We start from the raw sequence: 264,392 nt of genomic DNA, 5'->3' as shown, positions 1-264,392 counted from the left end.
TTAAGGCAAGAATAGGACAGGCAAGAAATTCTTTCAACAAACTGAAAAAAGTACTCTGCAGCAGGGACATTTCAATTTCTTTAAAGATAAGACTTCTGAGATGCTATGTGTTCTCCGTATTATTTTATGGGTTGGAGGCTTGGACATTAAAGAAAGATGTTTTGGACAGATTAGAAGCCTTCGAGTTATGGGCCTACAGAAGAATATTAAGAATAAGTTGGGTGGATAGAGTCAGGAACGTCGAGGTGTTGAGAAGAATGGGAAAAGATAAAGAGGTTTTAAATACAATTAAAGTCAGAAAACTGCAATGTCTGGGACATGCCATGAGGTGCGAGCGTTATAACTTGTTGCAATTAATAATTCAAGGAAGAATACAGGGTAGAAGGAGTCGTGGAAGAAGACGCATCTCCTGGTTAAACAATTTGAGAGCTTGGTTTAACTGTACTCCTGCTGACCTCTTTAGAGCAGCGATATCGAAAGTACGAATTGCCATGATGGTTGCCAACCTTCTTAGAAGAGATGGCACATCAAGAAGAAGACACATTTTAACTGAGATAACGTTACTACAGTTTTTTTAATTTTTATTATAATTATTTAAAACATTTATTTGGTATTCATTGCATTTTCATTAATTTTCTCATTTCTTTTTTCATAATGGCGAACAAAAGATTTAAGTACCTACAAATTATTAATTATATAACATGGTACATTTTTATTATCAGAACAACTACCTGAGGACTGGCTTACTTTGATATTTATACACGTATAAAAGATATTTCTGTATATAATCCACGAAAGAATTTACCCTATTTTAGAACGACATCTTGACGAATTTCAGTTTGGCTTTAGAAACGGCCTTGTTACGATATTGTCATCGAATGCCATAGTCTGTGGACTAGTACGCATTTCGATGCGCATCGCCCCGCCTCGAATTTTCCCATTGGCTCTTGACCTGGAAATCCCTATTTATCGCTCGAACAGCGCATATAAATATTATCGATTTTCAGGTCAGCAAGTCAGTCCCTCACGGGCTCTCCGAGAGCTTAGTGCTCTCGGGGCTCTGCTTCCTGCATTTATTTACCATACTCTGTGGCTGAGAATTGTTTCAACTTAACTTGGTGTTTTTATTTCGACGAAGAAATTGTCATGTAAGAAATATCTTGCCTTTTTCAAGGCAAGACACCGAAGATAAATATTTTCCAAGTCCATAACCTGAAAATGGACTTAAGTAGAGAAGCTCTCGACAGTATATTCAAAGCCCTCTACAGAGCACCCGGGGATATCAGAAGGTGGTTAGACCCTTATTTGTTTCCCCGAGGTGACAATATAGGCACTTTTTAGCATAAAGGATCTGATTCAAATCGCTAGGAATGTAAACAGTAACGTTTTTTCTTGCTTCTTGTACTTTAAAAATGCGTTTGGTTAAACAAAAGCAACGAGAATACAAAAGCATGATTTTAGAATCATAGCCAACTTATATGAACAACAAACAGATACCGTCAAAGTGAAAAACAAGTACTCTCATCAATTTAGCCATATTACGAGGAGTTAAACAGTTAATTTGTCGCCGATAATATTTAACATTTACTGAGCATATCTTTAGAAAAGCTAATGATAACGTTTTACTTACCTATAGTATCAGACGGTATGGTTAGGTAACACTCGACCTAAGAAGTCTATTGTGGCTCATCCCTAGACTAAAGTTGTCCCTTCAGCCCAGACTTTCAAAGTTGTTTGAGTTGACATAATCAATCAACACCCTGTATTTTAGGACATTTTTAGATCGATAAAAATGAGCTGATTTCAAAAAAGTATAATACTCGGGTCTAATGGATATAATTTGAAAGATATGCGCTTAGAAAATAAATTATTTATTATCAATTGCAATTGCTACTTCTAGTTTTTGGTAAACTGTAATTATTTTTAGTAACGTTCAATAACAATTAAGTAGTACAATACTTGTATTAATTCGTGAATGTTCTGTATAGAGTAAACGTATGGGCTAGCATTGTAAGAAATAAAATCCAGCATACCTTCAGTTTTTAAGTGGGTTAACTACTTTAGTTAATTTATTCCCCAGTACAATTAATCTAGGAGGTTTTGATAAAAGTTTATGGTTTTAACAGGATGGTGCGGTTTTCACATTATGCTTTAGATGTTCGAAGGTACCTAAACGAATTTTTTCCGAACAGGTGGATTGGAAGACGTGGACATATTGAATGGCCAGCGAGGTCGCCAGACCTCAATCCTTTGGATTATTTTATGTGGGATCATTTAAAGAATGTTGTTTATAAAACGAAACCTGCAAATATTGGAGACTTAAAAACAAGAATTCGTAAAAAAATAAACAATATTTCTCAAGAAAGCATAAACAAAGTTCTACAAGAATTTGTACAACGTTTGGGTTACTGTCAAATACAACAAGGGCTACAATTCGAACATTTAAGATTAAGTCATGTATTAATTACTGGATTACTTTCAAGTTATTTATTATAATTTATTTATAATTTATTAATATTACAAATCAATAAAAATTAATCTTTTTTCAAATTATATCCATTGGACCCCCAGTATTATACTTTTTTGGAATCAGCTCATTTTTATCGATCTAAATATCCTAAAATACAGGGTGTTACATTTAAAAAAAAGCGGATGACGTCATCACTGCAATGTGTATCACCTTGTATAATGAAATTTTATTGTAAAATGTAGAACATTAAATTTAAAAATCGACGTGTTTCAGAATTTTTTAAAAAGGCTTTTAATTTAGGAAATATCGAATTTATTCCATACTTAACGGACACACTGTATATTTGAATATTATACAAAATGTTAGTACATAAGTGCGACAAACTTTAGGTGGTCATTCTGCATTTAAACTGACGAATTATTTATTGCTCTAAAACTGGTTAAAATATGCAAATGAAATTTGGTGTGTTTTAAGAGGTTATTATTGCACATTGTTTGACATACAATTAAGAATTTTATATTCATTATAGGCGCGCATACGGGTAATGGTCTTAATTTTTTTTAAAAGAAAAAATTGGTAAGTCAATGAGATACTTCAAATTAAAAATAATTTTTGAATTCCTCGTTTAATTCGTGACAAAAAATCTCTTCCTATTTTTTAGATAAGGCGGCCAACGTTTTTATTAAAAAAATAAAACGTGTTAACGCATATTTTTAATTTCTTTAATACACTAGCTAGTAGGCTTGAGTCAACATTTAAAAGATATTTTATTAAGCTACTCTCAACATTTATCTAATGTTAAATACGAAATGTCAAATTAGCGCTTTTTATAATCAAGCTTTTCATTAGTTAGTGTTAGTAATTAATTAATTTTTTCTTTAATAAAAAGAATGGAAAATTTTACAAATCTAAAATTTTGTTACAAATTCCTTTTGTTTATGGTCGATGTGGATTGTGATAATGGAAATGATCGACAAGCTCTCCGATTATACGTTCAGTTGTATACAGAACGAAGAGTACTCCATCACACAATATTGCTCGTCTTCATTAAAGTTTGCGCCAAAATTGACACATTTTAGAAACAAGCAGCTGACTAAACAACTGAGCAACTAAAAGAGGCAGTTCTCAATTTAATTGCGGAGTCACATGAAGTAAGAACTCGAAAAATTTTCAACATATTATATGTAAGCAACTTCACTGTATTTACAATTCTTAAAGAACATCAACTGTATCCGTTTCAATGGATCCTTCGTCAAATCGCTTAAATTTCAATTTTCTACCTAGCGTTTTGTATACTGACGAGGTTACTTTAAGAGACATTGTATACGAAATTGACATAATAATCATTTATGGGCTAAGGAAAATCTACATGAAATCTTTAAAGCTCATTCAGCATCAGTTTTCAGTAAATGTATCATGATCACTTATGTGATGTACAATGTATGTATGATCACTTAATTAGTCCATATTTCTTCCCACGACTACCAGGCAAATCTTACCTTCGATTGCTAGAGGAAAAGTTGCTTATTTTTTTTTAAGAAATTTTAGCGTTAACGTACTTAATCACTAAGATACAATATATCTAACTCATTGGATATGTACGGAACATTGGCCTACTCACCGGATTTAATTCCTCTAGATTTCTGCATTTGAGGTTTTAATAAGTCCTTAGTTTATTCCACTCCTATTGGAAAATGTTGATGATCCAAATCTAAATAATCGAATTATAAACGGGTGTGAAACAATAAGAAATACACCAGGAATGTTTACGCAAATACGACAACTAATGAGGTTAAGAGCTGAATCTTGAATCACGTTTCAGAGAGCTCATTTTGAACATTTTTTGTAGCTTTGAGTCTATTTAAAAATTTATTAGTGATACTTTCGGTTATTGTTTTGGTTTAATGTTATTGTATTAGGTAGTTCTTGATAATGTATTAAAAATATGACAAATATCCGTTAAGACAAATTGAGATCATTACCCGTATGGTAGAAAATGATGGATATAAATTCTTATTTGAAAATCCACCAAATTTTATTAGCATATATTGTCCCAAGCGGTTTAGAGCAATAAATAAATCATCAATGTGTAAAATAAATTTCTGCATCCGTATGTCGGAAAACGATGCACATACATTTATATAGCAGATTATCATTATGTCTTCATGTAGAATCATCCCCTAAGTTTGTCCTACTTTGTTAGTAACACCTTGTATATTATTCGAATAAATATTCTTTAAATGGCCTAAAAACTCCTAATGGCCTAAAAAAAATTTGTCTTTGGACAAAAAACCTTTCGATTACCATGACCAAAGTTATCTCTCTGCAATCAACTTAACTGCGACCACTTTTACATAAGAAAAGTACCAGGGTCCTTTCAATGAAAGAAAATCTATATTAAAATTAATAAAATAATACTCAGATATTTTTTATGGATATAAGTTAACCAGCTTTTTCCAATAAAATTAAATATAATGATAAAACAACCAACGATAGAGCAATATATTCGAAATTATATAGATTAAGAGCAATTTTTAGAACAGTATTTCAAAACAGATCCAGAGCATGTTGAATCCAAAACAATTAGTCCTTCAAATTCCCTGAAGATTCAGATTTCTTCAAATTCATAATAGTTTAATTGGCTAAGGTGTGGGTCTGATGGGTCCATTTAACTTTTGTTTCTAAACTCCTGGACAAAATTAACGCACCACTTTAATTAATATAAATATATACAATATGAACCCAAAATAAAACCAAGTTACATTGAAATAGTAATAAACACCTACATAAGTCCAACATGACTTTATCATGACCTTAATTTGCCTTATTGTTTCTTTAAAAATTTGTTTTTGCCGGAAATGCGTAAATAAGCTAACATAACTCCAAATTGCAAAAAGAAAAAAGTCAGTAAAGTAATACAATAAAATGCATCTGGGTCAACACTAATACCGTGTAGGCCCTCCTCTACTTCTTATGACTGCATTTATGCGTCGAGGCATGCTTGATATCAAATGTTCAACAAAAGCTTGCGGAATATTCTCCCATTCTTCAATGACTTCGAATCTTTTTTTTTGAGATAGTCCCATAGATGCTCTATAGGATTCATGTCTGGACTGCTAGGTAACCACTCTAATAATGGAATATCAACATCATTTATTTAGCCAATAACCTGTCGAGACCACATGAGGACGAGCGTTGTCTTGCATGAATAAAAAATTAGGGCCAAGAAACGGAGCAAAAGGCATTACATGTTCGCCAATAATGTTGTCTAAGTAATAATGGGCATACGGTCATAGACCTCGTACGTATGGGGTCCAACTCCGTACGAGCTTCAAAACAAATTCCCCCTAAACATTTTAGAGCCACCACCAAAAGGTACCTTTTCCTCTTCTTCGCCAGACACGCTCACGACCATCTGGTGCTTTTAGACTTACTCTAGTCTCATCGGAGAAAAGAACTTTCTTTCCAATCATAGATGGTCCAATTTTGATGCAATCTTGCAAAATTAAATCTCTGAACCCTGTGTTCTCTGGTAAGCAAGGGTTTTTTGACCGTTTTCCTGTTGCTCAATTCTGCTTCATGTAAACGTCTTCAAACTGTTCGAGATGATATCACGACATTTCGAACATCTGCTAGTTCATTTTTTAGCAAATTGCTGGTAACTCTCATATCTCTGAGAGCACGTTGTCTTAAAAAACGATCACCAATTTGATTAGTGCAACGTTTTCGCCCTTGCCCTGATGCTGGTCTTTCTAACAAACCTGTAACGTATCGCATTGAATATCCTTCATCTAGGAGAGTCATTTTTTTATTTGATTTTTATGCAAATGAACTTCCAAACATGCATGGATGAAAAATATCACAATAAAAAGCTTGTTTCTCATAAGCACTTTGCTTTAATCGGCACTTTTTATGAAAAGTTTAATTCACTTTTAGTCTAAAACAAAGTTTAATACAAATTATTGTTAAAACAAGACTATTATTAGCTTACGTAACAAGTGTCACTGTCAAACAAGGTCCATAGGCAACTTGTCGTACAGTAAATTATCAATAAATAAAGATTATTGAGAAAAATATGAGTGATGCGTTAATTTTGTCCAGGAGTTTATATTTTTAAACGGTATTTAATACATCATTAATTCTCGTCCAGTTTTCCTCAGAACTACCTATCATCGTTGCTTGATGTCAACTTTATTTTTTGTTCTAATACACTGGTTATTTCTTGTTTTATGGTATTACTGGACATGTTTTCTCTTTTAACAGTAACTGTTTGCCTATTAGTCCTTGTAACTTTTTGCACTTGGATATGTTTTGACTGCTAATACTGAATTTGTCTATCTTTTATTTATACATATGAAGTCTATTTTATTACGAACCACACATTTAGGTATATCTGCTAGTGATCTCCAGGTGTAAAAACGACGCTTTGGAAGTTTGAAAAGTTGTGTTTGATATTACTAGTTGCTTCTCTATGTTATTATGTATTATTATTATGTATTATAATATTTCTTATTTTTTCTACATTTTTACTATTGAAGTATGCTCTACTATATTTTTAGTTGTTCTTGTATTTTTTTCATTTAATATACTCTGTTCTGATTTCATTTATATCTAGTTGGCCTTTATAGCCAATTTTTATTATTACTAATCGAAGGAAAAAGATTGTTTCAGTCATATTGAAAGAAAAATTGAAAACAAGCATTTTACAACTATTTTAATTTACAATTAATATACAACGGGCAAGCCATGGGCCTACTAGGCCTCTAGCGCTGTTATATATACATCGAGAAATGATAATAGCTATATAATATGGATTTTATTATTACATATGAATTTTAATTTTTGTAGTTAACATATTTATTAGTTCATTCAAATATAAAACAGTTATTACAGTCAATATTAGCACGATAATGACGTAGCAGCAAATGGCAGGTAGTAATTTGGCATTAATTTCTAATACAGATTCGAGTAGTTTATGATAGCTATATAAATATATTTCTTGTTATCTCTCTGATTTAATTTTTAAAGAGATCAAAATATCAAGGTACTTTAAATGGCATAGGTAACTCATAGATATATTTATAGATTTTATAATAGAGATAAAAGATAAGTTTATAATATGATACATACATTTAAAATCTACAAAAGACTGAATGATATCGGTATTCCACTTAATTAAAACTACTAACCTATACTAACTATACTAAAACTATTAAAAAAATGATTAGGGACTGAATAATCTCGGTATATCACTTATCCTTAATTGGTCCGGCGTTGCCTCACGTTTCATACATAAATTATTGTTTTCGGTGTTTTCGGTCAACAAAATTTTCCTCCGATTTCTACCTATTCCTTCTTCTAGTGAATCAAGACTTGATTGACAAAAAAATTATGATTGGCAACTATATAGTTTAAGACATCTGCTGAATATTATTTTGAAAGTAGGCTCTCAGTCCACGCTGAACTCCTCCCTGGAACTATTTAGGGTGAAGCAGATTTTAGATATGTTGCTGGTCCATCGAAAAAGTTCATTTAGTAATTTTGTTACTCGACAGTAATTTTGAAAACACATAATATCACCGGTAATGGCAACAGGTTAAACCACCTCAGATTAGGTGACGACACCGTGATTATAGCGAGCACATTCGAGTAATTACAGACTGTAGTAGAACAACTTGAAGACAACTCCCAATAAGACAGCCTGCAAAATGTATATGACAAAAAACAAAAAAAAAATGACAATCAGTGACGACCTCAGATATAACTATGAATAGCAATGAGATAGAACAAGTCCAAGTATATATCTACCTAGGCCAAATTCTAAAACTTTGGAAACTTTATCTTCCTTATAAAGAAAGTGCGGAAATGGCTGGAAGAACAAGACCAACATGAGTAGGATTTGGTAAACTCAGGATACTTCTTCTTCTTCTTAACATGCCATACACCAAAGTGCGTAGGCGACTATCTCATTACTAGAATTCTGTTCTTGGCGGCGTGACACAGCTCGCCTGTATTGTGTATTCCTGTCCATTCTTTAATATTCCTTAACCAGGATAATTGTTTGCGGCCGGCTCCTCTCCTACCTTCGATCTTCCCTTGTAGGATTAACTGTGGTATTTCATATTTTGCTCTTCTCAATATGTGCCCAAGGTAACCAATCTTGCGTTTTTTAATTAATTCAAAGAGTTCTCTTTCCACGCCGGCTCTCTTAAGGACGTCATCGTTTCGAACTCTATCCACCCAAGGTATGCGCATCATTCTTCTCAATGACCACATTTCAAATGCTTCAAGTTTGTTGATAGATGTTTTTTTCAAAGTCCACGTTTCCATGCCATAAAGCAAGATGGACCATATGTAGCACTTGACCATTCTGTAGCGTATTTCGAAATTTAGGTTTTGATTACATAGGAGCGGTCTGAATTTCACAAAAGCTTGTCTTGCGATTTGTATTCGGGTTTTTATCTCTTGTTGTGGATCCGATTGGTCATTGATTGTGGTGCCAAGGTATTTAAAAGTTTTCACGCGTTTTATGCGATCGTCACCTATGCATATTATCGGTTTTTCTGGAGGGTTTCTGCTAATGACCATATATTTCGTTTTCAAAATGTTGATTTTGAGGCCATATTTTTTACCTATGCTATTCACCCTATCAAGTAATAACTGCTGATCTTCCAAATTATCAGTTATAATCACTGTGTCGTCCGCATAGCGTAGGTTGCTAATTGGTATGCCGTTCACCTTAATGCCTAATTCCGTGTCTTCTAATGCTTCCGCAAATATATTTTCAACATATAAATTAAAAAGCATCGGAGAGAGTATGCAGCCTTGGCAGACACCTTTCCGGATTTCAAATTCATCCGTATATTGGTCTTGATCAATCCTCACCTTTGCCATTTGGTTCCAGTATAGATTCTGAATAATTCTGATCTCCTTCTGGTCCATGTTGGCCCTATGTAGTAGTTCCATCATGATATCATGTTTAACATTGTCAAATGCCTTCTCGTAGTCGATGAAGGTGAGGTAGACATCTTTTCGTTGATCTAAACAGTTTTGTATTAAGGTGTTCAAACATAAAATTGCCTTTCTTGTTCCTAGTCCTCCCTTAAAACCGAATTGTGTTGACCCGCCAAGTTCTTCTAGTATCTTGTACATTCTTGAGTGTAATATCCTAAGGAAGAGTTTCAGCAAGTGACTCATTAAACTGATTAAGCGGTGTTCATTGCATTTTGTGGCATTAGCTGTTTTTGGGATCATCACAAAGGATGACTGCAGCCATTCTCGCGGAATGTAACCAGTATCATAAATTCTATTGAACAGCTTTACCAAGATTTCGATATTCTCCTCGTCTAGTAGTTTTATTGCTTCTATATTAATTTCATCTGGACCTGTTGCTTTATGCATCTTTGTGGTTCTAACTGCATATTCTATTTCACTTCGCATTATTGATGGCCCTGATAAGTTTTCGGAAGGAAGTTTGCGCGTTGGTTGTGTTGGTCTTTCCTCATTAAAAAGTCTTTCTGCGTATGCTTTCCACGCCATTGCTATCTCCTCTTCTGACTCTATGTATTCGTTTCTGTCGTTGCGTATTCTTGTTCTGTGGTGGCTTTTGTGTATATTCGATATTTCTTTGATCTTCTTATGTAGTCCAAAACTATCTCCTTTTTCCTGCAATTGTTCTATTTCGTTGCACCTTTCCACCATCCAACGTTCTTTTGCTTTCTTAATTTTCTGGCGAATTTCTTTGTGTATCTGTTTGTATATGTCTTGATTACGTTGTTGTTTATGTTGCCTTCGCTTTTCCATTAGATCCATAATTTCGTCCGTCATCCATTCGTTATGCTTTCTCTTTCTGATCTGTGTTTTAACTTCCCTGTTTACTGCCAGAATCGTTCCTTTAATATCATTGACCATCTCTTCGATATCATCATTTTGTTCTATTATTCGCATTTTTTCATTAATTTGATTTGCATAACTCTTCTTCAGATTTTCGTCTCTCATCAGTTCTCTTGTATTTATAGGCGTGCTGGTGTTTGTATTTGTTCTCTTAATTTTTGCTAGTTTTAACCTCACATCTGCTAATAGCGGATTATGATCGGATGCAATATCAGCACCTGGATATGCTGCGATTCTTTTGATAGCGTTACGAAATCTTCTGTTTATTAAAACGTAGTCAATTTGGTTTCTAATTATTCGATTTGGACGGTTTCCTGGTGATTTCCAAGTATATAACTTACGAGGTGGGAGCTGAAACCATGTGTTCATGACGACAAAACCGTTCTCCTGGCAGAATTCACACAGCAGGTCGCCTCTTTTATTTCTAACTCCAAGGCCGTACTCTCCAATTATGTCTTCATATCTTCCTTTACGTTAAAGTCGCCCATTATTATGTTTATGTCCTCTTTCTTTGTTAGTCTTATTGCTTTTTCCAGATCTTTATAGAACTTAGTTATTTCTTCTTCTGACTTATCTGCTGTTGGTGCATATGCTTGTGTCACAGAGGGCCTGTCAGGATACTTAAGAGCCTCAAAATAACTCAATATTTGAGAAACAAAGTGTTTAACCAGTGTATCCTTTCTATAATGACATATAGATGTTAAACCTAGACCCAAACTAAGGAAAATATAAGCAAACTAGCCACAACAGAAAGAGCAATAAACAAAACAGAATTCCTCAAGAATGGAGATCAAGCACCCAAGATATATTTGAATATTAGATTGCTATATTTATAATAAGGCAAGTGTAAAAAAATCATTACAATACAACAAACCGGCATATCTGTGTTACGTGAAACTTAAGACGGTATTTGACCTCGTCGAATTACAGGATGTTACACACGTATCGTACGAGAGAGATACCTCTAAGAATAATCAAAACGATCAAAAATATCAACCAAAACAACACAATAAAAGTAAAAGTAGAAGATGAAGATCCGGCAGGACGGGAGATTCAATAAGTTGCAGAGGTCCTCTATAGAGATGTGTAGTTCACCATCGAAATAGTTCAAATGAACGATTCTTTCAACTGAACTAATTGAACTAGTTCATTAATTTTCATAGAACTAGTTCACTGCGAACGATTTGCATTATAAATTGTGTCTCAACTTTTAAAGAAGAAAATAATGAATGAATGAGATCATATATTTATTATTTTGTGAATGGGATGGACTGACTAGTTTAAAAAAAGAAGTGCCGATTAGCCTCAGATAACAGATCATAATTCTTATGAAAGTGACAATAACATAAACAGTCTTATCTTAATATCAAAATGGTTCGGATCTTATGCCCATGCATTGGCTTGAACGTTGACATGCTGTGTTGTTTCTCGTATTGTAATTTTGAAATAACAATTTTAAGTTGTGGTTAAAATGAATAATGCATCTACATAAAATATAATTTTATGTAAAAGTGAGAATGAAAATGTGTTATTTAATGTTCCTAGAAAATTCACTGATTTTTTTTGTAAGGTTCTTTTAGAAATAACCTAATATAGATACCTATGAGTTTAAATATACGTAAATATAAAAATAAATCATACGTGAACCATATTTATATTTAAAACGGTTAATAAAAAACAGATCTTAATAATTTTTTGCAAATAAAAAAAATGTTATTTGCAAAACATCTGAGAAATAAAATAAATAAAATGATCGAAAGAAATGGTTCCGAACCCGAACTACTTGTACGGTAGTGAAAGAGTGAAAGACTGACTGAAAACCGAAGAAAACGCGCGGCCGGCGCCGAACTTGTGTGATGATAAGACGAGACATCTGGCAACCAGTTATGTTAGGGTTGGATTTCGATTTCGGTCCTACAAATAGTTCTTTCGCGAACTAGTTCACTGAACTAGTTCATTTTTGTGAAATAGTTCTCTTGAACTAGTTCGTCTAAAAGAACTAATAAGCACACCTCTAGTCCTCTGGTCGTCAATCTGCAAAACCCCTGCAAAATGCATAATACATCGATCCGTATCACCACATGGAATGTGAAAACGCTATTTGAAGCTGGAAAACTACACAATGCTAATCAAGAGATGTGTCGGTTACAGATTAGTATTTCAGGACTCAGCGAAGTCAGATGGATAAATGCAGGTCAATGCGTCACCCCAAACGATACCATATATTTTTCAGGACGAAATGACAATCATCATATTAATGGAGTGGCAATAATGGTCACCAAGGAAATAAGTAAGTCGATTATAAACTTTGTACCAGTGTCAGATAGAGTTATATTTCTTCAACTATCAACCATTCAGGAAAACTAAATATAGTTCAAATATATGCTCCTACAGCGGAGAGTAGCGAAGAAGAATTTTATAAAACCATTGAACAAACACTGAAAGTTGTTAAGTCTAGAGACATTACAATAATAATGGGAGATTGGAATGCGAAAATTGGGAAAGGAGAATGTGGCAAATGGGTTGGAAAATATGGTCTCGGCCAAAGAAATGAAAGAGGTGATCGGCTGTTGCAATTTTGCCAGGAAAACTTACAAAAGTAGGTTATTTTTGGAGATGTACCACATTAACAAAAATAAACAAACTTTAAATTATAAAACAGACACGGGGCAATTAAGCAACATATATTGCAATATATTAAACAAAATTTAAAACTACACTCACCTTAATGATTAATCATACTAACTAGCTTTAATGATTAATTAAAGAAATAACATTCCTTTAATGTTTTCTTACATTGTTATTTTTTGCATTTTGAAATAACTTTTACTTGTTCCATCTTATTTATTGTTAATGTTATTTTAATATTCAATTTTATTTAGGTGTGTAATCTTTTAATTTCTGTAAGTATTGTAAATCTAAGTGTACGTCAGTTTTTTGAAATGTTTGTTTTTTACAGTTACTCCCGATAAAGCTATTAAATAACAGGGTGTCCAGAAACTCTCCTGATAAATGAAGACCGGAGATTTTAAGTCAATTTAACCCAATTCATCTAGTCCGAAAATGCTTTCTAAGCAGAACCCTTCTAGTTAGGAAAACAAAAACTGGTACGATTATTTATCATGCAGAGTTGAATCGATTCCATCAATTATGAATTTCGAGTACCGTTCATAGACGCCTGTTTTGGATAGGTCAACAGTTATTTTAAAGCATGACTTTTTTGTCTTTAATTTTCAAGCATTTGTTATACTAGATTATTAAAATTTTAGGTATTCTAGTACTAAAAGCTGTATGCCGGAGGTAAAGGGCACTATGTCACAAATTTGTAATTTTACAGGAGAAGCGTTTTAAGTTTATTTTTGTGTTTGTTTATTCACAGGATGTATGTTAATACACATTATGTCACGAACCCTTGTCTAGTTTATTCTTCAGATTATTAACTTTCAAAATTATATTATTTAAAACACATATTGTGATAATAAACTTGGTTTATTTTTAATAAAAGAAATTAAAACACAATGTAGTGGATATAGTGCTGTTGTTTCTCCTTCATGACAAACATTACAGGGTAAAGTATAAAACTTAATATTTGTTTACATTTTATGACCGGAATACTGTTAGAATACTAAGTGAAACATAATGTATATCCCTCATGCATCAAAAACTTCCTCTTCATCATCTTCTCGGTAATCACTAGCGTTGTTAGATGTAGGTAAATTTTTATAAAATTGATGACATACAGATGGTAAATATGGTAGCAGTGACATCAAGTCTTTGAAATTATTATCATCAAAAGAAGTTTTAAAAAATAGCTTTTCTATAGCCTCTCGACGAACTTGAAGATGAACACAGGCAGATTTTAATTTGCCAATCCCAAGGAGTCAGTATTGTCATGTTTGGCACTCTTTTCCTTTTTCTTTCAATGTGACCATGAACAGTGTCTGCTTCCATATGAGTATGGCTTTTTAACAAAAACTCTTGATCTATTTGCTGAATTTGTGGTAAGGTCTTCAAAATCCTGAAATATGGCATTACAATAAACGTATTTTTATTTTGACTATAACAGTTGTCCGTCCATATGGTTATTTGTTGAATAGTAGTGTCAGGTATTACACTATTTGCCCATTTTAATAAACACGAAGTCATTTCTTTTCCGTCACGAGCTGCTTTACTTTCATCCCACATCATTCAGTGTACTGAAGAGTCGAAGGAATCATAAATCGTAAAATTAAATGTCCACAATTTTCTCTTATAAAAACTGATGCTGTTTGTAATCAAAGGTGTAGGTAAGCACTTCTGGAGATCACAAGTCAAAACTTTATATCTCGGATTATCCGTGGAAACTTTAATATCTCGATTTTTTAAATCATATCTCTTCTTTGACTCTGCAAGAATAACTGTTATATTATTTCTTGGCTCTAGATTTAGTTCATTCGTGGGCCTAGCACTAAAAGAATCACAAACGTCACATGTGTTTGTACCAGGTAATTTAAAGGAAATATTAAATTGTTTGTTAAACACATCAGAATACAATCAGTGTTTAGCAACCAATTTTGAATCAACATTATTTTCAGCACAATAGGTTGTATAAAGTCTGTACATATTCTTGATATTTAATTCTGATCCCAAATATTTTTTGCCGGTTTTTTCTCTGGTATAATGGCTCTCATAGTTAGAGAATGATGAAATATGTTTCTTAACATTTTCAATAACGTTTTATTGCTAGGAGGGTGCTTCCCTCTTAGGTCTGGTTGTACCAGACCTCCTTGTTCTGTCTTTCGTAAAACGTTTACAACCACTTTATTTGAAATATCTAAAGTATTCAAAAATATAACTTTGCAAACGCCAACATTCTAATACGCTTTTGTTCTTTTCCGAACATTGAGTTTTGTTTTCCTAGGTTACACAGCCTTGTCCGAATGTCGGATTCGTTTTTTACCGGCTTGTTTAATACTGAATTTATTTTGTAACTTCCTTCTCTTAGTTGGGTTCTCATTTACATTGTCGGTATTTCTACTATCTTCGTCATTGGAATTATTACCAGTACTACATACTTCATCATCGTATAGAGATCTTTTTTTAATTGATCATTTGGTTGTTCTCTTAACTCGTGACCTGTTCTCTTATTACTGATTCCCGCCTTTAGCTCTGGCGAAAAACATCTTAATTTTTCATCAGTATCACTAGATGTATCACTGGGAAAATAGTCCATCATCTGAAAAAAATATATCTTTTCAACAAATCTTTTTCAAATAATGAATAATAGTTTTAAGAACAGGTTATTCCGTAAATGCCTTAAACATGCCAATATAATTTTTCATAATCAACGTTATTCATTCAATGTAATAAATGTGAGAGTTTTAAAACGAGCTATTAAACTAATCAATTTTTTAAACTAAATAGTTTTTGTTAACACATTTTACACTATTTTACATAATCCTTAAATGCATACAATATTTATTAATGAAAACTAAGATTCCACAGGAATTTAAATTTAGTATATTTTTTCTTGAATTTACAAACTTTATCTTAAGTTTACTCAGGCTAATAAATTGTCTCTCTTGTTTAGCTCGAAACATAACCTCTAAAATATAATGATATTATTTTACCTGTATTATTTTCATTTTGTTGTCTTAAACCTAAATTTAATATTTTGGCAACACGTTAATGTTTTTTGCACTCCATAATCAGTTGTATTCACTTATTATAATCACTTATTTACTGCATATAACTAAACAAAATCTGAAATGTAAACAATCAATTCCAAGGCACTATGTCTAGATGATACTGCAATGTTAGCAATGCATACAGAGGTATAGGGTTTCATGTCCACATGGTGCCCTCTGACTCTAAACAAAATGTGACATGATACTTTTTTTAAAGTGCTTATCTTCGTTATTTTATAACGTAGGACATAGTGCTTTATACCTCTGCGTGGAGAATTAAAAGTTTATTATAACTGCAGTATAATCCCAATATTGACAAAAATGGACATAGTGCTCTTTACCTCCGGCATACAGGGTACTCTTAAGTCGGTAGAATACACCATTTTCTAGAAAAATCGATTTGAAAATTTTTCGTTTTTTCGCCATGATAGTTAAATTAATAGGTACCTTAATTAATTTCATAAATTATCTTTTGTTTCAATAGATGCAGCATACAATTCATAAAAAAAGTTTGGAAAAAGAAGCAAAAAATCCAATTGAGACTAAATGTTATTTAAAGGGTTTTAAAAACAAAATATTTATTACGATGGAACGAAACTAATACAAAAATAAAAGTATCAAAAGTAGATAAATCCACAAGATGCTCTATATTAATGACCATTAGTTTCTATGCATAAATTTGCTCTTTTGCTTAGAGAACGACAAATTCTTGCAAAAATATCAGTTATTTCTAAATTCGTTGCAAGCATCTTGTATTCTTAGCCAGAGTTCTTTAGCCAAAATTCTTTTATGTATCCCCAAACACAATGATCCAAGGATTAAAATCCGGCGACCTTGCTGACCAAGCAACTGGACCGCCTCTTCTAATCCAGTGGTCTTCGTAGTTATTATCAAGAAAGTCTCGTACATTTCTGTTACAGTGGGCCGGATAGCCGTCATGTAAAAGCCATAAATTTTGCCGAATATTTAAAGGCACATCATCTAACGAATCAGGTAAAACATTTTGCAGGAAATGTATGTAATCAGCACCATTTAAGGGAAGGGCAATTCCACAGGTCCAAGTAGATAATCGTTAACTACTCCTATAAAGACGTTTAGGCTAAACCTATGCTGATGCTTAAATTCTTGAACAACGAGGAGATTTTTATCAACGTACGAATGATAGTGTGCATTATGCACATTAAAAATTCCATTTTTTATGAATGTAGCTTTGTCTCAAAACAAAATGTATCTAAAAAAATCTTCATTTTGATTTTTCTCTGATTTTGTAACCATGTAGCGAATTCTTCACGAGCATGAAAATTTCCTTGTAGCAGTGCTTGTACCTTTGTAAAATGAAAAGAATCTAAATTTTCGTTGTGTAAGATATTTCCTACAGAAGATTTTAAATGTTGAGTGACTCGGATCACGATAGGGAAATTTTTCAGGGTATCTACGTTGTGCTGCTCGAGCGTTACACCTTATTTCGCCATAAACTAAAGCATATCAGCGCATTCCTCATTAGTGAAAATCATTCTTGTTGAATTAAAATTGTTATATTTGAATGTTTCAGAGTAAGAAACTAAAAGATAAACTTCGGTTTGTGGTCAGTTATAAAAGATACCTGACCACAATTTGACAATGAAAAACGTAGGTTATACTTCTGTTGACAAGTCCACGGCCAACTAGTGCAAAAAATATTTTTAATTTAACTCTCATTACGAAAAAACGAAACATTTTCAAATTCATTCAACTCTGAAGGATAAATAATCGCACCAGTTTTCGTTTTTCTAAATAGTAGCGTTCTGAAGGTATTTAAAAAAAAATCTAATAAGCATTTTCGGTCTAGGTGAATTGGGCTAAATTCTCTTAAAATTATCTGAGGAATCTCTGATCTTCGTTTGTCAGGAGAGTTTCTGAACACCCTGTATATACATATTTATGTATTTATATTGTGTTTATATATAGCTTTAAGATGGTCGTATGCATCAACAAATTAATAAGAAATGTGTATTTTATTTTATAATCCTCAACCAAAACCCTAACATACTTACTTACTTAATCAGTAGACCCATTTGTACCTTTCGGTGTTGGGCCGTTTAAAATACAATTCATTAAATTACAATATTTGACAGTCTTCTGAGGTGTCCTAGCTCTTAACGAACTTTCTCCATTCCTTCCTATTGGATGCCATCTGTGTTGCTTCCTGCCAAGTCTAACCCTTACTCTGCAGTATCTGCGAGATGTCACTGTTCCATTCTTTAATGGGTCTTCCTCTTCTGTTCTTCCCTATTATTTTCACGTCTCACACTCTTTTTACTTGTCTATTATTGTCCATCCGGGTTAGAAGTCCAAACCATGCCAATTTTTTCTCTTTGATTGACTCGAGTATCGGTTTGATTTTGAGTCTTTCTCTTATTTCTTCGTTTCTGATTCTATCAGTTCTTTTTACTCCTATCGTTCTTCTGAGGTATTTCGTCTCTGCTGCCTGAATTCTGCTCTGATGTCTTTTATTTAATATCCAATTTTCTGCTCCATATGTCACTGTAGGTCTATATATTGTCTTGTATATTATCATCATGGTCTTTGTTGATATTTCTTTGTTATTAAGGAATCCTCTATTTAGTGCTTGGAATAGTTTTCCTGTGTTTTCCATTCTATTGTTAAGATCATCCTCGATGTCTCCTTTGTTGTTGATTACTGTTCCTAAGTATTTGTATGAATTTGTCTGTATTATTTTTTGTTGGTCTATCATTACTTCTATTTGATCTTCCGTCCCTTGTTTCCTTGATATTTTCATTATCTGAGTCTTCTCTTTGTTTACGTTTAAGTTGTATTTGCTTGCTTCTAGGTTCCATTTCTCTAAGTTGAATTTCAGTTTTTCTGCAGTTTCCGCAATTAATACTATGTCGTCTGCAAATATACACATCTCAGCATTTATCATTTGCATTCTGTTCCAACCGATGCAGTATTTCTTGAATGTTTTCTTACATTTTTTCACTATCTCATCTATTACATTTATGAATAGTACTGGGCTGAGACTTCCCCCTTGTCTAACTCCTTGGGTTGTTTCAAATGGTTCTGACTGTATATTTAACATTCTTACTGTATTTGTTGTTTTCATGTATATACTCTTTGTTGCTTCTATCAGTTCTTCACTTACTTGTTTCTTCTCTAGGCTTTCCCATATATCTTTTCTTTTGACTGAGTCGAATGCTTTTTCCATATCTATAAATCTCAGATATACTTCTTTGTTTTTCTTTAAGGCTTTTTCTATTACTTGTTGCATGGTGAATATATGGTCTTGTGTGTTGTGTCCTTTCCTGAATCCACTTTGTACATCCTCTAATTTATGTTCTATTTCTTCTCTAATTTTCCTTTCTATTATGGTTTCGTATACTTTTGCTGCTAAACCCCAACATATTGAATAATATATGAAAGAATTGTGAATGTTGCTGAAAGCGTAAAAATTGTCTTAGGTATAAAAAATATAATACGTTGTTTTCCAATGAGCAAAGAACATTCCGGATTTTTTATGTTTAATTTTATAGGTAATCAAAATTCCTAACATTTGTGCAATTAAATAGTTAGACAAATAGGTATACCTTATATAAAGTATAAATAAATTACTTTTTCAGGTAAAAAATTTATACCCGTGACATTTCCGTACCTATATGAGGATATGCGTATGAGGTTGGCGCGACTAATAGCAGGTTAACAAACAGTTGCATAATAATGAAATATTGATTTAACTACTTATCACTTAATCAATTTTGTTTAAAAATTGTATTTAATGGCAATTTTATTATACATACATTAACCTGGAAATATTTGATCATACTTATAAGTAATAATATATAATAATTGATATTTTTTTTTATTGTATAATGGCTTTGGCATAGCCAATTAGCCAGACTATTTGTGGTAATTACAATTTTTGTTTTAATTACCTAAGCCTATTTATAATATAAATTTACAGGAAGTAATATGTTGGTATACACATTCAATTTTTGACATAGTTACAATTTTTGATTTGAATACCCAAAACTACTTATAATTTAAATTTTCAGGATGTTATGTATTCGTAGATACATTTTAATATCTGCTTATTATTTAAAAAAATAATTGTATTTAAATTGACAGGCAATGAACAATTTGGCTCAATTAGTTTTTCATACATCATTTTGATTGTTTGTACTGTCCACACTCCAATATAAAGTGCTGCAGATCTCCCACTTTACCACAGGAGCAATATGGGTTATCAGTAATACATATGCTGTGTTTGTATGCAGGAGTAAGTGCGTGGTTTGATCTTATTCTGTTTATTGTTTTTATAAATAACCTATTTGTCTCATATTTGAACCATCTCTCATTGGGTATTAGTGATTGGCAAGCTCTAAAGTTTATTCTAGTTGTACTTTGGTTGTATAAACGTTGCCATCTTTGTTTGCAGTTGTTTCTACTGATATTATCTATGTCTGCTACAGGAAGAAGTATGTTGTTTATATTATGTTTGGTTAAAGCTGCAGATTTAGCTAATTTGTCGATTTCTTTATTTCCTAATATGTACGCATAATGTAACTTCTTTATTTGTATCTCAATATGGTTTAGGTTTTTTGTGGTTTTGATAGAAGTGAGTTTGTCCATAATGCTTCTACAATCAGTCAGAATGATATAATTATTCATACCAATAGAGGCTATATATTTTAACGCAAGAAATAAAGCTGATAGTTCGGCAGTATATACTAAAGCTTCATTGGGCAATCGACATGATTCTTTGTAATCAGAATTCCAGTGATATATTGCACAACCCGTTTTATTTTGAATTTTAGAGCCGTCTGTAAAAATTTATTGAAATGCAGGCCACTTATCTTTAATTATTTTATTGATCATACTTCCTGGAAGATTTGAATCCATATAATATGTTTCTATTATCTTACAGAAGAGAGTCTTAGGAGGTTGTGTATAAATTGGTGGTATTTTATTTTGATACAATTGTTCTTCAAATATTGTTAGTTTCCTATAACTTTCAACGTATATGGGAGTTTTTTGTTAAGCCAATATTTATGGTTTAAGTCAAATATATTTAAGTTACAAATAGTTTTTAAATAGTTGGAGTTTTTTGATATAGCTCTAGCTACAAACTTCTGTACAAAACTGTCTGCGTAGTGTAAGGGGTGGCTCTTTAGCTTCAATTTCAATAATAATAATAGGAGTAGATTTTAAGTAACCAAGACATAGCCTCAAACATTTATTCTTTTGGGTTTCAATTTTATTAAGATGTTCTGTTGACGCAGACCCATATAAATGACAACTATAATCGAAAATAGGTCGAATCATTGAGCGATAAAATAGCAATGCAATATTCGGGTCAGCTCCCCAATTGGTTTTACAAAATGCTCTAAGGATATTTATGGAGTTTTCCGATTTTTTTATAATAGAATGAATTTGATCCTTCCATTGTCATCGAATGCCATAGTCTGTGGACTAGTGCGCATTTCGATGCGCATCGCCCCGCCTCGAATTTTCCCATTGGCTCTTGACCTGGAAATCCCTATTTATCGCTCGAACGGCACATATAAATATTGGCGATTTTCAGGTCGGCCAAGTCAGTTCCTCACGGGCTCTCCGAGAGCTTAGTGCTCTCGGGGTTCTGTTACCTGCATTTATTTCCCATACTCTGTAGCTGAGAATTATTTCAACTTAACTTGGTGTTTTTATTTCGACGAAGAAATTGTCATGTAAGAAATATCTTGCCTTTTTCAAGGCAAGACACCGACGATAAATATTTTCCAAGTCCATAACCCGAAAATGGACTTAAGTAGAGGAGCTCCCGACAGTATATTCGAAGCCCTCTACAGAGCACCCGGAGACAACAGAAAGTGGATAGATCCGTATTTGTTCCTCCGAGGTGACACCATAATAGTTTACGATCCAAATATGTGCCTAGATATTTTACACAATTTTTGATTGGAAATTCTATTTTTCCTAATTTAAAGTTACCTTGGGGAGTTTGGCGTTTTTTGTAAAAAAAAAACAAATTTCAGTCTTTATAGTTGATATTGATAAGCCTAGAGAATGGTAATATCTTTTTACACAATCTAGTGTAGATTTGAGTTGACGCCTACAAATGTCAAGGGTAGTATGGGAGGTATACACCACAACATCGTCTGCAAACTGCAATATATTAGAATGTGGAGGTAGTATCTGTTCTAAATCTATATTATACAATGAAAAAAGAAGTGGACTTAAAATACTACCCTGTGGTATACCTATATTCGTTAGCCTTGGCGCTAAAAGTGACTCATTTATTTTTAAGTAAGTCCATCTATTCTTGTACAAGGATATAATGAAATCTGAAATTTTAATTGACATTCCAAGATATAACAATTTCTTATGTAGAATATATAAATTTATGTTATCAAATGCAGAGGTTACATCTATAAATGCTGCAGCTGTTGATTCTTAATTTGTGAAATTGATCTGAACAGAGGAAACTAGTGAAGTGAGAGCATCCTGTGTAGACCTGGATTTCCGGAAGCCATATTGAGATTTGGGAAGGATATCTTCGGATTCAAGCCGATTTTTGATTAATCTCTCTAGAGTTTTTAGTATACAAGAACTTAAAGATATAGGTCTGTAAGACTCAACGTTGTTATCTGGCTTTCCTGGCTTCTTTATAGGCAATACAATACAGTCCTTCCATGTTTTGGGAATTAAATTCTCATTTTGCCATATATTGTTAAAAATTTGTAATAATAATGATTTGTATTCTGTGGGTAAAAAATATAACATAGAGTATGATATACAGTCCATCCCTGGAGACGAATTATTATTTTGTTTGAGTCCATAATTTAATTCCCACAATTCAAATGGTTTTTCTAGATTGGAATATTCTCTGGAAACGGTGACTGTAACTTCGTTTATTTGATTTAGTACCCAAGGAGGTGAAATTTTCAAGTGGAAATCTTCTATCCATGCAGCTTCGCAGTTTATCGGGAGTTTATTGGACTGTTTTCGGTTTTTGTAATGATGTACTTTCTTCCAGACGTCGCTGATTGGACTGTGGGAGGCTTTCGCAGTAGTTTATCCAACTTTGTTTTTTTCTATTTTTAAAAATTTTCTTTGCTAATGCATCCAATTTTTTGTATTCAATTAAATTATGAATATTGGGATTTGTTTTATAACGTCTATAGGCTGTTTTACGGTTATTTGCAGCTGTTTGGCAGCTATTATCCCACCATGGTTTTGGAATTTTTTTTGTAGGGTATATTTTATTTTTTAATACTTTTGGAATAGCAATGGATGCGCATCTATTTATTTCATTTACTAATTCTTCATAAGTTTGAGGAAGTATTTCTGAGGAACAGTTGGATGAATACAGATTCCAATTTGCTTTATTTAGATTCCATCTTTTTTGTTTATTGTTACCAGGTGGTGTTGCTTGTTTGGAATTTTCTAAGGAGATGGTCAAGGGTAGATGGTCAAAACCATGTGGATCTTGAATAACAGACCAAGTTAATTTAGATATAATGTCCTGGGTGCAAATTGTTATGTCGATTGCTGATGGACTGGAACTTAGTGCAAGAGTTGGAGAACCATCATTTAAGTATATTAGATTACATTGTTCTATCGCCTCTAATAAAACTTTACCGTGAGTATCATTAGTTTCGCATCCCCATGCCATATTGTGAGCGTTGAAGTCCCCTCCAATGATGAATGGCGGAGGAATGTGTTGAAAAAAATGGATCCATTCTTCAACTGTTACTTTAATACGTGGTTCTTTGTATATGGATATTATATGTATAGGTTTATTGATACAAGAAAGTTTAACAGCCATGCATGTGTAAGTAAAATTATAGTTATCTAATAAATTTATTTCTTCTGCAATTATTTTATCTTTAATTAAAATTGCAATAATTGATATTAAATAATATAATTTTATTTGTACAAAAAATGTCACTATGCAATAACAAATAATGTATATATATATATATATACATATATATATATATATATATATATATATATATATATATATATATATCTATATATATATATATATATATATATATATATATATATATATATATATATATATATATATATATATATATATATATATATGTAGATATATAGCATAAAATGCGCTATTCCAATAAATACGTACCTAAGTGTAGTGTCGTTCAATATGTATATAATAATCCATATATAGCATCATTTTTGAATGGAGTTCCTCTCAAATCGGTACAGGAAGTTAATGAATAGAATAGAATAGAATATTCTTTATTAATCCAATGAGATCACAATGTGATATAGGACAAGTCATATAGTTACATAAAGCATAATCAACAAGTTATATAGGACAATTACATAAAACATAATCAACAAAATATAGATTAATATAAAAAAAAATATATGCAATATAGAGCGTCTCTGAACCCCGTCGGTCTTCATTCCCTGTAGTCTTTTATTAAGTCAAAATAATCATTTAGATTGTAAACGCATAATTGGATCAAGCATGATTTTAATTTATTTTTGAATATTATTTTCATTTTTCAATTTCTCATATTAAGTGGCAAACAATTGTTAAATTTAGATCCTGCAAACTAGTTTCAAAAAGAGTTGTGGAATGTTTACACACGCTTATCAACCTCCCGTGTCTTGTCGGGTAATTATGAAAGTCAGAGTTGAGGGTAAAATTTTGAAATTTAGTTTTGACGTGAATAATACACTTATAAATATATAAAGCATGGAAAGTCAACAGTCTGTGTTCAATACAATATTTACGACATGATTGTCTATCAATATTGAATATCTATCTAAGAATTCTCTTTTGAGTTATAAAAACTCTAGAAGAGTTCCTAGAGTTTCCCCACAACACGACATTATAGGCCATATATGAATAAAACAATGCATAGTACACACTTATCAATTGATTCGTATTAAATAGAGTTTTCAACTGAAGGATCGCATAGTAACCCTTATTCATTGTTTTGCAGACTCTAGTAACATTTTCATCCCATGTCGTATTACTTTCTAGAATGCTACCAAGAAATAATGTTTATCGCTAAAGGGTATTTCCTCAGAACTAACTGTGATCTTATAATCATGGGATGGCTTACAGCGCGAGTAGAACTGCATACAAATAGTTTTCTTTGCATTTACCATTAAAGAGTTCCTTTTACACCAGGTTGTAAATTCCTGTGCTACCAAGTTCATTTTTAATATGAGTTCAACTTCAGTTGACTCGTCAACTACAATGTTGAATCATCTTCATAGAGAACTTTATGATCTGCAGTTAAAAAATTTATCAAATCATTGACATATAAAAGAAATATTAAGGGTCCCAGTACGGAGCCTTGTGGTACACCTTGATCAAGATTAAAAACATATGACTTCTTATTATCGACATTTACCAGGAATTTACGATGTTGTAAGTATAACCTTAACCAGTTCAAGAAGTGACCCCGAAAACCAAGGGCTTCTAATTTATGTAGTATAATTTCAATGTCAATAGAGTCCAAAGCCTTAGTTAAGTCAAAAAAGAGTGCACCCACATACAGCGTGAATATAATTAAATAATGAAATAGAGGCACTCTCTGTAGATTTATTAGGAAGAAACCCATGCTGGCATTTATTTAAGATATCATATTTATTCAGAAAATTTAACATTTTATTGTAAATACACTTTTTGATAATCTCCTTAATTTGATGGATCTCCCTTTTTGAAAATTGGACTAACTACTCCCGTTTTAAGGTCACTTGGAAACTTGCCATCTTTGACAGATAGGTTGATGATATGAGACAGAACAGAAGATATATATGAAGAAATGTATTTAATTATTTAATTATTTTATAATGATCTTAGTGTTACAGTCAACCAATCATTAAGTTCGTCTACCTAAACAGCAAAAGAAGTTAGTAAAGCGAACTGCTTTCTACTTAATATCAAAAGCTTTTTATAGAATGTCTCCACACTTGTTTTTAAAACTCTACAAATGTTATGTCAGAATATAGCTAGAATATGGTTCTATGTTACCTAGAATTTGCAGTATCAGTTTGGTCACCGCATTTGGAAAGGGAGAAAAATTTATTAGGAGCACAACGAAGAGCTATTAAGCTACTTTTAATTATGAAAGATTTAACTATGAAACCCGACTAAGAAAGCTCAAGTTGTCTCTATTACCGCATAGACGAGAAAGAGGTGATGCCATATCTACTTATAGAATTCTTAGAGGGGATTTTTGGGGGAACATCAAACTTTTTAATATTAACGAAGATGCTAGATTAAGAGGTCATAACTATAATTTAAAAAAGGACTCTTTTAAAACCATTGTATGGCAAAACTTTTTAGTTAACTGAGTTTTTGATAAATAAAACAGTTCACAAGTAATGACATAATAGAAGCTACTAGTTTAAATAGTTTTAAAAACAAGTTTGATGAAAACTTAACAGAATATTGAACCTAAACTTACGTTAACTACAAAGTTTGTATTTTTTTCTTCTAAAAACTGTTAAAATGGTATTGATATAATATTTGATATGATTTCTCTTTATTAGAATAAATTTTGTAATATTATGTATACTTTGTAATATTTGTTTTTTTAAAATTCACCAGAAAAATGAAATTCCTGTGGTTGGCTGTATACCATAAATCACAAAGGTTTGTTTAAAATCTTTTATAAAAGATATATAATTTAAAAAAATTTTCAGGCTACATTACAGATTGTTTTCTAGCTAAAAGCCCATCATCAGTGTTTTGTGCTAGGTGACTATGTGCAAATGAGTCAAGCCACTAAATACCTGGGTAAATACCCTTTAGATGGTACAAATTTAATATGCCTTATATTTCTCAAATAACCTGCATGGCAACGTAAGGCACCCACAAGGGGTTGCTGCTGACTCTCAGACGATGTCTGAATGGGTTATAGGTGGCAACTAATGAAAATGACAGTTTTGATAAAAAAAAAGCCGAGAAAGACCTCCAACACGATGGGCCGACGATCTTCCTCACAATTTAACTACTTAGTTATTTTAATATCTCATCCGAGATTGAGAAATTAAGATCAATCTAGATTAGTATGTATTTCCTTTCCCTTTATTATTTATTTACTTTAATGAATAGTTTCACGGCCAACATAATAAGATTTCACCTAACTCTTGTTGAAATTTAATCGGCCATTTTAAAAATCACATATATACACATTTTGCCAAAAATAGTTATCAAGTAGTTTCCTACATTATCATTCCTAAAATAGTCGGTTCATTTGAAAATCACATATATCCGGGATATATGCTGTTTTGTAAATGTCCCATTAGAAATCCCGTTCATTATAATGTTGACGGTACTATTTAAAATCAAAGATAATTCTATGAAAATGGATACCGACGTACGTAAATCAAAGGAAATGCGTAAAAAAGGTGTAAAAGATATTACGTTGAAATGTCAAATGCACGGATGCAGGATATAGAGTGTAAAGTTATACAGAAAACAGGGTTCCCGAAATTGAACAAGGCAAAAGTTGCAAGTGTTTGTTTCTAGAAGAAAATATGTGTGTAAAGAAGATTATATGAAAGAGTACGTCACATTTGTAACTTACTAACTAGTTATAGGTAAATCGCAAAAAGACTTACGTGGCAAAAGTACATAATTTATTGCCAAGTCTGTATCCAGTATCATAAAAATTCGTGAACTCATTCAGTGCTTTGCCAAAAATAGGACACTATACCAGTGGAGAATATGAATATTTAAATCAAATACTTAATGTGAAAATCATGCATGCAATGTTTGTGGCGCTACATCCAGGCTTGACAGATGAATATAAATTTTGCTTAGTGTTCAAGCAGAATTATATTTTTTTTATTTGGGAGGCCACAAGTGGACACATGCTATAAGTGTAAAGAGTTAGAGTTAAAAATCAATTATTAAACCCTATAGATTTGAAAATATTTTAATATATATATATATATATATATATATATATATATATATATATATATATATATATTTATATATATATATATATATGTATATACATATATATATATATATATATATATATATAAATATATATATATATATATATATATATATATATATATATATATATATATATATATATATATTGTTGTGTTTCATTTTATCAATCAAAGATAGAATAAAAATTTTATTTTGTTATAGAACGCGGGCACATAAATTTGCAGCGCCCTGTACATCGATTTGTAAATATTTGTTATAAGTTAGTTTTATGCAGTGGGTTTATCCATAATGACTTTTACCCTGAACGACTGAAAAACATTAGTAAATACTTAAATGTGAATAGACAATTGTTTCCCGGTATTTGTAGATGTTATATTTTAAAAGCCTTTGGTTTTGTTTCACTGGAAAGGCCAAAGCCACCAGGTAATTATTGTATTCAGAAAGTATAAGTATAAGTTAAAACCGTTATCATTTTCAAAGAAAGTTGTTTTGAAGCGATGCTTGGGTTTTTCTAATGTTAAATAACAGGAGGGATATAGGAATTTTCTGATTGGTTAGCAAGTTTGGAATGGGGATGAAAGAGGGTGAATGTTTTGAAAGTTTGGAGTAGAAAAGATTATTATGTGATGGTCATCCGAAAGAAGCAGTTGAAGTTTGGGGTAGTCAGTTAAGAAACAAGTGTCAGTGGTGTTAATAGTTAGAAGTGGGTGGCTGAAAGGTGGAATGAGAGATAGGTCAAAGTTAAGAAGTCGAATACCTCCTTAATTCTATAAAGTCCAAGTGAGTAAGTCACAAGAACTATAACTATTAAAAATATTTGCGACACCAAGTAAAAAAAATACTTGGGTCTCAGAAGATTGTTAGTATATGAAAGAGAGGAGAGAATTTTGGAGTTTGTTGAACGAGTACTGGTAAAAGAGCCGTGTTTTGGAGAAAGAGTTGCTGGTATGCTGATAGTTTGACACTTAGAACGGAGAAGGCTTTGATTCTAACATAATCAACAAGGGGGAGCTGTTTTGGTCGAAAGGAGACATCGTCGTGAGTGAATTAAAAGGTCGGTCAATAATTTTTTGTGACTGGAATTTTTTGTGTGTTTCAAATAAAAGACTCTATACCATCAGAAGATCAAAAATTATCACTATTTTAAAATACCATAAATTTTATAAAAGTTTAAAAAAAAATAATTTAAGTTTCCTGATTCACATTGCAAATATCATAAAGTTTTTTTTTTTAACGTCAAAGGATAATAATTAATATTGCTTAATAAATTTAAAAAGTTTCTTTTTATAATATTCAGATTTTTTTTTGAGTACAAAAACATATGAACAAAGATTCCAATATTTCAAAATTTTCATATTATTCATACTTTCAACTAAGAGATACTGGAAGCCACGAGAAAAGATAAGTATAACCTAAGCTGATTTATTTTTTTTTGTATAAAAAAATGGCACCCTGAGATTGTTTTTTTTTTATGTATGATTTGCGACACTTAGATAATTAATTAAATAATTAATTAAAGTAATTAAATAAATAGAAAGTTAATATAAAAGTAAGAAAAAGCAGATCATAATAAAATGGCGAACCATCGTGTGGCATGAAAGTATCTCTAGTTGTGAATTTGAAAGGATAGGAAACGGAAAAACAGGTGATTGAAAATTTATTTGCCCGTCGGAAAAAGTTGATATATTTGAAAGTTTATAAAATATTTTTTTTTATGAATTTTGATAATTAAAAAAAAATGTGTGATAAATTTATTGTATTGGGGGAGAGAAAAATTTTCGTCTCTTTAGCATTTAAGGTATTTTCGAATTTTTTATTAGGCGGGGATAAAATTTAACTACATGTCGATCACCAGAAGCAAAAGCAAAGAAAAAAAGAAATAACAACAAAAATCATGGAAACGGACCTATCAGGTATGGAAAAATTGTTACAAATGATGATGCAGAAAATGGATGAAAATCAGCAAGAAAATAACAGAAAAATGGATGAAAATCAGCAAGACACGAAACAGACAATATAAGAAAATATCAGAAAAATAGAAAAGCGTCAGGACAAATATGAAAAGGAAGTAAAATGTTGTTTAGAAAATGTTAGGAAAGAAATGACAGAGCAAGATAAGAAATTAATGAAGAAATTGGAAAATTTATAAAAATAAATTAGAAACAAAAGTTGAAAATGCTCTTCAATAAGACAAGAAAGAGATAGAAGAAAGATGCCGAAATAATGAAAATCTAACTGATGATATCAGAAAACAACCAGAGACGGGAGACAGGAGAGAAATACTCATCCAAAGTTCCGGTGATATAAAAATACAGTTTGGCGGAGACGTAAAAAAGTTACACCCAGTAATATTCATAAATAATTTAAAAAAGAAAATACAATACATCGGTAACTTCGAAACAGCAAAAGAAACGATAAAGAATCATCTTAAAAATGAGACGAGTTTATGGTTTGACAGCAAAGAAGAAGAATTTGACATTTGGCATTAATTCGAACAAAAGTTTTTGAGTTATTTCTGACGGAAAATACAACAGCTAGAAATAAACAAAGAGTTGCAAAATGAGTTGCAAAACCATGATAGAATGGTTATTTCAGAAAAAACATACGCACTACAATTATACAACAATGCAAAACACCTGCAATACAATTATTCTTCCGAACAGCTAGTAGAACTAATAGCCAGACATTTTGAAGATACCCTAGGAGATCACATAACTTAACAAAACTACAAAGATATCGACAGTTTATGCCAATTCCTACAAATACGAGAAGCAAAAATAAGAGAAAGAAAAATAAAAAGATCGCAAGAAAATTATAGACAACGCGAAAATCAAGACTATCGAGATAGGGGACAAAACTTTAGGAGAGATTACACAAAAAGAAAATTTATTCCCAGAAGGGAAAACGAAAATAGAGACAACGGAAGAGAAAATTATAAACAAAGAAATCGGCAATGGAACGAGGACAGATATCGAGAAAACCAGAATAGAAATAACACTCGCACATATTATCAAAAAAACAGAAATAATAGTAGACGAAATGAACAGGAAAATCGTAGAAACCGATACGGGTCCGACAGACCAAGAGAAAATAGAAGAGAGATACACAACACGCAAATAGAAGAATATGAGGATGAAAGACAGATCGACGGAAGAAGGAGCACAGAAGAACAGCAAGCTTCTTTTCACGAAGGCGCGCACTAGATACAAAAAAAAACAAAGAAGAATTTTTTGTCACCCGAAAGAATTTATTAAATTGGCAGGAAATAATGATAAAAGAATTAGGTTAGAATAAAATGATAACAAGAGAAAAATTTTTGTTGTCGAGAGAAAATATTTTTTTTTACTTATAAAAAAAATTTGTATTTCAAAATAATTATATTGTTTTACTATTATATTTGTTATAAGTTAGTTTTAAGCAGTGGGTTTATCCATAATGAGTTTAACCTGAACGACTGAAAAACATTAGTAAATACTTAAATGTGAATAGACAATTGTTTCCCGGTATTTGTAGATGTTATATTTTAAAAGCCTTTGGTTTTGTTTCACTGGAAAGGCCAAAGCCACCAGGTAATTATTGTATTCAGAAAGTATAAGTATAAGTTAAAACCGTTATCATTTTCAAAGAAAGTTGTTTTGAAGCGATGCTTGGGTTTTTCTAATGTAAAATAAAAGGAGGGATATAGGAAGTTTCTGATTGGTTAGCAAGTTTGGAATGGGGATGAAAGAGGGTGAATTTTTGAAAGTTTGGAGTGGAAAAGATTATTATGTGATGGTCATCCGAAAGAAGCAGTTGAAGTTTGGGGTAGTCAGTTAAGAAACAAGTGTCAGTGGTTTTAATAGTTAGAAGTGTGTGGCTGAAAGGTGGAATGAGAGATAGGTCAAAGTTGAGAAGTCGAATACCTCCTTAATTCTATAAAGTCCAAGTGAGTAAGTCACAAGAACTATAACTATTAAAAATATTTGCGACACCAAGTAAAAAAAATACTTGGGTCTCTTTCCATCTGTCCTAGACTAATGATTATATAATTACTATTTTTAAGTCCTTTTTTGCTTGTATTAATGTGGATCAAGACGTTTCAGCTAAAGTTTCTGTTAAGTGTGGTGTCAGACAGGGATGTGTTATATCCTCGATGTTATTTAATGCCTACACTGAACCAGTTTTTGAGATAGCGTTAAGTACCCGTCGCGAAGGTGTTAAAATAGGTGGTGAAATTATCAATAACATCAGATACGCAGATGAAACCGCCATAATGGCAGAGAGTGTGGAAGACCTTCAAACCAAGTTGAACGCTGTTCACAATCAACAATCAATAAAGAAAAATTAATATCGAAGACTGAGTTCTAAAATTAGATAACACAATCAAATGGAAAGGGTGGAACATTTTAGATATCTGGGTAGCTGAATTGACTGCAGGGTTAAAAGTGACGAGAAAATTTATGTAGAATAGAACTTGCACAAAAAAGGTTTATAAACTGGCGTTCTGTATTGTGCAGTAGAAGTCTGTCATTGACCACGCGTTTTTAAGAGTATTGAAGTACTACATCTCTTCCGCTTTGTTCTAAGGATGTGAAACCTGAATAACAAAAATAAAAAATCTTAACAACTCAGAAGCTTTCGAGTTTTTGTGTTACATGGCATGCTCAAATCAACATCATCAAAATGAGAAAGGTCTAATATTTCGGTCATATTATGAGAAGACCTAAATATCGCTTACTATGGTTGATCATTCAGGGCAAAATCAAAGGAAAACGTTGGGTTGGAAGAAACAGCTGTTCTGGCTGCGTAAGATCTACGACCTGTCCATTAGACTATGGACATGTCAAACTATCGAGGAATTGTTTCATCTAGCTGCACACCGAGAGAATATCATCAGCTTCTTAATATACCAATAGCCAACACTTCAAAACAAGCATGGCACACAAAGAAGAAAAAGAAGTCCTTTTTTATGTATTGCTAAGAGATATTTTCAATTTTTTCGGACTTTATTCCAGTTTATTTACTAAAAATATCCGCAATTTTCTTGATCATAACATCCAAGCTTTTATTTTTAGGATCATATAGGTATTTCTCTAAGTTTCACTTTTCCATTTATTATACATTTCAGACCTTAACTTCTTTCTTAGTAACCATTTACATATTTTCAATTTTTTCTTGGTATACTATTTTGATATTTATCATAAGTTATTTTGTTGAGCTTGTGAAATATTGATTCTTCGACTTGTTATATAATGTTTTTTATTCGAGTTTAGAAAATGGTCCTCATATTTACGAATCCCCGAGTGTGCACCACTGTTCTCTCTCTCTTGAGAGTTCTTTGAAAACAAACTTCTAGTTTATGCAAAGTTGTTTCCGAACAAAGGAGGATTAGGAGCTCACTGACGTTAAAAGAATCATATTTAAGTTTTAATGAAAGAGTTTCTAAATTGGCTCAAAATGACAAAATAAAATTTATAACAAAAATGAAAAAAAAAAAAAGAATCAAGGAAAATTAGTGATAATATATTGTTATTTAAAATGGCAAAACTGAGAATATAAAGTTAAGATTAACATACCTTTTTTTAATTTAAATATATTTTTTTCCATCTATCATACTTCTTAGGAAAATGCGTGCAAAATTTGTTCTTTAAACGAAATTAATTCAGCGCGTTCGTGGTCTCTATTACAATAGCTTGAGCTCCAAACCCCGATATAAATATGTCCTGTCAAATTATATTTTAAAACACTCATCAAATATCTTTCCATTTTTGTCCTTTTAATTTTTGAAAATATGTTAATTTAAGTTTAAGCACGCACTAACTAAACAAACAAAATAACACTTTTTGCAACGTCTTTCCAAATACAAAATTCTATAAAGAGCCGCACAAAAACCTTGCACAATATGTTTAAATCTTAATTAAATGTTGGAGAGTGTTCCTGCCTATTATTGCAAAAGAAATTAGGTGTGTTAGGGGCAGGGGGGATATCATGGCATCAGACAAAATCTATTTGCCACAAAACATGAAAATTTTTAATTATTTGAAATGTTTCATGTTTATATGTTTATGTGTCTATTTATTTAACATATTTCACTATTTTTTGCATTTCTGATAAAATGGAAACTCATAGTGAATTAGTTCTTGATACAGAAATGTAGAGAGCCGAGAGTTCAATGAACATTTGAGAAATCTATGATTTAGATCACCAATAGATACGTTGTCACAAATACAGACAGGAGAGTTTAGTATTTGAATGTTATTAAGTTAAACAATATTGGTTTGAAATAAGTTCGTATCAATAAAAGGATCTGCCAAATCAAAATCAAATTACTGTTATACATAGACTTTTATTAGCTAAACACTATTTTCGAAAACTAAGAGAAAGTTCTTGAGACTCTGCCACAATGGTATGATTTGGTAAAGATACGATGGCTCCCAAACATTTTAAGAGCTTTATACTGTATTCGATCGAGAGTAAGTTGGTTGGTGTTAGAGGTAGAACTAAGAGAGTACACCCATAATCCAAAAGAAATTATCTCAAGCCGGCTTGTTATTGTATTGGTACATGAAGTAAATAAATCAAGAAAAACTTTAGGAGAATTTCATCACCTTTACGAAAAATTTGGAAAGTATCCGATTATTGGCGAGGGTGTTTCTGGTCTTAACGAGTCTTATTGTGACATGGTGGAAGAAGTACATTGTCCTATTATCAGCCACCTCTTGTTCTTCTGTCTTCCCATAGTGATCCATCGATGATCCTGTAGCATTACGTCTCTGTTCTTTCCAGTTGTTCTATGACGTGGAACTTCATACTGGGACAGCGTAAATTATAACCGATCTTTTGGTATTATTAGCTTTTACCTTGATTTGTTGTGCATTCCTCGTGAAGGTGAGTTTCTTGTGGAGGTGGACTCCTAGGTATTTGACTAAGTCTTCTGATTGGATCCTGTTTTCTCCCATTGTGAATTCGATTACTGGTGGATTTTTCTCCTTTGTAAATGTGTCTTTTAGGTGTTGATCTTGATTTTACATTTTTCCGTGAATTCTGTTATTCTTTCTAAATGATTTTCTATGTTTTGGACTATACTTATGTCGTCTTTTCCTATTGCGTAAATTGCCGTATCATTTGCGTAGAGTGCTGTACTTGTTCTTGCATCTGTTGGTAACAATCTAATACCATTAATTTATACGCTCTGCTGTGCACTCGCCTCTCCTAAAGCAAAGTAAAACTACCGCACTATCTGTTTTCTGAAGACAATCAAATGCATATCGCATAAAGGAATTCAAGGAATTGCTTCTTAAAGCTTTTGGAAGATGCATCTCCAATAACAACTATGAGGTAAACCAAGCCATAAAATAGCAAAAAGTGGCAAAGCAGTAGGGTCAGATAGGATTTATTGTAAACTCTTAATAACACTGGACAACAAATTATATCTGTTTTGGTGGACCTGTTAAATTGTATGATATATAGAACTGGAATAATTCCAACAGAATGGCTCATCTCTACCTTTGTCACTATCCCAAAGAAGTCCCGTTCCACCAACAGTGATGATTACCGGCTTATAAGCATAACGAGTCTTGATAGATTAAAGGTTTCCTTAAAAATTATATACACTAGAATTTTTAAGTCGAAATTGTTTTGGATTTTAGGCGACACGTAACAATTCATCTGCTGATAAGCTAGTCCATTTACAAAGGTTTCGGAACTATGAATATTTCTTCTTACCAATTACTCTTTTTCCCTTGATCTTTCCGTTATTTAATAACTACAGTTTTCAGTATCTGTTATCTCTCATTTTATGTCCCAAATATTAAAATTTTCTCTTTTTTATCATTTTCCGCAAGTCACCTTCACCATGACCTATTCTGTTTAGGACTTGACTATGTTTGAGATGCGTTGAACTTATGATATGTTGGGCTTTCTGCAATGTGAGCTCATCATCGTCGCTTCTTCCTCAAAAAAAAAACTAAGCCATTTTCTGCCTCCCCGTCCGTTAGCAGCATACTGCTTCTCTTTCCATTTCTACTGACGTTTACTACCACAAAAAATTCGCCCCAAAAAAAGGGAGAACCCTCCTTGAAGAGACATACCGCCTAAACAAGGTTAAAATGATACAGATTACAAGACTGGGACATGTCCAGAGACAAGAAGATTCAAAACCAACAAAGAAAACATTACAATGCAAGCCGATAGAAAGACAAGAAGACCCAGAACGAGATGGTTGAATGACGCGGAAGACGATCTAGGACAATGAGGAGAAAGGCACAAGACAGGTCTAAATGAAAGGACATAGCCAGATAGACAAAGATTTATCCAGGGTTATAATGCCAAAAGAAAAAGAAGAAGAACCTGTTGCTAAAAATCTTAATTTCACCAGAACCGTTTCCCTAGATGTAAGTGCCTCATTTCTAAAAACAATAATATCTTATAACTTTTTCTATACTAATTTGGATTTCCTAACTAAAATAATAATTATATATTCCAAAATTTACCTATTTTAATTCAAACAAATATCTTCTGAGATCATATTGTCAATTAATTCATAATTGTAACGTTTGTTTCGTTTGTAACGATTCTTAAATTCGTTGTCATTGCATTTTTAAAATGGGAATTTTAAAAATGCAATGACAACGAATCACAATTCTATACATATGCTGTTGATGTGCTTCTAATAAATTTTCAAATACTTCGAAAAATTCTTCGTCGCGTTGTAATCCATGTCATCATCATCATCACTGGCTCGACAACCCTTTTTGGGTCTTGGCCTGTTCTAGGATTCTTCTCCATTCCGATCTGTTTCGTGCTTTTTTTCTCCAGTTTTTTATTTTTAAGGTTGTTATATCATTTTCTATTTGTTCTAAGTATCTCAGTTTCGGTTTTCCTCTTGTTCTTTTTCCTACTGGCATCTGTTTGAAAAACTCTAAACTACAAACAAAAGATTTTAGTTCGCTAATTAATTTGATTAAATAATTTTGCTTCAGATTGCTATCTTAACATATCTAATTTTAGTACAAAAGTCCCTTTATCCTCTCTGCTACCAAAACTCCCCATATCGCACTGCTCAAAAAATTCGACCAAAGTAGTTATTAAATGAGTAGACACGTAGATGTAAGGAATAGTTATGCGTTAAGCGTTAAACGAGGATCTGACGTCCGAGTTATGGTCGGTATAAGCAATCCCCCACTTACTAAGCAACGGCTTTGGGCGGATGAGTGCGTAAGTGGCAGGGCACTCTTTTGTTCTGGGGTTAAGAAATCGGCCCCGAAGGCGGATGAATCAACAAATGGTCAACGACATGAGAATAAAGAAGGCAAAACGGAACCACCACATTAAAGAGTCATAGAGTACCATCGGCAAAATCACCATAGAATTGACAAACCAAGTACAAACCGTGACTAATCATAGAGAGCAATGGCCAAGATTCGGCAGGAGAGGGGAAATATATTTATACTACAAGGCCTTTCAGGTCGTAAACATACGAAAACCTCGTAAAAAAATCCTAGACAGAAAGAAATCTAATTTAAGAATATTAATATGGAATAGTTATCGATGTTGTCGATGTAAAGCTTGACAATGCAATTTAAGAAATAAAAAGAATGAAAATAGATCACAGTAGATCAGTAGGTCAATTGAGATGGCCAGAGTCTGGACCATCGTACCAGTCTAGGATAGAACAATATAACTCCAAATAAATACTTAACCGTTCAAAACCAATATACTTTAAATATATGCTTCGACTGCAAATAGGAAATATGACTATGAAATCGAAAAGCTCTATGAACAAATCTTAGAAATCTTACAGAGCTTAATAAACATGAAATGTTATATATTACTGGCGACTTCAATGAAAAAATTGGGGAACGTCGATAAGATCAAACTGTAGGTCCTTATGATCTTGGATATTATAACGATCAAGGACAAAGATTGTTTGTATGTTGTAAATATAGCAACATTTTCATTGCAAACACCTGGCATAAACTATCGACCATATACTTGGAAATACCCATTTTATGATGGCAGTAACCCTGGGTCTTTAAGATAGCAAATAGATTATATACTTGTAAGTGCTTTTAAAATCCCGTCAAAGAAGTCACTACATTCCCAGGAGCAGTTATTGGATAGAATCACCAACCACTTGTGATAAATATTCACAACTAAGTTCAAAACGAATATAAGCATAAAAAATCTCATTAAAAAAGAATTTAACAATAAAATAAAGATCATCAGAAAACAACTAGAAGATCCAAAAGAACTATGGAATGAATTTAAAAACCAAGTTAACAAAATCTTCAGAAATAATGATTACAGAAGCAAGTTTATCAAGAAACATCAATGGATATCAGAAGACATAATAAAATTGATAGAACAACGTATAGTTGATGAAACAAAATATAGACATCTTTAGAGAAGAATTAAAAGGGAGATAAAATTAGCCAAAGAAAAATGAATGAGAGAAAGCTGCGAGGAAATTGAGAATGTGATATCTAGGCACGACTTTTTTAATGTGCATAAAAAAGTAAAAGAAATCAGCAACATATTTAAAAAACGAGTTACCTCTATACTAGTTGACAATAACAACAAAATTATTGTAAATGAAAACGAAATAAGAAGAGCATGGCAACTGTATATGGCGGGGTATGGGATAAGGGATTATGTCAAAAAAGTATAATTATAAGAAAGTACCATTTTATGTAAAAATATGGTGTGTAACAAATATTTTTTGAAAAAAATGCAAGATATTCCTCTTTTCAGATACAATTTTTATTAAAGTCTGGGTACAAACAAAACATTATTATTAGTAACTAATTATTGTTTTCCTCTTGATCAGATGCATCTGGCAAAATATTTCGTACACCATCTGTAGTAGGCAAATTTTTATAGAGTCGTGAAACGTTTGGTTTATATATGTCAACCACTCCATAAAGTTTTTTTCTTTACTTTTCGGATTGGCATTTTTATAAGACATCGGTATGTTAACATGCCACTTTTTTCCTTTTCTCAAATAGTTTAAGCATTGAAATGACTCTTCTTCGCTTAGGGATGTTTTATACAAAATTTGGTCAAGAACATTGGTGCACCGTAGCCATTTAATATCCTTTCAGATAACTTTCTGCCCATCTTCGTTTAGTTTTCTTTGCTGATTTGAGCAGAGCAGAGCATTCGAAAAAATCGGAAATGTCCATTTAAATAACGGGTTGTTTTAAAACCACAAAGCCTTACTAGATTCATCCAATCTAGATGTTCAATGGGACAAAGACATCATTTTTTTCCTTTATTCAGTATTCAGAGTGGTCACTGTCACACTCCATATGAGTGTGACCGGGAGTTAAAAATGTGTGATCAATGTGTTCAAGACTTGAATGTTCTTTTAACGCAAGCATAAACTTGATGGGTACATAACACTTCTTGTTTTGTCCAACACATGTATCGAAATAAAATGTAATAATTGTTTTTGTCGTAGATAAAAGCTGTTTATGTGTTTGCTTAAACCCCGTGGTATTTGATTTCCGCCTCTTGCTTCAACGGCTTCGTGAAACATATAACAGAAACTTGTTGATCTTTGCATCTGTGGAGGATAAGGTTATATATCCGCAATTGTCTTTTTTAAAAAGCAACCGATGTCTGTAGATTCGAAGTTGGAAGGCACTGCTGAAGGTCAAAGCTATTGATGTGAGCTTTCTTTGTCTGCTTTTTTTGCATTATAAGCCATTTCAGCTTGTTGCTTGTGTTCAGCTTAATCTTTTTTAGGTTTTCTAAATTTTCGTCTGCCTCAGCAGGTCTAATTTACATATAATAAAGATCACATGTGGCGCATGTGTGTTTTTTGGGCATTCTAATTTTTAAGTTTAACGAATGAAAAACGAGTTCGTAAATAAATTGTCAAACAGATCGTTTATGAATAGAATTTCATTTTTTATATTCCTGATAAAGTTCAGAAAGCGTATAAGTTGAAGGAAGATATTCCATATCTATATATTTTCTATCAAACATGACAAACTCATAGAACTATTACATCTTACAGGACTTGACACTAATGACATCCAGATTATAAAAAAATGTATATTGGAATCAAACAGCCCACATGAAGAATGGACATATGGTGAGTGAAAACGTAACCATTTCGAGAGGGGTTTGACAGGGCTGTATTCTTTCGCCACTGCTTTTCAACCTGTACACGGAACAAATATTTCTAGAGGCACTGGAAGAGTACAACGAGGGCATCAAGATTAATGGCGTACCAATAAGTTTTCGATATGCAGATGATACTGCTATACTGGCCGATAACAGTCGGCGTACGAACGTATTGAAAAAGTACACCGATTTAAATATCTGGGATATATAGTAAATGATAAGTGGGACCCAGTCGTAGAGATTAAGATCAGATTTGAAATAGCAAGGTCCAAATTTATCTAAATGAGAAAGCTCTTAAGCTACCGCCACCTAAGCGTTAACCTCCGATGGCGCGCCACGAAATGCTACATACTCTCTACGCTACTTTACGGAGTTGAAGGGTGGACGTTAACAGCAGCAACTATAAGAAGTTAGCGGCTCTAGAAATGTGGCTGTATCGACGCATACTGAAAATACCTTGGACAGACAGAGAGACCAACACAGAGGTATTAAGACAAATGGGTAAAGAGGTGGAATTGTTAACAACTGTTAAAAGGAGGAAAGCGTCATACCTGGGCCATGTGTTCCGTAATGATAAGTACAGTCTGCTTCAGCTTATCGTGGAAGGCAAGATTGAAGGTAGAAGATTTGGGCAGAAAGAAGAAATCCTGGCTGAAAAACTTGAGAGAATTGTTTTAAATACCAGAAGCTGCGAACATAATACATGCGGCACAAAACAGAAAAACCTATCGTTTGATGGTCACCAACCTTCGGTAGAAGACGGCACATAAAGAAGATATCTTTTCTACAATAGCGATTTTCATAACAAGGTATTAACTTAATATGTTGCTATTATCCGAATTTGAAATTTTGTTTGATGTTGCCAAGCCTCTTCTATCGTCATGACAAATTCCAGAACGTGAGGATACTTTGAGGAAATGAGGTTTAAAAAACATCTCATTTTTAGTCAGTTATTTCATTTTAGACAAGAATGACTCATATATCTTTTCCTCGAAGTGTAATATCCATTTTTAAAAGGTGTGGTGTACTTTTGGTGCTCTTTTTGCGCATTTTTTACATATAGCCCTTCCCCTATACACCCGCCACATATCAGAGTTGTTTAAAGATGACAGAAATAATATTATCAAAAATTTTAACGAATGTATTTCGAAAAATGATAAAGTTAGAAAGTTAAAAAAGTTTGTGGTTCAGATAATTAAACTTTTCTAAAAATGCACAACAAAATTTAATTTTGCGTGATAATAGGCACATATATTCAGTTATTAAAATTTCTAGAAATTTCACTTGACAGTTATTGCAAAATTAAAAATGTTGATTCTAGAAAGCTTTTATTGTAGATCGTACATCACATGGGCTAAAATTGAACTATTTTTAATCCGAAGCTTAACGACCTTGCCTTATTGAGGTCTGGTTTAAATTCATTTTTAAAAGAAATTGTAAAGAGTGCTAGCAGCCGTGCTCTAAAACCCCTGTATTAAAAACAGGTTCATATGTTAAATCTGCGTGTTAAAATTTTTCAAAAATATATCTATTAGTCTTGGTAGACAAGAATAATTCTGTCATCTAATTAAATTACACGTTATTAGAAAAAAAAGAGCAGGCGATGTATTTATAATTCATTGCGTCATGTTTGTATGCGATATGAAGTTTATACGTAGGAGTTGTGGCTAATTTGTGCTGGTGGAAAAAAAGTTCCCTGCACCAGGTGGCCCTACCACTACTTAAGGTAGGGCCGCTACAAAATTTAAATATTGTTCTGAAGCTATTTTCTTGTGGCATTTTAAAATAATTACTATTTAAATGGGAATAAGGCACAATTAAAAGTTAAAGTAAGTTTATTGACGTTTTAATTTCCACTTCGGAAATCGTTCTCAAAATACATACATTAATGATGTTTGATTCTCAAAATACAAACTAATGTTTGTATTTTGAGAACGATTTCCGAAGTGGAAATTGAAACGTCAATACACTTACTTTAACCTTTAATTGTGGCTTATACCCATTTAAATAGTAATTAATTTAAATATTGGTTAAAGTTTCTGTATTTTTTTATTTTTATGTTAAATTTTCTTAAAAATTCTTTCCGTAAGAACCTTCTATAAGGTAGGGGAGAGGCGGGCAAAACGAAATTGCTGCCTAAAACGAGGTACCCCTTTTTTTTTAATACCATTTGTTCCATCTATACGACGTTCATGAAATTATATTATGGACGGCTGGTTACAGCTTTTGTCATAAAGCAAATATCATTAGTTGTTAGTCGATTTTTATAAACAGTACATGTGCGTTTTTAGTTAACTAAGTTATAATATCGGCCGAAAAATAATCCATCGTAAGTATTAGGTACTAAACCAATTTATTATGTGAAGGGATGGGAATACCAATCCAGGACAACTTCTTGTACACATTAAGCTTTGCAGATGACCAAGTGGTAACGGCTCAAGATGAAGAAGATCTGTGCTATATGCTCCGAAAATTAGAAAAGGAATACACAAAAAATGGACTGGAAATAAATCTAGAAAAGACCGAATATTTAAAAACAGAGCAAGAACGAGTGAGAAACTTGGAAATGGACGATAATAGGGAAATTAGCGGCACTGACAAATTCAAATGTTTAGGATTCATATTTTCAAAAAATGGAACCACCGAGCAAGAGATAACCAGCAGATTAGCACAGACAAGAACATGTATTAAACAAATGTACGGGGTACTGTGGGAAAGACAGATTACCAGAAATTCAAAGAAGAGAATTTGTAACACCTTGGTACGCAGTATAATGACCTATGGAGCAGAGAATTGGGTAATAAATAAACGAAACAGGTCCAAAATCACAGCAACTGAAATGGAATTCATGAGAAGAAGCTGCAGAGTGACAAAAATGGATCGCATCAGAAATGAGGAGATAAAACGAAGAATGGTAGTAGAACAAGACATACTCAGCTACATCGAAAAAAAAAAAACGTTTAATTTGGTATGGACATGTGAGAAGAACAGATCATTCAAAGTGGATAGCAAAGATTTCGGATTGGAGCCCAATAGGAAGAAGGAAAAGAGGTAGACCCCGAAGATCATGGAGGGATGAAGTGAACGAAGCCATGGAAAGACGAGACCTTAGAGATGGAGAATGGCAGAACAGAAAGGACTGGAGACGTTGGCTGAAAGAAGGAAGGCAACGACAGCTGTAAAAATTCTTATATAGATAGATAGACCAATTTATTATTAAATAACATTATTTCCAACTAACAGTGAATCTGTTTTAGAGAATATCTTTGTCATTATGTTAAGAAATAAATACTTGCAATAATTTAAACAGGTCATAATCTCAAAATCTGCTCTTTGGACAAAATGGGATACCAATAGGTAGGAAAAAGGGTACCCCGTTTTACCCAATCTATTGGTACCCCGTTTTACTCAATAAGTATATATGTTAAAATTGTGACCTATTTATTTTATTATAAACCTAATATCTTATTTTGTGTAAGTTTCCAAAAAAATGTTATGTTTTGTTCCAAATGGAGTTTACCTAAAAAAGGAAATCTGATGTCAAAAGTGGTCAACAGAGAGCGTGAACCAGTTGCCAGCTGAAGTCCGTTTGAAGAGGTTTACTCTCCGGACACTGGAACTCACTTAAGCATGGGTGTATGTTACCTGAAGTAAAATCTAATTAAAATATTAAACATCATATAATATTATCAACATCATGTACAATCTTTGGTAACACATTTCATTTTAAAGGGTTTTTACCCAAATATTTTGGTGGCTCAGGCATGGTAACCTGTATTTTAACCTGATGATGGAACAGTTGTTCCGAAAACGTTCGTGCTTTTAATGTTGCCCTTTTAAGGGTTTTTATAAAATAAAATATACCCACATACAAAGACTAACCTCTTTTGTTATACGTGGTATACAGCCAGCTACAGGAATTATTTTCCTTGTGGATTTTTTTTTTAGATAAGATATGGTTTTTTCACGGTTTAAGAAATTTATTGAGTATTATAGAGCTTCAAAGGATTCACTGGTTCTGCTTCTGCTAGATGGTCATTTAATATATACAATGAGGTGGAAATTCTGTTTTTTACCTCATTGTACGCACCGTCTTCCACCTCATTGTACGAAGTAAAGAAATGGCTTAGAACACATCCTGGAAGAGTAGTAACATTTTAGCAAATTTCTTTCTTATTCAGTGCCGCATATTTAATAGCAGCTACAATGGCTACTGCGATAAATGGTTTTAAAGCAACCGGCGTATGGCCTGTGAATATGGCCGATTTTTCTAAAGCTTATTTTTTACCATCAGCTACAATTGGTATAGAAATTAACCCCAGTAGACCTAAAAATCAAATAGATCCTATTGTACAGTCCACTAGAGGGAAAACTACCGAGCCTCAACTAGAGTCGTACATTAGAGAAAGAAAGTACCTCTAGTTTTAAGTTCGTAAGTCCCAAAGCTATCGTAGCAGTGCCCAAAGTAAATCAATCCCAGAAACGCGTATGAAAAAAAGAGGCAAAACCGCCATTGTAACGTTTTTGCCTCACAAAACGGAGCTAGAATTACCACAGAAAAAAAAAACGCAGGCTATGGAGGCGAAATCAACAAGAAGAAAGATAGTAGATCATCAAACCAAATCACATAAAAATTATGATTAAAAAATCAAAATTGAAAAAAAAGGTCAGATTCAGAAGGCGAAGATAGTGACACTGAGTGCTTGTACTATGGAGACTTTTATTCAAGTTTTACAGAGGGATGGATAAACTGTTCCAGTTGCCATAAATGGGCTCACAATTCATATGCAATTATAGAAGATGAGAATGATGAAGCAGTACTTATATGCGAATTTTGTCAATAGGCTTTTCTTGGTTTCAATTTCGTACCCCATTTTACCCTATACGACGGGTATAATGGGGTAACTTACAGTATTTTCTGTTTTTTAGTATAATAAGAAAAACTTTTACTTTTTCTAACTTTAAGTTATATTAATAAATAGTTACTATTATAATAATATTTGACTTATTTCTAGACCTTGAAAATTACAGATTTGTTTTAAATCCCAATTTAAACCTTTTGTTTTTGCCCGCCTTTTCCCTATTAGAAAATAAAAAAAAAGATGAATAAATTCGGTAAGTCGTTCTCATGTTATGGGTGACCAAGTGAAATGGGGATTTATTTTTATAATATTAGATATAAGATTATTATGTGACACTTATTTGACAGTTATTACAAAAAAATTTCAATTAGATTCTAAATTGACTTGATACTGATACCAAACTTTAAGAAAATAGAAAACCCCCCGCAATGAAACATTTAATATTCAACATGTAAGGTTATGTATCCAACCAATACATACATAATATAGTTGCAGTTAACATAAATCCTTTTTTACCTTGAGAGGTGACATTCTCTATAGAAAGAGGTATAAACTAATATTTCAGGAAGACAAGCAATATATTACAAAAACTGGTTAGTGAACATGTAAAAAAAAGAGATTTCATTAGATAGCTATTTATTTATCTAGATCTTGAATTCGTTTATTTTATTAAATAATTACTACAATTTATTTATGCAAGGTGACGCTTTATATGGAGGGCAAATATGTTTTTTGTTGATCCAAACACTTTTAAACAATTTAATTTGTCTGGTTATCGTATTTATCCTTGAATATCATAATAATTATGACTATAAATATTGCATTAAATAAAAAGATGTATTAAATATACTTAATACACTTACAAAGTTACTAAAACTTTGGTCTATTTCCTAACTATAGTGGCAAGTAGCAGCTGTTAGAGCTAATATGTATTTTTTAATAAAATTCTATATTGTTTATGTGCTATATGCCATCTTATTCTTGCCTGTCTTTCTCCTGTCATTGTCTTGTTGATTCCTTTTGTTTGTTTGTGGAGAAAAAATTATGAACGAAATAGTGAAGTGTACAAATAAAAAAGCCGAAAATATCCTGGGGATAGAGAACTGGAAATATTGCGGCTCTACAGAGCTATATTCGTTTATTAGACTTCTACTAACTGCAGGGCACCTGAGTGCCAACATCCATAATGTAGATATACTTTGGAGTAAGTTTTATGGCCCTACTATATTTAAAGCTTAATAGAGTTAAAACGATTCAAAAATTTGCAAAGAATTGTTTGATTTGACGATAAGGACACGAGGTCTGAACGAAGAAGAAACGGCAAATTAGCAGCAATACGCGATGTGTGGAATAAAGTCAACCAAAACTTTCAGAAATATTATTTACCAGAAAAAAACATAACGGTAGATGAGCTAACTCGTTCCGTATCGAGGTAGGTGTCCTTTCAAGCAGTATATGCCTTCAGAACCAGATAAGTATGGCATGAAAATAAGGTGGGTCTGTGACTCGGAAATATATTACCCTTTAGGTGGAATACCATATACAGGAAAAAACGGAAATACGGTATGCTTTTCGTCTCCTTGCTAAGATACTTGTAAGTGTTTTTTCTTAGGTTTGTCGTGTTTTTTCTCTTTCTGTTTCCTTTTTTTTTCGCTCAGAAAAAGCCCCAATAAATACTAGACCACCTATTACGAAAACACTTAATAATTCTCATTGGACTTATCAATTTTTATAAAACTACAAACGTAAACACGCCCACAGAAAACGTTGCAACATTATTCCACATAAAGATACTATAAATCAGTAATTTTTACATGAAAGAGATTCAAACAAGCAGTATAAATCACGCCTCAAGTCGTGCACTATAATCATGAATGTAGTAGAGTGAATTTTTAAGCCTTACTGAGCCTTACCATGCATTTAACAGTTTAAAAACTTTACGGATGGATGAATAATGATTTAACTAACTGTCCACGCGCGAACTCTGCAATTGTGGTCACTATTAAGGAAACAATTACATTAGTTTGTGTATAAATATAATTTTCGCTTTTAAGCTGTTAATGTGAAGTAGCACCCATACTTTAGTAATAAAAGATAGTTTGACCAAAATTATTTATTTAAATAATAGGAATAATGTTATAATACATATTAAATGTAAAATAATTAAAAACAAGTACCGCGACAGTTTTCTTGTGTAAAAGTGGTTTTAGTTAAATTATGCATAAAAAATAATCACAGTTTGCTATACAACGTATGCCCGAAAATGTACAATTTTTCGATATACGGGGTGTTAAAATTTTTCTCACAAACTAAAGATTAATTTTTTGCCCTGAGATATTTTAAATTAAAAATCGTTTTGGAATTCTTCGTTAATTCGCGACAAAAAATCTTGTTTTTTTCATATGAGGCAGGCTTTGTTTTTATGCAAAAAAATAAAGCATCTTCACACATATTTTTCATGGCTTTAATATCACTAGACTTTAGTATCACTAATATAATTTTAAATAGGCACACAGCTACAAAAAATGTTCAAAATGACCCTCTTAAAACTTGACATAAGATGCAACTTTTAGCCTCATTGAATGTCGTATTCGTGCAAATTGGTATATTTTGTATTTACTTATGTAAAAGTGGTTTCAGTTAAATTTGCTGAAACTTTGTAGAAAGGTAGCTTCGATCATACTGATTAAAAGTTATTTCCAGAAGACTCAGAAATTAATTGTTTAGTACTAGAGCTTCGATATGTTGGTTTTTAGTCCATTTTTCAAAATAATGAATTTGAAAACGTAAGTACCAAGATATTCCACCGAGATGTCCAAGTGAATATATGGTATATTTAACAGGTTGACTGCCCGTCGTATACGACCGATCGTGCCACAGCGATGGTATACTGCCAATTTGATATGGTCTGGGGTATAGTTCCTGTTTTGCCAGAGGTCGGTAGAGAAGTGGAGTTATTGCAGTATTCGACCGCTGTGGCATACAGTCGTCGCATATACATTGTTGGTGTAAATCGCTTGTTTAGATAACTCGCTTGCGTAAAACTGATACACTAGTAGACTTTATTTTTATTAAAAGAAACTTACAAAAATCTCATTACACACATTATTTTTACGTTCAAAATTAAATCTGTTTCTAACTTCATTGTCTTCTTCTTTTTTCATCTGCTGTCACTTCTCAACTAAAGGTGTGGACAACTGCACCCACTCTCACCGCAACTGCACTTATGTTTTCATTCTCCGTAACATACATATCAGTTTTCATTTTGGCAAAATAAGGGAGGATGAAAGGATATCGAAACTTTGACTTGTTTTTATTTTAAGTAAAAAATATAAAAATGTAAAAACTATTCATTACAAACTAAGACATACAAAAGTTAAATAAGAACATGAAAGAAATTAAAAATTATCGGTTGTTTGGAATGTTTGTTAAAACAATCTAAACAAAGATGTGGTTGACATTGACAAGTGTCACAGTAAGTTACTACTTTTTTGGGCCGATTTTTTGTTATGTTCCCCGAATCTTCTATGTATAACAACATTTTCAGTATTTTTTCATTTTATCATATGAACCTTCTTTTTTCACGAAAGTATGAGTTCGCATCGATCTTCTTGTAGTTCGTATTTGTTGTTGTTCCGTTTTGGAACCATTCTGTAGCTCAATGTTGTCTTCATAATTTAGGAGCGACTATATTTAATGCTCTCTAAATTCAGTTGTTTTTATCTTTTTATAGGCTAGTTGGTTGAAAATAATGTGAGAATTAACGAATGATGTACCAAAAAAAAATTCCACAGCAATCTTTATGTACCATTTCAGTGATGTTCGTAGAGGCGAATTATAACTTGCCATCTAGTCTGATTGGTCAATTCAGGACTTTGCCTTATTGTATTCCATTACAGCCTGTAATAGAAACAAGATATATCTTTTATTTTTTCATTTTAAAACGTAAGTGCCTCTCTCGTTTTCTAGCCCAAATTTTTTTCCTTTTTAAATTTTTTATTTATTACTTTTTTTGGGTTTCCACGACGATTTGCTTTTAGCGTCTCAATATAGTATGTTTCGTTTTCAAGTACAATGTTAGCTAATTCGAGGCTTGTATAGCAGTTATAGCTACTATTGTACGTCCTGAATTTAAAAGGCGTTCTGATAGGTTAATCACTACATTTGTTGGCACAGAAGAGTTACCTTTATTTTTTTTTTCTTACCTGTATAAATCTTCATATTCCATGTGTGGAAATTATTACTACAAAGCTTAAAAAGCTTAATCCCATACTTATGCGTTTTTTGCGGTATGTACAGCTTCATTATTAACCGATCTTGGAAAGAAATAACAGACTTATCAATACAGAATAACCTCCCTGGTTTATAAACTGCTTGAAAGTTTATAACAAGTTTATCTAGCAATGGTTTTACTTCCTGTAAGCGGTCACCATCTGAACACGTGGTATTATCAGATAAATACCACGTGGTTCAGTATTTGTCTACAGAAGGTAGCTTTACAAGCCCCATATAACCCACAAGGCCTACAAACTATATCAATTCTTTTTTGTTGGTTGGAACCCCTCGATGTAGAGTAGATTCGTTACTAATATCATCAATATCGCACAAAATCTGGGTGGCATACAAGTTAGTTTGATTACCCATTTCATCTATAACTTCATCGTCCACGAAAATTTGAAAACAATTTAATAGGAGGACAAATTTTTTGAGAAGCTGCAGAGTAATGTGCCTGTAATCCAGTTTCCGCAGAATAGTTGAAAATCTTGTGATTGCTAATAGGTTTTACCATGGGAGTTTTTCGTATCCATCAGCAGAATTTTCCTGGCTTTGATGATCTTCATTTCGCCCAGATGAAAATATGTTTTGTTGCCTTTGTTGATCGATTGTAGTTTGAAAAAAGTAATCCAATTCTTTCGAGGAAATAGCACTGTTCGATTCCAAAGGCTGTAGTTGGACAATATTTTTTGAATTTTCGCCCGAAGAGTGTTATTCTGTGAGAATGTTATCCCGGCTGGAAAGTGACTTAAACAGCATAGCTCACTACCAATTTCTCTTTTTGCAACAAGAGTATTTAGCTTTCTACGTTTATTTTCCAAATTCTTTTTTGCTTACACTTTTGATCCATCGGAAATAAATGCAATTTCTTCATCGATGGATATTAAGAATAGAGGGTCTAGGTTAGAATCAAAGGAACTGAAATCATTAGGTTCGTCATCTGAAAAAAAAACAATAAAACTTTTTGTAACTGTGAAACTCTCAAAAATATTCATGGGTACTAACCTAAGGTAAATTATACAATTTGCAATTTATTTAAATTTTGCAATAGATTATTTTTGTTCTACTTCATTATTTTTTATTTATATGGACGATTTATATAATTTTAGTAAATTGTATTTTTTTTTTTTTTTGCTTTCTGACGCTTTGTAAGCTTTGCCTATAAATATTTCTATATATCTATATTTTCTGTATATCTTTCAATGAGAGTAAAGCATATTTCTATTCTATTTTACTTATTAATAAAAGCGTATTTTTCGGAACATTATCTTGCTTATTGTGTAGTACTTTAAACAGTAATCCTACGCCAGTAATTACATATGAAAATATCAAAAATATATCTTACCCGAACGTTCATTGCTTTTTAAAAGCATACCAACCATCACTTTACCGCGACTTCCCATTTTATTTTAAGAAATATTAATTGTTTTTTCTATTATCTAACTCTACAAATAACACGAGCTTGTTGTCTTACTAAAGCGGCCACTATACTACTCGCAAAATTGATCGAAGTTCAGCGAGTACGAGAGTGTAGACAGGTACTTCATGCGACTTCGCTTCGCCTTGTTCCCCTTCCGTTCGGTGCCGGTTTTTCGCGTCCGAATCAAAGGGCTAGAAGTTCGAATACGAAGTGTCACACTACATTACTCGACTTCACGAGTATGTAGAGAGTCACCTCGCCTCGATTAACTTCACTTCGACACTTCGTCCGAAGAACTTCGATCGAGAGTGTAGACGGCGTTTAACAATCAAATAATTGTCACTGACAAAATATTAGTCAATTAGACAAGACTAATCATGAACAGGACGACCGCCCGAACGACCGCTTGGAACCACGGGAATAAGTATGTCGCCTACGCCCCGGCGGTTGTATTCGACCGCTGACATATTTTTTCAACAATCGGGACTAATAAATAAAATTGGTGAAATATTAGTAATGGAAGTATTTCAGTTGGTTGCCAGATGCACTTTTTTCAACTTGGCACCGTGAAATTTTTTCAAACATTTTTTTGTGGCAGTCAACCTGTTACAGGAAAACATTTTAGATCTGTCACAACACTTATGGCCGATACTAGAAGACGTAGGCGTATCACAGCACTTAATTTCGCTTATAACTAAACTATATGAACACTCTACTGGAACAATTGAAGTGCTTGGCACACTCTCGACCGAATTCCATCCAGAACAACGTGTCAGACAAGGATATATACTGTCTCAACAATGTGTCTAACAGAAAAACAACAAAATATCTAAAACTCCGTAAACCTTATGTGAAATTGTACTTATTAATTAATTATATTTATTATTATGCACATATTTAATAGCTCCTGATTATTGTGACATTTGGTTTAAACAAAAAACAACTCGAAGAGAATAACCCGATATAACTCCGACTGATTTTATATTCTTTTTACATTGTTAGGATCTTTTTTCCTTTTTAAATCGCCTTAAATCCGTAATTAACTAATTCATAAACTAAATACGAGTTAATTGAATGCCGACTTTGAGTTTCGGATCTCATCTTCTAATCCCGTAATAAAATTTAAATTGCCAGATATTCACCTGGAGCATATCGAATACTGGTTTCGGTTAATTCCCTCTTTGTTTTGTGAACATAGTTTTGTGGGAAATCTTCATAATCAATACTTCATTTAAAAGCAGTGGCGTATATATATATATATATATATATATATATATATATATATATATATATATATATATATATATATATATGTAGAACAAGCAGTTTATGGTAGTTTTTTGTTTACATATTACTTTCTATGTATCTCTTTATACCCTGTATAATAGTTTTATATGTTTATAATATTTATTATATTTCTTATTATTTTATTAATAAAACCTTATTTTTTTATTTTTTTTGCTTCAGAGTCTAATGTATTTCCAGATATGGGATTAAGAACTAGTATTTACTGGAAATAAATATTTAAAAGATTTCCTGTTTATTTTAAAATTTTCGATTTGGTTTATTATTTTATTTTTTTTACACATTTCTGATATGGTTGTGTTCGAGTTCAGGGTCTCAATCTACCTAATCCCCTCACTTGCGGTCAGCGGTCTCATTTCTGGTCTCAATCTCCCTTCTTCTCAGCGTTGACCGGTCTTACACTTTGTAGCTGCTTTTATAATCTCATTATGCGCGGAAACAGTATGCGCAAAAACAGTCTATTAGGGGGTCGCTGAAACTGAAACAGTGGTCGCCACGTTACCAGCAGTCTTTTCGCGCGTGTTTAAGCTGTTAGGGCGTTTTTCAATGTCGATAGCTTTACGGATAATTCTCGATTTTAAGAAGCGCTGCCTGATCAAGACGAAGAACTCCATGGTTTTGTACAGAAGTGAAGAAAAAGTGTAGAAAAAGAAAAAAACTTACCTGAAATACATGTCAACCAAAACACAAGAGGCATACCAGAATTACAAGACAATTAGAAACAAAACACATGCACTTGTAAGAAAAATAAAAAAGATAATCACTGGGAACGTTTTTCGAAAGAAATGGAACATGATTTTTACGGCCTGCAAAAGGAAATATGGCGCTTCATAAGAGGTTAAAGAACGGAGGTAAATGAACTAATAGAACCAAAACACATAGAAAAGGATGGACTACCTAAAAAAGCTGTATGCAGAGGAAGAACAAATGACGCTAGAACCAGAAACACCAGAAATTACCACAATTGAAGAACTTAACCTAAATGTACAGGAAGATCGGAAGATACTTGAAAGCCTGAAGAACAAAAAACCAGCAGGTAAAGACGGGATACCATATTTCTCTGTCCGATTGGTCTAAAGAAAGCGCTTGACAGAGTAAGACTTAAAGATGTAATCCATCTTCTGTATAACAGAGAAGCTCTCCTAAATATTATAAAAGCTATCGAAAACATCCACCAAAACAACAAAATGGTCAGAATAGATGGACAATTTACAGAACCTATAGAAATAGGTAGCGTAATAAGACAAGGGGATTCATTGAGCCCCATGCGTTAACAAAGGAAGAGGATACAGAATGGGAAACAAAGAAATCAAAATACTCTTACGCAGACGACGCAATATTGATGCCCAAGATGAAGATAGTTTGCAAAGACTAACATAAGACTAACATAAGAGCAAAAGAATTTAATATGACAATCTCATCTCAGAAAACTAAAAAAATAGTTATAATAATAAATAATAATAACATAATCCGAGTTGTTGGTTTTTTATTTTTATCTTCCACAAACATTTTTTGAAGTTATACTTCTATAAGCGCGTTCAACGTTGGAAATTTGTGTGTATTCGTATATATTGAGTGAATCGGCAAAATCATTACATATGTAAGGTATAGGTAAGAGAGAGACAGAAGATATATAAAGATATATTTTCTCTTTCGAGAATAAAAATGTTCCTTTTGTAAACATATTTAATATTTATTAATATTATTATTTTTTTTATTAATATTATTATCATAGTAAATTAAACATATGCGTAAGTTATGTTTATTGTCATTTTTAAATACTTATGAATATTGCATTTTAATTTGTATTGTATTATAATGTTGAATTATGTGGCAGTGTATTGTATTGTATTTTTATATTAATAACAAAATTAACAATGAATTTTATTGCAGAGCATGTGTTAAAAAATGTTTTTGCATTCAACTCCTTTTATACATATATGAAAATAAAAATATATATTTTTATTAAAATATTGATTCAATCTTTCATTTACTTACTATAATCCTATTACAGGTTGAATGTTTATATACAGCAAACGATGCACCATATACCTGTATACCTAATTCTTTTTTTCGTTCTGCTCTCTCTTACCTATAGCATTACATATGTGATGATTGTGCAGATTGACTCCCATATAAATTTGTAACGACGAACGCGTGTATAGAAGTATACCTTCTACCGGCAGTTCCACTGGACTGCCACACCCTTTTTTTTTTTATTTCTGACTAGTTACTATTTCTATATAGCAATAGGTTTAAATATTCCTTATCAGTGGTCTTTAGGAGAACCAGAGTATATTGCTATTAGACTAAATTTGATTTATCCTAGATCTGCCGCGTGTTTTTCGCCAACTATGTAGCAAATGAGAAAAAAATTAAAAATTATTTTAATTCACTAGAAAAAATATATATCGTTGAATTGTATTACTGATTCTGATAATTATAATGCGGCCCATATAGGTTTAAATTCTCATTTCTCACCAGAATGAAGAGGTTGTACTTTCTTCCAAGTGATCTAGGAACTGGGTTTCACGATTTCATATTGCTTAAATCTCATCTGTATCTTACTTTATATAATTATTATTTCCTCGAATCTTTATCGAAGAACTTAATGATTTCTAATAATGACTAAATTTGATTTGGACCAAACACTTTTCTAACTTTATTCAATAATATATAGTTATATATAAGATATTATGAGAGATTATATATAAGATAGTTTTATCAACTGTTTCCAAAAAAATTTCTTGGTTTTTTATCGTGTTAGCTCCTCCTACTCTTTTTACTGAGAAAACATCTTCTACTTAATACATCCATCTTAATTTCATCTATGTCGTTTCACATTTATTATTTATTATCGCAATAATCTTTTTGAATATCCTTTTTTCCTACCACCTTCTTATATAATGTACCGGTGTATTTTTGCCTATCATAAACAACCTCTATTGTACTTGGTTTGCTTACCTGATATTCTTCTTTATGAGATGCTGAAAAATCTTAATTAAAGAGAGCAATGTGGGATGGATACTAGTGTATTGAAAATAAGAACAACCCGCAATAAATTTTACTAGATGTCACTGCGGGACTTAAAGATATGTAATGTATTAGTCTATCGGTATGTGATTTCGAAATATTGGCGTTTCAAGCTTTAGACACGCCTTGTACCGAACCGATGAAGCAAACACCTTCCGCGAAAGTGACGTCACAATGCGGCAAGAGCCCGCTTGGATTCTTAGCAAAGCACTAGTAAAATTACCCAATTTTAGATTAATTTTAATATAACTTCAATATTTTGTAAAAAATATGAAAGATAAATTATTTAGTAACGTAATTAATAAATATTTTTGCCTTAAATTGTAAAAATAAATGTTTTATTTGAAAGTACATACCTACATATATTATGTATTATATTATTATATATATCGTTGGTATATCTCTTCTTGTTTGATATTCAAAAATAAATTTAAAGGAGAGTAATTTCCTTTTGGGTAGAAGTTTCAGGTTAGGTAAAAAAAATATGTAGGAAATCTATAAATTTATTAACCACAAAACAAAATAGCTTTTGTTAACTTACTTCTAACTCGTATTACATTATTTAGTTTTTCACCTTCGTGGTACAATCTAATGTTGCAATAATGGAAACAAATTATCTTTATTAGATTAAACAAATGGTTTGTTTCAAAATCATGGTCAAACATATGTTCTTTGTATGCGTTAAACACAGCCATGCACGTTACTCATGACATTTAAGATCAATTTTGTCATTATTTTGGAATCGTTTAATTTTTTTGAATTGTACATAAATTTAATTTCACTTTCAGCAATTTTGCAAATATGAATGACGTCTTTAGAAGGTTGAATTAAAAAATTTTTTGATATGCTATAATTTTTGTCTTTTATGAATGGAGATTGTTCATTCAATTGCACACAAACATATGTCACAATCTAATGTTTTCTTAAGTTTCTTAACGACAAACCCAGCGATATAGTCAACAACATCACAAACATAAGATGACAATGTTCTTGAAAAACTTAAATTATTTACAGTGTAATCCTGATCCTGGTTACTAGTTATTGTTTCCTTATTATTTTCATCAGTTATAAAGTTGTCAATGAGTTGATGATCAACAGTTTTCATTTTCACCGTATTTGTTGTACTCATTGCTAATATTATGGAAGGTGCCTGTTCTATATAATTAGCCTGGGTAGATCCTGTAACACTGGTGTGCATTAAGAGTCTTTTATATGCAGCTTTAAATTGTTTTGCCGTTGGGTTATTGTTGTAACCTCCATGACTCCTAATAGAACTAAAGAAAACTTCTAAGTGATCTTGAGAAAGTTTATAGGCCGAAAGATACTTCAGACCTCCATCCATATCCTCCACGTAATTTTTCCAAATTCCCATTATTGACTTTAAACTAATGATCATACCAATAAAACCCGTCTTTCTTTGGCTTAGATATAGGGGTTCACCATTTTTGGAGTCCTTAAGTTAACTAAGATACTTTATAGATTCTTCAGTTTTTTGAAAAATCGCTTGTTTATTATGTTGCTGTAAACTAGATTTTAGGTGTTTTGCCAATAAATTTCGGCTATTTAAAATATCAAAAATATCATTGATATGTTCAATAAAATTTTGAGTAGCTTCGCTATGTACAAATTCTTTTGAGCTTTTATTTCTCAAATAATGTATTGCCTTAGCAACTTTTTGGCTGAACGTTTGGGCAGCTAATTTCACTTTCATTTTTTCCTTATACCAATTTAAATGCCTTCGCGTTATCCTAGTTGCAAGATGAAGGCCTTCCTTTTCTTGAATGTCTACTAATTTTTGCAAATATTCCCATTTAATCGCTTTATTATTCCCGTCAAAAAAATTTTTGTAATAACCTAAAGTATTGCGAATAAGTTTCAACATATGTGGTGGGTCAAATATTACATATATATTGGTTGATTTGTTGCTGGATGTAGAAAATATACTTTATTGGAATTAATCGATAAATCAACTCCAAGTTGTTTAACCATGCTAATATTTGATGGTGCACCATCAAACGTTAAACTGGTAATTGTGACATCAGCTTCGTGCATTATTTTTAAGCACATTTTTATTAGATTACTTTTTTGAACACCTGATAACCCAGCGATTAAAAAGTAGCCTATCGGCAGCTTCCATGATTCATTTAAACTATTAATTAAGAATACAATTGCTTCTTTTGCTTTAATATCGGAAGAATCGCTTTGAGGTTTACTTCCTATATCAATATATCTAAAATTAATGTTTTCAATTATTTAAATAGAAAATATAATGTTGATACTTTTTATAATTGCTAATAAATATTAAGATACACTTACCCTAAAAACTTTTCACCATCCTATTCTATTTTCTGGTGTATAGACATTTCATCGACCATCAAAGCACAGATACATGATTTTCCTTTATTTCTAAGTTTAACTACTTTTTGTTTTAATACATTCACTGCTTCTTTTTGAAATCCAGGCTCACAAGCTACTACTTGATACCACTTTTGAAGAGTTCGAGGATGAGGCAACATGTTAGGAAAAGTTTTTCTGACATACAAGTAAGCTTTTGGTGAATAGAAATTAAGAGTGAGAGCAAAGCTTTTTAACTCCGGTGGATATGTTTTAGTGCTTTTAGATTTAAGTAGCTGCTTAAAGATAGTTTTTGCAGAAGCATGCATCGTATCCTAATAAAATAAAAAGCAATAGTCAAAACTTGATCGACTAACTACAAACAATATAAAATAATAAACTGTTATACATGCCAAAGCTAAATAGATCACTAATAAGAAGTATTAATAATTTTCCTTGCCGAAAGTTTCAGAGAGGAATCTTCATCGATCATCTGTTTTTCTTTAAGATGTTCTAATAAAGATTTTAAGGTATTTACTTTTTTAATAAGCCTTCTATTTCGTTGTTGCAACATTTTGATTTGTTTGTTTTTCTTTTGAATTAATTTGTTTACTACTACTTTATATCCCTGGTCTCTGTTAGATGATTCTTGTTCAAAGTCACCAAGGTAATGTCTTCGCTTTTTCAAGGGAGGTTCTAAGGTAGTTTCGTCTGAAATTTCTACTGGAGTCTTTATGGTGGTAGATTCACTCGTTACATTTATATTTTCCCTTTTAGATCCTGTTGGTTTGACTGAGACAGTTTCTCTTTTTTTTGGAAATTTTCTAGTTGTAACTTGCTTAATTAAATGGTTTGGAAAATCGAAAATGCTGGGTACAGCATCTTTTTTTAGTTGTTTTTTTGAACTCCAACCGCTAGTAATATACGAATCCGCTGTGAAATGTTTGGAGCAAATTTTAGAACTCTTTGTTGGTTTAAAATTTTTACGGCGCATCGCTATAATCCATTTTTTTGCAATGATGAATCTTTAGGAAATCTAAAACAATTTATTTACTTAATCCTTTAGTTTTCAATCTAATTATAAAATAAAAATTATATATAAGACTCTCTCTCTCATATGTATCTATTTTAAACACTTTGGGGGGAAAAAGTAAAATAATAGGTGCTAAATTTCTGGTATGTTTTTCAAGTTTAATTTGTGAATTTACTTACCCATGAAATGATATATCTGTCCCTTTTTTTGTCGCTGCGTACAATTAAATGCACTGCAAAACCCCACCATAATTAAAATATTAATGTATTGGACAATTTTTAAATTGGAACACTTTAAAAAGTTTACAACGCGTATAAACACTTCTAATCTCTACCGTTTCTGCCGCACACTGACGTCACCCACAGCTGTGTGAATCGTTTTATGTTGGCTTCACTCTTCGAGACGAGAGAATAGCATTACGGCGTGTCTATCAGTTTTTATGGTCTAAGGTTTCAAGCATAGTTCTCAAAATAAAAATACTTGTACTAACTGCATGTAAATGCATGTGATCGCCAAATTTTATTTCATGCGTAGAATCCGTTGTAAAATAGACTGTTGATTAATAGAATTTGCAGGTTCGCTGCCTCTCACATAAATCTATTCAATCTATTACCTATTGAAATAGTATAAATACAGCAAAAAGATTGATTTTGAGATCAAAAGTTTGATACGAGAGTTTTCTGGAAAATGATGACAGATGACAGTGAAGGCCAATCTTTTTACTCCGAGCGAGGATCACAGTGAAAAAAATCCTTATATGTAAAACTTAAAATACATAGTTTCCACAAAAGTTTAATATAATTATTGAAGATTGGGAACACAAAGATAGCCAAGTTTGTTAAACCGTAACAAAACACGACATTTTGGAAAAAAAATAAAATGAAAAAAATATCCAACAGAGCATCATCTAATGAAAATTTAACTTACGCTTGAATCTATGTACAATAACATATCTTCAATTAGTATGGCGTTCTAAACGACTGCTTAGAACTAAAACTCCTTCACCATAATCAGTCTTTGTCGCTCTAAGTCATAAATTCGATAGGATTTTGGTAAACAGCACAATTTTCCAGAAGTAGATCAGTCCTCCAAATCACGTTTACGAGTGCCACATAAGACAATCTGGAATATTCAAGGGAAGTGAAGATATATTACTAGTGTTCAATCTTATAAGTCACGCGAAGTTGCATTTTATTTATTAAAGAGATCCGGATTAACCTTCAATTCTAACTTTATGTATATATGACTTTAAAAGGAGAAAATGTAATGTATTCCCAACTGCCTTACTAATATTGGTATTTCCTAATGACTTTAATATTGGTAATCAAATTTGAGATTGCAAGGTAACCAACAAGCAAATTAAAGCAAGTGAGAAAAGAGATTGATAAGTATAAGTTAGACATTATTGAACTAAGCGAAATGTGATGGAATGGTAGTGGATCAACCCGAGTAAAAGATCAACAACTAATGATATATTCTGGGAACACAAACATCATTGAACGAAAAGTGAGTAGCAATACTAGTCGAATTAATATTAAATATAGAAGAGGTACGAAAATAATAATCGGATACGTGAATGCTAAGATAGACAATGGTAATACAAGATATGAATAAGCGATGGGAAAGGAGGGAATAGGGGGGAATAAAAACAATGGAAATCGATTAATATAATTCTGCGAACAAAAAGAACTTGCAATGTGCTGTTCTTGCAATGTATTGCAATGTATCTGGAGCTGTTCTTTATATATATATATATATATATATATATATATATATATATATATATATATATATATATATATATATATATATATATATATGTAGAACAAGCAGTTTATGGTAGTTTTTTGTTTACATATTACTTTCTATGTATCTCTTTATACCCTGTATAATAGTTTTATATGTTTATAATATTTATTATATTTCTTATTATTTTATTAATAAAACCTTATTTTTTTATTTTTTTTGCTTCAGAGTCTAATGTATTTCCAGATATGGGATTAAGAACTAGTATTTACTGGAAATAAATATTTAAAAGATTTCCTGTTTATTTTAAAATTTTCGATTTGGTTTATTATTTTATTTTTTTTACACATTTCTGATATGGTTGTGTTCGAGTTCAGGGTCTCAATCTACCTAATCCCCTCACTTGCGGTCAGCGGTCTCATTTCTGGTCTCAATCTCCCTTCTTCTCAGCGTTGACCGGTCTTACACTTTGTAGCTGCTTTTATAATCTCATTATGCGCGGAAACAGTATGCGCAAAAACAGTCTATTAGGGGGTCGCTGAAACTGAAACAGTGGTCGCCACGTTACCAGCAGTCTTTTCGCGCGTGTTTAAGCTGTTAGGGCGTTTTTCAATGTCGATAGCTTTACGGATAATTCTCGATTTTAAGAAGCGCTGCCTGATCAAGACGAAGAACTCCATGGTTTTGTACAGAAGTGAAGAAAAAGTGTAGAAAAAGAAAAAAACTTACCTGAAATACATGTCAACCAAAACACAAGAGGCATACCAGAATTACAAGACAATTAGAAACAAAACACATGCACTTGTAAGAAAAATAAAAAAGATAATCACTGGGAACGTTTTTCGAAAGAAATGGAACATGATTTTTACGGCCTGCAAAAGGAAATATGGCGCTTCATAAGAGGTTAAAGAACGGAGGTAAATGAACTAATAGAACCAAAACACATAGAAAAGGATGGACTACCTAAAAAAGCTGTATGCAGAGGAAGAACAAATGACGCTAGAACCAGAAACACCAGAAATTACCACAATTGAAGAACTTAACCTAAATGTACAGGAAGATCGGAAGATACTTGAAAGCCTGAAGAACAAAAAACCAGCAGGTAAAGACGGGATACCATATTTCTCTGTCCGATTGGTCTAAAGAAAGCGCTTGACAGAGTAAGACTTAAAGATGTAATCCATCTTCTGTATAACAGAGAAGCTCTCCTAAATATTATAAAAGCTATCGAAAACATCCACCAAAACAACAAAATGGTCAGAATAGATGGACAATTTACAGAACCTATAGAAATAGGTAGCGTAATAAGACAAGGGGATTCATTGAGCCCCATGCGTTAACAAAGGAAGAGGATACAGAATGGGAAACAAAGAAATCAAAATACTCTTACGCAGACGACGCAATATTGATGCCCAAGATGAAGATAGTTTGCAAAGACTAACATAAGACTAACATAAGAGCAAAAGAATTTAATATGACAATCTCATCTCAGAAAACTAAAAAAATAGTTATAATAATAAATAATAATAACATAATCCGAGTTGTTGGTTTTTTATTTTTATCTTCCACAAACATTTTTTGAAGTTATACTTCTATAAGCGCGTTCAACGTTGGAAATTTGTGTGTATTCGTATATATTGAGTGAATCGGCAAAATCATTACATATGTAAGGTATAGGTAAGAGAGAGACAGAAGATATATAAAGATATATTTTCTCTTTCGAGAATAAAAATGTTCCTTTTGTAAACATATTTAATATTTATTAATATTATTATTTTTTTTATTAATATTATTATCATAGTAAATTAAACATATGCGTAAGTTATGTTTATTGTCATTTTTAAATACTTATGAATATTGCATTTTAATTTGTATTGTATTATAATGTTGAATTATGTGGCAGTGTATTGTATTGTATTTTTATATTAATAACAAAATTAACAATGAATTTTATTGCAGAGCATGTGTTAAAAAATGTTTTTGCATTCAACTCCTTTTATACATATATGAAAATAAAAATATATATTTTTATTAAAATATTGATTCAATCTTTCATTTACTTACTATAATCCTATTACAGGTTGAATGTTTATATACAGCAAACGATGCACCATATACCTGTATACCTAATTCTTTTTTTCGTTCTGCTCTCTCTTACCTATAGCATTACATATGTGATGATTGTGCAGATTGACTCCCATATAAATTTGTAACGACGAACGCGTGTATAGAAGTATACCTTCTACCGGCAGTTCCACTGGACTGCCACACCCTTTTTTTTTTTTATTTCTGACTAGTTACTATTTCTATATAGCAATAGGTTTAAATATTCCTTATCAGTGGTCTTTAGGAGAACCAGAGTATATTGCTATTAGACTAAATTTGATTTATCCTAGATCTGCCGCGTGTTTTTCGCCAACTATGTAGCAAATGAGAAAAAAATTAAAAATTATTTTAATTCACTAGAAAAAATATATATCGTTGAATTGTATTACTGATTCTGATAATTATAATGCGGCCCATATAGGTTTAAATTCTCATTTCTCACCAGAATGAAGAGGTTGTCCTTTCTTCCAAGTGATCTAGGAACTGGGTTTCACGATTTCATATTGCTTAAATCTCATCTGTATCTTACTTTACTTATTATTTCCTCGAATCTTTATCGAAGAACTTAATGATTTCTAATAATGACTAAATTTGATTTGGACCAAACACTTTTCTAACTTTATTCAATAAGATAGTTTTATCAACTGTTTCCAAAAAAATTTCTTTGTTTTTTATCGTGTTAGCTCCTCCTGCTCTTTTTACTGAGAAAACATCTTCTACTTAATAGATCTATCTTAATTTCATCTATGTCGTTTCACATTTATTGGTATTTATTATTTATTATCACAATAATCTTTTTGAATAACCTTTTTTCCTACAACCTTCTTATATAATGTAACGGTGTATTTTTGCCTATCATAAACAACCTCTATTGTACTTGGTTTGCTTACCTGATATTCTTTTTTATGAGATGCTGAAAAATCTTAATTAAAGAGAGCAATGTGGGATGGATACTAGTGTATTGAAAATAAGAACAACCCGCAATAAATTTTACTAGATGTCACTGCGGGACTTGTAATGTATGTATTAGTCTAGCGGTATGTGATTTCGAAATATTGGCGTTTCAAGCTTAGACTATAAAAACTGATAGACACGCCTTGTACCGAACCGATGAAGCAAACACCTTCCGCAAAAGTGACGTCACAATGCGGCAAGAGCCCGCTTGGATTCTTAGTAAAGCACTAGTAAAATTACCCAATTTTAGATTAATTTTAATATAACTTCAATATTTTGTAAAAAATATGAAAGATAAATTATTTAGTAAAGTAAATAATAAATATTTTTGCCTTAAATTGTAAAAATAAATGTTTTATTTGAAAGTACATACCTACATATATTATGTATTATATTATTATATTATTATATATATCGTTGGTATATCTCTTCTTGTTTGATATTCAAAAATAAATTTAAAGGAGAGTAATTTCCTTTTAGGTGGAAGTTTCAGGTTAGGTAAAAAAATATGTAGGAAATCTATAAATTTATTGACCACAAAACAAAATAGCTTTTGTTAACTTACTTCTAACTCGTATTACATTATTTAGTTTTTCACCTTCGTGGTACAATCTAATGTTGCAACAATGGAAACAAATTATCTTTATTAGATTAAACCAATGGTTTGTTTCAAAATCATGGTCAAACATATGTTCGTTGTATGCGTTAAACACAGCCATGCACGTTACTCATGACATTTAAGATCAATTTTGTCATTATTTTGGAATCGTTTAATTTTTTTGAATTGTACACAAATTTAATTTCCCTTTCAGCAATTTTGCAAATATGAATGACGTCTTTAGAAGGTTTAATTAAAACATTTTTTGATATGCTATAATTTTTGTTTTTTATGAATGGAGATTGTAAATTATCACATTCAATTGCACACAAACATATGTCACAATCTAATATTTTCTTAACTTTCTTAACGACAAACCCAGCGATATAGTCAACAACATCACAAACATAAGATGACAATGTTCTTGAAAAACTTAAATTATTTACAGTGTAATCCTGATCCTGGTTACTAGTTATTGTTTCCCTATCGTTTTCATCGGTTATAAAGTTGTCAATGAGTTGATGATCAACAGTTTTCATTGTCACCGTATTTGTTCTGCTCATTGCTAATATTATGAAAGGTGCCTGTTCTATACAATTAGCCTGGGTAGATCCTGTAACACTGGTGTGCATTAAGAGTCTTTTATATGCAGCTTTAAATTGTTTTGCCGTTGGGTTGTTGTTGTAACCTCCATGACTCCTAATAGAACTAAAGAAAACTTCTAAGTGATCTTGAGAAAGTTTATAGGCCGAAAGATACTTCAGACCTTCATCCATATCCTCCACGTAATTTTTCCAAATTCCCATTAGTGACTTTAAACTAATGATCATACCAATAAAACCCGTCTTTCTTTGGCTGAGATATAGGGGTTCACCATTTTTGGAGTCCTTAAGTTAACTAAGATACTTTATAGATTCTTCAGTTTTTTGAAAAATCGCTTGTTTATTATGTTGCTGTAAACTAGATTTTAGGTGTTTTGCCAATAAATTTCGGCTATTTAAAATATCAAAAATATCATTGATATGTTCAATAAAATTTTGAGTAGCTTCGCTATGTACAAATTCTTTTGAGCTTTTATTTCTCAAATAATGTATTGCCTTAGCAACTTTTTGGCTGAACGTTTGGGCAGCTAATTTCACTTTCATTTTTTCCTTATACCAATTTAAATGCCTTCGCGTTATCCTAGTTGCAAGATGAAGGCCTTCCTTTTCTTGAATGTCTACTAATTTTTGCAAATATTCCCATTTAATTGCTTTATTATTCCCGTCAAAAAAAATTTTGTAATAACCTAAAGGATTGCGAATAAGTTTCAACATATGTGGTGGGTCAAATATTACATATATTGGTTGATTTGTTGCTGGATGTAGAAAATATACTTTATTGGAATTAATCGATAAATCAACTCCAAGTTGTTTAACCATGCTAATATTTGATACTGCATCATCAAACGTTAAACTGGTAATTGTGACATCAGCTTCGTGCATTATTTTTAAGCACATTTTTATTAGATTACTTTTTTGAACACCTGATAACCCAGCGATTAAAAAGTAACCTATTGGCAGCTTCCATGAATCATTTAAAACTATTAATTAAGAATACAATTGCTTCTTTTGCTTTAATGTCGGAAGAATCGCTTTGAGGTTTACTTTCTATATCAACATACCTAAAATTAATGTTTTCAATTATTTAAATAGAAAATATAATGTTGATACTTTTTATAATTGCTAATAAATATTAAGCTACACTTACCCTAAAAACTTTTCACCATCCTATTCTATTTTCTGGTGTGTAGACATTTCATTGACCATCAAAGCACAGATACATGATTTTCCTTTATTTCTAAGTTTAACTACTTTTTGTTTTAATCCATTCACTACTTCTTTTTGAAATCCAGGCTCACAAGCTACTACTTGATACCACTTTTAAAGAGTTCGAGGATGAGGCAACATGTTAGGAAAAGTTTTTCTGGCATACAAGTAAGCTTTTGGTGAATAGAAGTTAAGAGTGAGAGCAAAGCTTTTTAACTCCGGTGGATATGTTTTAGTGCTTTTAGATTTAAGTAGCTGCTTAAAGATAGTTTTTGCAGAAGCATGCATCGTATCCTAATAAAATAAAAAGCAATAATCAAAACTTGATCGACTAACTACAAACAATATAAAATAATAAACTGTTATACATGCCAAAGCTAAATAGATCACTAATAAGAAGTATTAATAATTTTCCTTACCGAAAGTTTCAGAGAGGAAACTTCATCGATCATCTGTTTTTCTTTAAGATGTTCTAATAAAGATTTTAAGGTATTTACTTTTTTAATAAGCCTTCTATTTCGTTGTTTTAACATTTTGATTTGTTTGTTTTTCTTTTGAATTCATTTGTTTACTACTACTTTATATCCCTGGTCTCTGTTAGATGATTCTTGTTAAAAGTCACCAAGGTAATGTCTTCGCTTTTTCAAGGGAGGTTCTAAGGTAGTTTCGTCTGAAATTTCTACTGGAGTCTTTATGGTGGTAGATTCACTCGTTACATTTATATTTTCCCTTTTAGATCCTGTTGGTTTGACTGAGACAGTTTCTCTTTTTTTTTTGGAAATTTTCTAGTTGTAATTTGCTTAATTAAATGGTTTGAAAAATCAGTTTTTATGGTCTAAGGTTTCAAGTATAGTTCTCAAATTAAAAATACTTGTACTAACTGCATGTAAATACACGTGATCGCCAAATTTTTTTTCATGCGCAGAATCCGTTGTAGACTGTTGATTAATAGAATTTGCAGGTTCGCTGCCTCTCACATAAATCTATTCAATCTATTACCTATTGAAATAGTATAACTACAGCAAAAAGATTAAGTTTGATACGAGAGTTTTCTGGAAAATGATGACAGATGACAGAGAAGGCCAATCTTTTTACTCCGAGCGAGGATCACAGTGAAAAAAATTCTTATATATAAAACTTAAAATACATAGTTTCCACTAAAGTTTAATATAATTATTGAAGATTGGGAACACAAAGATAGCCAAGTTTTTTAAACCGTAACGAAACACGACATTTTGGAAAAAAAATAAAATGAAAAAAATATCCAACAGAGCATCATGAGAAAAACCCGAATAAAACTGATAATACTCTAATGAAAATTTAACTTACGCTTGAATCTATGTACAATAACGTATGTTCAATTAGTATGGCGTTCTAAACGACTGCTTAGAACTAAAACTCCTTCACCATAATCAGTCTTTGTCGGTCTAAGTCATAAATTCGATAGGATTTTGGTAAACAGCACAATTTTCCAGAAGTAGATCAGTCCTCCAAATCACGTTTACGAGTGCCACATAAGACAATTTGGAATATTCAAGGGAAGTAAAGATATATTACTAGTGTTCAATCTTATAAGTCACGCGAAGTTGCATTTTATTTATTAAAGAGATCCTGATTAACCTTCAATTCTAACTTTATGTGTATATGACTTTAAAAGGAGAAAATGTAATGTATTCCCAACTGCCTTACTAATATTGGTATTTCCTAATGACTTTAATATTGGTAACCAAATTTGAGATTGCAAGGTAACCAACACACAAATTAAAGCAAGTGAGAAAAGAGATTGATAAGTATGTTAGACATTATTTGAACTAAGCGAAATGTGATGGAATGGTAGTGGATCAACCCGAGTAAAAGATCAACAACTAATGATATATTCTGGGAACACAAACATCATTAAACGAAAAGTGAGTAGCAATACTAGTCGAATTAATATTAAATATAGAAGAGGTACGAAAATAATAATCGGATACGTGAATGCTAAGATAGGCAATGGTAATACAATATATGAATAAGCGATGGGAAAGGAGAGAATAGGGGGGAATAAAAACAATGGAAATCGATTAATATAATTCTGCGAACAAAAAGAACTTGCAATGTGCTGTTCTTGCAATGTATTGCAATGGTGATGGGCTTGTAATTCTCGACTTATATATAACGTTTTTGTTTTCATGGTATTAATTTTCAACTCCTAGTACTTTCTCTTCTGTAAGTTTATTCATTAGTACCTATCTGGAGCTGTTATTAATTTTCTGCTATGATCACCGCTTAATCTGCATATTTTATCTTATGTTGTTTATCACAATTTCAATGATTATTGCTCCCCCAAGACGTTTTTCTAGCGAAGGTAGGATTATATATCCAGCATATACATAAAAAAGAATTGGGAACAGAACATATTCGTGACATACTCCTCGTCCAATGATTATTAATTTAGTGATACCATTGTTAGTACAAATAAAGCTTTTATGATTCTACTACATGTTACAAATAATAATGATATAAGTCCGTTCAACCCCATGTGTTGGAGAATTTCTATTAATTTTTGATGTTTTACCACCATAATATCATTGACCGATTATGACGACCACTTCTGACGAAAATGTAATCCCTTATAATTCCCGAAATACCGAAACTCTGGTACTGTTAGATATTAGATTGAAATTATCTTTAAACCACTATATATACATACCTATATTTATATATATATATATATATATATATATATATATATATAGTAAACTCTTTGAATATATATATATATATATATATATATATATATATATATATATTCAAATCCAAATATGATTTATTTAATAACCCTCAGTTGATCCTGGTATTAGCCATGTTATCTTATGCCCTTTTTTGTGTTTGAAATGTGTGCTTATTATAAATGTGTCCGTTTCCGCGGCTAAGTTACAAAGCATTCTCTCGTTAGTGTTCGTAATTGTTTGGGGAGTTTCCTTTCTAGGTACGTCCTTATTTATGTCTTTTTTTTATCCTTGCATTGAAATCGCCTAATAAAATTAATATATCATTCTTGGGTATATTTTCGTATATCTCTTCGAATTTTTCGTAAAATTCGTTTTTGTGTTCTTTTTTGGCATTCTCAGTCAAAGCATATGCATTAATGAATGTTAAATTAGATTGCTTGTTCTTTATTCTGACATAAGATATTCTTCCACATATAGCTTTAAAATCTATCACATTTTTTTTCGTCTTTATATAGGGGGGGCTGGAATCTTCAAAAAACATCTCAGTCCAGGACGCCGCCTGACTGACCTTAGTGCAGGATTCGTTCTTCGTAGTCCCGACGATAGTTCCCGAGGTACTTTAAAATGCCCTCTCGTCTCCGAGTCTACGCCGAACGCCTACCTACTAAACCAGACCCTCCTCGGTCATCCAGCGATCCGGAAACGGAATGACCGCTGTAAGGCCGGCATCACTTTCGAAGCACTACCTTTATTCATTCATTCTCCATTCATACACATCCACACTCCATTGATCAGCAAGGAGGCTCCCTGTCTCGTTCCAGGTAGCGCGTAGAAGACCCTTATCGCTCCTAGGACGGCATCATTCCCAGACGGGCATTTCCTCCTTCCCCACAGTCGCCTATCTAACTCATACAGTGTGACCTACTTCTCTAGCTTCAACTTCCAGCATCTTTTACTCTTACCCTTGCAGTTGGTCCAGCTGTCTTTCTTCCTCTTCCTTTTTCTTGATCACTACAAGGATATAGCTGTGTATGTTAGTCAAATTTGATTTATTTTCAATCTTTCTCTCAATCATTTCTCTCACTGTAACAAACTTTACGCCTGTCTCTCTCTCTCTCCCTCTCCATTCTATTCCTTTCCACTATCCATCTGCTGCAATCTAACATCGTATGTGTCACAGTGTCCGAGTATCCACAGTATAGGCATTTATCTGTGTCCGCCTTTCCGAACCTAGAGAGGTAGGCCCTAAAACATCCGTGTCCTGTGAGCACCTGCGTCAGGAAATAATCCAGTTGCCTGTGGCCACAATCCACCTAATCTCTTATGTTCGGGATCAGCATTTTCGTCCACTGTGCCACATCCTCCGTGGTGTTCCATTCTTCTTGCCATCTTTCAATTGACCTTTCCCTTTTCTGTCTTCTCTAGGCCAAAGTAAGGTTTGGGCCTCTTCTCTCATAGAGCTCTTTTCTTTCCACCGCTAAAACATGTAACGGAACACATCCAGTGATGATCTACAAGGCTGCCACAGACACAGTCCTGTAGGCGCATGCCACTTGCAACATACTTGTTCTGTCCACTTGTGTCATGAGCCTTCTATAGGCCTTTATCTTTACCGCCTCGCTAAAGACTGGTGCCACGTAGAGGAAGATCGACTGTACAACACCGTGTAAGACCCTCCTCCTTTCGGATTTGGGTCCTCAAATGTTGGGCATTACCCTCCCCAACGTAGCGACACTATTCGCAACCTTCCGGACCACCTCCCGCACGTGCTCCCCCCATTTTCCATTCTGGTGCAATATTACTCCTAGGTACTTTACTTGTTTCTTCGGTGTTAGACATGCTCCCGCACATTGCAATTCAACACTTTGCCTGTTCCTTGGCTTCGGAATGATGGCTTCGGTTTTCTATTTTCTAAAATCTATCACCTGTTCCATTAGTTTACTGCTAATTAGCAAAGCTATACCATTATGACCTTGTTTGGTATCTCCTGAGTAAAACATTGTCTTTTTTTTACTATTACCCCTTGATCTTTTCATCGAATTTCCTGAAACGCCAAGATTTCGATCTTGTACTTTTCCATCTCCTTCACCAACTCTTCCATTTTACCGGCTCTTAACAGAGTCTTAATATTCCATGTCCCAATTAGTATCCTGCTTGTTGTTCTTTTATTAAGAGTTTTTTGTTTTTTGTTTTTTCTTACACTCTTTACGACCTTTTCCTTATTTGTCGGTAGTCGGTGTAGTTTGTCTTCTTTACCCGGTTCGTTTATATTATAGCTTTGAAGTTGATCTAGCGAATATCTTTCCCCATTTATCAATAGTGTATTGTACCTTAATTGTTGCTGGTATCCTTCTTGTCTTGCTTTTTCCATATGTTCGACGAGTTGTTTTCTTTCAGCAATTACTTGCTTTGGGAAGTCTTCGTATATATATATATATATATATACATATATATATGTATATATATATATATATATATATATATATATATATATATATATATATATATATTTATATATATATATATATATATATATATATATATATATATATATATATATATATATATATATATATATATTGTTATGTTTCTTCTTTAACAACCAATATAAACAAATTGTATATAGTAATTTAAGATAAGATTTAGTGTAGATAAGAATAGAAATTTGTACCTTTTTTCCGTTTCAAACAAAATTATCAAAAAACCTTGTTTAGAATTAGAAGACATTTTACCTGTAAGTTAATATTTTCATTGTTTGTATAATCGAGTATTAAATGACCCATATTCTAATCTTTTGAAATATGTATAAATTGTGTATTGACAAAACCAATTTTAAAGTAAGCTATTTAGTTTTTCTCTGAAACCGAAATTAGGCTTTTCCAAAATCATGGTAAACACAATTTGAGCTTTTGATTGGACGGTCGTTTTTAAATGGGAATTTGTGAGCCGATCATGAGAACCGGAAAAGTCAGTTATAATTTCGTCATCGAAGGAAACAGTCGTTTGTCTCAAGATAGGGTGTGGTTCGTGAGTTGGATACCGGCATTGTGTAAGAATTGAATAGTTTTGCAGAAGGAGATAGCAAGTAGATTAAAAGAGGTCCTTGTATCTACCGTTGGCATTTTGTGAAGATTTGTGAAAGTAGTTTTACGGCATCAAGTTGACAAAAGGAGGTTCTTGTGTCATTAATAAGTAGTTGAGTTTTTGGAGAAGTGCATCAGGTGTTTTTGGTTAGTGCAGCAGGTTTGCAGAGACGTTAGGAAGGAGCCTAGGTGCCAAAAAGGAGAGATCACATCCTTGAGGAGACTGGATTTTTCTGGGTATGTTCCAACATACAACTCAATAAGAAAATAAGCTGTAAGTGTTTTGTACAATTGAATTTTATATCTGTGAAGGATCGGTTTGACCATGTTCATTAGCATTCAAATTTAAGAACTGAGGTTTTGTTAGGCTAAACAAAAGTTTAAAGTTTTGTTGTTTTCTTGTTTCAAGTAAAGAAAAATTTAAGTAAAATTGGTTTTCACTTAATATAAATGTATGTAGATTTAAAATCTTATTATTATAAAAATTTGATTTATTTTCTTGTATGCTGATTGATAAGACAATGACAGAATTTGATAATAAAATTGTTTTATTCGTTCATATAAAATAAAGAAACGTAAATTTTTGTAATATAATATTTTTTTATTCTTATCCTTCTTCTCTAACCCGATAAAAGACAACTAGAAAATGTTTGAATCCATCGAACACAGGTAATATAAGGAGTTTATTTTACTTTTGATAACAAATAAGTTATATTTTTTTATTGGCTCAATAAACTAAGATTAAAGTTAAAATTAACAATCATAATAATATATATATATATATATATATATATATATATATATATATATATATATATATATATATATATATATATGTTAAACCTAGAGCTAAGATTAATACTATTACAAAAATTAATATTAAACTCACCAGTTTTCCGGGTTGAACCGCGTCGATATCCATTAGGCCGAGCTTTCGACATCCTCTCTGATGTCTTCTTCAAGGCTTCCGAGGTCTAAGTCTTTCGAGTCCCCAGACAGTACTACACTCATTAGTCACTTCACTACTAGTGAAGTGACTACTAGTAGTGAAGTGACTAGTGAGTGTAGTAGTGTCTGGGGGCTCGGGAGACTGAAACCTCGAAAGCCCTGAAGAAGACATCAGAGAGGATGTCGAAAGCTCGGTCCAATGGATATCGACGCGGTTCAACCCGGAAGACTTTTGAGTTTATTAATTTTTTTAAATATCAAGGAACAAATATATATATATATTTGTTCCTTGATATTTGGACTCTTTTAGTATATCTGTTTTCTTATGTTCACTCATCGTCTCCATCAATATAGGTCTGTTTTTCATTCTTTGGCCATATTGCTTTCCTATTCTTTTTATCAGTTATTTCTTGTTCCGGGTCTTTATTCTTAGTTTTTGTATTATTGTTTGGATTTGGCTTTTAAGGTCTCTATAATCTTTACCTTGTTCTTCCTCTATTTCGTGTATTACTAGCTTTTTCTTTCTGACGTTTGTTTTCTAGTATTTCTATTCTTTACATTTGGATTTTCGTAAAATCGTATTCGTCATCTTAGCATTCGGTGACAGCGGAAGAGAGTACACCGTCTTCAACGGATCAAAGTCAAAGACTCCTCTCTATCCGTCCCCAGAAGAGAAAAAATTCGGACGGAAATATTCATAAATACAATAAATATTAATAAAAAATAAAACATATTAGGTTCTATTTAAAGAAACAAAGTTGACGTCTACTTACGGTATAACCGGAAGTTCGACATTCAGGACATTATATTTCAACTCAATCTCATCAAAAACCTACAGTTTCGTAAATTCAGATTTTTAACATAACTGTATCCGCCTTTATATTTAATCAAAATTTTACCCTCCACACCCTGTGTATATACTTTACCCTGTGACATTAGAAGTGTTACACCCAGAAGGAATAATTTCTTGAACCTAATTTTTTAAGCAAAAGAATGACTATATTTAAAACATGCTATGATAACAATACCAATGTTTTATCTTTCCTACTTTTTAAAAAAATTAAGTTTTATCTTTAAATTTTTTTTTGTGAAAAGACTGATTTGTGAAAACTTGTTCGTATAGAAATTTTTAGTTATTTTTCCTCAGTCCAATTGTATTCAGTGTAAGAAAAGTTCGAAGACACCAAAAGTACCACCATGTTAGCAATTTTCACGGGTAGAAATATTGCGTATAGAGACATGGATTTGTCGTAACGCGAAATTGGCCCTCGTGTTAATTGTATGGCAATGACCGCTATGCGTGTCTGTCTTGTGTGGACAAACGAAGGTAGAGGAATACAAAGAAAACCAACTGGCCAATCGAGGCGTCAGAGCGGCAACATAGGCGCTTTAGATTACTGACCTGTTAGTATGCGTACACTATACCGTCGCATTCGAGCCTTTGGACTGGTTTCATTCCGCCTACGACTTGTGCTTCCTTTGACTGCGGACCATTGTCATCAACGTTTGAATTGGTGCAGAGAATGGCAGCATTGGGTGGCAGAATGGCGTAATGTAGCATTGAGCGATGAATTACGATTCTGTTTAGGAATGCATGATGGTCGTACGATGGTATGACGCAGCCGCGGAGTGCGACGAGATATCGGGTTTGCCATTGAGAGGCATGTACACAGAACAGTTGGAGTAATGGGTTATTGCCTATGGTAGCCGATCACCACTTGTGTTTATTCGAGGTAATATGACAGCTGCGCGTTATGTTGATGACATCGTATAAACCACTTTACTGCCTTATCTCGACGGGCGTCGACGGCAGTCAAGACGTCCTTTAACAAGACGACTCTGGCACAGTTAATGCATGAAGTTCAAGTTGCTTGAAACGAGGTGCCATAAGCAGACATCGATAATTTCATTTTGTCAATGCCTAGACGTATACTGCGGGGTCGTATTAATTTTTTTTTTGATTACTTGTTAATAGAAATTCTTTACAACGTTATCGTTTTATTCTTGATGTAAATCTACCATGTTGCCAAAAAATTATTCCTTTTGGGTGTAACACTTCTAATGTCACTGAGTATCTATTTATATATTGAAACTTATACCTAATAATCAGTGGCAAAATTAAATGAAAACTAGTTCTCATTTAATAAGAAAAACATAATGACTAAAAAATTTCATCAATGATATGGAATTAGCGGCACATTATTATTCTAATCAGTAATAGATAAAGAGAGGCGTGTTGAATTAGTTATCGATGATTTAGGAGGTCATAATACTTAAAGGAGAAGAATAATAATTTGGTATTAAGACAAATACATTCAAATTTATTGTGAATATTTGTGCATTTTATGATTAGATCTCCCACGATTATCGCAATATATGCAGTCAAATAATAGATTTCGATATCTAATTACTTAAAATTCATTCCTTTTTTTATTATTTGCTCATGACTAATTAATTTGCAACTAACGGTATTTGTGAGCTGGTCATGCATTTATATTTGCTTGTATGCATTATTCTGATAAATCTTAACTTAATATAGGGGGAACAGGCGTAACAAGATATATTATAATCAAAAATATTATTAATTACACTAATAAAGTCACACATTTACTTTAAGAAAACATAAATAACTTTTTTTATCCTAATGTCTTAATGAATGTACATTCTATATAAGCAACAATACAATAAATGGGAAGCTATCCACCCATATATTTCCTTAGTTTTGAGCATTTTTATGAGCTCAGTGTTAAGTTTAAAATGTTGATTTGATCTTAACTTTACTGTATGTACTTTAAAATTTATTAGGTAGATCGCATGAAGCAAATTACTTACTTCAGTCTGTCTAGTCATTGATGCAATCATTAACTTCACATCTAGGTGGAAACAACATAATCTACACTAGTCCAAGATAGTGAAAACACGCGAGTTGTAGGTCCGCTGTAGCAAAGACAACGTCTTATAACGTGGTGATAAAAATATAGAAAATGTGAAAAAAACGACAAGTTCTAAATCATCAACGCAACAAATAATTTATAATGTTTTAAAATTTACACAAAATGAAGCAGAAAAATAAAAATTGTTAATAGATTTATGGAAAGTAAAGGAACGTGTTGCTGTAATGACAGGTATTTATGTTGGTACTACCAAATAATTATTTTTTTTTTGGTATCTTCAATTACCTGTTTATCAACATAACAAAATAGTAGGGGGTTTCACATCAGTGAAACATTGGTCAGTGGGCATACTCACATGAAGTGTGATACGGATCGTGCTCTTTTAGAGAAAGAAAAGAAGAGAACACATAAGATCAATCATCCTAATGGTATCAGCTGGTAAGATCCTACAAAAGGAAGGAATCATTCAGAGTAGTGGTAATGAAACAAGAAGATTTCTTGGATTTCAGCAGTCTAGGAAAAGGAGCATTAATTGTTAAAAAACTTAACACCGATAGAGAAAAATAAACATAGTTTAGATATCTTCAATCCTTTGAAATCTGTAAATTTCCGAAAAAGAGGAAAACACATTGTACCAAGCACATTGCACCAAATCACAGACAATCTTCTGCCAATTCTTCTTCTTCTTCTTCTTCAGCCTTTATTTATCCATTGTTGGACATAGGCCTCCTCCAATTGTTTCCACGCTTCCCTATTTTTTGCAATTCTCATCCATTGCTTTCCAGCTACAGCTGTTATATCGTCTATCCATCTCTTTTTGGGTCTTCCCACGCTTCTTTTTGTTTCTCGAGGTCTCCAGAATGTCACTTTATGAGACCATCTGTTGGTGTCTTGTCTTGCTACATGTGCTACCCATTGCCATCTCAATGTCGCTATTTTTTCCATGATGTCGGTTACTTTAGTTCTTCGACGTATTTCGGTGTTAGGAATTTTGTCTCTGAGGCTTATATTTAACATGGCCCTCTCCATGGCCCGTTGAGTTACTCTTAATTGTTCTGCCATTTTTCTTGTTATTGCCATAGTTTCCAATCCATAAGTTGCAACTGGTAGTATACAAGTGTCATAGGTTTTTCGTTTTAAGTGTATTGGGATTTTTCTGTCTTTTAAAATGAAGCTCAACTTCCCAAAAGCAGCCCATGATAATTGTGTCCTTCTTTTAATTTCTAGGGTTTGATTTTCCTTTTCGTTTATAATTGCATGTCCTAGATATATATATTGTTCTACCTTTTCTACATTGATGTTATCTATCGTGATGTTTTCTAGGCTGTTGCTTAATATCTTTGTTTTGTCGAGATTCATTTTTAATCCTATTTGATTCGATTTGTGATTTAAATCTTGTAGCATTGATTTTAGTTCATGGATATCTGTGCTTATTAGTACTATGTCGTCTGCGAAACGCAAATGGTTAAGATATACTCCATCTATTTTTAATCCCTTTTCGACCCAATTTAGTTTTCTGAAGACATTTTCTAATGCCAAAGTAAATAACTTGGGTGAGATGGTGTCACCCTGTCTCACGCCTTTGCCAAGGTCTATTTTCATAGTTTCCAGATCATCATCTATTTCTAATCTGCCAATTAGTAAGGAGGAAAAAAAGACCTACTTGATCTTTTGCCGATCATAGATGAAAGTTTTTCATAATTTTTACCAAAATTTGCCCACTACAGATATACAAGACTGGGACCATGATTTGGAAGAGTTTCAGTAGTTTTTTAGTTTCCTTTTCCAATTAAAGTTTATGTTATAAAGAAATAAAGTATAAAAAATGTTTAATTTTTTGTCCTGGAATTTATGTACATAAGTACGATAAGTCGGTAACTCAATAAGAACACAGAAATTTGGCGCAAATAAGTGGGAAGTAAGATTTTTTTAAGCGTAAGTGATATACTCACAGCACATAATTATGTACGTCATTCGTTGCATGATTACCCACCAATTTCTATGAAAACGAAATTAAACTTAAATTTTTTATTCTTCAAAACTATTAAAATGTTTAAAATGTCCATACTGAATACCATATTTTTTTATTTACCGACTTATTCACAGATGGTACAGAATTAAAAGAAACTGAGCCGGTTTTGTGAAATGTTCTACAAATGATTATTTCACTAAGCGTGATTTTGAAAATGTGGGCTTTTTATTAAAGAAAATAGGAAAAAATTCAAAAAGTTTGATATTTTTCCTAGTTTTTTCGCATATAGGATAGGGTTGCCTATATTAGACTGGCTCCGAAATTGAACCTTTGCAGATTTGAGCGAACCTAGAAGTGGTGCTATCTGTTAATACCAACTAGAACTACATCTCAAAACCTGAGTTTCAACATGTGTGCAGCTGTAAACAATGGTTAAGAAAATACAGTAGATTCCCTCTATAACGAGAACTGAAATGGCAGACTAATTATCTCGTTATAAGCCGATCTCGTTATATCAGACAACAATAATACTGTGCATACATATGAATATGTAGTTTTCTAAAACATTAACTTCCTATAGTGAAGCCATTCGGAGCAATATAAGATGCTAATAAATATTGTTTGAATGGCGTTTTTGAAAAAAAAAGAGTTGTTTACTTTTATTGTCAGTGATATACGTTAAAACAAAAAATCTGTTCTTACATTTTTTTCCAACTATATAATGTATAAAGCGTATTTTCAAGGATAACATAAATTATTGCTTCTGCAATTGGAAGAAGTCTGTCATTTTTCACTGCTTTAAATTGTCCAGTATCATTCTATCTATCATATTTTCTAAAGATGTGAAACAGTTGAATTTAATGTAAAGAAGTTTATTGCGGGCAGAAGTTAAGGTTTATTGCGGGGCCGTTTAAAAAGGTATTTATTTAGAGCCACGGCCAGGTCAAAAACGTAAAAAAACACATTTTTCGATCTTATTTTCCCTCGTAATAACCAAATTTGCCTCGCTGTAGAGGGTTATAGTTCAATAGAAATTTCACGGGACATCTAATGTACCTCGTTATAAGCGAAACCTCGTAATAACCATGTTCGTTATAGAGTTAGTATACTGTATTAGTGTCTTCGTGATTATTTAACTTCCGATATAAAGATACTACTAGTTATCGTTCAAGTAGGTCATTTTAATACCTTTAATTCTCTAGATTCATTAAAGAAACTATAGTTTAGGGATTATTTTCGTGACCTAACCTCCAAATTGGTAAAACCCGTTGTGGGTGAAATTTGATATTATTTAGCTTTAGAACAAGGTTTTTTAAATTGGACAAGCAATTGACTTCAACCAATTGGTTCAATTTAGGCAACCGTATTGTAAATTAAACGATTTAGTTCTTGATAGATTTATTTTTTATTTTAGAATGTCATCACTTGGTAAAAACGCCAAGTGGAGCACAGAAGATTTAAGCAGTGCTATTTCCGCTTTTCGTAATGGTTTTTATGTGCTTAATGAATGTGCAAGGTTGTTTAAAATAGCTAAATCTACCTCAAAAAAGACATCTCGGAGAGAAAAACCAACGGGTAAATATTGCAAGGGTAGGTTCACTGTATTTAATGAAGAAGTTGAAGCAGAATTAGGCTGAGCATATTTTGATTTTCGAAGAGCGAATGTTTTGGATGGGCATACGAGACGTCCGCAAATTAGCATTTGAGTTGGCAACAAGAAACAATTTAAAACTCAATTTCAACACAGAAAAACGTATGGCAGTCAAGAAGTGGTATTATGACTTCATGTCAAGACATAAAGAAATATCGTTACTGTAGCCGGATAAAACATCAATGACAAGGGCTGTAGGATTAAGCAAAGCACAAGTCAATAAATTCTATGAACTTTTAGAAAGAATTTGTAAAGGGGAAAAATTGACCAACACACGCATATTCAACGTCGATAAGACAAGCTGCTCAACCGTACAACAGCAATGTCAGACAATATTAACCAAGAAGGGAAAACATCAAATTGGGAACATTTTTAGTGGATAAGAGGGGGGTAAATACTACTGTGGTTTGGTGTGCTAGTGCAGCAGGGCGGTTTTTACCACCCATGATAATTTTTAAGAGGAAACGTTTTTAAGAGAAACTTTCATTAGGTGCTCCTCTTGGCAGCATTGTAACTATTAGAGATACTAGATATATTATATCAGTAGCAATCTTTTTGTGACGTGGCTTAATCATTTCATTAAAACAGTTAAGTTAAGTCCTAATTCCCCTGTTTTATTATTTTTGGAAGACCACAGCACCCACAGTGAAAACCTAAAAGCTCTACAAATTGCCAAAGATAATGGAATTGGGTTATTGTAGTTACCAAGTCACATCACACACAGACTTTAGACGTTGGATGTTGGATTCTTCAGAGCCTTTCAAAATGTTTATGGACAATGCATTCAAAAATGATTGCGGAATAACGTGGGTAGAACCGTATCAGTTTTAGGTTTCCGAGATAATTGAAGAGGCTTATGGGCATTATGTTTATAAACATCATGTTTTTAAATAAAGTGCTTATTGAAAATGGTAAATTGCCGAAACGTTGAAGCAATAATAAGTAGTTTTATTTACAACACACCGACAAACCCAAGGAATATAAAAAAAAGTTTCTATTTAAATATTCACGGTCAGGAAATATAATATATATATATATATATATATATATATATATATATATATATATATATATATATATATGTATATTGTTTATTGTACTCTAATGATTCATCTTGCACTTGCCTCATTATAAATATAGCGTCGGTGCATGATCTTCTCGACCTAAAATGTTATAATTTCATTCAGCTTATTTGTTATCACTACTTTGGTTATTATTTTCACTATTATTTTTTTAATTAGTTTTAGTAGTTGTTTGGTCAGATCTGGTCCTCCGTACTTTAGGAATTCGTTTGGTATCCTGACTTCTCCTGTTGATGTTCTATTTTTTAAATTCCCTTAATGCTTCCTTTACCTCTCTCTGCCTCCTCAATATTTATTTCTTTGTTTGTCGCCACCTCTGGTATTGGAGGTTCATTATCGTCACCTTTAGCAAATAGAGATCAAAAGTAGTCTGTCCATATTTTCTCTTGAATGTGTTTGGTTTTTATTAATTCGTTTATCTCTTTTCTTTGTCCTGTGGTCATTCCCCATATTTTTTTGTGTTCTGTAAAAATCGTAACTTTTATATGTAATGTATTATTTTACAAGAATGTTATTGAAATAGAAAACAAATGAGAAAATCTAATTTTATGACCACACATCTGTAGTTAATAAAACTTAGTTACTTTGTTCATTTCGTCACGATTAAATATATGTTACACCACATTACGACCGTACTCCACTGTTAGTTGTTATAAATAGTTCGTGATTGTTTAACTGTAGGGTAAATGCTGCTGCTCTTGGCAATTATTATAGAGTTCTGAAATTATGTTCTTATTATGCTGTTGTTTAAATTAAATTGCAGCCTGCATGTACGCAATTTTTTTGTATTTTGGTAATTTGTGTAATTCGGTACAAGAAATCATTAGAAAAAAATCACAGCACAGGGTCTCAGAGCCCAGTATTTTCTTACAATATTATAAAAATCTCCCGAAATCCTAAATTGTTTTGGTTTTCTAATTTTTGTATAAAGAATTAATATTCCCATATCTTTGTTGGACATTTTATTCTTCTTATAACCAAACCACAAACTCGTAATGACACAAACTGCACAAAAATTAATTTAAATCTATTACTTTTTTGCCGAGATGGTAGATTTTAACATTTATTAGCTTATCAAACACAAACTGTGCGTACTATAAGTGTTACACACCAAGAATGTACTCACAAAATGTATGTTCATACATGGTGCAGAACATGCAACGATTTGATCTGGTGTGCACGTTATAAATGTGGTCATTAAGAAGAATGATGTGCATACCTTGGGTGGATAGAGTTCGAAACGATAACGTCCTTAAGAGAGCCGGCGTGGAAAGAGAACTCTTTAAATTAATTAAAAAACGCAAGATTGGTTACCTTGGGCACATATTGAGACGAGCAAAATATGAAATACCACAGTTAATCCTACAAGGGAAGATCGAAGGTAGTAGAGGAGCCGGCCGCAAACAACTATCCTGGTTAAGGAATATTAAAGAATGGACAGGAATACACGATACAAGCGAGCTGTGTCACGCCGCCAAGAACAGAATTCTAGTAATGAGATAGTCGCCTACGCACTTTGGTGTATGGCATGTTAAGAAGAAGAAGAAGCACGTTATATTATGAACACAACTTCATGAAGTTTAAATGCTTATGCTTATATCGATCGGTTAAGTTTATGAGTAAATTCTGGTGACACAATATTGGCACTTCGCCAATAGTTGAACACAATTTTCGGTACTTTTATAAGAATTTTCTTCTCGCGGTTTTATCCACTGAAAATCTTTTATCCAATAGCGTGCATTTTTGTTTGATTAGCATACAATAATAACGTGAAATAGCAGAAAAGTGTTAAAAAACGAATAAATTATTGAAAATTTAAGTGATATTGAGTTATATGAGAATTTACTGAAGATGATGATAATTGATATAACACATAATAAAACTTTAAGGTCACAAGATTATAATACACCAGATAAACGGATAATTTTAAATTCATAGAATGAATTTTTGTCTTCACGGGAAAACATTGATTTGAGTAATTGTACAAGTAAAATGATTTTTTCAAGATTTTTATTTTCGTTTTTACTTTCACATGAATCTTTCAAATATTAATATGTTGAATTGTTTTAAAAAGTTATAAAAAAAGTTTTAAAATAAATAGGTAATGAAATTAAACAAATTTTAATTGAATAATTGTACTCCAACAATTTCAGAAAGATAAATTGTTTTGACAATCATGATTAAAGTTATTATTTATGTAACATAAAATGATGTGAAAAAATTACCCATGTTATATTGCTATTGCCCTATTGCTAGTGTATTTTCTTATTAACTACATTTATTTTAGGTAATCTTCTGGTATTTTTTGTTACGAAGGGTCTAGGATTGTGTATGAAGTTGATTCAAAAAAGAACAGGGAACTATCCAATTTCTTTTGCTAACTTTATGGAAAGAAACAGTCCCCCATGAGTCTAACATAGAAACGATTCGATCATAAACCTACATTAAAAGACTACTTTAGTAAACATTTTCTATATACTATCGGCCTTGGATACTACATAGGTATGTCAAGAATTAAAAAAATCTGTTTTATGTGTCACTTCTTGTAAGCCTATAGTTTGGTTTTCTTTATTCTTTGCATTATCTTTCAGTAGGAAAAGTACTTTGGACCCTGCTACGAAATGATGTGAACCACCACGAGAAGCTCCTTTTAGCAGTATGACATCATTTCACGTTGAAGTTTCATTATTGATTTCATATTACTACTTGGTTGTATTGATGTATACTTTTATGACTGAGGAAGCAATTGGAGATTTTTAAGCTGTTGGTTTCACAAAATGCTGTTGCCATTATTACTCCTTTGATTTGCTACAAATGGACCGATTATGTCTCTGTTATATAATTTTCCTGTTCGGCTATTAAAGTCACTGATAAAAGTGACTAATACATTTTTTAATTTATAATTTAACTACGCCACCACCGTTCTTCGGAAGGCTACGTAAGTAGTCGTTAAGTCACTTTACGGGCGCTTGCTTGACTTGACAATCGTAACACTTGACCTTAGCCAGAAGGTTACACGAACTTACTTAGGTTAATAGAACTAATAGAGCAGGTTATGACTAGAAAGGAATTCAGTTCAACCAAAAACCATGATCTCCCTCTTCAGGTGCCATTTCCGCGACGGAGGTTGGCAGTCATCATAGCTATTCCGATCTTAGATGCTGCCGCTCTAAATAGTTTGATTGATGTGCATCCCTACCATTCTCTCAGGTTACGCAACCGTGAGATTCTTCTCCTTCCTACACTTCTATTGCCCTGTATTTTCCTTGTATAATTAATTTAAGTATGTTGTATCTTTCATTACGCATAACATGCCTTACTTATTGCAGCTTTAGTGTCTTGATGGTTTGTAATATCTCCATTAAAAAACCATATTACTCCTTTCCAAATAGTAATAGATACAATCAATGAATATTACCTCCCCCATTACATCTGTAATTCATTAGCTATAAATACGCCTTGATCATCACCATCATCCAGCCTTCTGCATTCAAAATTGAACATAGACCTCTCGTAAGTTCCTCTTATGGACAGACCTCTGCTTTTTCTGTGTGCTCATGATCTCTATACTTCAATTTTTTTAGTTGACTGCCCGACGTTTATTTTGGCTACATTCCTTCATTTCTAAACCTGTCTCCGAGACTCAGTCTAAGTAGCGAGCGTTTCCTTCTTCTTTGGGCTACTCTGAGTTTGGTTGCTGTAGCCTGGGTTAAGGAAAATGATCATTCTAAAGTTCTTTACAATTCAGCAGTTTGTTTGTCTCTGAAAATTTGGATTTCATGACCTAAGTATTTATATTTATGAACTAATCCTATTTCGTGGCTGTTGACTTCTGGGTTTTCGCTTGGTATTAGATTTGTCATGTATTGTGTCTTTTCAAAATTTATGTTCAAACCAACTTCGTTACAGGCGGCATCTAGCTCAGTAAGCATAGTTACAATCTTTTTTTAGTTATCTGTTATCAGACAATGTCGTCCACAAATCGTAGGTGGGAAAGCATTTCGCCATAGACATTGATTCGTTTGGATTTTCACTTCAATTTTTTAAAAGCTTATTTCAGAACTGCCGTAAAGTGTTTGGGAGGTAACGTGTCTGCTTGTATGATTCCTTTGTTGATTTTAATATAGTTTGTATCTTTGTGTAGTCTTATGGTCACGGTTGCATTATTGTATATATTGGTGATCATTTTGGAGTACCGATAGTCTATGCGACTTTTCTCCAATGCTGTTATTACGCTGTTTATTTATATCGTATTAAAGGCAATGTTTGAATGCATTTTAATAAACTTAATAAAGAATAATATTTCTGCAATTTTTGCTCCAAAGTTTAAGAAACATCGGAAAATCCCTCCAATTTGTTTGCCTACTTAAAACAAAAACATAATGTAGTTTGCCTGTAATCAAGCAAGCAAAAGTAAAATAAGCATTTGAGTAAATAACGTTTTTACTTACCTGGATAAATTCTTTTCGAGCATCACAAACTGCATCCAAAATTTTTCCTATAAATTTAGTTATGAATGATTTGGCGACTTTAGATAAATATTGTAAACTTTTAAGAGTCTCCAATAGCTAAATATCTAAGTGTTATTTTTTAATTTCAGTTTGGCCGATAGAGCTTCTCCAATATTAGTATATATTTTTTTTAATATTAGCTAATAACTAACAAGCTCTAATAAATATTAAAAATGGTGATCCGATAGTCTAAGCAAATTTTTAAAATCTTCAGAGTACGACTTCTTTGTTAAATTTATACTTCCATGTAAACCATCATCTTTGCTTCTCTTCTCTTCCCAAACTTAGGTCTGCATATTCGTCACTGAAGCAAATACTGTGGCTATATTATCTTTTTCTTTTATTTAGTTGTTTTATTTTACTAACCAGTTATACTGTAAAAAGTAAAAACCAAAAAATATACACACGGGGTGTGTGATGGATACTTTTCGGAGTGCATACCCCAACCATTGCTACTTTCTTTCTATTATTATTTCATCTTAACCCTTATTAACAACCCTCTGTTATAGCAGCCATTCTAACGACGCAGCCACATCGAATTGTGAGGTACAAAGGACCTACAGTTGCGAAATCTGAGCATCGAGGTCACATGCTTGTCTAGCGTGAGCTAGGTGGCCACACCTTTCGAGCACTCAGACGGCGAGTAGAACAAAATTTATTTTGCGATTCGGCGGCGAGTGAACGAGCACACAAAAATTCGGACATCGGTCCGGACACACACTTTTGGGACATAAGTCCAAAGTCAAGTCAAATAATAAATTCAATCAGTCTTAGGGAGAAAATCTCATCTAGCTACCCCTAAAATTAGGTGGCCTAACCACAAAAAGTACAACAGAGGATGTCCCATTACTCAGGGCATCCAAAGCAATGCTCAGTACAAAAGCCTCCCCATTCGTTATGTCCTGCGATGAGGAGGGGTGGTTGTTTATAGCTTGCGGGTCAGGTAGGTACCGCTCCATTAAGAAGTGTGACTGGTTTGATATTCGGACATCTGAGTCCTACTGATCCATTGGAACATACATGTCACTCGCAGCTGGAGTTTGTACAAATTTGTGTGTGTGTGTGTGTGTGTGTGTGTGTGTGTGTGTGTGTGTGTGTGTGTTTGTGTGTGTGAGTGTGTGTGTGTGTGCTTGTTTGTGTATAGAATTACATCGTCGATCAAAAGACAAAATAAACCTATTTAATAAAACTATGATTTTAAAAAGAATATCTACCTACAAAGATTAAAAAAAGGTAAAACAAAATCCAAGAAAGTATTCAGAGGTGTCGAATTTGATAAGAGTTTTTGATTGTTTTTGTCAATCAAAGCAAACTAGTTAATTCGAAATTTTATAAGTGACATTTAACCCTAGAATGGTATCGATATTTTTTAGGTAATTAATGATACCGTGGTGTCATATACGACACCACAGACATTTTTTTAATGTATACTAAGAAATCAAAAACATACGTATTTTTTACATTTTTTATTGTGCAAGGTTATAAAAAAGACTCTAAAGAAGTAGAAAAGAACATGCTTATAACAAAAAAAATCAAATTTCTTCGGTACAAGTTGGACAGATTGGTCTTCTGTGTTCGGCACACAGGCAAGCTTTACAGCGGATGCACAGGTCTCTACCTTGTCTGTTGGCAGATCGAGGGCAAACTTGACATTTTTTGTGGGTTGGAGGTTAAGTTTCTTGATTTATGAGTACTGGCTGGTCCTCTTGATCAAGAACATCCAAAGTCATGGAGCGCAAAAATATGGACAAAGTTGGTATTTCTAATCTCTTTTTTAGTTGCGGAGTCACCAACTGTAGTGCTAAATGCCTAAGAAAATCTCCAACTTTGCGCTACCAACTCAGAACATATGGAAGATTTAAAAAATCTACTGAACTAAAAATATCAAGAGAAAGAATATAACTGCAGATTTTACTAAGAATATCAATTTCTGATTTTTTTTTCATTGTGTTACCTATAAACCTTGCTAATATGTACTATCTCAAGTAAAGTATGTTTGTGTTTGCTATTATCTGTATTCAATACATATATTGGATCATGAAAATTCATAATGTGGATATTTTAAATAACGTGATCTGTTAGGGCGCATGAAGGTTTAAGAAGTCTACAATCATCTTTGTGAGATATGATGGTGCCAGATAGATTCCTGACTGGTACTGGTAGATAGATAATCCTTTTCATCGGTTAGTACTGTTTGCTTTATAATTGCAGTTTGCTTAATATCACCGCTTCATTCCAATAACAGTCTACCTTTACATATTTTTGCAGTACCTACATAATCTCTGGTATTCTTAGAAGTCATTAAAAACAACAGTGGATATAACTCTATAAGAATCTGTAGTATAACCCTAGAAGGAAGTTGTATAATGCAGGATTTAAAATATTCATATGGCCAAGACAAATAATATGGGAGTTATAAGATATGGAAGAAGTAAAACTCCTACATTTGATAAATTTATATTTAAAAAACGTCAAACAACTGTCAAAGTGTATAGACGCATTTCAAAGTTTCTCCTTAAAATTTAAATATTTAAATGATTATTCTTAAAGTCTGAACGAGTAAATAGTGAATAGTGGTAAAATCAAAATCCTATTCCATTCCAATTTAAGCAGCCGACGAGTAAAGACCGATATGTGACAATTTCACCGAAACATTTTAACTTTAATGGTTCAAAAGTGCATTGGTAAATTTGACTTTCCAGTGGCGTAAAAAAAATTAAGGTAACTGTTGTTTTTAATCCTTTTATCCACAGAGTCCCACTAGGACATCTGTTGCATTGATAATAAAAATTTATGTGTAGTGGTTTTGGTATCCAGAACCGCTCACTAAAATGACCTCAACTACTACTCAAATGACCTCACAAAATAACACGATTAATAATACCAAGTCTTATGTTGCTGTCACTTTATCTAAACCTCCACCTCCTACGTTTCCTCATAAAAATCAAGCCGTTATCTTACATGCCCTTCCTAATGTCGTTCTATTTGAGTACATAAAAGCCATAGGAGACATCGTTACCCCAAAAAATATCATCTTTGCGTCTCGAATCTCAAATAACCGCATTTGTATTTATTTAAACTCTGTTAAACTAATCGACGATCTTCTCAGTGCCCACCAAAGTATCATTATTAACTCAACAGTTGTTCCTATTCGAAGACTTATAACACCTGCTAAGCGTATTCTTATATCAAATGTATCTCCCACGATACCTCACAGCACTATCGAAGAAGCTTTAAAAGATATCGGTTTACAGATAGTCTCTCCTGTATCATTCGTGAAATGTGGCTCGCTAGGTGATGAATATGCACATATAATGAGCTTCCGAAGAGTGGCGTACGTTATTCCGGATAAAGAAAACTTCTCAGTTCTTCTCAGACCTCTCTTTTAATAACTCATGACTACACATCATATCGAATATTTGTGTCTACTGACAAATTACAATGTTTTTTATGTAAACAAGATGGTCATACTGCTGAAACTTGTACCAATGAACCAATTTCTGTAGCCCAATCCGAACTTCCCTCTCCCACTACCTCCATATCCATACCCACAAATACAACGATACCCGAATGCACTCGCAATCAAAACAATGCACCACTCACATCTTACCCCGAAACTACAACTAATGTCGCAAAAAGCATCCCCTTAGTTACACAGTTAGCATCACCTCCTGTACAGAGACAGAAACGGGCTATATCCAGTAACAGTAATGCTGGCACCCCTTCTCAACTTTCTCCAGTTCCTACTCCAGAACCAACTATCAATCAAATGCCTCCCCCCTTATCTGTAAAATCTACCACTAATTCTTTTAGCCAGCCGCAAAAGAAAAAAAGTAAAACAATTGAAACAAAAGAACATAAATTGACACCCATTTCTTATAATGCAGTCCAAGCCATTTATAAAAATAATTTATCCGAACTAACTCTTACTAAAACCCAATTTATAGCTTTCCTAGAAATTACCTACGGCATACCGGACCCACTTAGAGAAGCTCTCAATTTCACTTCCAATATCCAGGGATTGCTTAATGATTTATCTCTTCTTCATTCGCAATCAAAAGAGAGATCCTTTAAAAACCGAATAACAAGATTGCAAAAAAAAATTAAAAGACAGCTTAATCCTGAAGACTCCGACAATTTAAGTGCATCATCCGATTACCTATCTGACGATGAAACTAACGCTCCTATTTCTCAATGCTCTCAACAATCCTTACAGTAGTCCGACACTTATCACATTTAAACATTACATTCAAAATAATTCAATGGAATTGCGATGGTTTCTTTCCTCGCATAGAAAGAATCCAGCAATTAACTACCGAAGAACAACATGAAATCATATGCTTACAAGAAACTAACTCAAAAATTACTAAATTTCCTAAACTAAACAATTTTGAAGGATATCATTATATTCGAGCTGACTGCAACAGAGCCAGTGGTGGAACTTCAATTTTTATTTCCAGTGAACTATTTTCTTCGCACCTTCCTCTCACCACCGAACTTGAGGCTATCGCCATAACCACTTGGTATCCTAATAAGATTACTATTTGTAGCGTATACATTCCACCCAATCACTCTCTAAAGGAAATAGAACTCCTTGCCCTCATTTATCAGCTCCCTTCTCCCTACATTCTTGTAGGCGATTTTAACGCTCACAACCTTATGTGGGGTTCCAATAGCACGTCAAACAAAGGTAAAACTGTTGAAAACGTAATTAATTGTACAGATTCCTGTCTACTAAATACAGGCTCTAGTACACACTTGAATTTCTCATCAGGCACATTTTCTTCTATAGATCTTAGCTTTAGTGATCCAAAATCCGCACCTTTACTAAAATGGAAAGTCGCTGATAATCTTTACGATAGCAATCATTACCCCATATTTATATCTACTGATATCCCCAACTCTAAACAAACTATATCCAGAAGCTACTGGCAACTCAAAAATGCCGACTGGCTAAGCTACACTACCAAAACAGATACCACCTTACCTTTTCTCACACTATCCAACAATATTGACTACAATTTATCATTAGTCACAAACACGATACTCTCAGCTGCCAATTTGCATATTGGCAAAAATTCTGTTTCACACAAACATAAAAGGGTTCCGTGGTGGAATAATTCTTGCAAAATCTCCGTAGAACAACATAAGGAGGCACTTAGAGATTATCGGAAAAATAAAACACCAGAAAATCTCACAGAATTAAAAAAAGCTAGAGCCAGGTCGCGATTTATTATAAAACAAAGTAAAAAATCGTCATGGAGAAACTATGTATCTTCTATCAATGAAAATACCAGTCCTACTATTCTTTGGAAAAAAATACGACAAATTCAAGGAATCAATACAAATACTAAAATATCTAGTCTAATTTTAAATGATAATATAATTAGTGACAATCAAGAAATTGGTGAGACCCTAGCCAGTCACTTCGACAAAAAATTTAAAAGCAAAATAAATTGCTCTCAAATCGAGCCAGTAGTCGATGCTTCCTTTCCAAGGTCTTCAGCAACTGTCAAAGATATCGATTACTTAAATTCCCAATTCTCTTACATAGAACTTACTTCGGTTATTAAAACTCTTAAGAACACTGCTTCCGGTCCCGACGATATTCCTTACATTTTTATAAAAAAACTATCTAGTTTAGGTCATCTTAAACTTCTTGAAATGTTTAACTTAATCTGGTCATCTAACAAGTTTCCTAATCAGTGGCAAACCTCAATTGTAATACCCATTAAAAAGCCTAACATATCACGATCATCACCCAGCGCTTATCGACCAATATCTCTAACATGTACCATCTGCAAAATCTTTGAAAAAATGATCAATAAACGTCGTACGTGGTTTTTTAACAAATATAATATAATTCCAAAACAACAGTCAGGGTTTCGACGTAATCGCTCTACTCAAGACAATCTAATACTTCTCCAAAGTCATATTTCCGATGCCTTCAACAGGAGACAAGAAGTCATTGCAGCAGTGTTTGATATTGAAGGTGCATTTGATACAATTAGCAGGCAATCTATACTGAAGAAACTTTCTCATTATAACATTAAGGGTAACATATTTAATTTTATACAAAATTTCTTAACTTCACGAACATTTAGAGTCTCTGTCAATGGCATTTTTTCAGCACTACACCATCAAACTGACGGCGTACCACAAGGTTCAATATTAAGCCCCACTCTGTTTAACCTAGCAATAAGCGACTTGTGCTCTAATATAATATCCCCTATTAGGCATGTCCTATACGCAGATGACCTGATAATTTAATGCCACGGACGATCTATCTCGACAACTTCCAAGCTTATTCAATCCGCAGTAGATACACTAGTTTAAAAAAACAAGCTCCATAGGCCTGTCTTTATCATATACAAAATCAAAAATAATAAAATTTAGTAGACTATCACCCTTCCAATCCCCTAATATTATGATTGAGAGAGCAAATCTTCCAGTAGTCAAGGAATGCAAAATTCTCGGTGTAACGTTTGATTCACGACTCACCTGGAAACAACATATTCTAGAAATAAAAGGTGAAGCAAACAAGAGGTTTAACATTATCAAAACTCTTTCAAACTATCATTGGGGCGCAGATGAGAACTCCCTGCTTAAGATATATAGGTCTATCATTCGTTCCAAACTGGATTATGGTTGTTACATATATATCTCTGCCTCTAAAACACACCTTAACCTTTTAAATTCGATACATCACATAGCCTTACGAATTTGTTTAGGAGCCTTTCGATCTAGCCCCGTAGAAAGTCTATATTGCGAAGCCAATGAGCCCCCACTTTGGATTAGACGTGAACAATTATTACTTTCCTATGCTGCCTCCGTTTCATCCAATACCTCCAATCCAGTTTATCTTCTTCTTACTTCATCAACTAACAACCAGCATTACTATTTTAAATCACCATCAATAAAACCCATTCCACTAATTTTAACACAATTACTTAATAACATCTCTCTATCACAAACAATCCCACGACCCCTATCTCCATATCCTCCTTGGTCTATAATCACCCCTCAGTTTAACACATCTCTTACAAGATTCGATAAACTTACAACACCCAGGGAACTCATTAAAAAGTCTTTTAAAGAAATTATATTTAGAAATAAATACGACATAGTACTTTACACTGATGCCTCAAAGAATGATACAGGAGTAGGCTGTTCTGTTACCACGTCAGATAACCTTATCACATCATCTTGTATCCCCTCGTTTTGTAGCGTTTTCACTGGCGAACTATTTAGCATATTTCAGGCTTTCAAAGCCATTTCTTCACCTGATAAACAAGTTGCAATATGCACAGACTCACTAGCCTCAATACAATCTATCCAAAATATATTCACTGATCATCCTATTGTCCAAAAGATCCTTGATTGTTACCAACTAATCGCTTCCCAAAAAATAGCAGTTACATTAATCTGGCTACCATCCCATATTGGTATCACAGGCAACGAACTTGCAGACAGCCATGCAAAACTTGCCTCAACATCATCTGATAATAGGGTTAATATACAAATTAGTAAAGATTTAAAATCTCACATTAAGAAACGAGCAAGAAGCCGATGGCAACAACACTGGGACACCAATAACTCAGCATTACATCATATCCAACAGTTAGTCGATAGCCCCCTTGATTTGATCTCTGCCAGTATGTCCAGACGAGATGCTATTGTAATACGAAGACTTCGAATAGGACATACAAGATTAACACACGGATACCTGATGTCATCCAGCAACCGACCCACTTGTGAGACCTGTCAATCACATCTAACAGTTAACCATATTCTCACCGAATGTCATCAATATTCAGCAAAAAGACTATTTTATTGCCTTAAAAGTGATTTAAAAGACATACTCAATAACTTCATCTCAAGTCATCAAATATCAAATAACCTCAAGTCTAAAATTCCTCAGAGACGTTCAGTTATATTATAAAATATAATTTTGATTGTATTCTAACAATATGTACTCTATAACATATTCTTGTAATTTATTGTAACAGTTTTACATTTGTAACCGTTTTCGTGTAAGTGGTCTTTGCTGCCGAGCACGTTAATTTTCAATAAAAAAAAAAAATTTATATTTGTTCAAATATAAAAGATCTGAAAGTTTTCAAAGGGAAAAAGTAATATCACTAATGCTAGCTCATAATAGAGCTTATTTTTAAACAAGAAACTCATGAAATAGAGAAAAAAGTCAAAATACATTTATTTTCTGGACATTTCTGATTATTTAATTTTATCCGTAAATTCCAAAGCCAAAGAAATAAAAATAGAATAGTTCAAACAAAAACTTAAAAAGCAGAATGAAAATAACATAAAAATATTTTAGAAATAAAAGTAATTAATTAGGCTTACTTCTAATGGCAAATAAATTTCTTAAAAGTAAAACATTCTCGTTTTATTATGGTCAACAATGTCAACTACATTCTATTTGTAATTTATTACTGAAAAAATGTAATCATTTTTATCAAAATAAATTTTAATGAAGCTCTTAATTTAGTTTGAAATATTCTTACAGGTTTATCATCTAAAAGTAGAACAATTTATAACCATTTCTGGATATTTTAATCTTCAAGAAATCATTTGATATGAGAAAAAAGTATACGAAACCAACAACACAAGTTTAAGTTCAAATAAAATTTAAACGAGTGGCTTTTGTCGAAAAAGGTGTATTTCATACCCACAAGCTGACATTTGTTATAATAGATAGAGTATAATGCCAATATGCTATGTTTAACAGTTTACCGAAAGTTTTTCACGAAAATATATTAACTTATAACAATTTTAAAACAATTAAAAAAAATTACTATTTTCGTTTTGAAACCACTTTTTGAAGCCAAGCTTTTATAATGGCGTTGCGTTCATTATTTTTCTCTATAGTAAAATGCAAATCGAATCGTCTTGACACGAAATAATTCGTTACGATACGTAATAGTTCGTGTCGTGACGAAAACGTCACTACTATTTATACCGGCGTTATATAAATTTTTTGACGTTAGTTGTTAATTAATTCATTTCAAGCTATACTCAAATTTTATTTTTAAACATCTTGTTTGGTTTATATAATAATTAAATTTACTATAAAATTATATTTACTTACTACTACTACTACTATCGGTTCACAGCGTTCTCCGACGCCTTCCGACTCTTAACCGCTATTCTTTTCTATTTAACCATAGGCCTGGAGGGATTTCTCTTTCCTCTAGTTCTTTTTCAATTCCCTCTCTCCAGCTTCTTCTCCGGCCTTCCTCTTTTTCTTCTTCCTTGTGGTGTCCACGTCAAAATCTGTTTTGGAATCCTGTCATCTGGCATTCTCTGTACATGGCCGTACCATATTAACTCTTTTGTTTTTATGTCATCAACTATTGTATGCTTGACTCCCATCATTTCTCGTATTCTCTCATTTGGTATCCGATATCTTCTTGATTTGCGTGCTGCTCTTCTCCAGAAATCCATTTCTGTTGCTAGTAACAGTTTCTCTGTTCTTTGTTTCATTGGCCAACCTTCACTGCCTTATGTGATTACACTTTTAATTATGGTGTTGTATATGAGTTGTTTGTTCGCTTTAGATATTTTTTGGTCCCACAGAATGCCGTTCATCATGGATGATTTACTTATATAGTATTATTTATACTAAAATCATTTCACGTCACGATTTATACAAACTGACGTCATTTGGGTTTAAAATTTCCATAACATCAACTTTAGAATTGAAATTTCCCCAACACAGCTAAAAATACGACACCCATACGGAGCTGCTCGAACTTTCATAGGCGTCAATACGGTATTATAATAAGAAAAATGTAATCGTGATTACATTGTGAATTTAAAAATTATATTGATTTACTCTACAAAAACATTTTTCATTAATATTAATATAAATTTTATGAAACAGTTGTTTAAGTTTACTACTCCAAAAAATAATAGTTTTAATTAAATAGATTAGAGAATCGTACGCCGCTGATACGAGTATAATTGAAATTTCAATGACATTTTAGCAATTGCCATAACTTCTTACACCGGCTTACAGTGATGTCGATAGTTTTTAATATTAATAGTAAGAAGTTTGTTTGTCGATTATTGTTATGTATTACGTAAAAAAAATTCACCAAGGCTTGGACTTATGGAACTTCGTAATATTGCAGTAAAGAGAACTTTATTTTTATTTTTAGGGAATTATATTGCAGATAAGGAAACAACTTTTTTTTATTTTTTTAGCATTAGGAGTGGATTTATACAGCCAAGAAAACTGTTACTAATATTGATTAGACTGAATAGTACTGCTAGATATTTGTAATGTTTAGTGAGCAAATAAACAATGTTCGACACAATTATCTAAGCAAGATTAATGTTTTCCATACTAATAATTATAATGATCAATTGACAGATTCAGTTAGGGTAGACGGGTAGGGTAGACGGATAGCTGTATAGAAGTCAGTTTAAAAAATATATAAACACATTGATATATTGTTGCCTTTCAGGATATATATAGACTTGACGAACTTCTGAACTTTAACGTTCGTAACACCTTGATTATTTCTTATTCACAAAACACTAATCACAATTACTAATTGACCCAATATTTACCATTAGAATGCTCATACTGTAGATGCCGGTAGAATGTTCACTTTACAAAGTGAACATGAAGTATGAAAGAGGTATCAATAATATTTTAAAGGGCGAAAAAGAACGTCATGGCTGAGAAATCTGAGGAAATGGTTTAACATATCCTCTGCACTAGTTTTCTGAGCTGCCGTCAACAAAATGAGTATAGACAATTTGATAGCCAACGCGTAATAATCAAGCAAGGTACAGGAAGAATAAGAAGTTGATTGTAAAGAAGGTTAAGAGTTTTCCTTTAAGTTTTACTACACTTGTAGATGCCTATACACAAACTTTTGTGAGATTAATTATCTTACAAAATCGGTGTGCTAAATTCTGCCATGGCATTCCACAGCTTTTCTCTTATGATGCTTCACATCATCATAATCATAGTCATTAACATCTTGGCAGATGTCTTGTGGTTCATCATTGAGCTTCAGCAGCTGGGATAGTCTGACTAATGATATTTCTCCACTGGTTGCGGTCATCTGTTACATGTACTGCCTCAGTATACTGCTTGTTAAAGAAGCTTTTTCGGAATGTCTGCCCATCGCTGTGGATATCTGCCGCGATGGCATCTGAGACTTTACTTTAAACACCAACTGCTCTATTTTGTAATAAAGAACTTTAAAATTCTAGAATATACAGTACAAGTGCTTTACATCATATGCTTGCTTAAAATCTATAAATATTTGGTATATTCAAGCAATAAAACACCGAAAACTTTTGTTTTTAACACTTTCACAAATTTTATTAAAATTTATTATCACTACAGCTGTTTCAGCAAAGTACCTTTCTCAAGTGAGCTATTTTTGGTATGCGTCTAACACTTTATGGTCTTTAACACATTCGCTGCCACGTATTTATTAGTTACTCACTATTGGTGCGGTATATATATTCCGTATCATTAGCTGGGAGCCAATACGAAATTTAAAGACTGTATATTACTTTTGTCTCAATTATCTTCAAGGTTAGTTCAAAAATAAAATTTAGGCTTGCGGTAGGAGAAAAAAAATTGAATGGCACCTGACTACTGAGATAATTCCTATATGCCACCTGACGTCGAAAAGAGTTAAATTCTTAGGAAGCTGAACTTACAATGATCTTCACAACAAAACGTAAGAAACTAAAACTAAAAATTAAAAAAAAAATCTTTAAATTTGAACAAAAAACAAGTATTATTACAACATAAATTCAAGTTGGTACTTATGAGCTACTATGGAACGGTCCAAACAAAAGGCGAGAGCATTAGGATAGAGTTTACATTAATACACTGTTTTTACATGTAATCCCTTTTCAGCACATTCCGCACACCACTTTCGCATAACTCTTCATTTTTCACTCTTTTCTTGACCTTTTTGTCACAATATGTTGCTTTACAGTGAACGGCTCTTCAGTTATTTCTGAAGTAAGCGTATCTCTAATGAGTGACATACGAAAGTCATTCAAGCTGATTCGTTTTCCAGAATATTTCTTGTACAATATGTATGCATTTTTCAACGTCATATGAAGAATATGTATATAAATTTTCCTTTTACATGGATAATGAGCAATAAGTTGATCTTGACAATCCACTCCAGGCACATACTGATTATATTTGACTATCGGCTCTGGTTTTATTTTATGGATTCCTTTATTTGAAACAGCCTCTTGCATATTATTTTTAGTTACTGTCGATATGTGAAGAACGTCCCTTCTATCCTTCCACTTTCTAATTAGAACATTATCTCTGTATTTTGCAATAGTTTCGCCTTTGGCTAGTATTTTTTGTGTAACATCTTTTGGATTATTTTTTTCTATTAGGTCTTAGAGTGACAGTACAATGGGTCTTAGCATCCAGAAGATCATTGGCTAATTCAAAATATTTGTAGAACTTGTTAGTGTAGACAGCATGTGCAACATTTAGTTTTTCCTGTAATAAATGTAACACTACTCTTTCAGTGTGTCCTCCAAAATCATTGATCAGTCCAGTGTAAACTAAAATAACTCCGTTTGCTTCTATAAGCATAAGCATATAAGAGCCTAATACCATATTTGTGTTTCTTCTTTTTTATCTACTGCCTAAAATTTAAACGGGCACGGTGTAACACAATTGGATCATCTAGACTCAATTGTCATCTACAAGAGTAAATGTCACATATTTTTTAGTTCAAAAAATTATTTATAGGTCTAACTTTGAAGATTCTATCAGTAGGCGTTGGTTCATTGTCTGCTGGATTTCTGGTAAAATTCAGGCATCAAACAGTCAACAAGAATCTATTTTGACTCATGTGGGTAGAAAAAGCTTTAACCCATGAAGGACTGGAGTTGCCATATGGCAACACTGGTATTGACGTACGAATCTTATTATTTTGAGGTTATGTTAATTTGTTTTGTTGCCAAGAACGTGCCGGTCTGCAGAAAATAAGTGATTTGAATATATACACCTAACAAAAACTTAATTCGTTGGTGTTTGTGAGATTTTATAGTCACCGTTTTTGATAGTTGTAAAAATGGATATAAGATTTGTGTAAGTAGCTCAATTTGTCAATTACTTCTGAATAACTATTACATCTAAGTGGCTAAAGTAACAATTATGCTCTAATAGAAAGGTCATTTTCCCTCTGTGAATATTTGACAACCCTTGAAAAAAAGCGATCTTTTACAATATTTTGTTTTTATTCATCGCGTTGCCATATGGCAACGCTAGTATCTACAGGCATCTTGTTTTTTCAGGCGGGGTTGCTCTCTACAAGAAGCTTTGAACATGGTTTACGAAGATGACGTCAACGTTAGAAATATTTATGTTGAGCCCCCAAATATTGGAGACCTCACTGATGAAGATTCTGGCGAGGAGGATGGGGAAGGATTCATCGACAATCTTTCTAGAAAACAGCTGGAAGCAAATGTTGAGGTGCAAATGTATGGCGAAGAAGCAGACAAGGAGGATGACGACATCGAAGAAGATGCAGTTCAAGCGATGGATAATTCCTAGGAAAGCAGCGGAAGTTTCATCCCACAAACTACCTCTCAAGTGAAGAAAATTGAATACGAGTCCCTAAATTGGATAACGGGTGATTTGGTCGACAATGCTGCTAGTTTCCCAGAATATAGCTACTAACCATTCAATACGTTGACACCTGTCGAGATATTCGAATTATTTTTCGACGAGGATATAATTAGTTACATTCTCAACCAATGCACGAGTTATGCACTACAGAAGAACTTTTCCGACCCCAAAATTTCCGCAGGAGAAATGAGGTGTTTCTTTGCCATTTTGATTCTATCGGGGTATAATTGGCTCCCGGGAAAAAAATTTTATTGGGATACGAAAGGCGATATGTGTAATGCAATGGTCATGAACGCTATGCGAAGAGATCGGTTCCTTACAATTTGGCGTTTTTTCCACCTTGCAAATAACGAAGCCATCAATGAAAGGGACAAATATTACAAGATCAGACCCTTAGCTGACTATTTACAGAAAAAATATAAAGAATATTACGTCCCTGAAGGCGAATTAAATTACGACGAATCTATCGTGAAATACTTTGGACGCCACTCATGTAAACAGTTCATAAAAGGAAAGCCGATTCGTTTCGGATACAAAGTTTGGTGCCTCAACACTAAAAGTGGGTATCTTGTAAGGTTCAACATGTACGAAGGAACCGATCCCAAAGCAAATAATCATTATTATAAAGTTTTTGGAGCATGTGCGGCTCCATTCGTCACAATGCTCGATGAACTGCCCAATGATAAATCAAGATTACCCCACAAATTTTTCTGCGACAATTTATTTACGAGCATCTACCTTTTGAAACATATAAAGGATCGTGGCTATAGCCTTACCGGAACAATACGGGAAAATCGCATTCCCAAAAACTGCCCTATAGAATCGAAAGCTAATATGCAGAAACGCAAAAGGGGTGATGTAGAGTCGATTCTCGAGAGAGAAACTGGTATTATAGTTGTAAGATGGTTGGATAACAGAGTCGTAAGTGTAGCGTCAACATGTTATGGGGTGGAACCACAATCGCTCGTGAAAAGATATTTACAAGCTGAAAAGAAAATCATCCAGGTTCAAAGTCCATGCCTGATTGGTAAATATAATAATGCAATGGGGGGCACCGACCTAATGGACGAAAATATAAACCGCTTTAGAATAGGAATGAGGGCAAAAAAATTGTACTGGAGCTTGATTACCTGGATGCTAGATGCGACTATACAAAATGCGTGGGTGCTACATAAAAAATCCGGCAACAAGTTGACACAGTTAGAGTTTAGCCGTGAAATTTTGCAAGCCTATCTGACCAAATACGGAGTGCTTGCAAAACAAGGTGGCCGACCGTCTAGTTCACTCTCAAGTCGTTCCTTTCATAGAGTATCTGATGATATTAGATACGATGGAGTTGGGCATTTACTGGAACCAGCACCAAATAAAAAGAAAATTAGGTGTGCAGGTGAAGAATGCAGGTCGATCATGAGAACAAGATGCGCCAAATGTGAAGTAGGTTTGTGCACAAAGTGTAATGTTAAATTTCATACACAGCTATAGAAAGTTTTTTGCCGATTATCTCTCAATTTCATAGAATATTTTTTACTTTTATTTCATTCGGTTAATGTAGCCATAGGAACCTAGCGTTGCCATTTGGCAACAGGCAATATTTTTAGGTTTTAATATATTTAATAATTATTTTTGTCTTTTTCTAAGTAAGTTTTGTCCATTCATAAGAGTTATTTGTATTATTTATGTAAAATAAAGATTTTCGAAAACTTCGTCCTTCATGGGTTAAACAGCTGATCTTTCTTTTTCCAATAATCTCGCTAGTTTTGGAATTAAATATAACCCTATGTAACATTAGTGATATAAATGTTTGTAACTCTCTGGGCGTTAAATGTTTCCATTTATTTATTCTAGATTCCTGTTGCCATTCCTTCCGCAAAAAAACGATATTGCATATTCGTTAGATTGGTTACAAACTTGTAAAAATTTATCAGTCAGTAACAGTCTTAAATAGTCTAAGAGTTTATAACCAAGAAAGATACCAGTAACTCTTGATTTTTTATTGTGTTATTAGTTATTGTGTTATCTTCCCATTCAGAATTTGCTATTTTATTTTTACGTGCATCTTAGGCATTTTTACGTGCATTTTACGTTAATTATCATATTTTACTCATTTGTCATAGATTACTTTTCACTCATAATTTTTGCACAGTACTAACATATACTATTACATCTCAATACCAATTGACCATTTACACCCCACGGCCACACCGATGCCTGAACGTAAATCACACAATTAGTAAAGGCCAGGGTATCCCATATTTGTTCGTAGGGGAAATACATATAATACTTAGCAATAAACTTTTACGCCGGTTCCACACATGGGGGCCAACGTTGTCCCCTACAGCGTTCGTCCAGTGTGTGTACCGACAAAACTGTGTTGAAGCCAATGTTGGTGACAACGTTTTTATGACTTACTCCAACGTTGGGAGTTTTCCGTGGACTGTCGGTTTTTGCATACATATCAAAGGAATTAGCGCCAATATTGGTGTTGCCGTTGATGCTGACCACACATTGGCGCTACAGCAGTGTTCCAATCGGCGTATAATTATGCTATTTGCGCATAATTTAGTTGTTGGCGCGTACTTTTCGTATCCTGCATAAAATTCTGTAGCGGTAACTGATTTTACACAATCTAGCAAAGTAAAAGAAAATAAACCAATGACAATCCACAGTTTATAAAAAGAGTCCTCGTCTTCTTTTTTCTTTTAAAACGCTTGTTCTGCCATTTTACACAGCATTCTTTTTAGAAAATTAAAATTACTTTATCGAAGAAAATTTCCATTCCATGACGGCATTAAAAAATAAATTTACAACTTATAAACATCGATCTTCGATCACCTGAGCCAGCTCCGTTGAGTTGTTTAGGATAACACTCCGATACACGTCGGTGGTGTATCAGAACGGGATTTATGCTCAAAAGGCTATTTCTTACATAAATAAATAATATACATATCTGGTTTTTTCAGTACCTTTCAGGCACCCAAAAAAAATGTACGCATCTAAATATTTTACAAAAGTATATGCTTTTAATTTTAAAATATAGATTATTTTGTCCTAATGGACCACTGTCGTGTGGCCATGTAACTTTTAAAATACATACTTCCATATATCGGCTGTGGATTAAAGTCACGTTTAATGTAGAATATAGCCAAAATAGAAGGTTAAGAAATTTGGGAATTGAGCTAATAAAAAAATAAATGGGATTGAGAGCCTCGACGTAAGGTTTACACTCATATATTCAGTCTGCAGTTGCTAAATACGGCATCTCTAAAGATCTAGTAGCTTTAAGTAACGCTGTTGACAAAATGACGTAAAATTCGCCTTTTTTTAGCAAAATATAATCATATGCACTCATTGTCACGACAGTCGCAGCCACTGCAATTTAAATGTTGGACATGTTGACATTGGCTCTACAGGGAACAGACTAATATCGCCCCAATACTCAACCCAATGTGTGTATGCCTTACCGAACGTGGGAACACAGTTGACCCAACGTTGGCGCCAACGTTGGATCCCATGTGTGGAGCCGGCCTTAAACTATGAGTTTGTGATATTTAACATAATGTAGGAATTGAACCTTCACCTAGGTGCCAGCAAAACAAGAAGTAATTATGCGTAGAGCTGACTGGCAAACGAAACTATTTATTTCCACAATTTGTGAACGCCAGAAAGCAACAGTTGGACCTCACTGAAGTAAGGCAAAACGCCTTTTGGCAATAGTGGCACCTGACTTACCCACGCAAAACGCCTTTTGGCGACAGGTGGCAGCGAATGTTTTGACTGAATAAGTTGGAGAGGGAAGAACTGTTTGTCTCAAGTTTGTCATTTAGAATTTTTGTTAATTTCCATAGATACTTTGAGTTTAATAATCAAATATATACAAATAATAGTGCAGGACTTTTCATGGGTATTCCCCTAAGCCCACTACTATCACATGTTTTTATGGATCATGTACGTGGTCGATATACTGGTATGCTTTACAGGAACTAACAGACAACTTGACTAATCCTTATCTTATATTAATTCAATACATAGTCACATTGAATTTACAATAGAAACAAAATAGAATCAATTTATAAATTTTCTGGATTTAAATATTATCAGATTTAAAAACAAACATGAGTTTTCTATATCCCATAATAAACCTACCCATATTGACACGGCTATATACATTATATACAACATAAATTGGCAGCCTATCATAGCATGTTACATAAATATTAATAAGAATTCCTATGTCAAAAAACAACTTTGTGATAGAATTGAATATCACTAGACAAATAGCAGTAAACAATGGCTACAACGAATAGACAATTAACAAAATTTTAAACCAAAAACTGCATAAGAAACTCTTAAATTAGTCTTTCTACCAACAGTGAAAAACCCAGTGCTTTCTGCTGGATTACATGTACAGGCAAGATATCATCAAAAATAGTCAACACACATAAAAAAGAAAGGAATAACGCCAGCTTTAAGAACAAACCACAACTTAAGCAAATATATTAGTTGTTATGTAGTAACAACAACAAGAGCAAAAGAAGCAATTACAATAACAAACTTACAAGTGACGACTGCCTAAAAATTTATATCGACCAAACGGGTAGAACCTTTAACAAACAGATAGCAGAACACAAAAGGACTTTCATTAATAGAAAAACAGATTCTACGTACGCATTTCATCTTCTAGATCATAATCATTCCTTTAATAACCAATTTTAATTTGTTTACATTTAAAATTTACTTTAACTGTATTATTGTGATTAAATATTATGTCTAATATTACTGAACTGGAATAATATCACGTTTTTTGTATTTTTTCTCCTAGATATATGGACGCTTAATTTAAAGTTGATGTTATTTAGATAAGTTATAAAAATTAATCATTATTCTTTATGTGCTTTGACCTACCAAAGATCAGTAATATTTTTGGCACATTCTTCTGGTTTTTTAATCTTCCTCAACAAAGCATTTTAATTTAAATCAGTAGAATTTTTGATATCTTTAGCTAGGAGCACTGTATCTAGGTCCTGGTTCACTTACTTTTCGATCTTACTATCTATTATCTTCTTTTATATCCTTTGATTTGCCAATATCGATTCATCGTTGTAACATTTCTTACTGGAGGTGTACTGCCCACTATCCCTAATTTTTTGAGCAGTCTTCAATGTCTGCACCTCTTCATCTAATTTCACCTTGCATCTACGTCTTGTATCTGTACTTTCAGATCTGTCCCATAGTGGTTTACCATCAATTTTTCTTAGTGTACTCATCTCTACTTTTTCTAGCATACTTTTTTGTCCTCTCTGTGTCAGGTCGTGTTTCTTCCGCGTATGTCATTATTGGTCTGATGACTGTTTTGTTAATTCTGTAAATAGTTCATGCATTTGCTAACCCATAAGTTCCATATCTTAGGAATTCAACCGGTATGTTATCCGTATCAGGAGCCTTTCTGTTTTTTAATTATCTAGTTTTTTTTTTAATTTCTTCTTCTGTTCTCTTTGTCTTTATCATAATCTGTTAAAGTTAGTATATATTATTACTATATAAATAAGATATGTCGTTTTCCGATTTTTAGGATTTAATTGAGTTCATATTCTCTGCTCAGTCGTCGCGGAACGTGAAAGTTAGTGGTATTGGAAATCCAAGTTATTTGTAACATTTATCGATTTATTAACCTTTTAAACGCTTCCAACCTTTCCAGTGTTCCAGTCTATCCATTAGTTTAGAATATAAATATTTAATCCGATCTATTATTTGTAACTCTAAATTCAAATCTTTACGAATCCAACTACTCAAATATGTATTTAGATATAAATACTTTGGTTATTCATACACTTAATCCAATATGTAAGGAATTAGTTTGTTGCTTTTTCTTCTTCTTCTTTTTCTTCTTCTTCTTCCTACTTTATAAATAGGCTTATTGCCTGTTTTACTTAGGTTTTTAGCCTCAATTGACGTTGTCTGGCCATCTTTTCCTTGGTCGTCCCAATGAACTTCTTCCGTTTGGCGATTTGTCTCTTGCTATTCGTACTATTCCATTTTCTGTCATTCTTTCGATGTGTTAAATTCCACATTCCGATGTGTTATTTCCTTTTCATATAATAAATGTATCGCGTCCCAAATTCTCACTCTATCAGACGCTTTCTTCAAATCTATCAGACACATATATGCTGATTTGTTGTATTCCAGCGACTTTTCTTTTATTTGTCTTATTACAAAAACTTCATCCGTGCATGATCTTCCTGTCCGAAATCCTTTCTGTTCCTCTTGCAGAGATATTTGTTCGTTTATTTTTGTCGCTATTATTCTTGTTGTCAATTTGAGTGTTGTATTTAATAGATTTATTGCTCGATAATTATTGGGGTCTTTCTTATCTTCTTTTTTGAAAAACATCACCATGATCGCTCTCCTCTATCCATCTGGTATTCTGTTCGTGGTGATTATTTTATTAATAGGAAGTTGCAGTTGTTGTACAAGATGATCACTTCCATATTTTAAGAGTTCATTTGGTATTTGATCTTCTCCTGGTGACTTTCTGTTTTTTAATTTGTTTATTCCTTCTTTCACATCGTTTTGGGAGATTTCGGTCTTTTCCTCAGTTATTATATTTGGCGTTTCTGATAAAGGTTCTTCGTTTTGTTTTTTAAACATTTCTGTCAGGAAGGCCACCCATGTATTCTCTTGTATGTGTTCTATTTCAACTAGTTCTTTCATTTCGCTTCTTTGTTGTCTTATGAAGCGCCATACTTGTTTCTGTTGTCCATAGAAATCCATCTCTAGTTCTTTTGTGAATCTTTCCCAGTAATCTGTCTTTGTTTTTCTTACCAATTGATGAGTTTCAGTTCTTATTCTTTTATATTCTTCATATGATTTATTCGTTTTTTCTGACATATTTTAGGAAAGCTTTCTTTTTTGGTGACATTTTTGTTTAACCTCTAGTATAAACTATGTTGTTTTCATTGACCACTTTTTGTTTATTATTTTCGTTCCAAGGGCTTCTTGGGTAGTATCCAGAATATTTTCCTTAAGTTTTCTCCAGCTAGTCTCTACATTGCTTTCATTTTCGATATTCTCCATTTGTATTTTCTGTTCTAGCCATTTTTGATATATTGATTTTATGGAGTCATCTCTTAAATTTTCTATTTTTATTATTTCCTCCGCATTGGTTTGTTTAGGCTTTTCTTTCCATCTTTCATTGAATCTAATTTTACCAAATACCAAATAGTGATCGCTTCCCACATTGAGTGACGTCAAACTTCTCACATCCACTATCTGTTTATGGTGAATATTTCTGTTTAGGACCACATAATCTATCATTGATATATGTATGTCCTCTTGTATTTTCAAACGTGTATTTGTGTTGAATTTTATGATCAAAAAATGTGTTGGTTATCCTTAGTTTGTTTGATGTGCAGAATTCCACCATTCTTTTTCCATTTGCATTGATAACTCTTTCATTAAACCTTTGTTTTATTCCTGGTATTACTTCGTCTCCTATTCTGGCATTGAAATCATCTCCTAATAATATAAGTAATTCATTTTGCTTCACTTCTCTTTCCAATGTGTCCATTTCACAATGTTTGTAGCTCATCATAGAATTCTTCTTTATCGCTGTCAGGTTTGCAGTCTTCTGGTCATATATCCCTATTATGTTAATAATTTTGCTGTTCGCCCTAATTTTTACTAAAAGTATTCTCTGAGATATGTACTGGCACTCTTTAATTTGATCTTTATATTTTGTTTTGATCATTATTGCTACACCTTCCTATGCTCTTTCTTGTTTCAGAACCTCACTATATATTAGTAAATATTCTCCAAGCCGCGTCTGTCCTTTGCCTTCCCTCTTTGTTTCCTGTAGGGCGCAGATATCTATTTGATATTCTCTCAACTCTTTTTCTATTTCCTGATCTCGGTTATTTAGGCTTTTTATGTTTCACGTCGCCACTCTCATTATATTTTTCGTTTTCTAGTTCGTCGTCCTTGTTCTCGCCTTTGTCGTTACCATATTTTCTGTCCTAGTCCAAGGCTCGTCACCGGTTCTTTGAGCTTTTTTTTTATTTTTATATATAACAGGCTGCTAACCTAACCCTAAAACCCTCCTCTCCTTTATCCGGGCTTGGTATCGGCAACATCAGCTACCAAGCTACTCGATCTACCTAGTGGGCAACGCAGGCGTAGTTAGAACTCTAAATTTAAATTTTTACGAATCCAACTACTCAAATATGTATTTAGATATAAATACTTTGGTTATTCATACACTTAATCCTTATGTAAGGAATTAGTTTGTTGCTTTTTCTTTACTGGCCTTATTAAGTCCCTTTGACGTTGGCAATTAACATGGCAAGACTCTCTATTTGTTGATCTATTCTAAACAGATATTTTATTCTCCGTATCTCCCAAGAGGCTTGTTTTCTACTAAGTCTCTGGTTTAATTTTCCTGAGGGACATCTTTTCTGTAAACTGAATCATTTTGGTATACAGTAGGTTACTCTACGTGTCAATCTATTTTCAGATTGTCTTGCCACGTACATGGCCTAGCGCTATATCATTTTTGCCACTACTTCAATTAAATCTGTGCTTTGGTTATGGTTATCATCACTTCATTTCTGATTATATTTGTAGTGTAATCTCTATAGATTAAATTATCATTTATTATCATTACCATTATACTGTCTTTGCAAATTAAGTGGGTCCTAGCATCCACAAGAATTTATCTTCAGTCGCCCCTACTCATCGCCTTCCTCCGCCAAGCACGTATTCCCATAGTTTTCATTTCATTATTATTTATTGATTATAAAAATAAAAGAAATTTTATTATTGTAAAGTAATAAAAAATCCTAGAGGCATTCAAAATTTATTGTTGTCGACATATTCTGAAAATATTATGATTGTATCTCAAAACAAACGCACAAATTCTCGAATAACTATGAAAACGATATAAAGTTTCAAATAATAAAAACCAGGAGGATACTTGCGATATATTATGAGAGAAGTAAAATACAAATTCTTAAGAAATATAATACAGTGCAAAATCAAAGGTAGAAGAAGCATAAGAAGACGTAAAATTTCAAGGCTACGTAATGTGAACAATTTGGTTGTAGTTCAACTGAATTATTCAGTCGCACAACAAACAATTATAATTGGCAGAAATATTTTCAATATTCGATAGAAGCGGAACTTGAAGAAAAAGAAAATAATAACATATTAATAATCACTAATACAATAAATTAATTGGCAAAAATAAACCACAATAATTAATATTCTATAAAAAACCACTTTTTAATTTTGTAGAGAATACTTGTAAAAATAATGATTATATTTATTTTCAGTTTAATAGGTATTTACCCTAATCATCAGTTTTCATTCCATTCCTGGATATTATGCTTTCCAATTGTGGCGCATTAAAGTTCTACTTTTTCAATGTTTTTGACCCATGGACGTATAAACACAGATCTATGTTTATACGTCCATGGTTTGACCAGCTTTGGTTGTGTTACCCACATAAATTGCTTGTCTCTTGACTAACTGTCATATGTTTTGGCATAAGCCACAAATAAAGGTTAAAATAAGTTTATTGACGTTTCAATTTCCACTTCGGAAATCGTTCTCAAAATACAAACAATAAAAAATTATACAAATTTTGTTTTTTGTTACTTGTTGAAAAATTCTTCTAACAATTTAATTTATCTGACCCATTTATATTGAAAATTCAGACATTTCTTATGCATTTTAAACTAGACAACTTTAAAATGATATTGCCAATATTGCTGAGTTGCGTTCCTGGGACGACTTTATTGTAAGATTGTTCATTCGATTAGATGAAATCAACTTTAACTTGAGAATATCCGTCAGAAAAAATCATTCGATGTAACTAGTCTTTAAAAAGACAACCTGATGCCATGGTAACAGTAAAATTCTCCTGTTAGTGAAGCCATAGTAAATCATGAGGAAAAAAACATTAGAATGCTAATCCCGACATGGTAAGTATTTGATCCTGCATTCAGTCTACTCTCAATTAACACCAAATTCTGATTTTGTTATTTAAAAAACATAAATGATGTATCCTTGATATGTTACCGACTTACTAATAGTGGTATTTTTATTTTATTAACTTCCTCTTTTAATATGGGTAACCAGATCCTACTGTTTTCTGCCGAGGAATTTGCTGCACAGTTGGTTTCATTTAACATAATTAGAACCGCTTCTTTGATTTTTCTCTTTTTACCATATGTTTCTTTTAGGACTAAGCTTGAATCATTCCATTAAACCCTATGTTCAATTTCCCACGCGTGTTTACATATTTGACATCTATCAAATTTTCTTTTTTTAATGTAAGACTGATGTTCACTTCTAACATTTTATGACCTTGATGTTCCACCCAAATAAAACTGGTCGCATTCACAAGGTGTTTTATAAATACAATATTTGCCCTTTGTTGTACATTGTTAGATTTAGATTTAGATAAAATAGATCTCAATGTGTTTAGTGTTGTGAATGTTGTTAACATGTTGAATTTATTTCCTATCTTTTAAAGTTTTTCCTTCTGTATGCTGTATGCTGTAGGATCTCGTTCTAAGTTGTTCTGTTCTATTTGGTCTCTAATTCCCTTTTTAATATTGATATTGTGAATCGATTTATAATTTTAAATAGCTGTTGATGTATGTTGATTTTCTATAAACCTGAGTCTCGTATCCAGTATCGTTCTTAGAAATTAAAACATCCAGGCAAGGTAGTGTGTTATTATATACCTTTTCTATGGTAAATGTTATTATCTCTTCTTTATGGTTTATATCAGTCAGAAATATGTCCAACAATTCTAATCCATGAGGCCATATTGAGAATACATCATCTACATATCTGCACCGTACTATAGGTTTTAAATTTTGTTAGGAAGTTATATTTGTTTCAAAATCTTCCATAAATATATCGGCTAATAATGGAAATAAACTAGAGATCATTGCTAGACCAAAATTTTGTTTATAGAATTCATTAATAGATTTCACTGGAAATAGATTAACTAGAGAAATTCCTATTAGTAAGGGCCTAAAGCAAGGCTGCTGCATAGCACCTACACTCTTAAAAATATATCTAAATGAGGCACTCTCAGTGTGGAGAAGAAAGTGCTGCAATATGGGCATCCCAATCGGAGATGATAGATTGTACACGATACACTTCGCTGACGACCAAGCCATTCTAGCTAAAGACAAGAGTGATGTAGGCTACATGCTTAGAAAACTGGAAGATGAGTATACCAAATGGGACCTCACAATTAATATACAAAAAACTGAGTACTTAGTTGTAGGAGAAAAACCAGAAAGCCTAAAAATCGAAATGGAAACTATAAAACCAACAGACAATTTTAAATACTTAACATCTTTGGACTTAAATACAAACAATAAACATCATTTTCAACATATTTATTAACGCTTCTCCTCCTTCTTTGATTTGTTCTTTGACTATCCCAACTTCTCCAGGTGATCTATTGTTTTTCATCTCCAAGAGAGATTTTTTTATATCCCCTGTTGTGATATCTGGGATGTCTTCTGAGTCTATATTTTGGTCTTTTGGTATTTGATTTTGATTAGGATCTGGAAGTTCTTCTCGTTTATACAATTCAGAGTAAAACTCTTGAATACTTTTTAAAATATCTTCCTTATTTAATTTAGTTTCTCCCTTTATATTTAGAAGTTTGCAAATATTAATGTCCTTGATGCCTTAATCCTATTGATGTCCTTGTTTAACTCAGTAGCAGCTTGGGTTAGTTTATCCTCCTTGTTCTTTCCTTTTTTTCTTATATTTTGTATAAGCGTTTTTAATCGCAGTATTTATTCGCATGTTTGTCACTAATAAGTCTAATTTATTTTTATTTAAATATTCTACTTCTTTAAGTTCTTAAGTTATGAGATTCTGATAAGCTGATGAGATTATCATTGCTCTCCTCACTCTTCTAATGTTGTTCAATATTTTTGCTTTAACCAACCGATGGTCACCCACAACAGTGATTTTATTAATTACTGTAACGTCTTGGATAATATTTTTTCTGTTTGTGATTCTGAAATTAATTTCGTTTTTTGTTATGCATTCTGGACTAGCCCAAGTCCACTTAAGTTGTTGTTCCCAAATGAGCATGCTGTTGTATCCAAATGAGCCTATAGCCACTTCTGCGTTATCTTCTTTAAATCCAAGTTTAGCGTTAAAAGTTTATATAGCGTATATCTTCATAAAAGTTTTGGATTTCTTCATCGCTATGGCTCGTAGTGGGTGCATCTATACTCCGAATATTCTTAAACAGGCACTTGTCAGGGTGAAGTTCTGCGGAAGAACTGCAGTTATTAAATAACTAGTTCTTTTCATCCTTTTTATCTTTTTGTAGTATTTGGTGTTACTGGACAGTACGAAGAATGTATAGACTTAATACTTTGAAAACTAAATATATGGTTATCAGTAAAACACCGCTGGACGACTTCATAATTACAGAATATAGTATTAAAATTAAAAACAACCGTGAATATCACTTATCTCGGTTCAAATATAAATGACAATTGGGATATTTGAAAATAATATGTATAAATAATATAAATATATAAATCCGCATTTAAAAGGCAAGAGCAGTGTTTTTTAGAATAAAAAAAGTATTTTGTTGACGAGGTATTATTAAAATAATAAGCCGAAAATAAGAATCGTCAAATGTTACATCCTCTCGAGATTTGTATATGCAGTTAGAAGCTGGATGCTCACTTAATCTCTATTAAATAAAATTCAAATTTTTAAAATGTTAGTATATCAGAGATTGCTACAAATTAAGACATATTACAACGTCTAAAGAAGCAACCGGAAGCAGCTAGTGAAAAGCGTGAAAATACGAAAATTTAGTAGATATATAAAGGGATATATATATATATATATATATATATATATATATATATATATATATATATATATATATATATATATATATATATATATCAGCAATCTATACAAAAATAAAGGCGACAGAAAATATTGTAAGAACTACCGAGGGCTTAGTGTAACTAACTCAATCTGTAGAGTCTACTGGAAGATAATTAAAAGCCGAATTGAAGATTGCTGGGAAGACGCTGAAGATCAGAGTGGCTTTCGTACTGGTCGTTCTTGTATAGACAATGTGTTCTGCCTAAAACAAACAATAGAAAAGCGTTTGGAACATAATATGGAGACACACATGGTATTTATTGATCTCCAAAAAGCGTATGACAGTGTCCCATTAGCCAAGCTATGGCAGGTGCTAGAAGACAAGAATATTCCACCGATTTACATTAATGCTGTAAGGGAGTTGTACGATGATATGATGAGTGTAATAAAAATTGGACAAAAAGTGACAAAAAAGATAAAAGTGACCAAAGGACTTCGCCAAGGCTGCTGCATTGCACCTACACTCTTTAAGATTTATTTGGAGGGGTTTTGGATATTTGGAAAAGAAAATGTGAACCTATGGGTGTTAAAATTGGAGACCATACACTGTACAGCTTGCATTTTGCTGATGACCAAGTAATACTTGCAGAAGATCAAGATGATATCCACTACATGTTACGAAAAATAGATGAAGAATATACTAAGTGGGGCTTATCAATTAATCCATCAAAAACAGAGTACGTAGTAGTGGGAGGTCTTAGAACTAGGAAGCAAACAAATTCAAAATACTGATAGCTATAAATATCTCGGTGTAAACATTACAAACAATGGTCGGAATACAAAAGAGATAGCTACTAGAATTGGTCAAGTAAATTTAGCAATACGTCAACTGAATAGTATACTTTGGAATAACCACATCACCCGAAACACAAAAAGTAGGATATACAAAAGTATCATAGAAAGCATTGCTACATATGGTTCAGAGCTTTGGGCAATAAATAAAAATGACGCATCCAAATTAAAGCAATGGAAATGAATTATTGGAGAAGATGTTGCCAACTCACTAGAAGAAATAGAGTTAGGAATACTGAAATCAGAGAGCGTATAAGCATAGACATTGACGTCCTGGAAACTATAGAATGCAAAAGGCTGAAATGGTATGGCCATGTAGAAAGGATGAATGATCAACAATGGCCAAAGAAAATGTTACAGTGGATCCCCACCAACCGCAGGAAAAAGGGAAGACCAAGAAGACCGTGGAGACAAGAAGTAAAAGTTGCAATGAAAAATAGGGGTCTACAAGTAGATGACTGGAACGATCGCAAGCGTTGAAAGCTAGGTTGCGAGAAACGGCGGCAGCTGTAATAAACTCGTTATCAGAGAGATCCCGGACATATCCTTATCGCAGTGTCCTGGAACTGTCAGAGGGTTCTAGGCCAACGTGGTCTGGAATTGTGAGAGGGTTCTATGCCAACGTATCATGACGTACGTATTCGTTGGCCCCATCATAGCCCAGAATCAGCATGCCGATTCCCGCTTAGGTGACGTCAAAACGCTCTTTCATCGATATGTAGTAACGCCCCCCGACCTATACGTACGTCATGATACGTTGGCATAGAACCTTCTGACAATTCCCTATGGAGTCCTCCATTTTATTATTCAGGCTAAAACATGTGCAAATAGGGATACTGGTTGCAAAAGAACATCATGGCTTTGTAACCTACGTAAGTGATTTAATCAGTTTTTTTGTCACACTTTTGAGTTGCGGTAAGTCAAATTTTAATAGTCCACATAATAGCCCATTTTCAGTAACGGATATGGTATGAAGAGAAGGAGAAGAGATGTTATAAAAGGTGATAAATATGAGACATTAAGATTGATTTTAATAGGCAGTATATAATAAAGAATAGGTCTAGGGAAAAAGGAACATTCGTGGCTGCAGCATATAAAGGTTTGGTGATAAATTCCAAGTAAAAGTGATATCTACTTTGAAACTTGTTAATATCAACTGCGAATAAATGACAGATTAACGTCTATAGCTACACACTGGAAGCGTATGGCACATAAAGAAGAAGAATACTTAACAGAAAACTATCATCATCATCATCATCATATAACGGGGGTCCTACGGCGATTGCCGCTTCCCGCATTTCAGCCTCCATCTTTTCCTATCTCTCCAATCTCCCTCTTCTAAGCCTCTAGATTGCATTGTTTTTGTAATTTCTCTTCTCCAGGAATTTGGTGGTCTTCCCCTTTTCCTTCTTTCTGGCGGAACATACATTAAGGCTTTCTTTGGCCACCGCTCCTCCTCCATTCTCATCACGTGACCATACCATTGTAATTGCCTTCCTTGTATTCTATCTGAATGAGTATCTCCAATTCCTGTACGGTTTCGTATTTCCTCATTCCTGATTCTTTCCATTCTCGATACTCGACATGACCTTCTAAGATAATCCATTTTCACAACGTCTACTTTATCTCGTTCATTCTTTGTCATCGTCCAACATTCGGCACCATATGTGGTAATTGGTTCTACAGTTGCTCTGTATACGCGAAGTTTGGTATGCATCTTTATTTTATTAGACCACAGTAATGAATTCAGTATTCGGATGCATTTTTTCCCTTGGGTTATTCGGTTTTGTACATCTATCTTAACTCTGCCATCTGCTGATATGATGCTTCCTAGATATTTATACTGGTTGCAGCCTTTTATGACTGCGTTTTCAAGCCTCAGATCTGTGGTATTTCCTCCAATTTTTAAATATTCTGTTTTGCTTGTGTTTACAGTAAGCCCCCATTTTTCATATTCCTCAAATAATTTTCGATTTATATAATTTATATCTTCCTCATCGGTTGCAACCACCACCTGATCATCTGCAAACAACAATGTATACAGAGTTTCTTGTCCCACTTCGATGCCCATAAATCTACATTTATTTCTCCAGTTCCTCAATGCTTCTTGGACGTATATTTTAAAGAGTGTCGGTGACAAACAGCATCATTGCTTTAGGCCTTTAGTGACTTTAAATTCATTTGAGGTTCTGGTTCCAATTTTTACACAACTAACTGCATTTTCGTACAATTTATATATCGCTCGGATATACGTCGAATCCAATCCGGACTTTTCGAGGACCTCAAACATTTTCTTTAACGGGACACTATCATATGCTTTCTCAAGGTCTATAAATACCAAATGGGTCTCTCTACTTCTTTCGACACGCTTTTCAATTATTTGTCGTAGGATAAATATATTATCAAGGCAGGATCTCCCGGTACGAAAGCTGCTTTGTTCTTCAATATCTTGTATATGTCTTTCAACCCTCTTCTTTAATATTCTGCCGTACAACCGGCCCACAGAGCTCGTCACACTAATACCTCTATAATTGGAACAGTCTCTCTCTTATATATGGAGCTTATATAAGATTTATTCCAATCTTTAGGAATTTCCTAGTCTCCTCACTTACATTTATTGAAAAGGTCTACTATTAATTCTAAAAGTGCAGTAGGCCCATATTTAACCAGCTCTATGGGAATGTCTCCAGGCCCTGCGGCTTTTCCGTTTTTAACCTCTTTTAAGGTTTCCGTCAATTCAGATAATGTTATTAAAGGGATTTCCTGTCTTTCGTCTCTGTTGTCTATTAATTTCCTTATCTTTTCCCATCTGTACTCTACTCTATCCTCTTTCAGCAGTTTCGTATAATATTCTTCCCATTCATTTAACTTTATGAGAGAAATGTTGTCTTCATTTTTCTCATTTTTCCTAAACTGCTTTAATGTTTTCCAAGCTTATGCCACTTTTGTTCCACCCATAAATCTGTCCAGTTCATCACACTTAGCCTCCCAGTTTATATTTTTCGCCTTATCCACGTCTTTTTTAACTTCTCTATTCCATTTAGCGTATATTTCTCTGTCTTGAGGATCTTTGGATTGAAGCCATATGTGATATGCTTGTTTTTTCTTGAGAACTTTCTCTTCTAGTTCCGTTGACAACCATTCAGGTTTTCCTTTTTTCCGATTTTCAACTTTTCCCAGTGCTTCATTTGCCGCTTCATGAATATATTTTTTAATTACCTCATACAGACTTTCAGGGTCTAAGTCTTTTGTTTCTATATTTTTTATTTTCTGAGCTATTCTAATTTTATATAAGAACTTTGTCGAATCTTGTTTAAATCTTTCCAGGTTATATTTTATGTTTTCTATGGTTGTTTCTATGTCTGTTACTTCATCATTTTTGTGACTTGATTGTTCTCTCTTAAATGTCACCATTACTTTTGCAATAATCATATGGTGGTCACTTCCACATTCTGGCCCTCTAAACACCTTCACGTCCTTCGTTTTTAGTTTAGAATCTTTACGCTGAATAAAATAGTCAATTATTGATTTTAAATTCCTGGTAGGCTGCGTCCATGTAAATTTGTGTATATTCTTATGGGGGAAGAAACCATTTAATATTTTCAAAGAATGTGCCTCGCAAAAATCTATTAATCTTTTACCATTGTCGTTCAGAATGTCTTCTCCATATCTCCCTATTATTTCTTCCTCTTTCCAGTTCTTGCATTAAGATCACCTAAGATCCAAATTTTTTTCTTCTTATTAATTGTGGCTAGAACAGTTGTTAACTTGTTAAAGTACTCTTCCTTGCTGTCAACCCTTGAGTCATTCGTCGGTGCATATGTTCCAATTACCACTATTTCATGGCCATTTTTCTTAATTTCCATGAGGATAATTCTTTCATCTATTTCTTGCCATGATTTAATACATTTTTTCAGTTTCTGATGTATTGCTATAGACCTTTTAGCTCGTTCGCTCTTTTCTACGCCACTATCGAAATGCAGGTATTAGTTTATCTTTTCATTTCCTCTTCCTTTTTTCTTTACTTCAATTAATACACAGATGTCTAGTTTCATTTTACTCAGTTCACGGAAGACCTCCTCCTGTTTTGTCCTTATTCCTTGTATGTTCCAAGCACCCAAATTCATAATCCATTTTCTTTGCGAATTTCGTTTATAGTTTAATCCGTCCGAATTCCAAGGCTTTTTGCTGAAATTTTTAACCTTTGATCATTTTTTCCGAGTATCGAGGAGTTGGCCCGATGCCTCAACCCTCAACTTGGAGGACCAAGAGGGTTTTAAATCAGAGTATCCTTCTCTTAGATAAGTTGCCTTCTCTACGGCTTAGGAGTCCTATCTACCCTACCTGTTGGTCCGCGGGTGGTATTTTATTTCCCACCTACCCGCCGGCCTAGCTGCAAACAGGCCGGTGAGGGCATTCCCCTATCCGCCACCTGTGGACGCGGGGTTACAGGTTACCCCGAGAGAACAGAAAACTAAACTTTAACAATATAAAAAGACAAAAAATGAGTAAATTTAACGAAGTATGTGGTATAATACCAGCGAGAATGACATTGATAAATTTTCGGCAGCTGTAAATGTATTAGATTTGACGAAAAAAATAGAGTAAGTAATAGCATTAAAAATTAAAAACAAAATTTAAATATTCAATTGTCATAAAAATAATTAAAAACGAGCATTTAATTTTTTGTTAATAATTACCATTTCTAAATACCCTATCCCCGTATTACATTCGCATCCCGTAAAAACAATAGCCCGACCAAATCTCCACGCCAATTGTTTTTCTAAGTGGCTGTAAAGAGGATTGTCAAACACACAAACGAAACGGGAGAAAAAGCCGGGGAGTGTGCGTACACGGGAGAGTACGGACGGGAGTATAAAGACCAAGAGATGTTTGGGAAATGAAATAATAGACCGACTGCCTCCCGCCAAATCGCGTTGTAGCTCTTCGGGTCAGCGTGCACGAAAATTTCGCGGCGATTTTTGCAAATTCGAAAATTTTCGGTAAAGTGTTGTGGAAAAAGATGACGACTCTTCCATTTTCCTTCCAAATTCAAGAGAAATTCGAGAAATTATCTTTTCGTTACGGGGTAAATACATTTATTAATTTTTTGATTAATATTAAAATTATTAAGATTGAATGTCATTTATATATATACATATATATATATATATATATATATATATATATATACATATATATATATATATACATATACATATACATATATATATATATATATATATATATATATACATATATATATATATATATATATATATATATATATATATATATATATATATATATATATATATATATATATATATATTATTTATATTTGTTCTAGAGGCTCAAAATCTGTCCTATTTTTTTTAATCTACACCATGTTTTTTATTGTAATTATGCGATCTCTCTCATCTTTTACTTTATTTACATCATATACTTTGATCTCATTTATATTTTACTGATATTGTCTATTCTGCTACGGCTCTTCAGTAGATTTTAATCGTATATGCTATATATGTTATTAATAGAGGCTCATACTCTTTATATAAATGCTTTTAATACTTTTGTTACTACAAATTTTTCATCAGATTTTATTCAATCTTGTATTATTTTTTTTGTCTTCTTTTGAATCTGTTAGGAAAGCCTATTGTCTATTATCGTTTTGTTCAATCAGTACTGGTATGCCCTTGTTGTTTTTGTGAGGAATATTAATTTTTATAATGTTTCCATTTTTTTTTCTTTGTCTTTTTAAATTATATGTAGTTTTATAAATCTGTATTTTATTGCCAATCTTTTCTAGTACTGGCTTCTACTGACACTGGTCAGGTCAATAAGTAATCTGTCGTGTCAGTCTATTGATATGATCAGTGCGTTCATGTTTTTGGTTTAGAATATACCTATTTCTATTCTTTTACTTCGATCTTTTTTAAAATTTGCTGCTGTAAAATTCTCTTACCGTTTTTACTTGTTACACATATCGCTACGAATATAAATTTTATTTTTTATTAAATTGCTTCGTTAAATCGTTTGCAATTTTAAAGCATATGGTTTTGTTGTTATATTGCACTTTATATTGTCCTGAAGCTATTTTCTTTTGGCATTTTAAAGTAATTATTATTTAAATGGGAATAAGCCACAATTAAAGGTTAAAGTAAATTTATTGACGTTTCTTCCACTTCGGAAATCGTTCTCAAAATACAAACATTAGTAGTAAAAATTGAAACGTCACTAAATTTACTTTAACCTTTAATTGTGGCTTTCTCCCATTTAAATAAGAATTATTGCACTTTATCTTCTGCAATATATTTATGAAGCTATTTTCTTGTATTGTTTTAATTTTTAATTAATTTAATTTCTTGTTTCGATTTTTTATGTATATTTGAAAATATTTTTTTATCTATGGTAACATGGTAATTATGGTGATTAAGAAAACAATAATCCATGGTATCAGTTTTAAATCCTTTAGTCATAAATAGTCCAAGTTACTAAAAAACTAAGAAATTTTAATTTAAAATCTTGTTTTATACTTCTGTTAAGCGCCATGAAAAAGGAAATAAAATTTATGACTTGGCTTTTTAATATTTTTTGCCCACCAGTATTTCGATAAAGTTTAAAATTAATAAATCTAGTGGAAATAAATTTCAAACCATTTGATTACTTTATTTGATTCTGAAACTATTTTCTTGTAGCTTTTTGTGATTATATATATATATATATATATATATATATATATATATATATATATATATATAAATACGTTCGAATTATCGGGTAAAGTGGTCTGTAATGAAAATCTTTCTTTTTTCTGAGATAATCAATATTTCGCCATTTATTTAATAGCTTCCTCAGGAGTAAACTAAAACAATTTGAACATTACAAAAAATGGCGTACAAATACATTTTAAAACACTCACAGAATTTAAGAGATTTCGTAAATAAAAACTGACATTGAAGTATTTGAAATATTGAATTTCAAGATTAAATTGTCTTAAGCGCGTTCGTTACAGCTATACGATAAAAAATTAAAATTATTTCAAATGTAAAAATAAAAATAACAATAAAAGAAAAGTTAGAAGAATAATATTTCTTTGATGAATTATTAAGGTTAGTTGTTATTAAGATGAATGTTGGCTATTTTGAATATTTATAAATTTTGTTCAATATGTTACAATATATGTTACTTAACTGTCCAGTGTCCGTTTTATAATTTAAAGTGTTTTTATTTTTGTTAATGTAATACATCTCAAAAAAAATTAATTAATCATTAAAAAACATTCTTCTAACGTTTCTTTTATTGTTATTTTTATTTTTACATTTGAAATAATTTTAATTTTTTATCGTATAGCTGTAACGAACGTGCTTAAGATAATTTAATCTTGACATTCAATATTTCAATGTCAGTTTTTATTTGCGAAATCTTTTAAATTCTGTGAGTGTTTTAAAATGTATTTGTACGCCTTTTTTTGTAATGTTCAAGTTGTTTTAGTTTACTCCTGAGGAAGCTATTAAATAAATGGCGAAATATTGAGTATCTCAGAAAAAAGAAAGATTTTCATTACAGATCACTTTACCCGATAATTCGAACGTATTTATAAATTATTTTTTGGTCTAAATAATCACTTCTAATATATATATATATATATATATATATATATATATATATATATATATATATAAATATATATAAATATACATATATATATATATATATATAAATATACATATATATATATATATATATATATATATATATATATATATATATATATATATATATATATATATATATATATATATATATATATATATAGCTTCATCAGAAGTACACTGTAAAATAATTTAAACATTAAAAAATATAAAATAAAATATTTTAAATGTATAAAAATACATTTAAAAAACACTTAAATTTATAAATATTCAACCTAGCTAACATTCACATTATTAGCAACTAACTATAATAATTCATCAAAGAAATATCATTCTTGTAACGTTTCTTTTACTGTTATTTTTACATTTGAAGTAATTTTATTTTTTTTTATCGTATTGCTGTAACGAACGTGCTTAAGACTATTTAATCTTGACATTTAATATTTTACATACTTCAATGTCAGTTTTTATTTGTGAAATCTTTTAATTTCTGTAAGTGTTTTTGAAATGTATTTGTTGCTATCAAATAAATAGCGAAATATTTCGAGTTTCTTAGAAAAAAAAAAAGTTTTTTAGTAGAGACCACTTTACCTGTTAATTCTTACGTATTTATTATATTTTTTGGTTGAAATAATCACTTATAATATATATATATATATATATATATATATATATATATATATATATATATATATATATATATATATATATATATATATATATATTATATATGTATATATATATATATATATATTATATATGTATATATATATATATATATATATATATATATATATATATATATATATATATATATATATATGACGCGTAAGCACTATGGGCAGTATTGTCTTTGCCGAAAGAAAGTTTATTTTTTAGAAATAAACTTTCTATTATTCTGGGAAAATATTTCAACGATGTAATTACAAGATTTAAAAGCAGGTACAATCTTAGATTAAATCAACAATTTTCTTAAACTCAATTCCTAAAAAATAACAATAAATTTTTAACGGCATAAATTAAAATAATTTATTTTAAAAAATAACAATTTTATAATTTTAATTAAAACTGTTTTAAACTGAATTTCGAAAAAGTCCACCACGTTTCGGGTGTTATGCTTTGAAAGGCCTAAACGATTTTTTGACGTAATTGGCAAGTGGCAAGTTTATGCTCATGTCGGTAAATTTGTTGCTTCACATAACCGTGTACGAAAAAATCCAAAGGTACAAGATCAGGAGAGCGAGGTGGCATTTTCTAATAGCTCTATCTGGAAACTTAATGTTTACTGCAACCAAATTTCATCTATATAATAGGTAATGTTATAACTGCTAGAATTATGTGATTTCTCAGAGATCTAGGTATTTATGACGACACAAAGTATACATAATGAAAAAATGGCAAATTACGGTGTAACCTAAAATACCAGCCCATACGTCAACTTTTTGAGGGTACCCTACAGTTGATACTATTGGTTGACCCTATTTTCTGTAGAGTACCCTACGATAACAGATCAATTATGATGACCAGTTAAAGAAAAAGAAGACTCATCTGTAAACAAGATTTTTTTATGAAATCGTCACGATTAGTGCGTTTCATCATGTCCCCACAAAACACCATCCGCCGTTCATAATCAGCAGGGAACCTCAGTTCCCTGAGTTTTTAAAAGTTATAGCAATGGTACTTGTTTTTTTTTAAATATTTCGTACAGTTATAGCACTTATACCAGTTTTTTTTGGACTTAGGGTGCTGTTACATGTAAAATCGTTTTTTTTTATCTGTTAGTATTATATCAGTGTTTTAGTTATTGTATCAAAGAGATATTATAATCACAATTACTTTTGATCATATAATATCTTTATTCCTCGTTCTACAAAATGTATCTCTTCTTGTTTTAATTCTTCCATTAAACTAGTAAATGGCAATGGTCTTAGAAGAGAGCCAACTACGCTTGGTTATCATTAAAATTAATTTGTTGCTTTATACAAATAAAATATTAATTATTAAAACAACACTAAAAATTTTGGAAATAAATTGCAATTGCAATATTTAAAATATTTTATTTTGTATTTTGACTCGTAGACAATTTTCAAAATACAAATTTTGTAAAAACGGTTTTTGCGTTGAATGAAAAAACTAATTATTTCCAATATTACTTGGTCCAGTTATCAAAAATATAAAATCGACTCTACTCTAAAAATCTTATAAACAGATTGAATTTTGCTAATAATGTCAATTTTGTAACTCCAAAAAGATGTAAAAAGTTTGCCCCACCTGCCCCCTAACTTACACCTAAAACCTTCTCGTAAGGATCTGTATACTGTAAAAAAATTGTTTCAAACAAAAAATATAACATAATTTTGAATTGGTATTTTTTGTGTAGAATAAACTATTGTCTCAGAAACAACGCTGGTAGCGACCGGCGATTATTTGTATTAACTCGACGGTAGAAATTCCATATCTTTTTATTAAATTGTCCTATCGACAAACATTAAAATGAATTTTAATGGTTAAGAGTGCAGCTTTTATATGCAAAAAATATTTTTGTATTTTGCCGCAAATGAAGACAGTTTTCATAAAGCTGTTAAAAATAAAATGTATCTTTTTCAACTTCCTTACCTTTATTCTTCGGTCTCAACAAATGTAATTTCACTAACTTTCACTAATCGATTGCTGTGTAATTTCTGTTCTTAAAGCCTAAACTTACAACATAAAATTTTGATTTGGTGTTTTGACAACAAATATGTATATTTAAATATAAAGCTCTAACAATAGACATTACACAACGAATGGTCAATGCAAGTAATAAATTTTATTGATCTTATGAAAATCGTAAAAATTGGTAAAACTCATGCAACATTTGTTTATTTAACAGCTTTATGGAAACTGACTTTATTTGCGACAAAATAGAAAAATTAATTATGAAAGTTGCACTCTCCGCCTTAAAAATGCGTTTTGAGTTTTGTTGATAGAGCATTCTGATCAAAAGATATCGAATTTTTACTGTCTAGTTAATAAATATTTTAAATTGATAAAAAAATGATTTCACGCGCGTCTCTGACATACAAAATTGCCTAATGTTTTAAGCATTGTTTCTGAAATAATGGATTATTATCTAGAAAAAGTGCTAATAAACATTTTTGTTTAAAATTATCTCAGCTATTTTTCTTGTTTGAACTATTTTTTACGGTGTACAGATTCTTAGAAAATTGATGGTTTCTGTTTCCCTCCCCCCAATGGGGAAGGTTTTATGGGAAAGCCTGGGACACAATGGCAAATGTTTGGGAGGTTTCGGTTTCAACTTCAGAAATCTTGGATCTCAAAATTCGACGATATTCAAAATAGAAATCGAACTGTCAAAGTAACCGTATTATAAACTAAAGTTGTAGTTAGTTCTTAATACAAATAGTAAATTATATTAAAATACCACAAGAAGATAGCTTTAGAATAATACTTGGTTTCTTTATAACAAAACTCTTTTAAAAATTGACTTTAGTACTGTAAACACCATCTTAATCCCGCATCCTGTCTTTCAAAAAAAGTCACGTGTATACTTATGGATTTGACTGAACATAACTAGAAACAGATAATGTTTCTTCAATTTTGTCACGCCCAGTTACAGAATTGGCATTCCTATATCAAAAAAAACTTTAATAATAAATCGATTCAATTATTCTTTTATTACTGCCTTAATTTTAATTTTCAATTATGCACGCCCACGTTATCAGTATTAAAAGTATATCCTGTTATAAAGTAAAACAAACATGCTGTACTTGAAAATGTGACATTTTTTATTTGTTTTGTATTTCTTAGATTTATTACTTTTATTATTAACTTTTACTTTTATTATTAACAGGTCAAACTTATAAATAGTTATTACTTTTTCTTCCAGTGTGATGTTTTTCACTTTATTTACTTATGTTTGAAAAGTAATTTCGCGCTAAATCCACACCAACGATATTTCTTTCGATGTTATTTTTTGGTGGAAGGAAGTTGTAATGGGACTCATTTTTTATTTATCATAACATATCGAAAATTATAATGAAAATCTTGTTAATAGCGTACAAGGTGTATAGCATGCTTATTTGTTTTTATCATTTAGCTAGTTCATAGAATTTTTAGTATTCTTCTTAATGGTTGTATTGCTAAAATTAAAGTTTACGTGAAAAAAGCACGTGCGAATAATTCTCGTCTTATTTGTTTAATTCTCAATTTACTTTTGAGCTGTCGAGCAATATACATTTAAATATCATCCAAGGTATTTGTAAGTTGACACACCTTTAATAATCATTTAATTGCAAGTCAGCCATAAGTAAAATCAGGGTTCTTAGTAATTACGCCTTTTTTGTCTTTCTGGCATACAATTTCTGTTCAAATTCGTCACTGCTGACGACACCATATCTAATAATGTTTGTAATTATACAATACTTTCAAGGTGTAAAGACAGTGGTTTATGAACTTCTAAAATAATATGCCATTGTACAATATCGGCTGTAGAAACCTAAATTACTCGTTAATAATATTTGTAGATTTTGTTTATTTATTATATTTTATATGTCCTCCTATGTCTGAGTGTAATTTTCAAATTTAACATCCTGTATTTCGAAAAGAAGCAACATTTATTTCAAGGGGTTTTTGTTGAAATTTATTATTTTGAAGCAGAGAAACTTCTGTTATTATAAACTGTCATTCTATTTGCCATTGTTAATGAAACACCCTGTATACGCAGCATAATCCTGAGTTCGAATCTTTAACAGCAACCTGAAAATAGTTGCAATCATACAAACTATTCATTGCTATTACAATGAAAAATTTTATTGCTGTAACAATGAAATATATTATTTTTAAAATTGTATAAATACTTAGATTTAAACGAGTAATATATACTTGCAAAGGATATAAATTTAAATAGTTTAATTTTTGGCGGATGTTCCAGGATATGACACCTAATATTACGCACCTGATACGCAGATACGTTGACGTCTATATTAAGTTACCATCACTGTATTTTAAATAATTTTATACACATTTTTATCAATGTCATTAATATTTTATTATATGCGGGAAGTGCATTTAATTAACTGAACTTGATATGATTTCTATTTACAAAAAGGTCTCGTTTTATGCGGTGGATACCAGTGGCGGCTTTTGGGGGTAGGCAGGATAGGCCGGACCTACCCAATAATTTTAAAAGCTTTAAAATTGAAAAACATATATTTAAAAATTATGTTAATGCATGTAAATAATTTTTAAATGGACTAAATCACTCAATACATTAGCGTCCGTTAAAACAACTAAGTTATTATATTACCACAGAAAGCATCGAATCGTATTCAGGCATTTTAAATATCATTAATAGGCCCGATCGGAACTGGCCGACCCAGCTCACATAAGATCCCCGTACAAAAAGCGTTTGAAGTTAAGCAGCTTGCCGGACAACGATTTATATTGTCGTGTTTATGCTTGCTGTTTAGGCACCAGACGATCGGGCCTACGATGACCATCGTTGTCACTTGTAACGTAATTATCGAATTGTAATATAAATTTTCTTTTAAATTATGATAAAAGAATATGTAACATAATCTATAATTGTAACATATTTTTAAACAAACAACACAATTGCAAAAAAGTGCACGGTTGTCCAAATTAATTTTAAAAAATTCGTAAAATTCGAAGAAAAAAAATCACATTTGCGTGATTTCTATATCGCCTGATTGTATGCAACTTATATATGTGAGATTGTTTTATAACTGATACATAAAAAAAATGAGTTTTTATGACGCTTTACCAGGTTGCAGTAATAGTAATTTTGATAGTGAGTGTTTGGACATTGTTGTTTCACTATTGGAATCGCCATTATCTAGAAGAACTGAAAGTGATAGAAAAAAAAATTATTATGAATGAAAGGCCTACTCCAACATTGCGAATTGACCAAAAAGATGGGAAAAAGGTGCGTACTTTTAATTGCTCTAGGTATGATATCTACAAATGGTTGTCTGGAAGTATTACGAAAAACAGACTATATTGTTGGCCGTGTTTGTTATTTTCTAATAAGAAATATGTATAGAATTGTGAAGGATACTTTGATTTAAAAAATATGTCTGCCTCCTTAAAAAAACATTCCAGTTGCAAGGAACATTTAAGTAATTTGCTGTCCGTTAAGGATGTACAGAAGAGGGCGTTTTCTGTTCGCGATTTGCTAGATGAAAAATTAAAAATCGCAAAAATTATATACAACGCAGAAGTTAAAATTAACAAAGAAATCATTAAAAAATTAGTTGGGTGGGAGTCATGACCCCGTGGCCATAGATAGCTATGTAATTTGCTGGCTTGGCCTACCCAAAATTTTACCACACCAGCCGCCACTGGTGGATACATTCCACAGAAAAGCGCATATAAAAAAATCGCATAAAAAAAGATATTACTTGCTTTGAAAAGGTGGAAATACGTTTCGTAGTCTTCTAAAATTACATAAAATCAAGACAAAAACAGAAAAACTTGCAGAAATTAAAATATATAAGCTGCATGATAAATTACTTCGAATATCTGAAAGAAATTCATACAAAAGCTTAAAACCATATTTAAGGCTTAATTAATTTTATTTTATGGAAAAGTAATAGGTACATATAGTTTTACATTTACATTTTTAATCATTATCGCCATCTGATGATAGTTTGCACCATTTGCGAAGTGGCTCAAAATCGTCTTCATCGTCAGAAGAAACTGTCCCTGCAATAGATATTTGCGGTAAAGGCGATGAATTTTCACAAAATTCATTCTCGTTCTATGCAGCTCTTCCTTTTTTGACAATGTAATCAGTAATTAAACTTTGTGATGATGATGCTAGTAATTTTTTATGTAGCTCACGATATCCTGACATGCATTCTGCAGCTCACGTTGTAATTTAAAGGCTCGTTCAGAATTGTGATCATTATAAGGAAATGATTTTCTAATTTACTGCAAAGTTGAAGACCTTCTCGAATTAATTTGGCAGTGAGGGGATTGGTTTTTTTTTCCTTATCATTATCATCTTTTACACTCACGACGCCATCTAAAGTTAGATCTAAAATTTGATCAATTATATCATGGTAACTTAATACATCTCCACCAAATTCTTGTGCCAAATTAATTATGATATATAATTGCTTCCACGCGTCTTTTAGTGTTAAAGGCTAAAGGACATTTTCTAGTTTACTCACGATGGATTTGTAAGTTGTCTTTATGTAATATTTTTTTGCAATTATGCCTCGATCGAATGGCTGAATAAGGCTTGTGTTGGGCGGAAGACATACTATTTGGACGTTTGGATGTTCTAAGTGTGGATGACCTGCTGCATTGTCAATAATTAATAAAACTTTAAAATCGATAGAATTTTCCTTCATATAGGCTTCTACTTCTGGCACGAAGCAATTATTGAACCTATTTTGTGTAAAACTAGAGGTCGCTGGTTAAATGAAATTAGAATAACAACGAACAAAAAAAAATGCAATATTTTGACTGTAAATAAATTAGCAACAATAGCAAATATTAATTGTGAATAAATTACGAAAATTAGCTGGCTTTAACTCATTACTGTTATCTATACAAAGAATAGAACTTACCTTTTGAAATATTGGTGTATGAATTATTGTAGCAAGCAGTAGAATATTGCCACGTCACGGCGCTAAGGGACGCCCGGCGTCGAGGCTCAAAAGAGGACTTAACCGATAAACTGGCTGCGTTTCATTCGCTATCTCGGTAGGAAGTGTCTTGAGATGGCCAGAAAAATTTCTGACCCTTCATAGGTGGTCGATGGGACAATAAATCCGGACAAATCACTCCATAAATCAGTGATATTATATGGAGTTTTTCAATGGCGATAATCTTAACTTAATGGTCACTGAAATATGATACTCTACAAAAATAACAAACGAGAAAGTCAAATTCTTTGAACTTAAAAACAGACATGTGTTTAAGCCAGTTTAACAATGAGATTTTACTGAATAACAGAAAACAATATATTTTAAAGCGAATAAGTAGTTAGAATGGACCATTAAATAAGATCACATTATAGTACAGTAAAAGAAAGTAAAAAAGTGTAAAATATGAAAATATATACTAAATACTTTCCCAAACAGAACCATTCGGTAAAAATAGCTGTTTTTACCCAGACTTTTTTGTTACTCTTCCGATGCACTAGCAGTTGTTTCATCCGATCTCCTGATGCACTGCTACAAAGTAATAATGTTCCTCGATCTTTACTTGCTTTATGTCCACTTTTTTTCCAAAACTCCTTCTGATTAACGTTAAATACTTGATCGGCACAATAGTCCCCATCTTCAATAATTTTCGCTAGCTCTTGTGGAAATATTTTTGCTGCTGCTTTATCTGCTGTAGCACTCTCTCCTGTAATCTTGATATTACGAAGTGCATTTCTTTTAATAACCCCAGTCCTTTGATAGCGGAAAATTCTTTACCAGCTTGTTAGTTTTACTAACTTATAAAACTGAAGAACTTTTTCCTGGATTAAATAACCACTTAAAGGAACTCTTTTTTGAATGGGTTCCTCAATCCAAATTGCGATGGCTCTTCCTGTTCTTTCTAGTAATACATCCCTTATGTAAGAGGAAAATTTGGTGCTTAATTTTGTACCAGAAATTATAGATTTTCTTATAGCAATTTTATTCTTCCTTATTGCTCTTAGAGTTGATTCGCCCAAATTAAAATGTTTTCCAATTGCCGTTTTCCCCTTTTCCTAAGCGATTTAATCTTTAACTACCCGCGCTCCAAAATCTCACGCAGCAACCCGCGCGGTGTATTCTATACACCATATTTATTAATATCAGATTCAATACATACGAATTATTTATATTAATTTTTAAGGATAAAAAACATGTTTCCTTAATTTTTATGCATTTTTAATGATATAAATAAAAAATACTTTTTTTTAAAGACAAAATCTTAACTAAGAAATAACTCAAGAAAACAAGTAAATTCTTAAAATGAAAACTTCACATATGTCACTGTTAGTTTGTATTATTCACTGCTTGCTTCTCCATTTTTGCAACAATCGCATGTAACAACTGTTGTCATATGTTGTTTGAAAACTGACTTATTGCAACTTCCGCAGATAATTGTTGTGACTCGATTGTTTTTCCTACCGCAAATGAAACACCGCGCTCTGATCTTTGCAGGTGGTTCCTTATTGTCCCTTGTTGGTTTTTTATATTTCGCCAGAAAACCTTTTATATCACTTGGGAGTGATTGAATACTGGCGCGTTCAGAGAGGTATGGCTTCATCAAACCTAAGGAAAGCACTTTAAAAAATTCCCGTCTATGCTTATAAGCTGCATTGACATGAGTTGCATTATATAGAAGTTGTCCATTGATTCCCGCGATGTTCATGAGTTGGAAAAATATAGACAATGGCCATCGTCTTGTTCTTCTTGATACTGAGTATGTGCTACACATTTTATCAACAGTATCAACTCCACCTTTGGTTGCGTTATATTGTAAGATGATTTCAGGTTTACTCGACACTGGATCTATATATCCATCCTCGTGCATCGTTGAGATCACAACAACCGCTCTATTTGTTTTCGGTACATGGGAAATTAATGTTACATTTTTTTGGAATCCAAATAACGAATATTTAACAGGTCTATTTTTATGAGGTAAAAACTCTTGCGGTATTTCCCGTTTATTTTTTTTTTCATGGTCCCAATCATGGTAGTTTTCTCTTCCAATAATTCCTTCGCTAGCGGATAACTTGAATACCAGTTATCACATGTCAAGTTCCGATTAGTACCTTTTACTTCGTTCAAAAATCGGTGCACAATTGCACTAGGTGTATTTGGCATGCTGTAGGGGCCTTCGGGCTGCTTATCACAATAAACTTCAAAGTTTGACACATAAAATGTTTTTGCATCACACAATATAAAAAGTTTCAGTCCATACTTCGCGGGTTTGTTGGGAAGATATTGAAGAAAACTACAACTCCCTCGGAAAGGTATCAACATTTCATCAATTGTTAAAAATTCACCCAGAGTGTAATTGTCTTTGCAATTCGTTACGAATGTATCTATGACCCATCTTATTGCAGCTAACTTATCTACCTTTTTTCTTTCATTTCTGGTACTTTTATCATCGAATCGAATCACTGCGAGTAAAAATAAGATCCTGTTTTTGCTCATACATGCCCGAAAAATTTCAGAGCCGGTGCCATCTGTTGTCCAGAGTTCCAAAAAGTGGGTATGATTTTGCTTCTTGTATTCAGATAACAAAAGCAAACCTATAAATGCCTGCGTTTCTACTTTTGTTACGTCTTTTGCATCACGTTCTCTCATAAACTGTGGTTTAACATTCGTAATGTGTCGATTCGTGCATTTAGTAATGTACTCTATCACTTCATCTGTGAATATTCTCATGAAAGCATCTACTTCGTTTTGAATATCCCTTGCTTTTTGTTTCACGCCAGGAAAGATTTTTACAAGATTTTTAGCGCTGACTTTACTAAATTTGCTCTTGAGTGGATTTTTATTCCATCTAGTCAGTTTATCTTTGGCAATAAAGTAACTGCTAGATTCAACATGTTCTAAATCGTCATGGGAGTCGTTACTTTCGATTTCTGATTCTGAGTCATGTTCAGTCTTCTCTACGTACTCTTCAGAAGAAGTATCAGCATCGTCGTTTGGTAATTCTTCTTCCGAATCGGAATTGCAAATAACTTGAGCCAGCTCCTCTAATTCCATCTGTGTTAATTTGTTGGGGTTTCTGATTTTTTACTTTGTCTCTAAAAATAAAATATAAATATAATAAAAATAAATAAAATAATGAAAATGTCCAAAAAACAAAAAAAAAACACCAATTTACTAAACAAATAATTATACTTACATTGCTACCCGTGCAGTGTATTTTATTCACCAAACTGTATTGCACCAAGAAAGTGATAAATAAATCATCAAACTCTACAGCTATCGACGTGCAACTGCGTGTGCACGTAAAAAACACATCGTTCCAAGGTTACATAGAGTGTCAAAAAGTGGGGTATACGGAATTTGGATTTTATCGTTGTTTTAGTAGAAATGGTGTATTTTATACACCAGCGCGGGTAGTTAAAGGTTAAAATTGCAATTTGCGTTTCCAACTAAATTGATTGCCTTTGACGTTTTATTTTCCATTGAACAAAAAAAAATAAAAAAAATTAAGCTTACAATATTATGCTGGCAAAACCCTCGTTTAATAAAAAATAAAACTTTATGACACTTGAAACTTTTCAATCCGAAAACCGTGCTGCTTACTATTCTGTAACCTAAAATCGGCAAAATTTTAAACTTATAAAACGAAGCACCGCTAAGAGAAAAATTATTTTAAAATAATAACAGATTATACCTTTTAATGCGAAACTCGCAATAATGTAATAGGGACACTATGTAACATAAAACAAGGGAATCCCCGAATTTAAAATGCTTTCTTTACTGACATCTGGATGTGAATAGTTAATATTTAATTATAATAGTTTTTTTGGATGAAATACAAACTGCACAACTTTAAAATCACATAAAAATAATCCGCATAAAAAAAACCTTACTATATTCGATTTCGACATTAGCTTGGTCAAATTTCCTTTAAATGTTAGCACACAATTATCATGATATTTCATATACACTACCTAGTGGTTCAAAGGACGCCTACAGCGTTTCAGTAGCAGAAAGTATTGATAGCGAGCCTGCTAATGTAGAGACTACCTCTTGAGTCTATCTTTCATAGTATTATTCAAATTCATTTATTGTATACTTTTCTGCAGCATCTTTTGAATTTATCCTAAGATTATGGGATAACACTCAAAATCATTAACTTTATTAGACTCAGGCCAAACTTAAACTAGAATACTCAGGTAAATTAATAGGAGAAATATCCATACAAAGTAAAGTCAAAGAGGATTGTATTCTATCCACTACCCTATTCCTTATTATGATAGATTGGGTAATGGGAAAAGTAACTGACGATCGAACAAGCATCAGAAGGAACCTATTTAAATAGCTAGAAGATCTTGAATTTGCGGATGACATCTCTCTACTAACTGAACACCGAAGTCATAAAGAAACATAAATTGACAAGTTGGCACAGTACTTGGACACGATTAAACTTGGAATAAACACAGAGAAAACTAAACTCTTAAAAAATAATAACCACCCAAATAATAAAATAATGATAAACGGTAAGAAAATAGAAGAGGTAAACAAGTTCACATATTTGGGATCGGTTATGAAAAAGAACGGGAGGTGTAAAAAGAATATACAGACGAGAATAATAAAGGCTCAACATGCATTCAACGCTTTAAATACAATCTGGCAAACAAACGAAATATCAGAAATAAAGATTAAAATCTTTAATAGTTACATCAAAATTATATCGCACCCTCAGTACAAGACTGCAGTAAGTCACAATAAGTAAGTTTCGAGATAAAGACGATTTTGTTTATTTTCGTGCTAATATCGGTGAAATAAGACACAAGTTTTAAGAAAAATTATCATTTAATTATGATTTTGCATGCTTTTCAGCCTATATTACAATAACCAAAAATAGAAATTTAAATAAAATAATATTAATGCTAAAAAAAATAGGAATTTCAAAGTTACACTTTTGCACAGAGAAAATTGTTAATCACTACACATTTAGTATTAGAATTTTAAAGTTACAACACTTTTGCACGGAGAAAATTGTTAATCACTACACATTTAGTATTAGAATTTTAAAGTTACAACACTTTTGCATGGAGAAAATTGTAAAAAGTGTAGACATATTTTCTGTTAGTTGTTGTCCTCTTCTCGTATATCATCTTGGGCCAAAATATTTTTATAAAAACTATGGTGGGCTTCTGGTATCATACCCAAATGGATAAGTATACCAAATCTTTCTTTTTGATCATTTGAATTTTTCAATAATTTTATTTAAATTCAAAACAAAAGGACTATAATAAAAATATGCAAATCAGGCTACCTTGAGTAGAGTGATTAACAAAAGGATTGAAATTCACTACCTTAGTAAAAGTTGGGAATTACGGGGGGACAATATGAAAAGACAATCGCCCCGGAAAATTACATGACGATTTAATACAATTTGGGATTTAGTTTTTATAGAACAAGTTTTCTGAGAATAGATATTTTTAACCTGTCAGTATTTTTAATACACAAGTTTTAAGATAACTGTTTTTCCTTTCATAAGAAAAAATACTTTTTGGCTGTAAATAATTAGTCTTAATTTATGTTTTTTTAATCCAATCTAATAAATAAATGGTCAAACGACATCGCACCCATTTTATGGAAAATATAATGTCACACAAAGGACATAAAACTTACATGAATAGATTGGTCTCGTAAATCTTTCTTTATTGTTTCGGCCGTTAATGGATTACGTAGACACGCTGTATATTAAAATTAAACACCACAGATATAGATATTAAAATATCAAATATATTACTTTTTTCGCGCCTTTCATTGCTTGTTATCGAAACCATTGCAATGTTCCGTGCAAAACTGTTGTAACTCTGTAACATTAGAATTACAACAGTTTTGCACGGAACTTATATACAAAAACGCAAAATAGTTAAACTGTTGTTATAATATTTAGCCGGTTAAACATTTGAAAGTTACTAAAGTTTTACAGGGGATAGATATGCATGTTTACAATCGAATTCCATGATTACTTCATTTTCATAAAATTTTGAGTTACTGCAGTCTTGCACTGAGGGTGCGAATATTACTATACGGAGCAGAACTATGGAAACTAGACGAAACCACAACTAACTTTGAGAAAAGATAAAAGCAACATAACCAGACAAGCACTTGAATACCAACCAGAGTGAAAAAAAAAAGACCAGGCAATAGCTGGAAAAAAACAACAATGAGGAAACACGAAAAAATTGGACTAAGGTGAGGTGAAAAAATTAAAAACAGTAGGAAATAGAAGAGAACGGAAGGAAATCTACTGAAATTCACATTCAGATGGCAGCGTTACGGAGATAAGCTTGTGCAAAGACAACGTCAAAGTTTTTAACCGTACGTTATGGGTCGGCTCCTATAGAAAAATTGTAATTTGGGAAATATTTATAAATGTAAAATGGAAAAATATTGCATTTTTGTGAATTATTTTTATATATAATTTTTTTGTTGGTATTTTAAAAATAGAAACTTATATTTTGGGAATCTGGTCTTTTCGGTTTTATACCTTCTCTTCAAAATTGTTTGCAATTCGTGAAAATAAAATAATTATTTATATAAATCCCTATTTGATGTCAGACGTTTGTGCATGTCAATATCAAAATGGCCTCAAGTGTAATAAAATTCAAAACCAGTAATTTGTTAAATAGAGAATAATATCGAATGCAAAAATAGTGTTAAATATTTTTAACTATTTGTCAAACAGTAACAATAATAAACGTATACCAAATGTAGTCGGGAAGTTTCTGCTATGTCAAAGTAAAAATGGGCGACTGGTAACTCCCATAAAAAACCGGTCATTCGAATAGCCGTGGGAATGAATACAATAAAGTAACTCACTATAGAATAAGACAAGTAGTGCATGGTTTTTTTTATGGACAACATTCCTACAACCGTTGACACTGTACTAGAAAAAAATAACAAACGGAGCAGCTTCTGTTTCTACATTGTTCTGAAGCTATTTTTTTGTTTAATTTTAAAGTAATTACTATTTTATTGGGAATAAGCTATAATTGAAAGTTAAAATAAGTTTATTGACGTTTCAATTTCCACTTCGAAAATCGTTCTCAAAATACAAACATTCAATATTTTGAAGAGGTCCTTCAGGTCCACGAAACATAGATATACCGGTTTGTTGTATTCTAATGATTTTTCTTGCACTTGTCTCATTATAAAAATATAGCGTCGGTGCATGATCTTCCCGACCTAAAACCTTGTTGTTTTTCTGCTAGTGTTTTAATTTCATTCAGTTTATTTGTTATCAATTTGGTTGTTAATTTTAGTGTTGTGTTTATTAAATTAATTCCTTTGTAATTTTCCGGGTCCGATATGTCTCCCTTTTTGAAAAGAGGGATTAGGATGTTATTTTGGTTATAATAACCAAATACTAGACTGCATTTCATTTCTGTTGCAATGAAATGCAATCTTTTACTTTCATTTAAACGTCTTTCTCTACGTAACGAGCGAAAAAGATAGTAATTTTCAAAGGTGAATCGTAGATGCATGTTGAAGTAAAAAGATACTTCTAGCGTCATTAAAAGTCTCTAGTAAGAGACTTTGAATTTGCGGTTCATCTAATTTACTATCAGAGAAGTCTCTGGACTTCTTGTTACTTCATATAGATGTCGCTGCTAGCGTACCTGGCTGTTATTTTGGTTATAATAACCAAATACTAGACTGCATTTCATTTCAGTTGAACTTCCACAAGTGCTCCTGATGATGAGTTGAATAACTCGAAACACGTGTAGAGCAATGGTGGAGTTCCGGTTGAAATGAAATGCAATCTTTTACTTTCATTTAAACGTCTTTCTCTACGTAAAGAGCGAAAAAGATAGTAATTTTCAAAGGTAAATCGTAGATGCATGTTGAAGTAAAAAGATACTTCTAGCGTCGTTAAAAGTCTCTAGTAAGAGACTTTGAATTTGCGGTTCATCTAATTTACTATCAGAGAGGTCTCTGGACTTCTTGTTACTTCGTATAGATGTCGCTGCTAGCGTACCTGGCTGTTATTTTGGTAATAATAACCAAATACTAGACTGCATTTCATTTCAGTTAAACTTCCACAAGTGCTCCTGATGATGATTTGAATAACTCGAAACACGTGTAGAGCAATGGTGGAGTTCCGGTTGAAATGAAATGCAATCTTTTACTTTCGTATATATATACATATATATATATATATATATATATATATATATATATATATTATATATATATATATATATATATACATACATACATATATATATATATATATACATACATATATATATATATATATATATATATATATATATATATATATATATTATTATATATTATATATATATATATATATATATATATAATACATATAATATAATACATATATATATATATATATATACAAAGTGGTCCTTAAGTAATTAATTGTATAAACAGAAACTGTAGAAAGATACAGGGTGTTAAAATGGAAATTTAAAATTTTATTTTTCTCTATAACTTTTACGTTTGTAAATATTTTTGGACAAAAATTTACAGTTGGATGCTTTTGAGTAGGATAAATTATAATTTTATATTTACTTTAATGTAACTAATAGAGGGCACCACATATGCCACATGTGTGACATAAATTTGCGCTTAACTTTGTTTCTCTTTAAGTTAGCTCTATTTGTGTTAAAAAATAAAAAAAATACATTATTTTTACAAAGAAAAAGTATACTTGTTAGTAACCTGAAAATTCAACCGTTTTCGAGATAAATACATTTTATAAGTCAGCTGCACAATAATTCTTAGTTTGATATTTGTGCGGTAAAGCACTGAATACCTGTAGATAAGCATAATTCATAGTTTATTCTTATTAAAACAACTTAAAGATAATAATGTAACATCACAAAATGCTTTGTTATATGTGCTAAATGTTTTATTGGAAAAAAGATATTTCATCTTCTTCTTTAGGTGCCGTGTCCGTATTCAGACGTTGGCCGTCATCATGTTTACAATTTCCCTTTGCTATCGCTTCTTAAGTTTCTATAATGGCGTTGTAATACTTTTTCTCTACGATCTTTTATGGAATATATTGACAAATGAATTAAAGAAAATGGTGGACATATCAAACACTTACTTTGACAAAGAGTTATGTTATTTAGTTTAACTATTTCTTAATTTGGTTTGTAAACAAAATGTTTTGAATATGACTTTTATTTATCATTTATCATTTATTGAATTTATCATAAAACGTAAAATGTTTGATATAAAATTCTATTATTCTGTTGTTTTGTCAAATCCTATTAATTATCCTGCTGATATATTTATTTTATTTAATATTTCGTTAACTATTAACTTTATTTAAAGGTATTTTATACCAAAATTCAGAAGTATTAATGTTTTTGTCTACTTTTTCTTCTTTACCTGGAGTAATTGCCTTAGATCAGAATTATGCAGCTGATTTTTAAAATGCGATTATCTCGAAAACTGTTGAGTTTTGAAGTTATTAATAACTATACCTTTTTTTGTTGAAATAATGTATCTTTAATATTTTTTAACTCAAATATAGGTAACTTAAAGAACAAAAAAGTTAAGTGCAAATTTATACAACATATGTGGCATAAGTGGCGCCCTCTATCAGTTACATCAAAGGGTGCATCAAATTATAGTTTCTCATATTTAAAAGTACCCAGTTGTAAATTTTTATACATAAATGTTTGCAAACATGAAAGTTATACCGAAAAATAAAATTTTAATTTTGCACTTTGTATCTTTCTTAATATCAACATTTTATTAAAGTAATTTGGCTTAAATCGTAATATTTTAAAGTGTAGAATCTACAGTTTCTTTTTGTACAAGTTTATTGATTTTTTAAAATGTATTGAATAGAAATAAATAAATTCGTCCCTAATTTTGTCTACTATTAAAACACTTGAATTAGTTTATAAACATATCTTTAGTACTGCTGTTATTTCTACTATGACTGTTCCAACTCTAGACAGATTTTCATTTTTAATACGGCTTATGAATTCTGTGCTATTGGCTATTGACAATATATTAGGATTCTACCAAATAGGCTTTTTGAAAAACAGATCTAGTCAAAGCAAGAAGAAGGGAGCGACCTAAACTCAGATATCTGGAAGACGTTCAGAAAAATTTCGGGAAGATTAAAGTTAAAAGATCGAGAAAACATACATTCGACAGGAAAGGATGAAAGAATGTTTTGAGGTAGGCCAAGCCTCACTCAACTGATGATGATGTTGATGAAATAAATTAAATATAAGCACAAAAACAGATTAGAACATCTATTCATCAACAATCTATTTATTACAAAAACTATATGTAAATAATACTGCTGTAAAAGTTAATAATGTGGTTTCGAAAAACTTCAAATTAAAATCTGGAGTTCGACAGGGATGCATATTATCCCCTATTCTATTCAATATATATTATGCGTCAAGTTTTTAAGAATGGCAAGGTGGAGCAACGATAGGAGGAAAAAAAATCAAAAACCTACGTTATCTTGATAACTGTTACACTGATGACACTGTTATATTGGCGTCATCACCAGAAGAACTGGAACGAATTATGAATAGACTAGGCAAGGTGAGAACGGAATATGGTTTGAAAATAAATAGCAGAAAACCAAAGTGATAATCATCGATAGAATCAGAAACAACCAAGCAGATATAAGAAACATGGCAGGTTACGAAGTAGTCAGGCAATTTAATTACTTAGGCTCTGTTATTACTAACAGTGGAGGATGCGAAGACGAGATCCGTCGACGCATCACAATGGCCAGATTGGTAACAGCCAAACTCACAAAAATTTGGAAGAACACTAACATCACAAAAAACAAAATTATGCCTTGATCGAGCATTGATATTTTCTATCGCCCCTATGCTTCAGAAACTTGGACAATAAAAAAAGCTGATTTAAAGCGTATAATGGCATTTGAAATGTGGTTCTACCGTAGAATGTTGCGCATACCACGGACCGCCCATCACACAAATAAGTCAATTCTAGCAGAACTTAACATATAAACTAGACTCGTCACAACTATCAACCAAAATATACTGAGATATTTTTGACATATAACTAGAAGAAGATAAGGTATGGAGCGAATGATAACTGAAGGTAACGTAGCGGGTAAAAAATCCAGAGGAAGATCTCCAGTACGATGGTCGGACCAAATAAAGAACATGACTGATTACTCATTCTCCGAAGCAAAACAACACACACAAGAGAGAGATAATTGGACAAAAATAGTCAAACAAATTACATGACGCCACTACATCCTTACGAAGGAGAGAAGATGGAGGAGGAAGGACAAAAAACGTGTATTATCAATAAACACGCGTAGTATTTTATTTATTATGGCATATCCTAAATTCTAATTTTTGTGAAAAGTTCTTTTTCGGAAAAATTCCAATAAACGGCATTTTTTTAACATTAGTAAATATGTTTGTTCCAAATATCCTATTTTTCTATAAATGTGCAGTTGAAAATATTGTTTTTACTAGAATTAGTGAAAGGGTTCGTTTATGTGTATAAATAAATGGACAAGATTTCTAACAAATTCTATAGTTTTATGTAAAATTTGATTATGATTTTGATATTTAATAACGTATTATTTGTTATCTGCTTTGTCAAGGATATAAAATTTGACAACTCATAAATATGATTTTGTAGAAGTGGCTAAAATATCCAGAGAAAAACATTTCAAAGCCTACTTTAATTGTAAATTTTTCGATGGATCGATATTAGAGTTTATATAAGAAACCAATAACATGAGCTTGTTTAGTCGGTTTTAAACTCCATCAACCATTATTTTAGATTTAAACGCATTATTCATTCACTTGCCAAATAAAAATATGTAATTCTTTGTGGACGTACATAGAAACTGGGAGGTAATGGAAATCTTGTTATCTTAAATTGATTTAAGTAACGACGTACAGGTATATTGTTAACAGTTGTATCATAACTGGTGATAATGAAATGATAAATAAAATGAAATAAAAATGCAGGTTTTCCGTAAACTATATTAAAACAATGACATTGGTATGACTTGTATATATATATATATATATATATATATATATATATATATATATATATATATATATATATATATATGTCGTAGGCAAGTATGAAATGCAGGCATTCTCGCAAAAGCCTAGTCATTTTCGTAATGACTTGGCAGTTTGTATAACGTTTTAATTTTTACGAAATGACTTCAACCTTTTAGGCATTTGCGAAACTACCGGAAACGATAATTTCATGATATCATGGGTAATAATTCTATTTTGAAACAGTGTTGCAAGTTAGGCACAGATCATGTAATATAAAAAAGGGAAGAGAAAATGAATTAAATTGCATTTAAAGCATTGTTTCGATGGTTTTTAAAAGGTGCCAAATATTCTCTAGAATCAAGGACATTTGCACTGACTTTAAATTTTTATTCATCAAAAGAATATGATTTTGGAAGAGCTTTTAATAATTCATTTAGGAAAGGAAAATTTTTTTTTATATTATATGATATGTGCCTAAATTGCAACACTGTTTCAAAATAGAATTACCGTTTCCGGTAGTTTCGCAAATGCCTAAAAGGTTGAAGTCATTTCGTAAAAATGAAAACGTTATACAAACTGCCAAGTCATTACGAAAATGACTAGGCTTTTGCGAGAATGCCTGCATTTCATACTTGCCTACGACATATATACAATATGATGCAAACCTATGGAATCAATTCATTATTTCAGAAACAGACGACCTTTAACCCATTAAAGGCCGAGACAATAAACAAAGAGAAATTTGACAATTGATTTATTAGATTGGATTAAAAACACATAAATTAAGACTAATTTACAACCAAAAAGATTTTTTTTTCTCATGAAAGGAAAAACAGGTGGGTGCGTATACGCACCTTTGGCCGAATACGCATACAATTTTTAAAAAAGGAACATATTGTATCTTAACTGTAAATTAAATTTTAAGATGAAAATTTTCGAAACATTCGGGGTGTAGATGCACTGTACACTTTTTACATAAATAAATAGTATTACTTTTGCACATCCGACATTTTCTTCTTGCACTATTATCATCTCTTTTTATAATGTGGAATATTGTCGAATCTAGTTTCATCTGGTAAAGCAAATTTAGATGGACATCCATATACTGAGTTTGACAATGATGTAGCGGATTCTTCACTATTCTCTGCATGTCCACTATATTTTAGTAAGTTAAGAACCAATCTCGAACAAAACTCCAGTTGGGAAATTTTAGAATCATTCGCAATTTTAAAAATTTTCCAACTATTGACCACCATACTGTTAATCATGTTAGTAAACAACGGCACCACCACTTTTTTCCTCTTATTTTAATACGGTAATTCGCAATGCCATTATCATGCAGATCCACTCCACCCATGTATTGGTTATATTGGTGAATTACATTAGGCTGAGGGATAAGAATTTCTTTGTGTTCTTTACGGTTATAACGTTTAGTTTGCATAAGGGGTAAAACGTCACATGTATTTGTCATTACAGTCACTACTGAATTATCGTTCCATCTTGTCATCACAACTTCTAAATTGGAATCGAATGCACATGTATATGAACCTCTTTCCTTTTTTTTCATAATTTTGTTTTCTTCTAGAGGACACTTAGCAGTGCAATTTTCCCTTACTCTTCCTATTGCAAAGAATCCTTTTTCTTTCAATAGTTCAAAAAGAGCATATGACGTAAAGAAGTTGTCGAAAAAAACCTTATGTTGCTGTGGGTTTTTAACTATCGAAAGTAAATTCAAAACAACTGCCGTTCCTAAGCTAAAACTATTATGTTTTCTCAGTTTTTCCGCCATATGGAATAAATTTGAACAAATAACCAGTATCAGAACATAAACACCATAGTTTAAAACCAAATCTAACGCAATGAAGTGTATTGACTATTGACTAAATCGTAATTTTAGATTGTTTAGTCTACAAAAAAAATATAATATGGTTTCGGCCAAAGGTGCGTATACGATTCCATCGTATAAACATGCAATTATAGACCTTATTTTTAAAGATGAATGAATAAGTTTTTAGAATAATAAAAATTTCAACATATTTTTATAATTATAGAATACAAAATATGAATTAAGTTTATAATTAGTATCGGAAAATTTTTTTGTATGAAGATGTGCATAAATCATTAAATTATGCAAAATTATAATAATCTTAAAATATTTAAAAAGTAATATTTTTGTCAAAAGAAAAATGATACTATATACCTTAATCTATTGAGATGTTACTTCAATAAAAAGAAAAAATAAAAAAAATTATTTTCGGGCCAAAAAAAAATTAACAATAAAGGTTGCGTTTACGCACCTTTGGCCGTAAATGGGTTTGGCCATTCAAAAATTAAAATTGACGTGTTCTAAAAATATTACCTAAGTCTGACGTCACAGTGGGCGAGGATTTTAAAAATCTTTCCAAACATTTCTAATTTGTGTTTATTTGTCCCATAAGAAGTTGAAAATATTGATTTTTTTTATTGTTTGAAAAATAAATAAAGCCTTTTGGTTATGAATATTCATTTTGTGCGATTGGTGTTTTTCGTGAATTTGTGAGGTAAAAATATCAAAGTATTAAGATATTTACTCTGAATGTTCATATTTTGAGGTTATGTTATTGTTTGAATAAAACTCTAATTATTTTTTACTGTATTTCAAGGTATTTTGTTGTTGTTTTTATCAAGTGTATTTCAAAATAAAGCACTAAATCATTGAATTTATTTACGAAGTTGAAAAATATTTAAATTAATGTTTTATTCTTTTTTCGTTGCCTATGATTTTATTCTGTATAGGACTAAAAATATTCGTTATCTCGTAGTTTAAGTTGTAATATATCATTATTTAGAAACCTTTCTATCAAATTGCCATAATGGGTATTTAAAAAAATGTGTACACAAATTTATTATTCTATTTTTTAAATATTGTGGTCCAACGATGTAAACATTTAAGTAACCCCGTAGGAAAACATCAAGTGATTTAAGATCTGAAGAACTTGAGTGCCACTATATAAAAAATATCTGTTTAAATAATCACGAACAAGAACTGCAAAGTGCAGAGGTGAATCGTCTCGCTGAAACCATATATTTTGATTTGACAAATTACGATCATTTTTATTTGGAAAAATGTCTGTTAGGGCGAACATAAGTTTATTAAGTAAAAAATAAAGATATCTTTGTCCCGTAAGAGGAAGATCGAAGAAAAAAGTACCTACAATGCTAACCTCGATTAACACTGCCCAACATTTTATTTTTGGGAGTGATGAGTTTGTGCATTAATCACCCAGTGAGAATTCTCTTTACTCCCATATCTGTAGTTTTACCGATTCACTGTTCCTTCTAAACAGAAGCTAGTTTCATTAGTAAAAAAAGATTTGAAGATAAAAGCGTGGATTTAATTACATAAATCTTGCATTACTTCGCAAAACTACATTCGGCAATCTGGATCATCCTCATTGATTTCCTGGACTTTATGAATTTACGGAAGATTTCACTTTTTTTTTTCGTATACAGCTGCAATTTGCCTTGAATTAATTTAGGGATTATTTGCCACACTTAATATTACCTTAAGGTTTACAATATCATTTATTGGTGGACAACCAGCATTTGCATGTTGCACTAAATAGTTGACTAACAGTGGATTGCGTGATAGGCGTATTAGGATATTTTATATTAAATAAACTACATACTTCTTGTTGTGTTCTGGATTTATTTCCATATTCAACTATAATTAATACGTAAATTCTTTTTGTTTCCGTTAATGGGGTCATTATTTTATTGATTTATTTCATGCAATAAACTGGTCCTTATAAGAATATGCAAAGAACTGCTCCTTATTTATGTGCCTAATATGGGAATTTATTTTTATTTTTTATACGACTAAATTGCTTTATTTATTTCTTTTAAAGTTGGTAGCTTAGTTTTCTTTTCCATTAAGTAGCGTAGTAAAGTGTTTCTGTCAGCTTTTCAGTACTTCTTCTCTTTCGTTCTCGTTGTGGTTCTTGACTTGGTTCGCTTTTGACTTTTCTTTTGAATTTTTCTTTTTGTATTAACTTATTTGTAAATGTTTGTGTTACCTATAGTATTCCATTTCTTTAAACACTTTATGATTTGTTGCTATTTTTTCTGTTAGTGCTTCTATTTTTCCTCTCTCCTCTTTATACCATATTCTTCAATATTGCTTAGAGTCCTTTTACAATATTTTCAGATACGCGTCAGATCGGCTTTCCTTACGGGGGTTCTGTTAATTTACGATCTCTAATAATTTAAAAACTCTAAATATAATAAAATAAACAGAAAAAAAGTAAACATTTTTCCTTTTTCAATTTTTTTAGCATAAAATTCCTTTTTAATAATTTTTTTCTAAATAGATGTTTTTTAAAATATTTAAACATCTGGAACGTAGTAAAGTGGCATAAATAAAGTGATTTGTTCACAGGTTGTGATAAGTTTTAGAGAATTAGAAAATTAGAGAATTTAGATTTAGTTTTAAAGAATTCGGAGGTAATATCCCATTTAAGGTTCAGTAACTGGACCAAGAATAAATAAAAATCGAGTAACTAAACACAAAATCGACCAACTAAATTACAAATCGAAAAGAAGAAGCAGTGTAAGTGTAAGTATTGGAATTATGAAATGAAGACAACGACAAAAATGGTTTTCTTAATCAAAACTTAATAAATATTTATACAAACATAAAATTTCAACTCGAGAAAAGGTTTTTCAAAAATAAATCATGTTAGTCGCTAAAATAGTGAGTTTTAAGACAAAAATATTCCTTGGTGTTTTTTCGAAAAGTCATTATTTTTGGAGTTCTTTGTGACTGAAAGTTCACAAACTACATTTCAAAAAAGCATGTTTTAAACAATTTTTCTCGGATAACTTTAAAAATTTAAAATTTATAAACAGATTCGTTTTTTATTATTACGGTAAACTTAATATTAACAATGTTATGGCTGTTCGAAAGTCGACTTTTATTCATCGAATACAAAAATCCAAACATGATGTTGAATGACCGAAAAACGGTAAGTTTTTCATGGAAAACTTCAAGAAACTTTTTTAAAGATTTTTAAAAACCCTTAATATGACCAATGGTAAAAGTAATTTTCATAAATATTGAGGTAATTAGATAATAAGAAATTATTTACTGATCATCCCCTTGCACAAAACATCCATCACTGTTACCACCACCTTTCTACATTAAACAGGAGCTGGGAGGTCAGATAATAGAACAAGTGATGGAGTTTAAATATCTAGGTATCACATTATCTAGTTACGGAAAGCTCGAAACCGAAGTGGAAGATCAAGTGAATAGAGCAAACAGAGACGCAGCCTGCCTAAATGAATCAATATGGAGAAATCAAAATATCGGGAAAGAAACGAAAGACAGAATTTACAAAACAGACCAATAATAACATACGCGGCAGAAACAAGACCTGACACAGAGAGGACAAAAAGGATGTTAGAAACAGAAATGAAAATACTTCGAAAAATTGATGGTAAGATACTATGGGACAGAGCTAGAAGTACAGATATACGACGTAGATGCAAGGTGGAGAACATCAAGAACTGGGTAAGAAATAGAAGAGTATAATGGAACGATCATATAAGCCGAATGACAACAAATAGAGTAGTAAAGACGGCAAGAGACGGTTCCCCAATAGAAAAACGATCAATAGGAAGACCAAGAAAACTATGAAACGACAACTTACTGGAGCCACATTGAAAAACAGACAGAGTCATGTATATAAAAAAAAAGAAGAAGACTTTCACTTCGGAAATCGTGTTTAAATTATTCCGAAGTTGAAGTCGAAACGTTAAATAAATTTAATTTCTAACTAATATTCAGGCTTATTTCCAATTAAAATAGTAAATGTGCATAAGATACCACAAGAAAATAACTTCAAAACAATATAAAGAAACAGTTACTTCTAATTTCAGTATAACTATGAATTAATTTTCGTTTTTTGTTGATAATTCTTCTGTAGCCAATCCAGAGTGTCGAAATTGTACCTGTGTGGGAGTGTCCGAAATAGATCTACAGAAAGGAAAATTATTTGCCCTAACAAAAAGTAGATGATGATGAAGAATCGTGTATTTTAATAGGGGTAATTTTCGTGCAATTGACAGTTTATTTTCTATTAAATATTTGCGAAATAAGGATCTTTGCGTAAAGTAATTAATAGAAATCTCATACGTAACAGGTGCCGAAGGTCAAATGACTGAAGAAATTTTCGATCCAACCTGTGATTCGACTTTCAACTTCACCATTCACACTCCCACTTGGTCGCCAGTCGGAAGTCGAACCTTCAAGTCGTCCCTCAAGATGTTCCGACTCATACCACTAGTTCTCCAACTAATCAAACCAGCCCACACACGGTCCGATTTCAGATCCAACTGCGGAAGTTAGACCACTGGTTGGACTAAAAATCGGAACGTGAATGGCCTGTTTAAGATCACCTTTATACGGAATCCGTCTCATATTGCTATACTGGCATAGAACTCGCAGATTAACAGTTACCACATCAACACATCCAAATTTGCAAAGACTTAAAAACAAAAGAAAAGAATAAATATTCACCAGAAGATTATTGCAAACCTACTGGAGCTCCTTCAGCCCTCATTGTATAAGCCATTGTACATCAACCTCACGGAACTATCTAGATAAGACCTTACAATTATACGAAGAATTCGCATAGGCCACACCAAACTAACACACAGTTTCCTGATCAAAACAAAAAATCTGAATTTTTGGAGTTGTTCGCGAAAAACCGTTTAAAAGCATATTTTTTGACGTATAATTTGTGAACTTTCAGTCACGAATAACTCTAAAAATATTGAGTTTTCGAAAAAACTGTAAAAAACATTTTGGTCTTAAAATTCAATATTCTAGTATAGTTTTTTAATAAACTTTTTCCACCCTTGAGTTGGGGTGGTAACCACCTCCAAAGCACATATTAACATAGAATGGGTTTTGATCTTTAATCTATTTTATAAGTATTCCCAAAATTTTCAAGCAATTCCATGCATATAAAAAAATTCTGAGAAGAGAACCGTCAGATCCTGGACTGAAACTATTTCCAATTAGGATTTTAAGTAGGTAACAGTTTTATAAAAACTTATTGTCTTTGATTTCGTTCCACCATATGTACGTTTTCTCGAATACATAATTTTGTAATTCATTATAGATTTTCCACTACCTTCAAGCGTATTTAACTTTTCTTTGTTTTTGTGCACAATCTTATTATAAATACCATAAGCACCAAGTATTGATTTTGTGCCCTCCAAAAATTTATTGGACTTTCTTCCGGGTGGATGAATATCTCTATAATTTACTGTCTTTTGTGTTTACTTGATATTCGAATTTTAACAAGAGAGTTGAAGCAAAGAATTTTAAATAAGAGAGGTTGCTACCTAAATTTGAGTACAAACAAATAACAAAAACATTTAATTATTGAAATTTTTTTAAACATTGTCCATTATTTACAAAACCTATTATATTGATTATTATGGCATAAAATAAGAATGATATTAGATATATTTATATATTGATTCTTTCAATCGGCGAAAGAATATCAAAACTGATGTTTGAAGATAAATTTTAACAAAAAAAATTAGATAAGTATAAGCCAAAAAAATATATACGGGTATCTTCGTTGTTAAATTATTGTTATTTTAAGATGTATACAAATCTCGATATTTAATGAGGTTTTGAGTGACAAAATCTGTAAAAAATAATTTTTACACAGAGTGCTAAATTTTTCATTCTCGATTTTAGCTTTTAATTCCAAAAAGCTTAAGAATTCGATACACCAAGTTCTTGGTTAAAGAAATTTATTAATTAAGAAACTAAACAAGGGAGCAAATCCACATGCATTGTGGAATGCTTTTGGTATTTCGTTTATAAAAATGCCAGAGCTAGACGAAAGTATTTTTATAAAACTATTTGTTGGTGGATTTTATACAGTACAATCTGTAAAATCAGTCTAATTACTATTTTAAATTAGATTTAATACTTTTTTATTATTTTATGCTAATTCAAATGGCCTGAAATAATTTAGTTTTCTATGAGCTGGATAGCTTCAGGATTCACATGCATATGGAGTCGATCCTCGTTGCTCTTTGTAAACTTATTTGTTTGTTAATATTATTTATTTTGCTACTTCTTGAGAACAATTTTTTAATAAAAACTGGCGCATTTTCGTAATATTTGCAGCGGTACTGATAGGTATATCATTCTATAGTAGTGTGGATGGCTTATTTAGTTAATTTGTTTATTAAATCTCTCCAATTGTTCTGTCTTTTGTCAAACCTTCTTTTTATTTTTATATTTTGTTTTCTATTACTAAACCAGAAGAAACCCAAAGAGCTTTTTTACACATTATTTGTTTCTTTGTGTCCTAATTCTATTTCAGTAATTCTGTTTGAACAAAAAATTATTTTATATAATTCAGAAATTTATTTTAAATATTTAAAATTTTTTAATATGGATTTTGTTTGCCTTTCATATCACCATCTGCGTCAATGGCATTATGGTTCTTCGTGAGTTTTTGCCGTGTTCACTATTGCTCTTACTCTTGTCGTTCTTGGAAAGTATTTCCCACTCTACCGAGCCTATTTTCTACAGGTCATTTCTGACTGCATATTTATACCTTTTTCTTCCTTAGTTGTACACAAAACACATCTTTTAGGAGTCAACTGTCCCCACTTCCTATAAGGAAACAAAAGAGACAGTCGCTCGGATTATTTCACAGACGCTACCTGCAAGAACATTGAAGATTTCGAAATGTGGCTTTATCGTCGAATCCGGAAGATATCCTATACCGACCACGTTACTAAACAGTTTGTTTTATTGAAAATGCAAAAATGAAAAGAGTTGTTAACCACAATAAAAATAGATATAAACGAATACCTCGGCTTTTATCTAAAAATACTCCAAAGGCGGAAGAACCAATAAATTGGTCAACGGCAGAAGAATGCAGAAGGCAACGGGAAACCACTGCATTAAAGGTTCAACAGAACATCCCTAGTCATTCATCATGGCAAATAAGCAAAAAAATCAAACCGTTACTGATCATGGAATCCGGAAACCAAGATCCGGCAGGGAAGGAAAATATTTTTTTTTTTTTTTTTATTAAATTTGTAAATTTACAATCTGCTATTACAAGCTATTAGTAAATGTGAGTATTGCAAATACATGAGAGGAGAAATTATCCACTGATAACACTCCCAATACTAACACTAACAAATAAAATCAGTGTAGGATTATAATTTGAAACTAGAATTGAAATGGAAATTAAAATTAAAGTTAAAATTAGTGAATAAAGTCTGTTGGCCACTGTCTCTTCAATCTTCGTCTGACTTCTGGTTGTAGGTGTAGTTGTCTTGCTTCCTCGTTGGGGTGGGCTGGCAGATGTTCTAAATAATTTCTTGTTAGTCTGCTGATTTCGTCTTCAACGAACGGTATTCCAGAGTCATCATGTAGTGTTTTATTACTAACGTACCACGGCGCATTGAAAATCATTCTGAGTATTTTGGATTGGATCCTCTGAATGATTTTGGTATTAGAAGGCTTTGCACAGCCCCATAGTTGCACCCCATATGTCCATATAGGCTTTATTATGCACTTATACAAGAGAAGTTTATTATCTGTGGATAACTGTGATTTTCGGCCTATTAACCAATTCATTTGACGTATTTTCATGTTGATTTGGATTTTTTTTGCCAAGATGTGTGCTTTCCAAGTGAGCTTTTGATCAAGTGTCATTCCCAGGTATTTGACTTCTGTTTTTACTGGTAGTAATGTGTTGTTCAGTCTAATTCTTGGACATATGATGTTCCTGTTGGTGAATGTAATTTGATTAGACTTAGTATGGTTCACTTTGATTTTCCATCTATTCATCCAGTCTTGTAGTAGGTTCATGTGTATTTGAAGGTTTCCTGATGCTACTTGGGGGTCATCATCGATGGATATTATGGCGGTGTCATCTGCGAACATGGCTACTGTGGTCGTATTTGTTGTTGGAATATCAGCAGTGTATATGAGGTACAGGAGGGGACCCAGGACACTTCCTTGAGGGACACCGGATTTTATGGGATAGTAATGAGAGGTTTCTGTAAGGAATCTGACTTGAAAGTGACGTTCTGTGAGGTATGATTTTAAGAGTAGATAGTGAGGAGTGGGAAAGGATGACTTAAGTTTATACAGGAGACCATCATGCCAAACACGGTTGAAGGCTTGTTCTATATCCAGGAAGGCAGCAGTGCAAATTTTTTTCTCTTCGAGGCATACATTAATGTTTTTAACAATCCTATGACACTGTTGTAGAGTTGAATGGGCTTCGCGGAAACCAAACTGGTGTGTGGGGATCACTGAATTAATTCCGATGTCTTCTGAGAATCTTTGGAGCAAAAGTCTTTCTAAGATTTTTGACATTATTGGAAGTAAGCTGATTGGTCTATATGAAGTAGTAATATTTGGTGGTTTATTTGGTTTACTAATCATAATTATTTGTGCGAACTTCCAATTAATCGGGTAGTAGGCTAATCTTATGATACTATTATATATCATTGTTAGTAGGACAATTGCTTTTCTCGGTAATTTTTTTTAATATTAGCCCAGTGATCATGTCAAAGCCTGGTGCTTTGTAGTTATTGCATCTAGAAATTTGTTCTTTGACATTATTAGGAGTAAAGTATTTGATTGGTAGCATCATTGGGCATGGAGCGTCTAAGAAGTTTTTAACTTGTTCTTCGTTATTATTGTTATTAAGTTCAGGTGCACCAAAAACGTGTGAGAGATGTTCAGCAAATATTGATGCCTTTTCTTGTTCAGTTTTTCCCCAGCTTCCATCGGCTTTCCTTAGAGGTGGTATGTGCTGTATAGGTCTCTTGAATGATTTCGTTGCTTTCCAGATGCTGTGGTCTTCTTTTGACAGGCTGTTGATGAATAGTTCAAATGTATCATTCCTCGCGTCTTGTAGAGCAGTTTTAAGTTGCCGTGTTAATCTATTGTATTCATTTTTATCTATAGGATTGCGACTTCTTTGCCATATGCGCCTGGCTCTTCTTTTTTGTGCAACAAGACGTTTTATATATACGGGTATGTTGGTGTCACTTGGTTCTTTGTCATTCTGAGGGGGTGTAGCTATTTCAGCGGCTGCATGTATAGTTTGGGTGAGAAGAAGCACAGCACTATCGATATCGTCTGGTTGCTTTAATCTTACATTTAAATTTAAATTTTCATTTATGTAAGACTCGAATATATTCCAGTTGGTTTTTGATGTTGTCAACTTAGGGATATTCGGACGTTTTATAATTTGCGTAGATAGTGTCACAATTATGGGAGTATGGACAGATCCCAGGATGCTTGTATGTCAAAATAATTTAAGGCCATGTTATGGAGGATAAAGAAGTCGAGTAGATCTGGGATTTTGTTTGGATCTGATGGCCAGTAGGTGGGTTGCCCTGTAGATAAGTAAGAGCTGTTTGTGTTAGCTATGGCTTGTCTGAGATTTTTTCCCTTTGTCGTACATAGTCTTGATCCCCAGTCTGTATGCTTGGCATTCCAGTCACCTTCAATTACGAATTTGTTTGATAGATGTTTGAAGAAGTCTTCATATTCTGCTGTGGTGATATTATGCCTTGGAGGGCTGTACATTGCCGCAATGTCAAAAGACCATGATTGAGAACTGATACAGATTATTGCAGCTTGTATTTTTTCCGTCTGATACATTATTTCCTCATAGTGTGGTATAGTGTTACGTACAATAATAGCAGCGCCACCGTGTGCTGTTCCATCAGGATGGTTGGTGTTGTAAATAGAATAATGAGGGATCTTGAACATCGTTCTGTCAGTGAAATGGGTTTCCGATATGAGTAGAACATCAATTTTGTTATGTTTAAGAAAGTTAGTAACTTCTGTGTTATGGTTGCCTAGGCCGTTGGCATTCCATTGTGCAATTCGTAGTGACTTAAGTTCCATTACTAATTTTATTTATTACTGTGGAAAGCATGTTTAAGATCACGCTATTTTGATTAATTAGTTGTGAAAACATAGCTTTGAATTCGTTAAGGAAACTCTTCATCATCTCTCCAATGTCACTGTTTGTATTACTTACATGTGTTCCACTTGTTATTTGAGCGTAAGTTGCATGATTCTGGTTGTATGAGTTCGTATTTTTATGGACATTATTTACATTTATTCCACCCGTTGCTTGTGTGTAAGTCGCGTGATTTTGATTGTTTAAGTGCGGATTATTCTGTACTGTATTTCTGTTATATTGTAGTTGATTGTTCGCTGGAGTTTGCGATGATACTCCTCTTGCTCTGTTTCTACTGCTAATTAACTCTTTATATACCATGCATCCTTTGTAATTTGCGGTGTGTGCTCCATTGCAGAGAGCACATATGGCGGGTGTGTCTCTAGGTTTTTTACAATCAGCTGACATATGGTTGCCTCCACATTTGACACAGTGATAAGGTCTATTACAGTATGTCTTAGAGTGTCCATACAATTGGCATCTGGTACACTGGACAATGTTATTCTTTTTATACGGTGGCTCAATAACTATTTTCGCATTGTTTATAAATTGAATTTCATATATTTTTTTATTATTTCGATTAGGTTCTATATCGACGTAGAACATCATTAGAGGGTCCTTACTTACTCTGTGTTTTATATTTACAATATTGCGTACTAAATGCCCATGTTTTTCTATTTCGCTTTTTATTATATTAATGGGCACTGTATGATGTAGATTACGAATTACAACTCTGTATGCTCTATCCTCTTTCATTTGGTACGTATGATGCACAATTTTTTTGCTGTTTAAATGTCTTACCAGTTTTCGGTATGTTTCTGAGTCACGGGAATTTATTTTTATTGTGTTGTTCTTTAATGCTGTACAATAGAATGTCTCTGTTTGTGTTACTTCCGATAGGCTATTAACCATTTTATTGTATTCAGTAACACCATATATAAAAATTGGTGGGGGTTTAGAGGTTGCTGGAGTTTCGTTGGTATTTTCTGTACTGTTATTGTTGTCGTTTTCGTTTTCATTTTGTAGAATCTGAAATTTATTGCTAGTTACTACTGTGTCTTCGTTTTCTGTTGGTGTCGGAGGATTAATTTTGCGTTTTTTGTTACTATGTTGTATAGTTTGCCATTCGTGGATGTCCGATGACTCAATGTCGCTGATTTCCCCTGAAGATTCTTCACTTTGTAATGTACGTGTCATCTCAATCGAATCGTAAGCTCCATTTTGAGGTGAAGATAATGTGGGATTTATTTTAGGATTGTATTGACAGTTTGAGGAAGATTGTGATAGTACTTGGTTAGGAACATAATATATTGTTGTTGGTGGGTTATTTAAAATTTGTGCTGAATTTGGTTGTAAATTTTGTGGAAAAAGGACATTTGGGCATTCTGGTTGAATTTGCTGTTGCTGATATTGAGTATTTATTATTTGACCATTAACAGTAGCAGTATAAAAAGGAACACTCACCGATAAATCTGGTGGAGCACTCATTTTAATTGTTAAAACTGTATATTTTAATTTTTAAATAGTTTATAAATAGTATATCCACTTGAACGATAATGACGGTAAAAACGCGGCCGGAGCCCGTTTTTAATCACCACTATAAACTTTCGCCTAATTCGTATCGATGTTTACAGGTCGAGAGTCAAATGAATACTTGGAAGGAAAATATCATGTAAAAGACGAGGCCTTCCAGGTCGCTATCAAGCAAAATCCTCGTTTAGATAATAAAATTCCACGTCTAAGAATACACAAATATAGACCAATAAAACTTGCAACATGGAATGTAAGAAGCTTGTATCAGCCAGGAAAATTAGACAATTTAATACAAGAAATGACCAGAATGGAAATAAATATACTGGGTATAAGTGACGTACAATGGCCAGACACCGGTAAACTTATAACCAAAAACGGCGTGATGTATTATGCTCATCGCTATGGAGTCGCAATCTTGTTAGACACAGAAACTAATCATCATCATCAGTGGCGTTACAGCTCTTTAAGAGCCAAAGCCTTCTTCAGAACAATCCTCCATTCGCCCCTGTCTCTAGCAACTCTTCTCCATGCTCTAATTCCGATAGACTTCAAATCATTTTCTAGGTTGTCTTGGTACCTAAGTCTCGGTCTTCCTCTTCTTCGTTGTCCGATCGGCCCTCTTCGGTCAAAAACTTTTCTGACTATGGCATCTTCCTCTCGTCTGATTACATGACCTATCCATCTGAGGCGTGCTACCTTAATGAATTTTACAACGTCAGGTTCTCCAAATCTTCTATACAACTCAAAGTTGTAACAACTGCGCCACAAACCTTGTTCTTTTATGCCTCCATATATTCGTCTTAGTATTTTTCGCTCAAAATGTTTGAGCAATTCTTGGTCATTCTGTGTTAGTGTCCAAGTTTCTGAACCATATGTTAGCACTGGTCTTATTAGTGTTTTGTATACAGTCAGTTTAATTTTTCTAGGCATTTTTAAGGCCATCTGTCTTCTTAAGCCATAGTAACACTTATTGGCGAGCACTATTCTTCTTTTGATTTCATCACTGACGTTGTTATCTTTGGTTAGCAGCGACCCTGAGTATATGAAGGTGTCAACACCTTCCAGTTCTAGGTCATCAATTTATTATTCGTGTAGGTGTCGGGTTGCTTGACCTAGTGCAATACATATATTTGGTCTTTTGAACATTTATATTTAGTCCCATTCTGTGTGCAGATGCTCTTAACGACCGAAATGCTTCAGTCAGAGATTCTGTGGACCTACCTATGATGACTATGTCATCTGCGTATCCGACAATTTGTACTGATTTGTTAAAGATAGTACCATTCGTAGTAATCTGCGACTCTCGAATTATTTTTTCTAATGCCAGGTTAAATAAGAGACACGATAGTCCATCACCCTGTCTTAGTCAATTTTTGCAATGGAAGGGTCTTGAGAGATCGTTTTGGATTTTTACCATGCTCTCTGCACCTGTGAGTGTAAGTTCAGTTAACCGGACAAGATCAAACGGAATGCGAAATTCTACCATAGCAAGTAGAAGTTTATTTCTATTAACGGAGTCGTATGTGGCTTTGAAGTCAACAAATATGTGGTGGGTGTCGACGCCGAACTCTGGGGTTTTTTCAAGGATCTGCCTCACTGTAAATATCTGCTCCGTTGTTGATTTATTAGGACGGGAACCGCACTGATATCCTCCCATTATTTGTTCGGCGTAGGGGAGGAGCCTTTTGTACAATACGTTGGACAACACTTTATATGCCATACAGAAACTAATAAATCAGTTATAAGCTTCACTCCTTACTCAGAGAAAGTGATAATGGTTCAGCTGAAGACAAACATACAACAAGTTAACTTAATTCAAGTATACGCACCAATACCGGATAAAGATGAAGATGAGATAGAACATTTTTATATGGAGTTAGACACAATTTTAAGATCTATTAAAAAAGAAGACATTACAATAGTAATGGAAGACTTTAATGCTAAAGTCGGGAGAGGTAAAGTTGACGAATATGTTGGAAAATTTGGACTAGGTGACAGAAACGAAAGAGGGGATAGACTTGTAGATTTTTGTCAAAATGAACATTTTGCAATAATGAACACAATGTTCCAACTACCCGATAGAAGATTGTACACTTGGAGATCTCCTGCAGACAACAAAGACCGCATAGTCAGAAAGCAAATAGACTATGTATTAGTCAAAAATAGATACAAAAACTCAATTAAAGCAGTAAAAGCATACCCCGGAGCAGATGTCAACTCTGACCATAACCCGCTGATAGCTAGAATCCACGTGAAACTCAAAAAGATTGTAATACCTAAAAATTAACCAACGTTTGATTACACAAAATTAAGAAAGAGAGAAATACACCAAAAGTGATCCAACAAGTCAACTCAAATCTAACAGAAGTGGGAGAAGAAATCTTAACAACAGACATCAGAAGATGTCAATGAAAAGTGGAGCAATATTCAGAAGGCATTACTAAAGGCTGCTGAAGAAAATTTAAAGCCTGAAAAGATAAATAAAAAACAGAAGTGGATAACTTCAGAAATTCTAGCTCTAATGGAAGAGAGGAGAAAAGCCAAAGGAAGAAATGAGCCAAAATATCAAGAACTACAAAGTAGAATTAAAATAGAGATAAAAAAGGCAAAGGAAAAGTGGTTAACAGATCAATGCATAGAAATAGAAGAGTATGACAGAAAATACGACAGCTTTAATATGAATAAAAAAATAAAAGAACTAACAAATACCAAAAAACGAGCACACTAGATACTCAAAGATGATAATGGTAAACTCATTGCAGACATCAAAGATAAACTAAGATTTTGGCAAGAATACATAATGAAACTATTCGACGATAATAGAATGATACAAGAAGAACCACAGGAACAAACAGGACCGAAAATAATAATATGCGAATTAGAACAGGCAATTAGTAATGCAAAGACCGCAAAATCAGAAGGCCCAGATCAGATACCCACTGAGCTAATTATATGCATCGACGAAGAAACACTGCATATACTTTTAGATCTGTTCAACAAGGTATATACAAGAGGAGTAATACCCGAAGATTGGTTGCTGTCCACGTTTGTAACACTACCAAAGTCAGTACATGCGACAGAATGCTCCCAGTACAGAACAATTTCCTTAATAAGCCACACACTTAAGATATTTCTCAGAATAATACATGGAAGACTATACAAAAAAAATAGAAGAAGATATAGATGACACCCAGTTTGGATTCAGAGGAGGACTAGGAACAAGAGAGGCTCTGTTCGCTTTTAACGTTCTCGCGCAAAGACGACTAGATATGAACCAGGATGTCTATGTCTGGTTTATAGATTATCAAAAGGCTTTTGATAGAGTACGACATCAGAAAGTCGTAAAACTGTTAAAAGAAAAGAATGTGGATAGTTGATATATACGGGTTATTGTCAATCTGTACTGGAATCAAAAAGCAAAGGTTAGAATCGAAAATGTCGAAACAAAAACAATAGAAATTGTTTGTTAGAAAGGGTTCCGTGCTGTCCCCATTGTTATTCAATATGTACAGCGAAGCTATTTTTAAGGAAGCAATATCAGGGGAACAACAGGGTATATCAATAAACGGAAAAATCTTAAACAACATAAGATTCGCAGACAGAACAACATAAGATTGTATGTTTTTGCAGGCAGTCTAGAAGCATTACAACGCTAAGTAAATAGATTACATCAAGTCAGTATCAAATATGGACTACAAATGAACGTTAAGAAAACCAAGTTCATGATTATTTCTAAGCAACATACAGTAGGAAGGCTAGATATCGAGGGAAAACAAGTAGAAAGAGTGAATAACTACAGTTATCTGGGAACCTGGGAATACACGCATTGAAATTGCAAGACAAGCATTTATAAAAATAAAAACAGTGTTTGTCAATAGAGACCTTCCTCTGGATCTGAGGATAAGATCCTTAAGATGCTACGTGTTCTCGACTTTGTTGTATTGAATAGAAGCTGGACACTAAAAGTTGATAATATAAAGAAGTTGAAATTATTTGAGATGCGGTGCTATAGAAGGATTTTGAAAATACCATGGACCCATTGAGTTACAAAAGCAGAAGTGTTAAGAAGGCTACAAAAGGATTGCGAGGTCATAAAGCACATCGAAACAAGAAAGCTGGAATATTTAGGCCACATTACCATAAGTGCGAAATATGAGATATTAAGGCTCATAATGCAAGGTAAAATCAAAGGTAAAATATCTATAGGAAGACGAAGAATTTCCTGGCTGAGAAACCTAAGAGAATGGTATAGTTGCAGCTCAGTAGATATTTTTAGAGCAGCCGCCAATAAGGTACAAACAGCTGTGATGATAGCCAACCTCCGATAGGAAAAGCAAGTACAAGAAGAAGACGAATACCTCGGTCACACTGGCTGAAAAATCTACGTACGAGGTTTAATACAACAACTACAAATATTTTCAGAACAGCAGTTTGCAAAATACAGATTGCCATGATGGTGGCAAACACCAGAAACGGATAGGCACTACAAGAAGAAGAAGTCCCTACTTCGTATCACATGTCACTATTTTACTTAAAGAACCACAACATGCCTGTGTACGCGTCTACCTTCATTTTAACGTCTTTTCTCTACGTAAAGTGCAACCGCTAGTGTTTTTCAAGGGTAAACTGAAGATAAATTATCCAAATAAAAGGTTATATATAACAGGTCTGATTGCTTTCAGTAAGCTTGGATTTACGGTTCGCCTAATTCGCTATCGAACAGAAGTCTCCTGAAATTAAAACGTGCTAATTTATGTATAAAGCAAAACACACATTTTCTCTCTCTCTCTCTCTCTCTCTCACACACACACACACACACACATACACACATACACACAAACACACACAAACACAGCAGAAACACTAAAAAGTACACTAAAGTCAAATAACTATTGACAATAAACCTCTGAAATTGTGAGTTTACCATCTCCGCGATTCATAAGACCTGCTGTTTAACTAATCTGCATCTGCAAATATTATCTATCTATTTTTTTAAACACTGTTATCCACCCTGTAGCGTATCTGGGATTTGAGGCCAATGTTGCAGCATTCGTCACGCTGAATTGAATTTCCAGCTTATGATACTGATACGGTCCTTCGGCCGTCCAACCTTTCGGCGTATTAGGTTTCTATGCGGACGCTGGCGTCGCTTTATCCCGGCTAGATCCGAAGTGGCACGTTACGTTTCGGCGCCTGCACCATTTAACTTTTACTACGTCGCGACGTACTATCAGGAGCAGAGTTTACTGCTAATGACTATTCGATGTCCGTAGGATCAGATTTATGATAATTGGAAATAGTATTTTATTTCATTGTATAGATGTTATGACTCTACTTAAAAATTAGATGTGAACACAGATACATCAATAAACACTAGGACAATATTAATTTAACATTAGCACTTTTTAAAAACATTAATCGAAACTAGTAACTTTTAATGTATCTACTAAAGGTCTTCCAAGATGGATTTTAAGTATTAAGCTTGTTTATGTGATTGTTATCTGACTCATTTATATTGACAATTCAGACATATGTTATACATTTTAAAGTAGACGACTTTAAAATGATATTGTCAATATAGCTGAGTTGCGTTCCTGGGACGACTTTATTGTAAGATAGTTCATTCGATTACATGAAATCAATTTTAACCTGAACAAACTCTGATTTTATATGTTTGTTATTTAAAAAACATAAATGATGTATCCTCGATATGTTACTGACTTACTAATAGTGGTATTTTCCTTTTATTAACTTCCTCTTTTAATATGTGTAACCGGATCCTACTCCATTCTGCCGAGAAATTTGCTACATACCAGTGAAAACTGTGGAAATCCTTGTATATATATATATATATATATATATATATATATATATATATATATATATATATATATATATTTTTATATATATATATTTATATATATATATATATATATATATATATATATATATATATATGTATATATATAATATATATATATATATATATTCTCCGTTCACAAATTGTTGAGAGCACGAAATGTGCCTCAAAGTCATAAAACGGTCATAAAATTTGTATCATCATAGGCGTTCCTGAGGTGTTTATTCATTAAATAATAATATAATATTTTAATACTGTTATATATAATATTAATAATGTTTTAATACTAATATATTTCGCAAAAAAACAATTAAAACTTTCACGGCTAATGTTGGTTATTATATTATATTAATAAAAATAAGAATTTAACCATTAACAATTTTGTAAATAAGAATACCTTATCTCTTTGGATATTTCAATACTAATCTTCGCGTTTAATCGCTTTACTAGAAAACCTGGAATTCATATCCGAAGGTACTATTAGTTGCAAGATAATTAGGATGGAATTCCCCAGATTTTTAATAATATAATGGGTATAAAGATGCCGGCTTTGGCCACGTGCCTCGTCAGTTCAGTTTATATTCGAAACTTAACTTGAAAGGGTGAAGTTATTACAAACGAAAACAATTTTTTTGTTCAGTACGTTTTTGATCGCATGTAATTTACGGCTCGTCGGTGTTTCCGCGTCTACGGCAGTAATTAGCATCTCGAATATTTCTTTTGCGAATTATATGCAGTGCGTGAGTGATTTTTTATTCCATATACCTACGAACATTTGTTTTGTTGGATTGTTTGTGATGGCTTCATCATCAACATCATCAAGTTTTACACCGGTACTGTTGCGTATAGTCACCAAGAGAGAAGACTATTGTCCTGAATGTTTACGATGCTCTGGTTTCTCAGAATACCACAAACACTGTTCGCAAAATAGTCGAAAGTTGTGCCAACATGACTGGCGTAGGGGAGTCAACTATATATAGGTTCCTATCAGAAAGAAAAAAACACGGTATAGCTAACCCAAACACAAACGAACACTTAAAGAGAGGGAAAAAGCCTATTGAAATTGATGAATTTGTCAAAAATGGTATTCGAAGGAAAATTCATGGATTTTTTTTCAAAAAAGAAATACCAAACCTAAACAAAATTTTACAAGAAGTTAGAGACGACCCGGATTTGTCTCATATTCGAACTAAATTGTGGCAAGTTTTAAAAGAATTAAATTTCCGGTGGGAGAAATCAGACCGAAAATCACTTTTAATTGACCGGGAAGAGATAATATGTTGGAGAAGAAATTATTTAAGATCCATACGAAAATTCCGGGCTGAAGGAAGGCCAATCTTCTACCAGGATAAAACGTGGGTAAAGTCAGGTCATACTCTAAAAAAAATTTGGTCAAATAAAAATATGTTAAGCTCTAGGCAAGCCTTTATGGAAGGTTGGTCTACTGGTATCTCCCCACCTTCTGGTAAAGGCAGTAGATTAATAATTTCTCACATTGGCAGTGAAAAAGGATTTGTTAAGCATGGTTTGTTGGAATTTCAGTCCAAAAACACAAAAGACTATTACGAGGAGATGATAGCTGATGTTTTCGAAGAGTATTTTGAGCAGATGATTGAACATATACCACCAAATTCAATTATAGTATTAGATAATGCACCTTATCATTCAAAACTAGTAGAAAGACTTCCAACGAGAGCGTGGAAGAAACAGGATATTCTTGAGTGGCTGCGGAATAAGTATCTGCCTTACGAAGATGGAATGGTAAAAGCAGAACTTTTAAAAATTGCCCGGCAACACAAATCTAAGTTCAAGAAATACGTAGTTGACAGAATGGCGGAAAGGGGAAACATTACAGTCCTTAGACTTCCACCCTACCACTGCGAAATAAATCCAATTGAATTCATTTGGGCACAAATGAAAATTTATGTGGCTAGAAAAAATACGTCATATAAAATACAAGCTGTACGTGAATTGTTATACGAGTCTTTACAACATATTACAGAACAAAACTGGAAAGATGCAGTAAGACATGTAATAGAAGAAGAACAAAAAATGTGGGATCTTGATAACATAATTGATGCGACCGTAGAGACACAATCGCTAATTATTAACCCTCAAGACGACTCGGATTCCGAAGTTGATCCTATTTATTTTGAATTTGAATAGTTTTCTAATCATAATTATAAAGGTAAGTAATAGTAGTTGTAATGGTAAGGTATTAAAGGGCAGAGACGCAAAATGTCGCCTGTCAAAATGTTCAATGTGTTTTAAATGTATCAATTTTTTTTCAAATCCTGAGAAAACTAAAAAGGGCGCCTTTCCCCTTAATTAAATAAATGTATCTTTTACAAATGGCAAGAGAAACTTTTTATTTTTGAATAAAATAAAGAAGTTTTATTAAAACAACAATACAATTTACATAAGTACAATTTAAAAAATATATTTATTTAGTTCAAATAAATGTTTCAATCATATACTCTACGACACTGGTCGGTCATTTGTAACCATTCAAAATACCTTCGTAATCGGATTATAAGGTATTCTAAGGATTATTGTATTCCTTCAGATACAAGGTGGGTTAGTCGAAAACATCTTAAACCGTCAGTTTCAGGTTGGTTTTTACTATTAAATCGTATTACCTATCCTCTCTGTATCTCAGTTCTCTAATTAGGGTTAAATTTGTAGTGAGCTATCGGCAAATTGTGAACCGATTATATATGAATATAATATATATTAAAATAAATTACTGCTAGTATGTTTCGGTTCTTTAAAAAACGCCCCCATAGTAGAAACCTTCGTGTCATTTTTCATGGGTATTTAGCAAGCAAATCTTAAAAGTGTATACAGTTCTAGATATTTTTTTATTGTATTAAAAATATAAATTCTAAATACTGAATAAAACATGAATGTTAAAAATTAAAACTGTAGGTATATTAAAAAAGGGTAGTAGCAATGTAAAACTTGTTATCCAAGTTTGACCATAGTAGTAATATTGTTTTACAAAACAATGTATCTGAATTATTTTTATACCTTTTAGTAATGTTAAATAAAACTCATTCTTTTTTATTCGCCTGATTTAAATATTTATAAACGGTAACGTTGCCTAATATCTACGATCCTTATGTGAGTCAACCATACTTGCAAAAACTATGCAAAACCCTAAAGATACACGTCACAGATGTGACCTCCATCAATTAAAATTTCATTCATATAGGCTAAGAAAAATCTTTTGTTTGCAGCTTGCCATTGTTACTATATGTATATTAAACGGTAAGATTAGGATCACTTGTATTAAATAAACGGTTAAAGTTGTGATAGGTCAATGTCGTTTTTGTCTTACCGGTGTGTATTGGAAAGTAATAATGAAATATTGCTGAAAGTATAGCACATGGAATTAAAGGTTTGTAAGACCAGTGTAAACAATAAAAAAAATATTTTTTGAAGTAAACTGTAGATATATGGTGGATAAAAAAAGGTACAGCTGCACTATACTACCAAAGAATATATTATTAAAATGAATTTTTTTGTATTTAGTAATTCAACATTGAGTTCTTAATATTTCTCAAGATATTAAAAATAAAGTATCCGCATACGTTTGCAAAATTAACCGGACAATTACTTCTTCAAAAAAAAAGTTAAATCGACAAATATTTTCAAGAAATAAAAAGCGGGATATGGCACTCCGGGAGTGACGGAGGAGGGAGAGCATAGTTTTCTTATCGTGGTCAACGCACGAAGCGTACCAATCTAAACTAAATTTTTATATTTTTACTATATATTTATCTAAATATTTATATTTTTTCCAAACGAGTTAACAAGTACTTCTTTTTTCTTACTTTGTATATATATATATTAATACATATATACGTATGTATATACGTATGTATATTAATATACTCAGTGACAGAAGTGTTACACCCAGAAGGAATAATTTCTTGAACTTAATTTTTTGGCAACAGAATGATTATATTTAAAACATGCTATGATAACAATACCAATGGTTTATCTCTTCTACTTTTTGTAAAAATTAAATTTTATCTTCTAAATTTTTTTATGAAGAGACCGACTTGTGAAAACCGGTTCGTATAGAAATTTTTAGTTATTGTTCCTCAATCTAATTGTATTCAGTGTAAAAAAATGCCTCGAGTTCGAATACACCATAATTACCACCATTTCAACGATTTTGACAGGGGTAGAATTATTGCGTATAAAGATATGGGTTTATCGTATCGCGAAATTGGCCGTCGTGTTAATTGTACGGCAATGACGGTTATGCGTGTCTGTCGTGTGTGGACAAACTAAGGTAGAGGAACACGAAGAAGACCAACTGGTCAACCAAGGCGTACCACAGAGCGTCAAGATAGACGCTTTAGATTACTGGCTCTGCGAGACCGTTTTGCTACTGCGCGTCAAATTGCTGACCAATGGTTTGGAGTAGTAGGTAGACCTGTTAGTATGCGTACACTATACCGTCGCATTCGAGCCTTTGGACTGGTTTCATTCCGCCCATGACTAGTGCTTCCTTAGACTGCGGACCACGATCATCAACGTTTGAATTGGTGCAGAGAACGGCAGCATTGGACGCCGCCGTGGAGAACGACGAGATATCGGGTTTGCTGTTGAGAGGCATGTATACAGGACACTTGTAGTAATAGTTTGAGGGGCTATTGCCTATGGTAACCGATCACCATTAGTGTTTATTTGACGCAATATCACAGCTGCGCGTTATGTTGAAGATATCTTACAAACCAATTTACTGCCTTATCTCGACGGCCATCGAGATGTCCTTTTTCAGCAAGACAACGTGCGTCCCCATATTGCTCATCAAACTATGGACTTTTTTCAAGAAGTTGGCGTTAATGTGTTGCCACGGCCGCCCCGTATTCCGGATTTAAATCCTATCGAACATGTATGGGATATGATGGGAAGGAGACTGTCCACTTTGCACTTTCCTGCATACACTCTGGCACAGTTAATACATGAAGTTTAAGTTGCTTGAAACGAGGTGCCACAAGCAGACATCGAACATTAGACTAGGCGGGATCTGTAGAAATTCAGACCATAATGGACATTTTCCATAGGAAGCTATTTTTTTGCTGGAATCGCTTCAAGATGTGCCCAATATCGATAATCACGATATGCGCCAGGCGCAAACCCTGTGCTAAATTTTTTATTTAACAAAATCTGAAAACAATTGAAAATTTCTTATTTTTTTGCTCCTATTTTCGTTTATAATTCGGAAAATATTGATCCTAGAGAAAAAATTATAAGAAGTTAAAAGTTTCGTTATTCAATTTTACACAATATTTCGTTAGCTAGAAATTGAAAATTTAATGTTTATTGTTGAAAAAATAGCAATAATTCGAAAAAAAGTACAAAAAAATGAAGTTAATCCTTTAAATGTTTTCGACTTTCTAAACTTGACTTACAAGCTCCATATTCCGCCTAGAAAAACTTTTTAATATGTTCGGATAGGTTTTGCATAATAATTTTGCAATCCAGCCTACTGGAAAAAAATCGCAAATTTTCAAATTTATAGTAGGCCCCAAATAAGCCTCTCAGACAGTTGCAAATTTTTTTACATATAAAGGAAGGCTTATTTTCGGATTTTGTTAAATAAAAAATTTAGCACAGGGTTTGCGACTGGTGCATATCGTAATTATCGATATTGGGCACATCCTGAAGGGATTCCAGCAAAAAAATAGCTTCCTATGGAAAATGTCCAATCCAAAACAGATCCCGCCTAGACTACATCTCATTTCGTCAATGCCTAGATATATACAGGAGTGTATTCAGCTACGGGGTCGCCAAACACATTATTAATTTTTTTTTGATTTCTTGTTAATAAAAATTCTTGACAACGTTATCGTTTCATTCTTGATGTAAATCTACCATGTTGCCAAAAAATTAAGTTCAAGAAATTATTCCTTCTGGTTAACATTTCTAATGTCACTGAGTATATTAATGATGACCAGATTTGACATGACATTATCCTCGCATTGTAAGTATATATCATATGAAAAGACTGTGATTTTTCATGTTGTAACTAAATTATAGCATTCCCTGATGATGTTGCTCACCACTAACGAAATATTGGAATTAAAGAACAAAGAGTACACATGGACAAAAAATTGTCCAGCAAGAGTAAATTTTCTGGTTCGCCTTAAAAAATTGATTTATATAGCAATCTGCAGTTTTTCCGTTATATATCTCTTTATGCAATTTATGACACTATGGGATTTACTTTTTTCTGTTATCTTTTTATGATAGGTATAAAAAGGTATATATCAGAAATAAATGTTATAATTATCCGTGCTTTTCAATTACGCTGGCGCCTTTACCGCATACATACGACCTCAAAAATTGATTTTAGCAATAAAATGTAAGAGATAATTGTATAAAATATAATTTTCCACATATTTTTTATGTATATTCATGCCATAAAATTAATAACAAACGAGATATTTCAATAAATATGCTTTCCCCCCTCCTTTCACTATTTACTCCTTTAACTCGGAAAATATCCACCGCACGAAAATATTTGTAAAAAAGAAATTGTAAAAAATAGCATTTGCAAAGTTTTTTATAGTCATGTATTTTTTTGTCGAAAAGTTGAAAATGGTGGAGAATTGTATCACATTTAATTTTCTCCATTTTTGTTTATGTATATTCATCATCATCATCTTTGGCTCGACAATCATCTGTGGATCTTGGCCTGCTCTAAGATTCGCCGCCATTCTGTTCGGTTTCTGGTGCCATCTTCTGATTTTTAATTGGGAAATATCCACCGCACGAAAATATTTGTAAAAAAGAAATTGTAGGAAATCGACTTGCAAAGTTTTTCGTAGTCATATCGTTTTTGTCGAAAAGTTGAAAATGGTGGAGCTATTGAACAAAAACGGTTCTTCTTTAAATTCAAAATGGCAGCTAACGCAACGGAGGGATTCAGTCGATATTTTAACTTGACACTAATATTGACCTCCTTAAAGGTTCTTCTTCTTCTTCTTTTTCTTCTTCCTCATTATAGGCAATTCTGCTTATTCATTAGCGGATTAAGATCTCTATGGAAGGTTGCCACTCCATCTTTTGCGCGTTGGTCCGATACTTCTTTAGCCGATTGGTGACTTATCTTTCGCTATTTTGACAACACGGGTCTCCTCCATTCTGCTTATGTGGTTATTTCATTCTTTTTTTTCTATTTTGTGTCCATTCATTTATGGTCTTATTATTATTGGTCTTACTACCAAGTCATACCATGCCAAACTCATATGTTTGATAAAAGTGACAATGGCGAAGATGCTATCAGCAATAAAAATTCAAAACTACTCGTCAACCCCATTTCAAATACATAGGGGGTTAGAAAAAGTTGTACGAGACGCTAATTTAAATAGCAGGGGAACAATATTTAATAGATCAGTCCAAATTCTAGCATATGCAGACGACGTGGACATTATAACAAGAACTAGGGCGAGAACTGCGGAAATCCTAACCGAGCTAGTAGCAGCAGCAGAACGAATGAGGTTACAGATAAATCAAAATAAAACTAAATTCATGGCGACTAACATAAACACAAGAGCTGGAAATGTTGACACAAATTTAATCATCAATGACCAAAACTTCGAAGCAGTCAAAAAGTTCATATATCTAGGGACATCGGTCAACCCCAATAATAACACATCTAAGGAAATAAAAAGGCGAATAATAATTGCAAACAGGTGTTATCATGGTCTATCAAAGTACTTAGCTAACAAACGTCTATCTCAAAAAACTCGTATAAGGCTGTATAGAACACTGATAGTCCCCGTTCTCACATATGGATCAGAGGCATGGACGCTAACGAAAACAGATGAATCCGCTCTATCCATTTTTGAAAGAAAGGTGCTACGCAAGATATTCGGAGCGGTCTGTGAGAACGGAATAGGGAGGCGTAGATACAACTTTGAACTGCAGAATATCTACAAGCATACGTTTGGTGGTAAAGATATTACCACTACAATTAAGCGAAACCGCCTGCAGTGGGCAGGACATGTAGCCCGGGCCCCTGAGTCAAACATGATAAAAAAGATTCTAACAGCGCAACCCGTGGGAATGAGAAGACGGGGTAGACCAAAGCTGAGGTGGATTGACGGGGTAACATAAGATGCCGAGAAGATCGGAGTCGGCAACTGGAAAATGCAAGTGAGGGATAGAATACAATGGCGTAGAAAGCTTGAGAAGGTCGAGGCCCTCTAAGAGCTGTAGCACCAAGATGATGATGATGATGTCCATTTATTTATACACTGTACGTTACATTTTCTTCTAATGTCTTCACTTCTCTTTCAATCTCTCAGCGTATTTCTTGTATTTCTTCTTAGTACTCTCATCTCTGCTGTTTCCAGTAGCCTTTGCATTGTGGCTGTGTCGGGTCTTGTTTCTGAGGCATATGTAATTATTCTTTAAAGGTTAGAATAATAAAATATAAGATAGATCGTCATGCAAAGTTAGGCTTTTTTCGTCTAATCCGAATGGATTATTTAATTAAAAAAAATATTCTTAAAGCGGATTCTGAGGTGAAAGTGAAACGAAACTTCAAATAAAATGTTTCTAATGGCATTTAGTTGAATAGAAAATATAATAATTAAAAAATAATTTAAGCTTTTTTAAACTCATGACTACATTTTTGACTATAATTTTACCATTTTTGTCAATCAAAATCTTACATTCTCGTTCAGTTATATTTATAGAGCAAGTATCTAAAGAAAAATCATTATTTGTACCATTTTTTATTATTCTTATAATGCGTTAATAATTAGAACATATTATTATTCCATTGACATTGAGTATCTTTCTATACAGATGTTTTCCTTATTTTTTATACGAAGTATTAAACAAATACAATTGTTCCCTTCACCTTTTAAAAATTGCACAATGCTGGGCGCAGCAACACTTGCAATTTTTTATCAACAAAAAAATCGTTTATTATAATTAAACATATACTTTCCACCTTATATCGCAATTTTAAAATTTATTCAATTAATTCTTTTCTATGAGTGAAGTTGACCAACTGCTGGGTGACCCCGAGTATGACATAAGATTTTTTGCGTGGTTCCGTACGATACAAAAAAAGTGACAGTTCCCGAATAAAAAAATTTGCGAGAACTAAAAATATGAAGCGGATAGAGTTAAATATACAGGGTGATTTATAAATAATATTAATTTTACTTGATGAAAAGAAGTACATACATTTGCAAGTCTTTTCGAAATGAGTTTTTCTATTACAAAATGAAAAGTTTTTTAGTAAAAAGAAAATTAGAATGTAATTTAGGAAAAATCTACTGATAAACTGTGCATATATTGCTACTTTTGGTGACGTCAAAATTGTTTAAAAAACTTTTTTGGAAAGAGCTTAAAGCATCAATAGAAAGAAAAAATCTGATATTAAATTATAAACTTGAGTTCAAAAATAAGCATACAGTAGATCATATTCATGTACTTTTTGTCTAAACAGTAGTCATATGTTCTTAAGATATTTCAGAATAAACCAAATGTATACAAATTTAAAGAGTATTAGAACACTTCTGCCTTTTCTTGTTCCATTCCTATCTCTCCTTCAATCTCCTATTGGAGATTGGAAATCATTAAGGCTATTCTGATCTTATTTACAGCTGATTTAAAGAGTTTATTCGTTGTGCAGCCAAACCATTATCTTAAATTTAGTAGCCATGACATTCTTCCACGACCTTTTTTTTTTGACTGAGGTGGAAAGGTTCTAAAGCCGAATAGGGAAGATGTCGCTAATACTGTTGGATTCTATCCTGAAAGTAACACGTGCTAGGACATAGAAATCAGATTATGGATTATATGCCCCGCATGGCTCCTGATCAGTCACTGACTAACTAAAACCACCCCTTCTTCGGACAAGGTACACCCGGACGAGTTCAATCGGTGAACGAAACATTAGGATACCTTGCGCAATCTGAAAATTCGAGAGAACTGTAGAAACTGTAAGAAATAATCTTACCTAAAATAGATAATAACCACTTAAAATAACATGAAGATACAGTATTAAAAACAAACAATAATATGTGATAATAAAAAGCGTAGCTTTATGTGGCCTGACAAGGGGGGAAAGTATAAATAAAAGTAGAGATGGACGAGGTCTTAAAAATATCGTCTTCTTCTTAACGTGCCCCATCCCTAAGGACATTGGCGATCATCATGGCCATTTTACTCTATCTGCAGCCGTTCTGAAAAGTTCTATTGACGTTTTTCCATTCCATTGTCTCAGATTCTTCAGCCAAGACGTGTATCTTCTCCCCGGTCCTCTCTTGCAACATAAATATCGTACGTACTGCAATTAGAGATCTGGCTGTAAAGGTGTCTATTCCGTCGTTAGGATGGGCTGTAAGATAGCTATGACAGCACCATATGTAACTTGTTACCTCATCCACCCTGTTCCTGTCTCACTCTTTCCATAGGCTCGTTTTTCTTTAAAATTTGCCTAATTGGTTCGACAGCAAAATCGTATTCTTCTTTGTTCTGCATCATCGCTTCTTGTGTCAAATTATTGTTATCGGTCCGAGCCTAGATATTAAGTTGTTTCGTTCTTGGAAAATAGTGCAAGCAAAAATGCAGTTTTCTGCGACATCTATTATGACGTTACAATCTATACACAAGTTATTTGTGGTTTTCTTTATTCTATACGTGTATGACCTAAATGAGCCATGGCCAGCATGTAAATGGGAAGCGTAATCATTATGACCTGTACGGTAGCCGTAGAAGTAGTCCAATATCCACTTGCTACCTTTAGGAGAGCCTTTCTTTTCTTTGTTCCTCTGTAAGCAGTTCTTTATATTTAGCCATTCTCAAGGCGTTGTATCATTTGGAGGCGTCGTAAAAGAGGGTATAATATATGTATATATATATATATATATATATATATATATATATATATATATATATATATATATATATATATAACCTAAAGGTACATTCTTCTTTTGAAGGATACCTATGTCAATATTGAAGAAGAATTTTTTGGTCTTAATGAAAGTGGTCCTGGTAATTTCGATAGGTGTTTTTATTTAACTTCTGTGGTCTCCATTTTCATATATTAAAGTTCTCAAGTACTTGTAATTTGCTACTTTCACAATTTGTGTGCATTGATACTAAATTCTTGTTGGTTGTAACATGTTCTGACTAAATACCATTTACTTGGTTTTCTAAACATTGATTTTTATGCCGTAATTATTTTAAGCAGTCCATTCGTTGTAAGTCTTCCGCTGTTTTTGTGACTAGAACAGTAACGTCCGCATATCTAATATTGTTTACAACCTCTCCGTTAATTACAATATGTTCATTTGATTCTAAAAGAGCTTCCTGGCAGAGGCTTACACTATAAACTGTTAGACTTTGTCAAATGCTTCTTTAAATTCTATAAAACAGGGAAAGATATATTAAATAAATGGGTGGAACACTTCAACCAGGCACTTAATATAGAGGAAGAAAAAAAAAGCCTGAAAACGAAAGAGATAAGATAAGCGGATCAGACGAGAGAAAAGAGGAACCACCAACGATCCTTAAAGTTAAAAAACTAGCCAGAAGTAAGTCACCTGAAAAAGATAATCTCCCAGCTTAACTATATAAAGAAGATAACCACGATACTATAATAGCACTGCAGCAGCTCATAAAAGAAATATGAACACAGAAACCCCTTCCCAGTGATTGAAATATTGGAATACTTTGCACGATTCACAAAAAAAGCACTACGCCTCTTAATGCAGCGTATAAAATATTTTCCACAGTAATATGCCACCGTATGGTACCATGTGCAGAACGAATAAAAGAAAAATACCAGACTTAATCTCGTACCTCCACAACTGGCCCAGTAGTCCTAAAAGAAGAAGTGTCAGATTACCTTGACCAGTACTGAACTGAAAACCAATCACAGGTTCGGATCCCTCCGGTTAAAGATATAACAGTACTCTTTATATAAACTCTAGAATATCGATGAAATAATGTTTATGCAAGCTAGCTTCCTCACTAATGGACGTTATAACGAGCCATCTGATGCTAAATACACAGTTGGGCATTTCAAAAAATGACTCTGCACTGAGGTGGAATATAATGCATCTTCTAATTTAAAGAGAAGGGAAAAGAAACAAAATTCCATTGATTCTCTTTCAATGACACAAGTAAGGGACGCAACTTGTCTGTCTCAAGAATAACGTGTTACACAAAATAGAGGCATTCCTGTAGATCTTTTCTGTAGCTTCTAGATTCTGTAGAGGATCACTGTTAGAGTCTAAAAAGAAAAACAAATAGTAGAAGAATGGTGCACTGGAATTATCAAGCCGCTAGATAAAAAAAATCATTTATCGGTGTGTAAAAATCATGTAGAGGTGTAACCCTCTCAAACACAATATAGAAGATATTTATATTATATAGTTGTCTAAGTGAATGCCTGGAAAAACCTCTTGGTGAATGCCAAAGCGGATTTAGATCGGGTAGGTTTACAAGTCAACAAGGATCCAGATAAAAATAAAGATCTTGATCAAGTGGACAAAATAAAGTACTTAGGAGTCTGGATTACTGAAGATTTAAATTCGAAATCAGAAATTTGATCAAGAATAGAGCAATCAAGAGCAGCCTTTTTGAAGAACAAATTTTTCTAAGTATCTAAAGTGTCAATCTGAAAATCCGATATCGTATGGTAAAATGTTAGATCCACTCTATTCTTCTTTATCGTGCCGAAGCTTGGACTGTTAATGTTAACTTAATGAGATAACTCGAAGCTTTTGAGATGCTTTTGCATTTTAGAATAATTTTGTAAATACCATGGACCGATCATATTACCAACGAAATGGTGTTGCACAGAATAGGAAGAGACAGAGAACTTTTGACCACAATTAAAAGAAGAAAGGCAAAATATTTAGGGCACACACTTAGAAGTGAGAAGTACGCATTTGATTATGAGGGGTAAACTCGAAGGTAAAATGAGTTCAGCTGGACGTCAAATATTTTGACTGAAAAACATTCACGACTGGACCGGATTAAACACAGAAGCTTTTAAGAAAAGCAGTAACAAGCAGGGTAACACGCATTATGCTCATAAAAATAATTTTACCTAAAATTAGGATTTTTCATATCATAAATACAGATAGGTTCAGACGGACAGCTCATCTTTTATAAGTGAATAAAAACTATCGTCCAATGTGAACACTATTAATCCTATGAAAGCTCAGCGGAAAATAAAAATGGGAGTAATCCAACACTGAGATAACAAGATTGTGTATAACAGGAGATTGAACCAAGCAATGGACAGAAATGACTGACGACTAACGAAGAATAGATTAGGGTCTAAGTCAACTAAGGCTCTAGTATTCCTGATAATGATGAACCCAGCTGTGTTAAACCACTGTAAACAGAATATTCAGAAGTACAACAGCCTTTGAGTTATTTTAAGTGATTAATATGAAAGCAGAACGTGTAATCTTCGATCACCAGGTCAGATATAATAAAATCAGGTTTGAACCCAACAGGTTATGTTCTGTGCTGCTGGAGCAGACTTAATACTCAACGTAATAATTAGCAAATCATATACACTACTAAAATATTTTAAATTTTATAACATCCTGTATTGCAATAGGTGTCTGTTTATTTTTTTTTAATAAGCTGTTAAGCAAACATTTTCTCCAGGATCTAAAGCTGAAATTATATCATAAATTTATAAATCACTCTATATACGTAACCTAGTGAGTCATTCTTGGTGGTAAATGTAAAGTAAGAGATTAAAAAAATGACACATGGTACTTTCATATAGTGGGTGTGTTCCTAAACATATATATTTTAAAAGTATTTGTATAATTTCTCGCCTTTTTTGAGGATATCGAAATAGGAATATAGGTACATTATTTATCACAGCTTAATTTTTTTTGCTTCCAAAGATCAACATGACATCTTTGACATTATTTTGGTATAATATATATATATATATATATATATATATATATATATATATATATATATATATATATATATATATATATATATATTATATATATATATATATATATCTCCATATATATTTATATGCATATTTATATATTATCTACATATACAGAATATTATTTTATAAACATTTGTCATCTAAGTATCTCTTTTTAGCATTTTTAACCTTAATTTTCAACTGATTTTAGTACCTTAGGGATATAGGTAGGGATAAAAGAGGCCCCTCTTAGGAAGTTTCCACAGCCTGGTTAGTAGCTGTGAAAATACTAGAAAGAAATACGTTAATAGGACCGAAGGGCTGCGAAAAACAAACAGGATTCGTAACAAACTTTTTTACTGGATCTGCGCCAGACATACGAAGAGACTATTTCATGGAGGCGTAAGTTGTAGACTTTGTGGTAGAGAAGTTGAAACAATCAGCTATATTTTATATGACTGCGGGACACTAGATCGCAGGCATCAAACACTTTACGAGAATACCAAGTGAATATCGACTAGACATATTCAAGCTCGTCAATATCCGGTGTAAAATTTTGGAGTGGAGTACATATCAGCGAGAAATTGTCTTTTTTACCCTTTAACACATTGCTTGTCAAAAACGACTAATAGTAACTTTTTTTGGCAGGCCATGTCGATGATTATAACTGACAATGGTTTTTACGGTAACACCACACCATTTTAGCAGGAATAGTATACTGTTATTAGGATAAAATTATTGCTTAAAAAACAGTTTTATAAAATTTAAATTTGTTAGTCAGTTTTGTCTAGGCTAACACAAAGAAAAGTTAGATGTAGAGGAAAAAACAAACCTATAAAAAAGACAGGATATGCATTGTTCAAAGTTAATATAAATAATGGCAAATAGTCTTGTTACAAAAACTTAATAGCTACTATAGGAAGATTGGAAACCACAAAGCCAGACTTATTTTGAACGTATGTTTTTCACCACCGAGAAGGGATGGCTTTCATCCCCCAAGTAAAAGCAACCCTGGACCAAGTCATGTCCAAAGGTGATGCAGAGGGTAAGAGGAACCTAAATCCAAATTTTCAAGTAAATCCGTAGTGACGAGTAAAATTACACTCCAAAACCACATCAACCTCTATTGTTATTGTCTGCTGATTATACTGGTTCTCTATCAATAATTTTTTCCTTTAATAAAAAGCCAAAGTATAATTTCTATTTTAATATACTTCTATTTCTATTATTATCGTCTCATATCCATCTAATCTTATTAAAATCTTGTTTTCTGTGCTCCATGATTGTCTATTTTATATACCTTTCTTTCGCTCTTTTTTTCCTCTTAGAAAAAAAAAGTTATACATCTTATCGTATTTTAAGTCATCAACCACCGTTCAAAATAATCTAAGAAATAATTTCCCGTTTTCTTATAGTATTGTTTATTTTTTTGAAGAGTAATCGTCATCATCGTTAAATAGCCCACTCTATAACAAAGTTTTAAACCAAGGAATATTATCCTGGTTAGCTACAACATGTAGGTACACATTTTCTACATTTAACCTTGAAGGATTTTCAATTGGTAATTATTTTAAAAATACAGTTATAGTCTGATTAATTTGATAGCAGTCGTTCCTAAGTAATCGTATATCCCGAACGCATATGAAAACGGACGTGATTGATTAACTGAAGATTTATTTACCTTAACTCGTTAACTATTGCATTCTTGTCACATAAATTTAATAGATACTTTATAGGGTGATTCATCTATAATGCGTGTTCATTTACTCGCAGTTTGTACAGCAAAGAATATTATATAATTGGTATCGAAGATGTATATGCAACATTTGTCTTTCCATTGACTCTTGCTGACTGATGTTAAGGAGAGATTGTGTCACTGGAGTCACTGGACTAAGTATATGCAATGACTATTTAATGATGAAAGAGAAGAACTGTCATTAGAAACCACAGAGAATACCGATAATACGAGAAAAAGTCATGTATGCCATCAAAAACACAAAAAATGGCAAAGCTACTGAACCAGATGATGTGCCCATCGAACTATCGAAACTCGTTTATGAAGATATTATTGATGTAACGGTTGAACTCTTTACTCTAATATATCAGACTCCCACAATCTCTAGACAATGGTTACAATCGACCTTTGTAGCAGTTCTCAAAAAGTGCACGACTCTCTCAAAATGCTTGGATTATAGAAACATAGATTTAATTAATCACACACTTAAAACATTTTTGAAAATAATATATAAAAGAATTATTGGTACCCTTTAATGAAATTAGTGACACACAATTTGGCTTTAGAAATGATATGGTCACAAGAAATGCTTTGATCGGCTTGAATCTGCTGGCCCAGAGATGCACGGACATGAATCATGACATGCACTTAGGTTTTGTAGATTTTGAAATGACATTTGATAAGGTTTAACATAAAAAGTTGTGTAAGTTAAGTTATATCTAATCTATATTGGAATCAAACTGCCAAGGTAAAAGTTGACAGCCAGATCACCCGAGATATCAAAATACAAAGAGAAGCCCGCCAGGGTTACGTGCTGTCTCCACTACTCTTCAATATCTACACTGAAATGGTATTTGAAGAACCGCTTTCAGATTCAATAGAAGGTATATCTATCAAAGGAGAAATTTTGAATATCTTACCTTTTGCAGACGATGCAGTAATAATGACGAATAACAATAATTTACAGAATGTAACGCAACGCCTTAACTAATGCTGCCATGGAGGCAGGCTGAAGATGAATATTAAGAAAACTAAATGCATGAACATGACCAAATAAGCAGATATAAACATCCAATTGATTATTGAAGATACCGTAATCAAGATTGTGGATACCTACAAACACTTAGGAATATGTATAACATCAAAAGTAAATTAAATCAAAGAAATTAAAACAAGTATTGAAACAGCACGTGCATCATTCATTTACTTAAAAAGTATATTTGCTCATAGGATATAAAATTAGAGCTACACCTAAGGATGCTTCGGTATTACGTGTTTTCTACTCTTCCTTATGGCTTGAAAGCATGCATATAGATCAAATTATTCAAAAACTCAAACAAATGCATATAGATTAGTTGGCCGACTTTGAATTTTGGTATTACAGAAGAATCCTACAAATATTATGGATTCAAAGAATGTCGAATGTGGAAGTAACTGGAAGGATAGGAAATGAAGCGGAAATAATACTAACTATCAAAAGATGAGTACTTAAGTACTTAGAATATATAATTAGAGGGCAAAAATACTCATTATTACAACTTCATATGCAAGGCAAAATTCGAGGAAAGCAAAATGTAGGAAGACGAATAATATCCTGGCTTAAAAACTTGAGGCAATCGTTTAAATGCAGTAGTGCAGAACTATTTGGAGCGGCGGTCAACAGGTTCACATAGCCGTGATGATTTCCAACCTTAGATAGAAGATGTAACTTGAAGAAGAAGAAGTACTTTATATTCTTAATTTTTATATTTTTCTCCAAGCTTTCTTGTCATATAGTCTAAGCCATTAAGCTCTTATGCTGTTGTTACCTGGTCGTCTGCAAAAATAAGTGTTTACACGGTGTAATGTATATCATATCCCATACAGGTTTAACTCATGAAATATTAGGAAATCTCGCTGGCCAAAGAAGAACACTCTCGAAACAACCTGTATCGTTCTGGAAACTATTTTGTTGTTGTTTGTTGGTAGGTTGTTTAAATATTTTATTCAATCTATGCTGTTTTAATAGTTTTATTCGATCTATATCTATGTTGTTTTTTCCATCGCTTCTCCTAGTTTATTTAGGGGACACTATCATAGGTTTTCTTTAGGTTCGCAAATAAAAGATATAGTATATATCTTGATAATAGGTCCATTTCTTTTTTATATCCTGGTTAAGTGGGAAAAGGTGACCTAATGTTGATCTTTCTGCTCTACCTCCTCTTTTTCCTCTTTATAATTGTACTCATTTTATATCTTGGACTTTAAGATTTTTTTTATATATGTTACTTGGTATATTGGTAACTGCGATGATATTCTTATTGGTGACCCTTCTGCATCTATGTTTTATATGCTTTCCTCCCCATACTCTGTCCAATACTCCATTATTAGATTGTTACATAATCTTCCCATCTCTTACGTAAAATTGTGGATAATATATCTTTTGTTGTTATCATACGGATATTTTTTAGAAATTCTCTAGCTCTTAATACTTCTTTCTACTCCTGGATAGTTGTTTATGTCCATGCAGGGTCTTTCCTATGTATTGTTTTTATTTTGGGCTATCTTTCTGCGAACGTTTTACTATTCTTTCTTACACTCTATTTTGTGTCCTACTTTTTTAATCTAGATATTTTTCGTATTTCTTCTGTATACCTTTTATGTATTTTCAATATCTTTGACCCGCTAAGACGGCTTTTCTTTTTTATTATTGTTTTCTTGTAGTCGGTATCTGTGACAGCCTTTACTCCAGAAAAATCAACAATTGACCAGAGTTATTCAATAAGACAGATCCTCGAGAAAACATTAGAATTTAACGTTGAAACCCATTAACTATTCGTCGACTTTAAGGCCGCATACGATAGTGTCAAGAGAACAGTACTATACCAATCAATGCATGAGTTGGTATACCAGAAAACTTATCCGAATAACGAGAATGACAATGTCTAACTTAAAAGCCAGTGTTAGGATACAGGGAGAAAATTCTCGATCCTTTGAGATAAAGGATGGACAGACAAGGGGATGCCCTGGTTTGCCTCCTATTTAACATGCCTTGGTAAAGGCAGTCTGAGACACACGAATTAGAGACGGCGGTACTATTTACAATAGATCGATACAAATCTTAGCATGCGCTGATGACATTGACATAATAGGGCGTAGCAAGCGAGATGTTGAGTAATATTTCCTCGACCTGAAAACGGCGGCGAAACAGATCGGTGTAGTCATCAACAGCAATCCTATAGCAAATGAGGAAGGGGAAACATTCTTTGGAAGTCATATCCTCTAACTCCCTTGAGCTTAATGCGAGTCTTAAGACAATATGGAATAAATTGGACCAACTTCATGTTTAAAATTTAATTATCACAATGCCAAGACGTATGCAGGCTTAAATTTATGCCCAATCTGTAAGTGACGCCTCTAAAAATGTGTTTTCTTCTCTATTAAATAGGCGTGAATCGAATTTTTTGTACCTGAGTGTATTTATGCAATGCAAAAAAAATAAAAATATTGTTTATCAGAAAGCATTAACTTGATTCAATTTTTTTATGCATAATATGTTTTTTGGTTTTTTTTTTTGGTTTTTTTCTGTTAATTTTTTAGACGCATTATTTAAGTCTAAGGCGATACTAAGTTCGCCGGGTCAGCTGGTATTATTATACTAAACTCCTGGTCAAAATTAACGCACCACTCATATTTTGCTCAATATTCTTTATTTATTGATAATTTACTGTGCAAAAAGTTGCCTATGGACCTTGTTTAACAGTGACAGTTGTTACGTAAGCTAATAATAGTCTTGATTTAACAATAATTTGTATTAAACTTCGTTTTAGACAAAAAGTGAGTTAAACTTTTCATTAAAAGTGCCGATTAAAGCAAAGTGCTTGTGAGAAACAAGCTTTTTATTGTGATATTTTTTATCACATGCATGTTTGGAAGTTCATTTGCATAAAAATCAAATAAAAAAATTAACCGACAAAGAAATTAGTCAATGGAGGAGGCAGTGCGAGCATCGACTCTCCTAGATGAAGGATATTCAATGAGATACGTTACAGGTTTGTTAGGAAGACATCATTCCAGCATCAGTCGCAAGGTGAGGTGATATAATGAAACAGGGTCGTACCATCTAAGACCAAGTCAAGTGCAAAAACGTTGCACTAATCAAATTGATGATCGTTTTTTGAGACAACGTGCTCTCAGAGATAGGAGAGTCACCAGCAATTTGCTAAAAAATGAACTAGCAGATGTTCGAAATGTCGCGATATCGTCTCGAACAGTTAGAAGACGTTTACATAAAGCAGAATTGAGCAACAGGAAACCGGCCAAGAGATTGAATTTTGCAAGATTGCATCAAAATTGGACCATCGATGATTGGAAACGAGTTCTTTTCTCCGATGAGACTAAAGTAAACCTAAAAGCTCCAGATGGTCGTGAGCATGTCTGGCGAATGCGAGGAGAAAGGTTTACCAGCTGCAATATCTCTCCTAAAGTACCTTTTGGTGGTCGCTCTAAAATTTTTTGGGGGGAATTTGTTTTGAAGCTCGTACGGAGTTGGTCCCCATACGTACGAGGTCTATGAATGCCCATTATTACTTAGACAACATTATTGTCAAACATGTAATGCCTTTTGCTCCGTTTCTTGGACCTAATTTTTTATTCATGCAAGACAACGATCGTCCTTATGTTTCTCGACAGGTTATTGGCTACCTAAATGATGTTGATATTCCATTATTAAAGTGGCCACCTAACAGTCCGGACACGAATCCTATAGAGCATCTATGGGACTATCTCAAAAATAAACATTCGAAGTCGTAGACCCCCTATTGCCAACCACAACCAACTCATTGAGGCCGTTATTGAAGAATGGGAGAATATTCCGCAAGTTTTTCTTGAACATTTGATATCAAACATGCCTCGACGCATAAATGCAGTCCTAAGAAGTAGAGGAGGGCCCACACGGTATTAGTGTTGACCCAGATGCATTTTATTGTGTTACTTTACTAATTTTTTTCCTTTTTGCAATTTGGAGTTATGCTAGCTTATTTACGCATTTCCGACAAAAACAAATTTTTAAAGAAACAATAAGGCAAATTAAGGTCATGATAAAGTCATGTTGGACTTATTTGTAGGTGTTTATTATTATTTCAATGCAACTTAGTTTTATTTTGTGTTCATATTGTAAATATTTAGATTATTTAAAGTGGTGCGTTAATTTTGTCCAGAAGTTTATTTAAAATATTGTTGCAAAATTACACTCGTAGATTAGTAATAAATAATTAATAATTTATGTTTTATTGTCATGAAAATATTTGGAGCAGGTAGACCTTTTGAGGTGCACTGTAAAAATGTTTCGTTGTTTCCCTTTAGTCCAGTCGAGTAAGACGAAAAAGAGGCCTAACTTTGCATGGCGTGCTTCCTCAAATTTTATTTATTTATTCTAACCTTTGAAGGGGGTCAATAGTAGTATAAATTTAAAATCTCGACAGAATCGAACTGTGGCGTTAGTCACTTTCTTGAAATAAAAGAAGAACCGTTTTGCTCAATATCTCCGCCAATTTCCTACAATTTATTTTTGACAATTTTTTTCGTGTGATCGATATTTTTCAAGTTAAGAGGAAATAGTGGAAAAGGGGGAGCATAATTATTGAATTATCTGAATTATCTCAATATTATTATTAAGCGGTAAAGGCACGAGTGTAAGATGTTGTGGAGATTGCTTATAGAAGAATTATTTTTTTTCAATATCTCGGCCGTTTAAAACTTTTCGACCAAATAGTATGGACTAAAATTGTTTCAATTGCCATTTGCTGACTGGACCACTTCTAGAAAGGAGAATTTTCTTATTTGCTTACTATTAGATATTTACATTTGCATACTTTAAACCGTTAAATTTATGTACTTTCGTTTAATATACTGCATTTTAAGCCCTTCTCTCTATTCAGATTGCCGAATATAGGCCTCTCCTAATTCTCGCCATTCATCTCTGTTGTTTGTAAGAAGTTTCTACATTGGTCCTGCAGTTCTTTGAATATCGTCGTTCCAGCGCATTTGCGGTCTTCCTCGTGGTCTTTTGGCTTCATATGGCCGCCAATTCCCGATTTCTTTATTCCATCGACCATCCTTAAGACGTTCGTTATGTCCAGGTCATTTCCATTTCAGTTTAGCTACCTGTTCGACGGCATCTTTTACTTTTGTTCTATTACGAATGTCTTCATTGGTTTTATGGTCTTTGAGTGAGATACACAGCATCTGTCGTTTCATAGATCTCTGAGCTTTTCTGATCTTCCCCATGTTTATTTTAGTGAATGTCCAGGTTTGAGCTCCATATGTAATTACAGGTAGGATACAGGAATTAAAGACCTTGGTTCGTAGTCTTTGAGGTATATTTTTATTTTTCAGTGCGTATGAGAGTCTTCCGAATGCTGCCCATCCCATTTTTACACGTCTGCTTATTTCGGTAGTCTGATTTTCTTAACTTTTCCATATTACATAATATAGAAATTTAACAACAAAATAGTTTCCAGAACGATACAGGTTGATTCGAGACTGTTTTTCTTTGGCTAGCGAGATTTCCTAACATTTCGTAAATTAAACCTGTATGATATACGTTACAAATTGGGTTAAATTTCTATGTTAATATATTTGCGTCGCCTAAAGAAGTTCAAGTTTTTTGCGACTTAATTCCTCAAGAAGAAGTTGATCACCTTATTCGAATTATAAGTCAAAGAATTGAGGAATGTCTTAATTTGGTTTAAATCTTTGATGATTTAACTGTACTGTAAAGGTCGTTTTATTTACTAAAAATAAGTATATGAAAATATATGTGCATACGATGGTGAAATGTATGATGCATGAAAAGATACCTGATATAAATTTTACTATAGTTATAGATATAACTGTTTTAACTAATCGCGTTGTATATATTGGAATTTATTATTGCCCATATTTATAAAGGGGTGGAGAAAATTGGTAAAAAACTCTTGTAAAAAAATTCTACAAACTCATGAACCGATTACATTCGTTTCACATTAAATATGCGTTTTGCTTTATTAAAACAAATTAATGAATAATATTATTTTCATATTAATAGTAAAAAGTATAAAAGTTCTGTATTTCTAATGTCATATTAATAATATGTCAATTATCATTTCAATAATTAGTTCTAATAGATCTCATTTAATCAGATTTTATTGTAATTTAATTTTTTATGTAATAAAATTTCGACGTGATGCAATAATAAAACTACCTGCCTTAAAGTTACTACTAGCATAACTAGTTCAGTATATTATATGAAGGTTTTCAGCTCAGAATTCTTTTTATATTCAGGGATTTGCTTGAAATTTTGACAGTAAGTAAAAAATAGCTCATAGATCAAAATCTACTCGATTCCAAATGTGCTTTTCTTTTGGGGGTGGTTAACACCCCAACTCACTCGGAGGTGCAAAAAGTTAATATTTTTGGACTTATTCGTGACTGAAAGTTCACACGTTACACGTCAAAAAAGCATGTTTTTGAACGGTTCTTCGCAAATAACTCCAAAAATTTGGATTTAATCGAGAAAACGCTGCATATAGAATGAAGCTTATAAAACAAAGAGATACGTTTTTTATTATTACCGTCAACTGCATGTGAACAAAGTTATACCTGTTCTAAAGTAGATTTTTATTCATCGAATATAAAAATCCAAACATATGATGTTGAATAACCGGAAAACGGTAATATTTTCGTAGAAAGCTTATCAAAATCTTTTAAAAGATCTAAAAAAAACATTTAATATAACCACTAGTAAAAGTAATTAACAACAAGCTCTAGAACGCAACTCGTCATGGCCTTAAGTTGCCACGTCGTTGTCGTTCTCGTTGAGTATTGCAATATCAAATTTTTCGCATTGATTACGCTGGCAACTCTTCTTCTTTTCAGTTGAACGGGTATTTACACTAAGTTTTTGTTGTTCTGATGTACTCTAAACTTCAAAAATTTCTGTGGATAATGGTTCTCTTGGACCTCTCGTCAATTCTAAACTTCTTTGTATCATTGTGGTTAATTTAAAGATAAGTGTGGTTAAGCTAAAGATGATAATGATAGACTTAATAGATTAGACGTCAGTTACACATCTAAATATCTAAAAATGCGATATATTTATTGCTTCCTCTTTCCATGGTGAACCAAATCATGATAGGGTTTAGGTAAAGTATCAAATTGAAGTAATTTGTTCACTTTCTCCATAGCTCTAGATCAAAACACATAACGTAACAGCACAACAGTTTTTTGCCTTTTAATTGTAAGATTTGTTCAAAGCTTTTCATAAAAAAGATTGCAATAACCGGTCGAAATATCTCATTGCCACCATATTCATCTGTTGTCACGAAAACCTCTTAATGTTGTTAAATTTAGGTATATTAGTTACATTATTTTTACAATAACTTGCTAGATAAAATTACATTTTTACATTTGCGATGGAGAAACTATGACGTATTATCCTCTTTTATTGTATTTCCCAAGACGAGATTTTTTAAATTAACCATCTACCAACTATGCACGGTTAAGCAAATTTTAAGCAAAGCCTGGAAACAAGACATAGATGTCTATAACATTCTCGTCGACTTAATATCTATATATAAATATATATATATATATATATATATATATATATATATATATATATATATATATATATATATATATTTATATATATACCATTCTCCATCGCTTAGGCCTCTCTTACTCATGGCGTCGTCTACTTCGTTCCTCCAGGATCTTCGGGGTTGTCTTCTTTTCCTCCTTCCTATGGGGCTCCATTTGGTTATTCTCTTTATCTATCTGCTATCGCTAGTTCTTCTTACGTGTTCATACCACTTTAGCCTTTTTTGTTCTATATATGTTAGTATTTTTGTTTCTATTGATGTTTTTTGTTGTATTTTATCATTACTTCTCCTATCCGTTCTTGTTACTCTGCAGCATCTTCGCAGATATTCTACTATCTTACTGCTGTTTTTCTTGTTTATAATCCAATTTTTTCAGCCCCCCATGTCATAATATTAAGCACTAATATTTTATAAATATGTGTTTTTGTCGAATTGTTGTTCTTGTTGTCCTTATTTTTGCTTAATTTCTTCCTCTGTTGCTGCCTTTTTCGTGATTATAAATCCCAAGTATTTGAATTTTCCTTTTCTTTGATTGTTACGTTGTCGTCAATCTGTATATCTTCTATGTTTTCCTCACTTGTAGATAGGTAATCTGTTTTCGTTAGGTTAATATCTAGTTCAGCCTTAGTATACTCTTCTTATAGTTTCTTCATCATGTAACTGAGGTCTTGTTGGTCTTGTGCAATCACTACTTGATCATCTGCAAAGCTTAACGTATTTAGGTAATCGTTTCGTACCTGTACTCCTATGCCTTCGCATTTTCTTTTCCATGTAGTCAAGGCTTTCTCTAGGCATCTTTATACAAAAGTTAATTTGAAATAAGGCCCAAAGTAGACGAGTACTAGACTAGTAAACAGAGAAAATTAAAGAAAGGGAAATGAATAAATAAAGACGCTTACATTTAATTTCCAATCTTATTGCTTTCTCAGCGATGGATGTTACCTTAAAATTTCAAGAGAAAAAAATCGATCTGTTCAAAGTAACGATACAAGAGATAATATATTACAGCATATTCAAAAACAAAATACATTAAATTGTTCTTCCTCCAGAGTTTTTGATCAAAAAAGAAAGAGGGAATCCAAAGGTATTGATATACCGCCTGATTACCTTTCTCCTTTAAATTATCCCATAACCATGGATGAATTAGAATACTCACTCTTCTTCTTCTTAAGGTGCCATGCATTTCTGCGTAGGCGTCCACCGTACATCGTCTTGTCAGGTGAGATGTTAAATATTCTGGATTAAATAATTCTGTTTTTAGCAGCATTGCGAAGCATTTCATAGCTGTGGATTCCTGTCCATTGTCGTATATTGCGCAGCCATGACATTTTTTTACGTCCGAGACCTCTCCTACCCTCTATTTTCCCTGCGAGTATCAGTTGCTGAAAAGTGTATCGTTCTCCTCGTATAATGTGCCCCAAGTATGCAGTCTTCTTACTTTTTACATAATTAAAAAGTTCCCTATCCTGTAAGCCCGCTCTTCTGAGTACTTCCTCATTTCTGACCCTGTCCGTCCATGATATTCTGAGCATTCGACGCAGGCACCACATTTCGAACACTTCAAGTTTGTTAATGGAACTGGCCTTTAACGTCCATGCTTCCATTCCGTACAGGAGAACAGGCCACACGTAACACTTAAGCATCTTGTATCGGAGGTTGAAGTCCAATTTGCGATCAGTCAGAAACTTACGAAGCCTCAAAAAAGAATTTCTGGCTTGTTCAACTCTGCTCTTTATTTCATTCTCGGGGTCCCAACCCTCATTCAGCAAACATCCCAAGTATTTGAATTGCCTGACTTGTTCGATTTCTTCTCCATAGACATATATCTTTGCGTTGGGGTAATCATTTCTACTTATAATCATTGATTTTGTCTTCTTGATATTTATTTTCAAACCCCGAGCTTCACTTGCAACAGTTAGATCATTCAAAAGGCATTGAAGATCTTCGATGTTATCTGCCACTATGGCTGTATCATCGGCATACCTGATGTTATTAATAAATATGCCGTTAACTTTAATACCCTTATTAGAGTCTTCCACTGCTTCTGCGAAGGCTTTTTCTACGTATAAATTGAACAGCATTGGAGACAGTATACAACCTTGCCTTACTCCTTTTTTAATGGAGAAATCTTGGAGAAATACTCACTCAATCATACGAAAAACTCTTCTCCTGGTCCTGGTAACATCCTTGCAATATTTCTTCAAAAACTTCCTTCATCTGCGAAGAAACACTTGCTGAATATCTATAATAATATATGGAGACATAGCAAGTTTCCAAAAATTTAAAGTTCATCTATCGTCATTCCTATTTATAAACAAAATTAACCAAAATCTCCGTCACATTCATATAGACCTATTTCTCTAACTTGTGTAATGTGTAAAGTTCTCGAGAAAATCATATCCAACAGATTAATGTGGTTTTTAGAAAATAATAAATTATTTGCCCCGGAACAAAGCGGATTCCGGAAAAAGCGTTCAACACTGGATAATCTTATTAGTTTAGAGTCTGAGATTTATGAAGCAATGGCATGTGGACAAACATGGCAGGATTTTTTGACATAACTAGAGCATACGATACAATTTGGCGACATGATATTATTCAAACACTTAGTAGATGGGGAATAAAAGGTAATATAGCACAATTCATAAAAAATTTCCTATCTTATCGAACTTTTAATGTACGAGTTAACCGGACTTTATCTAATATAAAAATTCAAAAAAACGAAATTCCCCAAGGATCTAATTTAAGCGTCTCCCTATTTCTTATTGCAATAAATAATATTATCTCCACTTGTGACTTACCAGTAAAAGCTAGACTCTTTGCAGATGACTTAATCATTTTTGTTGAAAAACTGGGGATAAATGATAAAACCCTTCAGACTCATCTACAGAAAGTGCTACGGAATCTCGAATTATAGACAAATTCCACAGGTCTTCAATTATCAACAACAAAAACAAAGGCTATGTTATTTTCAAAAAAAAAAAGAAGTTATATCACTTCAGAATTAAAACTATTTAATAAAGAAATAAAATATGTTGAGAAAATTAAATGTCTAGGCATGACATTTGACAACAGATTATCCTGGAACCTAACATTCATGATCTAAAAAGTACGTGTCAATCTGCACTTAAAATTATAAAAACTGTTGCATACAACACGTGGGGAGCAGATAGTAAAACACTGACCCTTATGTACAAGTCATTGATCAGGTCCAAACTCGATTACGCTTGTATTATTTATGATTCAGCAAAACCATATATCATAAAACAACTCGATCGAATACAAACTAGTGCTTTGCAAACCATACTAGGTGCCTTTTATACTAGCCCTACTGAAAGTTTACACTGTGAAGCTGGAGAAGTCTCCCTGGAATTCCGAAGAAAACAACTTTCACTAACATATGCGGCATCAATACAGGCAAATTCTATTAATCCTGTTATTCACTATGTAAATTCAGACCGTTTTAGGAATATCTTTAATTTAAAACACATGCTAGGCTTGACCTTCCTTTTTATGAAAGGGTAAATAGATACCTCAATGAACTTGAATTCAAATTTCCAGATACCTATTGTATACCAGATATTAACACTGTTCCCCTTGGACTGTTCCCACCCCATCTATCAATACCAAACTCTCCATATATAAAAAATAAGATAACCATTTCAAAGCATTATATCAATATGTCCTCCAAGAACTCATGACATACAGTAACCATAATCTTATATATACCGATGCCTCTAAAACTATAGATGGAGTGGGAGCAGCATTTATGTCTAATAAAACAAAAATATTAATGAAACTCCCTAAATTAACATCCATTTACTAAGCCGAGTTAACCGCTATTCTCAATTCAATAAATTTTGTGGTAGAAAATAGTATCCAAAAACCTGTCATTATTACGGATTCCCTGAGTTCTGTAATTTCCCTAAAGAACTTATATCTTAGCCATCCAAGTCTACTACTTATTAAATCAGCATTAAGCCAACTGCAAACTATAAACATAAATGTCAACTTTGTATGGATTCCTTCCCATATCGGAGAATTGCTGGTAACGAAGAAGTAGATTCCTTGGCAAAACTAGCAATCTCGAGTCCGCAAGCTGTAGAAATCAGAAGCATTCCACATCTAGATATAAAACCTATAATCAAGAACTTAATAATTAATGATTGGCAGACCAAGTGGAATCAGTCAACATCCAAACTACGAGAAGTAAAACATTCTATTACCTTGGAAATCAACCCCAAATAAGCGTATACATCAAACCATCCTATCTCGTCTTAGAATAGGCCACACCGCCATCACCCATAAACATCTGCTGGAGAGTGAATTAAAACCACAATGCTACGTATGTGATATTGTGCTCAGTGTTCGCCATATTTTACTGGAATGTCCTTTATATTGCATGGAGAGACTTCAATATAAATTACAAAATACCTTACAGGCGATATTAAGTGACGGCATACTTATATTCCATAAATGTACTAAATAAATTGTAAAACTTTAAATTGTACAACGTCAATGACCCTATGAGGTTGAGGCATAAATAAATAAAAAAAATACAATAAATGATTTCGATAAAAACATTTCAGCTCGTTCAAAAAATGTCCGATTTTATTTTACCTAGTAAACGCACACTATCATAATGCTTGTTATGCCTACTTTTTATCAGAAAAGTACTAAACAAAAAGGGATCGCTCAGCATGTAAAAACACTAAGAATTTTATTAATTATGTTCTATGACATAAATGTAATTAGAATTTAATAAATCAACTTTTTTATTAAAAAAAATTGCAGCAGTCACATTTTTTAGATAAATCTTTAATATTTAGGAAAATAACTATTTTGGCATTGTCTTAAATTTTTTTAAACTGTAAAATAGCTTAAAATTTTAAATAATTATTACAAAAATTTCGAATTTGAGTTTTTTCATTTTTTTTGTATTTTCTGAGAAAATTCATTTTTCACAGCACTAGAAAGTAAAGATTTCAGCGGAAAAAAGCACACCAACCTTTTTTTTTAAAAGCAAATATTTTGCCGTGAGAATTTTAGATTGAAAATTAATGTTCTTTTTTATATATAATCAAAATAGGGGAAAAATAAATATATTAAATCAAAAAAATTACAGTGAATTTGGGACAAGCTTTCGCCAAACTTTGTGAAAAAAAATTTTTGTGGAAGATAGAAATAAAACTAGAAATAAAAGATAAAGAAGTTTCGCTAAATGAATATGGAAGTTCTGTAGAACATGGAATTCTAAACTTACCTTAAAATAATAAGGATAAAGTTAAAGAAGGAAGTCCTAAATTTTTGCACAATACAGGCAAACTACTAACTACTTTTAAAGGTTTCTGCCATATCTAAAATAAAATTTACTTATTTCGGTTTAGAATCATAATAACCTCAAAAACATACGTCCTGAAGAAACAGAAAAATCAGATTTAAAACGTAAATTTATTTCATTATGTCAAATAGACAAAATATAAGAATAGTTATAACAATTGGCTAGTGCTGTGGCACTTTTTACACAATTACAAGGTAAAGTACAATAGTAACATTTTGCAATAACCAAGTAATAATATAGTAAAAAAGCAGAAAATATTTGGTAATAATGACATGCAGGCGATTTGATAAAAAGAACATACAGGTTTTATTGCAAATATATTTTTATGATAAACTACTTTAAAAGTGTGCCAACCAGGTAACAACGTATTATCAAGAAACAACAAAATTCGTTTATATATTTACACTTATAGTTGGGGAAAATTAACTTTAATAATATATCATTGGAGAATGCTTTCTAAAGTTGTATAAATTTTATATTTGAAGTGAAAATGTCAAATGAATGTCAAAGTCAGAATACATATTAAGTTAGAACTCTTTCAACAATACTCAATATTAATTAATATTAAAGTATTTTTCACAGTTTCATTTAGTAAAACTGGTTAAAAACTAAGTAGTGTGTGAACTTCGGCAGTAAAAAGGTAGTAAACTTATTGGAGAAAATCTTTATAGTGCTACCTTTAAGTCAACCGAATAAACGTTACGTGAGTACCAAAAATGACTTCATAGTATTTATATTAATATTAATATAACCTATAACGTTCCAAAGAAATAGAAACAAATCCAGTTTTGGGTCAAAATCCACACCGGTTTTCGAACAGGTGATAGGGCGGGACTTATAATTAATCAACCATGACTTCGAATAAAACTATGAATACTACTCACACTTCATCTCACGTCTTATATTCTAGTGTTGTCAACACATTTAAAGATCCAACAAAAGAACAAGCTATAATACTTTCCAGTATTGAAGGAACTAAAGTTCATGACTATATCATCGCCGTTGGTTCACTAGTTGGTCCACGTAACGTATCCTTCGCTTCCAGAATTGCCAACAATAGAATATGTCTATATCTATCATCTAAAAATGCAGTCGATTCACTACTACATTCTCACAAATATGTTAATATAAAACAAACTCAAGTAGAAATAAGAAGACCTATCTGTCCAGCTCAAAGACTAGTCATATCAAATGCTTGTCCTACTGTTCCAAACTCGTTAATTGAACAAGAACTACATCAGATGGGTATAAACTCCGTCTCAAAAATGACTTTTTTAAGAGTAGGTATGCCTGAAAGCGAATACAATCATGTCTTGAGTTTTAGAAGGCAAATATTTATTACACCTTTAGACAATATATCTATTCCTGATTCTTTCATTATCTCTTATGAAAATACCAATTATCGTTTATACCTTTCTATAGAAGGATCTAATTGTACAAAATGCAAGACTATTGGTCATCACTCAGGAAGCTGAATGCTCTAACCAAGCAAACCCCACTACTTCTAATGTATACTCAGAAATTTCTCAAAACATATTACCTACAGTAAATACATCTAATAACCAAACAGAACTACAAAGTTCTGACAAAGCTAATTCATCCACTGCTAGTGCACAACCAGAAACTTTTCAAAACACATTAATTACAATAAAATCCTTTAATAACCAAACAGAACAAATTATGGAAACTGACAATAACCCGACAGAATCCATAAGTAATAGAAGTGAAACATCTTCCTTAAAAACTCCAACATTATCAACCTCAAACAACATCAGAAATCCTACTCCGGTAGAAATAACACCAAATCCAATTAATACAAACGTCCCTAATCAACTAAAAAGGTTCATCTCATCTTCTCCAGACACTAACTAAAATACCCCACAGACCGATTGACAGATATATACTTCTCCTGTAGTAAGCAAACCAAAAAAAAAGTCAAAAAAGTCAACCTGAAATTCACGCGAAGAACTTTTACTTTCACTAGAGTCAATTAAAGACAAAATAGAAAACAGATCATCACCGTTTATCCTAAATTATAATGAAATATGTGACTTTCTAGAAAATACAATATATGCCAAACACCCTGAAATAATTTCAAAAGATTACTCGAATGAAACTACCGAGCTAATTGAGATCCTTAATTTTGTTCACGCTTATACCCACAATTCAAAATTTAAAAATATTATAACTAGATTAAAAAAGAAACTAAAGCCCAATAATATCTCTTCCACAGAAGAAACAGATGAACAATTATCTCAGGCAGAATTCTAACATGTCCAATTCCTTTATTTTACAGTGGAATCTTAATGGGTTTTATACCCATTTGGAACAGTTAAAACTATTAATAAATGAATTATGCCCAAAGATCTTATGTCTTCAAGAAACTCATTTTAAACAAGTTAATATAAATCTTCGAAATTATCAATATTTTCCAAAAAACAGAGTAGCACAACAGGCCAGTGGCGGAGTAGCTATCTTCATGCTCTAACCCACTGACTGTGAAACACATCCTGCTTGATTGTCCTCAATTCAAGGAAAAAAGAAGATCCCACGGATTCACAGATGATGATCTCAAGACAGTTCTCACCAAAAAAATTTCGACAGTGTTAAGGTATTTAAAAGACATCAAGTTATTCAATTTCATTTAATGTAATATTTCATGTATTTGTTATATCCACTAATAACTCTGCGCGGTTGATGTGGTTTTGTGTTTAAATAAAAAAAAAATTATATTTATGTAAATTACTATATTTGATGTGGCCTTGATAGAGAAATTCGAGATTTGTTTAGATAAAAATATACCATGTAATAGAAATTTACAAAAAAATTGCAATTTTTCTACTAGTTTTCTAAAAAATCGTTATTGAAAATGATATTAATGAAACTTGTATCGGCGTTTAAGCTTAAAGACATTTTATTATTTTATGCACAGCCTTTTTATTAATTTAGTTGCTATGCTAAATTTTCTAATTTTAATCACTTTTCACAACGCTTTATTTCTCGTTAACTATATGATTATTTCTATCTGCTTCACAAATAAAAGCTGGTTCGGCAATTGCTAAGGAACAGCTAAATATTTTTGATAAAAAAATTTAAAAAAAAATGGAATAAAAATATCAAGAAAGATATCGGGTAATACCATGCATAAACTGTAAATAGTAAAATTTTATCGTGTAGAATTAACTGTAGAAATCGGTATTTATTAATAAGCATAATGTGGCCGAATTTAAGATTGGTACAAGATTTCGACCACCATGTAAAGATTACGAAAAAGACCGATGATAAGCTGGAGAGAACAGATGGAAATAACAGATAGATTGGAATCTAGAAAAAGTACAAAACACTGATGTTCTACAGGACCTACTAGGTCTGGCTATTAAATAATGAAACTGCGCGCGCAGAAGGCGTCCTAGAGGGGAAGAGTGGAAAATAAATGCAGCATTGGATAGCTGGAAGTGTAAACTCTTTTAATACGAAAACACGTTTTTCTCGGTGTAGTAGTATTTTTTCTGAAGAGGTTAGATGATGAGGTTGGATGATGTTTATATTAATCGGGTTGGCTTCTACTTATAGTAACATCACTCTTTCTGATATTGGTGTAAAGTTAGTAACGCATTTGGCAACCTTGGGTGATACGATTATTCCGACTCCATATTTATGTGATCCATCACTTTTTCCCGAGTAATATATCTTGTGATCTTCTATTTGTATTTCTCCAGAATCTGGCCATCTCATTTCTGCTATTCCCATGATTTCAATATGCATTCTCTTCATCTCCTGTATTAAATTGTGGATTTTTCCTGCTTTGTGTAAAGTTTTGACATTGCATGTACAGATCTTGATATTCTTTCTGCACTTTAATTTATTATCTTTTGGTAAACTCAAAACAGCATTGCCATGATTGATTGACTAGGGCGTATCGCTGTGGATCTTTAATGGAGTGTTTGCCCTACTTGTGCTTCCCCATCCTTATGCGGTTGATCAAATCTTTGGTTCATCCGCCTTTGAGGCCGATTTCACAACCTCAGGACAAAAGAGTGCCCTACCACTTACCAACTCATCCGCCCGAAGCCGTTGGTCAGTAAGTGTGGGATTGCTTATACCGGCAATCGGTCGGTGAATGACTCGTCACACTGAATGACTCGCCACACTAAAGAGTATGAGGTAGAAGGAAATATAGTGACCCGTCTGCCCTCGGAAACCTGGTAGTCATTCGGGGTCGGAAGAAACAAGAGTTAGCAAAGAGAGACTGATAGGAAAGATTAAAGATATATCACTCAAAACAAGTTAAAAAAGAGTAATTTGTGAAGGCCCTTATGATGCGCCAGGTGCGTTTCATAAGCGTATGAGTATTTATGCACCTTATCATACCTCGGAGTGTTGTGCGTAAAACTTTTTTAATAAATATTTTGGGAGATAGCTGCTAAATGTTGTTGATCAAGCTATGTTGTTAAAAAAACAGAAACTATCCATAATAAGATAAATAATTTTGATGAAAATAAAAAATGAAAGCGCTTAAAATGTTTTTCGCCATTACTCGAAAAACACACTATCATTTGGGGATCTAAAAAAAATGTTTTAGTAGATACTATTTTATTGGGAATAACCCACAATTGAAGGTTAAAATAAGTTTATTGGCGTTTCAATTTCCACTTTGAAAATTGTTCTCAAAATTATTGTGGCTTATTCCCAATAAAATAGTATCTACTTTAAAATGCCACAAGAAAATAGCTTCGCCACAAAATATTTTAGGTTATATTGTGTGCCCTCCCCTAGATCAGCATTCACTTGGATTAATACAGATATGACCAATAAAAGTAGCAAAAAAGGATCTAAAAAAGAACAACTATATTTCAACAGAAACAAAGAAGCTTATGGATAAAAAAAGGAAGCTGAACGAAGAAGGCAAAAGAAAATCTATAGAATATGTAGAAATCAATAAAACAATAAGCAGAATGATAAAAGGAAATAAGAGAAAAGAAGAAGAAATAAAAATAGAAGAAGTAATACAGAACAACAAAAATATGAAATGCTTAAGACCGAAATTAGGTAAGTGTGAAATAAACAAAACAAAACAAAAAATAAACAAAATAAAATATGTAAACGGAGTAGAAACAAACATTAAAGATGATATCATAAATTACTACTCAGAATTTCTACCACTATTTCTACTCAGAATTATATAAAACAAAAAAGGAACCACCAGAGGAAATTAAAAACCAACTTAAGGCTAAAATAAAAAATGTAAACTCAGAGCTACAGCCAGAAATAAGCAAATCAGAAATAAAGAAGGCATTGAAAGAAATGAAAAACAACAAATCGCCTGGAAAAGATGGAATACTGCAGAGATGCTGAAATATGGTGGAAAAGTGGTAATTAATACTCTACATTCCCTTTTTAACAAGCTATTAAAAGAAAAAAGAATCCCAAACAACTGGAAGGAATCCGTAACCATTATCCTACACAAGAAAGGGGATAAAGCAGATATAAAAAACTACCGTCCTATAACACTACTCAATGTAATGTATAAACTCCTAACAAAAATTTTAACCAATAGATTGACGACAAAATTCGATGGATACCAGTCGAAAGAACAAGCTGGTTTTAGAAAGGGATTCTCCACAAATGACCATTTATTAAGTATGATAATACTTATAGAACGAGCAAATGAATACCACATTCCTCTATATATAGCGTTCATAGATTTCGAAAAGGCTTTCGACAGTGTCGAACATTGGGCAGTGAAAAGTTCTTTGATTAAAAGCAGAATTGACCACAGATATACGGAACTAATAGCCAATATATATAAGGAAGCCAAAACAACAATTAAAGTATATGAAGGAACAAAATCAATAATATTATAAGTGTAGTTTTAAATATTTTATTTATGATATTTTTTATTACATGGAATTCCTGAGAGCTTCCAGAAACAATTTCAATATGATTGTTCTCTGAAAATCAGTCGTCAGATTTCCCGGAAAATACCCCCTAATATTACTGTACAAACTCATTAATCTTCCAGAAAAATCAATATAAAGCAAAATTTTCCGTAAAGAAATGACTTCAATTTCTCCGGGAAAATCGACGTCCAACTTCGTTACCGAGACAAATAGATTATAACAAGAGCGCCACTGTACTTAAAATAAACTTAGTAATTTGGTAAATAACTCCAGAGAATTTCTAATAAATTTTTAATCAAGAAGGGAGACGTAAGCATGGCAACTACGCATATATACAAACATTAATTCTTAAAGTGTTAGAAAAAGGATAAACGAAAACTTAGTGATAAGTAGGTTTTTCAGTTAACATTATTTTCCTGAGAATAACACATGTAAACTAATAAATTTCATTAAATATAGAATAATTAACAAGAACTAATAAATGAAAAAGATTTTTTTAAATGAATTTTGATAACTTGGACACATCACGACTGCAGTTTTTGCACCGAGGTAGGTTTTCCTAATAAAATGTATATAAAGGTTGGTAAATAAAGGTAATTGTCTAAAGCTGGTCAATAAACATGTCATAAATTTATTTTTTTTTTACCTATTTTTAGCGAAAATTTCTCGCAAAAATTTTTAGACTAAAATTTGTAATTTTTTTTTAGCAGTTTCACATTTCACAACGTTGGGATAACACACAACCTTGTCTGACACCTATTTGAATGAAAATTTTGATTGTTTCTTTGTCGCCTAATAGAATAAAAGCTTCTTGATTCAAATATAGATATTGTAAAAGTCTTAGATCTTTATCATCTATTCCAATAATTTCTAGATACTCAAACAGGCTATCATGATCTTTGAAGTAATGTTTGCATTGAGAACAAAGCTTCCCTTGTTCTCAATCATGCTCTGAAACCAAATTGTTTATTTTGCATTGTTTTTCCACATTTCTACCTAATTATATTAGGAATTATCTTAACAAGCAGTTTGAGAGAGTACCTCTCATATTTAAGGTTTTTTTGAAAGTGGGATAAATGTAGGCTCTAAAAATATTTGCGGTATTATTCCAGTTTCGTATATATAGTTATAAATGTTTGTTAGTTCTAAGAAATTGTCATCATCTACAAGTTTGAGCTAGTCAGATAGTATTTGGTCAGTGCCTGAAGATTTTCCGTTTTTGCTTTATTTGAGGGCTTTTTCTAATTCCGCTTTTAAAACACTAGGAGCAGCATTGGTATGCTTTTCGGTGTTAAGTGGTGGTCTTGTATTCAGGAAGAGTTCTTTTATGCAATTCGTCCATTCTTCATTTTTTTGTTTAAGTGGAGAATTGTTTTTTTTTGGGAGTTTCTCATGAACTAAGGAGTTATTTTTCCTATTACTCAGGATAAATTAGTAATATTATCAGTCAATAGACATCTTCTTAACCGCTTATTCATATGTGACGTCTCGTTAAAAAATATTTTATAATAAAATTATGCAAAGATAAAAACTTCTTTTTATTTATGTTTTTGTATGTGAAAGAAGAAGCATATAATTTTATAAGCAAAAGCGAATTCTAAATTATTTTTTACAATGAAACAATATTTGATAAAGTTATCTCATTTAAGTGATGATTTAAGTAAGCTTAATATTTTCGGGCTCTTTCTATTCGGCATTAATTTGATATCCATACGGACTCTGAAAGAACATGTATTCCTTAACAGTATTCCATATAAATTACGTGAGGACAGTCGTTACAGTAGACATCCTTGCGGGAACAGAAAAATGTAAGCGGGTGTGAGTTAATACTGAGCTTTGTTTGCATTGTTGGTGTGTACATAATAATTAAATAATATGTATAATATAATATACATATATATATATATATATATATATATATATATATATATACATAAGCGAGGTTCCTACAGCCTCTGTCGCTTCTCGCATTTCGACCGCCATCGTTTTCTGTCCATCCATTCGTCTTCTTTGATGGCTTTATCTCTCATTATGTGCCGTACATTTTCTTCCCAGGTAACTGAAGGCCTTCCCCTTCTTCTTCTTTGTTGTGGTATGTAATTTAAAGCTTTCTTTGGCCATCTATCTTCATCCATTCGCTTCACGTGACCATACCACACTAGTTGTCTCGTTTTAATTCTGTCTACACTGGAATATACAGTATTTGTCCTACTTCTAATATCTTCATTCCTGATATGATCTTTTTTGGATACACCACACGCTCTCCTTAGAAAGTCCATTTCTATTACTTCTATTATTTTTCCACTTTTTCGTGATCTGTCAAACTTCTGCCCCATAAGTCATAATAGGCTCTACCAAGGTTCGATAGATTGTCAATTTCGTTTCTTGTCTAATACCTTTAGACCATAGTAGAGAGTTTAGAATGTTTACCGCTTTTTTCCCTGCTGCGTTCTTTTTTCAATATCTCTTTTGGTAGTACCTTCTTTAGATATTATAGATCCGAAATATTTATATTCATTACATGTTTTTGAGTTTCTAATTTATAACTCTGGATCTTCTTCATTATCTCCTATTTTAAGATACTCTGTCTTTGAGATATTCATATTGACGCCTCATTTTTCATATTCTTTCTTTAGTTTTCTAAACATGTAGTCCATATCTTCCTCATCATTCTCTACGACTACCTGATCATCATGCGAAAAATAAAGTTGTTAGACATTTACCATCGCCTATGTCTATTCCCAGTCCGGATACTTGTTTCCTCCACTGCTCTAGCGATTATTGAATATATATTTTAAATAAGGTCGGAGATAGATAACATCCTTGTTTAAGCCCTTTGTTATTGGAAATGATTCAGATATAAAGTTTCCTTCTTTAAGGACACTTTTTGCATTTTTATATATATTTGCGATAGCATCCACTTACTCTTTACTGAGACCTACTTTCGTCAATGTTTGAAACAGTTTTTCAAAGGTACCCTATCGTATGCCTTCTCTAAATCTACAAACAAATCTAATATATAATATTATGTATGATATATACATAATAATAAAAAGACCTTCTCCAATATAACAAAAATTATACTAAAATGATGATTTTATGATGAAATGATATTTCATGAGGAACACTATTATAAGTTAGAAAAGTCATGATATGGTCTTCGAATCTTAAAAGTTTTACAGATAAAAGTACGGTGTTGTAAGACACACAAGGTGTAAAAAAAGAGAAAGTAAAAATTGTTTGGATTCAAGAGACAACGTGGAAAGGAAAGGTCAAAAGAACTAGGTGAACGACACAAATTATGGCATGTAGGAAAAAGTAACACTAAAAATTGAGTTGATTTAATTGCTGTTAGAGAAATGAAAGATAACGTAGATAACATTTTTCGTTAAGAGCGTCAACAGCGAGTGAAAAGCTTTTTATGATCAATTAGAAGACATATTTCGAGATATCCTTTTAGAGAAGAGAGTCATAATTTCAGTCAGAGTCAGATGCTATGCTGGAATCAGTCACAGCATTAGATATGGAGATTAACATTTTTTTTCAAAAGAGAGAAAGTCCACTAAATCGCATAATCAATTGGACAAAATCATTCACAAATAGACTATTTCATGACAAGAAAAAAAGATATACGTGAATATAAAAACTGTTTAAAATGTGCTGGGCACCAAAGTAAAAAAAAAACGAAGTAAAACCAAAATATCGAAGAGGTTTAAAATTGTAGATTTTAAAATATAAGAAAGAAATACATATTGGAGGAATATGCATTAAGAATATGTAAAAGAAGAAGAATTAACGTGATGTTTGATTTATTTTCTTTAAATGTGCATTCATCTTAAGTAAAATTTACTCTAGTAAAACACATAAAATTTGAAATTTAATTTACTGTAATATAGTTCACAAAAATGAATGAATATATTTATAGAATATATTAAATTAGAATTGTCAAGAATTTGTACTTAATTTGTTAGAGGATTTTAACAAAGAACAAGAAATGTCTTTTTCATGTATTTGGAGATGCCTTTAGTAGCAGTTTGACGTATACATAAATAAAAAATACATTTATCAAGTACATATTTTATTCTATAGCATAGTTATTTGGCCTGCTAATGAATATATTTTTCTATAGAAAAACATCATCAGCAGATTTTCAATTTCTGAATAAAATGGTAAGCTTTTGTAATTTATGTTTATTGTAGATTGCATTTACAGTAGATTTCTACACCTAAAGCATGTTTTGGTTTGAATAAAAGTAAACAAAAAACTTAGTGTATACATAAATATAACTAATAGTGTTGCACAAAACAATAAATGTATCGATAGATAACAATTTAATCACTGACACATTATGTATAGTTGATTTGTTATATAACTGTGGAAAATAACTAAGGCAATATCAACTTATTTCACAGCTGCTCTAGAAGAAACACTAAGTCTCCCTCTTTTGCATGAGTGATGAATGTCAGAATGACACAGTAAATAATGCTTTTAAGAAGGCACAAAAAGGAAATCAGGTAACTTGATTAGTGACTGAAGGACTTTAAAGAAAGTTCCAATTTAAACCAATGTAACATTGTCTTATAATGTGACTCAATAGATGCTATTTGAGTTAAATTAGTGTCTATTTGTTACAACCAATAGACATTGTAGCAGTTAAGTTTGATTTTGAAACGTTTTTGAAGTGGATATAGAAAATTTTTCGATGAATTTGGGAGTTGAATCAGAATTTGAAGGTAAATTTTCTTGTAAAGCATATCTTATTTTCAAAACAGATAATGAAGCTGGGATAAAAGTAACCAAATCGATTTTTAGCCTTTTAAAATTGTTTGACAGTCCCCAAACTATATTTGCGGGGATAATCTATACCATGGATATCGGTGTCCAAGAGTGCATTAGTAGAAAGTTCCATAATGCAAATAAAGATTCTTTACTTAATCAAAGGTCCTTTAAAGGTCTTATATTTCACCCATAGATCTAAGCTGAAGCATGACTGCAAACGATCCCGTAATGAATTTACTGCGAACAAAAAATAATCTTGATATTGATATCACGAATAGAACATATAAGCAATGAGATAGTTCTTAGAAGAATAAATAACGACAGAGAACTATAACCATAAAAGTAGCAAAAATGGACTGATTTAAACCTCATGCCTCCAGCCTTATGCGTACAAAGTTGAACATAGGCCTTTCCTAATTTCTTCCAGTTCTGTCGGTCTTAATCTTCCTGCAGCCAATTCTCAGTGATTCTTTTGACGTTATCTGTACATCGTGTAGGTGTCTCTTCTTCTTCTTTGTCAACCATTTTCCATCCACTGCTGAATGTAGGTCTCTCCCAATTGCTTCCATCTTTCTCTATCTTGCGCCAATCTAATCCACTGTTTGCCTGCCACTGTTCTTATGTCATCTACCCATCTTTTTTGAGGTCTTTCCGTGCTTCTTGTTGTCGTCCTTGGTCTCCATTCTAGAATTCTCCGTGTCCACCTGTTGTCATTATATCGGGCTACGTGACCTGCCCAGCGCCATTTCATTTTTGCAATTTCTTCCACAATATCCCTAATCTTCGTTCTACGTCTTATCTCGGTGTTTCTAATCTTGTCTCTTAGTGATATTCCAAGCATGATTCGTTCCATTGCTCTTTGCGTTGTTTCTAATTTTTTAGCAGATTTTTAGGTAAAAAAAAAAACACCAAAACCTACCAAAAAAATCTGTAGGCGTCTACCTTTGCTTTTTCTGTCATCTCGTGGTCTCCACACTGTAATTTTTTGGATCCACTGCAAGTCATTCAGTCTAGCCACATGGACAGCATTGTTCCACTTCAGCCATGCTATGCGCTCTATCACATCTATGATGCCTGTCCTTATTTCTTCGTTTCTAACTCTGTCTCTAAGAGGCAGTCAAGTATCGAGCGTTCCATTCTTCTTTGAGCTACTCTGAGTTTGGTTGTTGTATCCTGGGTTAAGAAAAATGTTTCGGCGCCGTAAGTCATAACTTAAAGCACACATTCGTCAAACATCTTCTTTTTCAAATAATTTGGCATGTTGCTCTTGTAGATGTTTAAAAGATATGTAACCCATGCTAAAGTGATTCTTCTTTGCAATTCAGCAGTTTGGTTGTCCCTAACAATTTGGATTTCATGACCTAGGTATTTATATTTATGAATTAATCGTATTTCGTTGCAGTCCACTTTTCGATTTTCACTTGGTCTCAGATTTGTCATGTGCTGTGTAACCATGGTACAATGAACACCAGGTATGATACATAATATTACAAAATCGGTTCGCTTCGCTCATGACGTAGTCAAGACCGCTTCTTCACGCAACATTTGAATGTAGTTGTATGGAAAAGACTTTTAATTTTAAATGTTTTTATATAATTTGGCTAATTTAATTATAGTAATAATAAAGAGATGATAAAATTATGTTATTATAATATTTAATCATAAATAAAATTTTGAAGTTAATTTAAATTTATTGATTTTTGGTAGTTTTTCTTTAGAAATATATACCTAAGTTTTAATTATCTTTTATTTTAAAAAGATACAAAAAAGTGATTATTAAGATATACAAAATTTGTATGTATATAGTGAACTAAACACAAAATCAAAATAAATAATGATAAAGTCACCTTTATTAAGACCGGATGAGCTAGCTGGCCATCGAATATGAGTGTAGTAGTGAGGTCACACAATATTTTAAATGACATCTTTTGTAATTTTCACACATAAAATTATCTTGGTATTGTTTTAATGATAACATTATATATTTTAATAATGATAACATGATTTAACAAAGAAAAATATGTTATGTTGGAAGATGCTAAATTGATTTCCTCCGAAACAGATCTTGTTGCAAATTGCATAGCAGGCTGAGGCTAGTTTCTTACTTAACAAATCGATATGAAAGAACCATTTAAGGATGCTGTCTAAAAAAATAACAACAATTTTACAGTAACATGTTAAAAAAATTTAAACTGATATATTCATATGAATTCTGGGTCTTCGTTAATCTACAAAATGAAAGATATTATAATGAAGTTTTTTCTAGTTGCATAACTAGCACATCACTCAGTTTATCCAAATGTTTTTAAAAGCACCTATTTTTAACAGCGATGGTTTATGAGGATGTGGGATATTCACTTGCGAAGTGGATATATTTGTATAAAGAGACATTATGTAAGCATATATCCAAATTATTTTTTCGATTGTAAAATAGATGACTAGGTAAGTATTGAGTTACTTTAAAATATATTTATTATATAACTTGCAATTTGCACATAACCGATATTATTGTCGAACTTTTGTTTTTATACAAGACTTCTGTCTTGCCGGTGTAAAGTCGTCTGAAGTTGATATATATTGTGTTTTACGTTTGAACTAATTTGTGCCTTTTTTTTATATTATTGTATTGTGTGGTAAGTAAATTTTGCATATAAGAATCGGGGGTTTATAGTAATATGTATATTTTTTATTTTACTAAATTTAAAAGTAAATAAATCTAAAATACCATATTGAATTATAAATACGATTTTTCTTTATTGTAATCTATTTTGTTTTTATTTTAGTAAAACTGCTTGGAAATGAGTGAAAGTGAATCAAAATACGCAAATCTACTACTATTTATCTATATAAAAAGAGTGCTTATATTATTAGTATATGCATGAAAACAAAAATAAATATTTCTCCTGAACCCCCAGGAAAATTTAAAGGTTTTACGCTACTGAAAATATATTTTTTATTCAATGATAACCAAAACAAAACATTTAAAAAAAAATTCGATCATTTTTGACCATAATTTCAAAATTAATGTCTACGTTAAGCTGTAAGAATGGGTTCGAGCGGTCTTGACTACGTCACACTCCTGGGCCAGCTGTCAAATGTCATGCGCAATATCATACCTTGTATTCGTTGTACCATGCTGTGTAACATGTAACCAAAATTTATGTTCAAACCAACTTCATTACCAGGCGGCATCTAACTAAGTAAGCATAGTTTTTCCGCAAATAGTAGGTGGGAGAGCATTTCGCCGCCGACCTTGATTCCTTTTTTTCCCGCTTTAATTTTTTGAATGCATGTTTCACAACTGTCTTAAAGAGTCTTGTCTCCTTGCCTAATTCCTCTTTTGATTTTTATACATTTTGTGTCTTTGTGTAGTGTTACGGTCATAGTTGCGTTATTGTATATATTTGCGATCAGTTTGGAGTACCAATAATCTATGCTACGTTCCTCCAACGCTCTCATTACGCTATTAATTTATATCGTATCGAATGCTTTGCGAAAGTCTACGAAAACTAGGACCAATGGTCGATTGTATTCACAGTCTTTTTCACAGGTTTAAACTTAGTTTTTAAAATATCGGTTCATAGTAACAAATTTACGAGAATAATCTCCAATCTTCGACACAAACGGAAATATGTGGGTATTAGCTTATTAGAAGTATAAATATAAACAGTTAAACCTTCTCTCATAAAAACTTGTTTGTAAAAGAAAACATATTGTTCTAAAGCTATTTTCGTTTGACATTACTCCATAAAGAACTGGAGTGTAATGAACACATATAACTTAGTTATGATGGCAAAAGACGAAAAAGAATTCATCTAGTCGAATTCGAATAATATTGAATAATCAAGTAATAAATTCTTTATTAACCGTAAATATTTTACATTGCGTAAGGATGCCAGTAACTTTAAGAGTTTGACTATTCGAGACACCTATAGAAGAATACGAAATGAAACAAGGCAGTTGATAAGAAAGGCAAAAACTGAACACTGGGAAGAGTTAACAAAAAGAATGGAAAGCGACTTCTACGGTACACAAAAACAAATATGGAGATTCATAAGAAACCAACGGAAACTAATGGTAGAATTGAAGGAATACAATAACATTCCAGCAAACGAATGAAAAATATACCTGACGGAATTTTTTAAAGGAAAGGAAAATAATAATCAACACAATAACGTAACTGAATTAAGACACGAAATAGAAATCAGTTTTCAGGAAGTAGAGATAGCCATACATTCACTCAAAAATAGAAAGTTACCAGGCCCAAACAGAATAACCAACGAGCTTCTAAAATACGTAGGAGAAAGTGTAACTGTAGAGATGACAAAATTTATACAAAAACTAATATTGCGCTGAAACAGCATAATGATACCAATGTTCGAGAAAGGAGATAAAGAAGACCCCAACAATTATAGAGGTATAAATCTACTGAACACCGCACTTAAGCTTACCACAAAAGTCCTAACCAACAAAATCAATACACTAACAACTTTATCAGACGGATAACAAGAATTCAGATCCGGAAGATCCTGCGTAGATGCCGTATTTGTACTAAAACAGAGAAAAGGCCATCGAGTACAATAAACCAGCATGTCTATGTTTTATATACCTGACAAAGGCTTTCGATCGCATCCAAGTCGAAGATGTCTTACACCTACTGTATAAAAGAAACATACCAATCAATATTATACAAACCATGGAAAACATCTACTTCCATAATCGAATACAGGAAAAGATAAATAAAAAACTAACACAGTGTATACCAATACAAAGCGGGGTCAGACAGGGTATTTCGTTAAGACCACTTCTCTTTATTATAATAATGGACGAAATAATACAAGCAGTACGTAAAGGTCATGGTTACAGAATAGGATTACAAAGAAGATGAACTCCAAAGATTAACACACATTTTCAATACAACAGCCAAGAAATACAATATAATAAAATCGGCAGAAAAAACCAAATGCATGACAACATCTGAATACCCACTACGATGTAAAACGAAGTTGATGGGAAAATAATAAAGCAGGAAGCAAGGTTAAGATATCTGAGAATAGATATAACTAGTTACGGAGATGTTGAAGAAGAAGTACGACAACAAAGCTTAAAAGCAAGTAAAGCAACGGGATCTCTTAATAACACAATCTGGAAGAACAAACACTTAAGACAAGACACAAAAACAAGAATCTATAAAGCAGCAATTAGGTCTATATTAACATATACGGCGGAGACAAGACTTGACACATCAAAAACGGGACGACTACTAGAAACAACAAAGATGAAAATATTTCGACAATTATCAGGGAAAATTCTTTTGGATAGGGAGAGAAGCTAAAACGTAAGAAGAGCATGAAATATAGAAAACATGAATGGATGGCTGAAAAAACGGAAACAGAAATGTAACGAACACATTAGTAGAATAGCAGAGGATAGGATAGTACGAATACCACGAGATAAGTCACCAAATAAACGAAGAAATATTGGCAGACCAAGAAAAGGATGGTGCGATAATTTAAACAATTTAGGAGGCTAATATTAAAGAAGAAATAGGCTTTAAAGCCTACACACAAGAAGAATGAAGAAGAAGAAGGCTATTTGAAAGCTTGTTGAAACAAAGTATATGTTTGTTAATCATAGCATTTTTTACAGAATATCTGAATTATGAAAATAGCCACCCTTATTCATCTAGTACCGCGATATCCAAATGGATCCTTTCCTTTTTAAGGAAATTCATTTCATACACTAAGGGCTATACAAAAATCAAGTTTTACGATGTATTGAATGTAACAAAAACCCCATTGTAATATTCTAATTCATGTCAGTAGTAATTATCTATTCATCAATATCTCGTGATACTTAACAACCATATCAAATTTTTTAATTTCTATAACATCCTGAAAAAATTGTAAATATTTTTTTTAATAACACTTAATTAAACTTTCAATATGAATACATAATAACGATAATATCTTAAAAATTAATCTATACTTTGATTTATGAGTTTATTAGTTCGAATTATCTTAAAATACTAAGAAAACTAGAGAATAATTTTTTGTGCAGTACATTTTAGTTATTGATGATTTAATTTACAAATAAAACCAATATTTCCAATTAATAAAGAATAATTTTGTTTAAATATTACAAATGCAATTTTAATCAACAAAAGGTGATTGTTTGGCGAAGATTATTATCAATACCATTAATTTATACTCTTCTTGGAAAATTATACTATATTAATTATGAAAAATTGGCAAATACGAGTCCTCAATATAATCGCTTTGTTAACCATAGGTTTGATAGACTTTTGTCTTAGTTGCAACTAAGACAAAAGCAATATGATTCTAAGCGGATCAATAATTTTAGGATAATTTTTGAGAAATAAGTTCCGACCTCCTTTACGGATGTTGTTGTATGGCAAAAGCTGTGCAAACGATGAAGTGAGAACAGGTAAATAATAAAATGTCCATAGATTGTTATATGAAAAAAAAGTGGTACAGTGAACGGTACTGTAAACTAGCGCGAAGCTTCATACTGTATTTTTAAATTTGAAATAATATAAAAAAAAGGTAAAAGAAATAATAAATTAGACTTACTCACAATCAATTTAATTTAACTATCCAGACGACCGGTTTCGCTTTCTACAATATGCAAAGCATCTTCAGGTCTCGATACAAAGTTAAATAAATGCTGAAATAATAAACCCATATTAGGGTGTTGTAATAAAGTTCTTTGTTTATCTTTATTAGACAACACCCTAATATGGCTTTATTATTTCAGCATTTATTTAACTTTGTATCGAGACCTGAAGATGCTTTGCATATTGTAGAAAGCGAAACCGGTCGTCTGGATAGTTAAATTAAATTGATTGTGAGTAAGTCTAATTTATTATTTCTTTTACCTTTTGAAATGGACTCACACAAGCAACACATTCATGATTTGAAATAATATTGTTAAAATCGAATAAAGTAATTTAATTATTTATTTATTATTTCCTATTTAACATTTTTTTTACAATCGTAGATTTACAAAGTTTATTTATTTAGTTAATATCCTTGTTACAGATTTTAATAAAATTGAAACAGTTGACATGTTGTAACGGATACTCCTCGTCACGAAAATGAACTCCTTCAACTATTTCGTGTCGCTAGTTTCCTGATAATTACCTCAGCATTTTACTGTAAAGCAAAAGTAATACAATGCCAGTATAGAATCTTCTCTTGAATATTTATCTTTCGTTGTCTGTTATTGATCAGTTTAAAGTTCATATTTACGCCTTCTTCTTGATATGCCTACCCGTGACGAATATTGGAGATCCTCACGGTAATCTTCATGGTTTTTGACGCATCGAATGCACAGATGTTAGGTTGAACCAGACTCTAAGGTTCTTTAACCAAGATGTTTTTCTTTTTTTTGGACCTCGTCTTCCAATATTTTTCCCTGAAGGATATCTTATAGAACGGCATATCTTAATTAATTTCACATATTGTGTATGAAATACTATAGCTTTAGAGATTTTATGGTGTTCAACACCTCTCGGTTCTTCTTCATTGTTCTAAGGACCTCTTTATTTGTAGTTAGGTCAGTCTATGTGATCTTGAGTATCCTCCAATACGGCTACATCTCAAACGCTTTTAATCTCTTGCACATATCTTCTTTCAAGGTCCACGATTAAACACCATAAAATCCATAAAGAGAACAGAAAATAAGTAGCATCGCAGCATTCTTACTTTTATACCAATAGAGAGCTTGTAGCTTTTGAAGAAGGCGCTTATCCGATTGAAGGTGGAATTAGTTTTTCCAATGCGCTCTCCGATCTCCTGGTTGTTGGTCAATTCTTCATTTATTATGGTGCCGAGGTAGTTGTAGTGGTTTACTCTACTGGGGTTAACCTTCTGTTAATTATTTGACGTTTCAATTTTCGAAGTGGAAATTGAAAAGTCAATAAACTTATTTTAGCCTTCAATTGTGGCTTATTCCCATTAAAATAGTATCCAGTTTAAAATTCCACAAAAAATAACTTGAGAACAACCTTCTTTTACCTTTTTCTGCTAATTATCATAAGCTTTGTCGTATTTATGTTTATGTTAAGTCTATATTTTTGACTATGATACATGATTTTGTTCATAAGGACTTGTAGATATTCTACATTGTCCGTACATATAATGATGTCATCTGCATATCTGATGTTGTTCCCGTCTAGTAGAATGCTTTTTTCAATTTCGTGCAAAGCTCTTGTGACATTAATTAACTTGTTCGGTATGCTCAGTTCTGTCATGGCATTCCACAGTTCCACTTTTATGCTTGTTCAAAATTTATAAATACCTCTCTAATCCTGAAGATTTGAACTACAGTATACCGTTTACTTTTAAATCCGCAACGATAATCATCTATTTCTGTTCTGCACATTGAGACAATCGTTCCAATAGTAATAGGGAAAATATTTTACAGTCTGTGCTAAAAACTGATATACCCATATAATTTCCGCAGTATATTTTATCGGCATTTTATGGTATGGCCAAAATAATACTTTCTTTCCACGAGGTCGGCACTTCTTTTTTTTTAAATTTTGCAGATAAGCTAATAGAAATATTGTACCTAAATTTCCTGTCCATTTTTAAACATTCTGCAGAGACAGTGTCGTTTCCTGGAGCTTTGTAGTTTTTTAGTTTACTGATAGATAACCTTGATACTTTTTCCACTGAAGATTCTTTTACAACCTAATTGGCCATAAGATACACAAATTATCTCCCGACTTCATTTGACTGCATGTTTAACAGTGCGACAAAGTATCTTCTCCAACCTCACGCGTAAGTAGATTATCTTCATCATTCTTAATGACACGCTTGGATAAAGCCGTTTTTTATATTATTCACTTTTTGAAAAAAAATGTCTACTTCTGTTGTTTATTTTATTATAATCTAGTTCGTCCAAAATCGTTTCGTCGTGTACCCTTTTTTGAGTTTTTCTAGCCTTTTGTGCTTTTATTCTTCACCCTTTATATTCCTGTTTATCTTGCTCGTTTGAATGCTGCAGTATTCGTTGTCGAGCTTTTAGGCGACGAAATCAAGCACTAAACCTACCAATTTTCTGCAGCAAGATGGATAATATAATTAAAGAATGAAACGTAAAAGTAAAAAAAATACAAGCAAGTAGACATTTTAGAAGAAGCATTCGCTGACGACGTTGTCAAATTGGCCAAAAATGAGAAACAACTAGAAAGAAATTGAAAAATAAGGAATAAAGTACTAAAAAAATATGGAATGACAATTATTAAAAATAAAACAAAAGTTATGGTGATAGGAGAAAATAAAGAAGAGGAAAAGATAAATATAAAAATAGAAGAAGTAAATATAGAACAAGCACGAACCTTTTAATACTTAGGAGAAGAATTGGAAGACAACGGAAGACAGGAAACAGATATTAACAACAGAATTAAAAAACGATGAATATATTCGCGAGGAACCGCAAAGTGGGCGACGCCTAGTGGTAGATTTCAAAAGCATCCACTTCGGGAAAACCTTGAAATTGCCATTAATTTGTATACATATTAGCAACCGATTTATATTGTAATTAACAATGACTTCGACTTCAAAAAACTATAATTCACAAAAAAAAATTCCATACTAAGTTTCCGCTGGACGAGAATATGAGAAAAGTTTGGCAATGCATTTTGCGAATTGTCAATCCTATAACCAAGTACATGACTGTGTGCTGTTTACATTTTACTGAGAACGATTGTTTTCCAAGTAAGTGTTGATTAAAATATTATTTATATCTTAATATATTTATATTTTATTTACTTTATAGTAACACCTGAAACTAAATTGAGAAGACTGAAGAAAAATGCTGTTCCATTTTAAAGCATGAGCCCCAAAGGTCTCATGAAGTTATTAGTAGAAAACGTAAGGCGTAATTACGTAAGCTCCAAAAACTGCCTCACCCTCAACTAAAGATCTCTGCTGACCTTGCAACCACAAAAATAATTGAGATAATGTAAATTTTACTTTCCGTATTTCAGACATACTGTAAAAAAACAAACATTTAATTTGATTTTTATTCAGATTTAGTCAATAATTATCTTATGTATAAACTCGAATTACAAACAAATAAACTTTAAAGAACGTACTCCAACTGTGATCGTCCATCTTTCAAATCTTGAGCGTCCCCTGTCGGAATTGGCTATCGCGAATACTATGCAATGAACAATAAATTCGTAAATAAGACTGAAATTACAAAGGAAAACATCAATTTATGTGTTCAAGTCAATATATAGGCCTGTAATAACCTTTGGTTGCGAGTCGTGGGTTCTAACAGAACGACAAAAGAGTAAAATACAGGCAGTAGAAATGAAATATCTGAGACGAGTTCGAGGAATGAGCAAAAGAGATAGACTAAGGAACACTCAAATAAGAAAAGATCTGTAAATGAAGTCAACATTTGAATACATACAAAGAAAGCAAATCAGTTGGTGGAGTCATCTTTAGAGAATGGAGAATGTAAAACCGGTGAAAAAAATTTGGCAGGCAAAAACGCAAAGAAGAAAGAAGAGTGGGCCACGACAAACTTTGGATAGCACCCCAGTAAACATTATCGAAAAAAGAGAAATAACATATACAAAAACAAGGACGCTGGCCAGAAATAAGAAGAAATGGATCAAAGTCTATAGCGGGATAAGATGGTCAAAATTGCACCATGCTCGATTCAGTTTTAGGTCTGGCCATTCGACAGGAAATAATTAAAAACTCACTCAGTCCCTAGGTGCCTCTGGGGGTTCGCTCTAGGAAAAAAAATATTTTTTAAAAAAAGATTTTTTTTAGACGCTGTATTGCTGCAAAAAATCTGAAAAAATTCATGAAAGCGTATTTTAATAATACAAAACTGCCTGATTTTTTTCAGATTTTTAGCTTGAAAATTGAGCCCAGGAAAAATATTTGAAATTTTCTGTGATATTTTAGGTTATGTCGGAAATTTTTGGCCAACTTTAAAACAATGTTTTTTATGGGTTTTTTTCCCGTTCTTTCGAATGGCATAGGTATTATTATTATTTTTAGCGTGGAAAATGCCTAAAAATCGAAAAAACTGCTTTTTTGGCATTTTTCTGAAGTTTTTGACTCATAACCTCAACAACATACACCTAAATTATAATTCATATTTTTATATGTATTCTTATCTTTACAATTGAAATAAGCTATTAAAACTAATATTTTTTTTCCTACAGCATGCTCCAAAAACCGAAAAACCCCGTTTTTTCGGCGTTGTTTTTAAGCTTTCGCTATGTAACCTCTAAATTCAGTCTCTAAATGAATGGTAATTTACATTTTCACATATATCTTTTCCTCTACAATCAAAATCAGCTATTCAAAGCATTAGTTTTATCTCACAACATTCTCAAAAACAGAAAAATCCTGTTTTCTCCATGTTTTTACTACATAACCTCAAAAGATTCTAAAAAATGAACCATATTTTCGATATCTTTTAATTAATTTTTACAGCTGATCGTACGCAGGAAAACAAAATATTTTTTAGAGGTAAAGAAAATTTATATATTTACTAATTAACAACCTATATTTACAATATTCTATTTAATCTAGTTACATTGAATGACAGAATAATAATATTTTATTAATCTTCCTCACTATCCTCGACGATTACCGGATCAATCTCCGTTTCACCAAATAGTTCTGAAAGGAATTTAGCTGGTCTAAGAATGTCCGATTTGTACCTAGCAATAATATATAATAGCAGCAACATGTGAGCAGGATCCAACAGTTCTCAATCCGTTAGCACAATCACACGAGTGACGTAAAATTGCATTGTAGCCAATAGATTGTGGCTTATACTCAATGTAACATTTATAAATTTGGTAGTTGCACCGCGTAATATCAACTACCGTGCGGCGCAACTATCAACCCCATGTTTTATGTTACAATCAGGCTCCCTGGATATGCGGTATGTAGGGCTGAGACATGAAGGCCAAAACAGTTAAGTAAATATAAAATATAAAATAAAAGAATAATGATATAAGCATGAGTATAACGCTCTTGTATCTAAGCGGAAGAGTAAGGCATGGACGAGCGTGGTACGAGCTTATGAATGTATGTAACAAGGATCTCAAAAGTCATGGAACTATATAGATATGCGTCTGTGTATAAATGCATGTACATTGTGATATAATATCACGTATGGAAATATATTCGCTAGCTTAAAGTTCCACAACTTTTAAGTGTACAAGTGTGTTCTAATTCACGATACATTTTTCAGAGTGTTTTGAGGTTATGTAGTAAAAACATGGAAAAAACGAGGTTTTTCGGTTTTTGAGAATGTTGTGAGATACAACTAATGCTTTGAATAGCTGATTTTAATTGTAGAGGGAAAGATACACGTGAAAATGTAAATTACCATTCAATTAGACACTGAATTTAGAGGTTACATAGCGAAAGCTTAAAAACAACGCCGAAAAACGGGATTTTCGGTTTTTGGAGCATACTGTAGAAAAAAAAATAGTTTTAATAGCTTATTTCGATTGTAAAGGTTAAAGGTAAATATAAAAATATGAATTATCATTAATTTAGGTGTATGTTGTTGAGGTTATGAGTCAAAAACTTCAGAAAAATGCCAAAAAAAGCAGTTTTTTTCGATGTCAGTTTTTTATTACTAAAATACGCTTTCATGAATTTTTTCAGATTTTTTGCAGCAATACAGCGTCTAAAAAAAATTTTTTTTTAATACGTTTTTTCCATAGCGAACCCACAGAGGCACCTAGGGACTTGAAAATTTAACTGAGTGGGTTTTTAATTATGCCCTTTCGAATGGCCAGACCCAAAACTGAATCGAGCATGGTGCAATTTTGACCATCTTATCCCGCTATAGCCTTTGTATATAATGTAAATATACAGTAGAACATTAGTTAAGGCTTTAAGTGGCTGTAGTTAAGTTTACAAAATAGATTAAGTTTAATATTAAAATTGAATTGTATTTGTATTCTAATGTTTTGTCGATCTACACCACTATATGGTTTTTGAATATATATATATATATATATATATATATATATATATATATATATATATATATATATATATATATATATATATATATATATATATATATATATATATATATATATATGACAATCTTGTACTTTAATCTTCTGTAACGACTATTTAAATATAGGAGGTACATTATAAACTAATAATACTTCAAAAGACGTTAGTTAATTAGTAAACAACAATCCACCTCCTTAATATTAATATTCCAACAAATGTTTCTAAAAATAATCTTTAATAATTTTTTTTTCTTATTTTGTATTTTTTGCGTACCACATCCATTAGTATCGGGACAATGGCAATACTTTAACCAGCTAGAGGCTTTCCAAATTGACCTTGACTCCTTCCAGAAAACTCCCATTAATTACATCCAACTGGCCTCGAGCGGCTCTCTCATTCTTATCTGTCAGAAGCAAAAATCTCCAGCAAGGTCGAGATTTACCACTGAAATAAATATACGAGGGTTGCTGAAGAATTATTGTATATACTTTATTGCAGAAAAAATTGTTTGGAGATCAGTGGGATACTGTATTTAATTCAGAAGATTTAATTTTTAACTTTATATATTGGATTTACAGCAATTTGCCACATATTGTAACATAACTTTATCAAAGAAATTTGATAATTACAAGCTGATATAATTGCACACCCACACAATTTGTACATCTATTTTTATTCATTGTCTCACAACTGTCACCTTCCAAAACAAAAATAAAAATCTCAATAAATAACACACATTTCATAAATATATCTCCAGAATAAATATAAATAACTTTAAAGAACTTAATGGTATAGAACATTACTTTCATCAAACAAACAATTACATTTACCTATCTCTACTTCATTGGATAAAATCTGTCTCCTCAAGAACTTCCCCAATAGTTGACTTGAGTTCTCCAATCAACAATACAAGATAGTTTGAACCATGTTCTTTCAACCGTCAATAGAGTACCGGCATCATTTATTTAACTTTGTATCGTGACCTGAAGATGCTTTGCATATTGTAGAAAGCGAAACCGGTCGTCTGATAGTTAAATTAAATTGATTGTAAGTCTAATTTATTATTTCTTTTACCTTTTTTAATTCAGAAGTGTTGATAATAGTCTTATTGTGAGTGCCGATTCGTTACTAGATACTGAAGACAATCATTCATATTCTTACTCTATTGGTAGCGGCACGAAGTCTGTAGTATTTATTTGAAATCATCTCCTCCATGTTCTTTAGCCAAAAGATTATTTTTCTTTCAGAGCTTCGTATTTTTTCTTGGATTGTTTGCTTAAATATTTCACGTTTGTTGTCATTCCGCATATTTTTTTGGGATGGTTTAAAATACTTCCATATTTTATGCAGTCTTTTTATTATTATTATTTTTAATATAATATTATAAATTAATAGAATACATCTAATTTTTGTGTGAATAGATCTGTGAGGATCCATGTTTTGACACCGTCGAGTAATATGTACTGGAAAAACATAGCTTGAAGTAAATGAAATTTTCTTTTTGATACAAGGTAATGGCTGCGTTATAGTTTTGAGATACTCAAAAGAATGATCTTACTTTATTTTTTATCAGATCTCCGAAGAATGGTCCTATTTTGCATTTATCGTTGTAAATATTTATACGAGTATGTCTTTGTTCTTTCAATAATTTCAGTATTAATATACAATCTGTTAAAAGAAACGATTTGTTTACGTTTGGGCATATCTTTTGGCTTTTTTATTATGTAATAATACGTATGTAATACAAATTTTTGTTACTTTTTGCATTAGACTTTGGAGGCTGTCATGACTATTAGATGGTATACCAACAATTTTTTTCTGCTCATAAATACAAAAATACACCTTATTCTACATCCTCTAGAGCTTCATTAAGTTCATAATTAACAACAGTGGCGACAATATGGATCCTTGTCTAACCCCTTTAATTAATTTTATCTTATTTCTTTCTTCTCCTTCTGTTCTTATAATTTCTGGTACCAGTAAAGTTCTAATATAAATTTTAAACATTTATCACCTTCTTCTTCTAGTGCTGACTCCACTAATGAAGTTTGGCTATAACTATTCTGCTGCTTGTCTTAAAAGCGCCTATGTGTTCAACCCGCTAGAGTTGCTAGGATATTTGTCGTCAACCAGGACCCCTTGTACCTTCGATTTTACCCTTCATAATCAGCTGCAAAAAGTATGTGCCCTAAATACGCTGTGTTTTACCTTTTAATGGTGATCAAAAGTTCTCTGTCTCTTCCCATTCTGTGCAAAACCATTTCGTTCGTAATATGATTGATCCATGATATTTTCAAAATTCTTCTAAAAATCCACGTCTCAAAAGCGTCTCATTAAGTCAACATTGACAATCTAAGCTTCGGTAGCATAAAGAAGAATAGAGTGGATATATCATTTTATCATCCGATATCGGATTTCCAGATTGAGTCTTTGGTTACTCAAAAATTTCCTCATCGGCAAAAATGCTGCTCTTGATTATTCTATTCTTGATCAAATTTCTAATTTGCATTAAGATCTTCAGTAATTCAGACTCCTAAATACTTAATTTTGTCCACTTTTCAATATTTTCATTTTTTATCTGGATTTTTGTTATAACTTCACCGCTCTTACTGATAACCATGATTTTGTTTTCTTTACGTTTATTGTGTTTAGTAGCGTCTGCAGGTGTTTCTCACTTTCAGCGATAATCACTGTATGTAAGCATAACAGATGTTATTTATTTTTTCACTAGTTATTTTGATCCCTTCTGTACGATTTTCAAGTGCTTGTGAAAATAACTCTTCGGAGTATATATTAAATAGTAACTGTGAAAGTACACAGCCTTGTCTCACACCTCTACTTATCCGCATCCATGCTATTTCCATTTAATGTTACAAAAGCCTGTTGGTTTCAATAGAGATTTCTCAAATGTTAGTCTCATTTTGTCGAGTCCTTTTCTAAAGGCTAATTTAAAGCTTTAAATTAGGTATGATTTGCAACGGAAAATATTCTACAGAATAGATTTAACATTACTAATCGATTTTTGACGACTAACCGACATTTTTGACGGTCCCACTGATATCGGAGCACTACTACTAATTCGACGTAAAAAACTGTCATTGATAAAATATTTAACCCCTTATGTGAATATGAAATTTAAACAATTTACCAATATAAAAATTGTTAAATAAAATGTATTAAAAAACGGACAACTGTTTTCAAAACTAAAAGACAGGACTCCAACTCTTTATAAAACTAATACTTGTTCAGATTGTCAGATATATATATAAATATATATATATATATATATATATATATATATATATATATATATATATATATATATATATATATATATATATTTATATATTGAAGAAGAATATAAGTGGTATGGTATTTTTGAACTGAAGTTTATATATACAACAATAAAATTAATAGAAAGAAATATATAATTTAGCTCTCCAGGCCTGGAAGGCCCTTGGCTTGGGTTACTATTCTTTTCCATTCTTTTCTTTTTGTTGCTTTATTTTTCCAGTTTGGTATTTTAAGTTTTTCTATGTCTTTTTCAACATCCTTCTTCCACCTGGTTTTCGGTCTGCCTTTCTTCCTTTTCCCTCCTATTCCTCCCATTAGCATTCTTTTTGGCAGTCTCGTGTTTTCCATCCTTTTGGTTGTGTCCCAACCATCTCAGTCTTTGTGATTTTATGATCCCTACGATATTCTATTCTCCATACATCTCCTCTAATTCCATATTTGGTCTTTTTATCCATATACCATTCCATAATTTACCTCCAAATATTTTCCTGAGGACTTTTCTTTCCCAGACTTGCAGCAAGACTTGCTCGGATTTGTTCATTGTCCATATTTCACTGGCATATAATACAATAGGTCTTATTACTGTCTTATATATTCTTATCTTAGCCCTTCTAGATATGTTTTTGCTTCTTAATAAATTGTTTAGTGCAAAAATACAACGGTTACCGGCCATAATTCTCACTTGGATTTCTTCCTTCATATTTGGTCTTCTCGTGAATGTCGCTCCTAAATACTGGAATATTTCTACTTCTTCGAATTTATATGTTTTTTCATCTGTTATTACTGTCAGATATTGTTCTTGCAGGTAATCTCTTTCTGTCCATTCCATATATTTGGTCTTTTCTTCATTTATGTACATCCCTTTCTTTCTCGCTTTCATTTCTAATCTTTTTATTATTTCTTTTAATTCTTGCTTACTTCTGGCTATCAGTACAATGTCGTCGGCGAATGCTAAGCATTGGTGTTTTCTTTGATATATAAGTCCTGACCTGTTAATTCCAGCTTCTCTGATGGTAACTTCGAGGACGATACTGAACAACAGCGATGACAGTGGGTCTCCTTGTCGCACCCCCTCACTGACCTCAAACTTATCTGTTTCTTCGCCATTTATTTTAACCCTATTCTCTGTTTTTCGGAGTGTCACATTTACCATTCTTATCAGTTTTTCACTAATTTGCATTTCACGTAGTGCTTTGTATATTTCTTTGCGTTTTATCCTATCGAACGCTTGTTTAAAGACGATGAATAGGGCCATTGTAGGTTTCCCATATTCGTAGCTTTCTGCTTGTATTTCGCGCAGTAGGAAAATTTGATCCACTGTGCTGCGCCCTCTTCTGAATCCACATTGATATTCGCCTATGTCATTATCTATATTTTGAGATAGCTTACCTTTTATATATACTGCAAGTATTTTATATGCAACATTTAGTAGGGCTATTCCCCTGTAATTGTGGCATAAACTTTTGTCGCCTTTTTTGTGAAAAGGGCACAGTGTCGCTTCGGTCCATTCCTTCGGTAATTTTTCTTGTTCCCATATGTCTTTTAGCAACTTTTCCAAATGCTTAATTAGTACTGGTCCTCCATATTTAAACATTTCAGCTGTTACTTCATCTCTTCCTGGGCTATTATTATTCTTTAGTTTCTCTATTATTTCTTTTATTTCTTTTTCGTTAGGCGGTCTTTCCTCTATTCGTTCTTGATCGACATTTTCCTTTACTTCTTCTTCCTCTTCATATTCTGTTGTGGGAATTTCATTTAAAAGTTCTTCAAAGTATTCTTTCCATCTGCTCAATATTTCTTCGTCACTTACTAAATTTCTTCTACTTTTGTTTTTGTAGTGTACAAGTTTTCCTTGGTACCCCTTTTTCTCATTTTTCACCCCTTGATATAAGTTTCTAATTTCTCTATTTTTATAGCTCTGTTCTATTCATTTTAATTTATCTTCATTGTATTTTCTTTTCTTAGATCTTTTTATTCTTTTGGCTCTTTTCCTTTGTTCATTGTATTTTCTCTCTATCTCTGTTGTTTTTTCTTGCATCATTTTCATTCTTAATTTATTTCGTTCATCTAGTTCCAAAAATAGAAAGAAATACAGTCACGAATTGCCTAAAGCACATAGGAGTATTAAATCCAGTTCGTAAAAATAAAAAAAAATAAAACAAAGCTGCACATTTATGACTCTCTTGTTAAATGCTTACTTAATACAAAACTGAGATTTAGCAATTCAATATATTCAATATAACGTTAAATATTTTAATTTTTGCCTACCAATCTTTTAATTTATTGCTGAACATAAATATGCCACATATGCTACATTTGTATAATACATATATATATATTGTTGTAAATTTATTAATTGTTAAGTCTTTAATTTATAATGTCTTGTTCTTATCTTAATTCATTAAAAAGCACAATGACTGATATTTATTTATTTTCACTAAACATACATAATTTATTAAAAAGCGAACGTAACATTTTATCGCGAGCGCGTCGTCCGAATTAACTGTCCTTCCAAATAAAATGTCCATTATTATATATAAAACCACAACTGGCCTAGAATTCAGGAGAACTCCTCTGATGTATACTAGAAGGTCATCGTCTGACCGGTTTTCTCTCTGCCAGCTGGTAGAATTCTCTCGTATAATCTACAACATATTAGTGAATTAGTCATAATATATTTACGGTTATTTTAGGCCAGGATAATTATCGTAACATTGCCCCCCTCTTAAAAGATGGTTCCTCCTGGAACCTTGTCGGGACTGAAACCGGAACTGTATGCTGGTATCGGCAACTGGACCCTCTTTTACAACTTCCAGTTGTATAAAAATGACAAGGGACGGTTTTCTCTCCGCACCAGTAACTATGCGGATTGCAACAGACTAACACCTGGACTTCGGTGTCTTTAAAGATCTCCTCCACCATATTTCGGATAACCCTCCAATCTAATTGGCGGCACTCCAACTTTGGCATGGCTAACTTTTGCACGTCGGACTCTAGTACGTGCTCTCTCAATTGAAGTAAGGCTTCCCACACATCTCGGTAGGTAGGTTGGTCACGGGCAGTGTCTTTTGTTACCAGGTAGAAAAGGTAACGTGATGCATCTTGGAGTTTCAAGGTTTTACCGGGAGCTGGCACCTGGCATTGAAGTTCTGCAACTCGACCAAACTTCCTTCGAAAGACGGATGCCAACCCTGGTGCGTCTTTGATACTGGCCGGGATGGTAAGGGCCAGCGAGTAGTCATCGGGGAGCGCGAGTAGATCTTGCTTTTCTTCAGTGGTAACACCATGTCTTGCTTTACCGGTACCTCCATAGGCACCCATGAATTCCTCAAACGTAAGGTCAGACACATCTTGGACTTGGTTTACTTCCACTTCTTCATCTACGTCGTGGTCACCTTCGAAAGATGCCAACCGGTTATGGTGTACTATCATCGGCTTTCCCCTCGGAATCTTGCTTATTCGGTAGATGACATCGTTGATCTTCTCCATAATGAGGTATGGACCTTCCCAAAACTGCTGCAATTTGGGAGAACAACCTTTTCGCTTCTTTGGATTATACAGCCATACTTTGTCGTTCTTCTTAAAGCAACCCTTTTCGGCTTGCGTATCGTACCGTTTCTTCATTCTGTCGCTAGCGATCTGAAGGTGGGAACGGACCAACTCATGTACATCGTCCATTCTTCTTCGTAATTCGATCACATAATCTTCACCTGCTACATCTTCTCCAGGTTTACATCCAAACTCGAGATCACAAGGTAGTCGCATTTCGCGTCCGAATAGGACTTTGGCTGGTGTCTGGCCTGTTGATTCGTTAACAGCAGATCTGTAGGCCATTGTGAAGAACGGAAGGTATTGGTCCCAGTCTCGCTGATGATCGGACACCATCTTTGTCAAATACTTGCCAACTGTCCTATTCATTCGTTCTACCATACCATCCGATTGCGGATGATACGCGGTAGTTCTTGTTTTCTTCATGCCTAGTCTATCACATATTCCTTGGAATAGATCACTTTCAAAGTTCCTGCCTTGGTCACTATGGATCTCCAAAGGCACTCTAAATCGGCTGATATATTCTTGGATCAACTTATCTGCAACGGTGGCGGCCTTCTGGTCTGGAAGTGCGTAAATCTCGACCCACTTAGTGAAGTAATCCATTACTACCAACATGTACTTGCCCCCATTTTCACTTTCTGGAAATGGCCCTGCAATGTCCAAAGCTATTCTTTCAAACGGGCTTCCAACATTATATTGTCTCATAGGAGCTCTCCTTTTCCGGTGAGGCCCGTTACTCGTAGCACAAATAGTACATTTCTTACACCAGTCTTTTACGTCGTCGGAACTGTTCATCCAATAAAACCGTTCCCGAATTCGCTGAAGGGTTTTCCTTACACCAAAATGCCCTCCCGATGGACTGTCGTGTAACTGACGAAGTACTTCGGCTATTCTGCTCTTTGGGATCACCAACTGTCTTCTTTTCTCTGAACCGTCATCATTTTCCAGGACTCGTTTGAGCAAGCCATCTTCGATGATAAATGAGTCCCACTGGGCCCAATACGTCTTAACTACTGAGCATAGGTTTGATATTTCCTGCCAAGGTGGTCGACGGTTTTCCTCTTTCCATTTTCGGATTTTCTGTATAACTGGATCTCTCTCTTGTTCTTCCCTTATCTTAGTAGGCGTCCAGTCGTCGTTGACAATCGTCGTTCTTAGCACTGCTGCTTCCTTGGATTCCGTTTTGTTGCAGTGGGAACACTCTGCTGGGCATGGCCTTCTGGAAAGAGAATCAGCGTTTCTGTGGCTAACTCCGGCTCGGTGCTCAATCTTAAAATCGTATTCTTGGAGTCGTTCGATCCACCTGGCTATCTGACCCTCTGGATTCTTAAACTGCATCAACCACTTAAGGGCGGCATGGTCGGTTCGGATTAAAAACTTCCTTCCATAGAGGTATTGATAGAAGTGCTCTACTGATTTCACTACTGCTAGAAGTTCTCTTCTCGTGACGCAATAATTCCGCTCAGGTTTTGAAAGGACTTTACTAAAATATCCGAGGACTCGTTCCTGTCCTCCTTGAATCTGAGACAGCACTCCTCCAATTCTCACATTACTTGCATCTGTATCTAAGATGAACTCTCCTTCTGGCAGTGGATACCCCAAAATTGGTGCTGTTATTAAATGCTTTTTCAACGTTTCAAAGGCATTTTGGCAGTCTATATCCCAGCGGTATTCTCTTGCTTCCTCTGTAAGTCGCGTTAATGGCTTAGCGATATCTGCAAACTTCTTAATAAACCTCCGGTAGTAAGTACATAGTCCAAGAAAACTTCTCACTTGATGTTTGTCAGTTGGTTTTGGCCATTCCTTAATGGAATCGATTTTTCCCTTATCCACGGCCACTCCTTCTTTACTGACTATATGACCCAGATAATTGACTTTACCTTGAAATAGCTGGCACTTCTTGGGGTTTAGCATCAATTGGGCAGCTTTAAGTCGATTAAAGACGTTTTCTAAATTCCTCAAATGATCTTCGAATGTCTCCCCCAAGACGATTATGTCATCTAAATAAACCAGGCATGTTTTCCAAGATAACCCTCTCAACACATTTTCCATAAGCCTCTCAAATGTCGCAGGAGCATTACAAAGTCCAAATGGCATAACGTTGAATTGCCACAATCCAGATCCTGTGGTGAAGGCTGTCTTTTCTTTATCGACTGGGTCCATTTCTACCTGCCAGTATCCAGACTTCAAATCTAAAGTAGAAAACAATTTACTTCCAGCCAATGTGTCCAATGTGTCATCGATCCGAGGCAGAGGATAACTATCTTTCTTGGTAACGTTGTTCAGCAAACGGTAATCCACACAGAACCTCGTCGTTCCGTCTTTCTTCTTAACCAGGACCACCGGAGAGACCCATGGGCTCGTAGAAGGTTCTATCACCCCGTCGTTCTTCATTTCCTGAACAATCGTTTCAGCTTCCTCTCTCTTCGCCTGTGGTAATCGTCGAGCTGTTTGACGAATTGGCTTAGCATTACCAGTATCAATTTTATGCTTAACAACGGTAGTTCTTCCCGTCTTTCCTCCTTTCGGTACGAAAATATCACGATACTGCCGCAGAAATTCCCTTAATTTCCTTTTCTCCATCTGATTTAGAGACTGTCCTGCAACTGCAACCATTTGGTCGAATTTGTCGTTGGAATTATCAGATGTTGTCGCCTGACGGATTATGGATGTCACAGGTACACAAGTTCCTACCTTTGTCTCTTTCTTGATGGTCACTGGGTAGTCGTTGACATTGATAAGTCTCACAGGAATTTCTTTAGCCGAAGTCACCAATTCCTTTCCAATTATGATTCCACGGCCAACCTCATCGTCGTGGTTCCAAGGCTCCATCATAACAGGTCTCCCTTCGTCCACAAATCCCTGTAGCCGCGCTACTATGATCGTTTCACTTCTCGCAGGCACGACTGTATCTTCTTTAATGGCTGCTTGCACAGTGTTGTCATTATGTGGATGGAGAAATACTTCCTCGTTGCCAACTTTGATTACCTTATTCTTAAAATCCAATTGGAATCCATGCATATTCATTACGTCCATTCCTAATATAACATCCTCTTCGATGTCAGCAACTATAACAGTATGGACAAACTTTTCTGCTCCAATTCCCAATTGTACCTGGATTTCTCCATGAATGTTGGCATTTTCACCTGTAGCGGTCCGAAGTCGCAACCTCGTTGGTAACAGTTTCTTTCGGCTGTTTATAACTGTCGGGCGTATAATGGTTCTGGTCGCTCCGGTATCCACCAACAACGTATGCTTTTTACCATTTATGTCTCCATCTACATATACACTATCTTCACGACATTTCAAAGAAGCTATTAGTATGAGAGGGTCTTTGGAAAAGTTCTGGGTCGAAGCTGCCCCCCTAAGGCTGACCCGTTCTAGTTTTCCTGATGGTGAGTTTCTTGATTTGCGTCGTACCTAGGGTGCTTACAGGAGCTTCGTACGTGTCCTATTTCGCCACAATTCCAGCATCTGATGGTCTTCGTTTTCTTGTATGTCATGCTTTTTATCATATTAACGAGCTGGTCAAGTTTATCTTCATCTTCTTCCTCTTTTACAGTCCTAACTTTACTGTAACCGCCAGAGGCCTGCGTAGCTGACTCATATTCGAGGGCGGCGGATAAGACATCAACCAGCGTCTTGTGACGAGCTAATCGTAGTGTTCTCTGCATTTCATGATCACGAAGACCATCAATAAACGTTTGAACGGCCAACTTTTCCATCATGTCTTCGGGAGCTGTTGGATAAGCATATCGTACTAATCTGGCAATATCTACTTCATATTCTTGAAGAGCCTCATCTTTCTTCTGTCTACGATTTTTAAGCTGCGATTGATATACATGCTCCAAATGTTCGTGGCCATATCGCATATTTAACCTCTTCTTCAGTTGTTCGAAATCATCGGTCTCCTCTACGGCTATGGTCTGAAGCACATCTAAGGCATCTCCTCGAAGAGCGATAGTCAGGTTTACCGCCTTTTCTTTTTCAGACCATCCATTTGCTCTTGCGGCTGATTCGAACTGTTTCATGTAGTTGTTCCATGACGATTTTCCATCGAAAGTTGGGACTTTCACATGGACAGAACCTCCACTTCCTTCAAATTTCGGCCGTGTTTCCAACTTACATTTCGTCTCTTCTTCTTTTGTCTCCACTGTAATTGGATTGTTTCCTCTCTCTGCTGTCCCTGTTTCCTCCATCTTCCTTTCCATCTCTTTAATCTTTTCTTCGAAGGCCAACATATCGGCAGCAACTTGGTTTTTTAACGAAGACACTCTATCGTCAAGAGCAGATATCTCTGAAGTGACTTTAGAGATGTTAGCAGAAACTTTGCTTTCCAGAGAAGAAATCTCGTTAGAAACTTTGCTTTCTAAAGAAGCGATGTCGCCGGATACTTTGTTCTCCAATGATGCGATGTCGCCGGAAACTTTGTTCTCTAATGATGCGATATCACCAGAAACTTTCGAAATCGACGAGAGGACAGCATCTTCAAATATATAAGTCTCTGGATCTAGACCTTCTTCTAGCAAAGCGTTCTTTAGTCGTTGGACTAACTCAGCCTTTTTTCCGGTAGAAGCTAATTCTCTGTCTTCGAGATGTCTTCTTAAATTAGTCACTGTCAGCTCATAAATCGTCGTCATTTTCACAATTTATTTTATATTCACTTGTATTATTATTATAAGTCTAATTTATGTTCGATCCCACTTCTGACACCATTTGTTGTAAATTTATTAATTGTTAAGTCTTTAATTTATAATGTCTTGTTCTTATCTTAATTCATTAAAAAGCACAATGACTGATATTTATTTATTTTCACTAAACATACATAATTTATTAAAAAGCGAACGTAACATTTTATCGCGAGCGCGTCGTCCGAATTAACTGTCCTTCCAAATAAAATGTCCATTATTATATATAAAACCACAACTGGCCTAGAATTCAGGAGAACTCCTCTGATGTATACTAGAAGGTCATCGTCTGACCGGTTTTCTCTCTGCCAGCTGGTAGAATTCTCTCGTATAATCTACAACATATTAGTGAATTAGTCATAATATATTTACGGTTATTTTAGGCCAGGATAATTATCGTAACATTATATATATATATATATATATATATATATATATATATATATATATACATATATATATATATATATACATATATATATATATATATATATATATATATATACATATATATATATATATATATATATATATATATATATATATATATATATATATATATATATATATATATATATATTAAATTAAGCCACTGTTATGTGTAATACAGTCGAGTGAATAAGTCGATTCATTTTCACTTCACAATAATTCTCAGCTTCGTACGTGTTATTTACAAAGCAACCCTATTTTAATATCGGAGACTTCTCCAGGTCCTCGTATTTTCGCTTACGTGCACTTTCTCTCGGGTAAGGGATAAACCTCGCAAAGCCCAAAATCTAAAATGGATTATTTGCCCTTGATAGAGATAACACACCTTCCACTCTCCGCACACTTTCTGGATCAGAGCTTTCTTTAACTCGTTTAGTTTATTGACACTTCCAGACCACGAGACTGATTATATTGGTAAAATTAGAAATAATATGAGTAGGAAAAGAATCAGTTGAAATGAAAATGGCATAAAACGTACAAAAGCCTATTAAAATTGTGGGGATTTTTGTATTTTAGTATAATTTTATAATTTTTAATTTAACTTTAATAATTAAATTTACTATCAAATGATATTTATTTATATGTGATTATTAATTTAATATTTCGTCTGAATTTGACTTCTTCTTCTTATGGTTTCCTATCCAATTAGTGGATTTTGGAGACAATTCTGGCATATTCCTCTCGGTCTTGTGTGGCTCTAAAGAGTGCATGGGCATCGAGGTTTGGAGGTTTGTCCATTTGAATTTGACAGGTCTGTCAAAAGTAAACAAGAATACACTTTGTTAATACGTCAGCAGGTGGCGTTAGAACAAATATAATAACTGATTGAATTATTTTAATACAATAAAATTTGTTTTAAAAACATAATAAATAATAAAATTACTTTATTCACTTTTAAAAATATGTAAATTTTAAAAATACAGAAAACATAGTATAAAGCTTCGCGTTAGTCTACTGTACCATCTTTTTTTGCAGATATTTGAGTCGACCTCTACTTGAGGTCAATTTGTGATTAAAAGCTGAATCGTCCCAAAAACAAGTAACTTCAGGCGATCCTTGGAAACTTGATATGACACATGTGTATCTATTTCTCGTTAAAATATTTCAATAGGTACAATAAGTAATCACTCACTTGTATTTGAAAATTGTTGCAATTACGATTTCCTACAATTTCTTCTTTGTAAATTTTTCGGGTGGTCGTTTTATTTTGGAGTTAAGGGGGAAAATAGTGACCAAGTAGAATTATCTCATTTATTGTTAACGTTACGACATAAATGTACATTAACAAAAATAGAAAGAATTATATTTTATACAATTTTTATTTCTTGGATTTTTTTTTGTGCTACAATCAACATTTGAGGTCCTAAGCCTATAGCAACTAAAATTTGACAACTAAAAATATTTTTTAAAATACCAGTTATTTAACAATATTTGTTTTACGTCTTTCACAACTGAAACAGCGCCAGTTTAACCAGGGGTCTTTTCTTTGGGGCTGTAGCACCGGGCGGTTGAAGGTTATATATAAATTATATGGTTATGGTAAAATAAAATTTGCATACAAATCCACATGATATCGAATTTGCAAGATCCAGCACTTTGGCAATATTGCCATAATTAAGTATGCAGAAATGATTCTAGAAAAATGGGTCGAGCAGAATCTTACAGATATGGACTTTTCAATGTCAAAAAGAAATTTCGGCGAACAAAACAGGTATGCCAGAAGTGGTTCGCCGCGACTGGGTAATTTACTCCGAGAGCACTGGCAATATATTTTGTCTTTATTGTGTCTTATTTGAAAAAAAAAGAACCAATTTAAAACAGGATTTTCATCACGGAATAACAATAGGAAAGATTTGACGAACATGAAAGATCCAATGATATAGATAACCTAAAAATTTATACGAATTATTAAGAAACCCATGCTGGCATTTATTTAAAATATCATATTTATTCAGAAAATTTAACATTTTACTGTAAAAACACTTTTCGATAATCTTAGAGAGTATACTTGTTACGGTGATTGGCCTGTAATTATCAACCAAACATGGATCTCCCTTTTTGAAAATTGGAGTAACTACTCCCATTTTAAGGTCACTTGGAAACTTGCCATCCTTGACAGATAGGTTGATGATGTAAGACAGAACAGGAGATATATATGAAGAAATGTATTTAATTATTTTAGTGGGGATTTGATCAATACCTACTGAGCTGGTGTAGTTTAAGGAAGATATAGCATTCTCAATATCAAATGGTGAGACCTCAGAAAAAAAGAATGTGTTGTTAATTGTCATAGTTGTGAAATCGTTAAAGGTATAGTTATTGAAATGTTTTAATAATGTATGTTTGACTGATGTACAAAAATACTCACCAAATTTGTTTGCTATGTGTTCTGGATGTATCAATAATTTATTATTGTCAGTAATGCTCCACTCAAAATTGTTTTTATTTTTACCAGTTTGACGATTCACAGTTTTCCATATCTCCTTCCTTCTTTTATTATCATTTTGATTATGTAGATAACTTTGATATGAGGCTTTCTTTATATCCTTTATATCTTTACCTTACGGATAAAGTTGGCCTTTTGTATTTTATAGTTATACATTAAATCTGGATTACCACTAACATTTGCTAGCCAAAATAAATCCTTCAGCTTTTTACTAAGCTGAAGAATTTCAGTATTGATCCATTTTTTGTTGGTATTAGTAGTTATGCGTTTTGATATTAAAGGACATGTTGTATCAATATGGTAGGAGACAGTGTTCAAAAAAGCTCTATATGCATCATCTACATCATTTGAATATGTATAAACATTTTCGAAATTCTCAGAATCAAGACTCAATAAAAGATTAGACAAACAATTCTTTGATAAGTTCTTATAAGTAGCTATCTGGGATGTAGCAGTATTGTTACTCTCAGATATGTTTAAACTAAAATGAAGTCCTAGATGATCACCTAAATTGTAGTTCACGACAGCCTCATTGTATAATTGAGGAATATTGGTAAGAAAATAATCTAGTTTCGATCGTGAAATTACACCGTTTTTGTTTGTAAATATTCTAGTTGGTTCAGTATTTTTACAGTTAAGTCCGAAACTAATCATGAAATCCATCAATATAGATTTTTCCCTTGACCCTTTAAGATAATCGATGTTAAGATCACCACAAAGAATAACACAATCATATTTAACGTAACAAATATTAAATACATGATATAATTTATGTATAAAAATATCAATATCCCCATTAGGGGAGCGATACACATTGAGTAAACAAAATTTTTTGAGTCACATCTAAAACTAATACAACAACACTCAAAGTTAAAATCTTGACAGATGTTCGTGAGAAAACTTGGAATATTAAATTTAAAATTAACCTTTACAAATACAAGTACACCACCATGTATATGATCACTTCGATTATAGTACGAACCTAAGAGATAATTAGGAAGATAAAGGGAATTTATATTATTGTCACTACACCATGACTCAGATATACACAGCAAATCCGGACTTTCAGTTTTAAGTATTTATTTTATTTAAGTTTATATTAATAAACGAGTAAATTTAGGTAAGGGCAACACGTCATATCTATCAAAAGATATATGTAACGAATAACTGACTATTTTGTCCAATCGAGTCATTGATTAAAATTGTTAGGCAAATTAATGCAAATAAATACTATTTTATAAGTGTAGATTTAATACCTGACATAACACACCATGACCAACTTACAATGATTTTGAGATATTTTAACAATAAAGGGAACGCCGTGGAAAGATTGGTGGGATTTTATTAAAACACTGAGCATAGCTCACAAGAACTTAAGGAAACAGTTATTGGTATGTTAGAGTCTTTGAAATTAGATATTAAGAACTGTAGAGGCCAGTCTTATGACAATGCCAGTAATATAAGTGCCAAGTATTCTGGTTTGCAAGCACGTATTAAAGTTTACAATGATTTAGCTCTTTTTGTACCGTGTGCTGCTCACTCTTTAAATTAGGTTGTCCAAAATGCAGCAAATTGTTGTTTGGAAGCAACATATTTTTTATGTTGGTACAAGCACTCTACAATTTTTTCTCCGTGTCCACAAACAGGTGGAAGTTATTGTCTCGTGCAATAAAGGATTCGCCTGAGTCGGGCAGACCCTTTTACCTAAAAGAGTGAATACAACCCGTTGGTTTTCTCGTTTTGATGCCGTACAAGCGTTACGGTTTGAATAAAACATGTTTGATTGAAACGTCAACGGATGTAAATGAGAACAATGTAGTAAGAGTTGACGCAGCTTTTCTATCGGAAAAACTTGATTTGTTGGAAACCGGAATAATTTTATCATTCTGGCTTGACGTTTTACAAAGGGTTAATGAGGTCAATAAAGCAGTACAAAAGGAAAATATAGAAGCACAACCGCTCATCTGTTATCATCTTTAGCAGATTACTTTGATTTCTTACGTGATCGTTTTGATCACTACGAGGCCTGAGGAATGTTGTTAACAGGGAACGAAAATTATGCTGAGAAGAAGATTATCAGAAAAATTGTAATTAGGAGAAAAGAATTTGGAGGCAAGTTTAAGCCAAAAACAAAAAATGCGAACACAATGTTATGTTTTTATAATAGACAATCTTAAGTCGAAGATTATTCGCCGATCTGATAGTTCTAAATATTGTTTAAGAGCATTTGAATTTTTATTTAACCTAAAAGCTACGGAAGATAAAGATATTTTCAGATCGGCAACCGAATCACAACAAAAATACAAGGAGGATTTGAACGGGTATTTTCCCCAAGAATGTGTTCATTTAAAGCATTTGTTAACTTCCCTTCCCCAAATACAAATAGACACTCCTTTAGAATTGGTACAGGTTTTATACGAAAATAAATTAATATCTTCATTTCCAAACGTTAATATTTGCCTGTGTATTTTTTTCTCCATAATGGTCGCAAATGCAAGTGGCGAACGATCTCTTTCGACACTAAAAGGGTAAAGACCTACTTAAAAAATGCAATTTCCCAAGAAAATTTGAACTCCTTAGCAGTTTTATCCATTAACGAGGACCTGCTAAATGAATTAAATATAAATGATATCATCTAAAACTTCGCTTCAGTAAAAGTAAGATAACAAGCTTTTCTATAGTAAAGGTATTTGATTACCTACCTCATGTTATCTATTTGAATGTTATTAGGTACATTTTTATTTTACTTTTTGAAGTTGGCCCTTAATTTTTTTCTTGTATGTTGTTAGTATTACTTTAAGTTGGAAACCAAAAAAGTTGTAATTGTTTTCCTTATTTTAATAAACTTATATTCAAAATATGTTTTGTTGAATTGAAATAAAGTTAAGAAATATTTTTGAGCCTGGCGGCAACCTATCAGCACCGGGCGCCAGACTGTGTTAAATCGACACTGAACTGAAATTAAACTTTGCTTCAGTAAAAGTAAGATAACAAGCTTTTCTATAGTAAAGGTATTTGATTACCTACCTCATTTTATCTGTTTGAATGTTATTAGGTACATTTTTATTTTACTTTTTGAAGTTTGACCTTAATTTTTTTTCTTGTATGTTGTTAGTATTACTTTAAGTTGGAAACCAAACAAGTTGTAATTGTTTTCCTTATTTTATTAAACTTATATTCAAAATATGTTTTGTTGAATTGAAATAAAGTTAAGAAATATTTTTGAGCCTGGCGGCAACCGTATCAGCATCGGGCGGCAGACTGTGTTAAACCGACACTGAACTGAAAATAAATTTGTTAGGCAATGGAAACAATATGCATTAATACATGATAAGTACAAATCTGTAATCTGAAATTTGATAACTGTTTACCACATCATTTGTGTAAATGATGAAATTTTGAAAGACAAGAAACTTATGAATAAAAATGCCAAATACCCGTCCTAAACGAGCCGCTTATGGTTGTAATTAAAAACACGTATTCACGTCAAATGTTAATTATTTTCCCACTATTAATCAAAGTTTATTTATTTTTTAAAGAAAAAAAGGGTTCAGTAGGTGGTACTGTCGACTAGCGCGAAGCTTTATATTAATCAACAAAACTGCTGTGTTGACTATTCTCTTTACAATTTCATAATATTTTCAATCAAATTTCTATTCAGCAGCAGTTTTTTTAGGTACGTCTTTTTTAACCTTTTTTCATTCTTCATGGCATTCGTTATTAAGATCTTTTCTACGTTTCCTGTACAAAAAAATATGGAATATTTCAAAAATTAAAATAAAAAATTTAATTATGGTCAGTTTTGCATTTTGTATACCTAACAGCCAACCACTCGTTAGGTACACAAATGGACTTTTCCGCTGTGACTGTATAAAATATTAAAATGTTTTACTGATAACCATTTTTATCGCATTTTATTACAATGGCCGAACTGATAATTGACAAAATCCAATATTATATTTATATGAAATTATGAATTATGAAATGATTTGATACTAAATTTAATTATTATATAAACTAAATAAAATGTTTAAAAATTACAAGTTATATTAAAAATATTTTTAGAATTTAAATAATATAATATTTAAAATTAAATAAAATAATTTTATTATTTATTTATTTTTTATATTTTAAACAAATTAGGTATTATAAAAATGTAAACAGATTATTCAATGTTGTTATTCATTGGATGACAATTATGACTTGTAATAAATTTTGACAATCGTTACAAATCGAATCTTTTAGTGAGATATTCTATTAATTTTTTACTTCTCATTTAATGTCTATACTTTTTTCGTTATTTTTCATGCAGTTGTTAATTTAAACCTGCTTGGAGTAAATATTATGATGTAGTAGATGAGTAGTGAATCGATGTCAAGAACCGTTATTCTATGACGCTACTATCACGCTACCCGTGACGACGCCGTTTTGTAGCGCTAGTTGCGTGACAGTCGTCTCAGCATTTTACTGTAGGGAAAAAAAGTAATATAGTCGGTTCGCTATTCCCAGTCCGAACTGTCTAGTGAATTTAGTAATTATTTAGTTATAGTTAATTACTTTTTGACAGACTAGAAGTGGCTGAAAATTACTATACACCCAAGCACACGTGCTCATAACCAATATTATAGTAAACAAACGTAAATAAAATAGAACTTTATTAATTACCGACTAACTGGATAAACTTTAAATTCTGGATTAAACTTGATTAAACTTTATTCGTTTATTGAAACTATTCTTAAGAAACTCAAGCTAAATGTTATCAAAAAATTTAAGTGGTTGCCTAAATATGGCGCAACTCAACGATATAATTATTTATATTAGCCCAACCTTTTTATAAAATATATATTCTATATAAAATAGAAATTCACTTTCTTCATAAATGGGATATATTTCTAAGCGAATTTGATTTTTGACGCTATCATTTGTCAGTCGTTAATTTCCTTTTGCGACTTTTCTTCAATGTGAGGGTTGTATAAGGCCCATCTTTATATTTCCTTACAATTTTTCCTGAAACTTTCAGACAATTGGATGTTAACTGAAATGTTTTTGTTATTAAGAACATTTGTAATGTAACGAAATAGCCCATCTCCGATATGTCATTATTCTTAGAAGGAAAGATCTAGAGAACTCAAGAATAGGCATTTCAATACCGCCAGTCTTCGATGCGCTTTCGATGAGATGAATTAGAGGTGGGACTACTCCAGAATATTCTCGAACATATTACTTTTGGTATATATATGTAACGATGTTAGGAGTAGAGTTTAGTTGATAAGAGAGTACCGAACTGTAAACTATAAATAAATATATTTATATAAATTCGAACCGCTCGTTTTATTTAATCTCGCTACAGTTGGTGTCCGGTGTGAGGATAATTGTGTAAAAAAAAATAAATTCAGCAGTGACTTTTGAAAAAGACTTTTGAACTTTTAAAAAAAGTATTATTCGTCGGGAACATCCGCGTAGTTCGGTAGTGATCTTTGTACGAAAGAACATTTTAAAAGTACGTGTGTGCCTGACCAAAGATGCTGCTAGTAGAACTTTCAGTAAAACAGTTGCGTGAGCAACGAAGAACGCGATGAAGACTGCAGCGGGTCCAAGAAGATACTCCAAGAACGACTGAAGACTGTTCTCAACAAGAATGGAGAAAACCCAGAGACATTCCAGTTTCAATCAGCAGAAGAAGCCGTTTTAACTAAAATAATTGATTGAAAATTCGAGAATGTTTCCAAAAGATTCGATGAAACGTCTCAAATGATAGAAGAATCTTCTAAAAAAAATGATGATAAATTCGAGAACGTATCCAAAAGATTGGATGAAACGTCTCAAATTATTAAAGAAGTAGGTGGACAAAACTACGAGAAACTTGAAAATGTTTCTCGAAGATTCGACGAGAAATTTGAAAATGTTTCTCAAATGATGGAAGAAACTTTTAAAAAGAACAATGAAAAATTTGAAGAAGTTTCTAAAACATTCGATAAAGTAGAAGAGAAGATCAAATAGTTAGAGAGCATGATAACCAATACAAAAGTGCTACCACCAGTTAATACAGTAGCCTTAGATCCGGTAGTGAAAGAAGAATCACCTAGAGACGAAATGACACATAATATGAGATTCAAATTGCCACCATTTGATGGAAAGTCTTCTTGGTCCATATACCTTAGACAATTTGAAGCTATTGCGACAGCCAATCATTGGACAGAACAAGAAAAAGCTGTTTCCTTGACTGCTGCTTTACGAGGTGATGCTGCGGATATCCTAAGATCGATTCATAAGGGTCAAGAAAAATGTTACCAGACCTTGTAAGACCATTGCAAGAAAATAATACAACAGTCAGAAAGCTAGAACAAATCGAACACAGGGCTGGAAAAAGTCATTCAAATGCTGATGTTCAGTCAAGACGGCTATACAGTGCAAATCGTAATCATTGCCTTGAATTAGAAGAACGACTTTACCCCGTGAGACGAACCACCGTCATTAATAATCAATGGCAACCTCAACAGCTACAAGACGCTCAAGCAGATGATCCATGTATAAAAAGAGTATTGGATTGGATGCGTCGAAGTGAAAGACCTTCTTGGCAAGACATTAGTGTATGTAGTCCCGAAGTTAAGTGTTACTGGCGCCAATGGAATTGCCTAGTGCTGAAAGATGATCTTCTGTTTAGAATCTTTGAGAACGATGATGGTACAGAAACTAAGCTTCAGTTGATTGTACCTAAAAGTAAAGTGTCAGAAGTATTGCGTCAGTTACATGACGGTGCATCAGGTGGACACTTTGGTATTACGAAGACTTTGCAAAAGATTCGAGAACGGTTCTATTGGGTGAACTGTAAAGATGATGTAAGAAGATGGTGCCGGAAATGTGAACTGTGTGCAACCAGTAATGGTCCAGTTGGTAAAAAGATGGCACCCATGAAACAGTACAATGTTGGTAGTCCTATGGAAAGAGTAGCAATCGACATTGCAGGTCCACTTCCAGAGACGAATGATAGAAATAAATATACCCTGGTAGCTATGGATTATTTTACGAAATGGACTGATGCCTAAGCGATACAAAATCAAGAAGCTGCTACCGTTGCAGAGGTACTTGTTAAATAATTCTTCAGCCGATTTGGTGTTCCTTTGGAGATCCACTCCGACCAAGGACGAAACTTCGAGTCGACCCTTTTCCAAAACGTTTGTAAATTGATTGGTGTCAATAAGACCAGAACGACACCCCTGCATCCTCAATCAGTTGGAATGGTCGAGAGGATGAACCGAACGATGGGTAAACACCTGTCCAAAGTTGTATCAGAACATCAAAGAGATTGGGACCAGCACATTCATTTATTACTAATGGCCTACCGCTCGGCCGTGAATGAAACTACAGGCCAGACTCCAACCTGCCTGATGTTAGGTCGGGAAGTTCGTTTGCCCTGCGACCTAGAGTTTGGCTGCAGACCTTCCGAAGAACATGTTGCAAGCGAAGATTATGTCGACCGCCTGAAGTTAAGAATGAACAACATTCATGAACTTGCCCAACAATACATCCAGTTAGCCAGTGACAGAATGAAGGATCAATACGATTCTCGATGCAAGAATGAAAGCTATGACGTAGGTGATCTTGTTTGGCTTTATAATCCACAACGTCGTCGAGGCTTGTCTGCCAAACTGCAAAGACAATGGGAAGGGGCGTATGAAATTAAAAAGAGAAAAAATGACGTAATATAGCGGATTAAGAAGTTGCCGGAAGGTAAACCAAAAGTAGTTCACATAAATCGTCTTGCACCATATACTGGCTCAAATGAAACAGAAGAAGCACGAACCCTTCAACATAAGATCAAAGATGACCGGCGACCAAGTTTTAATGAATGTATGTCAAATTACGCTGACAGAAAGATTGCTAGATTCGGCGTGACGACAGAAGTTCAGCAGGATCTTTTTAGGGTTCCGCATAACGTCTCTCTAGCCCACTGTGTTGCTCAAGATCTTGAGATGACTAAAGGAATCTCATCTGTATTTTATAGGAAGTTCGGTCGTTTGGACGAGTTAAAAAACCAGCAGCCTAAAGTTGGACGAGTACTGAGATTAGAAGATGGTCCTCGATCTTTGCTATATATGGTGACCAGGAAGTCGTATACAGACAGGGCAAGCTACGAGGATATATGGATATTTGGCATTTATATACAAATATAATAAAACAAAGCTATAATAAATAAAATAAACAACGAGAATAATACAAATATTTACTACAATATGTTAAATTGGAATACCTCAAATATTATATTTTAAATATATAGGGAAAATTTTGTGGGTTTAGTATACACTTCCACTATTTAGAATAATTCTTCTTTTTTCAAAGGAAGAAGTCTTAGTAGGAAGTTTTGTGTTGTAGGTTTCCGACTATGAATCTGTCAAAATAGCCCGAGATAAGCGAATGGACCTTGCAACGCCTGTATAGCCCTATACAACTTTTTTAGTTTAATTTGTAGCAAAAATAGAAACCATAAAGCAAATAACCAACACGAAAAAACCTCCAATTCACAAACACAATAACCAAAAGCCGTGAGAAATAAACTGACAATACTGCAATATTTTGCCAACTGATAATTCACTAAAAGTCACCAGATTATCAGAATCTATGCATAGGGAGTTTGCTGTATGGGTGGACATTAAAAGTTACTAGAATGACCTTATTTTATTTTTATCGCAAAAGAAATATTCTGCTTAAAAGGAACCATTTTAAAGATATTTGAATTACGCCGATTGCTGAATTATACCGATTTATATAAACTGATAAAATGTCAGAGTGCCATCTTTGAATAACTCTAACTCCCTTAGAGGCATATTGGATAAAGTGATTTACGTCAAATCGACATAAAATTCTGTTCTGCAATTAGTAGTTTTTTTAATGAAGAGCATTTGCGGACACCCTATATATTGGTTGTAAACAAAATATTTTAATTTTATAAAAAAATATTGATTGTGTTCATACTATAATTATGTCGTGTAAATTGCAATTTTTTTGCACTTTTGAAATTCATGTTATAGTCCATTCGCTCAACTCGGGCATATTTTGACAAATTCATAGCTGGAAACCTACACCACAAAAGTTCCTAGATCACAGCATTAACAGCTTAAATAAACTTTTATTTTATACAAACTTCTTTCATTGAAAAAAAGAAGAATTATTATAAATAGTGGAAGTGTATACTAAACCCATAAAATTTTGGGTAGTATATTTAAAAAATATATTTTAGTTGTTACAATTTAACATAACTATTTATTATATGGTGCAAATAAACAAATATTGATTGTCGGTAATTCGTAAAGTTCTATTTTATTTATTATTTAGTTTGTGTTCTAATAATATTGGCTATGAGTTCGTGTGCTTGGTTGTATAGTAATTTCCAGCCACTTCTAGTCTGTCAAAAAGTAACTAACTTCGCAAAAAAATAATTACTAAATTCACTAGACAGTTCGGACTGGGAATAGTGAACCGACTATAAAAATGAATAAGTAAAAGTACTTATTTTCCCAATATTAATCAAAGTTAAGAAAAAAATTATTTTAGTTATTATTAATCTGGATGTATGTGCATTGTATTATTATTCTTAGATGTGCCTGACTCGATTCAATTAAAGAAAAGTAAATGTAAGCTAAAAGGTGTAAGATAAATCATTAAAATAATACACAAACGTATTTAATTATTTGATAATTGCAACATGTGTTTATAATACGATAATAAGCACTTACTTATATCTACATGCATAATACATTAATATTACAATTATATATGATACGAGCTGTCTACAAAATACTATTTAATTAATTAAGCTACTGTAAGGTTTTGAATAATAGGGTTCTGAAGCTATTTTCTAGTGTCATTTTTATGTTATCCCTATCTTGAATCGGAATTAATCACAATTTTAGTTGAAAATACTTTCAGTTTGACGTCGATTTGCACTTCGGAAATCATTTTCAAATACAAATTAAATTATTTTGTTGCCGAGTATTTGCTGCAGCCGCCTATAACATGAGGAACACGGCTGCTCCGCCAGCTGTGGCTACTGCGGTCTTAACCTATATTCCTGGGCGTCGGGTCCGTATTTTATTCACAACTAGATCTCAACACAGACCACTAATAACGATCTCAATCTGAACTCTGAAGTCACTTACTTATTCGGGTCTACTAGAGCAAGACATTCCCATAAGATGACACTTTACTCCACTGAACGAGTTAATAAACACGTAAACCAATGTCCAAAGGGTTGACTATAATATTAAGAAAATAACTAAAATCTGATATTATCAAAGCATGCATGTATATTCCTCCAAATCTTGGAAAAACAACGTCATTTACGTTAATAGTCCAGTCAAAATAGATTTGATCTCTAAAAACAATACGAGCTGAATTTTCCTGAAAATGTCAATTTTGGGATCACAGAAAGATGAAAAAAAGTTTACCACTCCTACGTATCAATCACAAAATTTTAATTTATGAATTAAAAAATATGGGTATTCAAGGACGTGCATTGAATTGATTAACATATTATTTAACTGCACGTCGACAAGACGTCAAATTTACCGAGAAAGGCAGAAAATTAAATGCGAGTCCAATTTTAGGACACATTCTATTTCTTATTTACGTAAACTAGGTCGTCTCGGTTAACTAAGATAGATATTTTACAATATTTGCAGATGATATAATTGAATTGAATACCTAAAAAACTCTTTTGCGGCGAAAAACGAGAATGGAATAACCATTACCAACTGGAGAGACAAAAGTAATATTTATATCCTTTCCACTAAACATGGGATATGCGGTAAGTATTATGTATTCGACAAACTCAACCAAAACTAAAAGTGGTATTAGACTATAATAACGACAAAGCAGCAGTTAATTTATCCAACCAACTAGGGGATACTCTAAAGAAAAGCGTGAAGTGGTTTAGGAAAGTAGCTATCAAACTTTTATTTATTACATATATGATAAATTCTTATATTTTATATAAGCTTGTAGCTGAAGAAAATAAAAATTTTAAATCTGTCAGTGACAGATTTTAAAAAGCAAATAATGACGCATCTGGGGACACACAATGAAGACATAAATTCAGATAAACAAATACCTACATTAACTTTTATCACGTTATTGAAGACAAAACAGATGGAAGTAAAAATCAGCTAAGAAAGATGTGCAAAAACTGATAAGATGATATGAAGAAGAACATTGAAGGGTATGGAATGAACAAAACTAAAAGATAGATATCTTTTGTAGAGATTGTGCGAACGAGTCATTTGTGTGCATACCTTGTTTTATTGAACTTCATAAAAATTAAATAAGAAGAATTTTTATTTTTTGTACAGCTATTAATGTTTATATTATTTTATTCATGCAAACATGTTTATTTGTTAAATAAAGTTTATTTTAAAGCGACTATTACGTATTCATAGTGATCATTTTTCAATTGGGACCACGTTCCTCATTATGAAAAATCTAAGAAATTGTATGTGGGGAATAGGCCTTCTAGCCTTAACCTTAGAACATTATACCTACTTTCTTAGAATATTGGACATTTTTTGTAATTTAATTATAACTTTTAATGTATTTTTTATTTAATAAGTCTTTAACAACGAAAATCATTGTAATTGACGTTGTTTTTACATCTTTAGGTTAGATGACAATCAGCAGAAGTGAAGAAGTGCAGAAATACTGCACAAAACATTTTCTCTCAAAATATTGAAATAGTATTGTCATTTTTTTATTTCTCCTTCAATGATAACCAGAATTGCAGTGAAATTTATATATATATATATATATATATATATATATATATATATATATATATATATATATATATATATATATATATATATATTGGGCATAGGGCATACTGCTAAAATCGGTAACTCGAGATAACACTAAAAATGGATACAAAAAAGAGTAGAGTGGGTAGACCACAGAAAAGGTTAATAGATGATATCAAACATATGGTAGGCAAATAGTGGATAAGAATTTCTAAAAGTATACATGAAAGGAAGCAAATAGAAGAGGCATATATTATAATCTGAAGTAGAAGAAATATCTAATTCGTGATGTAAGATTCCGTTTTATGGTTTTTGATTAAATAATATGTAACAAGATTTTATGCTTTTAATTATTAAATTTAAGATGATATATCAAATAAATATAAATAGAGATAAAAAAACACCAGTTAATTTGTAATTTAATAAAAGTTTTCATCTCTATCGGCATCCTACGCAGTGCAACTTTTTTAAATGTCTATGTATGTATTTACTAATAATGTCAGAGTTCATATATATCAAATCTCTTTATATGAAAAACGTACTTCAAAAAGCTGGAACGTTAACATACATTTATCGCTTTAGCATGCCAACATTTTCCATTAATAAAAATCAACTTGAGCATATACGACTGATGGAAACCCCATGAAAAGCGAAATAAATTTAACGTGAAACATGGGTTAATGTTTTCAGGCTTTTCCATGTTCTCGTTAATTTTCCTGACTCTATGTCACTCGATTCATATCAGCACGAGGATATTACAGTCGTAAGACTTGTGTCTATGACCTCATTTATCACAATCATATAAATTCCAAGAGTGAATTAAACGGAAGAATTTTTAGAATTTATTTAATTTGCATGATTTTTTTTTGTATTTACACTTTTTGAAGCGAAGCTTATATACTGGCGTTGTATTACTTTTTATTTCTCTACTGTAAAATGCTGAGGCAAGCGTCACGGAACTAGTGCCACAAGATGGCGACGTCACGGGTAGCGTGACGGTTCTTGACATCGATGTACTACTCTAGATCAATTCGTTTCTAATCATCATATATTTAGTTTAAGCAGGTTTAAATTAAAAACTGCATAATAAATAACTTACAAAATATTGACATTAAATGAGAAATAATTAATTAATTAAAATTTAAAAAAGTGAAAAATGTCATCCTATTAATAACAACATTAAATCATCTGTTTAAATTTTTATAATAATTCTCGTTTTAAAATAACTTCATATAAATACAATTATTATTTTTAAACATAATATTTAGTTTATATAATAATTATATTTACTAAAATGTCCTCCAAATATTTTTCTTAAAGTCTATTTGTTTGAAATCGGCAGCACTACAAACGCAAATCTTCAAATAGAGGTTAAGGATTACCGTCAAGCCCATAAACCGATACGGATTTAGTTAAAACCAAGGATTTTTTTTGTAAAATTAAGAGTTTGCAATGATTAGTTTAGTTACATATACTTAAAAAACCCCATAAAATTAAAAACTCTTGGCACTAATAATAATAAGAAATTAAAAAGCACGAATTTTGTACGTTGTTGTACCTTAGGCTGATAATTACCTGTATTTTTTTCCCGCTATTTATTTTTTTCACAAACCAATTTCTCTCTTTTAATAGTAGTACTATTTTTGAATTTATAAGGCATATCTAAAGTTCATTCGTTTAACAAGTTCCCATCTGACAACAAACGCACGTGTTGATATTCGCCGTCTCATTCGTCAAGAGGCTATTAAATATAATTTATTGCCTTAAGCCAGACAGATTCTCAAGTTACAGATCCAAACTTGCCAGCATGTTTAAATTCAAATTGTATCGTGTTAATTTTTAAGTTAATATATTGTGTTATATTTATGTTATAGTTATTGTTAAGTTATTTACTGGTCGTGTTATTTTTTAGAGTTTAGTTTAATTGTGATTTAATGATTAAATTTCAAGAAATTCTTACACTAATAGTTTCAAAAGTAAATATTTTTAAAAATCATATGATACACATCAGTACGACCCTGTTTGGCTTTCACGTGCTTCTGTTGGCAATTGGGAATATGTAAAATGAATGTAGTTTATACTACTACATTCATAGAATACTTTGTCTCGTTAGGAAATAATCCTTTATTAATGACATTAAAGAATTTGTCAAATTATCTTTTGGGTAACTGCTTACCTGCCGACCGAGTAAGGGAAAGTTGACGAATATAATACTGCCCGTGTTCTGAGTTGAGCAGTTCAGTCCATGCGTTAAAATAGCAGTTAAACTTCCAAATAGCGCGTATTCTCTGACAGAAAAAACTATTGTGTTAAATGTTCATGACTCCCTTCTTCATCAATAACATTTAATAACGGTTAATAATATAATGACTATGTGCTCTGGTATGACAGGTGTTAGTGAAAGAACCATTTATAGATTTTTAAGTGAAAGAAAACAACCGAAAAGAGGACATTGACGGAGATACCAATCTCGAAGAGACCAGAGTTTCAGAGGATATTGCAGGTTTTGGAAACGAAAAGACAGCTTCTATTATCTAAATCTAGAAACAACAACAGGTACAGTGGACGAAGGAAGCAAGAAAATGAGAGAATATTATATTATCTTACAGGAAAAAAACCACTCAAGTACTCAATTTTACCAAATACGCTCCTGACAATAATCGTCAAGATTTTCAAATTACCAAAGAAGAACTTTTGAACTTTCTTGGAATTATGTAATTTTTCGGGTACGATACGTTATTACAAACACAACTGTACTGAAGTAAACAAGAAGATATGGGTGCAAAAATAGCAAAAAACTGTATGCGTCGGAGTAAGTTTTACAAAAGCAAATAAAATTTAAATCTTTCTGATACCTCAATTCTAAATAAAAATGATAATATGCTAAAATCAGTCCTTTTATAAATATAATCTTCTTCTTCTTTTTCTAATGGCGCTACAACCCTTTGTGAGTCTTGGCCTGCTTAACAATATTCTTCCATTCTGCCCTGTCGGATACTTTCCTTCGCCAGCTCGATTATCTGGCATTCTTTCTAGGTGACCAAGCCAGTTTAGTCTTTGTGACTTTATAAATCTAACAATATCTGCGCTCGGTATTAGTTGATCCAGCTCGTGGTCATTTTAATTCTCCACGAACCATCGCTGCAGTGGGTGGGTCCAAATATCTTCCTTGGTATTTTGCACTCAAATATTCTCAGTTGATTTTCATCAGTGGTTGAGAGGGTCCACGTTTCTTATCCATATGCGACCACTGGTCTAATTACTGTTTTGTAGATTCTAAGCTTAGACTCACGATTCAGTAACTTAATTTTCATTAAGTCTTTGTATACATAAAAGCACTTATAACTGCTAAGAATCCGTGCTTGTATTTCTTGACTGATGTTGTTGTCATTTACTATTAAACCTAGGTAGGGAAAAGTGGAGGCATAGTTGTATGTATGGTTGTCTACCTTCAGATTCTCATGTTGATTCGATTTTGTGCATTCGATATATTTTGTTTTGCTTTCATTTATATATAGACCAAACGTAGCAACTTCTCGTTTCAGTTCTATAACTTTTTCGCTTAATACCCTTTTGTTGCGGCTGATTCTGGCAACATCATTCGCATATGCGCATATTTGCATTGTTCTTGTATTAATACAGCTGTTTATATCCAGTTTTCTAACAACAGCTTCTAAAGTTAGAATAAAAAGTGTGTTGATAAGGCATCAGCTTGTCTAACCCCATTTTCAATATTAAAGGCCTGCGTCATATCTCCATCTATTCTGACCATAGCTTTGGAACCCTCCAGAGTCATTCATATAAGTTTAACCAACTTATTGGGTATCCCTAACATAGATAGTTGCTTTAACATCTTTTGTCGATCTACTTCATCAAACGCCTGTTTGAAATCGATATACAAGTTTTAAATAGGTATGTTATATTCAACACATTTTTCATGTATACCTGTTAACATATGTATTTGGTCTATAGTTGACCTCTTTGGTCTGAAGCCACATTGGTATTCACCAATCATCTCCTTCGAAAACGATTCCAGGCGGCTGTATATAATTCCTGATAATATCTTGTAGACGACATTTATAATATAATAAACGAACAAAAAATGGGGGAAATGTTAACACATAGTTATCAATTAATGAACAGATGGTAGCCTATTCTGGAACACATTCCTGCAAGATGTTCATAAAAGGCAAGCCTGTATGGTTTGACTTCAAACTTTGGTGTCTGTTCTTCAAATGTCTGCTTATGATATAACACCATGCCGAATGGAGGAACATTGAATGGTTAGCAATTTGAATTGGGTCTCGGTGGTGATACAGTAGGTATTAGAGCTGTTATCCAAAATAGAAAAAACCGAACAATTATAATTTTTTTTTTGACAATTTTTTTTCTACTGTAGATTTATTTATACATTTAAAATATAAAGAGTTTTTTGCTACTGGTACAACCCGCGAAAGCAACAAAGCATTGCCCAGTTGAAAATAATAAAAGTATGTTGCCCTATCGATAAAAAAGAAGTGCATACGGAGCAGGTTTTACGGTTTGCTGTAATACTTTCAAAGTCAAGCCTCTAACTTCTGTAAAGCTTTATCATAGAAAGGAAAAGAAAAACATACAAGTTATACAGCCGAATGTTCTCGTACAATATAATCGTAATATGGCTGGTCTTGGTTTATACAATAACGGTATTGCAAATTATAGATCAAGATTTTTGAGAAAAAATGGTGGTAGCCAATATTTGTGAATTCTTTGCTGGTAATGCTGCAAGAAATTCATGCATCAAAAGCAAGAAAAAGTTGCAGAGCTTGTCACCAACATGCAATTAACATGTGCGTTAAATGTAATCTACATACATGTAATTTGCTTCAAACAATTTCATAAACTGTACTTATTTAAAATGATGTATTTTGATAGTGGTGCATGTTCGCACTAGCAGAAAAATCAATAAATTAAATGTTGAAATATTGTTTTAAATTGGATCAACTTTCACAATATTTATGTGATAGTAGTTAACAAAAATAACCCACTTGGGCCTTTATAAAATTAATTAAAGGAAAAATTAAAAAAAAAATTAATGGTATTTATTTGTGGTGCATATACACTCACCAGTCGTTTTTCTATATAAAAAAATTTTAAATTTCCATTTTTTTAAATTTCATTTTATTAATTATAATTTATTATCAAAAACACGTTTTTGTAAATGTTTTTTTGTTACCGGTCAAATATGGGTTAAATATTTATTTAGTCTATGAAATCATAGAAATCCTCTTAGATTCTTTTATCGCTACTTCTTTTGACTGTATCACTATCGGATTCGGCATTTTTAATTACATTCCTCTATAAGTTTTTCTCTTGGATCCCACAAATAAAATTAAATTAATAAAACACTTTTTCTCCAAGTAACAAAAAACAAAATTTGTTTAATTTATTAATGTTTGTATTTTGAGAACGATTTCCGAAGTGGGGATTGAAACGACAATAAACTTATTTTAACCTTCAATTGTGGCTTATTCCCATTAAAATAGTAATTACTTTAAAACTTCACAAGAAAATACCTTCAGAACACCTATACGTAAAATTAAAAGTAAAATATCGTGAACAGAAGTAATTTTTATTCCAAAGACACCAATATTTATAAAGTAAGCAAGTGAAGAAGTAAGTAATGAATATAAAAGCAAATTAACATAAAAAATCAAAATTAATACTGAGTATTTCCTCCTCTGAGTTGTAATATACTTTCTATGCGATACCTTAAGGTCCTTATTAAGTTTTTGACTGATTCCGAGGAATCAAGGAATCGCTTCCCACTCTTCATCTAATGCAGCTTTTAGCTCCACCACTGTCGCTGGTGCTGTTTAAGTGTATGATCCACTTACGTCATGATCAATTTTAACGCATGTATAACATAAGATTTTGCCCTTATCTAATAAATCTTGAAACAGAACGTACTCAAACCTTTGAAAAATTGCGAAAAGCTAAGAAACGAAGACGAAACAAAAGGCTTGATAACGGCTCTGTTTCATTTTTCTTTGATCACGCTGTATATACATATATATATTTTGCTGCTGCTTTAAATGCAATAAAGTGCCAATTTAACAAACTATTTGTATTTAAGAAAATCACACATTAGTAGTCAAAATCAAAGAAAATGATAGGCGGACTTATCTTGTTCACATTAATTTTGAACATCAATTGAACGTCAATATATAACAGTGGCAAATCTAATACGATAATATGTAATCAATCAAGCTTAATCCATGACGCAACCAACTGGATCAACCGCTAATTAAAATGAAATGGGAGTTATAGGGTATCGCGATATCGATATAAATCTGATCTTATTGGAGGTTGGTATTATTTAGTGTTCTTTGTCATAAATGTAAAATATGTCTTTAATTTACATATTAATTATATATAACTGAACAAGTAAAACTATTTTTTTAAACCTTTTTTGTTATACAGAAAGTTCATAAAGTGTGATAATGCTTCATATCGTAAAAGTTGGTTGCTTATAGAGCAAAAACGACTCTGACAACTACTCTCGTACAAGTCGTTGTCTGATTTCTGTTCGATTTTTTTAATAAATTACTTTTCAATTCACTTTCAGGTGTATTTCTCTACTTATTTGTTTTTTTCCAAAATTTAAATTACATACAATATAATAAAGTTTATTACGTTTCTTCACTCTACGCCTGTCTCCATTTTCGCCATTTTCTCATATGGTAAATCTCAAATGTTAAGATATAAATACTAGTTCCAGATTTTTATTTTATCAGGTAAATAGTGAAATACCTCTATATTTCTCTGCGTCCTTGTTCTTGAAAAGGACTGAACAGGCCAAAGTATAAAATTGCAAATGAAATCATTTAATAGGAACCCTTAATGATAAAGGCGATCGCTTAATTTTATTTTGCCAAGAATAAGATGTGATGGAGATGTGAATAGCATGAATTTGAAGTGAACGGAGGTCTTAGATAAGGAGATCCGCTATCCACGGTGCTTTTTAATTTGGTATTGGAAACAATAATCAGAAATAGCTGAGTTAAAACGACCGAAACTATCTTCAACAATAAACATTTATGTCTGGCCTTTGCTGATGATCTTATTATTCTAACTAAAACAAGAAAAGAATTAAGAAATGTCATAAAAAGATTAGAAAATGATGGAAAAAGATTAGAAAATAATATTTTATTGTATTGAGAAAAGAAATATTCTACCAGGTGTCAACTTTATTAGACATAAAACTAGAACCTTGTTTGCAAGGGAACGTAGATATGATTACGAAAATTACGTAAAGTCATAAAACACCACATACCTATATGAAAGAGAAAGGGAAACCAATTTGTATAGTATTACAGTTACACGTCATGAAAGTATGTAGTTGTGTAAAGTCATAATTACACATTAAGAACGCTAAAGGATCCTGTATATTAAATTAGTTCAACCCTGTTGTCTCTGATATATGAAGCACTTTTTTTTAAATAAACGTGTGACAACAACAAAAGACATTTGCCTTGAAAATATGAATAAACAGAATAAATACAAGTCCGGGAAAAAATTCTCAGAGGTATAATTAGCAGAATACAATAGCAATTAATTTATGCAAAATTTTGCAACACCTTCCTATGCAAAAGAAATGCAATTCTGATCTCATTCTTTCTAGGCAATAATTTATAAGTAATAATTAACCATTTCAAAGTTTACAGGTATGCGGAAATAAATTGCTGGTTTATTTCGACTTTAAACAACATTTATTAAAGATGCGATAAAAAGACATAAGTAGTTCCAATACTGCGTACTGAGTACTATACATCAATATTGCGGTATTCTTTTAAATTTTTTCAGCAGCATCATATTAGCAATTTTATCCTATCAAAGTTGTGCATTCCAATATACGAGGGCAATTTGTAAAAAAAAAGTTCGCTATGCCGCTGAAAAGAAATCTGGCAACACTACCTTATGCATCATCTCTCTCACCCCAACACTCTCGCCTAGCTGCATTGTTCAGTGCTGGCCTAGCAGCCTTAGAAGATGGAACTCATGATCGCTGTTACCACCAGATGCAAAATTCGTGTTATGATATGATTTTTAAATGCAACACTGATTTCACCTATTGGCATTCATCGTCAGTTAATCGAAGTTGATAGGGAAAATTAAAATCATATGAATGGCATCACTCAACTTTGAAGAAGTGTCAACAAACGCAGTCCATTGGGAAAGTCATACCAAATGTCTTTTGGGACAGAAAGGGCCCACTTTTAATCGACTTTTTACATCATGGAACAACAGTTAACTTCGACAGGTATTGCGAGAATTTAAAAAGACAGGGTCGTGCGATCCAGAACCGCCGGCGAGGACGAATATCCAGTGGTGATAGGCTTCTCCATGGCAACGCTCGACACCATCTCTCACATCAAACTGAACAAATGCTCAGAGATTTTGCCTGGACTGTTGTGCACCTTCCTCTCTGCAGTACGGACCTAACACCAAGTGACTATCACTTATTCTCAAAATCAAAGGAACACTTGGGTGGTTTACGCTCAGTACCGATGATGAAGTCAAGGAAGATTACTCGATTTCTCAAAGGATTGCCGGTAGAATTCTGTAAAATGCGGATAGAAAAGTTTGAGCATCGTCTGTTAAAGTATTTGGACATAAATGGAGATTATGTAGAAAAAATTATGTAACAATAAAACACTGGTGTGATAGTCTATCAGTCTATCAGATATTTTTATGAATCATCTAGAGACAAATATTTCAAAACATCCCATATTCAAACAGTTTTTATATTGGTGGAGATACGTAAACGACGTACTGGTATGCTTCACAGGAACTAACAGGCAACTCGACCAATTTTTATCGTACTTTAATTCACTTCATAGTCATATTGAATTTACAATAAAAATTATCAGACTTAAAAACAAACCTGATTTCTCCATATTTCATAAACCTACCCATACTGACACGACTACACACAATTCGTCATCCCATCTCATACAACATAAACTGGCAGCCTATCATAGTATATTACATAGATTAACAGAAATTCCGATGTCAAAATACAATTTTGAGACAGAATTAAAAATCATTAAGCAAATAGCAGTAAACAATAGATACAACGAACAAACAGTTATCAAAATGTTAAATCAAAAACTACACAAGAAAGCCCTGAAATTAGTATTTGCACCACCAGAGAAAAAACCCAGTACCTTCTGCTCGATTACCTATACAGGCCAAATATCAACAAAAATCGCCAAACACATAAAAAAGAAAGGAATAACACCATCTTTCAAAACAAATAACAACCTAGGCAAATATATTAAAAACATTAAGAGCCAAAATAAAAAACACTTACACAGTGGTGTGTACAAACTTAAATGTGGCGACTGCCCAAAAACTTACATCGGAAGAAACTAGTAGAATTTTAATAAACGAATAGCAGAACATAAAAGGGCTTTCAATAATAGAAAAACAGATTCTACATACGTACTTCACCTTCTAGACCACAATCATTCTTTTAATGACGAATTTAAAATTCTTCACATTCAAAATGAAGGCCTTAAGCTATCTTTGTTGGAATCTATGGAAATCAACAAATTAAAAAACACAGATATAATTCTGAATGATTAACTTGAGACAAACAGTTCTCCCCTCCTCAACCTATTTCATTAGAGACTATAAAGTGTAAACGAATGCCAAAAATAGATCACTTGAGAAAGGCAATCAGCCGAAACAGCTGTAGTGGTAAGAGTTTAAAATAAATTTTGTGGAAGTTTTGAAAACAAAGTTTTCAGTGTTTTATTGTTACATAAAATGAATTTCCATCAAGTAACGGTCAAATCCATCAATTATTTAAAATTATGTATAACTAAGAAAAAAATCAATTTCTCTCTTTTTAAATTTCAAGGGAACCTTATTTTACGAATGGCCCTCGTACCTAAGATGACATTTGCACTACACTCATTATAACTCTATTAACTCTATTACTAAAAACTAATTATTACTAATTCTCTAACTATATTTTACTCTATTATTAAAAATTCTGGAACATCGTGCTGTCAACTATAAGAGAAGAATATTTTAACAGGATCTAGAGAAGACATTATCTTATCTGGTGGTGTGAAATAATTACTTGGTGTAGTTATTGAGTAAACAAATGGTTCTTCAATACAATTAAATGTTTAGTGTACTACTTTATTATTTGTCTTTTTCCCTTTTTTGCTTTGGTTTTTTGGCGTTTTGGTTAAATTTGTTAATCGATCAACTTGATTTGATTTAACTCCATTATCTTTAACTAAATTTTTATTTGTTTCCCTTAGATCCTGGTAACTTTGTTAATTTTCTGAGCCTCCAGCTTCTTGAACGAGCTATGAAATATTTTCGTTGGCTTTGTGTTCATTTTCAATCTAAGTTATCCACTAGGTTTTCATTTGTACTTTATTTAGTTCCTTCATTGTTCAAAATTGTAAACTTACTAAATTCTAAATTTGGTTTATCCCAAAAATCAGCTGTTATGAGATAGACCTTTGGTGCGGTAGTTAACATTGTTTTATCTTCGGATTTAATGTCAGAGTCGACTATTAGGTTTGGAAGTAAATAATAGCTGTCGTCGACCTTGACACCTTGTGCCACTTTTCGAATTCTTCGAGTTCTATTAGTAGTCATCTTTAATGATGTGTTGAACCAGGTCCTGAGGTTAGTTAATTAGAATGTTCTTGTTTTTCCTGGACCTCGCTTTCCAAACATTTTTCCTTGCAGGATGGTTTGTAGGAGGCATGTCTGGATTCATTTCGCATAACGTCTCCGAAGTATTGTAGCTTTCAATACTTGATGGCGGTCGCTACCTCTTGGTTTTTCTTTATTCTTCTGAGGACGTTCTTATTTGTGACACGGTTAGTCCATGGTATCTTAAGTAGTCTCCGATATAGTCACATCTCAAATGCTTTCAATCTACTGCACATATCTTCGTTCAAGTTCTCTTTGTACCTTTGTAGTAACTCTTTGTACCCATGGAATCCTCAACATTCGTCTGTATATATACATCTTAAAGGCATCTATTCTTTTTTCTATTTCAGAGTCCATTGTCCAACTTTCACAGCCATACAGTAAGACAGAAGAGTGTTCTCAAGACAGCGATCCATAACACCTTGAATTATATTTTTTGTTCCTTTGTTTACAGGAACATTTATTGTCGCCACAAAACCTTTTAAAGTGGCATCTGAGAAAACCTTGACCAGAACCTTTGAATAACATATTTGCAGCAGATCTCAAGGGTATTTTCTTACTACTAATATCATTTAATTCAAACATGAATTGCGAATCGGTTTGAAGGAGTCAATTTTTTGGGAATAACCTATCCAGTGGTATATTCTCAGTACTGAGTTTGTACAAATCATCATTATTAATTTTAGAAACAATGGCTAATACATTCTTGGAGTTAATCGACCTCTATCAACATCCGACGCTCGAATTAAAACATTTCCCTTTTTTAAAAGAGCAAATCTTTTTTTGACTCACATATCATCTTTGATGCCCGAACTCTTATTATTTTAGGTGACACTTCTCTCTCATTCAATATCCTCTTACTTCTTTGGGTTCACTGATCATTTAAATTGCCGTCAACTTTTCATTCTTGTATATTGGGTGCATCTTCATTATTTTCAATCAGATTATTATTGTCCAGGATTTCTGAAGATTGATTCATATATTTGTCTTGATTATCTAAATTCTCTTGGAAGGGTTCTACACTGTTGCTTTCTTCTCCATTTTTTGAATAATTATCATCATGTTCGTTTTCCATGCTATTTATTCTAAGTTGCTTCTAAGTCTTCTTTATTTTGTAGTTTATCAAGAACATCTTTTGGAAGGTCTGTATCTTCTAAACCATTTGTTTGTCTGCTGCCAAACATGGCCTCATAAGGGCTACCAATTCCTCTATGAAAAGATCTGTTTTTCTTGGACTGTATAAATCTCAACCCTTCGGACCATTTTGTATTATTATTATCTGACAGAGCCCTGACTTTGTGAGTGTCTTGGTCGACCATGAACTATTTTCAGACCAGGCCACACAGTAGTTAGTTCTACAATAACCGAGTTGGCAAACTCACGGCCGTTATCACTTTGCAAGATATATGGAGCACCTATTAGCCAAAAAATATCAACCAACTGATCAGCCACTTCAAGTGCTATTTTAGTTTTCAATGGTCTTAAAAACCAAAACAAAACGTAGTAGTAAAATGATCCTGGTAGTGTAAAATAATGTTATATGGATCATCGGGCTCCGTTTGCATATCTATCAGGTCAAGCTACAATATGACTAATATCATTTTTCATATCATAAAATTATTAGCTCTTTATAATTACCTGACATCTACAGTTCATATATTTAGAAATTATAGGCTTGAAAATCAAGCCTGTCTTTGAAATTTTTTTCATCAACTTGCATAACTTGCATTTACTAAGGTAAGTTTATAATTTTTCGGGTTATATTTGCGTATTTTTTCTTTAACTTATGCTCCATTCCATAAACAATAAAAAATGTTTAAAGACTTTTTGATTTGCCAGAGAGAGAGAACCTGCTAGAGAGAGAGAGAGAGAGAGAGAGAGAGAGAGAGAGAGGATACATAAAGACTGTGCCTAATGCATATATTTACCTACCTTTTTCTCCTTTATGTCCCATCTTCATGTGGGCTGTATGCACAATATCAAATAATTGCTCACGATGAACAAAAAATAATTTGATTTCTTCTTCGTTAGTGTGTCTTTTGGCTATCAGATGTTCATTTTCTCCAATGTTTAATAATCCATATTGATTGAGTCTTCGATAATGTTTAGATAATAGTTCTTTGCCGAATCTTCGCAATTCTAATGCTTTTTTAACCTCATAAATTAGTTTTTTATAGTCGCCTTCTAAAAGTAGCGTAGACCTAATACTTGACTTTTACTAAACGTAAAGTTTATTCAAATCATCCTCGAATTTCTTTTTAAGGTTTTCGATTGATTCACCCATTGTATTAGAAATTATCAGAAACTACACTGAATAAAACCCGTGTTACCGGGAAGACTCGATATGCGATTTCTGTATTTCCCTTTGTGGGTATTTATATTGGCCATAAAGCAAAATTCGTCATGTGTTTTTTACGGCCTTCGTAGTTTCACATTGTGGGTCATTGTAATTTATCCACAACGCGTTCTGTGCACGTCAAAAATACCCGAAACGCGATGTGAGAAATAAACGAAATTCACAACGCTCTGTGGGTATAAATTTCGGTCAATGTAAAAATTCGGATATACAACACACACACTTCCATGATTCTAACAACAAATCAATCAAATATAAAAAACTTCCCTTTATTAATGGTCTAACTCATTCTGTCATATCCATATTCAAAAATGTTCCTAATATTATTGTATTATTATTAGTATTGCTAAATATAATACCATGAACAGCAAACAACTATTTTCAAAAATCAAAGACCCAGTACCAACCTTATATAAAAGTAATGTCGTTTATGAAATACCGTGTTTAGGATGTCAAAATAGCTACATTGGTCAAACATCACAATGGCTAAAACAACGCATCACACAACATAAAAGTGATTGCCGCTTGGGAAAAAATACTTGCGCAGTGGTTGAGCACTATGAAAACACTGGTCATATGCTAGATTATAACAAAGCTCACATTTTGGCACAGACTGATAACTACAAAAGTAGATTATTTCTTGAGATGTATTACATTAACAAAAATAAAAACACTTTAAATTATAAAACGGACACTGAACAGTTAAGTAACATATATTGTAACATATTGAACAAAATTTATAAATATTCAAAATAGCCAAAATTCATCTTAATAACAACTAACCTTAATAATTCATCAAAGAAATATCATTCTTCTAACGTTTCTTTTATTGTTATTTTTATTTTTACATTTGAAATGATTTTAATTTTTTATCGTATAGCTGTAACGAACGTGCTTAAGACAATTTAATCTTGACATTCAATATTTCAAATACTTCAATGTCAGTTTTTATTTGCGAAATCTTTTAAATTCTTTGAGTGTTTTAAAATGTATGTGTACGCCATTTTTTGTAATGTTTAAATTGTTTTAGTTTACTCCTGAGGAAGCTATTAAATAAATGGAGAAATATTGAGTATCTCAGAAAAAAGAAAGATTTTCATTACAGACCACTTTACCCGATAATTCGAACGTATTTATATATATATATATATATATATATATATATATATATATATATATACATAATTGATATTTGATACTGAGGTTTCCTTACTATTTAAATGGGAATAAGCCACAATTAAAGGTTAAATTACGTTTATTGACGTTTCAATTTCCACTTAGGAAATCGTTCTCAAAATACAAACATTAGTAAATTAAACAAATTTTTGTTTTTCTGTTATTTAGTGAAAAATTCTTCTAATTATTTAATTTTATCTGACTTATTTATATTGACAATTCAGACATACATTATACATTTTAAAGTAGACGACTTTAAAATGATATTGCCAATATTGTTGAGTTGCGCTCCTGCGACGACTTTACTTATAACATAGTTCATTCGATTACATGAAATCAACTTTAACTTGAGAATATTCATCAGAAAAGATCATAGCATGTATAATTGTGGCTGATTCCCATTTAAATAGTAATTACTTTAAAATGCCACAAGAAAATAGCTTCAGAACAATATGAGGTTTCCTTGTTAACTGTAAAAATTAAAACATCTTAATTTTATTTTTTAGACCCAAATATCAGAGGACAGTGCGATTTCGTCATGTTCAACACCTTCAACTCCAACCAGTCCTATTGACTTCGAAATTAAAATAGCCACTCTTGACGACAAGGAGGCAGTTCTGGCATTTCTGCAGAAGTTCTTCTACAAAGACGAGCCACTGAATTCTTTCATGGAAATCATCACCGACGAACATCCAAGATGCTATGACCTTGAACGATTTACTTTGAAAAATTTGGATAACGGCGTAAATCTGTTGGCAGTGCAGAATAAAAAGATCATAGGAGTTTGCTTAAATGGTAAGCTTATACAAATATTTAAGTTATATTCTGTTTTTTCCCAAAATTATTTATTAAAATAGCTCATTTTTATGTGCTGGATTTAAATCTGGCCTTATTTTTTTTATATCACCCATAGATTTTGTGCAATCTGCTTTTTATTATATAATATAAAATCCATATAAGGTATATGAAACGCCATCATAAGCGTAGTTTGTATTTACAGTAGGCTACTTAAAACAGTATAATATGCTAATACAGGTTTCACAAGTCAGCTGGAATTAGTCTGCACTTTGTTTCCCTTTTTTTAAGCTTCTAGCACAGCTTTTCTACAATGAATCGCTTGCAGAACTTCTCGGTGAAGTGACTAACAGTAGTCCTCTATCATGTTAACGTTTCAGCGGCTGGGTAGCGTTTTTACATCAATTTATATCTTTGTAAAAATGCTTATCTTGCTTCTTACTAACATCTCCGAAATTGTTTGGGAAATAAGCAAGGTAACTGTTGCAAAAAGTCAACTTTCAGGCTAATCAAAAATCCTAATTTTTGAAACTTCTTTAACATGCTACAATTGAATCATATTCTGGGACTTTTTATTTCTCAAGAACTTTTTAACGACTTTCTTCAATGATGTCCATGCGTCCTTCTCATTTAAGGTCATTGTAGATTCAAACATCATTTTTCTAATGTCACGTCCGACAAAGATGCCTTCTTTTAGTTTAGCTTCTGAAAAACATGGAAAATATTAACGGAGATACTTGAACATTGTCCATCTTTAGCAAAGCATTTATAAAATGTTTGATGAGACCTAACTTTATATTGAGTCCTTTCTACACAAAAAACTTGGACCTAAATGGTCCAAGTTTTTTTGTGTAGAAAGTTCTTCTCGCCAGGTTTTAAAGACTCTAAAGACAATGTTAGTTTCTAGCCATCTTCTATTCACACCAGAAATATGTAAATTTGGTAAAATTAGAATAGACTATTTTATTTAACACTGTTTTTAGGTTTTAATAGTTTTATTTCATATGTAATGAATGTCCAACAGGTAATAAACAGCCTCTAGTCTTCCTTTTTGTGTTGAATATAAAACCCATTCATCAGACCGAATCGGTTTGAGCAGTGCACTAAATCACCCTCTTGTTCAAAAACTTATAAAATTTCTGATTTTTCTTTCTATACGCTTAAATACTAGTTCCAACCGACGACAAATTATTTTCTTTTAGACTAGAGCCAACCAATTCAGTTTTTTCTTACGTTAACACAAGATCCTTAAACAAGTCGTTAAGTTTAATCTGAATAAACAATTTCAGCTCTACATTTTTTGTAATATATTGGAATTCTTCATCATTTGTTTCATCTCACTTCGACTGTACATCACAATACAGTTCAGTTTGAATATACAGAGTTCTCTACTGGTCCGATGGCGGACAGAAAGTTAGGGAAGCATATTACCATCGTGTTTTTTGAATTTTGACCAATAACATCAACACTGTAAAAGTAATAATCATCAGAATAGTTTCTTGACTCACTCCATAGCATAATAACAGCAAATTTGGAAGATGTTTTTTGCTTTTTGGCCTTTTTTTATACCTTCCATAGAGGTATTAATCCGCCAATGAACAAGCAGAATTGCTTATAAAGAGAAAGAAGAAGAAGAAGATGAGCCAAAAAAGTGATACTTATTAAATGATGCTTATTGATAAGGGAATTATTAAAAAATTGTAATTTTTAACGTAAAGTACTTGGAGGAGATACGAAAAAAATTATATAAAAGTGGATATTTTAATCGTTACCCAGCCCCAGAATGGTCAGGACCCTTAAGCTAGCGGGGACACATGAGCGGAATCCAATTTAACCTACGTAATATTTTTTCACCCATTTTTCACTAATTTATTACCACCCTAATAATTTTTCACCACCAAACCAACCTTAAGGGGAGCGATTCTGCTGGCTTAAGATTCAAGCTAGCAGAATTCAAAAAAGAAACTTTTTGTTGATGGCATATTTTTTCACCCATTTTTCACTAATTTATTACCACCCTAATAATTTTTCACCACCAAACCACCCTTAATGGGAGCGATTCTGCTGGCTTAAGGTTCAAGCTAGCAGAATAATAAAATAAAAAATCTTTTTGTTAATGGCATATTTTTTCACCAATTTTTCACTAATTTATTACCACCCTAATAATTTTTCACCACCAAACCCCCCTTAATGGGAGCGATTCTGCTGGCTTAAGGTTCAAGCTAGCAGAATTCAAAAAAAAAACTTTTTGTTGATGGCATATTTTTTCACCAATTTTTCACTAATTTATTACCACCCTAATAATTTTTCACCACCAAACCCCCCTTAATGGGAGCGATTCTGCTGGCTTAAGGTTCAAGCTAGCAGAATTCAAAAAAAAAACTTTTTGTTGATGACATATTTTTTCACCCATTTTTCACTAATTTATTACCACCCTAATAATTTTTCACCACCAAACCCCCCTTAATGGGAGCGATTCTGCTGGCTTAAGGTTCAAGCTAGCAGAATTCAAAAAAAAAACTTTTTGTTGATGACATATAGTTTCACCCATTTTTCACTAATTTATTACCACCCTAATAATTTTTCACCACCAAACCACCCTTAATGGGAGCGGTTCTTCTGGCTTAAGGTTCAAGATGGCAGAATTCAAAAAAAAAAAAAAATTTGTTGATGGCATATTTTTCACCCATTTTTCACTAATTTATTACTACCCTAATATTGTTTCACCATTAAACCACCCTTAAGGGGAGCCATTCTGCTGGCTTGCGGTTCAAGCCAGCAGAATTAAAAAACATATTTATAATATACCACAGTGTTTTGCTAGGTTTTTACTAATTTATTACCACCCTAGTAATTTTTCACACCTAAACTACCCCTTGTGATAAGTCAATAATTCTGTTAGGTTAAAATTTAATGTGAAAAAAATCTTTTTTTACAATTTCACTATCCTCTACTTATAACTGACATAAAAAAGTATTTTTACCCTGATAAGTTTCCATCTCTAAACCAATCTTATTTGGAAACATTTCTGCTAGCTTAATATTCGAGCCAGCGTAATTAAAAAAAAATATTTATGATATACCACAGTATTTTGCTGTGGTTTTTACGAATTTATTACCAACTTAGTAATTTTTTATCCCTCGACTAACTCTTAGTAAAAGTCAATAGTTCTGCTATGTTTAAATTAAAGGTGAAAAAGTTTTGTTTTATAATTTTACTAAATACTATTTATAAGTAAAATAAGAAACTCTCTGGTTAGTTTTTACTAAATGTTAACGAACTTCACCAATTCCACCATCTACACATTTACGCTGGTTGAATGCAAAGCAAATCTTTTCGGAAATATGAGATACTACAGTATTATGCTAGATTTGTACTAATACATTACCATCCTAGTAATTTTTCACCCTTCAACTACCCTCTATGAGGAGTCAATAATTCTACTACCTTAAAATTTAAGGTGATAAAAAATCTATTTTTATAATTTTACTGTATTCTACTTGTAACTGAAAATATAAATTGCTTGCCTGGTTTTTACTAAATTTGATCCACCCTTATAATTTTTGACCCCCTAAGCTTCGGATAATGGGAAACATTCAACAAGATACACATTGACGCTAGGTGAATAAAAAATCTTTCTGAAAACACAAGAGTGCTCTGCTAGAATTTTACTATATTTTTACCAGCCTAGTCATGTTTTTCTCAACTACCCTAATTGAAAAACATTTTCAAATGTTATTCTATACTAACTAATATTTATTTTTTCAATGTTTAAATATTAAAAATATGAAAACACTTTATTCCAAAAACTATAAATTTTACCCGTTTTAAAAAATTGACTCTGATTCGAGTCGTATTACATGGCTAAGCGAAATCGAATCGTTAGTCCTTTTTATGAATATAAAATAACTGAAATCAAGTTGAGTTGTAGTAAATACAATGGAATTTTTATATTTCACAGAATAAATTACCAGGTAAGAAATATTCAAATTGAAATAATTTTATTACGTCTATTACATTATTTATCTGATTGTAAAGGAGGGTCATCGGGATCGTGCGCACCTATTGCACCCTATTGTTAAAAGATTTGCATTCATTAGGTAGATGAAAATTTGAAAAATAATTTAGGTATTTAATATTTTAATAATATTTAAATAAGAAGGTTATTACAAAAAAATATTAACTTATTTATTTTGTTTATGAAAATATTTGAAAGAATCGCCCACGGAGAGATCTGGTTTCTTGGCACAATCCACACACTCATAAATTGGGTTTTTTCTTATTTTTAGGATAGGACATACTCTGCATCTTTTCGTTTTCGTTTCGCGTTTGTCCGATTTGTTAGCAATTATTTATAGGTAAATGTTCGCGTGCGATATTCCGTCTTTCTTTGCTTTTTTATAAATTAATTTACGAATTAATTCTAACCTTGATATTATCTTTTATGTCTTTTGTTTAGTATATTGTTTAAAACTAAGTCTAACTTTCCACGGTACCATCGATTCATCTAGCGATAATTATTTTACTGGATAACGCAGAGCAGTCATTTTATTATTAAAAAGTCTATAACTGTTCTTATTCTATAAAACCGATCTTCAGGAATAACATTCGGTCCCATTGGATTATGGATGAAGATTAAGCACCTTAAAATTATAAGAAAAAGATCTCTTCCGATGTTCTGCAAAAAAGATTTTAAGCTGAATAGTGGATCTGTTTTCCAATAACCCTCCAATCTTGAAATCCGTATGTGTCAGTGTGGAAGATAATTCCCATAAATACTAGAAATTCAAATAAGGAAAGTAGTTTACATCTTTAAATGCTAGAATTTACACAAACACCAACTTTTTTATATGCTAAACATTGCAATATTGTTGTTTTGTACACTACCTATTTTTAAATTTTACTAATGTTTGTATTTTGAGAACGATTTCCGAAGTGGAAATTGAAACGTCAATAAACGTATTTTAACCTTTAATTGTGGCTTATTCCCAGTTAAATAGTAATTTACCTATTTTTTAACAAAATTTTACAACTTAAAAAGGGATCATTCCCGTGAGTTGGTTGTATATCATATAGTTAAAAAACTCGAACATTGAAGTAAAACACTGTTGTGATTGGTATATTTAATTAAATTTTAAAAATCCTAAAGGATTAAGTTCAAAACGTTTTCGGACTTATCAGTCCAGTGAAATGTGTAGTACTTACTTTTAGTAAGTAATTAATAAGTAATAGGTAAGTAGTAATTTTTAATTAAATATACCAATTATTACAACAGAAGTGTTTTTCACACACACACACACACACACACTCGCACACACACACCATGTAAATGTATTCAAGTATTTTTGAAAAAACAAATTTATTTAATTTTTGTTAAAGGGGTAGTAAGGGGTGAAAAATTACTAAAGTTGTAATAAATTCGTAAAAACTTAGCAGAACACTGTGGTAGATCATAAATATTTTTTTTAATTCTGCTAGCTTGAACCGTAAGCCAGCAGAATCGCTTCCCTTAAGGGTGGTTTGATGGTGAAAAAATATTAGGGTGGTAATAAATTAGTGAAAAATGGGTGAAAAAATATGCCATCAACAAAAAGTTTTTTTTTTTTTTTTAATTCTGCTAGCTTAAACCTTAAGCCAGCAGAATCGCTCCCATTAAGGGTGGTTTGGTGGTGAAAAATTATTAGGGTGGTAATAAATTAGTGAAAAATTAGTGAAAAAATATGCCACCAACAAAAAGTTTTTTTTCTGAATTCTGCTAGCTTGAACCTTAAGCCAGCAGAATCGTTCCCACTAAGGGTGGTTTGGTGGTGAAAAATATTAGGGTGGTAATAAATTAGTGAAAAATGGGTGAAAAAATATGCCATCAACAAAAAGTTTTTTTTTGAATTCTGCTAGCTTAAACCTTAAGCCAGCAGAATCGCTCCCATTAAGGGTGGTTTGGTGGTGAAAAATTATTAGGGTGGTAATAAATTAGTGAAAAATTGGTGAAAAAATACGCCATCAACAAAAAGTTTTTTTTTTTAATTCTGCTAGCTTGAACCGTAAGCCAGCAGAATCGCTCCCCTTAAGGTTGGTTTGGTGGTGAAAAATTATTAGGGTGGTAATAAATTAGTGAAAAATTGGTGAAAAAATATTACGTAGGTTAAATTGGATTCCGCTCATGTGTCCCCGCTAGCTTAAGGGATCTAGAATGGTCATTTAAATGTGGTCTTTTTCTATAAAATCCTAAATTAAAAATGAAAATTTTGCAAAAATTTCTGGAGCTATCGAGCCCATCTTTTAAAGACACAAAAGATCACAACTTTGGAAAGTTTTGTATGATTTTATTAGTTATTAAAAGAGATATTAAGAATTGTATACAAATCTAATTTTCCGCTTTGCAATAACTTTTTTATGGAGCAATTTTACCTCCCAAAATGTCGTTCTAAAGTTTATAGAAAACTTTATAACTTTCTAAGAGTTTCCGATAAATAAAACAAGCCCAGTAATTTTGCATTAAATATTTTTCTATTTTTTCTTATCGAAATTGTCACGACTGCCTTGCTTCTAATAAACTATTGTTACATTCTCGAAACTATTTCGTTTTATTGATTTTTATTTTTTACAAAATTTGGGTATTTTGATCCTAACCATTGTTCACTTTCAGATGTAATCGAGAGAGGAGTCATGGAAGAAGACTTTATTTGTGACGATGAAAAATTTGGCAAAATTGTCAAATTATTGGAGCACGTAGCGGTAGAATCTGATCCATTCCAGATTTATCCCGGAATCGACAAGGCTATGGTGGTTAAAATATTATCTGTCGACGGTACTTATAGAGGAAAGGGAATAGCTAAAGATCTCATGGCAAAAACCAGGTAACAAGTTTGCTTCTACGATTACTATAAACAATTTCAGACAATTCTTAGTTGGTTTTAACAGGAGTGTAAAGAATAAGATTGTTTAATGTCATAAACAATCTGAAAATGTTTTCGTAATTCCTGTAGGCCTAATCCACGGACAATTTCTGGGTGAGATAATATCGAGCATAATTATATGTTTAAAAAATTATTTTCAACTATTGTTTTTTTTTTTATTTTCTTTGATGGTCCAGTTTGCGGTTCAGGTCTAATTCAGTATAGGAGGTGAATGTTTTCGGAATAACGGGAGACAGAATTGGCATCATTGTTTGTAATTCATCTTCGAATTCATTTTCTTTAACTAATTTTTATATTTCCATCAAGTACTTTAAGTTTTACCAGAAAAGTTGAGGCACACTGCGGAGTATTTGAGGCCTGCTGTTTCAGCAACCACACATGCTTCTACAGTTTCCGTTGAAAATGAATTTCTGAAGTTCCGGGGTGTTGGAGGCCTAAAAGTTTGGATTGGTATCTAAATTTTTCCAACCCCAATCTTTAGGATGACAGTGTTTGCCGAGCCACGACTGAAGCTGATGATAAGCTGGTAGATTGTGGAAATGGGCTGCATCTTGAGTTGGAGTAAGCGGTGATAAGTTAAATATATTTTTGGTCACTATCTTTGGTGAATCGTTTATGTCTCATGCTGTCCAATGAATCATTTTTATTTCCATTATATAAAGAGACGAAAAAACGTTCGCTATAGACAGTGAGCAAAGGTGGCTCCACTTTCTCATCGAGAAATAATGCTGTTTTGCTAGCTAACTCAGAATGTTTCTGTAAAATTCAGGATGAATTCTGAAAAAGCATGGAGAAACAGCCAATTATCTGCAATGACGTTACTATATATAAAACTTAAAGGACAGTATAATGATTGATCTGACTCTGACCCTTTTGAAGGTTTAAAAAAATATATTGAAGTGCTTCCTTCCTAATGCCCTGAGTAAGACAAGAATGCCAATGTCCTCTGGTACGATAGTCACAGAATCATATGACTAAGATGCAGAATAAGCATAGCGGATGATGACTGTACCTGATTCAGCCTGGTCGATACTAAAACCCACCTCTGATAGAGCAGTTTTGAGAAGGTCTATTAAGTATTTTTTTGTTTTTTTTTTTCAATGCTAAGAAATTTATCTTGGAATAATGTTGGTACGGTGTTCTTAACAAACTTTATCTTTGTCGATTTGTGCCTTTTCGTGCAACGCAAGTGCTCCCACGACTTTGGTCCTACGGTATTAGGATTTTCATAGTAGCCATCAAATATTGTACTTGTAGTGAACAACAGTAGTGACGTCAGTAAATGTATGTCTTCAAATGAAAAGTATTGGATCATTTGTAATTCCTTAAATCTAAAGTTTTCGGCTAATTCTATATATCAAAAAAGGCAGTATCTAGGAGAATGCCATCGCCTGTTTAAAGAGCTTAGGAAACACCACTCAGACAGATGATTTTATGCTTTTATGAGAATGAGTATGGATACATTTCAGTATATTTATCATTCCATCCGTATTTCTGGTGAATGTCACGTGGTTTGAAAACCACCAATAAACTTGTAATTTACCACGCGAGCAACATCTCAATCGCGATGTTAAACAAACTATTTTGTTCTGGCATCGACATCGCTGTAATCCGCGATGATAGGTCACGAGGGTGAACGGATGATACATCCTTGGTATGTGCGATCTCATAAGAAAATGAAGGTTTGTTTTGACATCGATGTATCGAACGTCCTCCACCGCACACATCATGTATCTTCGGTAAGCCGTACCCTGAGCCTTTTCCAGAATTAAATTCGTAAGAATGTAGTATAATGGAAATCTCGCAAGAAATTAATAAAAAAAGGTTTTGACTAAATTTATTATTTATTTCTTTTCAGAGAACTGGCAAGACTAAAAGGATGCGGCTTCATAACTGTAGACTGTACCAGCCACTACACTGCGTGTGCTGCAAAAAAGCTGGGATTTGATTTGCATTATACTCTCAACTACGCCGACTACAAAGTGGACGACAAAGTGGTTTTTAAACCAGAACCACCCCACAAAGCCTTGACAGTGTATACCCAGAAGATTTTTTAAATATTCGCTACAAAAAAATTATATTGGCCTACAATATTTAGTTACCAAATTACCAGTGAGATTCTATAATATGTGTAAATTCAACAGATAAATTTAACCCTTGCAGATGATTAAATTTATACATGACAATATATTTATATTAGTTTGACATCTATTAAAGAAAATCAAACTTCAACTTTTTCGTGAGGATGCTTGATTGTATTATAAACTCACAAAAAAGAATATTGCATATTTCATTTTCGGAAATTTACCATCTTTTAATATTTGTGATTTATGTTGCTTAATATTGTTCAGTACTGAAGTGTTTGATTATTTGATTATTTATAATCAACTAATTTAGAGATTTGACATTCACGAATCTATTAAAATTGCTTGTTTTTTTTTGCTAAGACAGTTAATTATTGTCGTAATACAATAATTGTTGTAATACAACATTCATTATTTTAAAGCATATAATAATGCATAATAATATTACTTTATTAGTGAGCATTTCCCCTACAGCTCTAACGAGAGCCTTTATCCTCCCAGATATGCTGCGCAAAAGATCTAATTGCGCAATTGAATTAGAATCTATATTTTCTGTACTTATATTACTTTTCAGCTTGGCCTCTACATGTTTTATGCGATTTGCTTTAGGACTATTAGCTGGCCACTCAAAAGTTTCAATCTAAACACCTTCAAGTTACTGAATCACTATTCTTACTGCAAGGGCTTACAAAATTATCCTAGTAAATGAGATCTGTGTCTGTCTTGAGTAATGCTTTGTTAATAACATTAAAAAAGCTTTAAAGCTAAAATTATGTACACATTTGTGTGGAGTAAAAAACTTTATTATATATATAATATAGATACATATCGCATTAAAACGTGCGTCCACGGCTTGCGATTCCTAATCTCCATTCCTCTGTTTTTTTTTTACATGAAATCTTCCAGGCCACTCTCCGTTTCTCTCTCTCTCTCACACACACACATACACAGATACTCTCTCTTTCTCTCATATCTATTTGTGATGCCTCTTCAGTGATTCATCTCTGTGGCCCTTAGTCTCTTTTTTGTCCGTTGTTTTAAATGCCTTACTTCACAGCTATACATGATTATGCTCTTTATTATCTGATGATAATGATGAAAGAAATCTTGACTGTCTTTTTAATTTTATTTTTATTCGGATCTACTCTGTATGAGTACAAGAAACCAATTCGCTAACGATTTCTGCTTAGTTGAGGAGACATATCGTGGAATACAAATTTTAGATTCCCCATGTCTCTATTAACATCTTTATTAACGTCTGGCTATGCCTTGCAATTTTTAGAAGGCTCCAGATTAAGGCAGTTATCTGAATTGTGTTTCGAAACTATTTTACAGATTTAATATCAGATGTCGCTATTGCGTCCGTTTCGAAGCCATTTTATCGTTGCTTCCTAAAGACAGAAAAGATTAATTTTCACGTTGAGAACGCCTATGAATAACTGTTCTGATGAGCTTTATTAAAGCGAAATACGTATAAACAGATACATAGACGATTTGTACGTGATTTGACTGTCTTTTTAATTTAATTTTTTTTTTAATTAAACATAAACTTCGAAAACATTTTCAAACAATAAATTTAATTATGTCAATCACTTTGCACATCTGATTGATTGACCTTATTGTTTGTGAGCAACGGCTTATAGAAGAGATGATACTAGCAGAAAGTATAGAAGGAATAGAATAGAAGGATAATATAGGAGGAATAATGCCTTTATTGCACAGCTCTTCTAAATCCTTATATTTTTCCTCTTTTATTGGCCCTTGTCCTTCATATGCCGTTGTTAAGTTTGGCATGGAAAATTATCATTTTCCTTGTTTTATTTAAAAAATATGTTTATTATCGTCTTTTTTGTACTGCAGCCATGTTAATTTTAGTCAATTTATACTACTACCATCGATGTCCACTTTTTTGTTTTTTATTAGAATTGTGGCAAAAGCTTTGAAGTCATAAATTTGAACCTAAAGCCAGGTTCAAAAAAGCAATGGTCAATTTGTGGAATCTCTAATGTCTAAACAGCGTAAAGCAACATAGCAGATACAGTTACGTTGTGGTTTTGGCCACCAC

General features: G+C 32.5%; 1 protein-coding gene across 1 annotated transcript; it reads left to right on the top strand.

Annotated features, from left to right (window-relative positions):
• The first annotated feature begins 116,748 nt into the window (after nucleotides 1-116,748).
• LOC140432384 (arylalkylamine N-acetyltransferase 1-like) lies at nucleotides 116,749-263,789 on the top strand. The gene is made up of 4 exons (XM_072520241.1): nucleotides 116,749-116,917; nucleotides 253,038-253,326; nucleotides 259,973-260,183; nucleotides 262,102-263,789. Exons 1-4 carry the CDS (start codon nucleotides 116,852-116,854, stop codon nucleotides 262,298-262,300), a joined length of 765 nt encoding a protein of 254 aa, XP_072376342.1. The 5' UTR covers nucleotides 116,749-116,851; the 3' UTR covers nucleotides 262,301-263,789.
• Nucleotides 263,790-264,392: the final 603 nt, after the last annotated feature.

This window comes from Diabrotica undecimpunctata, chromosome 1 (genome assembly GCF_040954645.1).
Source record: "Diabrotica undecimpunctata isolate CICGRU chromosome 1, icDiaUnde3, whole genome shotgun sequence".
Classification (NCBI taxonomy): Eukaryota; Metazoa; Arthropoda; class Insecta; order Coleoptera; family Chrysomelidae; genus Diabrotica; species Diabrotica undecimpunctata.
The sequence above is the reverse complement of the archived record's forward strand: the minus strand, read 5'-3'. Positions and strand labels throughout refer to the sequence as shown.

Bases quoted from the DNA above. Each gene is read 5' to 3' on its own strand.
- LOC140432384 (XM_072520241.1), top strand. From the start codon at position 116,852: ATGACGACTCTTCCATTTTCCTTCCAAATTCAAGAGAAATTCGAGAAA. The intron at 116,918-253,037 runs GTAAATACATTT...TTTATTTTTTAG, and splicing joins AATTATCTTTTCGTTACGGG to ACCCAAATATCAGAGGACAG. The intron at 253,327-259,972 runs GTAAGCTTATAC...GTTCACTTTCAG, and splicing joins CATAGGAGTTTGCTTAAATG to ATGTAATCGAGAGAGGAGTC.